General features: G+C 39.4%; 2 protein-coding genes across 6 annotated transcripts; one reads left to right on the top strand and one right to left on the bottom strand.

Moving 5' to 3' along the window:
* Positions 1 to 54816: 54816 nt before the first annotated feature.
* Positions 54817 to 154664, top strand: LIFR (LIF receptor subunit alpha). Of its 4 annotated transcripts, none has more exons than XM_081315695.1 (20): positions 54817 to 54953; positions 87943 to 88093; positions 101758 to 101881; positions 105287 to 105450; positions 106938 to 107101; positions 109254 to 109428; positions 110533 to 110826; positions 113289 to 113418; positions 114644 to 114804; positions 115858 to 116003; positions 118143 to 118308; positions 119108 to 119175; positions 119945 to 120158; positions 127894 to 128070; positions 128648 to 128749; positions 129736 to 129903; positions 144198 to 144341; positions 146030 to 146123; positions 146904 to 146979; positions 148259 to 154664. In XM_081315695.1, the coding sequence occupies exons 2-20, from the start codon at positions 88009 to 88011 to the stop codon at positions 148886 to 148888; spliced, it is 3282 nt and encodes a 1093-aa protein (XP_081171821.1). In that variant the 5' UTR covers positions 54817 to 54953; positions 87943 to 88008; the 3' UTR covers positions 148889 to 154664. The 4 variants fall into 4 exon arrangements, with proteins under 4 accessions (XP_081171821.1, XP_081171823.1, XP_081171822.1 ...); XM_081315697.1 differs by lacking the exon at positions 54817 to 54953 and adding an exon at positions 57004 to 57162; XM_081315696.1 differs by lacking the exon at positions 54817 to 54953 and adding an exon at positions 68640 to 68736.
* Positions 154665 to 166269: 11605 nt separating this feature from the next.
* Positions 166270 to 270674, bottom strand: EGFLAM (EGF like, fibronectin type III and laminin G domains). Of its 2 annotated transcripts, XM_081321668.1 has the most exons (24): positions 270352 to 270674; positions 239397 to 239506; positions 234211 to 234294; positions 229508 to 229534; positions 220291 to 220408; positions 219562 to 219697; positions 215289 to 215455; positions 212591 to 212706; positions 209388 to 209730; positions 208572 to 208672; positions 202605 to 202705; positions 201563 to 201707; positions 199305 to 199494; positions 190014 to 190139; positions 188117 to 188360; positions 180197 to 180308; positions 178251 to 178367; positions 176851 to 177031; positions 173406 to 173429; positions 171269 to 171347; positions 170441 to 170584; positions 169012 to 169095; positions 168439 to 168542; positions 166270 to 166876 (listed from the first exon to the last, which is right to left on the bottom strand). In XM_081321668.1, exons 1-24 carry the CDS (start codon positions 270461 to 270463, stop codon positions 166722 to 166724), a joined length of 3120 nt encoding a protein of 1039 aa, XP_081177794.1. In that variant the 5' UTR covers positions 270464 to 270674; the 3' UTR covers positions 166270 to 166721. The 2 variants fall into 2 exon arrangements, with proteins under 2 accessions (XP_081177794.1, XP_081177795.1); XM_081321669.1 differs by lacking the exons at positions 173406 to 173429; positions 188117 to 188360; positions 190014 to 190139; ... (11 more) ...; positions 239397 to 239506; positions 270352 to 270674 and having other exon boundaries at positions 180197 to 180355.
* Positions 270675 to 288358: the final 17684 nt, after the last annotated feature.

The following is a 288358-nucleotide window of genomic DNA, read 5'->3' as shown; positions in this document are numbered from 1 at the left end:
TTTTGAGGGGGGGGGGAATGAAAATTTGAGGGAAGCAAAACAGACAATGAGATTTAGAATCAACATCCAATTTGGGGGTGAAGCAAGACACGTGATCAAGTCTCTTTTGTTTTACCTCCTTTCAGTCTGAGATTTTTTTTAAAGAAAAAGAATGTTTGTATGAAAACATGTATTACTGCCTTTATATCTCCTATTATGCATATCTGAAAGTCAATTTTTCTAATACTGTAATTTTGTACATCATTTACATGAGCATGTGAAGAACACTTCCTTCCTTCTTTCCTTCCTTTCTTCCTTCCATTTTTATTTTCCTTCTTCTGCCTTTTTCTGTACTTCCATTCTTAACTTCCCCTTATACATAATGTCTCCTTTAAAAAACAAAAGAAGTACAAATCTATGGGATTAATTTCCTAACCTGCTTTACAAATAGATTGCAATAACCTAGTTGTCATTCATTTTAGATTACCTTGATGCATATTCCCTCTTTGATTTAATTACAGAAAGACAATTTATCAACATGCCCTTCACTGATACACCAAGTAGATATTCCACCTTCATGTTTCAAAGTGACGTAAACTACTTTGAAGAGATGTAAACATGATTCAGAACATTTTATCTACAAACATTGTAGATCCAGTGCTGTGTCTCTGCGTTTTCCACCTACAATAAAGTTGAAAGATGGAAGAGGCAAATTCAAGGAAGGTCAAGCTGAGTTACTTATACAACAGTCTTCTTGGCTTGGTTCAGACGATAACGGAACACTTATATGATGCAAAGAATCCTTGTGTACTACCTTGTCTATACAAGTAGTCCTCAATTTACAACTGCAATTGAGCCCAAAATTTATGTTGCTAAGTGAGAAATTTGTTAAGTGAGTTTTGCCCCATTTTATGACTTTTCTTGCAACATTGGTTAAGTGAACCACTGCAGCAACATGGTTGCCAAGTAAATCTGGCTTCCCCGTTGACTTTGTTTGTCAGAAGTTTGGAAAAGGGGATCACATGACCCCAGGACATGGCAACCGTCATAAATATGAATCAGTTGTCAAGCATCTGAATGTAATTCACATGATCATAGGGATGGTGCAATGGCCAAAAGTGAAAAATGGTCATAAGTCACATTTAGTGAATGGTCACTAAATAAACTGTTGTAAGTCAAGGACTACTTGTACATGGGAAACTCAGTGCAAGAGAGAGGGAGAAAAATTCTTACCATACTACAACAACAACCATTTGTTATTCTGCTTGCTCATCTGGGAGGCTGATTCTCCTCTTACACTAAACATAGCACGTGAGATTTACCAGACATAAAGTTCACTGTTTATGTCTATGCCATGTTCAATCAGCCTAGGCTTTGCTTTCTTTATGGTGTCAATACTTGTAATTAAAGTTTCAGTTTGATTGCTGTCATAACACACAAAAGTAACTGATTAATGGCCTTGATAAGAGACAAGTAATCTCTTATAAGAGCCCTTATAATCTTGTTCTGCTGCTTCCCATGTGTTTTACTCTCATCACATTGTTATGTTGTGCTGTGCATTATAATACAAGTGACCTTGTATTATAATGCACAAACTCATAATGAACATTTCTTTTAAATGTCTTCATAATTTATAATATTAAATAAGATGCCAATATAGTTATAGAAGGGACGCGGTGGCTCAGTGGGTTAGGACACTGAGCTTGTTGATCAGAAGGTCGGCAGTTTGGTGGGTCGAATCCCGAGTGCCGCATAACAGAGTGAGTGCCTGTTACTCGTCCCAGCTTCTGCCAACCTAGCAGTTCGAAAGCACGTAAAAATGCAAGTAGAAAAATAGGAACCACTACAGTGGGAAGGTAACAGCGTTCCGTGTGCCTTTGGCATCTAGTCATGCTGGCCACATGACCACGGAGATGTCCTCGGACAAGCACTGGCTCTTCGGCTTTGAAACGGAGATGAGCACCGGCCCCTAGAGTCGGAAACGACTAGCACGTGTATATATATATATATATATATATATATATATATATATATATATATATATAAAATAAAATTAATCTTAGGCTAAACTACCTTAAGAAGTAAAAATGAAAAGAAGAAAGGGAAGAAGAGAATATGACAAGGGGGTGGGGGGAATCTACAGGCATTTAAACAAAACTAAAAACCAGAAAAACATTCATTTATTCAATCTATCTATCTATCCAACCATTTATTAAATATATCCAGTTTTAAATAATGAATTAAACCTAGGCCCTATGAAATCATAATTGCCTGGTTTTGTCTGATTCAAAAGCTGGGACTTGACAGATTTCTTCAAGCCAATATTTAGAGTCTGGAATATTCTTCTTTGAGTGCATGACCTACTTTTGTGCAACACTTCAAGGTCAGAGACGCCTCGAACCATGAGAAAAGCATCATATAAATTTAAGAATAAATAAGCTCATTATAGCCAAGATTCTTCAAAAATTAAAAGATGTTGCCCAGATGAATGGGGAAGGGGCTGAAAGGTGACCTAGCTACAAAGACATATCCCTGGAGGGCAGGGATGAGAGCCACACATCATCATGAGGACATATCCTTTAGAAATATGAAGAGAGGCACTTTCTGTCATAGAGGTATAATGTACTGGGATTTTACTTGAACTGTGTTCACATGTCTTTTGAATGCTGTTTAAGGTTGCTCAGTTGAGGTGTCTGTGTAATGGGCAGGGGGGAGAGGAACTGGTTCAAAGTCATTTTGTGAATTTCTATGGCCAATAAAAGACTTGAATCTGGATCTCTCCAAACCAGTCATTGATTGATATCAATCAATAGTAAGAAACTACCATGTGCAATCATAAAGAAGATTCTTAGAATTGCAAAAAGGAAAGTCAGTGATGGCAAGCAGGCCTCGGGTATGCAGCCTACTTCTGTTTTATAGCATGCTGATTGGGGGATTCTGGGAACTGAACTCATCCCATGTTGTTAAACTTTAGAATGTTTCCAAGTTTGGTGGCAGAAGATTTTAGTAAGTTGCCTCCCCCTCTTCCAATACTCTGCAGACACCCTACTATTCCTGTTTCCTGATCTGAAAAAGGCCCAGGGGAGAAGTTTCCTCTTGATGACTTCCTATGGAATTTAACTGGAATTCCAAAAATCAAGGCAACTGTTGGTTGCTGCTGAAGAAATACTCCTAGAGTGAAAAACAGGATGTCCACGTTTATCCCTTTGCTTCTTACAAGGGAAATGCAGGAATCATGCACCTCACCCAGGAGAGTTTCAACAAAGTGTGCTTTTCCTTAGTTGCCACCACAACTTATTTGCCTTTAATAAGATCAGAAAAAAAAACTTTTAGTTATTTTTTTTCTAATCAAACTGGACCTGATTTGTTCCTTCCTGTTTGGCTCTTACAACCTTGTTGTAGCATCATGACTCTCAGATACTAGGAAAATGTGATTCCCAAATGATATCTGAATTGCAATATTTGTAGTCTGCTAGGAATCAGGTAAGGAAGGAGAGGAACAGAAGTAAATCTTTTCCTACAGCCAGAGCAACAGTTGGATGAGTGGATGAATAGCTGGGGAGAGCGTCTTCTTTTTGCTTTTAAGTTGAATATTATTGATCCAGAAGATTAAATATCAAAGCAAGTAACTATGAACCTTCGTGAAAAGAAGTACCCTCTTAAGCAGAGCTTGACTCATGATCTGAGTATGTTTGTTACATATTTTTGGCAATACCAGTACTGTGGAAGTGATTTGCCATTGTTGCCTTCTGAATTTTTAAAAATATTCTCCTGCTCCTGCCAACCTCTGTTCTAGAGCATGAGATTGAGAGTCAAGAGCACAATTGCTTTTCAAAAGGTGAAGTCAGGAAAATATTGTATAGTACAGGTAGTTCTCAACTTAAGACAATTTTTTTAGTGACCATTCAAAGTTACAACAGCACTGAAAAATGTCACATATGACCATTTTTCTCACTTATGAGTTGCAGCATCCCCATGGTCATGTGATCAAAATTTGGACATTTGGCAACCGACTCATATCCCAGGTTCATGTGATCACCTTTTGTGATCTTCTGACAAACAAGGCCAATGGGTAAGCCAGATTCACTTAACAACTATGTTATTCATTTAGCAACTGTAGTGATTCACTTAATTGCAACAAGAAAGATTGTAAAATGGGGCAAAAGTCACCTTACAGCTGTCTTGCTTAGCAACAGAAATTTTGGAGACCTGACCCCACCTACCACCTCAAATCCCTGAAGTGCTTATCTGATTGTTCTTAAGAGAGTTCAGTTAGTCTGGAGAGAATCTTGTATATAGGCAAGTAGCAATAAATAAACTTTTCGTATCAACTCAAGAGTTGTTTTGGTTCCTTGCACTGGGCAGTATCCAGTGCAGAGAAAGTGACAAAAACGATTGAGTTCCCTGTTTAGTGACTGGGCAACAGACTATTGGTATCGTGGCTATAAAGTCCAAAATGTTGCAACAGGTTCACATCTATTCTAGTTATGCAATATTTGCAGAGTGCACAGAATTTTATTACCAAGAGACGAACACGCCTTTCAAACACGAACCTTTCCCCGTCCTCATCAGCTGCTATCTAAAAATGCTGTGAAGTTATTATTCAGCTACAAAGGAGTTTACTTGAATACTCGGATCCAGGCATGCACGTCCATGTTTTCTCAAACCTCATTTATGCAAATATAGCATTTAATTGGGTGTGTGTCTGTCAACAGCAGACTTGTTTTTTCTGCTCACAGGACTGTTGAACAATGCTTTGCTTTGAATTGTTGAAAGACAAGTGGCTTTTTAAAAACACAAGAATCTTAAAATGGGCAGAAGAGATTAGTGGTAGAGGAAACAGCATTGTACAGATCCTGGTTGTTTGTTTGGGAGCAGTCAACTTTAGTTCCACGCTACCTTCATTTGTTTCTAATGAGAGGGAATTTATTATGCCAGTTGCCTTAGTTTCTGGATCTGTTTGGGGAAATGAGGATTGTGAAGAGCCTCAGCCAGCCCCAACACATCACAAACCATTCTAGGGACAACAAACATCACATGTCTGCTGTAGTGGCAGAACGGTTTATCACCCTTTCTAGAGCATTTCATTGACCAGACCTTTTTTTTTGGTTTTCTACTCCCCACACAGTTAAAATTTTAAAATACTCTCTATAGCACAAAGCCAGGTTATTTGCAGGACTGCCTCTCCCTAAGAACACCCATTTACACTATCAGAACAGATAGGATGAGCATGCTCCTAATCTCTCGTCTTAAACCAGAGGTCTTCAAACTTGGCCCTTTTATGATTTGTAGACTTCAACTCCCAGAATTCCTCAGCCAGGCATGCTGGCTGAGGAATTCTGGGAGTTAAAGTCCACAAGTCACAAAAGGGCCAAATTTGAAGACCCCAGCCTTAAACATTGCCATCTGATGGGATCTTTACATGGCAGCACTTCCCTTTGAAATTTGGCAGACCTTTATACTCCTAGTCTTCAAAAAACCACTTAAGACCTCACTTCTCCCCCCAAAGTGCTGGGATAAGGTGAGGTGGACAAGAAGATCTAACAATGGACTGCATATGGAAGCTTACTTTTGGTTCCAGGTTTTTAATGTTTACGGTAGACATACAGAAAGACAGATGGATAGATAAAATGTTTTATTATTACTATTGATGTTGTTTTAATTGTTGAAGTCCATTTAAATTCAAGAAGAAAGTGACACATCAACTACCTTCCTGGTGACCATTGGATCTGCTTTTCTTTTCTTTTTTCTTTTTATAAGAACAATCAATTCATACATGCATCAGGGCAAAAGCTTCCCTTTTCTTCACTCAATGTGAAAAATCTGACCACTGTTGTGTTGTGAAGATGTCTTTTTTTCAGAAGGAAGGCAGAAGTTCTCACCACTGCAAGTGCCCATCTGAGCTTTTTTAAACCTGTAAGAAAAAGGACATTTTCTTTCTCAATTTCTTTTTTAAATTTTTTGAGTGAAAAGCCCACCTGCCACACTAGGAATAAAGATTCCTGCAGACACTGTGCATCTGACTTAGCCTAGTACTTGAGGAATGGCAAGTGTACAAAGCCTCTATGCATGCCCAGATTTCAGTTACCCAAGGTATGTAGATAGAATCCCTCTTGGTAAATGCAGTCCTATTCTTCACTTGGAATTTCCACCAACTCAAGGAAAACCTACTTGGTCTAGTCCAGAATATAATTATATGGATCAGACTCAATAACTGACATTTATGTTAATTTTAATTACATTATCTTCTGTGTTTCTCCTAGCTCTGCTCACCTTTTCTGATTGTGGTCCTACTTTCTTTTAGGCATTTAATTTCCTGATGCCAAGTTCCCAAAAATATTGTGTAAATTTATTGAAGCTTGTGACCTGTCAGCTGCAAAAGTTCCTGATGCTAACCATTAACTTAAAATTTGTCCTCCATTTCTGTTTTCTTCTAGTGTTGTCCAGAATCAGCAAAAGGAACACATACCCAGTGCACCCGCATTGTAAAAGAATGTATAAAACAGATTTCAGGATTATGGAGGCTAATACTATTTCTCCCATTCCACCTCTCTGTCAGCTTTGTAAGTCAGCCCAGACAGGAAGCAAACTCAGGAGTACAAAGTCTATCATTATTGTAAATTTACATTAACAGAATCTTGCAAGTCTGAAAGTACTTCCCTTCCTGTCACCTTTACAGTCCAAGAAGCTAGGGACAGTCCCTTATTTGTCATGCCCCCATTCTTTCTATGGACTCAGCTGTCTCTTATTTGACCTTTGCCTAGAATGAAGCTCTTTCTCCTGTCTCTCAAGGTCATAAACCATTGTATCTCCTACAGAGCAGTCATTGTTCTTTTCATCACAATTGTTTTCCTGCAGCTTGGCTAGTGCTGCTGCTTGTGGCTATCAATCTATAGGACATGTACAGTAATTCTCAACCAAAGAGGACCATGGTTGGGTCTAACGTTACAAGATTTTTAATCCCTCTTTATATAGAGGCATTAGTAAATACATAGTTCTAAACCATGTACTGCTGTCATGTAGGACTACCAGAAAAGTATAAACTACCATTAGATGGCAGAAAAGAGACACAGAAACCCAAAGCTTTTACTGTCATACCCTAGAGATTTGGATTTTGTACCCCAAATCTCGTAATCCTAAACCCATCTATACCAAATTTGTGGAAAATAAGAAGAAGCAACACCACAACCTTTTTTGGTTTTTTATAGACACAAGGGATTGGGTGGTCTTCTCCTTTCCAAAGGGTTAGTTCCCATGGTTTGCCTAAAACTAGAAAATATTTATCTTAATTTTGGCTTTTAAACCAACTGCAATTTGCAATGATACTCAAATCAAAGCAATACAGATCTGCAGATCAAATCCTTATGAAAAGAATAGCAAGACTATGATAATAAGTTGCATAGATGTTTAAGAAAAATAGACAAGAGATGCAAGCTTGTTTCCTTTAAGGTAAAGGTAAAGGCTCCCCCGCACATGCATGCTAGTCGTTTCCGACTCTAGGGGCTGGTACTCATCTCCGTTTCAAAGCCGAAGAGCCAGCGCTTGTCCGAGGATGTCTCCGTGGTCATGTGGCCAGCATGACTAGATGCCAAAGGCGCACAGAACACTGTTACCTTCCCACCGTAGTGGTCCCTATTTTTCTACTTGCATTTTTTACATACTTTCAAACTGCTAGGTTGGCAGAAGCTGGGATGAGTAACAGGCGCTCACTCTGTTATGCGGCACTCGGGATTCGACCCACCAAACTGCCGACCTTCTGATCGACAAGCTCAGTGTCCTAACTCACTGAGCCACCGCGTCCCTTGTTTCCTTTAGAGGTAAGCAATTTTGAAAAATACAAGCTGTTCTGTTAGCAATCCAGGAATTGAAAGTAAAGTTCATTTTATAGTGCCATGAGAAGGGGACAAAAGAGTTAAGGTTACTCCTTACCCTAGTTGATTAAAAAAACACACAACCTATGTTGGATAATTTGCACAATGAACCGTTCCACACAACTGAGATTTCTAATATTGCTTCTCAGTAGCCATCTGGAATGTTTGGCTTCTGATGACCATTTATTCATTTATTTTCAGGACTTTTCCCTTTCTAATAACAGCTCATAATCAGGAGAATAACAGGCAATCAGAATTCAGATAAGTACGGATCCAAGACCAAAAATATTAACATGACTGAGACATTAAACTAACACATTAAAACAGCTGCTGTGAAAGAAATTCAGGATGCCGTATGCCAAATAGGATCATTATGAAAACATCCCAATCTTTCGTATCGCTGAGTTAGAAGATTTCTTGTTTACTGAATTCCAGGAACAGTTCAACGCAGAGGAAGAAATAAAGTAAATAAAAGTGGGTAATGAAATCTCATGAACTCAAGCATACTCATTCAAGTACTAGTCTAATAATCATTCCATCATGATTTGCAGAGACAGTTTTTTGCTCCAGAAGGTAATAATAGCTGTCCCCCCCTCTTTTTTTTTCTTCAATAGGTTTCGAAGATTAGAGGAGATAGGGAGAAGCTTTTTAAGTTACAATGTACAGTATTAAGGGTAAAAAATGGCTCATAGTTGGAAAGTAAGAATTCCTGATGTTTGCTATTTGTTTTTTGACAGCTACTTTTAAAATTATACCCGATGCTCAAAGAGAATTTGTATAAAATATTTTATAGATGGCATTTACCTCCAGCTAAATTAGCAAAAATGTTTAAAAATGTATCAGGTAAATGTTGGAAATGTAAATGTAGTATAGGTACATATTATCATACTTGGTGGACATGTGATAAAGTAAAAGCTTATTGGAGGAAAATACATACTTGGCTAGAAAATATATTAGGAGAACATGTAACATTCAATCCTGAATTATTTTTATTAGGTATGCTACCAGGAAAGACTAATAAACAAAATACATACTTGGTTTTACATATTATAACTGTAGCAAGAATAAGTTATGCACAATGCTGGAAAAATGAACGAGTACCATCAGAAGAACAACTAATAAAGAAGATACTGGAATGTGCAGAAATGGACAGATTAACTATGAGATTAAAGGATAAAGAACAATCAGAATATTATGAAAGCTGGAACTTATTTTATAAATGTTGGAAAAGAAAAACAAAAAATGAAATTTGCATATGTATTAATGGATTATGAACTCAGCTCACACGTTGTTTGGAAAATTAACATATGTATGTAAAGAATAAGAAAATAAAATAAAATATGGGAAAAAAAATAAAATTATACCCGATGCAACAATGCTCCTGAGCATTCATTTGTGGAGAGATTTTAGCACTGAACTAATACTGGTCAGATATAAGAAAAGCCAAAACTTGAAATGCAAAGTTAATAAAAATAACAATTTCCTTAAATCAAGCTTATATTCTGAAAATATATATTTTTTTATTGAAAAGTTTTACAGTACATGTTATTTATAACAAAACAAAACCCCTCCCAACCCCCTCCCCTCTTCCCAACCCTCCCCAACACCTCCCTCCCTCCCCCTCCCCCCTCCCCGACTTCCCAGAGCTAAATACAAGGTATAGAAGTAGAAACAATCATAATCTACCATATGCAAACAACAATAAACTATTAAATCTATCGCACTTTAACTCTTATAAAATGACTACAAGCAATATAAATATCACATCAATACTTATTCAAATGCTAAATGAAACTTTTTAGTCCCATATTTATTCTGGATGTAATCAATCCATTTTTTCCACTCCACAATATATCTCTGTTGCGAATGGTCTTTCAAGTACGCTGAGATCTTTGCCATTTCCGCCAGGTTGGAAACTTTTAAAGTCCATTCTTCTATAGTCGGCAGTTCTTCCTTCTTCCAGTATTGCCCTACTAAAAGTCTTGCTACCGTAATTAAATTCAACATCAATATTCTGAAAATATATTATACACCATTGGTATATGGTGTGTGTGTGTTCTTTTGGCATCCCAGTTCAGCTGGAATATTTACTGGTGGTCTCCAATCCAAGGATTAATCTGTTCAATGTTGCTTAGATTTTTTAAATCAGCCAACGCTAAGCAGGTGCTATCATCTTCTGTTAGGAGAATCCACAACCATCTAAATCAGCATTTTTCAAACATAGCAACTTTAAGATATGTAGACTTCAGCTCCCAGAAGTCTGCTGGCTGGGGAATTCAGGGAGTTGAAGTCTACATATCTTAAAGTTGTTGCATTTGAGAAAAAAAACCCACTGATCTAAATATTCCAAGTAGGAGAGAAATTAACTTTCCTAATGTTTTTATATATTTTGTATATTTTTGTATACATGTACTTTGTATATTTTTAATTGTTTAGCTAATATTCCTGCCCGACATTTAATCTCAATTATAAATGTCCTTTTTGAGATTATCTTAAATCACTGATAAAAATCACATTCTCTTCCTTGGGAATGGGAGTGAGGCCAACTCTTCAAGATGGATGCCTCTTTATAGCTAAGAGGCCTTCCATTGTTTTAATAGCTCTCAATGCTCCATTAGGCTTTCATGGAGATAGGACTGAATCAACTGGAACTTTCTTCACGGTTTTCTTTCGCATGATTTTCTTTTATTCTATTATTCTATTCTCCTTAGAAAGATTCCACTGATTATTGTAAGGAAGTGATTCTAGAGTCTAAACACAGTTGTGCAGAATAACCCTCACTAAAACCACATAAGCTGCATTTGATTATAAGCTGGGTGCAAGAGTTTAGTCATGGGGGAGCTGTGATGACTATTCATGTACAGTAAAAACAAAAATATGTTTGGTACTGATTGGAAATAACTATTTTTCCTCAGACCATTGTTCCAACAACTACACGATCCTCCTTCAATCTTCTGCCATCCAAATGTGCCTGGATTCCAATCCCCAAAAGTTCGTAACTAGCATGGCTTCCAAGGAGCAATGCTAGGTTGCCACTGTCTTAAGCAGTGTCTGTCCTTACCTAACTGCATTCTCACAATGTCCTACAAATAAAGCCTTGGGGAAAAGTTTCTGGAGAAATGAATAGGCCCAGAGTCACCCTCATTCACACATTCTAGTGGCCACTAGGCAACCCATGACCCATTGGATCATCATTTCATAAATAATACCTTACCTAAAATGAGAAACAGAATCACCATGGGTGGGCAAAAAGCAGTGGGAATAGAAGTGAGTTCCAATTTTCTGTCAGCTTCCTCATCGACTTTCCTTGTGAGAACCTGGCAGGGAGTGGTGGTTGATGGATAATTGTGGCAGTATGGCTGAATTGCCTCAATTTTGCCCAATTTCAATCCCACAAGAGTAATTGTTGATCCTGGGTCTTGGACCACATTCCTTAAGTTCACCCATTTGAGGTATGTTGATTCAAAAATTGTTGCCCTATGGTGCACCATTTTGCTCACAGACAAATGGGACAGTTTTACAGATATATAGATTGTATATGTACACCTATTGCTATTGGGGAGGAGAAACATCTGAGAAGACAGAAATCACTGGTGGGAAATGGAATGGAAGGTATCAACAGGTGATTCTTTCAGTACAAACTCATAATAAATCTACTGCTTTGGTTGTTCTTTCTCCCAGCTTAAAGAAAGGAAAAGTAAAGGACATTCTACCAATAGGAAACATACTTGCCAGGTTAATTATGTTAATCAGCTGCCTGTTGAATGATGGAAAATTACACGTCAGACTTACATAAAATGATGTAGGTGCAGTTAGTCTCAGAATAGCACAATGATTATTTCACTTATTTATCTCTACAATTATATATAACTGAGCTCAACTCTCCTGAACTGTCCAATTTGCTTGAGATGTTAGTAACTCGTCTTGTGTGGTTTTTACATGAGAACATGAAAATTTGTGTGTACCTGCTTGAAATCTCCTGGAACTTCATACAAGAATTGACAAAGCCCACAAGGCTTAGGAAACTCATAAGATTTGGGACATTTCTAATTTCTAATCTTGATATTGCTGCTTTTTCCAGTCACACATTAATTGAAGTACCTGAGAGAAAACTATATAAATTGTCAGCCACTTTAAGAACAGACCAATTTCTTGGACAGGGTTAGGTAATATAAAACCAGTTTGTTTCCTGATTCTATTGTTTGGATGCTTAAACAAAAAGCAAACATTCCTCCTCCTTTTTTTCCCCTGCTCTGCTTTTTGAGGTTAAGCTAGGACAGATTTTTTCCCCCCTCAGGAGTATTATTTGGAAATCAGTTCAGAATATCAAGCTCAAAGGATGGAATCCAAGTCTGAATTTTATTACCAGGAGTCATTGGAACTGAACAAAGATCTTCCTTTCTTCTGAAAGCTCCTACATCCTCAAGGAGTAGATTTTGAGGAAGGGAGAAAGAAAACAACAACAACAATAACAACAAAATGGTATTATGAATGTGATTGTCAGCTTACTCATGACATATTCCATTCAAATTTGAATGCCCTAGGGAAGAGAGTGTTGGTTCATTCTCCATAGCACCTTAGAGTAGGACAAGAGCTAATGGGTGGAAGCTCATCAGAAGGAGATCCAATCTGGAAATAAAGAGGAGTTTCCTGATGGGGACAACTAATAAGCACTGGAACAGGTTGCTTCCTAGAATTGTGGATGCTCCATCATGGAGGTTTTCAAGAAAAGATTGCACCGCCTTTTATCCAAGATGGTGTGAGGACTCCTACCTTGGGCAGGAGGGTTGGACTAGAAGAACTTCAGAGCCCCTTCCAACTCTATCATTCTATGAATCTAGATTTTGGCTCACATATGGGTCTTGATGAAAAACAAACAAACCCTGGCTCTTTCCAAAACAGCTAATAGTGTGATTATAAGTAGCTTACTTTTCCAGCAATTATGAGAATTTTAGTTCCCTTGATATTTTCGTTAGGCACAGCTATAGCTAACCTATAATAATAAGCTACTGGTTTTGCCACAAATGTTTGGTTTAAATAGCCCATGTAACAAGGCAGGAAAAGTCCTTGGAACATTGTAAGTACTTTACTGGCACTGAGAAAAACCCTGAGAAAAGCACTCCTTGGTGCCATGTTGTCTGCAGACATTAAAGGGGTCTGGGTAGCAAAGCAGATTTTTATTCTGCATGTGGTGGGATATTCTCTCCTGTCAGGTCATAGCTTGAACTTTCTCCTTTTTATATTCTGGACAGGGGAATTGATTGTACAGTCAGAGCTGTCACTGTGATGGTTTTGACCCCCCTCTCTGGATGGCCCAGTGTGTGGCAGAGCAGTCTGTCTATTGGGGACAGGTACAATGTAATTAATCAGGAAAGGATAAGACCCCCATGTTGTGTATGGGTTTGGGGGACCCACTACACAATACCCATACTATACAAAGCACAATCAGTGTCTTAGAGAGGTCTATGCATGTGCTTACCGTACGATCCTCTTTATTTCTTCCTTTCCCCTTTTATTTCCTTCCTGTCTCTAGATCAGCATTTCTCAATCACAACAACTTTAAGATGTGTGAACTTCAGTTCCCAGAATTCCCCAGTTGTGGGGAGGGAAGTGAAGAAGGGAGGTATGGACATGCTAGACCTGGTTATTTGTTAGTATTTGGAAAGGAAGGCAACAATTAAGAAACCCAGTGTGGGTTTGTTACAAACAAGTAATGCCAGACTTCCCTAATGCTCTTCTTCTGACAAACGCTACTGGTTTGTTAAATCAGGATGATATCATAGATAGTGTACCTTACTTTCAGCAGAGCATTCCACATAGTAACTCCATGAATAAAGTCATTAAATATGAAGTAGACGGTGCAACTGTTAAATGCATTCTCAGTGACCTTTCAGTATTTATAAATGGCTTCACACAAGTTAGGAGATCAGGGTTTTGTTACAAGATTCTGTCCTACTGCTGAGCGGCTTAAGAGGAGTAGTTGTCAGTTTCAAAGAGGAAGATTTACAAGTTCTGCATCTAGGGAGGAAAAAAAAAATAAAAGCACAAGGGGGAGATATAACTTGGCAATAGTAAAGGCTTTTGCTGGTCAATGACTAAATAAATATTGATTGATTGAATAGTGCATGTGAAAAGAATTAGGCTGTTTTTATAGATCAGAAGCTCTGAACACAAGCCAACATTGTGATCTGGCTGCTAAATTGACTATTTTGTAATATACTAATAAAGGTATTGAGTCCAGATCATAGGTGATAATTATCCCATTTTACTCTGCCTGAGTTGGGCCCACTCAGAATACTGTGTCCAGTATGTAAACCAACTGAACTAAGTTTGGAGGAAGACTATCAAGATGCTAAAAAGATTGGAAACCAACTCCATAGTTGAAAGGACTGGGTAGGCTTAGCTTGCAGCAGATAAGACTGAAGGGTAATGTGGTAATATAGATACGCTCTGTGTTCCACCTGATGCGAGAACCAAAGAATCAAAACTACAAGGAAGCAGGTTTGGATTAGATAGCATCTTTCCTGGAGGTAGAAACACTCACATGTTGCCTAATTATGTGACATATTCTTTTTCATTGCTCATCTTTAGCCAGAGGCTGGATAGTCATCTAAAGTGCTTCAGCAAGGGACTGGACTGGATGATGAGACCAACTCTATTTGTATTAGATGATTCTATGGCAGAGTATGTCTAACATACAGTACCATTTCTGGGGTACAAAAATGTTAATTTGGTTTCCAGGATGGTGCAATTGAAACTCCATCCATTTTTAGGTGCATGTAAGTGATGCGCATAAAATGTGCAGAGCTTCAAATGGCCACTATCTTGACTTTTTGATCATAGCCTGCAGTAACTCCTGGGAAGGCAACTATTAAGGCTGCAAATGGGAAGTTCAAGCAGTCTCAAAAAAAGAAAGTGGGACAGAATTTATTCTTTCCTCTGACTGGAAGATAGAGAAGGCTGTTATGGCAATAACACACACACACACACACACACACACACACACACACACACACACACGGCACAATTGCAGCAAAAGAAACATTTTTGGAGTTTGCACAGGCTTGTCCCTACAGCACCTACAATTAATTTTTCTTAAGAAAAGAAAAGGAAATCAGCTTTGCTTTTACGTTTGTTTTCTTCTCAGTTACAGTACAAACTTGAATCAGTAATTGTTTTTATGACTATGAATTTTTGGAATTTAAAAAGACAAGTAGTCTTATTAACCAAAGTGATTCTATTTACTTGCCTGGGGCTAACCTACACTTGAACCCATTACATGATCAATCCAGGACATGCAGGGAGACAGCTTTGACTTTTCAAAGTTTGCAGGGCTGCTGTAAACATCTTGGGTTTTTTAAAAAAAATCAAAGGAAAAGCTGACATATTTTAAAAAGTAGGTGCAAGCCTATTGCTCATCATCCCAGAATTTGTTCATTTTTCTGGAGAAGTACAAACACTAGTCAGAGTTTTTTAACTACTTACGGCAACTGTCAGGGCTATGACTTAAAAATGTATCACCCCACCAACAATTTAAAGAATCAATGAAAGAACTCCCTTTATACAAGGATGTTGTCTAAAGGTTTTACTATAGGATCCTACTGCATTGCATTGCCAGTATGATTTCTCTTTTTTACCACAAACATTTTGCAAATAATCCTTTGCCCTGAAGAGTTTTCCTTCAGATTAAGCACACACACACACACACACACACACACACACACACACACACACTAGCAGGAAGGTCCTTGGACTCTTAAGAAGCGGGACAGAAAAAGTACAGGTAATCATCGACTTATGATCACAACTGGGACCAGAATTTCCATCCCTAAGCAAGGCAGTTACTCCTTTTTGCTATACTTGCTAAGTGAATCACTGCAGTTGTTAAGGGTTGCTATGCAAACAGGGTTTCCCCCATTGACTTTGCTTGTCAGAAGCTGGCTGGAAAGATCGCAAATGGCGATCACCTGACCTCAGGATGCTGCAAACGTTGCAAATACATGCCAGGTGCCAAGCACCCAAATTTGGATCATGTGCCCCAGGGGAATGCTGTGATGGTTGTAGGTGCATATTTACCATACTTATCATGCTTACTTATATCTATTCAAATATAAAAAGGTAAAGGTTGCTCATCTCCGTTTCAAAGCCGAAGAGCCAGCGCTTGTCCGAGCACGTCTCCGTGGTCATGTGGCCGGCATGACTAGACGCCAAAGGCGCACAGAATGCTGTTACCTTCCCACCGTAGTGGTCCCTATTTTTCTACTTGCATTTTTATGTGCTTTCGAACTGCTAGTGTTGGCAGAAGCTGGGACGAGTAACAGGCGCTCACTTTGTTACGCGGCACTCAGGATTCGACCCGCCAAACTGCCGACCTTCTGATCGATAAGCACAGCGTCCTAACCCATATTTACATACTTACCATACAGGTAGTCCTCAACTTACAAAAGTTCATTTAGTGACCATCCAAAGTTACAACAGCACTAAAAAAAGTGACTTGTGACCATTTTTCACAGTTACAACCTTAACAGCTTCCCCATGAACAGGGGATCAAAATTCAGATGCTTGGCAGCTGGTTTATATTTATGAATGTTGCTGTACTCCAAGATCATGTGATCCCCTTTTGCAAGCTTCTGACAAGCAAAATCAATGAGGAAGCCAGATTCACTTAACAACCTGGTTACTAACTTATCAACTGCAGTGATTCACTTAACAACTATGGCAAGAAAGGTCGTAAAATGCAGCAAAACGATTGCTGATGGGCGATCCCCAGGGGGAGGGCGTTCTCTGTGGGCGCGCCTGCCCTATGGAATCAACTGCCAATGGAACTCCGGACTGCCCCAAACCTTCGTTCATTTCGCCGGGACCTAAAAACCTGGCTTTTTGAGCTATCTGGTCTGGACTGAGGGGTCTTAATGTTTTTAAATTGTGATTTTAATTTTTTGGGGGGCTAGACTTAATTTAATTTACTTTTACTTTTATATTGTATTGTTTTTAAATTTTGCCTTGTAAACCGCCCTGAGTCCTTCAGGAGTAGGGCGGTATATAAATGGAATTAAAAAAAATAAAATAAAATATAAACCAAATAAATAAATAAATAAATAAATAAATAAATAAATAAAACTAACTTAACAAATGTCTCACTTAACAACAGAAATTTTAGGCTCAATTGTGGTCATAAGTTGAGGACTACCTGTATTTACCAGGCATCATGTCGCTTTTTTCAGTGCAGTTGTAACTTTGAACAGATACTAAACAAATTGCTGAAACTCAAGGATTACCTGTATTTATGCTTTTGAACTCTGGTGCTGAAGTAAATTCCTGAGAATACTGTGGATAGCCAAAAAAATAAATGGATCATAGGAGAAATCAATTCAGAGTTCTCACTCAAGGCATACATGACCAAGCTCGAAGTATCCTACTTTAGACACATTATGCAAAGTCTTAGCTTTCTGGAGAAGGCTCTAATGCTGGGAAAGGTAGAAGGAAAGAGAAGAAGAGGACACAGCAGCATGAGCAGTGGTGGGATTCAGCCGGTTCGCACCATTTTGGCAAAACCGGTAGCTAATTTTTTGTTGTCCAGGCCCAGAATGGACTTCCGGAAGCAGCATCCACACAGAAAACTGGTTGTTCGCATATTTGAATCCCACCACTGAGCATGGGGGATGTATTCAAGATACAGTGCTAATGGCTACATCCAGTGGTGGGATTCACATATGTGAACAACCAGTTCTCTGTGTGGATGCCACTTCCGGAAGTCCATTCTGGGCCTGGGCAACAAGACCAGGTTAGGAATGGATGTCAGAGAGAAAAATGTTGTGGCCACTAAGAGTCGACACTGACTCGATGGCACATAATCAGTTCATTAGCAGAATATTCAGAATCAGAATAGAGCTGGAAGGGACCTTGGAGGTCTTCTAGGCAAACCCCCTGCTCAAGCAGGAGATCTAGTCTCTTCTTAAAAACCTCCAGTGATGAAGCACCCACAACTTCTAGAAACAAGCTGTTCTACTGGTTGATTGTTCTTACTGTTAGGAAATGTCTCCTTGGTTCTAGGTTGCTTCTCTCCTTGATTAGTTTCCACCATCTTTTCTTGCCTTCTGGTGCTTTGGAAAATAAGTTGACCACCTCTTCTGTACTGCAGGCACCTATCTAGCCACCTGATTGGTCCACCTGGCCGGTGGGAATTCTTGGGCATTGGGTTGGGTGACACCTGCAAGGTGGGAGAATGGAGCCAGCGGGTTGGCTAACGCTAGGTAGAGACTGGGGGATATAAAAGCAACCTGGGCAAGGCAGGCCAGTTCGGCAACGTGGAGTGAAATAAAGCAGAGTTACCCTAACCCTGTCTCCAAGTCATCTGTCGTGGCACCCGGACATAACAGTGGCGACGAGGATGGGATCGCGGTAGCGCAGTGGAGCAAACAGGGACGCGACAGTGGAAGCACGCAGAGCGGGAAATTCAAATAGCCGTCAGCGCATCAAGAGCCGAGTCCAGCGGCAACAGAATCGCTGGCAGAGAAGGCAAGAATGGCGCAAGTCGGCAGTGTAAGGGAATTCGACACGAGGCACCCCAAAGACTGGGAAGAGTACATCGGCCAAGTCGAAGGCTACCTGTTGGTCAACGGCATAACAGACGACCAGAAAAAGGCAGCGGCGTTACTGACCATCAGCGGAACGGCAGTATACTGGGTAGCCGTGGGGTTATGCCAGCCGGCAGCAGTTGCCAGCGTGTCGTATGCAGACCTCATGGGGAAGCTAAGGGAGCATTCACACCCAAACGCTCCGAGCTCTTCTGGAGGAGGATTTTCGAACGCAGGAACCAGAAACAAGGGGAGTCCATAACGGATTTCGTGGCCACCATGAGAAAAGCCGCACTCCGATGCAAATACGACAACTTGGAGGTGCGGATCAGGGACCAAGTGGTCCTAGGGCTCCGAGACGAGCAATTTTTTAAAAAAATTAATTTATATACCGCCCTTCTCCCGAAGGACTCAGGGCGGTGCACAGGGCAATGCAATAAAATACAATGTACAAAAATTAAAAATATTAAATACTACAGCCCTATTCAATAAAATTAATACAAAACTATAAAATACCCCTAAACCCATCAGACCAGGCCAGCTTGTTCAAATAAATGTGTTTTTAGGTCCCGCCGGAACGAGTGAAGGTCGGGAGCCATCCGGAGCTCAACCGGTAGACGGTTCCAAAGGTCTGGCACGCCCACAGAGAACGCCCTCCCCCTGGGGGCCGCCAGTCGACAGTCGAGAGGTTTAATAGGACTAGGACAGAGGAGCAACCCCTGTCTCGAGCCCGCCAGAGATCATTCACCAGCGCGACCAATGCCGTCTCTGTGCTGTACCTGGGCCTGAAGCCCGATTGGTACAGGTCTAGATAATCAGCTTCCTCCAGGAACAGAGGGAGCTGCTGCGCCACTACACTCTCAACAACCTTCGCAAGAAAGCGAAGGTTGGAGACCGGACAAAAGTTGTTTAAAACAGCTGGGTCCATGGCAGGGTTCTTGAGGAGGGGGTCTCACCACCGCCTCCTTCAAGGCGGCGGGAAAACTACCCTCATTCAAAGAAGCAGTTATCACTGCCTGGAGCCAGCCTCGTGTCCCCTCCCAAGCTGAATAAACCAGCCAGGAGGGGCACGGGTCCAATAAACACGTGGTGGAGCTCAGCCTCCCCATAATCCTGTCCAATTGCAGAACAGAATCATTGCCAAACCCACAGGAACCTTGCAAGAGGTCCTGGACGAGCTACTAACTTACGAAGCCACCAGACAACGCGAACCCCCCCACAACAGCAACGGCGCGGTTGGATCCATCCACCAAGGATGCCTTGTGGACGGTGGGGTGGAGGATTACCAATATGAGACCGACATCGATGAAGTCACCCGTCGATTTGGAAGAGCAACTTTGAGAACCAACCGCCCCGACAAACACAGACCAGTATAAAAGACCTCCAACGTCCCAGCTGGCCAAATCGCTGAGGGAAGGACCCAACAGGCAAAGGGACTCTGAGTCCAAATGCGGAAGCTGTGGGGGAAATCACCCCCACGCAGGCTGCAGATTCCAAAACGCAAAATGCAGAAACTGCAAGAAAACCGGCCACATTCAAGTGATTTGCAGAAGCAAACCGTGGGAAAATCTCCACGACATTGACGCCTGGGGCCCAGGTAAGGTAACCCCTGCTATAGTGGCAAACAGACCCGAAGGCAGCAGGCACAAACCCCTAATCGGGAAAGGGTAGAGTCCGTCAACCAGGTGCTAAGCCCCAAATTAAAAATTGACGTCCGCCTGCAGGGCATCCCCTGCAGAATGGAGGTTGACTCGGGGGTGGCAGTATCCATAATTTTGGGGGAAACATTGGCACGGATTGAGGAAAGGAGTGGGAGCCGCATCCATATCAAACATACGCACATACAATTAGCAGATTTCCAAAGGACACCCATTAGAGTAAGGGGAATAGTCACCATCGAAGTTTGCTTTAAGAGTTTTAAGGGTCCATTAGATCTACTAGTGACAGAGGGACAGAGAGCCAGCTTAATTGGCCTCAATTGGTTTGGGCCATTAGGAATCTGGGTCGGGGGAATTAACTCGGTACAGCATCGAACCCTAGAATCCGTCTGCAATAGTTACGCAGACGTATTCGATGGAACCCTAGGGAAATACAGGGGACCACCAATAAACTTTAACTTAGACCCCACAGTACTCCCCATAAGGATTAAAGCAAGGAGAGTCCCCTTCGCGCTAAAACAAAAAATAGAGACCGAGTTGGACAGGCTAGTGGGCCAGGGAGTACTGAAACCTGTAGAAGGGGGACCCTGGGAAACACCCATCGTCACCCCCCTCAAACCCAACGGTGACATAAGAATATGTGCCGACTATAAGGCCACCCTGAACCGGGTTTAAATCAGCACGCTTACTCTGTCCCGACGGTGAAACAGGTCCTCGCGACCATCCAGAATGGCGCCATCTTTGCTAAATTGGACTTGGTGCAAGCGTACTTGCAATTAACAGTTACCAGGGAAGCAGCCGATGCACAAACGATAGTCACCCACAAGGGGGCGTTCCGAGTCAACAGATTACAATTTGGCATTGCAGCAGCTCCAGGTATATTCCAAGAGGTCATGGAAAGAACTCTGGGGTTTGCCCATATTTTGATGATGTGCTGATAGCACGGGAAAATGAGGAGGTGCTAGCTGATAGGTTAGAAAAGGTACTTGGGAGATTCAGAGCAGCAGGACTCAAACTAAAAAAGGAAAAGTGTTCCATAGGAGTAGCATCCACTGAGTTCTTAGGGTACAGGATTGATGCTCAGGGCATCCACCCAACAGAGGACAAAATAAAAGCAATTAAATCAGCCCCAGCCCCCAAAAATAAAGTGGAAAGTTGTGCGCATGAAAGCACTGGCTAGGAGTTACCTGTGGTGGCCAGGATTGGACAAAGCCATAGAGGAGCGGGTAGCAGGGTGCTACCAGTGCCAGAGGTCCAGGCCCGAACAACCCCATGCACCAGTACACAGGTGGGAGGCAACACACAACCCATGGTCCAGAATACACATAGATTACGCAGGGCCATTCCAAGGACAAACATTCTTAGTGGTGGTTGACAGCTACTCTAGATGGTTAGAGGTGGTGCCTGTTAAGAGCACGATGTCAGCCAAAACCATACAGGTGCTGAGGGGACTCTTTGCCACACATGGGTTACCTGACGTAATTGTATCTGATAATGGGCCTCAATTCACCTCTACTGAATTTCAGGACTTCCTCAAGGCCAACTTGATTAGACATGCAGCGACGGCACCCTTCCATCACTCCAGCAATGGCTTGGCAGAGAGAAACATGAGATCAACCAAAGAGGCGCTGCGCCGGATAATTGTAGGTGACTGGCACCAGAGACTGGCCCAGTTCTTGCTGGCACAACACACAACACCATGCACAGCAATGGGAAAAAGCCCAGTAAAGATGAGGTGGGGTAGGAGACTCACAACCAAATTAGACAGACTCCACCCGGATAAGGCTACAATTGAAACAGAACAGGACTCCACTGCCAGATCTTTGAACATTGGGGACTTAGTGTGGGCCAGGAACTATGGCCAAGGGGACAAGTGGACACAGGGAGTGGTTGTAAACAAGCAGGGGCCGTTATCTTACATCGTGGAAGGGGAAGGGGAGTGTCAAGTCAGGAGACACATTGACCAACTGAGAAAAAGGGGCCCAGAGAATACCCCACAGGCACCCACAGAGATGCAGCAACAACAGCAGCAGAGTAACTTACACTTTGAACCACTCCCAGTGCAAACACCCCGGCCAAACACCCCGGGCACAACCGGACAACCAGAGGCCGGACCACCAAGGGCTCCAACAACTGGACACAGGTCATCAGAACCAGTCAATGGAGTAGTGCCAAGAATACTCACCGAAACCTCGCAGCCAGAGGGTCACCTGCAGAGGGGGGAGCAGCCAGCGTCAACAGGGGCGGTTCAAGGAAGGGAGGCCAGGCCAGACATTCCACCGGGTAGATACCCTACCAGGGCACACAGAGCTCCGGCATACCTAAAAGATTATGTAAGAGAGTGAATCAGGAGGGTGGTAAGAGCAACAGGGTTATAGATCAGTTCACATTTGGGTGGGAAGGGGTGTACTGCAGGCACCTGTCCAGCCACCTGATTGGTCCACCTGGCCGGCGGGAATTCTTGGGCACCGGGTTGGGTGACACCTGCAAGGTGGGAGAATGGAGCTAGTGGGTTGGCTAACGCTAGGTAGAGACAGGGGGATATAAGGGCAACCTGGGCAAGGCAGGCCAGTTCAGCCACATGGAGTGAAATAAAGCAGTTACCCTAACCCTGTCTCTGAGTCATCTGTTGCGGCACCCGGACATAACATCTTCTTTGTGGTAGCCCCTCAAATACCGGAACACTGCTATCATCCTATTTCTTCTTTTCTTTGGACTAGGCATACCCAGTTCCTGCAACCGTTCTTTATATGTTTTAGTCTCTGGGCCTTAATCATCTTACTTGCTATTCTCTAGCACATCCCTACACATTTGAACTTAAATGCCTTTGAATCCATCAGTGTTTAGTGCTTAGAAAACACTTATGAGCTTGGTAATCACAGCACCAGATTGCTTTTAGATGCATTTTGGGCAATAGGCATCCCTGCATTATAACCCTATAGACAGCTTCCCACAAGAGTGCGTCTGAAAAACTTTTGTAAATGCTGAAATGCCCGAGGAAGGGAGCACTCAGGTCCCTTTGCTTTCATTAGCAATCAGAATGATACGATGTGATAAGCAAGGGAACTTCCAGTATCGCAGCTGTGCCAGATGAAAGTGAACAGATGGAGGACAGTGCACATGCTTAGTGCACTGTAATTGGACCTGCAAGTACACAGCCTTAGGCACAAATAAATGCATGGATCCCCGTGGGAATTGCTTCAGCATCTGGCAAAGGGAGCAGTTGGCAGCTGCAGAGGGACACAGTAGGTAGAAGGATTGGCTGATTTCCAGGCTTCTACAACTTTCAGATCCTTTCTTCTGCTTCTTTAAATAGCTTCCCTGGGTCTGACTTCTGAACTGCAGCTCTGTTTGGATAGTCCTCAGTAAGCCGGTCTATCTAGGTATCTTCCCCAGGTAACTAAACTTTGTTATCAGATTAGGGTCTATAGGTTAAATAAATAATAGTTTTCATTCAGTCAGCCACCAGACTGAGATCAGAGGTGCTCAATCTGAGCCCCAGGTTGGTGTAAGTCCTCTGCAGCTACAGAGACCTGTTACTAATGGTTATTTTTAATGCAACCCAAGGATTAATTACTCCTACTAACTATATATGATATAAAATGAAATATAAATAAGCTTATTTAGTATATTTAATTTTAATAGAGCATAGGGGTAAATGAAGTCAACAGTAATTTTTGACCTACCCTTGTCCACTACTTTGCGGAGCATCTTACCCTGCACACTCCTCAGTGGCCACATGCAAACCTTGACCACCTAAGAAACTTAGAAATAAAGATGGTTGGAGCTTGTACTCAGGGGTGTCCACAGAGGAACTCAGGAAAGGGAACAAGTTTAAGGTCAGCCACATGAACAAAGCCTGCTCCTTTTTTTACATGAAACATACAGGTCGTGCATGTAAAAATGAGTTGGTTGTGACCACTATCTTGTTTTTTCAATTCCCCTTATGGATGCCATTGCTTGCACTTTGCTTGGTAAGAAATCTTAACCCCCCTTTTCAATGGAAATGTGTGTGTACATATAATAATAATAATAATAATAATAATAATAATAATAATAATAATAATAATAATAATAATAATAATAATAATAATAATAATAATAATAATAATAATAATAATAATAATAATAATAATTTAATTTCTATACCGCCCTTCTCCCGAAGGACTCAGGGCGGTGTACAGGGCAATACAATAAAATACAACATACAAAAATTAAAAAAATATTAAATATTACAGCCCAATTCAATACATTAATACAATAACATTAAAATACCCCTAAACCCATCAGACCAGGCCGGCTTGTTCAAATAAATATGTTTTTAGGTCACGTCGGAAGGAGCGAAGGTCGGGAGCCATCCGGAGCTCCACCGGTAAATGCTTCCACAGGTCTGGCGCGCCCACAGAGAACGCCCTCCCCCTGGGGGCCACCAGTCGACACTCTTTGACCGACGGCACCGTAAGGAGGCCCTCTCTGTGGGAGCGCACTGGACGAAGGGAAGTTGATGCCGGCCGCAGGTGCTCCCGTAAGTAACCCGGACCCATGCCATTTAGGGATTTATAGGTCGTAACCAGCACCTTGAATCTCACCCGGAGGACAACCGGAAGCCAATGCAGCTCGCAGAGTAGAGGTGTTACAGGGGAGTATCAGGACACCCCCACCACAACTCGCGCGGCTGCATTCTGCACCAGTTGGAGCTTCCGAGTAGTCTACAAGGGCAGCCCCATGTAGAGAGCGTTGCAGTAGTCCAAACGGGAGGTCACAAGTGCATGAGTGACTGTGCGCAAGGCATCCCGGTCCAGATAGGGCCGCAACTGGCACACCAGGCGAACCTGGGCGAAGGCCCCCCTAGTCACAGCTCCTATATGATCTTCCAAAGAGAGCTGTGAGTCTAGGAGGACACCCAAGTTGCAAGCCCTATCTACGGGGGGTAATATCTCACCCCCCATAGTTAATGATGGAACAATCTGAATTTCCCGAGACGCCGGCACACACAGCCACTCAGTCTTGTCAGGGTTGAGCCGAAGCCTGTTCCTCCCCATCCAGACCCGGACCACCTCCAGGCAACGGGACATCACATCGAGGGCATCACTGGGGTGGTTTGGGGTAGAAATAAAAAGCTGGGTATCATCTGCATATTGATGATACCCAACCCCAAAACCACGAATGATCTCACCCAGCGGCTTCATATAGATGTTGAACAGGAGAGGCGAGAGGACCGACCCCTGAGGGACTCCACAAATGAGAGGCCTCGAGGCCGACCTCTGCCCTCCTGCCAACACCGACTGCAAACGTCCCAGGAGGTAGGAGGAGAACCACCGTAAGATGGTGCCTCCCACTCCCAATCCCCGAAGACGCCTCAGTAAGATACCATGGTCGATGGTATCAAAAGCCACTGAGAGGTCTAACAGGACTAGGACAGAGGAGCAACCCCTGTCCCGAGCCCGCCAGAGATCATTCACCAGCGCGACCAATGCCGTCTCTGTGCTGTACCCGGGCCTGAAGCCCGATTGGTATGGGTCAAGATAATCAGTTTCCTCCAGGAAACTGGGTGCCTATGGGGGCCTGGGCAGGAGTGGGACAGATCTGAGGGTCTCTGGCGGAAGGAAGTTCTCTGGGCCAGGGCCAAGGCAGCGGGGGCCGTTCCCTCACTGTTTCCAGGATGGCTTCGCGGGCCACATGAAACCACTTCGCGGGCCGGATCCGGCCCCCGGGCCTTGTGTTTGACATGTCTGATCTGTACAGATAAATAAAATATCACCAAGATAATGTAAGATAGCAAGACAGCATTATTGAAACGTTTTTTTTATTACTTGGTCCTGACTCTGAACTTCTAAGGGGATGCAGTAATTGATTAACCAATCTGAGCAGAGCCAGAGGAAAAGGATAGTCATTGGTTTAGCACATTCCAGGACGTGCCTTCTTGTTTCTGAATCTGTGTCATAAAATGCAAATCATCAGTTTCAAACCTACACTTATATACTTTAGTTTGTCAGCGATACCTTTGTGACAGAATGAAACCTAATCATCGTCTCTGTACCTTCTGCTGTAATTTTTGCACCCGGAATGAACTGATAATCGCATTATAGCTAATCCTGTTTACTTTAGTTGCATAATGTTCTTGTTATGACCCCTTTTCTCCATGCTGTTCATTTCTTGAATAGAGTATTTTGTATAAGCAGTCAGTGACCCAGACTAATTAAAATCTACATGAATATGACCTTCTGTAGATCTGCTCTATTTTGATCCTGCCATTTTTTACAGCATCATAATTTTATCCATTTCCCCCCTCAAATTCAGTGTTTTGGTTTCTCCATGTTCTTTATTCTATCTTGTTGTAATTCCTTCTATTCTCTCTTTCAATTCTGTTTGCTTACTGTAGTGCCAACTGTTTTTAAAAAGAACAACAGCAGCAAAACCTGAAATTGCCTTTTGAGCAACAGTAATATTCCCTCCAAAACAGTAAAAATTTGCCTGTCCAAATGTCCCTTCTTATTTTCCAGAGGGGATGAAGGGTCCGATGTGAAGGGAAAAGGCAAGATTTAATTGTCTCATTAGAAAAAAATAAGTAGAGGTTTTTTTCTGATGAGTTCCAGCTTATCCTCAACCCAAAACACATTATCAGCTTCACGGAATAGTATACCTGCCAGAATTGTTATATTACTATTCTCATCATCCTTGGCCAGCCAGTGGGAATAAGGCAATCATTCAGGGCAGTTGTTGTTCAGCAAATCCAAGCAGAAGATTCCTCAGGCTATTTCTCAACTTTAACTTTAAATGTGTGGACTTCACTCCCAAAATCCCAAAATACTGGCTGGGGAATTCTGGGAGCTGAAGTCCTCATATCTGAATATTCATAAGGTTGTGAAATACTGTTCTAGATAACTGATGAACTTTCTTTCTGACGGCTATCTGCTTCATAAGACACTCAGGAACACAAAAGAAACCTAGAACATAGACTAACAGGGATTGGAAGGGACCTTGGAGGTCATCTAGTCCAATCCCCTGCTCCAGCAGGAGTCCAGTCTCACTGGCCTGTGAATATCACCTCTGCCTCCAGGCCAAAAGAGGGGGTAACACCACAGATTGTATATAGTTCATGTAGCTTTAAGAACAATCCAGGTATGACCTTTTTCTCCTGATAATGTCTTATTTTTAATGAAGAACATCAGCATGGGTGGCAGCAATTGTAATGACAAAGAATGGTCCATTTTCAGGTCTGAGATGTCAAATGATGCAGATTACTCCAGCCTTTAAAGGTCTATCCTCCTTCCTTGCTGGCTTTCCTTTATAATGCTATAACCCAGGAATATCCAACCTTGACAACCCCATGCTGCCTGGGGAACTCTGGGAATTGAAGTGCACAAGTCTTAAAGTTGCCAAGGTTGGACACCTTGCTATAACCTGTGTGCATGTATTGCTTTTCTATTCTTAGGAAATAGACACATACATTTTATCTTGGTCTAATTTTTTTTTTACATCTCAAAAACCTGGCATTTTAACAAGGGTATGTAGACGTTTTATATTTACAGTATGGTGGACTGATAAATATATAAATATCTCTAGGTAGTAACTAAACTTTGTGCTTTATCTGCAGAAGTCTGTGTTGTTTGCTTACTTTAAATTTAAAGAGCAAAGGTTAACTCGGCTAGCGGCCAATCAGCCATTCCATACTTAAAATAGCAGGTTTTTGTCCATTATTTTTAGCTATGTAGAATGTTCAAGGACATTTCTCTGGTGTTTTCTGTAATTCAGAGACTGTGCCTTGTTGATACAGTTTTCAGCTTGGAAGCAGGCATTCCTGAAGGCTGTTTGCTCTCTGGTTAAAGAAAAGTCTTAGATCAATCTTTCTTTGCCTAAATATATAACTGCTTCAAGAATGGAGAAGAACTGTTCTTTTTTCATGTGTGTGTGTGTTTTTGATTGTCCAAACCAATGTCTGTCAATGCTATTTGTAGGAAAGGAAGCAATATAAGGATGTACAGGCAGTGGCGTAGCGTGGGGGGTGCAGGGGGGGCAGGCCGCACCGGGTGCAACATCTGGGGGGGGCGCGCTCGCACTGAGCTGCTCAGGGAGCCCCAAGGGCTGCACAGAGTTGGCTTGGCTCCGCTCTCGAGCTGCTCTTTCTTGCAAAGCGAAATGAGTCCGGCAGGTGAGATGGGCGGCCACATAAACTGAATAAAATAAATAGAAGCGGCCAACTCTCCGCCCAGGCTCAGGCCAACCGCAAGCGCCCCGCAGGCGCCCTGGCAGGTTTGGCCGAGCGAAGACGGACCCGCTGGCCGGCCGGCCTAGCTTCGTGCGCATGCGTGGCTTTATTTAGCGGGGCTCACGTGCGAGCTTGAATGCAGCGGCTCTTGCAGGTCGGAGCCCCGCCCAGCCGCCCTCGAGAGGGACCCGGAAGCATCCCGCATGCGCGCGACTCTTCTTGGAAAGTCTACGCCGCTGCGGGGCGCGTCTTTTCAGCAGTGCCGTGACGTCACCGCCCGCCCACCCCTCTATTTCCGCTTCCGGTTGCCTTGCCCCGCCCCGGGTGCTGACAACCCATGCTACGCCACTGTGTACAGGTAGTCTTCTACTTATGCCCACATTTGGGACCAGAGTTGCTGTGTAAGGCAGTTGTTAACATTTTTGCCATGGTTAAGTGAATCATTGCAGTTGTTCAGTCATTAAGTGAATCTGGCTTCCCCCAATGACTTTCCTAGTTGGTTGCCTATGGTGATCATGTTCCCCTGAGATGATCACCTTAGGCAACAACTGTGATAAATATATATGCCGGTTGCCAAGTGCCCTAATTTTGATCATGTGACCATGGAGTTTCTGCAATGTTTGTAGGTGTGAGGACCAGGTGTAAGCAACTTTTTTCAGTGCTGTTGTAACTTTGAATGGTTGCTAAATGAATGATTATAAGTCAAGGACTACTTGTATTGGATTTTGTAGATAAACATGCCCCCACCAAAGAAGAACTTCGCTTCCCTTCCCTTCCATAAAATCCTAGTTTTGGGACTTGAAATAGTTATAGGGGGAGAGAAGGCAAAACCTTCTTCCGTGAGATTTCCTGCCCTAGTTTTGCATCCGAACTGTTAATCTTTGCCAATAACAAGGAGGAATTGTGTGGTAGGACAGCAAGTTAATCACACATTTCAATGTGGTTGAAACAGTTGGAAGAAAGAAAGAAAGAAAGAAAGAAAGAAAGAAAGAAAGAAAGAAAGAAAGAAAGAAAGAAAGAAAGAAAGAAAGAAAGAAAGAAAGAAAGAAAGAAAGAAAGAAGCAGGAAGGAAAATTGTCCTTGCTGCAGAGCTTGACAACTAATCTATGGTTACGTTGCTCAATTCTCAGAGCTCTATTCCTGATTCATCTGGAGGGCACACATTTACAGGACACTTATCTAGAAGAATACCTGCTGGAAGCATTGGTCATGTCAAATACATTATAAAAATCATTCACCCTGACATAGAAAAGTAAGCTTGGGAACACCCTTCTCTAGCATTTAATGACTCAGAATCAACAAAGGTACATTATGGATAGAAATTGCACGTCCCAGCTTAGATTATTTTAACAGTTAGATCTTACAGTAATTTGGCAACTGCATCACCTGGCCAACTTTACCTGGGTTTGGAAACTAGGTAGGGTTTGTCCTGGTTTACTCTTGGATGGGAACCACCAGAAGCTGTAGACTAGACCGGGGTGCTCATATATTTAAGAAGGAGGCAATGTCAAATCACTTCCATGCTGTCATCCACAAAACTGCATGGCATATTTACATAGAGACCTTCATAGATTCATAGGAAGGAGATCAGATAACAAGATTGTGGCTCACCACATTACAGTGCAAACTCCATTTCTTAAGAAGAGTGATACAAGTGTGGGCAAGTTTGAAAGATACAATGACCTCACAACACATTTCATTATTTTGGTACCTTAATGGCTAGGTATGGATGTTTATGTGTTTTTATATAGTGTTATCTGGTGAATTTTTTTTCAAGCACTGGGGAAATCAGGAGATTCAGGCAGTTCAAATGAGTATAAAGATTTATTGGAAGTTTAAGCTCTCTATAAGAATCTGAGCTACTAATGGTCAAGGGAAATGAGTAGGAGATAAGAGAGGAATTCAAAGTGGGCTGGCCTTAGATATCTTGCAGGTTTGCAGGGACTCGTGACTTATGAGCCCTGGTGGTGCAGTGGTTAGAATGTAGTACTGCAGGCTACTTCTGCTGACTCCCAGCTGCCAGCAATTTGGCAGTTCGAGTCACACCAGCTCAAGGTTGACTCAGCCTTCCATCCTTCTGAGATCGGTAAAATGAGGACCCTGATTGTTGGGGGCAATATGGTGACTCTGTAAACTGCTTAAGCGGGCTGTAAAGCACTGTGAAGTGGTATATAAGTCTAAGTGCTATTGCTATTGCTATGATATGTTTGACCCCACTCCCACAGGCTCAACCTGGTCATCTCCTACAATTCCATGTCCATGTGCAGTTGACACAACAAATTTCAAGCCAATCTTGGCTGCTAAATAGCTTGTCTAGTTTTAAGTTGGCCAATTAATATGGCATATATTAATATACAAACATTTCAATAAACCATAGTTTGTTTTAACAATTCAGACACATTCACAGAGGATAACCCCACCACTACCACCACCACCAAGCTGGTAGACACAACTGATAATCAAAGTCCCATCCTTTTTTTAAAAAAAAAAGGTAGTCCTCAATTTACAACCATTTATTTAATGACCATTCAAACATACAACATCAAAAAAAAAGTTTTCACACTTTTGATTGTTGCAGCATCTCCAGAGTAATGTGATCAAACTTTGAGTGCTTGGCAACCAGAATGTATTTACAATGGTTGCAACATCCCAAGGTCCTGGAATTAGGGAGCTTCTGACAAGCAAAGTCAAGGGAGGGAGCCAAATTTGCTTAACAACTGCATTATTCACTTAGCAATTTTAGGGATTTGCTTAACAGTCATGGCCAACAAGGTCATAAAATGAGGCACAACTCAACATCTGTCTTGCTTAACAACAGAAATTTCGGGTTCTACTGTGGTTGTAAGTTGAAGACTACCTATAATGTATGTGATAATGCATGTAAAAAGTGGCAGATGTTTGTAGCCACCATTTTGACTTTTCTGACTTGCATACATCCCTGTCATCATTAAATAAGGGCAATGAGCTGTAAATGTTAATAGCTAATTCTCAGTAAGTCTACACACGATACTAATAAAGTCAAAGTCAAAGAAAGCGCTTAGTGTCATGTGTAAATCTAGTCAAGAATAATGTTGATGCTGAATTCCAGAAGCTGAATGTCAATGATACTCATGCCATTGTGTACATGTGGCCTTCCCATAAAGACAGAGCAAACCATCTATTCTTTGTCTCATTCTTATCCTGTAATTTAGCAAAGCAAACTCGAACTGGCAACTTTAAACTGTATTTCTGGTTTTTAAACACACCCACACCCACCCACACATATGCATTTGGGAGTGAGTCACTAGTCCTGAGCGTAAGATTCAAAGGTGACCACAGGGTTGATGCAGCATCTACCCAGCAATTTTAACACTGCGATTCAAGCCCTTTCATTTGTTCTTCCTTCTGCCAAGTTAGGTTTTCTACAAGAGCTCATCTGATGAATATTGACAACTCTGGGGCTTTTGTCTCATAAATACAGTATGTGCACAGCGCAGAGTAAACCAGTGTTTCTCAAATTTGGGAACTTTAAAGATGTGTAGACTTCAGGAATTCTGACTAGAGGTTCTGAGAGATATAACCCTGTCATATTTGGAAGGGGTTTCCTTCATCATCACATGAGGGAAGGCCACCATAATAGTTCACTCCAGCAAGGATCAAAGAAGGAGCAATTGTATACTTAACAAAGTGAAAGTTTTCTCTCCTCTCATTGGTCAAAAAAGCAAATCCTTTTACATCAATGACTTCATTTACCATTACTGAAGGACTCAAATTAGCCCTTTCTAAACTGTCTCCTTCAAACTTTTTGGCTAGTGGTAGCCTAACTGAGCCTCTCCCACAATGATCAATGCACATTATGTCCAATTGTAAGGTTCAATGATGAATATAGTCTGAGAGGCCCTGAGGTTATAGCCTAACCACAGGATCTCCAACCTGGATCAACACATTTGGCATGCTGTGAAATAAATGTAGCTAATAATAAAACTTCAATTTGCACCCCTGACTCCGGGCTAATTCCAAAATAACTGATATGGTGGTGTCCGCTACTCTAAGAAATCTTCTAAATAATGTCTCTGAAATCTATGCAAGGCTCAAAACTCATTCTGCTTGAGACTTCTGGAGCATACTTTATGGAGAGGAGAGGAGAGGAGAGGAGAGGAGAGGAGAGGAGAGGAGGGGAGAGGAGAGGGAGAGAGACAGAGAAGGGAGGAGGAGGGGGAGAGGAGATTAGGTGGAGTTAATGCCTATGGAGGTGTCATCAAACATGTTAGCATTCATGGGTACCAATCTCCTCCCCTAATTATGAACATCAGGAAGATCTAGGATTGTATCTTTTACAGTTTTAAATGCATTTCCTTGTAGAATTTCCAGTCTCTCCCATGAAAAAAAAATTAATGGCCACAGGAGTAGGCAAAAAACGTACCTCTAGTTCAGTGTTTCTTGACCATGGCAACTTTAAGATCTGTGATCTTCTACTCCCAGAATTATCCAGGAGACTTCCCCAGCAAGGTAGCTGGGGAATTGTGGGAATTGACATCCATATCTCTTAAAATTGCTAAGGTTGAGCAATGGTTTCCAATCATTATAACTCCCTGTCATTGTAACCAAGTCAAGGAAGATGGAAACTGGCTTGTGTCCAACTCTTGGCTGTAGAGGCTATTCCTGAAGGCGAAACAGAGGCCAGGGATAACATGCGCAAGTGATGGCGAGTGGCCGCAGAAGAAGTGGGCTAGCAGTGCCATGCAGGCTCCTGCTGGATGGGGATGTTGGTGCCACCACCACGAGGCGAGACAGTGGAAAAGACATCCCCCCAAAATAAGACCTAATGCATTTTTGGAAGCAAAAAAATATAAGACCAGGTCTTATTTTCGGGAAAACACAATGACTTTTCCTCACTGCTGTATTATGACTGTCACATCATGTGGCATCACCTCAAATACTAGCACTGGATCTAGTTAGAAGTTGTTGTTGTTGTTAGTTGCGAAGTCGTGTCCGACCCATCGTGACCCTATGGACAATGTTCCTCCAGGCCTTCCTGTCCTCTACCATCTTCTGGAGTCCATTTAAGCTCACGCCTACTGCTTCAGTGACTCCATCCAGCCACCTCATTCTCTGTCGTCCTCTTCTTCTATTGCCCTCAATCTTTCCCAGCATTAGGCTCTTCTCTAGTGAGTCCTTCCTTCTCATTAGGTGGCCAAAGTATTTGAGTTTCTACTTCAGGATCTGGCCTTCTAAAGAGCAGTCAGGGTTGATCTCCTCTAGGACTGACCGGTTTGATCGCCTTGCAGTCCAAGGGACTCGCAGGAGTCTTCTCCAGCACCAGAGTTCAAAGGCCTCAATTCTTTGGCACTCAGCCTTTCTTATGGTCCAACTTTCACAGCCATACATTGCAACTGGAAAGACCATAGCCTATACGTACTTTTGTTGGCACGGTGATGTCTCTGCTTTTTAGTGTGCTGTCTAGATTTGCCATGGCTTTCCTCCCAAGGAGCAAGTGTCTTTTAATTTCTTGGCTGCCGTCCCTGTCCGCGGTGATCTTGGAGCCCAGGAAAATAAAATCTGTCACTACCTCTATTTCTTCCCCATCTATTTGCCAGGAATTGAGAGGACCGGATGCCATCATCTTGGTTTTCTTAATGTTTAGAGTTAGAAGTTGAATGGGAGACTATGAAGAAATTACTGTGCAATAGGCTACAAAGGAAAGTCAAAAACACATCCAAAAGAAAGCAATATTAAACTATTTTGTACAGTATTTGTTCATTTGGTCACCAGGAGTTGGACACAAGTTGATGGAGATTTTATATCAGGGTTCAACTGTTTTTCTCAGGCTGAACACTAGTAATAGAAGGCTCAATTAAGGGGATTATTGTAAAGTCATATTGGTAACTATTACAAAGCTCCAACTCCTGCTAATGCTTATTGATCCATGGCACTACAATTTAGCATGTGACATTTCTGTTCCTTTGAACTTATATTTGCTTATCAGCCACAATAAGTAAACCATCTCATTCTGATACAGAACATGATAGTTAATGTATCATGCAGTGGGAGACTGATTCAGAAAGTAAGAAGACCAAATGTTCAAGTGTAGGCTTAACTGGGAACTTTTCTAACTAAAATCAATTAAAATCAACAAACAAAAGCTTATTTAAGGAAGACGTTGTCCCATCTTATCTGCAGACTGTTCTACAGTGATGTTATGTAAGACCAAAAGATAGGTTATCAGCTAGATATTTTGCACTCATGCAAGTTAAAAATTACCTGAAGAAATGCTTGGAGGCCTGTAATTATTAACACACTTGCAAGCACAAAAATATCTTATCTGTTTTAATCAAGTGTTCTTTAATTGTAAAAGACATTAAGTTACATATTGGTAAGGAGCAAGACAGAGGGGAAAAAGAGCAGTTTGACTAGGTTTTATAAATATACCTGCAAAAATGGGACATATGCGAAAGGTCCCAACACTTCTAAAAATATGGCAGAGTTTCAATCAAATTATGATAGCTGCCATCTTGATCACCACCATTATCCCACAGACACTTCTGGATCCACAAATATTTAGGAACATATAAACTTTAAAGAAGGAGTCAGCAAAAAAACAAATTTCCTTTTTGGGGTGGAGATAGTTTTTAAAATAAACTGAACTTGGAAAAATCTTCTCGGGACCATATTCCAAGAATTCTCTTGATATTAATATTATAGTGAAATTAGTACTGACTTGTCCTAAGGAGCTCTACCTCCTCACTATTGTATCACTGCAGTTACAGAAAGGAGAAATAATTTACATATGCATATTATAATCAATATCTAAATAAATCTGCTGCTCCAAAGAAATAGACACTTCTGGCCTTTAAAAGTATTTATGCCACAAGGCTTTGTGAACTATGCCCCACAAAGAATAGACCAGTACTCAGGGCAGAGAATGAATGTAAAAATTATCACAATTTCACTTGCAGAAAGCTTACACAAAGGGCAAAGTTGGCACAGACTGTTGCCCTTTCTACACTTTGCATTCTTCAGTGCCGTTGCTGAATGTTCCTGCTTTTGTTCTGCTTATCTCTCAATTTATAAAAAGAAATCCACAACCTGTCTTTAAAAAAAAAACAGGGCCAATTCATACTCTCTTTTTCTCCTATCACCAGTGCAGGCCACTCACTGCTTCCTGTGTATAGGAATGGAGGGTGTTGTCTTCTTTCCACTCAAAATGCCCTCCTTGACTGTGTTTTCAAGCTTGGATTCAAAACTGCTTTTTTCTAGCCTGAGACATGAGGAGCCCTCCAGAGCATTCCAGCAAGGACTTTGTTCCATTCTAGCAGTAGGGCCTGCTTCAGCTGGTTGTACTGGCACGGCCCTTCCCATGTGGGCTGGTGATTGTCCGGGTGCCCTTTTTTGCTCTAAATACCTAGTTGCTATTTACTCTGCTGGTTGGAACTTGCTGTTTTTTAAAATAATCGTGAGGGTCTTCCACTGATAGACAGTTATATCCACTGATAGACAGTTATATACAGAGCCTTGGTGGAGCAGTGGGCTAATGCCTCCTTAAGTAACACCAGCTGCCTGCAATTAGTGCAGGTTCGCATCCCACCAGGCTCAAGGTTGACTCAGCCTTCCATCCTTCTGAGGTAGGTAAAATGAGGACCCAGATTGTTGGGGGCAATTAAGCTGACTTTGTAATAATGCCGCTGGGGTGTGTGTGAAAGCCCTAATAAGCAGGCATATACATAGAATGAAGGCTACTGCTAAGCTTGTAAGCTGCCCTGAGTCTTCGGAGAAGGGCGGGATATAAATGGAATTAAAATAAAAAAATAAAATAAAAATATCGATAAATCCTCTTCATTGAGGAACCGTCTCAAGGGGATGAGGCATGCTTTGGGTCCTGTCAGCCCAATTATTCCAGCTGGCAGGGTCTGGGAGGAGGGCCTTCTTTGCTGTTGCTCCTACTCTCTGGAACATCTTGCCCCCCTCCCCCATGTGAGGTTGGCCCCAACCCTCCTATCTTTCCATAAGAGCCTAAAGACGTGGAGCACAATTGTAGATGGCTGATTGAGTAACAAACGATCCCCCCCCCGCTCCATTCCCGTCCTCCCCATGTGTCCTTGGTTTTAATGATTTTAACTCTTTATGTTTTAACTATACATGTAACTGTGAGCTGCCCAAATTACCCTATGGTGAGATGGGTGACCAATAAATTTTATAAGCAAACAAATAAATGAGAGCCAATTTGGACTAATGGCGAAGATGCGAGTCTAAGAAACTAGGAGACCGTAAGTTCTAGTTCCACTTTAAGGCATGAAAGGTGGGCCAGTCACTTTTTCCAAGCCCAACTCACCTGACTGGGTTCTTGTGAGGAAAATAAGAGGAGAAAGGAGTATTAGGTGCGTTCACTGCCTTGAGTTATTTATAAAAATGATAATGGTAGATAGAAACAAAGATAAATCCCAGAAACTCAACCCTTACCTCTCCTGGGGGCACTCTTTTTGCCTAGGCTGGATAAGCCCTACTTCCCCTCCCCTAATCACACTTCCACAAATATTCTCTTCTGTTTATTTGTAAGATCTTTCAGTTGCAAAGTACAAAACAAACAAAAGTTGTGACCTTGTTTCTGTGGAGCTGGCCTCTCCTTTTCTGTGGCAAAAAGTTTCAGAGGAATGTAGGAATCAAAGTGAAGCCTCTTCCTTGTTGCTTTGATGATAAACATAGCAGCAGAGCTATGATGGTACCCCATCAGGGGGGGAAAAAAACAAAATCTTTGAAAAGGTCTGGCTTTTGTACCAAGTGTCAAAAGATGGGATGGAAGGCAACTCTAAAATGCATACATCTGGGAAAATCAAGGAAAGACATGGAGGCTGATGAAGAAAGGGGCAACCTACAATTTCAACAAATTAGGAATGAAGGCAAAAGTTATGTGTGTCCCAGGATAATGTTGCAGGATCCAATCTGGGTCAGTCACTGGCACCAGAGGTTTAGTCTCCTGAGCTTTTGGACTTGTGCTGGAGCCCAATTGTTGAGAGAGAGAGGGGGGAGGGAGAGAGAGAGAGAGAGAGAGAGAGAGAGAGAGAGAGAGAGAGAGAGAGAGAGAGAGAGAGAGAGAGAGAGAGAGAGAGAGAGAGATTCTCTCAGGATGGACTCCAGCACAAATCCAAAACCTCAGAAGACCTGGTGACTGACCCAGATTGGATTCTTCAACAAATTAGGTCTGAAGCTTCCAAGAAAGGAGCTATCAAGGAAGGCAAGCAGCAGAACATTTTTTTTTCTGTTTATGTTGTATTATTTTAACTTTTTCTGTGCAGATAGTCCTCGATTTATGACTGGTCATTAAGTAATTGAAGTTACACTGGTCCCTGAAAAAGCTACTTATAACCTGAATTCCAAGTTCCAACAGATGCCCCTTGCCCCTCCAAGGTCATGTGATCACAAATTTAGTACTTGATAACCAGCCTGCATTTATGGCCATTGGTAGCATCCCATAGTGATGGTGATTTATCATATTTTTACATTTACTTCTGGTGTCCTACAGAAAATGTCCCTTAGTGGACAATAGGTTCATTTAACAACTGCAGTGTTCACTTTAAGATGGTTGGAAGAAAGGTCAAGAAAATGGGTGGAGTCACATGATGACTTGCTTAATGACCATCATGATTTACATCTATAACTGTGGGCTCAATTGTGGTCATAAATCAAGAACTACCTGTAAATAGCTTGTTTTTAATAGTTTGGAATAATATAATAAAGTAGATTTTTTTTTAAAAAAAAAATAAACCCTAACCAAGTAAAAGAATGGGTTCACACAGGACCCAGTCAACCGCATTTGCTTTCTCTTCATGGACAGGAAGGGCAGGAAAGAGGGGGAATGAGTCTTGCAAAGGCTCTAGTCCAGATTGGACACCAGGCCAGCCCCATTGCCAACCCACTGCACTCTAGACTAGAATTACTGAGGTTGTCTTAAGAAACAGATGGGAACAGCACGGGAGACACACAACTTTAAGCTGCAGTGCAAAACTGTCCTCCATCAAGTCCCTAGAATATTACAACAATGCTCTGGTTCCCACATACAACTTTTTCTGGGTCAAAAGCCCCCACCCTAAATAGGTAGCTGGTGGGACCAGGATGAAACTTAACTTTATGTCATTAAATTTATATTAAAATTAACTATACTAGCAAGGTGTAATCATGTATTTCATAAGGGAAACATGGAGCCTGAGTGAGAAAAATAAAGCACATCCAACAGGATTATTTTCACCATTTTTGCATTTCAGCTGAAGAAATAATTACTTTCTTAAATTCTGATCATCTGAGATGTCTGTTAAAAGGTTGCTGAAATGAATGTCTGTATATCTTTTCAATGAAGGGTATTGCTAATCTGGTAAACTATCATAAATATAAACTCATGCACTAATATCAGGGCTAATGACAGCCTTAAAAGAATGTTAATTACTAATGCATCATCTCTGCTTACTAGAAGCTCTTGCTTTGGATCCAGTTATCTGGATTAATTGTTTCTGCAAGACAGGATGGGAAAGCTCAGTTGTAAAGCAATCAGAATTCATAAAAGGGCATAACCTTATTTTTTTTTTCTAAAGCAAATCCTTAAATCTTACCTCCATGGATCTTTTTTTCACTAAATGGCCAGTCTGAAAGCCTTCCTCCTCTTTATCCCATTCCAACCAATTACCAATTAGTAGCTGTCCCAATTCTGTAAAACTTGTGCAAGCTTTTCTCACCTTAAAATTACTAGAATTTGCAGCCACTTGATTTACTCCAATAATTGCACATTATAGAATTTCATGGGCCATAATCAGCACCCTTATCTTCACCAGCCCCCATTTCTGTGCTCTTTCTAGAAACTCTGGAGTTTGCATGGCTAAATTCAGTAGCCCGGCACTAAATCAAAGAAGCATGATATGCCACCAATTTTAGCTAAACAAGCTTTTGGGTAACCTTTGCATATTCAAAACAGAAAACCAACATAAATATCCAGTTGCTATGATGCCATTGCATTATTCGCTACCAACAGCAGTTCCAGAAATAATAATAAAAAAAATCTCCTATTCTACTTTTCCAATAAACTTTGTGCCAGCTAAGAAGGATGCACACCAGATGTATGCTCTTCACTAAGAAATATACGAATGTGAGAAAGAAGCTTTATTGCATGTTTGTTGATTTGGGGAACCCATATGATGCGGTGAATAGGCTTTAATTATGGAACGTTTTACATAAATATGGACATGCACATTGATTGCTGAATTCAATAAGAAGGGTGCATTGGGGAAGTAAAGAAGGCTTGAGAGTGGCTCAACACTGAGCTAGGAGTAAGAAAGAGTGATGTCCTTTGGTGGTTGAAGAATGATTTTGGGGAAATTACAGGTGTACCAGTTGGGATCTTGAATATATATGTGTTTTATATGCAGATTATGCTGTGTTCTTGTCTAAGAAACTGAATTATTTGCGGGCAATTAGTTTCAATGCTACCAGGTTCACCAGACTAAGAACTCAATGCCATGAAGTTCAGCATTACTTTTATTCTAACAGCCACAGCAACAGAATCTTGCAAGTCTGAAAGGTGAAAATTGGAAAGAATGGTGAAGTTTAAAGTTCAAAAGGCAATATATGAAAGGGTGTGTGGATTTGGTGGAAGCAAATATGGTTATAACCCCCCCCCCACACACACACACAGAGGGAGAGAGGGGGAGAGAGAGAGAGAGAGAGAGAGAGAGAGAGAGAGAGAGAGAGAGAGAGAGAGAGAGAGAGAGATACATTTGTAGGCTACTGAAAATTACATTAATGTAACATCATCAACAACAACAATATTAACAATATTTTGTTGTTGTTAGCTGCGAAGTCGTGTCCGACCCATCGCGACCCTATGGACAACATTCCTCCAGGCCTTCCTGTCCTCTACCATCTTCTGGAGTCCATTTAAGCTCGCGCCTACTGCTTCAGTGACTCCATCCAGCCACCTCATTCTCTGTCGTCCCCTTCTTCTATTGCCTTCAATCTTTCCCAGCATTAGGCTCTTCTCCAATGAGTCCTTCCTTCTCATTAGGTGGCCAAAGTATTTGAGTTTTAGCTTCAGGATCTGGCCTTCTAAAGAGCAGTCAGGATTGATCTCCTCTAGGACTGACCGGTTTGATCGCCTTGCAGTCCAAGGGACTCGCAGGAGTCTTCTCCAGCACCATAGTTCAAAGGCCTCAATTCTTTGGCGCTCAGCCTTTCTTATGGTCCAACTTTCACTGCCATACATTGCAACTGGGAAGACCATAGCCTTGACTATACGCACTTTTGTTGACAGGGTGATGTCTCTGCTTTTTAGTGTGCTGTCTAGATTTGCCATGGCTTTCCTCCCCAGGAGCAAGTGTCTTTTAATTTCTTGGCTACAGTCCCCATCTGCAGTGATCTTGGAGCCCAGGAAAATAAAATCTGTCACTACCTCCATTTCTTCCCCATCTATTTGCCAGGAATTGAGAGGGCCAGATGCCATGATCTTGGTTTTCTTAATGTTAAGTTTCAACCCAAGTTTTGCACTCTCCTTCTTCACCCGCAACAAGAGGCTCTTTAGTTCTTCTTCACTTTCTGCCATTAGAGTGGTATCATCTGCGTATCTTAGGTTGTTGATATTTCTTCCGGCAATCTTAATTCCAACTTTTGATTCATCTAGACCTGCCTTTCTCATGATGTGCTCTGCATATAAGTTAAATAGGCAGGGCGACAGTATACAGCCTTGCCGGACTCCTTTCCCAATTTTGAACCAATCAGTGGTTCCATGTCCAGTTCTCACTGTTGCTTCTTGACCCGCATATAGATTTCTCAAGAGACAAATAAGATGGTCTGGTACTCCCATCTCTTTAAGAACTTGCCACAGTTTGTTATGATCCACACAATTAAAGGCTTTAGCATAGTCAATGAAGCAGAAGTAGATGTTTTTCTGGAACTCTCTAGCTTTCTCCATGATCCAGCGTATGTTGGCAATTTGATCTCTAGTTCCTCTGCCTCTTCGAAATCCTGCCTGTACTTCTGGTAGTTCTCGATCCACATACTGCTGAAGTCTAGCTTGTAGGATTTTAAGCATGACTTTGCTAGCATGAGAAATGAGTGCAATGGTGCGATAGTTTGAACATTCTTTGGCACTGCCTTTCTTTGGAATTGGAATGTAAACTGATCTTTTCCAATCCTGTGGCCACTGTTGAGTTTTCCAAATTTGCTGGCAAATTGAGTGTAGCACTTTTACTGCATTGTCTTTTAAGATTTTGAATAGCTCAGCTGGAATACTGTCACCTCCACTAGCTTTATTGTTGCTCAGCTTTTCTAAGGCCCACTTCACTTCACATTCTAGGATGTCTGGCTCGAGGTCAGTGACCACCTCATTGTGTTTATCTGGGACGTTAAGCTCATTCTTGTATAGTTCTTCTGTGTAATTTTGCCACCTCTTCTTAATCTCTTCTGCCTCTGTTAGGTCCCTGCCATTTTGGTCCTTTATCATGCCCATTTTTGCATTAAACGTTCCCTTCATCTCTCCAATTTTCTTGAAAAGATCTCTGGTCCTCTCTATTCTATTGTTTTCTTCTATTTCTTTGCACTGTTCATTTAAGAAGGCATTCTTATCTCTTCTAGCTATTCTCTGGAATTCTGCATTCAGTTGGGCGTATCTTTCTTTTTCTCCCTTGCCTTTCGCTTCCCTCCTTTCCTCAGCTATTTGCAAAGCTTCCTCAGACAGCCATTTTGCTTTCTTGCATTTCTTTTTCTTTGGGATGGTTTTGGTTGCTACCTGTTGTACAATGTCGCGAACCTCTGTCCATAGTTCTTCAGGCACTCTGTCTATCAGATCTAATTCCTTAAATCTATTTGTCACCTCTACTGTATATTCGACAGGGATATGATTTAATTCATACCTGAGTGGCCTAGTGCTTTTCCCTACTTTCTTCAGTTTAAGCCTAAACTTTGCAAGGAGAAGCTCATGGTCTGAGCCACAGTCAGCTCCTGGTCTTGTTTTTACTGACTGTATAGAGCTTCTCCATCTTTGGCTGCAGAGCATATAGTCAATCTGATTTCTGTGTTGACCGTCTGGAGATGTCCATGTGTAGAGCCGTCTCTTGGGTTGTTGGAAAAGAGTGTTTGCTATGACCATTGTATTCTCTTGACAAAATTCTATCAGCCTGTGCCCTGCTTCATTTTGTACTCCAAGGCCAAACTTGCCTGTTATTCCAGTTATCTTTTGGCTTCCTACTTTAGCATTCCAATCCCCCATGATGATAAGGACATCATTTTTTGGTGTTAGTTCTATAAGGTGCTGTAGGGCTTCATAGAACCGGTCAATTTCATCCTCTTCAGCACTGGTGGTTGGGGCATAGACTTGGACTACTGTGATATTGAATGGTTTGCCTTGGATTCGAACTGAGATCATTCTGTCATTTTGAGGATTGTATCCCAGTATTGCTTTTCCTACTCTTTTATTGACTATGAAGGCTACTCCATTTCTTCTGAGGGATTCTTGCCCGCAGTAGTATACCTGATGGTCATCTGAATTAAATTCACCCATTCCTGGTCATTTTAGTTCGCTGATGCCTAAGATGTCGATGTTCAGTCTTGTCATCTCTTGTTTGACCACGTCCAGCTTTCCTTGATTCATGGATCTTACATTCCAGGTTCCTATGGAGAAAAAATCTTTACAGCATCGGACTTTCCTTTCACCACCAGACACATCCACAGCTGAGCGTCCTTTCGGCTTTGGCCCAGTCACTTCATTCTTTCTGGCGCTACTAGTACTAGCCCTCTGCTCTTCCCCAGTAGCATATTGGACGCCTTCCGACCTGAGGGGCTCATCTTCCAGCGTCATATCGTTTTGCCTTTTGGTACTGTCCATAGGGTTTTCATGGCAAAGATACTGGAGTGGGTTGCCATTTCCTTCTCCAGTGGATCACGTTTTGTCAGAACTCTCGGCTATGACCTGTCCGTCTTGGGTGGCCCTGCACGGCATAGCTCATAGCTTCATTGAATTACGCAAGCCCCTTCGCCACGACAAGGCAGTAATCCATGAAGGGGATTAACAATATTAACAATATTAATAATATTAATAATGATGATGATGATGATGATGATAATGATGATGATGTCGGAAGGGACCTTAAAGGTCATCAAGTCCAACCCCCTGCTCAGGTAGGAAACCCTGTACCATTTCAGACAAATGGTTTATAATAATATGTAAAATAATTGAAATAGTTCTATAATACTGTGACCTAGATCTCTTAGATACCTTTATTTTTAGTTCATTATAGTCATTATGGTATTTGTTAACCTAATTTGACTGTATTATATTTTGGGTTTTATATTTCATCAGATTTTTAAAAGATTTTAAAGTGAAAGATTAAAAAACAGTGAAAAGTGTTTCTTTTTTTAAAAAATCGTGAGCCCTCTTGGGGTAATTATTCTTTTTGGATGAGATCTATGTGTTTTCTGATTCAGTAAAGTGACTTAACAGTATACGTCTGAATGGATAGTTCATAACAACTGTGTAATTTGGAGACAAACTGCTTATCAGCTACAGCAAAATGTCTCTAGAAAAATAATTAGACTTCAAAGTAATTCTGCTATCACTGCTTTTTTTCCCTATCACTGGGTTGAATGAATCATATGAACAACTCATCAGCCTTCAGAAGAATTATAAACTGCTTCATCTCCACCTTAAACATATACTATCTATATCATCTATATAGTACCTCCAACATATCAACTTTTGGGGATACTGAGAAATCACAGGTTCATAAAATTCATGTTCCTGGATGGCTTGATAAACCCATCCTCTGAGATAAAAAGAAACAGAAAATAGCTTTGCAGTGAGCTCGCTTATATACCTGTTTGAGTACGATAATAATAATAATAATAATAATAATAATAATAATAATAATAATAATAATAATAATAATAATAATAATAATATAAAGTTGGAAGGGACCTTGGAGGTCATCTAGTCCAACCCCCTGCTCAGGCAGGAAACCCTATACCATTTCAGGCAAATGGCTGTCCAGTCTCTTCTTAAAAACCTCCAGTGTTGGAGCATTCACCGCTTCTGGAGGCAGGTTGTTCCACTGGTTAATTGTTCTAACTGTCAGGAAGTTTCTCCTTAGTTCTAGGTTGCTTCTCTCCTTGACTAGTTTCCATCCGTTGCTTCTTGTCCTGCTTTCAGGTGCTTTGGAGAATAGCTTGGCTCCCTCTTCTTTGTGGCAGCCCCTGAGATATTGGAACACTGCTATTATGTCACCCCTCGTCCTTCTCTTCGTTAAACTAGACATACCCAATTCCAGCAGCCGTTCCTTATATGTTTTAGCTTTAGATGCAATTATAAGATGTCAAAAATCAAGTACTATTTTCAATCAAAGAAGCCATGCCTTGGAATAAGACACGCAGTACTGCAGAATTAAAAACTGAAAATAACAAGGGGGCAGTGGTGGTGGGGATAATATCTCTAGAGATAAAAGAAGATAAAGACACTGAGACGAAAAAAAAGAGAGTTATTTTATGAACTATTTACAGTCCTAGCCATGTCGGTCTAACTAAGATCATTGTCAGAGATTGTAGATTTCTAAAAAAATATTAAATCATCAATGTGCTGCAAAAGATCTCTGAAACAATGGTTTCACTGCCCCTTTAGATTTTCCTTTGCTGCCTTTGTTTTTATAGGATGCTTTCAATGTCTTGGTGCCAAACACGCTGCTTCTTATTTTATATCAACGCTTGAGCACTCTGAAGGGAAGGGTGGGATAGAAAAATAACAAACACAGTTTGCTCTTCTGTTAAACTCCTGTCCCACTAGAATAATATGGTGCTTCCTTCTCTTCGGTAAACACCATACTGATTTTTTGTGGTCGTTAAAATCTCTAACTCTTTCAAATAAAAGGAGGTCACTTGCTCGTCTGAAGTTAAGGGCCCGATTCACTCAGCTTTCCCTTCCATCCAGTTTGCTCCAAACCTCACTCATGGAGGTGGGAAACAGTTATTCCTGGAGTTGCATGCCCATCAACCACAGTCCTAAGAAACGTTCACTCGGGGACAAGTGAGAAGGAAAAGCAGTCCTAAGCGGGGCTGGCAATTTGACAGAAAATACTGGAGACAATAAAGGACAGAACAGATAAGCTGGGTGAGGCAGAGCTATAAAGAAAGGTGAAGGTTTGATGATAAATCATTCAGCGCCTTTTTCTTCAGCTACTTGACCAAAGAAAATGCTATGCTGATTGCAATGAATGTGCAATGCAAATTCCTTCTGTTCCTGAAATACAAACCTAACCATTTTTCTCACTAGGCAGAAGACTTTGGTCCTATAAATACAAATCAGTGCTTAATATTGTTTACTAAAAATAAATTATGTACTATGTTCCTTATGCAGACTCACTTATCCTCCAGGTTTCCAGGTCCTCTTCTAAGAAGTCTTGAACCTGGCAGAAGCTTCTCAGGCACTTAATTATTAGGTCTAAGACAAAAAAGTAGATTGAGCTCCAAAAGGTCCTTTTTTTCTATTAGTAACATATCGCTTCTCGGCCTTTGGGGTAAGATCAAGTGTAATGTTGTATTAGGAACATACATTGGTTGGCTAGATTATCTAATGAGGCACTCAAATGTTTGCTTATGTAGGAGATCTACTTACTGGCTTATTTCCAGGATTGCAGCAACAGTGAATGAGAAGAGTAGCATAGTGTCATAGATCCATACCATTAGTAGGGATCCCACAGTTCATGTCCAACTTCATTGCCCAGAATCACTGGTTTGAGATAAGCAGCAATTCAAAATAAATAAATAAAGGAGATCCAATAATAGGGCATCATCCACAGTGCAATTAATAGGAATACTATATGGGACACCATACAAAGAGTCCTTGACTTACCACTACAACTGAGGCAGGAATTACAGAAATAGAATAGAATAGAATAGAATAGAATAGAATAGAATAGAATAGAATAGAATAGAATAGAATAGAATAGAATAGAATAGAATAGAATAGAATAGAATAGAATAGAATAGAATCAGGGTTGGAAGGGACCTTGGAGGTTTTCTAATCCAACCCCCCCCCCCCCCGGCTCAGGCAGGAAACTCTATACCATTTCAGACAAATGGTTGTTCAGTCTCTTCTTAAAATCTCCAGTGTTGGAGCATTCACATAACTCATTGCGACCATAACTGGAGGCATCATGTGAATAGACCTAATTTTTTTTTACATTTTTGCCATGATTGTTAAGCAAACACCACTTCTGGTAAATGAATGTTGCAGTTGTTATACAAGTTCATTTTTCCCAATCATCTTATTTGGGAAGGGAGGGACCGAAACTGCAAGTAAACCCCAGAAACCAACAAAAAAAGGAGCAAACTGCAGTCACATGATTACAGGACATTGCAAATGGCCATAAAAATGAGCTGGTTGCTAAGTGCCCAACACCCCCCCCCCAGGAGGGAGTTTGCTGCTGCCATCATAACTTCAAAAATGGGTCAGATACAGCTCTGGGGGGGGGGGTCCATCATAACCCTGTTGCCATGGGCACATATTTGTGACAATGGTAGAATAACCTAGGTCAGGGGTAGGCAACCTTGGGTCTTTTATAGACGTGTGGACTTCAAGTCCCTAGGTGAGATGCTGGAGAAAAAGGAGAAAAAGGAGAAAAAAATAATAACAAAATAACAGAGTTGGAAGAGACCTTGGAGATCTTCTAGTCCAGGGGTAGGCAACCTTGGCTCTTTTATGACTTGTTGGACTTCAACTCCCAGAATTCCTGAGCCAGCATGGCTCAGCTTGGAAACTCTCCCTTCCCCCTCAGCATGGCTGGCTCAGGAATTCTGGGAGTTGAAGTCCACGAGTCATAAAAGAGCCAAGGTTGCCTACCCCTGAGTAGAATGAAATACACTCAGAATGGTATAAAGGCAAAAGAGTATATAAGAAACTGTAATCCAATAACAGGTAGTCCTCAATTAACAACTGGTCACTTAGCAACCGTTCAAAGTTACAGCAGATGCTCCCCTCCCCCCAAGTGATACTTATGACCTGGATTCAAATTCTGACAGCAATCCCCCACCCACAGCACATGATTGCATTTTGGATGCTCAACAATTGGCCCACATTTATGGCTGCAGCCACATTTTACACCCTTATTTGTGAAAATTGGCACTTTTGGTTTCCAGCAAAAAAAAAGAAAAAAGAAAAAAGTCCATTGTGGACAACAAATTCATTTAAGGATCATATTGTTTGATTTACAACTTCCACATTCACTTTATGACCACAAAACATCTAAAATTGGGTAGGTTACATGGGTGCCTTTACTTACAACCACCATGACATGTGATGGAAATTCCAGGCTCCATTATATTCATAAATTGAGGACTACCTGTAATTCATTCCCTGAAACAAATGAGTCCTTCTTCCTCCACTAAGGAATCAATCAACCCCAACTGAGCCTTGGTGGAGCAGTGGGCTAATGCCTCCTTAAGTAACACCAGCTGCCTGCAATTAGTGCAGGTTCGAGTCCCACCAGGCTCAAGGTTGACTCAGCCTTCCATCCTTCCGAGGTAGGTAAAATGAGGACCCAGATTGTTGGGGACAATAAGCTGACTTTGTAAAAATGCCACTTGGGGGCCCCCGAAAGCCCTAATAAGCAGGCATATACATAGAATGAAGGCTATTGCTAAGCACATTGATTTGTGCTTCTTAGATTGTAAGCCGCCCTGAGTCTTCGGTGAAGGGCGGGATATAAATGGGATTAAAAAAACCAAAATCTGACTTTATAATAATGGCATTGATTTCCTAATCTGGTCTATCTTGAAGGGCTGACAATCAAGAGAAGGAGATCTGTAGATCCCTGTCTGATCCAGCCTATTTCTAATTCAGCTTCTTTGAATACAGACATCTATTTCCAAAGGAAGTGTGTATATTTACTTAATTATTGTCAAGAGAGGAAATTCTGGGGGTGGAACGGGGACTTGAAATTCTCTTTAAAATCAAGCTGGTGATCCTATCTCTAACTTTGGCAGCCCACGCTGACAGCTGATGAATAAATTGTTCTATGTCTTTTAAAAAGGTTCACGTTAATGTTGGAATTCTCTTGAGTAACTACAGTCTCAGGGAGCTGCAGCACAACAACACTTCTTGTTTCCAACACACTTCTGCACCCCTTGGGCAAAGCTGTTTCCTTGTGAATGAAACACAACACATGCACCATCCAGATTTGCTGAAATGTAAGTCTCTTTTTCAAATGATAATTTAAACAAAAGGATGTATTAAAAATTAGAATTTATAAAATTGCCACTACCAGCTAACGCTTTCCTTTCTTAGAGTTAAATAACTTACCTGTAAGAATCCAGATACCCAGGTTAGATTTTTTTAAAAAAAATATTTTGCTTGCCGAAAAGTTCTGATAGAATTGCAGTTTTAGCAATATTGATATCAGATATCCTCAATTCTATTTTGGATAACCAGGAAGCTTTTACATTTGAGAACATTTGACTTTTTATTTTAAAAGGAAGATGTTACTTAATGAATAATAAAAAGAGAAAGAGGAAAGAAACGAGACTTGATATCTTCTTCTGTAAATATTTTATTTGTTCCATTTATATTCCACTTTTCCTCCAGAGGTTGAAGAAAGCATCACAGCAAATCTGTCATCACAATAACACAACTGCAAGGTAATTTTAATTTAAGAGACAATGAATGGTCCAAAATAAGCCCACTGAGCTTCAGGGCTGTGTAGAGATTCAAACTATGAGAGCATTTGCTTGACCTTCTTTCTGCTTATAAAACAGGACCAGGCCTGATTACTACCTGATTGTTTCACCGCCACAGAATACCAAACTAATCATTTCCATACTGCTAGGAAGAAAACTACAGATAGTCCTCGACTTACAATAATTCATTTAGTGACCGTTCAAAGTTACAGCAGCAATGAAAAAAGTGATTTATGACCGTTTTTCACAGTTAGGCCCTTTGTCGGGGTGGTGGTGGTGGTGGTCCCTGACTTTTTGTATACCCTGTGGACGTAAAATTACTCTAAAAATATTTCTTTTTCTTTCTTTTTTAGTTTTTAAAAATTGATATTCTTTTTTAAAAAAATTAGGAGAAGATTTACCGGTAGGTTTGAGGAAGACTTCAGAGTTGAAACTAGGTGGAGAAGCTGGGAAGAGATTCTCTATAATCTGTACGGCAGATATCTTCCATTGCAATTTTTTTTCTATGAAATCCCTATAAAAACTAAGGTTTCCTTCAGAATTTCAGGATTGGGAGAAAATGTCAGGAGTGCCACTTAGCAGACTGAGCAGGAGGATCAGCCACATAAATGCAGTGGAAATCTTGTTACATGATCTTTGAAAAAAAGCCAAGTGCATTATTTCGAAATGAAAGGGGCATTAGACCCCTTCTTTAACACTATGGACTCCTAACTCCAAAACTGCCAAATTGCACTCTAGATGGCAAGGACAGAGTGGGTTTGTGGCTCCAATTCATTTCCACAGGACTTGAGAGCAGAAAGATTTATTTAGTCCTTAAAGTCCTTTGTGTCTTTAAAATGCTTACAGGAAACACAGGAGCAAGGCTGGGACAGGAATTGTTACTGAAGAATAGGTTTCCTATATTATCTCAAGGAAAGCAGATTTCAAATAAAGTCTACGGAAGTGGGGTACAATTATGGAGCGGAAAGGTCCCACACCATGAAGGCATCCGCTCCCTCCACACTGCCTCCCCCACTGTTCATCAATCATCCAGGCTCATTCTTTGATGAAAGCCAAGGCAAAACATCTCCAGGGAAATCTTGAAATGCAAAACACCTTTCTTTCTTCTGTGTGTTTCTTAACTCTCAGGACTTTAAAATGTATGGGCTTCCAACTCCCATGCTGACTGAGGAATTCTGGGAGTTGATGCCCCCACAACTGAAAGCTGCTAAGGTTGAGAAACACTGCATTATCGCAGTTATCCTCCTCTTTTTTATGTCAGCAGAAGTTTCTTTCAGCTACAATCTAGAAAAAGAAACCCACTGGGTAGTCTCATTTTTACGTCAACAATTCACTACACGTCATGGATGGATGGCAGATCTCCTGTGCGTTTGAGCCTGCTTAATGAAAGAGACCGTTTGCCAGTGCCACTCCTGAGTAACCAGATGCATATCATTTCATGGTTATTTTAATGACAACTCCAATTGACTCTGGATGGATCACAAAACAAATAATATATAATAATAATAATAATAATAATAATAATAATAATAATAATAATAATAATAATAATAATAATGATGAAAATAGAGTTTTCTTGCTTGGCTTTTCCTTCTGAATTTGGGAAACATGCAGATTTTTCCTTGTTCATGAGTAGAATTCATAGCCGTTTGACCGAGTGAGAATCACGCAGGGAGTAAGCGCTTGGCTTCTAGATGACACAAAAATTCAATTCCCAACAGCTTCAGCCTATATAAAGAATGGGGAGGGATGCTGGGAATTGTAGTTCAACAGTAAATGGAGGTTTGCGAGTTTCATGTATGGAAACACATAGAATGTAGACAATAGAGGAAGACATTTATTATTTGATTTGATTTCTAATCCACTATATAAAATTGGACTGGCCCAAATCTGAAAAGTACCAGCAGGAGAGTTTCCTTAGCATGTTAAAGAGCCAAAGAGCTGTCTGAATGCTTCAGGGGGGGTCATGAGAAATTTGATAGCCCATCAGATGCTCCTAAAATCAAATAACTCCAGGAAACATGCTAATTGTCAAGGATGGTGGGAATTATAACCAGAAGTATTCATAAGACCATAGTTTCCTCACCTCCTGCTTAAAGAATCTAGCAGTCTAAACTTGTGTGAAAAATCATTCTAGAGGTTGAATCCTAATTCTAGAAGTGCAAATCATTTGCCTATAAGATAATAATAAAGATCATCCAAAAAGAATGAATTGCAAAATAATTACAAGACAGCAATCAGGTTCAATCTCAAATATCAAAGATGTAGATTGATCACTGACTGGGGATATAAGAGCATCCACAACTTTCTAAAAGTCATGTGTCTTGGGTGGGGTGGGGAGATCCTTTTCCTGTTGAAACTGAGATCATGCGGGGGGGGGGACCCTACTCAGTGAAAAGAAAAGAAATTCAGGGTGAATATTTGGGCAAATTTCCTGCTAAGGAGTAGTATAATCTGTCCAGGACATTACAGAATGGCCTGTTCCACTTATTGGGGGCTTTCAAACATGGGTTGCTAAGATTGTTTCTATACACAGAGGATCATGTAGCCAATAGATTCCCTATGAGTCTATGGTTGGCTCAAGCATAGTTTAGTTAAAAAACCACACACACACTTGCCAGGCTTTACATAATGCACTAAATTCATTCTAGGGATTACTTTAAAAAAAAAAGGTGGGGTGTGTGTGGAATAAGAATGCATGCAGCTCACAGAGCTTCAAACTACCAATCCAGGCTTGTGTACAAATACTATTATTTTTCTTAAACCATATTATTTTAATGAATACATTTTACAATTATTAAAATATTAAATGCACATGCACTGGATGGAAATAAATATGGTCCACAAAAGCTGATGGAACAATAAAACTTTGAAAGAAAAGCACAACTTGTTCAGATGTGTTGAGCTTGTCATGTGTTTTAATTGGTGCAGGATGAACTTCAATAGGGCAGAAATTAGTTTGCACATTATGGCACATCTGGTCTGCAGGATGATAGAGGTGTTATCAGGACAGAAGGCAAAGGGGAATATAGATTTTTTTTAAAGAAAATCAAAAGAAGCAATAAACAGCTTTTATTCTTTTGAGTTGGCTGCTTTAGTCTAATGAAGTCCTCTGTACTATTTATTACAGTCACATAAATGATAAGAAGAAGAAAAATTGCCTTTACAATGTAAGGTTCCCTTCTTGGGAATTATGTTTAAAAGATTAACAAACCTTCAGCCTCCTCCCCCAATGTATACATCACATTAAGGGACTATCTTGACAATCAATTTCCTTTTAGCAAACAAAGTGTATGCAGCTTCCAATATTACATTAAGCCATAGTAAATTTTAGTCATGATTTACCCATTTACATGTCCAGTGACATGTATGAAAGTCTGAATGTGTTCTGCTAACCTGGATAAACTTTCCTAAACTTATTTCACTGTAACATTAAAAGTTATTCATTCAAGCTTGACTGGGAGTTCTCCTGTATAATTAAGACTCTAAGAAGTGCAAAAGAGTCCTTGTATTTATTCCTTTGGCAGTTACCATTTCAAACTTGAGCAGAAGTTCAGCCAAGCTTTTCCAAGAAGGAGAAGTTGCTGCAGGTTCTAACTGTGAGTAAAATTGCAAATAGGGGCAACAGTTATGTCTGTAATATAAGAGAAAGAATAGAATAAGATACGGAGATGATTCCATTTATGCTTCCTTGCGAGCAGCCTACTGAATTCAGGCTGTAAATTCATTTTTTAAAACATAATTATTTAAATTAAATTTAAATTTGATTTGATTTAAATGAATACATATTAGGTAAGGATGTAGGAGTGTGAAGTTATAAGAAAGTGAAAGTTTGTGTTAAGTCAGGTGTCCAACTTCATTTTTGCTGCTTATTTTAAGTTGTAACATCTTGTCTGGTAATCTATCCATGTTGCATATACTGTATATAGATTGTGGCCTAGTTCAGTGAACACACAGCTACAGCTATAATATGATATTCTCGGGTTTTATGAATCTATCCAATTGTCAGTTATAGCATGTTGAGTGAGACCAGCCAATCACGGTTTATTCAGTAAATCTGTGTAAACCAATCATTTAGCATGCTGCAGGAATGATATTCTATACTGGTGACAGTGTATTCATAAAATTCAGTTGCTGTATGTCTGCCATGCATCTTAGAACAATTTGCTCAACATTGAGATCCACTAAATTTAAATCATGGGAGACTGCTCCAGGTAATTGTGAACCGGTTTGATGCTTTAATGCTGACTTGATGCTTAAAACTAGTGAGTCATATAGCCAGCCTTGAAACAGCCTTATGAGAAAGAGCAATGATAATAATCAGAATTACCTTGATATGTTCTCTCATTCTCTTTTGAAGTGATGTAAGAAAAATTGCATTTGTGGTGTCTTTTGAAGTACAAAGGATCTTTGCTGAAATTCTCATGGACGGAGCATGATGCTCTTGCTTTACTGAAAGGAGGGGGGGGGACAAGGATTATGATTCTCCTATTTTGCATCCACCTGGTGTCTTTAGGAAACTTCTGCACCCATCAGCTTAACTTCCAAAGCTTTCATTAAATATCAGAGAAGACATCAGTATGAGGTCCTGTGGGCCTTTTTCAGGTTGGAAAGCAGAAATAGCCAGGCAGACTTCAAAAGGGAGATAATGCAGAAAGGTCCATAAAAAATGTCAGGATGATGTTCAGAATAGTGCAACCCTCTTTTTTTACATGTGCCTGTGGGTGACACACATCACAAAAAGGGCCCCCTGCCATTTTGCCTTGCTTGATTCCCTGTCCATGAAGAGATAGTAGCAGAACCCTTGATAAGGCCAGTTTTGGTCTCCACATGTAAAAAAGATGTTGAGACTCTAGAAAGAGTGCAGAGAAGAGCCAACAAATATGATTAGGGGACTGGAGGCTAAAACATGTAAAGAATGGTTGCTGGAATTGGGTATGTCTAGTTTAATGAAGAGAAGGACAAGCGGGTGACATGATAGCAGTGTTCCAATATCTCAGGGGTTGCCAGAAAGAAGAGGGAGTCAAGCTATTCTCCAAAGCACCTGAAGTACAAGGACAAGAAGTAATGGATAGAAACTAAACAAGGAGAGAAGCAACCTAGATCTAAGAAGAAATTTCCTGACAATTAGAACAATTAACCAGCGGAACGACCTGCCTCCAGAAGTTGTGGATATTCCAACACTGGAAGTTTTCAAGAAGAGGTTGGACAACCATTTGTCTGCAGTGGTCTAGACTAGGGTTTGCTGCCGGAGCAGGGGGTTGGACTAGCAGGGCTAAAGAATAGCCTTGAGGATCGTGCTAAACAGAGGTGGAGCTTCCCCATTTGGGGACCGGAACAGGTCCCTGCCCGCTGCTGCGGTTTCAGCCTCATCCAGACCAGGGATCAGCTAGAGAAGGAGGTCGGGAGTGATGCCCAGACGGAGGATGAAGCCGTCTCAGGGGAGCCACTTCGGAGCAGGTAGGTGCTCCTGCGGGGTAAATCTGCGGGGTAGTCTGAGTTGGAATCCAGCAGGCCAAGGGCCGGGCGGCTGCCTCCGGACGCCCCAAGCCTTCCACCGAGCAGTGTCTGTTGCCTGTCGACTCGCGGCTCCTCCTTCTCGGAGCCGTAGTCAGAAGTCAATCCTTCTCCATAGGCTGCTGCTGCTGCTGCCGCCGCCGCCGCCGCCGCCGCGGCTCTTCTTGACTGCGCCTTTGCCAGGCCTCTCGCTGGAAGCCGATCCAGCAGCCGGGTGACCCTCTCGGAGCCCGCCCGCGGGCAAGGTCGAGTCCCAGGCTAGCTGGCTTTTACTAACAGGACTCCCCGTTCCCTGCACTCCCCCCACTCTCCACACACACACACACACACACACACACACAACCGCCCCAGGCTTCCTGTTGGGACTACGTAATCCCGCCACCCGCAGCAGAGCGGAGGCCCGGCCCGCCTGGCATTGCTTTGCGTTATGGACAAGCGCGGCGGGAAGATAAAGGAGAAGCGGCGTTATAAGGTGAGGGCTCTGGGTTTAAGGGCAAGAGGGGCCGGGAGGGTTTAAAAAAGGGGGCAGAGGTTAGGGTGGAAAAAGCCTGGGATCGCCCCCGCGGTCTCTGTTTTTCCTCGCCTGGATCACCCCGCTCGGGTGCAACAGATTCCCCCGGTTTCTCCCCGGAGGGAAACCCTAAATTAGACTTGGACCTGACGGACCTGATAGCTTCGCTCCAAATCGGCTAATCCCACCCCGTTGGAAACCTTTCTGTGATCTGGGCACCAACTTCCCGGGAAAACTTGGTGGGGTTCCATTGATTCGGGTCCCATTTCCTGAGAAAGCTTGGAAGAAAGGGGGCAGTCCGGACCGCCCCCTCCTCTCCTTCGTTGACACGTCGGGACCCCAAAAGGTCAAAGCGTTTCTTGGTTCCCAGGCAGCTTTTTCTCGCCACCCTGGACCTCGTAGCGCCCTCCTCCGCTATCCGCGCCTGTTTCTCTCAGGAGAGAAAGTAACTCCCACCCCACCCCCTCAAACACTGTCCCCACTGCCCCGACCAGCCCACGCGCGATTCCCCGTTTTCCTAAATGTCACGCCGTCTGGGACATCTCTTGTGTCTCGGGAAGGGCTTAACGGTTGGCGCAGCTCCCTCCAGATTCCTTTTTGCAAGCATTTCCGCTGATTTCTAGTAGTAGGTGATGGATTCCGTAGACTCGCTCGGTCCCCCTTGTGAATTGAGATCCGAGGCGGAAAAGAAAAGTGAGGCAGGAGGGAACGAGTGTTGCAAATGAGGCCGGCTGGTTTCGATCCCGATTTGCTTGCTTTCGAGGTAACCGCGGGGATGAATGCGGAGAGGAATTCTTTCTTTTTAGCCTGTACTGTTTATGTAGGTTGAAAGATTTTTATTTTTTTTAAAAAAAATGGTCTTGGGCATATGGGAACTCTGCGTCTTTGGGGGGGGGGAGGTCGTGGGGCGAGCGTGGGACTGCGTGACACTACAGAAAGTGGGAGGAAGAGCAGAGTGACTCAGTGGTTCGTTTGTTCTTTCACTTGGGCTCCCCTCCTCCTTCCCCCACCCCCATTTTTAGTACTGACGCGATATTGGCAGGAGTTGTAGTGAAAGATATTTGTCTGTGTTCACTGACTGTAACAAAAGCTGGGCCACTGGATTCCGAAATAGTTTTAGCGGTTCTCTCACAACACTCTCTTTTTCTCTCAAAGAAACATATTTAATTATTTTTAAAGAGAGAACTGGAGAAAAATTCTGGCGGTCTTAGATCATAGCATCAAGGCAAATCCTTACTTTGCACACACCTTGCTAGCATGTATAAATATAAATACAGATATATAGGAAGAGAACAGAATAGAATAACAGAGTTGGAAGGGACCTTGGAGGTCTTCTAGTCCAACCCCTTGGTCAGGCGGGAAATCCTATGCCATTTCAGACAAATGGTTGTCCAAATTCTTCTTAAAAACTTCCAGCGTTGGAGCATTTACAACTTCTGGAGGCAAGTTGTTTCACTATATAGGACAAGGCTGTTACAATCAGAATGACCAGAGTCATGCTTTGAGCTAAGCCTTTACTCATGATTTATTGAGTAAATTGCAACAAGTTCACGCATTGGGGATTGTAAACTAAAAGCCCAAAGCACAATAGGCTACCATTATTATTACATAGTAGAGGACAGAATTTAATTTGATTGCCCTCACAGTACACTCGTTCCTGCATTTTTTTTTAAATCCAGGCTTAATGAAAGTAGCCTCTGTTTGAAAATGGCTTCAAGATAAACTAATGGTTAACTTTAAAATGGCCCTCTGATCAATAATTCATTAAGCTGCAGTGAATGTAGAAGGTTCTCTTAGACTTACATAAACAAGCTGTGTGTCTTCTGATTTTCTTGATTTGCAATGTAATTTGGATTATAAAATATATAACCTGAGCCTCAAAGGAACTCCATCTTGGCTTCCGACAATCAATTAATTAATTTCAGTAGCCCAATAGCAACTCTCATTAGAATGGTAATGTGAAATTGCTGGCAGTAAGTAACTCTTAAAAGCTTGCATACCGTTCAGTGTCTGCTTGGAAGCAGGTAAAAAAAGGAGCCGGTTACAATTTCCAGAGAAGAAAACTGTTTCAAAGTCTCCTTTGTTCCTAAAGAACAGAAGACCTCGGAGCCTGAACTGAAAGGAATTTTGAAAGCTGAACCATACTTGCAGGAAAATTTATATCAAAAAGGTAATTCCCACAAAACTGACTTGAGAGCTGCTAAAACAGGAATGGTCAATCCTCTGTTTTGTAACACATATGGATACCTCCCTTGGTATTTATTAGGTTGTTTGCTCCACTTGGGTCTTAAGGTGTTTTAATTTTTTTAAAAATAAAAATGAAAAGCTGAGTAATTCAAGCACTGCTTATTTTTAGCAATGCCTCTGAGTCCTGTTGGGATGCTTAGAAAATAGCTTTGGTAGGGGAAAAGAAACATACTATAATAAGTAGCATTGTGGGAAGCTCCTTAAAGTAGCATGTGTGGCTTTGTGGCCTGGGAAAATGTGGATTAAAGGAAAGTTATTCCTGACAACATATAGGCCCGCATGCATTGTAAAATATTTTTTTAAAATATCTGTTTACTTGATCCTAATTGACCTTTGTAACTTGGGGCACTAAGGAACATTCTAGATGGCTAAAGACTGAATATTTTGCGGCTGGCCATGCTCAGCTAACTGTTTTGTGAGAATGCCTGCAACATTCAGAAATGTATTGTGGATTGGACATTGGCTTTGCATTAGGAAAATGTGGATTGAGGGCGCGGGGACCTTTTAAACCATAGTGTATATGTTGAATATATTTTTCTAAGTTATCAAAGAAAAACATTTCCTAATCTACTCTCCCAAATTAATGCTTGAAATTAAATTCCTCATAGCCATGCTATAGAAGTGGAAAGGGTCTATTGTTATGTATGTAGTATTCCTATAACTGTCTGAAGACATTTTTATTAAAATCATGTTGACGACAAGCTTGTTTAAGTTGGATTTACATATGCAGAACAGTGGATTATGTCAAATAGGATTATTGGTAGATCTTATCTGAATCCTGTTCAATATAATTCTTTTCAATATTTTGGAATATATTAAGATAATAGTTAATATATTTTTTCTTTTTCATTTTTCTGAAAAAATAGGCAAACTAAAAATGTAGCACCCTGGGAAGATTCCCCCCCCCACCAAAACACTATTGATCCCCCCCCCCGGGTTTTCTTAAAAATGATGCTTTCTATAACTTCATTTGCACTGATATAGTTTTAGCTGTCTATCTTCTCACTTCTGTCTCTGAATACAAGACTGAAAATGCCAACATCTGCAAACTCTGTCATAGTTCTCAATAGACTAATGCAGTAGAGATGTTAACAGAATTTGTAGAAATTATCTTTAATGCAAGTTGTCTTAATGTTAAACTTTTAATAATTTCATGGGCTGTCCATATAGTTTTGACAGCAGTATATAAAAATGGTTTACACTTTCCTTTTTAAAGAATATTTGTACCAATCTTCTAACAATTGTAAAATATAATAGAAAAGGGGTATGGAAAATGATTCAGATCTAAAATGTTATGAGGCACTGGTGAGGGATGGACAAAGCAGAAAATTAATGGGCATCTAGAAATGAAATTTTAAAGCTGGAAAAAATATTCCACATACTGCTGTTTTTATATGATTTCTGCACCTTTTCCTTTAATTGTGCCTGGTGCCCTTCTTACCCTAAAGTTCCAATTGTATTGGCTGATGCTGCTTATTGATTAAGAGAAAAATCTGTTTGGATCCTGGGATCCAGGATTCTGGGATTTTTAAACATACATTTCCTCAGCTTTGTTTTGTTTTTCATTCTATAGGAAATTCTTTATTCTCTCTCATGGCAGCTTGCAGACTTGCTAAAATATCCATATGTTCCTTAGCAGTTCTGCCATATGTAGAAAACTATTAGGGGCCAAGCCAATCATCTGTTTAGTTCGGTATTTTTCAGATTAGCTGGAACAGTCTCAAGCAAACGATTAAATCAGGGAGCTTTTGCAAAGCATATGCCACTGCTTAGTCATCCTCTCGGTATAAATCTTAAGAACACTTATTTGGTGAATTACACAGCATCGATCATATAACACTACTTTTGTGTGCCTGATAATTTATAAAAGCATACAAGACCCAAATGCCAATTGTTTTAAAGAATAGATCTCATTTTCTTTTTAAAATCATTTTCCCATTTAGTCTCTTGATTTCTATAATGTGTATCATGGTGGCATTTTTAATATTCTCTTGCGCTTTGTAGAGCTGGAATGTACTTGAAGGTTAATAAGTCCTGCAGTTTTTCCTCATTCCTTCTCATGGCCTCTACATTGTTAGGCTGCTGCTTTCTTTTTGTACAAAACTACTTTGTGTCCTTTTTGCAGAGAAATATACAACATTTTTTTTATGAATTCCATGTTCTCTTTCCTTCCGATGAGCTTTCCATGAACCTTTTAACTATCTTACTAATTTCTACAGTGCAAATAATGCTTTTAGCGCTGAGGAGATAAAGTGCATTGAATTCACAATTTGTACTAACTATATAGAAAGGCCTGGGGGGGTGGGGGGTGTCATTTGCTTTTCACTCTAAACCTAACCCTAGTGATTTGCTCCAAGTGGATTTTAAAGTGCAGATTTCCTGTTGTATCTGTCCTGATTTTCTTTGGATGTGCTGGATTTTATCTGGAAATCAATGATCAACACATCTGGAGCTTACTAGAGTAGTTTGGGAGATGCTGAATTTGGTTCTCTGCCCAATGAAACTTAATCCACAGTAAAATGGGCAGCCTTGATAGCCTTGTGATTCAGACAGCCTTTTTAGTTAATATTACAGTGAATGTTCTTTCCAGTGAAGATTAGTGACAGAAGAATGTAATTTAAACACAAACTGTAAGAATGGCTTAGTCAAAGGATTCAATTCAGCAATCGGCAATCACGGCATATGCTGCCTTGGCCCTAATATGGGAACCTTTTTTCAAAGTGTTTCAGAAGTTCTGTGAGAGTTTGGAGGTGGGAAAGAATTGGAGGCAAGAAAGAAGGGGATTACATGTGAAAAGGAGATAAATGTTCCATCCCAATTGCAACTGGACATTCTCTCTTTCTGCTTCAGTCCTGCCTAATCATCCTGTATGTGGGAATGACCTTAGGAGAAAGCCACAGACTGGACAACCAGCATGTAAAAGTATCTCACTCCACAGAAGCACCTGAGGAGGAGGGGGAGAGAGCATATGAGAAGCATTTAAGAAAAGGGAATCCCCAGTTTTTGGAGAATAAAAGAAGTGGGGAGAAATACTTTGTCTTGCAACCTTGGCAACTTTAAGATTTGCTGGCTGAGGAATTCTGGGAGTTGAAGTCCACAAGTCTTAAAGTTATCAAGGTTGGAGACCCCTGTTCTAGTTCAACCACTTGCTAAATAGGATACCCTATACCAGGGGTAGGCAACCTCGGCTCTTTTATGACTCATGGACTTCAACTCCCAGAATTCCTGAGTCAGCATCTGACTCAGGAATTCTGGGAGTTGAAGTCCATGAGTCATAAAAGAGCTGAGGTTGCCTACCCCTGCCCTATACCATTGCTTTATTTTTATGTTATGTATCTTGTTTCAAGGTTCTTATCTCTCCCAGTGTGACTATATGCTTCGCACAAAATACTGTTGTATGAAAGTTCTGTTTATCAGGCTGCCATCTCTTTCTCCCCTCCACAAGGCATATAATATGGTTAGAGCTGGTGTTGCTTGTTGTCCTTCTTGTCTGAACTCTGCTGAAGGGCTAACTCATCCCTTGAAAAATGGTTCTTAATAAAAGTCACAAAATAATTGCCCATTTGCATTTTATGTGGAGTCCAAACATTGAAAAAAAAAACAACCCTATATTTTGACAGAGAATCCCTCTGATATTATTAAAAGCTATTTTGTGTGTGCCTTTAAGTCAGTATTGACTTCCTGGTGACTGCCTGGATAGGTCTCTGCAGTTTTCTCGCCAACATTTCAGAAGAGGTTTGCCATCGCCTTCATCCAGGAGCTATGGTCACCCAGCTTTATTTGTGCCCAAGGTAGGATTAGAACTCATAGTCTCCCATTTTTTAGCTTGGTGCCTTAACCACTGTACACCACAGTAATTCTCAAAGGTGAAATACCTGTCTTTAAAAAAAAAGGTCTTCACTATGTATCTAACCTACCAGAGTACTTGATTTTTGTAGTGGCCTAATGTGTTTACACACCAAAAATTAAACGGATTTAAGTTGGAGGAAGGGCCATTATAACTATGAATGACAAGATTTTGTTTCAGAGTTCTCTATGAACCAACCCAGTGGGGGCACGTTTTGAGTTGATAGCTTTGGAGAATGGTTTTAGCAGCATTGTGGATCTTGCTTGGGATTGTGCCATGGGATAGACGCAATTTATCACTGCATGACGGAAGAATTGAGAATACACATGTTGAAAATAAGCATGGGCACACATGCTTAAGTTATGTTTGGAAACTGGTAGAGTAGAACTCCATATTTTTGCCCTTGGATTTTTCTTTTCTTAGTGCTGGAGGTAATGAAAAAGACCAGTGAGGAGCAATATACTGGATCAAAAAATAATCTGGTTTAAATAACATGCTAATCCAGATTTTCTTAACCCATCATTTTGAAATAAACTGCAAGTGGTCAGGCTAAGTTAGTCCAAACATACTATATATTAGTGCTCATGGGAAGCAAACTGATGGGGTTAGAAAACCATGGTTTTGAGCAAGCAACCACAAAATGGTTGTTTGCTCTATCTCTGTGCTATATCTAGTGGTTTTCTGTATTTGTTTTTCAAACCAGATCTGGTAGCCTTACTTTTAGTGCAATCATGTCCTACAAATTGCAGTGTCAAGCTATGTTTCTCAACCTTAACTTTAAGATATGGCTGCATCTTAGCTGGAGAATTTGGGGAGTTGAAGTCTACCTTTCTTACAGTTGCTAAGGTTGAGAAACTCTGGTATAAAGTACATTCAGGAGACATATTTTCCCAAGTAAACAATATTAGAATTGCAGCCTGTTGGAAAGAAGTCATCTAATTCTCTATTTTCTCAAAGTTCTTTAGTTCTCAAAGTTTGCCTCTTATTGGGGTTACTATTACTGGAAAGTTCAATTTATTTTACTAGAATCACTCTGGTAATTCTCCTTAGCATGGAGAATTGCATACAGCCTCATTGTATAACATATTTTTTCCCTAGCAGACAGAAAGTTGGCTGCTGTTGATAGTTGGATTATAAATAACTTTGGGGGTGGGGAGGAGAAAACACTGATATGCCAATTAAGATATATCAGCGTGTTTTAAGAAAAAGGAAGCACTGACAATTATGGAACAATCATGCATGTACTAACCCCATGTGATTTATTTTAAACATTTTACCACATAAAGCCAGATATACTGTATCTTGCCTATCTTTCTGTCTATGTGAATAACCATAAAAGGTAAAGGTAAAGGTTCCCCCGCACATGCGTGCTAGTCGTTTCCAACTCTAGGGGCTGGTGCTCATCTCCGTTTAAAGCCGAAGAGCCAGCGCTTGTCCAAGGATGTCTCCGTGGTCATGTGGCCGGCATGACTAGATGCCAAAGGCGCACGGAACGCTGTTACCTTCCCACCGTAGTGGCCCTTATTTTTCTACTTGCATTTTTACGTGCTTTCGAACTGCTAGGTTGGCAGAAGCTGGGACGAGTAACAGGCGCTCACTCTGCTACGTGGCACTCAGGATTCGACCCGCCAAACTGCTGACCTGATCAACAAGCTCAGCGTCGTAACCCACTGAGCCACCCACTGTGAATAACCGTAGTGAAGGACAATTTTGCCAACCTCTGAAGATTCCAAGCCAAACTTTAGTTGCAAGATAGGAGGAACATGTTAATGAGTACTTTTGTCTTGAGAAGCCTGGGAATTTTTTTTCCAAAGCCAGTGCTGTGATATTTTGGGAGTATTTTGTAAAGGAGTGGCTTTATAATGCAGTGGTGTGAATACTGAATGCAATGCTTTCCCCTGGAAGGGTGCTTTGGCTTCCTCTGTTGCCAAGTTTTCAACAATGACAAAAGTCAGTGGGAAGCAGCACGTAGGTGATTATTCATCTCATTTAAAAATAGCTCAACCTATTAGAAGGACCTCTATTTTAATAGAAAGAGTGCTTCAGTATTAATAAATTCCTCCTATGACTTCCTTGTTAAACACCGAATAATAGATTTGCAATAAGGTATGCATGTTATTGTCTGTAAATGTACTGAATTTATCTGAAACGAAGATGAGTGTCTACAGATGGATTCAGATTTGGAATCTTTTCTTATGTTTATTTGGTAGTAAGTTATTCTGAGCTGAATGGTACATCTAGGTAAGGATCCTGGCAAGTCTAACTTCCAAAATGTAAGGTAGCATCTGCAGCCATAGAATTTAGCGGGATGGAAATTGAGGTCTCTTGGCCCCAAGGCAAACATTTAGAAGAGACCACCCACCCCATCATTAGTCATCATTTAAAGAGCTAGGTGTGAGTGAGCAGGCCTGTTTGGGTGTCTGGAGCTTGGACCCATGTGTTGCTCTGAGGGATGAGTGGCACCTGCAAAGGGGGGGGGACTCTGGTGTTTTTTTGGGAGCGGGGAGGTGAGGTGGGCAGAGCAGTGTTGACGGGTTGCTACTAGATCTTGGCTGCAGGAATCTGAACCACCATTAGATGCAGCAGAGTTAGAATTTTCTGTATGTCATTGTTGTCATCAGAATGCACTGCTGATCAGAAAGGGTAGACTGGAAAGAAGGAAATTTTGTTGTAATTTTAGAGAGGGTAAGATATCAGTGTACGTACTTGTAACTGCTGTTAAGATCAGAAGCTGCTTCTTTATAACCTCTCATTATCCCATCCCATCCCATCCCATTCCATCCTTTTCTATTTCTTCCTTTGCATTTTTCCTTTACTTATTATTTTTCTTTACATTCCTTTTCATTTTAAAATGTGAAATGCTTTTTTATTTTTTTAAAAGTTTCTTTGATAAAATTTTTAGAAGAGGATGCACTGCTGCTTATATGTTCACCCATAACCCAGTTCTACCAGCTGCCTAGACCAAGATTTAGGTTCCTGTCTGAGTGCACACAGGCTCCACAACCAAGTTTGTTTTAATGACTGAAGTCCAAGTGGGTTTTCCTTTATCTGCAAACCGCAAGGTAGCCACCACTCCTTGATTATATTAGTGTAGCTGGATTTGAAATATCTAATATAATCGCCACACACACTACACATTTTGTGTGTGTGTTTTATGTTTATGTTTTTAAAATAACTCTGAACTTGGATGTATATATGTGGAAGATTGGACTATGAACAACTCTACTTTACAAAAGATATATAGAAGTACTTGTAAAAGCGATGCAAACTCAGGAAATATCACTAAAGAATTATTATTTCTCATTTCCAATGCTCCTTAACTTTCTGTGTTTCTGCTATCGCAAGAGTTAGTAGGTCTGTTTAAAAAACTGTGTGATGAAATGGTTACAATACCTCTTCTGAAAAAAGTTGGCCTTGTTAAAGAAAAGCAAAATACAATATGAGAACAGGAAGGAATCTGTAGCAATTAATGTATATCATCAAACTGTGATGCGTGGATGTAACTGTTAAGTCACCTTAAGAGGAGGCAAGGTTGGAACTAGACCAACAGTGGAGAAACATTGTTCTCTTTAAAGACCAATTCATTTGGCTAGAGCGATTAATTTAGTTGTAGCAGAATGAGTCATATCTTATTGTTTCCACAGTTATGAGCTGTGGATTTGCTGGGCACACAATGCCTGTCCTGAAAGTTATCAGTTGGGAACATCTGTCTGAACATATTCGCACATTTGAGCATAGAACAACTCAAAGAAGTGCTGCAAGATTGGAAGGCATGGAGAGAACCTGGCCCCTAGAACTGCCAAGAGTCAGACATGACTGAATGGATAACATCATCCTCATTGACACATAACAGTTTTCTCAGTGTGGCATCTTCCAGATGCATCCTTGCTGCATCCTCTGTGATTTCCAATCAATATTCAGGCTGTTGTCCAGGACATCTGAAATGGGAACGGGAATGTGAAGAATCTAGTTTTATAGAAATATCAGGAAAAAAATATTTCAAATAAATAATGGATTGTATTGGGATTGTCAGAATAATGCTTTCATAATGGAACAATTGTTGGGAAAGTTCAAATGATTTCAGACACATGAAGTAAAATTCCAATCCAGTGGAAGAGAATACCTGTACCTCAGGGTTTTGCTATGAAGTCCATGGTGCTCTCTGAGCTTAGTTTTTTGCTCGTGGGTATTTCAATACCCAACTAGGTAATATCAGTGCTACAGAGTATGGGGTTTGCTGGGGGTTTTTTCTGGCAGTGTTGGTGGGGATGTGGTTTTCTCCTTGGTAGTTTCTTGATTAGAATATTGTTTTCTGTTTGATTTGTTTGTCTGGTGTTAATCCCTGCTTATCAGGTTGCTGGGTACTGGAAAGGATGTGTTCTGTTTGTTTCTTACACAATGGTGTGTAAATGTGTTTATTTCTATATGTCTATTGATGTGTCTGATTTGTCTGAGTTTCAAGCTTTCAGGAATTTCCTAGCGGATACACAAACACACACATGCACAGCTGAAGATCAAGGCACACTCCCACGCTGTGAACCTGCTCTTTCAGATTAATGCAGTACAATTGTCCAAAACAAACTGCATTTACAGTCAAACCATTCCAAAATGATGTACAATATTTGTATAAAACCAGAAATTCCTGTTGCAGATACTTGGATTAATTTGGGAATGTCCTCAATAGATTTTTTTTAGAGTAGAACACTATCTCTTACATAAGTGAAAGTGGGGGAGCAGGGAGGGGAACAGCCAAGGACAATGCTATCAGGCTTGTACTCTTGATACTGTTCTGAATGAAACTCTTCTGAATGGATCAATAAGATTGATAAGGAATAAGGTGAAGGTTAATTGTGAAGGTTAGTGATATGAAGGGTGTGTATAGAACTTACCTCTTCTTTTAAGAAGATAAATCATTTATCTAGCTGAAGTATCAGTAGTGGGGAAGGCTGTTGCCTCACTGATTGATTTATTCAATTGCAGATAGACATCTGGGATGATTTCTCTTTGTCTTCTCCTATCAGCACACCCCAAGGAAACTTTTCTAAACTTTTATTGACTTTTTTTTTAACCTAAAATAGTGTTCCTTATCCTTATGTCCTCTGAATGTGTTGATTGACCCATGCTGGCTGAAGATAATGACAAGTTTAGTTAAATAACTTCTTTTTGGAGGATTCTAGGTCACAGAATTGAGAGGTGTATTTTTTACATGTTGTTTCTGATTAAAGCAAAGGAGAGAGAAAGGTACTTGTTGATTGTAATTGTTAGTACAATTCTAAGCTTTTTCTTTAGTACATTTCTAATTTTTTCTTTTAGAAAATGTGTTTTGTATGCATTATGGAGCTGGACCGTAGAAAGAAACAAATATCTGAACTGATCAGAGAAATTTGGCAGTTTTCCACCAGCTTCTCTCAAACTGGAATTCTTTGCATAGCTCACATGCTGAATAAAATTATACACAGATTCTCAAGACAAATTCCATAGCTTCTTTTAGCATTTTATTCAATTTATTTGAATCATAAGTATGGTTGACCTATTTTTAATATATACTTTACATCATCTCTACAGAGAATCTGGCTTTTAGGTGTACATGTGATTATACCAAAGTGATAGGATAACAAAATCCTTAAAAACAACATTGAATTTCTGACTTAGCACATTAAGCTAATGGCAACTGCTTTGAAATGTTGGTCTTCTCTTTGCAGGTGTTCCCGATAGGTGAGCTTTGGGCAAACATTTGTTGACTTGAGCCTGCATTCAGAAGTAAACAATACAATTGATGTTCTATAAAGCATATGTTTTGGCCCTTAAAACTATTCTCTTGAGGATAAGATAACCATGTTTTTCCTTAGCAGTATTGAAATATATCCTTTGACCACAGGGACAAATATCTTTTTCTCCAGTCTCCAAAGTTGCTGATTATTGTCAAAAATCATTGGGATAGGACCCCAAACAAAGAGCACATGAGAAAAAAAAAATCCATGTGATGCTTCTATATGAGACACAGCTGTATCCAGTTTACACTGATGCCTTCAGCTGTTGTAAGACTGACTACTTCTGTCCAATCCCAAGTCTGTGTATGGTTTGAAATAACCTAACAGCATAAAACTACAAGCCAAAATTTGTACCGTACAGTACTGTTATATTTTAGAGGACTTCTTTTTTGTTGTTAAATGATTCCAAAGATTATATTTTGTAAGTAGCCTGGAGCAATTTGAGAGTAAGCTATATATAAATAAAATAATTAAAACTGAAACTAGAGAGAATTCATGATGCTGATTCTTGTTCAATAACTATATGCACTTCATATATACACTTCATTATAGCTGAAGAAGTTTCTTTAATGAGAAGCAAAAAGAAAAAACAAAACGAAGTCCAGTTGCCTCGTGGAAAAGCATCTTTGGGATATATGCACTTCACTTCTAAAGTGTGGCAAGTTACACATGCCTGAGTTGTGGTACCTCTCCACTTCTCTTCCTATTCCAGCAGGAGCTGGAGATCACTTGGTGTGATGTACAGCACTGCATCTATCATAGCTATTCATTTTTTGATGCCTTCTCATGTCACTTTGCATAGAAATTCTGGGAATTGAAGTCTAAAACATCTGGATAGAATAGAATAGAATAGAATAGAATAGAATAGAATAGAATAGAATAGAATAGAATAGAATAGAATAGAATAGAATAGAATAGAATAGAATAGAATAGAATAGAATAGAATCTGGAAGTGACCTTGGAGGTCTTCTAGTCCAGCCCCCTCCTCAAGCAGGAGAACAGACAAGTGACTGTCTAGACCAGGGGTGTCAAACTGCCAGCCTGCGGGCCAAACGCATCAAAACGAAACCATGCAATGGGGAAAAAGCTCCAATATGTCACACAGCGTCACATGACGTTGTGAGTTTGACATGTCTGGTCTAGACTCTAGCCTCTTCTTAAAAGTCTCCAGTGATGGAGCGCCCACGATTTCTGAAAGCAAGCTGGTTAATTGTCCTCAATGTCAGGAAGTTTCTCCTTAATTCCAGGTTCCTTCTCTCTTTGATCAGTTTCCAACCATTGTTTCTTGTCCTGCCCTCTGGTGCTTTGAAGAATAATGTGACCCCCTCTTCTTTGTGGCTGGCCCTCAAATACTTGACTCATGTCTCCCATATTTCTTTTTTTCTTTAGACTAGCCAAACCCAAGTCCTGCAACTGCTCTTCATATTAGGCTCCAGGCCTTTGATCATCTTAGTTGCTCTTCTCTGAATTTTTTCCATATCATCTTTTTTGTGATATGGTGACCAAAATTGGCTGCAGTATTCCAGGTGTGGTCTTACTAGGGTTTTATAAAGTGGTACTAATACTTTGCGTGATCTTGATTCTATGCCTCTGTTTATACAACCCAGGATTGTATTAGCTTTTTTGGCTGCTGTAGAACACTGCTGGTTCATAGTCAAATGATTGTCCACTAGGACTCCAAGATCCCTCTCACAGTTACTGTTTTTAAGCTGAAGTATATTGCATATTTTATAAAATATATTTTAATGACATTTTTTATATTTCTAGATTCTAAGAAGGAAGATTGAAGGGGGCAAGGAGAAGTAGAAAGAGAACAGAGGGCCCAGGATTGTCCCATGGTCCTAGTGAAGTATAGATGGACTTTCATCTTTCTGCATAGGTTGTGGCAAAACCACTTTTGTGGATTACTTATTTACAACAGAAAATCATAGTTGACTTCTGTGTTAAGTTGGCAAGCCAGTTTATTCACCCAATTAACTCAGGAGATGCTTCATTTACTTCTATTGTGCTTTTGTAGGTCAGCCAAATCCACTCAGATAACTCTTACTTTGTGCTACCCTTTAGTGTTCATTTGAATTTTTGTGGCCCAGGTATAGCAGCCATCACTGAAGGAACAGTTCATATATTATACTGAGATGTGGTTTAATGTGTTATAATTAAAGTTTGAAGTACAGTATAGTTCTTTATTCTTGTAGAGTTAGGTGACTTCTAAATTGTTAATTAAATTAAACTAAACCTGAAAAGCTTGATGTTCACAATAAAGTAAAAACAAACCTCCAAATCTTGCATTATAGATTAAGATAAATGTAAATGAATATAATCCCTTTCTCATTTATGCATATTTTTTCCCCTCGTTCTTCCAGTAGTAATATAATGACATATTATTGTTGGTCAATTGCTATATTATACAGATAAGATCATTAGTGATAATATGTGCAAATAGAGCATTATACTGTAACAAGAACAAAACTGTAGAATATCAGATCCATGGTATAAATTGTCTCTTGCTCTGGCAGGGAATTGGAATAGTACTGATACTCCAGATTTTTAAAAACTTTCTTTTTTAAATAGAACATACATGCAATCATGTTTTTGTGAATGGGAGATTGTGGTCATTGAACACCCAGTTAGCTGAAAGCGGCTTTAAAGTTGAAACCATGAGAATCATTTACGGGAAGTAAATTGATTTCCTAGTCTTTTACGGATTCCTGAAAGCACAAATCTATACATTCTCCTTAAATTATGCTTAAAATCAGCATCATCTCCTAAACTTTGACCGTGATGTTTACTGATTCTCATCTTGAAGGCCTGGATCAATTGCCCTAAACAGTAATTTCCATGTAACTTTATTGGGTATGTCAGTAATGCAGTGATTTCAAAATATGAAGTGTTGCCCTTCCTGGGAATTGGAGAGAATTTACAGGATGGGAGGGGAAAAAGAAATAAAGTTCCAGGAAGTGAGAGCATCTTTGGTCTCAATGGGGAAATGATATAGCATTAACTTAATTGCTTGGCTATCCATTGACCTGCACAAAGGCAGAGAATGTTCTTGGTCTTCTGACTGCAGCATCTCTTTCTTCACTTTCCTCCTTTTATTCACTTTACCCTTGATCTTTGGCTCATGTTGCTTCCCTCTTTCGCAATGTCACTTCTCTGCACATCAACTTTGCAAAGGCAAAGTTAGTTGCAATATACTTCAGCATGTTGTGGTTATTACACATGTATTGATTGAGAATACATATCATAAACTAAGTTTGAATTATTGAATGTTCTGCACAAATATAGAGTTTAAGTTTGGTTGCTGGTGATGAGAAAAGTTACACACACACACACACACACACACACACACACACACACACACACACACACACACATATATATATAAGTAAATAAATTTGGATTGCTGACAAAGAATTAAAGGGAGACTGATATAGCTATTTCAAGCTTCTTTGCTCTCAATCAGTCAGCCACACCCTTCCGAGATTCAAACCTGGGCTGCTTTGGATGTTAGGCTGTTGTTTTAACCTCTAGGCCACAGGCTCTTTCTCACTTTGTCAGCTGCATTAGGGAGGGAAGAGACGAGGGGAGGAGATATGTCTTGAGTGTTTTGAACACCTCATCGACCCAAATATGGGCAAACTCTTTTGCCTATATCAGCCCAAACTGGGGCCATCCACAGGCGGCAGTCGCAACTGAGACAGTTGTTTATATTAAATAAATTTGGATTGCTGACAAAGAATTAAAGGGAGACTGATATCGCTATTTCAAGCTTCTTTGCTCTCATCAGTCACCCACACCTAGTTTGGGCTGATACAGGCAAAAGATTTCGCCCATATTTGGATCAACGAGGTGCTGAAAACACTCAAGACATATACATATATACATATATAAATATGCATATGCATATACATACACACACACACACACACACACTATAGAGATTAAAGCATTTTTTGTGAGAAAAATTGGATGGTTAAGAGTAATGAGGGCAAAATTGACATGCCATGATGTTTTGAAGTCAAGGCGCAAGCCTTGGCAGTACCCCTATTCAGAATGGTCGAGATTGTGGGGCGTGGGGGTGGGGGTGGAATAGAGAATTTCTTCTCTTTGTTTGGGGGAGGTGACAACCAACAGAATCAAGTTAGGCATTTTCTGAATTTTTTACATGGCAATCCCAAAGGTTCATCATCACTGGTATAGAGACCATAGAAGTATAGTACGGTTTAAGTATAGCCTGAATTCAAAGTGGCCAGTTAAGAAAAAAAACTATTTTGAGGTAGTTTGATTATATGACTGAGGATCAAACTGCAGGAAAAAGGAAGAGTGAGGACAGGTCATGAGGAAGGGCAAGACTGAGAAACTTATGTTTGGATGGAATTAGATTCTCAAAAAGGAGAAAAGTCAGGCGATAAAAGAACAAACACATGAAGTGGTAGGTGGACATTATGAAAAGAAGAATGGTTCACAAATATCAAAAGGTATGAATATTGCTGTTCTAAGCTAATCTTACCGATGATTCCTTTTCTTATCCTGTGTAATGGATATTTAATGTACATATGCTAATTCACCTGGTAGAAAATATGTACTTTGGGTAGATTAGAGACACTCTCTCTCTCTCTCTCTCTCTCTCTCTCTCTCTCTCTCTCTCTCTCTCTCTCTCTCTCTCTCTCTCTCTGTGTGTGTGTCTCTGTCTCTCTCTCTCTCTCTCTCTCTCTGTGTGTGATTGATTTTCAGTTATATATTAATGTTTAAGAATATATTTAATATAAGAATAGGACACTCTGCCTGGATTCAGTGTAGGCTGTTCAGGATTGTGGATGAATTGTATGCAGTGGAAATGGCTTTTGGATTCCTATGCTCATAGGTTCATAGAATTCAAGGAGATTCACTTTTAGCAAATGTATGGGCACAATTGCACTCTAAATAACACACTTGGCAAATGGATAGTTTGCCAGAGTATGCAATGCACTCTTCATATACTATGGTATTTGCAAATGGTGCTTCAGCCTAATGTTTTTTTCTGGTGGTAAATGCATTTCGGAAGTGTGCCTCCATTTTGGTCTTTGAGATATATTAGCATTTATTCTTCTATACCATATCATTATAACAGATGCATTTATCATTCAGGAATCAGGGGCATGAAAACCATGTTGACTTTTAAGTGCTGCTCAGGACAATATTCATAACAGAAAACATACTCTAAGAATTGCATTAGCCATTAAGAACACAGTATTGTTTTCTTTTGCCATTTTAATCAGAATCTGAAAGACTGTGAATCAATTGTTAAAATAATGAATCTTTAGAAACTTTGTTTTAGACCTATGTCATGCAATTCTAGCTATGTTTCTTTGGAATAAGCCTGAATTGAGTAGGAATATCTGAATAGCTTTCATTTGTTGCTGCACCTAAGTACAAGAAAACCATACCTAAGAAGGTATTAGGTTTACCAATATTACTATTCTGAACTAACTGTAAGCTTAATTCTTTTTTCTGATATGATATCTTGTTCCCTACCTCTTAATTCTGTGTTTTAAAAGGATTTTATTTTCTTTTGACCCACTATTTGCCTGCATATGAAGGATGGACAATGGACTAAAAATATTTATTTATTTATTTATTTTAATTCCATTTATATCCCGCCCTTCTCCGAAGACTCAGGGCGGGATATAAATGGAATTAAAATAAATAAACCTTCATAGCGCAGGATGGGGGGAACAGGCAAAAACAGATGAAAATTGTTAAAAAGATGGTTTTCAGGTATTCTGCAACATACTCTTGAGTCTTTTTCTCTTTGTAGTTGGTGGTGTTTGGAATTGTAATCTACCACACGTCTGAAGAGAGTTATGTCAGAGAAGGTTAATTTAGAAACGATCTACCAATGATTCTGGTTCAGTTCATAACTGGTATTAAATGTGGTGATAAGAAAGAACCATTTCACAGTTTGCCAAGTGTAGTCTATAAACCAGAGATTTGTACTGATTCCTTTGAACAAATCTGTGTTAACCATTACAGAATAGCATAACATGAAACAAGCCATCACAAAAATGTTATCAGATTAAATTTCAATTTCCTCTAAATTCCTGTGGCAAGATCAACAAGTTTTATAAAATGAAATGCAGAAATCTGTTCAGGTTTTAAATTTGCATTTACATTTTTCATGAGGAAGGGGCCAAATTAGTTAGAGATGAAGTGTTGGATGGATACGGGATATTGATATGGAATTTTCCCCTTTTGCATTTCTGAGAGGATTTTGTGGGATCTTTATCTTGTTTCAGGATCTCCGCTATGTATTTTAAGTCTTTCCCATTTTAAAATAACAGGAAACCCCATTTCAGCAGAGGTGGCTCTGAAGGCTGTAACAGCCCTAGTCTAGAACTTAGGACAAAGTGCAAACTTTGCCAGTTTGTGGTTTATTCCAGAAACCATAGTTGGGTTTTATATTTGATACTTTTCACAGGGATGAATAACAGATCAGTTACCCTAATCCTTTAAAGTAGCCAGAGAGAGCTTTTAATTGCAGTGTTAACAAACCCACAACTGTCTCAGTCTTCTCAATTGTGAGGTTTCCTTTTCTTGCTGAAAAAAATTCACAAAAGAAATATTTTTAGCTGAATTTTAGTTTTTATTTACTTAGAAATAATTAGTTTTCTGTGAATGTGTATGCCTATCCATGTTTGGATTTAAGAAATGAACTTAAATATTCTTAGATCTTTGTTTGATGTGACTAGGATTGCCCAAGAGGCTGAGTCTAACAAGCCATAACTTATCCTGAGATATGAAGCTTAAATAGTTGCCCACTGCTCTGAAGCTTTTTTTTTTCAAATGGAAAATCCCACATCTTTCTTTTCCCCAGAAATAACAGTAACGACACATTCTAAAGAAACAGCTAGGAACACCACAACATAGAAAAGGATGGAGAAAACAGACAAAAGCAAATGTGTCAGAACCATTTAAGACAGATTGCTTGATTTAGGGGGAAAAAGGATTGTGAAAATTCAAGTTTGTATCCACTCAGAGTATTCTTGATCAGAGTTCCTCTTTCTCAGCTCAACAGAGAAAGGAAGTCTTCTTCAGCTCCTGAAAGAAAGTGGGATATAAATGTAATAAATATTGCAAATTTTTCTGAAGTCTCCCTTCAAATACTTTTATAGTTTCTTTACATTTCTTATTCACTCTTAAACTTTTGCTAAATTTGCATGTAATTTTTTCCTTGTGGAGCAAACAAAAATTGGCTTACATGCCGATCTCCATTGCGTCTGCCATTTTGTCTTTGCAATGAGTCTGTGAAGTAGTCAAAACTGAGATTGCTAATTCTATTTAATTCTAATTCTGATTCTGATTCTAATTCTCTGTTGTACTTTTTAAAAAATATATCACTACAGGAGATAAGCCATGGGATCTCAGAGTAATTTGCAATATTGGAGATATATTGTTTTGGGGGGGAGATCATTTTTTTAAAACATTGTAAATGTCAAAATGTAAATTGAACAATGTCTAATGGAATTATCACCCTATGTCCTTGTAACTGGTGCAACAAAAGGACATTTGCTGCCTTTATCTGTACAGCATTTCCTATGTCCAGTGATTTTGCATTTTTAGTGTGTATAGTGTATCGCAGACATGTCAAACACAAGGCCCGGGGGGCCAGATCCGGCCCGTGAAGTGGTTTCATGTGGCCCGCAAAGCCATCCTGGAAACAGTGAGGGAATGGCTCCCACTGCCTTGGCCCTGGCCCGGAGACCCTCCTTCTGCCAGAGACCCTCAGATCTGTCCCACTCCTGCCCAGGCTCCCATAGGCACCCTTGATGTGAACCATGTAGAGCTGGCCATGCTCACCCAGTAGGCCATACGCACTTTAGCCACGCCCACCCAGTAGACCACGCCCACCCTGGCCATTCCCACCCGGCCCCCTGAGGGCAACCGCAATGCTGATGCGGCCCTCAATGAAATTGAGTTTGACACCCCTGGTGTATGGCAACTTTCTAATAACACAGACCAGTTTAAAAATCCTTATTGCAATATATTGTGATGAAATACAAGCTAGGTTTTATTTCAAGCTCATCAAATATGTAAATTTTGGATTTTCCAAAAATTGTTATTCCTTTAAAAAAAGTAAAAAAGATAAAACATGTTTTATATAAACTGTAGAATGATCTATATATCTTATACGCACTTAAACTGTATTTGGATTCCATCTCCCAGATAATGTTATCTGGGAGTGTTAAGAAAAGATGAGTAAATGAATTATAATTATATTCCATACCTTGGGAGGTGCCTTCAGTAATGTCTAAGTTTGTTACAGTATGAATAAATGTAACACAAATTAGAATTTAGAGGATAAATTTAGGCCATGATTTTGTGTGGCTTATTCTTCAAAGTGGGCCACCATTCTAATTTTTATTTTTAATGTCTTGTTTTTAATCCTGTTTTGCTTAATATATAAAAGTTGATTCTGAAGAAAATTAACTCTGACTCTTACCAATTGCTTGGCTTCTCTGCTCCAACTGAAAATTCTTCCTGGCAGTGGAAACTTCAAGTACTGGAAGTATCCAGTCTTGCAAAATTTATAGAACTGGACCCAAGTGGCTTTTCAAAATCACCTTCTTTGAAATATTTCTAAAGTAATGACCCATTCATCAGACTGGCAGGATTTCTTTTTTAGTCCTTCCCTAGAATTATGACACTCGCCAGATACAATAGTTTGATTTGGGCATAGTGAAAATATATGCTTAATTCTCTGACTAATAAGTTAGATATGGCATTAATTATAGTTCTGATTTGTTGCTATTCCTAAAGGAAAGCATTTGTGGCAAAACAAAGTGTTTATGTGCATATGCCTTTGAGTCAATGTTGACTCCTGATGACTGCCTGGACAAAGCCTGCAATTTTCTTGGTAACGTTTTGGAAGTGGTTTCCATTGCCTCCTTCCTATGGCCCAGAGAGAGCGTCTGGTCCAAAATCACTTGGTTGGCTTCATGCCTAAGGCAGAACTAGAATTCACCATCTCTTATTTTTAGTTTGGTACCTTAACCACTACATCAAACTGATTCTCTCAGATGATTACTAGAGCTAGTACTTCATCCAGTTGGAAAATATCAGAGCCTTTCAAAAGCAGGATTAAATCAGTTCCAAAAGAACTAGGAGACACATGTTTGCCAGGAATATGGTAGCTTTGAAAAAGGGAATGCCTGAATCAATGATCTTGGAATTCATCTTGAAACTCATTTAATATGCCAAGAAGTTTAAGAAAGTTTGGCAGAAGAAATAATCCTCTAAAGAAACTCTGTATTTAAATGCAAGAATCTTATCCTTGACTCTTCTGCCCAGCAAGTGTGTTTGGACCAGAAGTCATCAACTATCTGCCAATTGAAATCTAGTGCAGGGGTCTTCAACCTTGGTTACTTTACAACTTGTGGACTTCAATTCCCAGAATTCCTCAGCCAGCATGGTTGGCTGAGGAATTCTGGGAGTTGAAGTCCATAAGTCATAAAGTGGCCAAGTCTGGGGACCTCTGATCTAGTGCATCTGGAAGTTATGAGATAAGGGAAAGTTCACATATTGCTTTCTGGAATTTATAAAGTTCCTTGTACAGTACAGAAGCTAGAAAACACCAGTCTGGGGAAGATGGAAAAATTCAATTGCTGAACCAAAATACTGTATTATTGATAATGATAAAGTTAATTAAGTGTCAGCCTGTTCAGAAAGACTCACTAATGTTTCCAAGCAGGCCATAGATTTTTTCTTTTGGTTCTTTCTTTTCTTAGCAGTGATTTAGTAAGTGTTTTGTCCCCATGTTTTGGTTCAAGAAAAGATTTTCAGAGTGTTAGGAGTTGTGATGGGAAAGCAGTACAGGATCACAGAAGTGTCTTAAGCGATTGACCAAGCTAATGTTTTGTCTTATTGCCAAATCCTTCAGTTTCTTTCATCTCTCTGACCCGCTTGGATTATTACATAGAAAAACAAAGTCTAGAATTGCCCCACAATTATGAATGTCTTACCGAAATAAGCCAGTCACAAGGACTGTGGACCTTCTGCTATCTCCTTTCTGTCTCTTCTCCAATCTTAGTAGCAGTTGCTTGCATGTCAGTCCCGCCTGCCCCAGGGATTGTAGATGATTTCCTATCATTGCTGTGATTAGTTCTTATCAATTCTTTGTCGGATACAAATCCTATGACGTGGATTAGTTATTTCAATACATAGGAAGCTAGATGGAAGATAAAGACAATATTGGTCAAACAAGGAATTACTGAGTAAAATATTAAATCTGGCTTGATTATCACTACTATTATTATTTTGTTTTCTTTGGGAGCAAATTTTGTTCAATATCTAGGGAACCAGTTTAGCTAAGTTTATTTCTTAAAACTTTAAATTTATCAACTGGGTGAATTCTCTTTTATTACAAAAATCACAGAATGCATGTCTAAAAGAGTTTCTACTCTACTCTTTGTTCACTGCAGGGATCCATTAAACATTCTCAGATGGTGGGTATCCTGCCCATTAAAAAAAGAGAAGAAAATGATTGCTTAATGTGTCATAGTGTGGCAATTTTTTGCATTGACAGAGCAGTATTCTAAGCGTCACCTTTTATATTTGATTGCAAAATGGCAACTATGAAGTAAGCATTCCTCAACACCTGATTTTGCATTAAACAATTGTGATAAGGTTTGTCGGTGTTGCTTTAACACAATGTAGAAAGCAAGCCAATTTGGTTTGTAAGTTGTGATTTATGGTTAGCATCAATGTGTGAAACCAAGGATTTATTTTAAGTGATCTAAACTTAAGAATTGTTAAGAGTGGTTAACAGAAATGTTTTAGTGTGGGATTGCTTTTAGCATTGGATTTTGGTTTTTTTTCTAGTTGACAACTACTTAAATATGAGCCAGCAGCATGGTGCAGCTGCCAAAAAAAATTTCAATGCAGTCCAAGGCTGCATCAACAAAGAGATAGTATCAAGATTGGGGGTCCCTGGCATTCTGGTTGTTTTCTTGCAGACATTTCATTACCCAAACTAGGTAACATCATCAGTGCTAATATCAAGATGACATGAAATGTTAGTACTGCTTTATAATGCTTTGGTAAGACCACATTTGGAATAGTGTGTCCAGTTTTGGTCAACACAATATTAAAAAGATGCTGAGACTCTAGAAAGAATACAGAGAAGAGCAACAAAAGATGATCAGGGGACTGGAGGAAGAACGGTTCTGGAATTGGGTATGTCTAGTCTAACAAGAGAAGGACGGAGTAAGGGTGACATGCTAGCAGTGTTCCAATATTTGAGGGGCTGTTGCAGAGAAGAGAGGGGATCAACCTATTCTCTAAAGCACTTGAAGGTAGGACAAGAAGCAATGGATGGAAACTAATCGAGGAGAGAACCAAACTAGAATTAAAGAGAAATTTCCTGACAATCAGACCAATTAATCAGTGGAATAGCTTGCTTCCAGAAGTTGTAGGTGCTGGAAGTTTTTAAGAAGAGATTGGACAGCCATTTATCTGGAATCAAATAGAGTCTTCTGCTGGAACAGTGGGTAGTATTAGAAAACCCTTCCAACTCAAATTGTGTTATTCTGTTCTGTTATTCTGTTGTTATTCTGTTATTCTGTTTCATACTCCATTGTTATTTGGAATTTAATTATATGTTTGCTTTGTTAGAGTTTGATAACCCATGTTGAAAGAGTTCTCGATCTAAAAATAGCCTATAAGTGATTTAAAATAGATAAATAAATTGGAGGGTGGAAAAATTGGACGTTGTTTTGCAGTCCACACATGGCAATTAGCAATAAATATCGCATCTGGATGACAAAAAGCCAGATGACATGAAATGGCAGCAAGTGTTAGAGTTCCATCTAGTGGTCATCCAGATTTCTGTGGTTAGACGTGGCAGGCCTAATTAAGACTTTTCACTCTTCTCTTTGCAGAAGGTATAATTAAGCCAAGAAACTTAGACCCATAGATTCTTGTTCAAACTGAAACTTTGAGGTTAACAGATTAAGAATGGTTGAAGTTTGGATGACATGGGAAGTGTGCTTAATTAGAGAATATTTGCATTGTAAATGGAAGAGTCAAAATATATTTAGGGAAACTTTGATGATGAATGTTGTTAAAACTGGGATGACAACACAGAAATGAAATTTAAGAAATCTTAACCCCTGTGTCTTGCGTTATGATTATGTTCATGTGTGAAATAGATATAGCTCCACCCTGGCATTGCCTACTTTTGAAGGGATTTCAGGCACTGATGGCCTAAAGCAGTGATTTTCAGCATTGGCAACTTTAAGATGGGTAGATTTCAATTCCTAGAATTCCTAGCAGCAGAATTCTGGAAATTGAGATCTTAAAACTGCCAAAGTTTAGAAATACACTGGCCTAGAGTAAATTCCATTTGAAATCTATTCTCACAATTTTAAGACGCGGCAATGCAGTTTTAACTTTTCTCCTTACATTTTTTCCCCAAAATGTAAACTTCAATTGGTCAAATGAATAAAGGACAATTTTAGAATAGAGTACAGATTAAGCTTGTTGTAATAAAGAATGAAAGCCAAAGGCTGTAACAAAGGAGTTGGTAGGATTTGCGCATAAGAAAACAAGTCCATTTTCTATTTATGTATCTTTAGAGTTACTGTCAGGCAAATTGGCAATTTGCTTTGCTTTCCCAGAAATATGTAGTACTTCTGGTGTGGACTTGTAATTAAGGGGAAAATTTGGAACCTTTTTATGTTGGCAATAGCAACAGGATATGTAATATGAGATAGGCCTCTCTTGAGCACTGCTTTCCTTTTGCTGCTAAAATAGAGTACCATTTAAGTATATAATTTATATTATATAAAGATGATCAATGTCTCAAAGTATCCTCCAAGAGATTGTTTAGCTAACGCCAATGCTCTTAATGTAAATATGAAGCACTAAATTTCTCTTTCCTTAATAGGACTTTAAGGCAGATCCTACCATTGCGGCAAAAAATGATGATGTTTATTAACTTCAGGATCAGACCTTTTGTTTTTAATTCCAAAATAAAATAAATTTGATTTACTGACTTAGGTTTTTCTTGTTCATTACAAGTAGCTAACATTTGTAAACCACAAAGTATTAAGGATTATAGCTGTGAAGTTAAAAATCAGATTCAATTTCATTTTGTTGAGATTTAATTGTGAAAACCCTTTTTAAAAATTCACCTAATGCTTTCCAATAAAATAGAAAATGTGTCATCTTATGTACCAGTCTTAGTTGTACCCATGCACCATTCACTGTAACGAAAAGGACAGTAGCAGTCATTTTGGGCACATTTTGGGCATGCCAGGAGATCACCCAAAATCCTGTTTTACAATCAGTCTGTGCTATGCAAGCTGGGATTTGTAACACAGAATAGTGGCCTTTTGGGCTCCAGGGATCGGTTCTGTGGAGGGTTTTTTTCTACAGAGCAGGGGAGGCATGATTTTGCATGCTGCCTGGGTCCCACACATGTGCTCGCTTGCACAACCCAGTTCCTGGCTGGCTGCAGACCACCACCAGACCCCTGATCTAGAGACTGCCTTGCAAACCAGCACATTGTTGCTTGCATCTTAATAACTAAAACTTACATACACAATATTAACATGTACTCAGGATGCAATAAGTTTGTTTTTGGTAAAGAACAAAAGGCACTATAGGAAACGGCATACAGTATGTGTGTAGTAGAAGTAAAAAAAAATAGTTAGAAAGGTTAGAAAGATTTGGAGAGCTTTTTGGATAAAATTATCCACTGAATGCATTCTCATGAAGCCTGATCCCTCTAATTCAGGGGTTTCCTAGGGGGCATAATATGAAACTGGGACTGTTGTGGAGATCTGAATCAATAGTGTGAAAGTTTGTAGGCATGAATGCACGTACATACGGTATGTATTTTGTTTTTAAAGTCACCTTTTAAAAAAAAGCAATCCATGCCAGCCAGCCAGGCACAGCCAAAGGATCATAAGTGGTGATGGTGGGGAGGCATAAAATGCCTAGGTCTGCTATAACCAATATATACACATAACACATTACATATTTGCGAATGTCAGGGCCAGTGCTAGACATTTTGCAACTCTTTATTGCAACTTTTCTAGCATACATAATTGTTAAATATTGAAAAGAATTTGCAAGAGTCAAGTTTGTGAATCTGTCTTCTAGCCTTCAAGCTCAAGGCACAGAGTGGGTGACTCCTGACCATTCCAGAAACAGATGGTACTATTAATAGTTAATACACTGAGTTAGAGAATTCAAGGATCTGGCTTGATATAAGGAAGCTTCTGGTGCTCCCATGGTTTTCTGCTTGAAGAAAAAAAAATTGTTGTCGTATTCTGTTAGTTCTCTTTTTAGCAATTTTTATGGATCCACAACTTTTATTGCATATTTATCCAGTGGGAATAACTTGGAGCCAGTTATTTGAAGGGCCATCTTGTCCCAATTACATTTTATTTGTTTGTTTATTTCCTGCCTTTATTACTTTTATAAAAACTCAAGGGGACAAAAATACCCAATACTCCTTCCTTCTCCATTTTCCCCACGACAATAACCCTATGAGGTGGGTTGGGCTGACAGACAGTGACTGGCTTTCATGGCTAGAACTCACAGTCTTATACTTTCTAGCCTAATGCCTTAACCACTAGACCAAACTGACTGTCAGATTAAATTACAGTGAGAAGGTAAAGTATGTTATAGATCCCCTCTATTAAGGAGGTCCGTCTAATGGGACCAAGAAGAAGAACTCCTTGCCTGTGATGACTCTTTGCCTGTGAAACATCATCTCCACAGAGATAAGATTGGCTCCCATCTTTCAAAAGTCCATGAAGACATGGCTTTACCATTCCGCCTGAGGATCCCGGGGTGATATGCAGCCTATCAAATGGTTTGTTTAATAGTTGCTGCCAGGGGAGTGAGGTATTTGACCCTTTACTTCTGTAAGCTGTCCAGAGTGACTGAGTGAATTGGGTGGGCATATAAATTTACTTAATAAATAATAAATAAATCATTGCCTCACCTTTGTTTGGCTCAGGTATATAAAAGACAGCTGCCCATCACATTCTTAACCATTGGCCATGTAAACCCGGATTGCTAGATATTGGAATTCAGTAACATCTGGACTGCCACAATTTAATCTAGTTAGTCTAGTTCTGGTTGCTGTCAGTGTCAACTGGAATGAATTGAAGTAGGCCAGTTTTAACTGAACTAGCTAGAGATGTAAAATACTCTTTCTCAGGATTCATAGATGTGATGCTTCCAAAATTTTCTTAGGACATTTGTTGCATGTGGAAGCTGTCATTTGGAAAAGTGGAAGATGATGGTCATCTTTAATTGTGGCAACAACAAACATTCTTTGGTTAAACAAGGCGGCAGTGCTGTTTATGTATTAGAGATGGCTTTGAGCTTATTCCATGTATTTTTCTAAACTTACATGCCAATATGATCTTATATAAATATGATTATGTACAACCCTCTAATTATCTGCCTGGAGAGTGCACTGTGAGAGCCGAGGAGTATATTTTTAAAAAATGTATTTTTTTTAAATTTGGCATCATTCACCCTTGGTTAATCAAAACTAAACAAAAGACCTTATGAGCACAAAACTGGCTGAGAAAGTTTACAAATTTGGAAGCCTCCAGTGTTTTCCTTTAACAACATATGTAACCTCTGGAACATCCACAATTGGCAGCTTGGATTGAGAAGTAAGAAAGCATTCTTCTTTAATTCCAACCAAATTGTCGTCTCCAGTGCTGGGGAATTTGTGGCTCTCCAGATGTTGCTAAACTACAATTTTTGCAGTATCTTTAGTCTTCCTAGCCTACAGCTAGGAATACTGAGAATTGAAGTCACCACATCTTCAAGCTGCTAAGACTGAGTAATATTGGTCTAGTCTGTGAGGGATGCTTGGAATTGTAGTTCAGAAGCATCTGGAAGGTGGTAGATTTTTCGTCCTACTACTCTACTAAGTGGTCAGGTCACTTAGAGGGCCAGTAGTAGTTATGGAGTAGATAGGAATTAGGTGGTCGGAGGAGCATTTTAAGTTTCCAAATAGAAGGGTGAATTTTATTTTCACTCAGAAAATAAACTGAACTACATTCTGGTCTTGAAGGAAGTGACTCGGCAGCAAACTTATTTGGCTTATTTCTGAGCCAAAGCCAATATGAGCCATGGGAACGGATTGTCCACATCTTATGAAACACAACATCAGTCTCTTTATATCCTGTAAAACTTTGCTTATTATTGCTTGTTATTGCTTAGCCTCTCTCTCCCCCGGATCCCCTACATATATCACTCTGCAGGTTAATTTCCTTGTTAACATTCAGAATTAAAAGGGAAATTGTTATGTTTTTCCACCCAATATTTGCTGTCTTGACTGAGTCAGCATTGGGTTGTTACATGCTTAAAATAAATTTTATATCATTCATCATCTTAGCAGCTTTTCCTGTCCACTTTCAGCTCACATTAAAAAGGCTATTGGATGTACAGTAAATATAGTTTTTCTATATACAATTAGAATACAGATTCTGTTCAAATAAAATCGGAAAAGGCTCCTTTTCTTCCTCTACCATCACATAGCCTTTCCCCATGAAATCTGGATAAAATTTAGAAATGCTAGAAATCATTACCACCACCCAATGAAATATTTAAAAATGCAGTAAGGCAAGATACTTAAATATTGATATTCTTTATTATTCCAAAAAGATTTCCAATAATTTGTATGCTGAGGATCAACATGGGAAAACTAAAAGAAGCTTGTCTCTGACTGGACAGGCTGACAGTTTTCTGAACTGAAAATCTATTAAGAGGGTAAAAATGAAGTCTCAACCTTATAAGTAGTCAAAAATACTGATAGCCTGATTGTTCACAAATTCAGCCTGAGTAGATAGTGGGGAAATTTTCATGCGATGAACATGCTTGTTATTTCCTGTTTTCCTTGGCTCTTTTTCTAAAAATGTGAACAGATGAAGGAGTCTAAGGTCAGAAAACAACACTGTTTTATTATCATATTGGTGATAACTTTTTTCCCTGCAATGTTTTTAACCTGAACATATTGAGAAGCCAGGCTTCTAAAAGCTTTGCATCCTAAAGTTTCATTCTAAGAAAAAATTAAAATAATGCTAAGTAAAGTCAGTTATTAAACTAATTGAAATTTAAATTGTAATTAAAGTCAAACCAATCTAAAACTAAATTATCATTTTACATCCAATAAATATATTATCGGATGCTCTGGATGAACAAATCAGGCAATATAAAATGTATTTTCTTGGTGGAGCAGTGGGCTAATGCCTCCTTAACTAACACCAGCTGCCTGCAATTAGTGCAGGTTCGCATCCCACCAGGCTCAAGGTTGACTCAGCCTTCCATCCTTCAGAGGTAGGTAAAATGAGGACCCAGATTGTTGGGGGCAATAAGCTGACTTTGTAATAATGCCGCTTGGGCCCCCCTCCCAAAAGCCCTAATAAGCAGGCATATAATGAAGGCTATTGCTAAGCACATTGATTTGTGCTTAGATTGTAAGCCACCCTGAGTCTTTGGAGAAGGGCGGGATATAAATGGGATTAAAAAAAAATAGCAAAGTGAACTTAGAGCGATATAAAATGAATATTCCATACATTTCAATTCTCTCTAATCTTTTTTTTTCCCCTCCATGGTTCAATTCTTCTCTAAAATTACCTTCCCTGAGTCTCTGCATTGTAATTATGTGGATAGTTCAATTTTTCTTGTCATTTTCTTTTAACTTCTCAGAAATTCTCAAAACTGCGTATTGCCTCTCAACCTTTCCTGTTGCCCTTGCAGTAACCATATGAGATAGCTAGAGGGTTGAGGCAGACCTCCATGGAACTTCATGTTCAAAGAGAAAGGATGTGGGATGTGGTTTGTGGAATGTGGTTTAAGGACCTTCTTTGTTGACCGTCACTTGTTGATGCGCCATCAAATAAGTGCTCAAATCCATTGATTAAAGCAAAAATAACATTTTCAAATTGATGAAAGCCTATGTACAAAATCTGCTCCTGCTCTACCCATTAGCTTTATGTCCCCAACATGCCATTCTGCTGATGAGCAGCCTGTTCCTAATGGAGCAAAGAGCTTGTTTCAACATGCTAGGCTGAGATCAAACCTAAATATTAGAAATATCCCCAGTCTAGTTTCTCTTTCTGCTTTTCAAGTAAGCCACAAAATATGCAGCTTGAAGGATCATGTATTGTAGCTAAATGCTCTTAGTCATGGGGAGGAGAGGTAAAGGACTTGAATTTGTACGTTTTTTCCCCCTCCAGTAGCTAAAGACATGACATAATTTATAAAACACCCACACGATTTATGTTGCCTCTTTGTCTCTTGATAACAGTATACATTTCAACTTGTAAAAGCCAAGCCTGCAGTCAAAAGCCTAGTCTTTAAAAAATTGCTGGGAAAGCTCATATGCTTAAAAAATTCATGATGCTCAGTGGTGTTTGGGAGTGAGTGTTAAAAAAACAACACAGATTGATCATTTACAGGCCAAGTGTTTGAGAAAAATACTTCTTCTAAAGCTTAAGAAACTTGTTGACTTTAAAGCTATACCAGAAAAACTTTACTTTCTTTTTTTTTTCACAAGGTCCTATTGCCTTTTTTCCCATCATCTCCCTCCCCTGTAACTCTTACTTCGTTAAAAATTGTCTTTCAAGTTTCTACAGCATTTTTCCAGAGAAAGAGAAATTTATTTTTCTATTTAATGTATGTTCAAATTGCTTTAGACTATTTACCCCTGATTGAAACTTAACATTAAGAAAACCAAGATCATGGCATCCGGCCCTCTCAATTCCTGGCAAATAGATGGGGAAGAAATAGAGGTAGTGACAGATTTTATTTTCCTGGGCTCCAAGATCACTGCAGATGGGGACTGTAGCCAAGAAATTAAAAGACGCTTGCTCCTTGGGAGGAAAGCCATGACAGCACACTAAAAAGCAGAGACATCACCCTGCCAACAAAAGTGCGTATAGTCAAGGCTATGGTCTTCCCAGTTGCAATGTATGGCAGTGAAAGTTGGACCACAAGAAAGGCTGAGCGCCAAAGAAGTGAGGCCTTTGAACTATGGTGCTGGAGAAGACTCCTGCGAGTCCCTTGGACTGCAAGGCAATCAAACCGGTCAGTCCTAGAGGAGATCAACCCTGACTGCTCTTTAGAAGGCCAGATCCTGAAGTTGAAACTCAAATACTTTGGCCACCTAATGAGAAGGAAGGACTCACTGGAGAAGAGCCTAATGCTGGGAAAGATTGAGGGCAATAGAAGAAGGGGACAACAGAGAATGAGGTGGCTGGATGGAGTCACTGAAGCAGTAGGTGTGAGCTTAAATGGACTCCAGAAGATGGTAGAGGACAGGAAGGCCTGGAGGAACATTGTCCATGGGGTCGCGATGGGTCGGACACTACTTCGCAGCTAACAACAAACAACAAAATTTACCCCTGCTCTTTTGAGCTTGCCTGTTCTTTGCAGTTTCAGTGGTGCAGCTGCACAGATTTAACTTGCGTACAGTATTTCTGCATTATTATTTAGCTTTCCTGGGTTTCTTACTCCCTAAGCTGAAAAAGCTGCAGGAGAGGAAAATGATTAAGATTTAATTTAGACTTGAGAAGTAGGGAATCTGTGATGAGTGAAAGATGGGTATTTGCCCATAGGTCTTGGCTCCCTTTGTAATAAGTGCCAGAATGATGCATTCCAACCATGAAAACAATTTTTCTTTTTAAATAGACAAACACTTTCCTATTAATTGAAAGATGAGTCCCTTTTGATTTAAGGCAGAAGCACTTAATATATTTTGAGTTGGTGCCACAGTCTAACTTTCCAATTTGCTTGTTTTTGAGGGTTAAAGTGGTTAAGGGCAGGGATGGGAGCGTTTTGCTTTCAAATAGTTTTCTGCTTCCATTCCATCATTAACAATTCTCAGACCCTCAACTTGAGCAAAATTTACCCCCTGTGAGAGTTGGATAGTTTGCTGCCAGGTGTTTGTGATGCTATCTTGGAATATTTTAGGTGTGGTAGAGGAGATGCTTATGGGAACATTGGACCACTGCTGTATGCCAGGATTAAGAGGAGACTAGAATACAGTTCAGTTTTACACACAAAGTTGTAGGTTTGATGCTGCTAAAAACAGTAGCTTGATTTCCCAACAATTTAAAGCAATTACAGTTAGGATTCTGCTAATATCTAGCACTGATCCCACTCAGCGTCTATAGTAGAAGAAACGTAAGGAATGGAAGTATGAGAAATTGTTGTTCACTTACGATTACCAACTGATAAAAGCCAAATATGCAAAGAGGTCTAATTAAATCTGACAAAAGTCTCTTGCAATACAAATAAATAGGTTTCCTCTTCTGTAGACCTCTGTATATGTAGCTATGTGTATACAGTATATGTGCTTGTCTATATGTTGCATTTGACTTACAAAAAGGTGGTTGACTATTATGAAAAGGGGAGTAGCGATTGTAAGGCACAACATCAAATGATTGTTCCAATTTACAACTGCAGTTCTGATAGTTCTTGCTGTTAGGTGAATCCTGCATGGTTGCAGTATCCCTCTGTCACATAATTGTTATTTGCAACCTCCTGCCAGCTTCCCATTGCCTTTGAATGTGGGAAGTCAGCAGTGAAGATTGCAAATGGTGATCCACATTGCTGTAATTACAAGCTAGTCACTGAGCACTCAAATAGTGATCACATGACCATAGGGACACCATAAGAGCTGCAACTACATGGACCCAGTCAACATCATCATAACTTTGTTGAACAAGTAGACATCAAACAAAGACTGTCTGTAATGCAGGCCTCTCTCCTTCCCTTCCACTTCACCAAGTTACTAGCGGTTGGTAGTTTTCACCTGTATTAGGCACAGTCTCACACTGTATCAGTTTAATACTAATTTTCCATGCATCTGCTCTACAAATAAATATTTGAAGTGATATGTTTCTTTTGGGATGACAGTAAGAAGCAGATTTTACCTAAGTCTACAAGTCTACAACTAAGGTGAATGAAATTGGGCAATGTAATATATAACATCTAAGACATTCTACACAGTGTATCTTATTGAGAAAATAAGCAATAACATTATTCAAATGTTTCTTTTTATTATTAGAACTTGCCTGCATGAAGGAAAAAGACCACCTGAAGTGACCTGTTTTCCATAGTGAATTGCAAAAGAATGTGGATTAACCAAATTCCTTGCTACCTACTAATGGTAGCACATTTGTGTTTTCTGAACCGGTTTGTCTACAGCCAAGAAAAAGGTTGGTGTGATTTGATGTTACTTTGCTCTTTACCTGCTATCTATTGTGACTTCCCAACAGGTTCTCTGTCTCAATTGGGGAATATATGGCCTCCAAATCTTGCTAAAGTACAACTCTCAGTATCTGTTATCAATGATGGGAATTGTAATTGAACAACATCTGGAGAACCACAAGTTCTCCTTTGTTGAATTAAGCAATATAGTGCTTAATGTACATATTAGGCTACCTTGGCAATTTTAAAATATATGGACTTGAACTCTAGAATTTTCAGCAATGGCCTTATTGGAATTCCAAGGACGTAAAGAGGGTACACCTTTTATTTTGTCAATTTATTGGAAAAGTCTGCTTACTTTTTCACACGGGTTTCTTTGGATAGTTCTTTCAATGCATACTTTCCCAGGCAGCATAATATTATACCATCAATGGAACACAGCATTGATGTAAAGCATGAGACAATGAAAATGGTGGAAATAACGCTAAGCCCTTCAATGACTCATGCTCTTTTATTTTCCCACACTCATTGTTTTACGGGCTATGTTATATTTATAATAATTATATGTGTATGTATATATATATATATATATATATATATATATATATATATATATATATATATATATATTCAAAATTTTGTGGCTGACAAAGAGTTAAAGGGAGACTAGTATAGCTATTTCAAACTCTTTAGCTCTCATCAGCTAGTCATACCCCTATGGGATTCAAACCTGGGTAGCTTGCATGTTAGGCAGCTGTATTAAGCTCTACGCCACAGGTTCCCCTCACTCCTGTCAGCAGAAACCAGGGAGAATGTATATCTATATGTTGGGTGAAGCACCCGGTCTACCAAATATAGGATAAAGCAATCTGCTCTGCATTTTGCTCCAGTCTAGGAGCATTTTTGCAGGCAGATGTCACTACTGTTGTATTGTAGCGGCAGGTTAAGGACCACGCGAGACAGCTGGCACTTCAATGAAGAGTTCTTTATTCAGGGAGAACAGGATGGCTGACAGCGGGTTAAAGTCACCCTTTTTACACAAGCTGTCAAACCCTTGACCAATCCCTGCGGCGTGTTCTCCTGCCGCGGAAACTCTGACCAATCGGCTGTCGGCAGCCTTTGACAGCTCTGAGCTGTCATCCGGGTGCCATGCGTGCGCAATCAGCTGGCGGCAGCTTTGACAGCTGTTAGCTGTCAACAGGCTGCCGCGTGTGCACCCGATCTGTCAGAACACAGTCAGCGGTTTTACCTCATAACTACTGTTGTTCCATAAACCTTTAACACTTGAAGTAAACACAACACCTCTTCCCCCCCCCCCAAAACAGGAATGATTATTGTGAACTAGAATTGCATTTGTATAGTGGATGGAGATTTTCCCCTGTGGTTGATCTGAATGTTCCTGGACCATTCGTAATCATTTAGATAGGTGGGGGCTCTTCTGGTCCTGCAGGAACGGCGGAGGGGTACTCCAGTGTCCTGTTCCCCTTCCGCCCTAACAGGAGAGGATGGTGGGGGTGTATATTCGGCCCCTATGTCCCCGGATGTTGGGTTGCTATGTGGGGAAACAGCAGGGTTAGGGTCCTGAGGTGTATGCGTGGAAACAGAGGGGTACTGTTGACCCAGAGGCCTGTTTGTTACAGTGGGTGGAGATACGTCTCGGAGGGTGTGTGAGGGTAGTTCTCTATGCCCCATTTCCTGAGCTGGTCCACATGTCTCCTGATGTGGCTTCCCCCCCCCCTAAGTCAATCATGTAAGATATGGGACCAGTTTGCTCGAGGATGACTCCCTGGACCCATTTGTTCCCCCCCCCATAGTTCCTTGCCCAAACAAGTTGACCAGTGACAAATGTCCTTGAAGGGATGGGTTGCTCAACTTCAGCTGCTGTCCTGTCCAGATGCAGTCTGTCCAGTTTGGTCACCAGTCGACGGCCCCAACGTAGTTCAGCGGGTGACTTCCCTGTGGTTGTGCAGGGGGTGGAATGCTGGGCCAGTAGAAACTGGGCCAGCCGCCGGTGCCAGTCCCCTCTGATAATCCTGCATAGTGCATCTTTAGTAGTCTTTACCATAACCTCTGCAAGGCCGTTCGAAGATGGGTGGAAAGGGGCCAAAGTGACGTGTCTAATTGAGTTGTCCCTGATGAAAATCTGGAAATCATTAGAAGTAAATTGGGGGCCATTGTCTGAGACCAGAACATCCGGAAGACCGTGAGTTGCGAATAGCCCCCTCAGTACTTATATGGTGCAGCTGTGGTCATGCTGGTGACAGGGATGACCTCTAGCCATCTAGAGTAACTGTCCACCACTATAAGGAATACTTGTCCTTGGAAGGGCCCTGCAAAGTCTATGTGTATTGTGGACCAGGGGTTCCGCGTTGTTTCCCACTTGTGAACTGGGGCATGGGGTTGTGCTGATCTAGATTGTTGGCATAGATAGCACCCAGCTACGTGTGCCTCTGTATCTTGGTCTAGGCCTGGCCACCACATGTAGCTATGGGCCAGCACCTTCATTTTGACTATCCCTGGGTGGCCATCGTGTAATGTTTGGAGGGCCCTAGTTCTTTGTTTGGCTGGGATTACTACTCTGCTGCCCCACAGTATGCAACCTAAATGGGAGGACAATTCCTGTCACCTGGCAAAGTAAGCCTGGAATTCTGTTCCAGGGCTGTTTGCTTGCCATCCTGAGGAAACCCAGGCCAACACTCTGCTGAGGATTCTGTCTGTACCCATTGCTGCAGCTATGTCTTTTGCTGAAAGTGGACACTCTGGCAGTTCTTGTATTGCCAGGATGTGACCTGCCGGGGCTGGGTCAGGGTCGGTGCTAGGCAAGTGCAGTCTGCTTAGCCCATCTGTGTGGCACATTTCTTTCCCTGGCTTGTAAACCAGCTTAAATGTGTAAGCTGATAAGAATTTTGTCCACCTCAAGATCCTGGGAGACAGGATTTGAGGTGTCTGTTTGTCACAGGTGAATAACCCTAGCAAGAGTTTGTGGTCAGTAAAAATTGTAAAGTGTCGGTCGTATAGGTAGTTGTGGAATTTTTTTACACTAGCTACGATTGCTAATGCTTCCTTAACAATTTGGGCATAATTGCATTCTGCCTTGGAGAGTGTTCTTGAATAATAAGTGACAGGTGATTGTACCCCGTCACAGTGGTTTTGGAGCCTGTCAAACTTTTGAAGGATGGCGTCTACTTCGGTCTCGTTATCCTTTTCCCAATTGTCGTAGACTCTTACGATGTCCTGATGGACTAATCCGTTCGGGCTGTTGCCTGGTGGGGCCGAGTTTTCTTGATGGCTGTCCTCGTATGCCATGATTTCCAGGGTGACCTCTGCTAGGTCTATTGTAGGCTTTGCGACTATTTTTTGCTGCAATCGTTCATTTCTTAGTTCCACTATTATCTGGTCCCGAATTCTGTCCTCGAGGTCGGGGAACTGGCATCTGCGGGCAGCGTGGTGTACCCCCGTGATGAAGGCGGTCGCTGTTTCCCCCGGTAGTTGGCACCAACGGGTAAAGTTTAGGCGCCAGTAGAGTTCCAACCGCCTTGGCATGAAATGCTTGCAGAGACGCTGTGTCAGGTCCGCGTACGGCACAGTGGCGATCGGGTCTGGGCTGCAAAGTCCGATGGCAATGTTGAACACTGCCGGTGCACTGAGGCACAGAAATGCCGCGGCTTTAAGCCAGTCTTCGGTGATCTTGTTCACGAGGAGGTAGCCTTCTACCTGCCCCCAGTGTGACTCCCAGCCCTCAGGGTGCCGGAAGTCGAATTCCCGGATGTGTCCGAGGTTAGCCATGCTGTCCTGGTCCAATTTCTGCTTCACAAGAGAATTGGCGGAAAGTTTCCTTCTTCCACAGCCAGTGGCTCAGCGAGTGACTTCACAGAGACTGGTGGAATTGGTTCTCCTTTCTCAGCTCGGTGACTTCAGCTCAGTGACTTAGCTCTGTGAAAGCAGACCCATCCCATCCTCGTCGCCAGGTGCATTGTAGCGGCAGGTTAAGGACCACGCGAGACAACTGGCACTTCAATGAAGAGTTCCTTATTCAGGGAGAACCGGAGGGCTGACAGCGGGTTAAAGTCGCCCTTTTATACACAAGCTGTCAAACCCTTGACCAATCCCTGCGGCGTGTTCTCCCGCCGCGGAAACTCTGACCAATTGGCTGTCGGCAGCCTTTGACAGCTCCGAGCTGTCATCTGGCTGCTGCGCGTGCGCGATCAGCTGGTGGCAGCTTTGACAGCTGTCAACAGGCTGCCGCGTGTGCGCCCGATCTGTCAGAACGCTGTCAGCGGTTTTACCTCATAACTGCTGTTGTTCCATAAACACAACACAACACAACTGTGATAACTGTAAATTCACATATAAACATATACACACACACACACACACACTCTACATATTTAATTTTAAATGTTTATTATAGTAATACTGTATATATTTATCATAAAATAAATTGTAACCTACTGTATTAATGTGAGCTGGGAGGGCAGTGGTTATGACTGTAGATTTAAGCATTTAGTGTTCCTATTCTTAAAAAATTATATAAAATGCCACTTATCACCTCCTAAAATCATAATTTTAAGTTTGAAAACAGACACAAATTAAACTAAAGACAGCAATATTTCAGACTCCTGGATCCAATGCTGTAGCATTTCTGCCACAAATTTCTCTTATAATAGAGAAATATAACCATCATTTTGCCTTTGAGTATAAAACTTTACAGAGCTAACAGCATTCACTTTGCAACCCATAACATGTCAAGGTGTTTTTTTGTTGTTGTTTTTGTTTGGGAAGGGGAAGAGCTAGAAGGTTATAGCTTCTGGGGAGCATCGAGGCACCCATTTTGCTCCTTAAAGTGGCTTTCCTGGTCTCCCCAAAATGGGAACTTGCCCTGCCAACTTTCAAAATATGACCCTCACAATGTTGTGCAACATCTGGTGTACTCCGCCCCCAAACTGATGGAAATTGCACATTCCCATTGAGAAGCAAAAAGACTACATGACAATGTTGAAACTACTGTCAATATTTTCATTTGCTTGGCCTTGAGAAGAGATGTGTTTGTTCTAGGTTAATCTTAGTCTATTTTAAGTTTTTATTGCAAACTGTCTTGAGTGTCTTTAACATGTAGAAACAATATTAATATTCAAAGGGCCTTGGTGGAGCAGTGGGCTAATGCCTCCTTAAGTAACACCAGCTGCCTGCAATTAGTGCAGGTTCGCATCCCACCAGGCTCAATGTTGACTCAGCCTTCCATCCTTCTGAGGTAGGTAAAATGAGGACCCAGATTGTTGGGGGCAATTAAGCTGACTTTGTAATAATGCCGCTTGGGGTGTGTGTGAAAGCCCTAATAAGCAGGCATATACATAGAATGAAGGCTACTGCTAAGCTTGTAAGCCGCCCTGAGTCTTCGGAGAAGGGCGGGATATAAATGGAATTTTTTAAAAAATGGAGGTATAAGATAGGGCACACATAGGTTGACAAGTTGCATAATCAAAAAATTATGCAAATATGCTTAAAGTAAACTTGAAGAGGAATCATGGCATATCTCAGTTTGCTTCCTGAAGCAGTTTGATGTGACTTAATACAGGTAATCCTTAACCTACAACCACAATTGAGCCCAAAATTTCTATTGCTAAGCGAGACATTTATTAAGTGAATTTTGCCCATTTTATGACTTTTCTTGCCACCTCTGTTAAGTGAATCATTGCAGTTGTTAAGTTAGTAACACGGCTGTTAAGTGAATTTGGCTTCCCCATTGACTTTGCTTGTTAGAAGGTCACAAAAAATGATCGCATTACGCTGGGACATTGCCAGCCTCATAAATATGAGTCAGTTGTGAAACATCCAAATTTTAATCACATGACCATGGGGATACTGTAATAGTCATAAGTGTGAAAAATGGTCATAAGTCACATTTTTCAGTGAAGTTGTAACTTTGAATGGTCACTAAATGAATCGTTGTAAGTTGAGGATACTTGTACACGCATGTATTTGTTTACACGAATATATGTTTCATAAGGATGTTCTGAACACAAGTTTACAGCCGTGCACCACCAGCATGTCTGGTCCATTCTGCACAAGGAATATCTGACCCCCATGAGCAAGTGCACACCTGAAACAGTCTGGCACATCATGAATTGATAGGTCTCTGCTGAAACTTTGACCAGGCCTAATTGTCTGCCTCAAAGTCACTGAGCGGAAACTTCATACTCTAATTGCCAGTGACTCATTGTGGTCCCCCGGATTATTTCAAATATCTGGTGATGCGGTCAGGCATAAATTAGAGAAAACATTTTAACAGCTTCCTTTTGAACTTTTATACTGAGATATAACCCACAGTTTGGGGGAAGTCCATACTAAAAGCAACTGCTTTTACAGACTGTCCTTGGAGAAGTTTGCCCTTCACTATTTTAGTAGACGAATTCAGTCTCCTGTTATATGTCAAGTACTTTAGAATGAGCATGGTTGCAGCCTTCTCATTCCTAGTTGCCACATAGCACAGAGGGAGGGGGTTTGCCAGGTGTTGTGCTAGACAAAACAAACTTTCTCTCTCAGACTTTCTCTCATGGGAACCAAGGTCATCGGCTGCAGGCTGGGTGTTTCATGAAAATCCCACGAACAAGCTGAGTGGGGAAGCATAGTTGCTTGCATAGCTTTGGGGGAGGGATTTCTTAAGTTTGTACTGGGGAATGGTTATCCATCTCTTCAGACTTGGTTTCACTTTTGAAGTACCAATACTCTGTATCAATAAACATGTTCTTTGAGGAATTTGCAAGCCTCGGAGTTATGCTTTATTTGTCTCTGTTGATCGGAACCTTGACATTATACATGGGTTCTGATGTAATACACATGATGCTTTACTGTGATCTTCTTGACTTAGCACCTTCTAGAAAGTAGAGCTTAACCTCCAGGATCCCTAACTATTGGCCATACTGTTTAGACCAGAGGTGTCCAATCTTGGCAACTTTAAGGCCTATGGACTTCAACTTTCAGAATTCCCCAGCCAACCATGCAGAGGAATTGAAGTCCGCAAGTCTTAAAGTTGCCAAGGTTGGACACTCCTGGTTTAGACTCAGAGTCTAACACCTGAATCTAGTAGGTGCAGGTCACTGTTAAGAGAATTATTCTTTATGAACCTTTGACTTGCAAATGGATCCTCTTCTCCTTTCCCACAGCTTTTCCTTCTATTTGGCTTGCAGCGCATCTCATGGCATTTGTCCAAACCTGTGTAAGCTGTTGCTTTATCTATAGCTGCTGCAGGAATAAACAGCTTTTCAGGGATTCAAAGCACATTTTGAAAAACAGGGAGCATATTGTAAGTACTTTTAGCATGGTGTTACCATGCAATGATCATAGTTCAGTACAAGGCAAATTGCTGAAGGCAGAATACAATCATTCTCTGTTACTCAAGTGGACAGCCAGACTAAGTGGTGATAAGCCCCTTCTTTGCTTTACTTCTTTGCTTTCAGATGTAAAATTCAGAGATATTCTGCATCCAGAATGTAATAATGATTGAGTTTACAGAGTGTGCTAGCTAGAGTTGGCTGACAAACAGGTAGTCCTCAATTTACAACCATTCATTACAGTGGCAAATTACAGTGCCACTAAAAACTATGATCGTTTTTCGTACTTACGACCATTGCAACATCGCCATGGTCATATGATCAAAATTCAGGTGCTTGGCAACTGGCATGTATTTACGACAGTTGCACTGTCCCTGGGTCATTATGAACACCATTTGTAATCTTCCCAACCAGCTTCTGACAAGCAAAGTCAATGGGGGAAGCCCAATTCTTTTCATGACTGCATGATTTTCTTAGCAACTGCAGTGATTTGCTTAACAACTGTGGCCAAAAAGATCACGAAATGGGGCAAAACTCACTTAAGAACTGCCTTGCTCAGCAGTGGAAATTTTGGGGCTCCATTGTGGTAGTTGTGGACTCACCTGTACTTTTTAATTGAATTCTTGCAAAGAAAAATTCGTAACTGAATTCTTGTCCTGAACTTTGCTTTCAATACCGATCGCTTATCACCGTAATAAATTGTGCTATTTTCTCATTCTTCTTTTCTCTTTTCTAAACAAAACAAATATAATAGCTTCTCTGGCTCACTCCCTGCTTTGTTTGGCATTTGCATGTTCCTCTGCATTCTGTTGTGATTCAGGGTCAGCCTGTGGGTTCGGCAGTTGGGTCGGATGACTCAGATGAGGGGGAGGAGGGGGGTGTTGAAGAACCTGCTGATGATGGCTTTGAGGCTCCGCAGAGCCCCCAGCCAGGCCCCTCCCACCTGGTGGAGACCCAGCTGTGTGAGCCTGACAGCGTGGATGAAGATGACCCACAGCTGGCCCTGTTCAAGGATGCCCGACGCAGGAGGCAGTCAAGTAGGAGTAAACAGAGGAAGGCAATGGGGCTTCTTGGAAGGAGGGAGAGAGAAGCCACGCCCTGAACTCTTTATAAAGGACTTGTGTGGGGAGGGCTGGTTTGCTGAAAGCAACCGCTCAGATAGTGTTTCAAAGCTCTGGTATCTTGGTTCGTGTCTTGTTTGTTTTTGTAATAAATTTGGCAGACGTATTCCAGCCTCTTGCCGTCTGTAAAGGGGTTGCCTTTTCTGCAAGGCCGGTAGCAGGCTGGTACAGAACACATTCCAGAGGGCAATGCCTATCCACAGAATGAATTAATACTTTGTGTTGGCTATAGTCCTCAGGCAATAACATTAGGAAGCTCCCTCCATCCTTGCTATGCATAGTCCAGAACTCTATTAGTGGATTCTGAGACACACAAAGTAACTTTGCTTTGCAGTCTTAATTTTGTTGTGAATTACACAATGACAATAAAGATATTCTATTCTATTCTCATTTAGGACAGGAAAAGGGAACCTCTCTGGCTGCTAAGCATTCCTGACTTATGCCCATATTTGTTAGAGCTTAAGGGTCTGGGAATCTAACAGCACCTGGGTTGGAAGGCCAAATGTTAACTCAGCAACTAGCAAGCCAGTTTTACTCTTCCTGTTCCTTGAGATACACAAAACATGTATGTTTTTGTAATGTTCTTCCAGCCATCATATGTAATTTTCATAGGGGAAGTGGTCTGAAATGTCTAATGATCTCTTGGTGCATTAAAGTCAGGAGTCTTGTCTTATTGAGAAGAAAATTTCCCTCAGTGAAATGCCAGATTTTGGACAATTGATCCATTACATTGATTTGGGTTCAGGCTTAACTCTAAGAATTGTGAAGGAAAAATGATGTTATTTTGGCTTGTTCCTGGAACTGGAAGAGACGTCCACACCCTTCCCCCAAGTGAATTTCCTGCTTGGAATACATCTTTTCTTAGCCTAGTTGATTTTGTTTTGCACCAGTTTCTTCTTCATGTTTTAAAAATAAAGTTAAAGGGGACGGAGGAGCATGGAGATTTGCACACATACGCACAAAAAAGTGATTACTGTCACATGGGGGCCAGTGCTTAGCACATCATGTCCTCCTATTCTACATATTAAAATGAAAGTTTCCTTTGAGCTGAACTTGAGTTCAGATATTTTATGAAATATGCATTTGGCTTTCTTGGCAACAATATGGAAATGGTTGGTTACTGCCTATTGCTTTGGTTTTCTTGATCTTCCAACTAACCTGAGTTACAGGCTGTTGAATTGCGGTACATTATCTCCTATAAACTCAACCATAAGTTGATGTCCACTGATTGATAGCAGAAACAAGCTCTGATGTTGGTGACTCAAAAGAGCAGGGAGACAATGAACAGCTCAACCACCTCTTACTAGAGAACCATATACCTTTAAAAGTGACTTTCAATGCTACTTGGAATTATGAGAAATGAAATTCATATACCGTAGTACCCAGGTTGGAGCATAGGAATTTAAAACAGGTAGTCCTTGTCTTACCACTGGTCACAGTTCAAAGTTGTGATGGAAGCACAAAAAGGTACTTATGACCCAAATTTGAAATTCTGGTCCCCCTCCTCATGGTCACATGATGGCATTTTGGGTGCTCAGCAACCTGCCCTCCTTTAAAGCTGTTTGCAGTGTCCTGTAGTTATGAGACCACAATTTAGGATGTTTTTTTGCAAAAAACCAAACCAAACCAGAGTTTACTTCCAGTTTCTAGCAAAATACGCCCATTGTGGACAATGGATTCACTTAGCAACCCACAGGGTTCACTTAATAATCATGTCATTTTCTTTATGACAACTGTAAAAAAAGTTGCAGAATCAGATCGGTCATGTGATAACCCTCTTAACAACTGGCCCAACTTATGACTTAAGTTGTGGCTTAATTATAGTTGAAAACTGAGGACTACCTGTATGATTCTTTGGAACACTGGAGGGCTTCCATGTACCATTTGGTTTCCTGCTGAGAGGACCCAGGTGGAAAGATGAATCCCAGATCTATTTTTCAAACAACTTATATTTTCAAACCCAGAATCAGGGAATTGTCCAGTTCTAACAAGGGACCATCTTTGTAAAGATGCAGAAATGTTTTAAGGCTTCGTCTCAATCCTGCCAAGACTGAGTGGCTGTTCATACCGGCATCTCGGACTGACTAGCTTTTTCCATCATTAACAATAGGGGGTGAGGTGTTACCTCCCCGTTGATAGGGCTCGCAACTTGGGCGTCCTCCTGGATTCACGGCTCAGTTTTGAAGATCATATAGGAGCCGTGACCAGGGGGGCTTTTGCCCAGGTTCGCCTGGTGCACCAGTTGCAGCCCTATCTGGACCGAGATGCCCTACGCACAGTCACTCATGCGCTCGTGACCTCCTGGTTAAACTACTGCAATGCCCTCTACATGGGGCTGCCCTTGAGGACCACTCAGAGGCTTCAACTGGTGCAGAATGCAGCCGCGCGAGTTGTGATGGGAGCTTCCCGATACTCTCGTGTAACACCTCTTCTCCGGGAACTGCATTGGCTTCCAGTTGTCCTCCGGGTGAGATTCAAGGTGCTGGTAATGACCTATAAAGCCCTAAATGGCTTGGGTCCGGACTATCTAAGGGAACACCTGCTGCCGGCATCATCTTCCCATCGTCCTGTGCGCTCCCACAGGGAGGGCCTTCTCAGGATACCACCGGTTAATGAATGCCGGCGGGTTATTCCCAGGGGAAGGGCGTTCTCTGTGGGTGCGCCTGCCCTATGGAACCAACTACCTACGGAAATTAGGACTGCCCCTGACCTTCGCTCATTTCACCAGGACCTGAAAACTTGGCTCTTCGAGCTGTTTGGCCCAGACTGAGGGGTTTTTAATTTTAATTGTTGGGGCTTGAATTTAATTAATTGTTTTAATTGATCTTAATTTTTGTATTTCATGGTTTTAACTGCCCTCTAAACCGCCCTGAGTCCTACGGGAATAGGGCGGTATATAAATTCAATAAATAAAATTAATTAATTAATTAATTAATTAATTAATTTGCAAGATTTATATGGCCACCAAATTCAACCAACTGAGCAGCATACAAGAGTCAAATATAAATGCCAATCCCACTGCCCCAAACGAAAAGAAACACAATACTTTAAAAATCAACTAAAACCATCAAATGGTACTGGATTGAAATGTATTGCAACTAATAATTTAGACTCCATTCATCTGGAACCAAAGACCTGGGGAATAAACAGCCATGTCTTAACTGCCTTTCTACTTGCCTTTATTAAAAATGAACTTTGCTGGACTTTCTGACATTCAGAGAGTTCATATAAAGTTGATTGTAAAATACTTCCTGTTTTTTACTTTTATATAACTCTGTGTGGTTTATGGTTCAGTGGTTTGTGGCTTGTGCTGCAGCAAGATCACCAACCAGAGAGTTTGCTTTTTAGTGGTAACATGTTTTGATTCTTCTGTTTTTGTTTTTATGGGATTTTTTTTATATTGCTTAGACCAGGGGTAGGCAACCTCGGCTCTTTTATGACTCATGGACTTCAACTCCCAGAACTCCTGAGCCAGCTTGGCTGGCTCAGGAATTCTGGGAGTTGAAGTCCATGAGTCATAAAAGAGCCGAGGTTGCCTACCCCTGGCTTAGACTGTTGTATTTTCTTTGTAACTAATTTCACCATAGGCTTTCCACCTGTGAACCTTCCCACCCCCTTTTTCCTAAGAGGTCATGGCTACATACCCGGGGATCTCTCTTCATTTTATCCTTACACCGACTCTGTGATGTGGGTTGAACTGAGTGGCCCTTGAGTTTGCATGGCTGAAAATAGGCTTGAATTTCAGTCTTCCTGTTCTAATCCACTCAGTATACCACACTGGCTCACAGTAGTTTGGCTACTGTTTGCATTCTTGTTTTTAATAATTTGATTAAGTGGTGTTGCTGTTAGGTGTTGAACTAGAGCTATGTTAAAGTGTTTGATTAGGCTTCAGTCCAGATTCTCAGTTGATCCTAAGGTACTCTGGGTACTATTGACCAAACTGGTAAATGTATCACAACCTACCTCATATGTGTATTTCAAAAACTGTATTATTCCACCTTGATCTGCTGGGAAAAAGACAGAATATACTACATGCAGTAAATCAGCAGAAGTCAATAGAATAATATGGAACTGTTAGCATCTACCTGTATTGCTGAATTTAGGAAGGAATCCTGCTTAACTCACAATGCAACCATCCTAGGAGAAATCTGGTTTACATTTAATGAAAAACTCTTGACCATTCAGCTATGAGCTTCAAGTCAATCCAGTAGGGTATTTTTTTTAGGAAACATAAAATAAAATAAAGTCTGTTGTTAATATTGAGGTGTTTTTTTCCTTCCTGATATTTTCCCTACAAATTCAGGGTCCACTTTTGTTTCCAGGTAAACCAAAAGTTTATCTATTGGTTGCAATAGGAATTGACCAATCAGTCCTAAGCCTTATATCATGGCTTCAGAGAGAGAGTAAATGGCCCCAAATCACCTTTGATGCCAAGGCAGGACTAGAATTTACAGTTCCCTAGTTTCTAGCCTGGTGCCTTAACCACTAGATCAAAGTGACTATTAGTGCTCAGGTGCTCATTCTGTTTTAAAGAATCAAGGTTAATTTTCTAAAAACCTTATTAATTTACAGTCTGAAAATGAACTTTCCTGATTCCAGACACAAAATAATACATAAGCAGTTCTATATTAGCTTGCTTATTATGGCTCCCTTCAAGCTGGCTTGAGACAATAAATGTTGAGGGCAATATTTTGCATTAAAGATCACTTGATCCATTTCAGAGAGTGACATCTATGAAAGTTCAATAGAAGATAGTAACTGTAGCTCAGGATTCATTGAAGGACTTCACATCATTGAAAGTTCTCTGGGAAAGGGAATTATTATTAACCCATTGTAAAATATGTTTGAAATATGAGATGGTTTGATGAGTCGAACCATTCCATAGCTCCAAATATATTCACCAGGCATTTATTTGATTGATGGATTGATTTTTATTCTCCCTTTCTTATTTTTATAAATAACTCAGGGTGGCAAACATAATAATGCTCTTTCCTTCTTTTATTTTCCCCACAATAACCACCTTGTAAAGTCAGTTGAGCTGAAAAGGGTGACTGGCCCAAGATCACCCAGTTGGCTTTCATGCCAAACCTAGAACTAGAACTCGGTCTCCTGTTTTTTAGCTTGCTGTCTTAAACACTGGACTATCTTTTGAGTTTTCATAGCTTTTGGAGCATAGATTTTTGAAGTGGATGTTCATTAACATTTTTATTTTGGTTCCAGATTCTTCATATTTGGCTCAGAACTTGACATGTATAACACACAACCTTGACAATGTTGTCTGCACTTGGACTACAGCTGCTGGAGATGATTCAAAACTTACTTATGAATTCTGTTACAATGTCAGGTAACAATATTGATAGCTTGAACAAAATCTTTTTCATAATTTGATACTGTGATGTATCAAGAATTGGTTTAAGAAAGTGCTCTTTAGAGACAGAGAACCAATGGAGTCTATAGAAACAAAGGTTTGCCTTGGCCTTGTAAATAAACTCAATTTATTCATGTTTGACCTGTGCCAATGGTCACTACAAATATGTCTCAGGTATGATAGTGAAGTAGAAAGGACCGCATTCTTCAGATTGTATCACCACTGGTATTTTCATTCACCACAACACTGGCAAATTGTCTTCCTCAAATGAATCAGAAAAAAAAGAAGGGATTTGTTTTAGTTAAATTTTAGTTGCATTTCAGATTTGAACTATCTTCAAGGACCATACTACAGTATATTTCTAATGCATGTAGTTAATCCAGAAATTATTAATCCATGGGTTATTGAAGGAAGTCTCCAGGAATGAAGGAGACGATATAAGTAAACTACCCATACACTAGCTTGCTCCAGATGTCTAGACTTCAGATAGTGTAGTTCCCTAAAGCTATCTTGGATGAGAGTTGGTCCAACACAATTAGAAACCTTCAATTTTGGAAAGATGGTGTAGAAAATGCAATAGATTTAAGTTGGAAATAGTGTGACTTGGAAATTTAGAACTAATGCCAACTTGAGGTTCTTAAAGAGATGGCTCTACAAACAAAAGAATGTTTTTGGTACATTGCTTGCTTGCCATTTTAAGAGTCAAATCAGTTTCATCTTTGTCTTTTTAAAATTGTATTGTATCAGCCTTCATTCAGGGAAAATAATTCACAGTACTGTTCAGGGCTTCCAGGTTTTTTTAAATAAGAATTTTGAGGGAAATGAAAGGAATGATATGAAAGAATGTATGGGGAAAATACCATAGTAGAAATCAGCTGGTAAATCCTTGGGAGTTTCATGGAACATCCCAAGCATAGGGAGCTGACTCACTATCTTATATTTTCCTGTTGTCAATAAATACAAAAGAGACACTTGGTAATATTTCTGAGATCTGAAGAAACCATCATTAAAAGAAAAAACATCCATACCCTGGTTTCTTTAAAACCATAGCAAGATTTTTGTGTCAACTACAAAGAATGAGGATTCAGAGGTAAATAGTGTTCTGCTTTTTCCAAGAATCCTGTGATAGGCATCACCAGACTAAATATTCTTCCAAGGGACCATAATCGGTCTGAATACTTCTGTCAAAGGGCATTTGACATAAAACATTTTGTTCTGTGAAAAGTTTCTCAATATATAACAGGAAGTTGCTATGCAGCAAGCATTGTTACAGTCTTTAATTAAAATACTTGGTACTTGGAAAATTCCATTGTACATCTCTGGTCAAATGCGGTGATGAAAAATGTTATCACAGCCACTCAATAAGATATAAACCCATCTATGTGTGTCAAAATTTGCCCAAAGTTCTTTTTTTTCTGTCAACACTCCAAATATTTGTCTATTATGTGGTATTAAACCATTTAAGTCCTCAAAAGATCTCCTTTGTTTTTGCTGCTAAGAGGTTTTCAGCAGGAGACAAAAACTTGCTTCTAATTTAGCAGATTTGAGGGTAAGACAACGTTACCTTTCCCGAAGAGCATGAATCATGAATCACTTTTTCTGTTTTTCTTTCGATTGTGGCTTTTTTCTTATGCAAATTATTAGAATTTTAACCAAGATTGGACTTGTCACATTTTTGTTTAAGTAGGAAGAAGAAAATGAAGTAACCCATTCACCTTTAAAAAAAAAGTTGAAAAGCATTATGAAGCAGTATGTAAGCCTAAGTACTGTTGCTATTGCTATTTTGTCCAGAATTTCCATTTTTGACACCATACTTAATGGTGGTTCAGTTTTATTTTTAGAGTTGTATCGCAAACCATTGTCAAGCATGAACAACCAAACCTACACTGTGGAGTTCAAAGTAGTTATTGTTTTAATGCCTATTTCATAGAAATCTTCCAAGTCTGGCCTGGGAAAGACTAGATCAGGCTCAAAGCATGTGGGGAAGTTTTTATTTATTTATTTATTTATTTATTTATTTATTTATTTATTTATTTATTTATTTATTTATTTATTTATTTATTTATTTGATTTATATACCGCCCTTCTCCTGAAGGACTCAGGGCGGTGTACAGGGCAATAAAAATAAGAATACAGGATACAAGATTTAAAGTTAAATGATTGTGCCCAATGTAGTAGGTTAGTTTTTAGATCACACCAGAAGGAGCGAAGGTCGGGGGCCATCTGGAGTTCAGCCGGTAAGCGGTTCCAAAGGATTGGTGCACCCACCGAGAATGCTCTCCCCCTGGGGGTCACCAGCCGACATTCTCTGACCGGTGGTACCCTGAGGAGGCCCTCTCTGTGGGAACGTACAGGACGGAGGGAAGTTGACGCCGGCAGTAGGTGCTCCCGTAGGTTATGACTGTGTCCTCTTGTGTTTATGTAATAAATTCAGGCTAATTCTTCATTTGATCCTTCCTCCTGACTGGGATGGTTGCTGTTAACAACCATCTTGAAAGGAATGGGGAAAAATCGTGTTTGGTTCTTGGTTTTTGAACAAATTCATTAAGACTGCACTTCCATAATCCGTACATGAGCTGATATGTAAGTGCTCACTTTCTAGGATCTTCAGAAAACATCTAAAATAAGTACTTTTTTAAAAAAAAAATCCCTGAAAAGATAGCAATAGCACTTAGACTTATATACCACTTCAACAGTGCTTTACAGCCTTCCGTAAGCAATTTACAGACTCAGCATATTGCCCCCAACAATCCAAATCCTCATTTTACTGTCCTTGGAAGGATGTAAGGCTGAGTCAATCTTGAGCCAGTGATATTTGAATTGCCAAACTGCTGGCAATCAGCAGTCAGCAGAATTAGCTTGCAATGCTGCATTCTAACCACAGCATGACCATGGCATAATTAACTTTTTAACTGAAGTTTTTTTAATTTTTTTTTAGTATTATAGAAATGGATTCAGATATTTAAAAAGTGTCAAAGTTGTCATTTGGCTCAAGTTTTCATTTTTTCCTACTCCAGATTGCTGTTACACTTTATTAAATACACAATGAACTTGGAGTAATTTAATAGCCAGTGAGTCTTTTGCATGTAAAATAGCGTTTTGTTTGTTTGTTTGTTTGTTTGTTTTTTGTAATTTTGGCCGCCTTGCTATACATGTGTTTCAGGAACACCAAAACAGAAAAAAATGTCCTGCTTCTCTGGAGTGCTTTTTAGGCTATGGTTAGACAATACATTGGTAAATTCAATTTATTATTGAATTTGACTTTAGGTAGAGTTTTAATCTTCAATCAAGATATTGCGAATTACTCTGACTTTTGTGATAGTTGTTCTCCTATAATTTAAAATTATTTCCAATAGCTAAGCTGAATTTTTTCTTTTGCAGTTTTTCTGAACCACAATGTTCAATAACCAAGGAAAAAAAGGCAACATTTGCATTAATTATCTTTGAACATATGCAGATTGAGATAACCACCCTCAATTCATCTAAGGGAGAACAGGAAGATCCCCTAGCTGAAAATGCATTTTTGCTTTCTGAAAAAGACATTTGTAAGTATACTTTTTTCTATATTCAAGACTAAAATGTTTGGAATTTAATGGCTGAGTTTGGAATAATGCTAAGAATCAGCCTAGGTGGGCTTCAGGCTTACATTAAACTTCTTATACTTTTATTTTCATGCAGTCTAAAATAAAGCATTACCCGAATTCTCCAAGTATTTCCTTTTCTAGATTATGTTTTATGCAATCCATAATGTGAAGTTTATAATAAATACAGAGAAAATGTACTCGTTCAATTTGGGATTATTGTGTTTAGACTGGAAACTCTTAAACTTCTACTGCACCAGTTCATCTATATTTTTTTCTCCTGCTGCACATTAATAATAATAATAATAATAATAATAATAATAATAATAATAATAATAATAATAATAATAATAATAATAATAGCATTTCCAGTGAAGTGAGTTGCTTTGTTAAAAACTTTGATGTGAAGTAATCTAGAGATAAAATAGTTGGGAAGACAGAGTAAGGACCTTTTAATTTGGGGGTCCAGATCCTGTTTGAGATTTCCTATGCTTCCTCTGATGATGATCAGGGCAGCTGAATACTAGATGTAACATGTTGTGACTGCTTTATGCTATCTCCAGAGATTCAAGACAGTAAGTAGATTTCTTTTGTCCAATAACAAAATATCTATTTCTGATCATCTGGTTCTTTCTGTCTGTTATATAGAATGACAACTAAGGCCATACATGAATGAAATTATTTCAGATAATTTATACCTATAACATAGTATGTTATATGATTTCTATGTGTACTGATATTTCTCAGAATACATATATCCTGTTTTCAAGCTTTGAAAGGTTTGATTTTGCTTGTTTTTCTTGTTTATAAAATGGAAAGGGAGTTTTCTCCATTTTAAGAATACAGTGGTAGAGGATAGATTAGAGATGATGTTCTAGTTTGGAATTCTGCCAAACAATAATTTCCCACAGTATTTCATAATAATTTGGCTGTTTATGACTTAGGAAACCTTACAGTTTTATGAAAATGTAAAACTGTTCTGCAGTTTAAATGGTAAGATTTGATGTACAGTTTCTTTCAAGAGAGCATGACTCTTGAATTCAAATATTCAGTGTGAAGCCCTGACTACAGCTGTGATTTTTGATTAATTGATTAATTAATTGATTAATTTTTGATTAATTAAAGTTAAAAATAAAAGTACATATATCATTGTGGCAAAATATTATCTTGTTTTCTTTTTAGCTTGTGGTTAAAGAATACACTGTCAAATTCAATTTCCAGTAAAATCCTTTACATTTGTCAATAACAATATTATCAGTTGTCACACTTTTCATGTTACAAATTTGCCTTTGATGAAATCATTACTGTAAAAGAAACTATGGTACAATAGTTATTTTCACTGGAGTTTGAAAAATTCCAGTGACTGCATCAGGAAGGAAGAGATCTCTGTTCAGAACACTTATTGACATCCAGTATTTCTGAGTCCAATTAACCTTTTTTCTTCCACCCAGTACTTGTTCCTCCGAGGCCTCATATTCATAGACTGACTCCAGATTTTTTAGCTGACACATTGATTCTGGAATGGAATGATGGCGGATCAGTCTTTCAATACAAAATTGATTGTACTTGGCAAATTCAGATTCTGCGTAAAGATCCAATGGAGGAAATAGCACTAGTAAGTTGTCTCTCTTTACACCTCTCTGTTTGTGTATGTGTATTTGTGCAATCTGATAGTCTGTAGCGATAGAGAATGATTGATCCCATTCTCAGGTGACAGTTGTAATCAAAGACCCTGAATGGCAGCATCTTGAGCTAATCATTACAATCATCAATAAAAGCAAGTTTAATCATTAGAGAGAGAAGCTGATGATAAAAAGCAAAGAGTTAAGGAGGAAATTGCAAGGCAATTACCGTGATCCACTATAAGCCTGCAAACCGATGAAATGGAAGTAGAGCCGCTTTGAAATGTTGGAAAATTACAGTGAGACACATGGCACAATGATTGCCTTCCTCAGAGTCCTGGTGATGACTTCTGCCATCATCAGGCAGAAGCTTTCATCATGCTGCTATGGGAATCCTGGATTCACGGCTCAATTTTGAAGACCATATAGGAGCCGTGACCAGGGGGGCTTTTGCCCAGGTTCACCTGGTGCGCCAGTGGTGACCCTACCTGGACCGAGATGCCCTACGCACAGTCACTCATGCGCTCGTGACCTCCCGTTTAGACTACTGCAACGCTGTCTACATGGGGCTGCCCTTGAGGACCACTCGGAGGCTTCAACTGGTGCAGAATGCAGCCACGCGAGTTGTGATGGGGGTTTCCCGATACTCCCATGTAACACCTCTACTCCGCGAGCTGCATTGGCTTCCAGTTGCCTTCCGGGTGAGATTCAAGGTGCTGGTGATGACCTATAAAGCCCTTAATGGCTTGGGTCCGGGATATTTGAGGGAACACCTGCTGCCATCAAGTTCTCTTTATCCAGTGCGCTCACAAAGGGAGGGTCTTCTCAGGGTACCGCCGGTAAAAGATTGCTGGCGGATAACACCCAGGGAGAGGGCCTTCTCTGTGGGTGCGCCTGCCCTCTGGAACCAGCTGCCCGTGGAGCTTAGGACTGCCCCCGATCTTCGATCATTCTGCCGGGACCTGAAGACCTGGCTCTTTGAGCTCTCCGGCCCAGGCTGAGAATTTTTAACTGGGGTTTTTATTTTTAGGGATAATTTAATCTTTTTTAATTGTTTTTTTTAACTTTTGTATTTTGTATTGGTTTGATTTTAAAATACCCTGTAAACCGCCCTGAGTCCTTCGGGAAAGGGCTGTATATAAATTTAATAATTTAATAATAATTTAATATGAAAATTATAATCCAGCACTTTTGCACGTCAGCAGGTAGGGCTAAAGTGTTTGAATAGAAAATCCTGTTTAACTAGGAAATTCACTGAATTCACATATATGGTAAGGCATAGCTGGTTTTAGATGAAAAGCAGTGGATGAAACAGTCAGTATTCTTTATTAACCAAGATGTACTGCTTAACTATGTTACTCTGGGTTGTTATACAACTCACAGGAAAACAAGTCATAGCTTAGCATGATGTGTCATAGTACCAAACCTCTTTAAAGAGTCTCCCTACTTCTTTGCTTAAATTGTATCCCAAAAACCTGCAAGAATAAAAAGGATGCAGGAAAATGTATGTGTTAGCCATTGTAAAATGAGAGGCTTAGCAATGAGGGTGGGGTATTTTTTAAAAAAGTATTTATTTGATTTTATTTACAAATTACAAGAAAAAATGACAAAAATTAAGTACACTAACCTCTCCAGATAATTAACCTCCATGCCTAAATTAAACTTAAAACAACAAAAACACAAACACCGCCAGAAAGAAAGAAAGAAAGGATTGGGGGAAAATCATCAAACTAAAAAAGAGACAAAAAGGGAAATAATTTCTTATCTATTATACTCATCAATAGTCACTGTTTTACTAAGAATTATTATATCCTACTATAAAAATGGTTGGTACAAAATATTATTGTAAAACATCACAAAATCTCTGCATAATAATACATATTTCTTCATCCTTTGAATGGCAGAAATTGCTACCTTTTCCAAAACAGATGGATCACATATTTCTAAAATCTGTCCCTTAATATCTGAAATAATATCAATAATATCAATATGATATTCCAATTCAACATGTTTCTTTTAGTCTTAATGTAGTCTTTAGTGTTAATATAGTGGTCTTTTTGCCTAAATTCTGTTCTTGCACATCAGCAGTGCAATGATTAGTTATGTTGGTAAATATAAATTTGGAACAAATCTTGTGTTTTTTAGGAGACATATAACACATCAGTTGGCAGCAAAGATTCTCTCCTTCGTTGGGAATGGACATCAGATCTGCCTTTTAATTGCACCACTCACTACATTAGGATTCGCTGTTTTCTTAATGAGAACAATTTTGATGGAAAGAAGATGTGGAGTGAATGGAGTCCACTTTCAACCATTCCAGGTAAGATGATGCAGATGAGCCCAGCATTTGGAATAAGAAGAGTCTTATCAAATATGCACCTACTGATGGATGACTAGCTGACTCATTCTCTTCTTGGTACTCACAGTACCGAGAGTTTCTGTGCATGTGTTCCTGTTTTCTAAATGGGCGAAAGACTGAATTTTAATCATCCATCTAGCAATCTTTTGTTAGAAATAGAAAAATATGGGCAAACTATGGAAGATTTGGTTTACCAAAAAGTAAAAGTGCTTCCAGACCAATTTAGATTCTTTTTTAATTTTTACTTTTAGAGGCATGTTGTTCCACTGATTAATTGTTCTCACTGACAGAAAATTTCTCGTTAGTTCTAGGTTGGAGAAAGAAATTTTGTGAGTTTAGTTTGTTTCACATTCAAAATCGGTGGCTCTATTTTTCTAAAGACTGAGATTTTTCAGGACAAGTAGAGCTTTTTTTCTCATAGAACGCTCAGAACGGAGTTCCGGCACCTTTTTTGGATGGAACCTTGTAGGGTAGGCAAGGTGGGTTGTATGACATGTGTGAGTTCCGGCACCTTTTTCTTTTACAAAAAAAGCACTGAGTAGAGCCTTGGTGGAGCAGTGGGCTAATGCCTCCTTAAGTAACACCAGCTGCCTGCAATTAGTGCAGGTTCGCATCCCACCAGGCTCAAGGTTGACTCAGCCTTCCATCCTTCTGAGGTAGGTAAAATGAGGACCCAGATTGTTGGGGGCAATAAGCTGACTTTGTAAAAAAAAAATGCCACTGGGGGGGTGGGGCGAAAGCCCTAATAAGCAGGTATATACGTACATAGAATGAAGGCTATTGTGCTTTAGATTGTAAGCCGCCCTGAGTCTTGGGAGAAGGGCGGGATATAAATGGGATTTTTTTTAAAAAGAGTAATTTTAGTTAATATTGTTAATTTAAGTGTACCTTCTTAAAGGCACCTGTGTTCTGCTGTGCTTCCCGTTCATTGTGATGGAGATTATGGCTCAGTGGCTATAATTCTCCAGAGGCTGAGCCTCTAAATGGATTGTTATGTGCAGCTGTTCTGCTGGATAATCAATGTTGCCAATTCTTTCCTTTCTCAGTCTCATTTTTCTGTTGCAGGAAAGGATACTGGCAATTTCACAAAAATGTACCCTTTAGATAAAGTGGTGGTTGGAGGTTCCAATGTGACTTTCTGCTGTATGTATAAAGCTGAAGACACTTTCATCAATATTAACTATGGGAATTGGTGTGAAAGTGAGATCTGTAAGGGTACCCCTCTCACCAAATGGAGCAAGTCACTCTTTGTGCAAAATGTCACTGCTGCCGCTAATTCTGGATATAATGCCTGGTGTAAAATGAAAAAGGGAGGAACAGCCAAGTTCTTTGTTACTGGAACGGTTTTATTTGTGGGCTGTAAGTATTCTTTTTCCCCCCCTTATATTTTATGGTTTACATATTCTGTGTGGATCCATGTGTAGGTAAACAATTTGGGTGGATGACAAAGATAAAAAAAAGTTGGTGAAAATAATAAAAGGAGAAATGAAATAAAATGTGTAAAAACTGCTTTCTACATATGGGTCTTAATGTCAAGAGCAGGAAACTTTAGAGTCCGGCAGTTCAAATGAATGTATAGGTTCGTTATATGCTAAAGCTCTATACAAGAATTTGAACTATTAACAGGCAAAGCAAACAGGCGATGGATAAGAATCAACAGAATTCAAGGCTGCCTGAACTTAGAACTCTTATGGGTGCGAGGATCTGAGAATGATGATGTGTTTGAATCCTCCCTCGGGCTCAGCGTGGCTATCTCCTACACTTACATTTCAAAACGCAACTCTCAAATGATTTGGAAAACTGAAAGTTTTATTATTGAAAACAGAGCAGTGCATATTATCCTAGCATGGACCTCTACAGTGAAGAAGACCTTTCTACATTTAGCAAAGACTTTGAAAGAGCCTGAGTGAAGATGATCAAATTATTTCAGCACGTGTATATAGGAGAAAATATTCCTTTAGGTATTTTGGCCTTGAACTGCTCAGTATGTAGAATTAAATGAATCAATTCAGAAATATTTGGCATGACAGCATTACCTATCCAAACTCATTCACCCTCCATCCTGGTGGCTTATTTTAATTTGATCTTGATTTGCCTCTGAAATTCAAGAAAAGTTAATATTATTGATACTTCTTGCTACCCTTTTTGTATTCCCTCCCTCCAAGAAAATATATTTTCAAAAAAGGCACAATGGCTTGTGCAAATGGAGTTTCACACGCTTGCCTGCCGCTTGCCCACTGCTTGCCTGACCCAGTTCCCAATGGGCCATGGCCTGGGGGTTGGGATCCCTGCTGTAATGCTTCAGTGTTGCAATTGAAAATCATTCCTATTATACTTGAGTTAAGACTACCGTGTTTCCCCAAAAGTAAGTTCCCCCCCAGAAGGTAAGCCCCAGCTTGATTTTCAGGGATGGGCATAATATAAGCCCCCCTGAAACTAAGCCCTAGTTTTGGGTGAGGTGCACACCTAAAGATCAAGCTAGGGCAGGGGTAGGGGTGTGAAACTGCCCCACATGCTCCACACCTGCTTACCTTACCGGTAGGACCACCACAAGCCCCAACACTTGTCAAGGCGTGTGGCTCATCACGCCAATGCCGCTGCTTGTGGCAGGAGGTTGCACAGTGCTTTGGGCCATTTTTGCTGCTCGCAGCAGGATGCTTCAGGGCACTTCAGGCCATTTCTGCTGCTCATGGTAGGATGCAGCATGGTGCTTTGTGCCATTGCTGCCACTCATTGCAAGAGGCTGTATGGCGCTTTATGCCATTGCTGCTCGTGGCAAGAAGCTGCATGGTGCTTCGGGCCATTTCCGCTGCTCACGGCAGGATGCCACATGGCACTTTGGGCCATTTCCACTGCAGCATTTAGCCAGACCAGTGGAAATGGCCCAAAGCACCATGTAGTTTCTTGCCACAAGCGGCAGCAATGGCACAAAGTGCCATGTGGCATCCTGCCACAAGCAGTGGAAATGGCACAAAAAGCCATGTGGCATCCTGCTGCAAGCAACGGCAATGGCATGAATTGCCATGTGGCTTCCTTCTGCGAGCAGTGGAAATGGTCCAAAGAGCCACGCAGTGTCCAACCGCAAGTGGCGGCAAGCAGCTGCTGAAGAAGTCAAGCAATGGCGCAACAGGTTTCGGGGTGTGGGAGGCCTGGCTTTGGTGATCCTAAGGTAAGACACTGACCCCAAAATAAGACCTAGTACCTCTTTTGGAAGCAAAATATATATATATAAAACCAGGTCTTATTTTCAAGGAAACACAGTATTAGTTTAACAATTATGAGAACACTGAAAAAAGTGACTTTATGACCTATCCTCTAAATTATGACAATTGCATCACCACCCCAATCTTGTGAACACAATTTGGGCACTGCCACCCTTCCTTAGATATTTTGTTTGCTTTTTTATTCAAGCCATGAATGTCTGCATAGGGACACTATTAGCTGAACTTCTTCCTAAGCTTTAAAGCCTATGCTTGATTGGAATAAATCCAGAGCAGATTTTCTTCCTAACCCTCCATGTTTGTTGAGACTATACTTACCAGAATTTCAATTACCAAACTAATACATACACCCATGCGTATATATACACATATAAATATTAATCACTGTCCATTTTGAATACATAGCGGAAAGAGGAAACTTGAGAGTTTACAAGGTTGATGCTACATGGAACAAAACTGTGACCGAATTTGTAGAATTCTGTAGAACATCCAGAATAATCCTTTGATAGTAATTTCCTTATTGACTTATTGTTGAGATGAGACAAAGATTCAACTGATATGTACATTTAGGCAAAACTTCTTTCTTATTTGTTATTATAGATCCTCCAGATGTTCCACAAAATTTAAGCTGTGAAACACAGAATTTTAAGGAAATAACATGCCGCTGGCAGGAGGGAGAGCCCACTTTATTACTTGGTGCAAGAAAAACCAAACATGCCTTATTTGAAGGGTTTGTTTTCATGTACTTTTTTTTAAAGCAGGAGAATATATATATTAAACTATAAAAATGTGACATATTTGGTATAAACATTCTGATTATTCAGATAAACAGGTCATTTATTTATACGTATGTTTAGATTGTAGGTTCACCCAATGGGATACGTCTGTGGAGAGCTAATTATAATTGACCATATATCTTATGTCTTTCTTTTGGTTTTCTAGGGCCATCAAAGTAACATCTATGATGGCCTAATAGGAGTGTGAACCAATATAGTGTAGTGGTTAAGAGGTTGATGTAGGTTGAAGTCTACTCTCAGCTACGGAAAATCACTGTCTTTTAAGCCAGCCATTTTGTCTCAAATGTCTATGGAGATTCAGGTGATAGTTGTCCAAAAGGTGCTTTTTCAAGAGGCAACTGGACTTGATGTTTCACTTCTCATCCTAGAAGCTTCTTCAGAAGTGTTCTTCAGAACAGTTGCCTCTTGAAAGAATTTGGGACATTCTTTCTCAAAGTTGGTGGTTTTGAGCACATATATGGAAGGAATGTTATGTAGGAAAGGCAGGCTGTAAATTGAATACATAAAGAAATAACACATTTTCCAAGACCTTTTCTACAGATCTTAAAGGTGGCTCCTTCACATATTCACACAATTGGTAAAGGAGAATATTTGTAGCTCAGCATTGAAATGAGGGGACCTTGGTGTTCCCTGAGCTTGGTTGTTTTCTTTCATATGTTTCATTACATCTGCAAGAAAACAACCAAGCTCAGAGGACACTAAGGACCCCTCATTCACACAATCTATTGATGATTATAAGATAGATGATGAAAGAAATAAGTGATGTGGGATAGAGATGGGATTCCATAGAGGATGGAAAGTAGATGGAGGAGAAAATCTTTTACTCAGGGATTCTTCAGATTCAAGTATTATATTTTCATTTAGCTTTGGAAAATTCTAGCCGCCTTCATGCAGGCAATCCCCCCTCCCTGCTTCCTCCCCCCCCCCAAGCCTCCCCTCACAGAAAGAATGAAGAGCAGAAAACCAATTTCCTCTCCCTATTTATAGCAGGGCTGATCTGGAGTAGAAAAACAGAGGGCCAACAAGATAAGGTTTATTTAATGACATTTGTTTTTGAGTCTTATTTTCCCATTGAAATCATTGCATAACTGCGATTTATCTGAACTTTTCTATGAGATGTGTCCATTTTTAACCATAATTTCTCTTTTAACTTTTCAGAAACTCTGGGAAAAATATCACATGTGCAGAAACAAATCGTAAAAGTTATCACTGTAATTTTACAATCCTGAAGAACCAAACAGAATACAACTTCACACTACATGCTTCCAATCATCTTGGCCAATCAGAAGCTTCCCACATAATGGATATTAGGCATAGAGGTGAGATTTTTTTTCTCTGTGCTGTGGTGAAGATTTTTTTTAAAAAAAATGAAGATAATCTTCATTAATTAAAGTTTTATTTATCTACTGTGGAAAAGATGTGTTCAGTGTATAGGTTCCTCCTCCTCCTCCTCCTCCTCCTCCTCCTCCTCTTCTTCTTCTTCTTCTTCTTCTTCTTCTTCTTCTTCTTCTTCTTCTTCCTCCTCCTCCTCCTCCTCCTCCCCCCCTCTCGCTTTGTGTGTTTGTGTGTTTGTGGTTTAATGAATAAAGTATTAATTTAGAAACAAGGAAAGCCAGCTTTGAGTCCATCTTCAGCTGTGGAAGCCACTGAGTGAATTTGAGACATTCATTGCTTCTCATCCCACTTATCTCAATGGATGTTGTTGTTTTTGAAAAGTAGAAGTAGAGATAGCACTGTGAATTCTGTCCTGAGCTCCTGAATGAATGGCAGGATATAAATCTTAACAAATTTCTGATATATTTTAGTATCATTCCTTTCCCCTATCACATTCAGATTGCTCCTATTTTCTCCACTGCAACAGCCTGAGAAAGAATGTGATGGAAACATTTGTAGGATGATCTTGGAGAAAGAGTGGAAGAGAAGCTGCCTAGGAAACAATCAGGCAAGAAGGGAGGAGCCCCCAGTGGCTTAATGATCAGCGGAAGAAATTTTGAAAGGACCCGCTGCCTTAATGGATCAAGCAGTTAAAAGTGGTGGTGGAAGTTTTGTACCTTCAGATTAGGTTATTGCAGGAACAACTGAGAAATAGTAGGTGTGTGTGTGTGTGTGTGTGTGTGTGTGTGTTGGTGTGTATGTGTAGAGAATGATAAATGCTAGCCAGATTTCATTCTAGACAGAATTTATGGGTCATCATGGATCAGTGGAAAATTCAAATTTATTCCTAGCAAGGATTTTGGTGGAATGTAGAAACAAAATCCTTACTGGTCATATGCTAATTTGTTAGTTTACCGTTTTGTGCTGCATTGGTTTGCCCTCTAATAAACACAAGTTAGGATTTTTTTTAATGAAATATGTTTGTTTTTGCTTTCCAGTTTACCCACATACTCCTACAGACTTAAGAGTGAGCAGTGTAACTTCAACCAGCTTCAGACTGTCTTTTTCTTTGCCTGGCAATTTCAAAGAAACCAAACTGCAATGTCAGGTTCAAATTCCCAGTGGCCCTTTCCGAGAAGAAAGGGTAGGCATCCTATGACATTTTTATTATATATTATTGCCATGTCTAAATGGCAAAATTATACTCATCCTTTGGTGCCTCTTCTTAGACATGCCCTGACTCTGTCTTTATACTTTGATTATACATATAGTTTAGCTAGTGACCATTTCTCCTCTCTTCCTCTTATAAAGAACTATTGTTTATTCTTTTATTTGCTTAATTTATATGCCATTTTTCTGTCCAAAGAAAATGTATGCCCCGTGCACATGCAGCATTTTTGAAAGACCTGCTGTAGATCCTACTGGTTTGTAATGAGAAGGACAGTCCCTCAAAAGCCAGATCCCAAGCATTTAACAGGAATGGGATCTTCTACACCAGACATGTCAAACACAAGGCCCGGGGGCCGGATCCGGCCCGCGAAGTGGTTTCATGTGGCCCGCGAAGCCATCCTGGAAACAGTGAGGGAACGGCCCCCACTGCCTTGGCCCTGGCCCAGAGACCCTCCTTCTGCCAGAGACCCTCAGATCTGTCCCATTCCTGCCCAGGCCCCCATAGGCACCTTTGATGCGAATGATGTAGAGCTGGCCACGCCCACCCAGTAGGCCATATGCACTCTGGCCACGCCCACTCATTAGGCCACGCCCACCCTGGCCATACCCACCCGGCCCCTTCAGGGCAACCGCAATCCTGATGCGGCCCTCAATGAAATTGAGTTTGACACCCCTGTTCTACACAATCACTGGAATTTTCTTTTACCACAGTTGCTGAAGATTGATAATGTATTGCTGATCATCTACAGGTGGAAAAGCATATGAAAACTTTACCCAAAGCCCCATTATATGCTTTGGATGTCAAACACTTCAGTTGCTCCCCAAAGCAAGAAAAACCCACCCCACTTGGCCTTGCTTCCTTGGCCAACTTCAGGTCCCCCTGAAATGCCACAATCACACCAGACCAAATAAAGATCTCTCTTTCTGCTCAAAAGGGGAAAGCCCCACTACTGTAAACTACTGTAAGTTGTAGTAAAAAAACCACGTAATGCAACTCTTTCAAGACTGACTTGATGATGCCCTGTTTACCAGGTTCACTGCTGCATTGACCCTAACATGCTCTTGAAGGTCAGCCCATAAAAATGGAATTAAATCCTTTCTTTCATTTTTATAGCTTTACCATTTGCTGTACAGCAAATAGAGCTGTACAAGTGTTGTTGAAGGTTTCATTGACTTCAACTCTTCAATAACACTTGTGCACTGGTAAAGTTGTATTAGCTAGAAAAAAAATGAAATGTGGAAAAAATGTCACCATCCTGTTAGTTCCTCTTTTATTCATCCTTTGATTTTCTTTCACCTGTCTGTTTGCTCATCATACAAGAACATTTGACTACTGGCTTCCTGGAAATAATGCATGGTTGCAAGCATAGTTGATTGGATACATCAGTGCTCTGCCTTCTGCCAGGCATTAATTAAGTGGAACCAGTAGATTGTTTTTGCAACATTCATTGGTTGCACAGCATTCAGAGGACCATTAGATATCTCTTGCTGTGTCTCATATGAAAGGGATCTATGCATTTTTTTCCCTTAAATTTGTACGCTCCTACAAAAGAGTGATACACACATTATATAAATAGCCTTTCATGGCATGGATCAGGTTATCTGAGAAACCAGCTCATTCCAATGGGATTAGCCCACCCCCCCATCTGCACTGGCAGAAAAGAATGCTGCAGACCCCATTGCTCAGGGAATTGTGCCTGGTGGCATCCAGAAGAACCTTTTCTATCAAGGCACACAGCCCCTGGAGTATCCTGCCTCTGAGTGACATTTCCCTCCCCCTTTCTGGACTTCCAAAAGGGCTTAAAGGCCTGAGGACCCAATGGGAGAGTGGCATCTTGAATTTAGTGGACTAATTAGATGCCACCTATTCCCCATGCACACACTGCTCCTTTCCTTTCCATCTTGGTTAATTAAATTTTAATTGAATTTGAAATGTATGGTTCTTCTTTATTGTTATATGGTATTTGAATTGTATGACTATAAGTTGCCTAGAGTCTCCTCAGTGAGGTAGCATAGAACTTTAAAAATAAAATAAATAAAATCTGGACCCACAATGATAATCCTAATTATCAGCTCTTTGACATAAAGTTATGTTCCTGTTTTCTTCTTTAAGAATGTACTGCTGAATGATTCAGAAAATTCACGTTACACAATCTTAGTTGACAAATTGCGTCCATACACAATTTACACTTTCCGAGTTCGCTGTGCAACTCCAGAGCCTTTCTTTTGGAAATGGAGTAATTGGAGCAAGAACAAGACCGACACAACTCAACAAGCCCGTAAGTTTATTAAATTTTGGATGGCTATGAATGAAAATTGAAATTAAACATGAGTCCTCATGATTTTCTATGATTATGAGATTCACCTGAAAGCACCATCAGATATCTCTAAGCACTATGTGCATCCTAATAATTATGGATCTGACCATTTTTGGCTTTTCCATGGGACAAATCATGCATGAATATCCTCTTCACTTTGCATGATTTTCACTTGGGATCAACATGAAAACACTGTAAAATTGCAGAACTCCTCCAAAACACAGATTTACTATAGTGTTACACTGATCTATTATTTAATAGTTTCAGATAAATTCTATGTTAAAAAAGTTCCAAAAAAGAAGCAGAAATAATAATAGATTATTTAAAAAGCTGCTCCTCAGTAAAACTTTATCTTACCACTTTGAATCAAACTTTAATACATAAATGAAAACATTGAAACTCACAACTCAAAACTTCACAAATTTCAAACCATCTAATTTGTACTACTAAAATGTTTCAGCTGTTTTGCAATTAATTAATTGAAATGTTAGTAGTAAGTTATATTTGGTATTTCCAGAATATCTTTAGGCTAAACGATATAAAAAAAGTCTATGTCTCTATAACTATAAATAATTTTCCCCCATTGTTTTTTTTCCCAAACAATGAGAAAGCTTCAGGGTTGCAAATTGTACAATGCCTGATGAATAAAAATTGGACAATACATAAACTTTTTTTTTAAAAAAAGAAGAAAACATACCTACTATGTATGCCTATTAACAATTAATACTTTCATTAATGCAATTAACCACTCTTCTCCTAGAACCAGCAAGAAAGCTTGATATCTGGAGAGAAAAAGATGCCAATGATACAGTCACTCTCTTTTGGAAGGTATATATTGAGATTTTTGTGTCTAAGTTCCCATTAACTCTGTTTTGAATATCAATTTTTTAAATGTATTTTATTAGATTTTTTTTAAATCACTCTTCTATTACTTTATAAGTATGCCAAGGCCTCAAACATACCTAATACTCCTTCCTCTTCCTATTTTACCTGAAAAAAGTGGGTTGGGCTGAGAGACTATGATTGGCCCAGTGTCACCCAGTTGGCTTACATGGCTAAGGAGGGACTAGAACTCTCGGCCTCCTGGTTTTTAACCTGGTGCCTTCACCATTGGATCAAACTGGGTCAATATTTAACTGACTGAAAAATGAACTTTCCTTGAACTTTCACATAACTCTTTCAAAGGCATATCAGCACCATTGGGGAGATTTCTCTTCTCAGCAGTCACAGGAGAAATGGTTTTGTAAAAACATCCTCAACACGGTCAGATGCAACGTTGTCAGGAATATACATGGATGGTCAACCATGGTGGTAATTTTGGCATGTGTAGAATGTCTTTTCAGGCAAGACATGCTTGTGTCGCCCACGCCAAGATTCCTTTGACCTTTCCCACCAAATGTTGCCTTCTGGACCATTTGTATGTCTTTGTGCAATAAGGACAGTTGTATAGCAGTGGTTTGCCCAGTGCTTTGTAAACAGAGGACGATGAGGAATATTTATGACAGACTTTTTAAAGGCATTTGTTTACTGTCTCGCTTCCTTTCTCCTTTTCCTTGGAATAATTATCTGCTTGTGTTTACAATCTTTTTCTGGGAAGCCACTCCCAATTCTTGAAAGCAATGGATTGATAGAGACTTATGAGGTATATTGGACACTGCCAGATAAATCCACAAAGAATGAATCAGTTCCTGCATCCCAAAACTCCACCAAAATAAAACTTTGGAGCAATGATTACATATTTACAGTGAAGGCAAAGAATAAGGCGGGTGTTTCTCCTCCTTCTTCAATCAATAGTGCTGAGCTTCCAGTGGGTAAGTAAGAGAGGAAATTAACATTGCTTATCAGTTGTGGGAGGAATGAGCAGAAAAGGTCCAGTGAGACTTTAGGTTTAAAAACAACAATATCACCCTTTCATGATTTTTTTTAAAAGCATGCTGGTTAAAAAAATAGATGGTATTTGCAGTATTTCAGTTTCCATTAAAAGTCCTATAAACAGCAGAAGATTGGCGCAAACATTGGATGTTCTACCCGCTCTGAGAGTGTGGGAAAATTTAGATGATCCTGCATTGCTTTTATAAGCTGAATTTTGAACAAGGTTTTTTGGCAGCATATGTTTCTCCTCTTCTTGAGCAAATAAACAAGAAGTCTTCCATTAATTGCATTTCCACTGAATTTCTAGTGAGCCTGGATATGGTGAATAACAGCTTTCAAACAAGTCAGAATAATGAGCAATGTGTGTAAACAGTGATCCTATTGCCTTGTTAATGGGGCCAGATTGAAGATTGCTTGTCCAAATGTGGAAGTTTTAGTGTCAGCATCCACCTGAATTTTAGTGTATGTCCACCTTTTTCAGGAAATTGCTTCCTCCCAATTCTTACTTCTTTTCTTATAAGACTCTTCACATGAACACTATTTAGTAATGCAATTATTTTTAGAAGAGAGCAGAAACAATTAATAGAGCTGACCACTGTGACCTTTATTTTATTTTATTTTATTATTTTATTTTATTATTTTATTTTATTATTTTATTTTATTTTATTTTATTTTATTTTATTTTATTTTATTTTATTATTTTATTTTATTTATTTTATTTTATTTTATTTTATTTTATTTTATTTTATTTATTTTATTTTATTTTATTTTATTTTATTTTATTTTATTTTATTTTATTTTATTTTATTTTATTTTATTTTATATTTTATTTTATTTTATTATTTTATTTCCCATTTTATAAACAAGCTTGGTTGGCTCCCCATCAAAAGTAAAAACAACATAAAAACCACAATAAAGCTATAAAACTAAACTTTTTAAAAACATAAAAAGCAATAAAACCCTAGTCATCAAGTCTCTTACCCCAATGCTTGGGGGAAAAGTCAGGTCTTCAAAGCTTTATGGTATTTATTTATTTAAAACATTTATATAGCCATCCATATTATTTTTAAAATGCACAGCTTAAACAGAACATGTTCAGGTGTAAAAAAAAAACTTAGGCAATATGTACAGAGCTAATATTTCTTAACATATCTTAAATGTATGTATTTTCTAAATACAAATTATTGATTATCCAACCCAGGATTATATTCTTCCAGCCATGTTTTCTCCCTTTAATAGAAGGATGCTATAAGTTGCATGTCTATTGAACTGTAAAAGTATGATTCAGTCATACAATAATTTCCATAATTGAATTTAAAATATTTTCTATTTTTGTAACAAAGCGTCAATAAGATGTGGGAGTTTAAAAAAAAAACTAGGATCCCTTAATTTGTCAATCTTATAACTAGGTAAGAACATAAATTGAAAAAAATTAAAAAAATCTACATGATAATTCCACCAAGACCAAGTTAAGAGCAGATCCACTCACCTACAGATTAGCAATGAATCTTCTTTTCTTCCTTCTTTAGGGAAAATGGCTATGTTGTGGTAGGATGGAGGGTTTGTTGTCACTGTGTGTTGGGGGGAGAGAGCACGGGGGGAGGCTCAGCTAATCTCGTTGTACACATGTTGTACTTTGACAATAAAGGTTTATTTATTTTATTTATGTTGGATAGGACCAGCCATGGGTTTTATTGTTTGCACAGGGCAATCTCTCTCAGAGTTCTGGGATCATAATATTCTGAAACTCTTGATAACACTCTTCCTTACTTATCCTGAAGCCCGTGGTTGAAAGAAGGGGAAAGAGGACAAACAGTCTTCCTGTGCTACAATAATATGAGAATGGGCATTCTGAGTTTTTTTTAATGAAGGAGAAGTCAGCTGTACTGAGCTATGATGTAACATATTCGCATTTGTGGACTGTAACTTGCTTCTTTCAATGTCCTTCTTTGTTGTCCTTCAATCCTGATTCCTATAGACCAGGCATGTCAAACTGCTGACCCGTGGGCCGGATGCGTCATGCCAAAACCGCACCCACCCCATTGCCGGCAATGGGGAAAAAGTCCTGATACATCGTGCAACGTCACATAACATTGTGTGTTTGACATGCCTGCTATAGACCCAGAGCTGGCTGGAGTATTCTGAGTCTTGAAATCCACCCATCTTAACACTGCCAAGTTTGAAAAACACTACTATAGATTATGGTAAAATCCTTTATTCTGGGAAGATACAAGTGTGGTGGAGACATTAGCTTGGCAGCTCTCTGGCCACTCAGAATATAACTTGCAAGTCAAATAAATACAGCATGAAAGCCAAGTGTGGACATCAAAACACAATGGCTTTGCAGCATCAGCTTTTGGTAGCTATCAGATGGCAATTCCTCTGCTCCATCTGTGGTGGCTGCCATGATCCAAAGTTTTGTTTGTTTGCAAAAGAGCCTTGGTGGAGCAGTGGGCTAATGCCTCCTTAAATAACACCAGCTGCCTGCAATTAGTGCAGGTTCGAGTCCCACCAGGCTCAAGGTTGACTCAGCCTTCCATCCTTCGGAGGTAGGTAAAATGAGGACCCAGATTGTTGGGGGCAATAAGCTGACTTTGTAAAAATGCCGCTGGGTGTGTGTGTGCGAAAGCCCTAATAAGCAGGCATATACATAGAATGAAGGCTATTGCTAAGCACATTGATTTGTGCTTCTTAGATTGTAAGCCGCCCTGAGTCTTCAGAGAAGGGCGGGATATAAATGGGATTAAAAAAAAATTCTCCTCTACTTCAGCTGTGTTTTATATGAAAACTAAATCATAGAGCATAACCATCTTCATTTTTGACTGTAGGTTACTATTTGATATTCTCTGTGAGAAACACTTCTTGTGATGTTGCTTATCCCAAAAGCAAAATAGTTTTGTATGTATGTCTTGAGGAATGTCTTTTAGGTTTCTGATTCTCATTTTTCTTTGCATCTCTTCGAGATTCCAAAGGTATATTTCTATTAATCTGTTAAAACAGGGGTCCCGAACTTCCCGGCCAGGGCCCACTACCAGAATTGGGCCGTGTGAGTGGCTGGCCGGAGTGTATTCACGTGCATGCACAGCTCAGCTTGTGCAAGTGGCAGGCCAACAGGCATTCCCAGACTGGCCCGCCACTCTTGCCGACCTACCACTGAGGTGGCTCAGTTTTCTTTCTCCCTCCCCCCAGCTGGACTGCCAAGCCACAAAGACTGGGGACCCCTGCATTAAAAGCAAAAGCAAAAATGCATCTGGCAATGTTAAAGACTACTGCATATATTATGGCATGTGCTGTTTCTGGACCAGAGTCCATCTCAACAACAATTGGCTGTGTGTTGAGGGGAGATGATGATACCAACATAACTTGTAGGCTCAAAATAGCCATGTGCTGTCAGCATGTATCTGAGAATGTTTAAAAACTTGCAGACATTTTATGATCAAAACTTACCAGCGGAAGCAGTTGATTTATTAGCATTGATTTATATGTGCCTGGCACTTCACAAAGAACCAGTCTGACAAGTCACTCCCTCAGTGGATTTATTTAACTAAGAAAGAAACAACAAAGAGATGGCGAGAGGAGTTTTAGATAAGGGGAGGAATTTTCTATTTCTATATTCTAGTATTATGGGATCAGACTTAGGTTAGATAGAATGACATATACCTTTGAAGTAGGTTTTGTACTAATCAAAACTCAGATGATTTTTCTTTTTTTTTTTAATGATAAACTTTACCTGAACAGACTGATGCTATTTCTAGAATAATGGAATTTCCTTGTAAATTATACCAGGGATTTTTTTTTTCTGAGAAACCATTAACTGCTATTCCAGGTTCTGTAATCTGTAGCTCTGAGTGATATGAACAGCTTACAATTCTTATGGCTCATCTGATGTTCCTTACAAAGGAACATATTTGGATGACTAAATATGTCTTTGCATTATTGGTAACGTGAGAGGCATTGTGAGTAATGAATCAACATTGTTGAGGCTAACTCATCTAAAAAACAGCATGAGGAATATGCTGGCTGTTGCTTCAGACTGGACTTTCTACTTTTTGCAAACATTACAGATGCTTATGAAAGACAGTGCTTCATTTCGGTGTAGTTGTATGTGTTTTGCTTGAGATATGCTTGCGTTTTTTATGGGGGAATTGAGAAAGGAATGCTGTCAGCGCAGTTGGCAGTACAAAAGCTGGAGGGGCTGAGCAATAGTTAAGGAATAAAATATCTCTCTCCTACAAAAGTCCAGGATAAGGAGAAGCATACAGTATATAACGAGATGGGGGAGGTTGGGTAACCCATTGCCTAGTTGGCTGATGGCCAAAAGCCCATCTGTTTAAGGGATGAAGATCATAACTGGAAAGGGTGCTTCTGTTACGCTTTGATTCTACTTTGCTTTCAGAAAAGAGGAGATAGGTTTGCTCTTTTCTGTGAGTGCCCCTGCCATTAGTTATTTACAATGCTAAAGGATTCTTGCTAAGTTGAGTCCATTGTCAACCAACCTGAATGGCCTAAACCCATTCAGATAGTAAATGGAAAGTGTACAAGGAAGCAACTCCAAGTATGCTAAACCTTAATGAATATGATATATAGAGAGAATGTTTTCAAGAAAATCATCAGCACCATCACCAGAAAGTCCAGCACAAAACCCAAGCTCACAGCCTAATGGGGATACCTTGAAAAGATGCTGTGATTCCCTGAAGCAAAATTGGATTTCTTCTGAAGTAACCAAAATCAAATTTGTCAATTTCCATAGAGTGCTTTTTGTGAAAGTTGCTGATTGTATTGCTTCCATGGCTTCTGTTTGCTTCTCTTTCCACATTCCACCTGCAACGCTGCTGTGGATAGCAAACAAAAAAAAACAACAACCCAAAACCACGCTTTTGCATTAAACTCCGTTGCTGAAGAGTAGTTGTCCTGTTCTCTCTGTAGCATGCTAGTTCAAGTCCACATTTACTATTTGATGCTAAGTGGCTTAGCAGTCTACTACAGTGTTTTTCAAGCTTGACAACTTTAAAATGCATGGACTTCAACTTCCAGAATTTCCCCCAGCCAGCCTCCTGTTAGAGAATTCTGGGGACTGAATCCATGCATTTTAAGTTGTGAAGATTGAGAACATCGGACTAAGCTATTCCATTACTTAGAGCCAAATTATATGAGGAAAAGAGAAGTATTTTTATAAAATTTAACACTGCATTCCCATTTTTTAACTCAGAATGTCATTGATTTTTAATGTGGTAATATCTTGTAGAATTTAACATATTTGCATGTAAAAATACATCAGTTGATCCAGTTTTCTGCTTTGAGTTGTCCTGAGCAGAGAAATTATACTGAAGCTAGGGCCATAATGATAATAGAATTCAAACAGACAAGCATCTACCATGCAATACCCCAGACTTAACAACTGTCATTAAGAAAAGGCAAAAAAAAAAAAATCTGGATAGTGGGCACAGCAAAGACAATGGCTGTGACAAAAGAAAGAAAAGATAACTATCAAGGTACCTTGGTGCAATCTCAAAATATCTAAAGCACCTCTTGAACACGACCAGCATTGACAAAATTGCCATCAGTTAATTGCAAAAGGAAGCTTTACTTGTGACAGCTTACATTCTGTGACTGACACCTTTAACAACATCAAACAACAGCATCTGCCTATCCCAGGTCCTTGAGAAGGATTCAATAGGTGGATAAAAATGTCAAAACCAGTCTAAACATCTGGCACACTGTGACAAAACATAATACCTGCATTCACAGCAAACTGTAATATTGCCAAAGTGATGAAATATGCATAGTGATGTCATAATGCAAACAACACAATTATCTAACATCGGATGCAAGTAGTTAAGTCACCATATTGGTGTTATGACATCATCATGCACATTTTGTCCTATATTCCTAAAGTTCTTTTCCTAAAGGGGAAAAAAACTCAAAAAGCATGGGAAACTCTGAAAAATCTAAGATTTCTTTCACTTCAAAATGTTGTTCTCCTTCCACCATGATGGAGGGTGGTGGTGGTGGGATTTTTGTTCGTAGGGGTGATTGTTGTTCTCTCTTTATTAAACTGCAGTGAAAGGTTGGGTGTATTCATCTAAGATTTTGGGGTAGTTCTAATTCAACTGTTAATGGGTTTATGATTTTCTTAATTGGAAAAGGTCCAATATATTTTGGTCCTAGTTTTTTTACAGGGTTGGAGTGATTTCAGGTATTTTGTGGATAAATATACCATCTCTCCTACCCTGAATGTGTGGGATCGGTTCTTTTTTTGTCTGCCTGTGTCTTGTATGCTTTTCTGGCATCTTCTAACGCTTTCCTAACGATTGGCCAGGTATTTTGTAATTGAGCAATCCATTCCTTCAGTTCGGAAATGACCGGTTCTTTTGGGTTTAGTTCTGGTATTGGGTTGAAACTCTGGCCTGTAGCTACTTGAAAAGGAGTGTAACCTGTGCTTGAGTGGACTGCATTATTATATGCTACTTCTGCGAAAGGCAGTAGGTCCATCCAATTAGATTGCTGGAAATTAATAAAACATCTTAAATATTGTTCAAATACAGAGTTAAGTCGTTCAGAAGCCTCGTCCGTTTGAGGGTGGTGACTAGATGACAGTCCTTGGGTGGTTCCTAAGAGGGATAAAAATTCTTTCCAAAATGCCGATGTAAATTGCACCCCTCTATCAGATATGATGTGTTGTGGTACCCCATGCAATCTGTAAATATGCTGTACAAAAAGTTTTGCTAATGCTTTTGCAGTCGGGATTTTTTGGCAAGGTATGAAATGTACTTGCTTAGAGAACAGATCTGTGACAGTCCAGACTACGGTGTTTCCATTACTTTCTGGCAGTTCTACGATAAAATCCATGGCTATTTCTTTCCATGGGGCTGAGGGGTTCACCACCGGTTGTAACAGACCTGGCAGTTTCCCTTGCAGTCTTTTGGCCATCGTGCAAATTTGACAGCTACCCACATAGCTTTCTATGTCCTTTTTCATAGATGGCCACCAAAATTGCCTTTTAGTTAAGTGTAAGGTTTTTACAAAGCCAAAGTGTCCTGCTGATTTTGTATCATGGCACAGTTGCATGAAATTGATTCTCTGTGTGGCAGGTATATATAGCTTCTCCCCCACCCACGGCAGTCCATCTTTAATTGTGCACACATGTCTATTTTTCTGGAACCATTCATCGCTTTCCAAAGACTTCCTGAATTCTATTCCAGTTCGGCTATCTACCTTTGGCTTCATTTTTTCTTGTGCCTTGGTGGTGACTGGTGCTGCCAGTTGTTGTTCCGGCACAAGTGGTTTTGAGTGCCCCCCCCTCTGGCATGCGTGCCATAGGTTTGCCACCACTGGTATAGGGTCTCCTGCTTGAACAGGGGGTTGGACTAGAAGACCCCCAAGGACCCTTCCAGCTCTATTGTGATTGAATTGAATTTTCTCCCTCTACAGATACTCATGGCTAATGGCCCCTTTAAATCAAAGTTGCATGAATACCCCTGCCTAAGGAACTTAAGATTGTGTGGTCACCTAAAAGGATCTTGTGTTATTTGTGTTCATTGAGATCAAAATGATATTTGAAAATTTAGCCCACATGATATATTGTATGGGCCAGATCTGCATTATAGTCCTAATTAGCATACTATATTTGTGCATAGTTCTAAGGAATAATCTTTTATATTACTTTTATAACAGGCGATATTTCCATAGAAAAGGGAATTGGAAAAGATGATAGTATTTCTCTTGCTTGGCACCCGGACCCCAATGTAACTTGTGGCTACGTGGTGAGGTGGTGTTATGGTCCTGAGCCGTGTACAGCTGTTCAGTGGGAAACGTTTTCTTCACGTGTGACAAATGCTGATATTAAATCAGGTAAGAGCAACACTTCAGCTTTCCTTTCGAAATTAAGGCTAAAGTGGGCAAAGAAAGGCAGAAGCCTTTTACAATATAAATATTTCAAGAAGCCAAGTGGCAACTAACAAGGAGATGCTCCCTTTGCTTAAGGAGCTACCTTAAAGCACCCAGCTCTCCATCCCTACTACACGGTACTTTGGTCCGCTGGCTCTTGCTGCATGCTGATGGGTCACAATAGCACATGTTAAGTCATGTCAAGTCATGTCATACAGACATGCAAGCCCTTCTCAGAAAAGAGTTATGTACCAATAATAAATCAATAAATAATAAAATAAAAAGGAAACACTCCAAAGAAACTGCCAAATTTATTTTGAAGAAGATGATTATTACAGCTTACTTATGCTCAACAAATTCCGTTCAAAGGTCCCAGTTGTTAGATAAGTTGTTAGAAGTTTCTCAATTTCTATTGTAAAAAAACAAACAAACATTCCTCTAATTCAAAAGATTGTTTCCTGCCTGCTTGGTATGAAAATATACCTTTATTTTAAACTTAGCGCCATAATGAAAATTTATAAATTACATTTTTGTGTTGTAGCTGTCTTCCAGCCTGGAGTTCGATATACATTTTCTGTCTTTGGCTGCAAAGAAACTGGATATCAGCTACTGGGATATCTAAAGGGCTACATACAAGAACTGAGTAAGCACATGTTATTATTTTTTGTTAAAAGCTGTTGGCAGAAACGTGTTCATTAATGGAAGTGGAGATTGTTGAACAAAAGCCAGGATATGAAATAAGAGCCAGCTAATATTAGCTTTGAGCTTGCATTTAAGCACGTTTATACAGCTGGTTGGCTCAGATCTTTTATTTTCAAATAATAGGATACAATTAGAAGAATTACAGCTCTCTCTTGAAAATAAAGGGGAAAAGAAGATAGTGTATAAACAGGATTCAGCCATTTGAGAAAATGCTACAGTAATCTAAATCTAATCATTAAATCCAGTCCTTAATGTTAAATGTACCGGTAACTTAAATGTCTATAGGTCTAGGTAGAAATAAAGCCAGCTCCAGAAAGGAAACGTGTCTCAGAGTGCAACTCTTGAACTTTTTCCCCATGTTGAAAATGATTCAAAGAATACTTGAGTGAAGAGCTATTCTGGACTCCCACTTTTCTTGCAGACCAGAATTCTGCTAAACATAAATCATAATCCTTCTTTTAAGATGGGTGGAGCTCATTAGAATTCAAGAGGGTTGAGATAATAGAGAATGAAATGCCATCAATAATTGTATTATTTCTTGGAAAATTAATACAACAAAATGGGTGTCCCAAAGGTGCTTTTTCAAAAGGCAGCTGGATTTTCTTTGTTTTTGCTTGAAGATGTTTTGCTTCTCATCCAAAAAGCTTTTTCTGAAGAAGTTCAGCTACCTAGAATTACCTTCTGTTTGCAAAAGGCATGTTTTACTTCACTATAGCCTGATGATTCAGTCTTGATAACTTTAAGATGGGTGGTCTTCAACTTCCAGAATTCCTCAGCCAGCATGGGGAATGGAAGACCATCCATCTTAAAATTTCTAAGGTTGTGAAACACTGCACAATTGCTCCAGTGGGTAGAGGAGGATATTCTGAGTAGGAGGGAAATCTGTCCTCTCTGCATTCAAGGAATATTTGGTTGTTTCCTATCCAGGTCCCAAAAAGGCACCTGATTTTAGCGTGCAACATACCACCTCTGATTCTATCTCAGTAAAATGGAAGAATATATCTGTTGAAGACAGACGAGGCTTTTTACAAGGTTATGCGCTTCTTTGTGCCAAAGGAGAAAAAGATGGCCCAGCACCAAAATATTTTCAATCAGGTAAAAAAATATCAGTTGGATTATTTTCATTTCCCCCCCCCCCAAAATGTGACCTTTCATTTTAGGATTATAGCCAACATTGCAATCTAACCACAGGGAAACTGTTGAAATGGTGAATTGAAACACATGTATAAACGCTCCTGCTCCACAGTAATTTTTATACGTGGCTTACTAAAAGGAACAGAACTATCCCATGTTTAATCTTCATGGCCCTACCACAGACATGTCAAACACAAGGCCCGGGGCCCGGATCCGGCCCGCGAAGTGGTTTCATGTGGCCCGCAAAGCCATCCTGGAAAGAGTGAGGGAACGGCCCCCACTGCCTTGGCCCTGGCCCAGAGACCCTCCTCCTGCCAGAGACCCCCAGATCTGTCCCACTCCTGCCCAGGCCCCTATAGGCACCCTTGATGTGAACGATGAAGAGCTGGCCACACCCACCCAGTAGGCCATACGCACTCTAGCCACGCCCACCCAGTAGGACACGCCCACCCCGGCCATACCTATCCGGCCCCCTAAGGGCAACCGCAATGCTGATGCGGCCCTCAATGAAATTGAGTTTGATACCCCTGCCCTACCAGGTACCATGCACAATATGGACAAAAATGCTTATTATATGATCGTTGTACTGATAATCTTATTATGACTGTAAATATGAAATGAAGCACACATACAAGAATTTGGAGGATGCAAACAGTGGTTATAAATACTATTTTGCAAGAGAATACAGTAATTCTCTGAAATGGTATAGGGCACAGGTGTCAAAGTCAATTGTGTCACATGACATATTATGACATATAGCGACTTTTTTGCCTTTGCGGAGCCAGGATGGGCGTGGCCTGCATGTGACACATCTGGACTGCGGGCCGCCAGTTTGACACCCTTGGTATAGGGTTTCCTGCTTGAGTAGGAGGTTGGACTAAAAGATCTCCAAGGTCCCTTCCAGCTCTATTCTGATTGAAAATGTCTATACACAGCATTGATTAAGAATCATGGGTACTATACCTCTGTCACAGTCATAACTGTGATAAATCATGGTTTAATCAGCTTAGCTTTCATGCATTATATCAGACATGTCAAACACAAGGCCCGGGGGCCGGATTCGGCCCGCGAAGTGGTTTCATGCGGCCCGCGAAGCCATCCTGGAAACAGTGAGGGAACGGCCCCCACTGCCTTGGCCCTGGCCCAGAGACCCTCCTTCTGCCAGAGACCCTCAGATCTGTCCCACTCCTGCCCAGGCCCCCATAGGCACCCTTGATGCGAACGATGTAGAGCTGGCCATGCCCACCCAGTAGGCCATACACACTCTAGCCACGCCCACCCAGTAGGCCACGCCCACCCAGGCCATACCCACCCGGCCCCCTGAGGGCAACCGCAATGCTGATGCGGCCCTCAGTGAAATTGAGTTTGACACCCCTGCATTATATGAAAAAAACTCAAAAGGGTTGGGGAAAAATTGGCTGCATGGCTAAAGAAACCTAACTAATATTTTGAGATGTCTCCTGCCCTCTTGCTGTCTGAATGGGAACTGATATGTCCTATCTTCATTTTTCTTGCAAAGCTTGGTTATAGTCTAAGAACTACAGATAACAGATAAATAAACTTCATAGGTTGCTCCCAGAACAGTTTTACCAACAAGGCCATCTTTTAAGAAGTACACCTGCACCAAAGGACCAAGATTGTTGGGGGCAATATGCTGACTCTGTAAACTGCTTAGAGAGGGCTGTAGAGCACCATGAAGTGGTATATAAGTCTAAATGCAATTGCTATTGCTATCTCTGAAAATTGCTAGAAAGTAATTTCACTCTTTTTAAGGAAATATTTCCTGCACATTGCAAACTGCTTTTACAAACTCAGCTACGTTACTGTGATATAAACTGGATCAAATAGCTTAGATTAAACTTATGTTGGAAAATAGACAAGCAGAGCATAATATTTACTTCAACAATCAACATGCAACAACTATGGAACACCACAAACCTCTCCATAACTGGAGAATCCTTCCTTATTGGGACCAAAACTGCATTGGTTGAACTCATGGATGATCTCTGGCAGGAGCAGGATGGAGCTGGTACATCCATCTTCATTGTCCTTGACCTCTCAGTGGCTTTCAATGTCATCAACCATGGTATCTAACCCAAACTTAGGGATTTGGGGGTGAATGGCACAGTTTTGTGCAGTTATCTCCTTCTTTCAAGTCCGTACCTAATAGGGACTGAGAAATCCTGTTCATGACCCCTCCTTTGTGGGGTATCAAAGGTCTCTGCTTCTTTTTAACATTTACATGAAACCTATGGGTGAGATCATCAGTCTCTCTATATATTACCAATACGCTGATGATATCGAGCTAAATATCTCTGCCCCAGGTGAAGGGAATAATCCAGTGGATGTCCTTTCATGGTTCCTGGGGTCTGGAGGGGTCTGGATGGGAAACAACAGACTTCAACTGAACCCTGATAAGACGGAGTGGCTGTGAGTGGGCTCCTCTGTATCCAGGATGGAGTTGTGCTACCCTAGAAAGACCTAGTCCATAACTTTGGGGTCCTTTTAGGCTCATGACTCCTGTTCGAAGAGCAGGTAGCAGGTGTGGCCAGAAGAGCCTTTGCCCAATTCCACATTGTGCACCGTTTATGCTTCTTTGGGTCCAGTTCATGACCCATCCCACTCAGGAAAGGGAGGTAGTCAAAGAATTTAAACTGGTGGGGTCTAGGAAGAGAGCTTCTCTGCCGCTGCCCCCGCATTATTGAACAACTTGCTCCCAAAGGTGAGATGGGCCTCCATGCTCCTAGTCTTCCTCAATGGGGTCAAAATATGGCTGTGCAGCCTTGCATGGGGGGCACAGAGGGCCAAACAACCTTAGGACTTGTTGGCCCATGAGTACCACTCCTCCACCTTATTAACTATTGCTAAATGCCCATCTTGGAATTTTTTTACCTTTTGGAAATGTTATACTGTTATATTTTATCATCTAAAATGTTTTGATCTTAAATAATTTTTAATATTAAATATAAATAATATTTATATGTTGATTACATTGTATATGGAGGAGATGGGGAGCTAAGAAATAGGAAATTTAAATAAATAAAATATTTCCAGCATCTCATTCAGCTTCCATGGAGGAACAGTGAAGAATCCAAGGCAATCCTTGCTCTTGAATGTCTGTGGAGATTCTCAGTCATCCAGGTCATTATTATCCCAAAGATACTTTTTCACAAGGCAACTGGATTTTCTTGTTTTTCTTTGAAGACATTTTGCTTCTCATCCAAGAATCTTCTTCAGCTCTCTTGCTCTTGAATTGGATTTTGAGCCCCATCTGAGAAAAGAATATTGTTGATGTTGACTCATTGAAGATGACTGACATTACTGTGTACTTTTAGAATGTTTGAAGAAACATATAATGAAGATGATTGATTGCCCCTGAATCTGTTATATACTTGTAAGGACTGATTCTTTGCATTCCATGGCTCTGTAGACTTTGTAAACCATTTGGGGAAAAATGTAGAGAGAGAGACAAAATAGTGGCTTTCTGCCTTTCCTCTGCATGGAGGAACCCATGTGGAGTTTTCTATTTCTCTTTTTTCTCTCTTCTCTTAGAAGCTCCTTCTTCACAACCCCTTTTTCTGTGCAGAAAGTAGGAAGGGACTCCATGTTCTGTATACAAAAGACAGGTCAGGGAGAGCTTTGGGGAAAAAGACAGTCAACATCCTGAACTTCACAGGGCATAAGCTGAGTCTAGTGGATTTTATAGAGTCTAAATGTCCAAGAACTTATCCTCAAAGTATACAGTAATTAATTTTTTAAGGGGCAACCTAAGAAATGAAATGTGAACTCTACTAAACAAAGACTTATGTCTTTGAATGCCCCAATTTTATACTGTAAAGTTTTCCAGACCAAGGTACTATATATATTTCACTAGTAAAGCAACACAGCCCCTCTACTGAAGGCTGGCAATTCTGACATCTGTCCGTCTTGGTACCATTGTTTCCATGAATGGGGGAAATTCTGTTACAGACCTGCAAATGACCTTTTATTGCTGTGGGTCTATGCTTCTGTTGGAGAGACTTTTGCCTCATCCTGCTTCTCATTTCCTATGTGACTACCCAGTTCATTCCTCCACTTCCCCAATTCCTTCTTTGTGACAATATACTGGTGTGGTGGGAAAGAGTTGTAGAATTGCTGCAATGTTTGCATTATTATTTGCAAGGCTTTGGAAGGCCTCCTAGGTTTGCTGCCAGATTTTTTAGAGTTTTAATGTGTTTTTGTTTAATTGATCCGCCCTTAGGCAGATGGCCTCCTAACTGCATCTGTTTTTCCCCAGAAAATGCTGACAGATGTTCCCATACTAACATATAGAAATAGTTGGGAGTATAAGAGGTGATGCTTGCTGATTATTTTCTGTTAAACCCATAAACATACAGAAATAACAGGTGGTCCTCGACTTATGACCACAATTCTGTTAATAAGCAAGACAGTTGCTAAGTGAATTTTGTCCCATTTTATGACCTTTCTTGCCACAGTTGTTAAGTGAATCACTGCTGTGGTTAAGTTAGTAACACAATTGTTAAATAAATCTAGCTTCTCCCTTGGCTTTGCTTGTCAGAAGGTTGCAAAAGGGGATCACATGACCCTGGGACACTGCAGCCGTCATAAATATTGAACCAGTTGCCAAGCATCCAGATTTTGATTACATGGCCCTGGGGATGCTGGTAGGTGTGGAAAAACAGTAATATGTCGCTATTTTCAGTACTGTTGTAAATTTGAATGATCACTAAAGGAACTGTTGTATATTTGGATTAATCCCCGACAGTCAAAACCCCGTTTAGGCCAATTTTAAGTTTATATCAGGAACAGCCATAAAAGTTGAGAAAACTGTCCCTTTAGCTCTGTACACAAATCCAAAGTTATCGAGAATAGCTAAGAAGAAATTATTTATTTAGGAAATCTGCCCTATAAACCTATATAAATCTGCATATAAACCTACATCTGTTTCTCCTTTCTCCTTTTTGAGTTGACTATTGGCTGATCTTTTCTTGACCTTGAATCTCTTTGCCATTGGTTCTTTGTTTACTAAGCTGCTTTCTCTGGTCTGGGAACCGAGGGCAACTTCAATCTTTACAATTGGTACAGAGTGTCGGTACTTCAAAAGTGAAACCAAGTCTGAAGAGATGCATAACAATTCCCCCATACAAAAGAAATCCCACCCCCAAAACTATGCAAGCAACTACGCTTCCCCACTCAACTTGTTGGCGGGCTTTTCATGAAACGCCCAGCCTGCAGTCTCGGGAGCAGCCGATGACCTTGGTTCTCATGAGAGAAAGTCCGAGAAAGTCTGTTTTGTCTAGCGCAACACCTGGCAAAAACCCCTCCCTCCGTGCTATGTGGCAACTAGGAATGAGAAGGAAAAAGATGGCTACAACTATGCTCATTCTAAAGTTGACAGTCGGCTCCTCTGGCGAAAGAAAGAGTATCCTGCAGGGGAAACACAAATCAGGTTATCCATCCCCTCGCGGTTTGTGAGGGTACTTATCATAAAATTCCTTTATTAACCTATCCACCTTCACATTCGTACATTTCACCCATGTAGCCTCTGAAAGGGGGTAACCTTTCACTGGCAAGGTATTGTAGTTTTCCTTTGTGCAACCTAGAGTCCAGAATACATTTAATTTCATAATGTGTCTCTCCACCACCATTGGGCCAGGCAGCTTTTTCGGAATGGGTCTTAAGGTGGATCCTGACACTGGCTTTAAAGGACTGCAATGAAACACAGGATGAATTTTCCCCAACAATCGCAGAAGCTTTAACTCCACCATCACAGGGTTTGTGATCCTGACAACGGGAAAAGGACCAAGGAACTTCGGATCCAATTTCTTGCTAGGCAATTTTAACCATAGATATTTCGTTGAAAGATAAAGTAATTGCCCAACATAAAAAGGGGTTTGAGGGCAACGTTGTTTGTCTGCTTGCTCCTTGTAAACCTTTGTAGCTTTAGCCAATACTTTCTTCATGTTCACCCAACTCCCCTGGAAAGATGTCACCCATTGGTCGAAGGTTTGGGAAGTAGGTGGCTCCTGTGGGAACTCAGGCATGGGCATAAAATCTCTACCCATCACTATTTTGAATGTGGTGAGACCGGTACTACTGTGCACAGTATTGTTGTAGGCTACCTCTGCAAAAGGTAAAAGGTTGGCCCAATTCGACTGCTAGTAATTCACATAACTTCTGAGATACTGTTCCACCATTGTGTTAGCTTTTTCAGTGGCCCCTGGGAGGACCCAATCAGTTTAACAAATTCCCTCCAAAATTTTGCAGTAAACTGCACCCTCCTTTCAGAGATAATTTACTTTGGGGCACCATGGAGCTGGTATATGTGCTGCAAAAACAGTTTGGTTAGTTTCTGGGCAGAAGGAAATCCCCAAGCAAGCGATGAAACATACCTGTTTGGAAAATCAATCAGTCACAGTCTATATCACAGTGTTTCCCTTACTCTCAGATAACTCTACTATAAAATCCATGGCTATCTCCTCCCAAGACTGAGAGGGGTCAACCACTTGCTGCAATAAATCTGGCAGTTTTCCAGGATATTTTCTTCATGGTAGCACAAGTGGCACCACTTTTTACATAACTCGCAATGTCTTTTTTTCAATTTTGGCCACCAGAATTGCCTCCGTACTAGATCCAATGTTTTTAAAAATCCAAAATGACCCACTTGCTTAGTGTCATGACTCCGTTGCAACACCTGGAGTCTGAGGGTTTCTGGGAGGTATAACTTAGAACCTTTCCAAGCCATGGTTCCAATCGACAGAGACAAATAAAGCAGAACTCTGAGGCTTGCAAATTCCTCAAAGAACATGTTTATTGGTACAGAGTATCGGTATTCAAAAAGTGAAACCAAGTCTGAAGAGATGCATAACAATTCCCCCATACAAAAGAAATCCCACCCCCAAAGCTATGCAAGCAACTACATTTCCCCACTCAGCTTGTTGGTGGGCTTTTCATGAAATGCCCAGCCTGCAGTATTGGGAGCAGCCAATGACCTTGGTTCCCATGAGAGAAAGTCCAAGAGAGAAAGTCTCTTTTGTCTAGTGCAACACCTGGCAAACCCCCTCCCTCCCTCTATCTGGCAACTAGGAGTGAAAAGGAAAAAGATGGCTGCAACTATGCTCATTCTAAAGTTGACACATCCATTACTACTTTCATCAGCATACCTAAACTGCTAAAATGGTTATTCTGTTAAAGGTAGAACCCGGTGGGTCAGAATTAGTATGATATTGTTTTTGCCAATTTAATATTCCCAGCACTATAGGCCTGTTAAAACATTAATAATGTCAATAAAGTAAAAGTTAAATTAAATAACAATAACGATAACAATAACAACAATAATAACAATAACAATATAATAATAATAATAATAATAATAATAATAATAATAATAATAATAATAATAATGATAATGATAATAATAATAATATAAAAGTTGGAAGGGACTTGGAGATCATCTAGTCCAACCACCTGCTCAGGCAGGAACCCTATATTATTTCAGACAAATGGCTGTCCAGTCTCTTCTTAAAAACTTCCAGTCTTGGAGCATTCACCGCTTCTGGAGGCAGGTTGTTCCACTGGTTAATTGTTCTAACTGTCAGGAAGTTTCTCCTTAGTTCTAGGTTGTTTCTCTCCTTGATTAGTTTCCATCTGTTGCTTCTTGTCCTGGCTTCAGGTGCTTTGGAAAATAGCTTGACTCCCTCTTCTTTGTGGCAGCCCCTGAGATATTGGAACACTGCTATCATGTCACCCCTCACCCTTCTCTTCATTAAACTACACATACCCAATTCCAGCAACCGTTCCCTATATGTTTTAGCCTCCAGTCCCCCAATCATCTTTGTTGCTCTTCTCTGTACTCTTTATAGAGTCTCAACATCTTTTTTACATCATGATGACCAAAACTGGATGCAATATTCCAAGTGTGGCCTTACCAAGGCATTGTAAAGTGGTATTAATGCTTCACATGAACTTGATTCTATCCCTCTGTTAATGCAGCCTAGCACTGTGTTGGCTTTTTTGGCAGCTGCAGCACACTGCTGGCTCATATCTAAGTGATTGTCCACTAGGACTCCGAGATCCCTCTCACAGTTACTACTAGTGGATGGATTAACCAGGAAGCAATGTCCATTCATAAAAGTAAAAATTAATGTAAAGATGATTAAATTTATTTTGTTTTGACTGCTCCACGCAACCCCCCCTCCCCTTTCCAATTGGGTAGGACAGCTGCAAGGTATAGCTATATACAAATATATACAAATCTATTTTTTAAAAAAGCAATCCCTATTACTAATCTGTTTCCTTTTTTCTTCTGGTATGCACAAATATTCCTTATGAAATATCCAAATATTTAAATGGGAGCAATGAAACTTTATTTCAGTGCAGCCAAAAATAAATTTAGCAGGTTAAATTGACATGTTAAGAGAATGAGACAAAGTATGGTGTAGGCAAAAATATTTCTGCAAAATCTACTAAACGTGCTAATACAATGAGACAACACTGAGGTACACTTCAGTGTGTTTTCCCCCCCTCTACATTTATTTAAGCGTGCTAGCAGATTAAAGTGACACTTAGAATTAACTGGAAAACACTTTTTCCCCTAAGATTTACTGTGTGAATCTACAGAATGGGAAAATGCTATAATTTTTCAAGACTTATTAAGCATTTATGTTGAGTACAATAACACAACTGTGTTCTCAGGTGTTATTTTGCAAAATCTGCCAGATATTTCTTCTGGATGAGACAGTACTACAATGCACTCAGATAATTTTACAAGATATACTAGATGAGCTTGCTGAATGAGACATTATGTTGCATTTAGAGATTAATTTGGAAGACAAACTATATGGTCTTCCTGGATGAGAGAACTTTGCATCCAGAAATAATTCTGCAAGATCAACTGAACATGCTTATTGAAAAAGACAGTGGTTTGCCACACTGAAAGTAGAAATGTTTGCAAGATTTACTAGGCAACTGTATTAATGGAATACAGACTTCTCTTCTTTGCTTACATTTGTAGAAAGTTGAATGGAATAAGACAGACTTTTGTAGGTAAAGAAACTTGTGGGAAACAAGTTTATACTCTTTATCCATAGTATTTATTAAAGTATATGCTTTATTGCAATTTGACTACTCTTTACTATTTAAAATAATTTCCTACTATAATTAGAGTAGGAATTGCTTATTGAGTAAGGCTAATAAAATAGATTCCCTATTGCAATTTGAGTACCCTTTATTTTTAAAAACAAAGTTAATTTCCTACTATAATAAGGTTATTTTTTTTATTGAAAAGTTTTAAAATACATTTTATCTTTAACAATCCCCCCTCCCCCTCCCCTACCTATCCCTCCCTACCCCTCTCCCCCTTTCCCCCCCCCCCCGACTTCCCAGAGCTAAGTACAGGGTATAAAAACAAAAAAACAATCATAAGCATCCATATGCTACCAATAATAAATTCTTAAATCTATCACTCTCTAGCTCATATAAGATAACTACAAGCAATACTAATATTTCATATAGAAAAAAAAGAAAATAGAAAGGAATACTTATTCAAATGCTAAATGAAACTTTTTAGTCCCATATTTGTTCTGGATATATTCAATCCATTTTTCCCACTCCATAATATAACGTTCTTGCGAGTGATCTTTCAAATAAGCCGAGATCTTTGCCATTTCTGCCAGGTCAGAAACCTTTAAAGTCCATTCTTCTATAGTCGGCAGTTCCTCCTTCTTCCAATATTGACCTATTAAAAGTCTTGCTGCTGTAATTAAATTCAACATCAACTTAGTGTCCACAACAGTAGCATCTGCAATTATACCCAACAAAAAGAATTGCGGACAAAACTTTATCCTTTGCTTGAAGATCTTCTGCATATTCCACCAAATTTTTATCCAAAAAGCCTTGACCTTTTTGCAGGTCCACCATATGTGAAAATATGTTGCATCTTCGCCACCACACCTCCAGCATTTTGGCTGATAATTCGGATACATACTTGCAAGCTTTTTAGGATCTAAATGCCATCAATAAAACATTTTATAAAAGTTCTCTCTTAAATTTTGAGCTTGTGTAAATTTTACGTTCCTCACCCAGATCTTTTCCCACGTATCCATTGTAATAACTTCTTGGATATTCTGGGCCCATTTTATCATACAATCTTTAACAAGTTCTGTTTCTGAGTCAATTTCTATCAATGCAAGATATATCCGTTTGATATGTGCTGGACCCTGATTTCTAATTTGCTTTATCAAATTTTCATCAGTCATTGCAAAACCAGTTTTCTGATGATCTTTCCACCTGGCCCGTAACTGAGTATATTGAAACCAGGTTTGAACAATCTTCTCATCTCGCAAGAGGTTATACGATTTTAAACACCATACACTTCTTTCCAAGCTTAAAATCTCCTTATACGTAGTCACATCATGTTTGAAACCAACATTTATGTTTTCTATTGCGTGTTTTGGAATTGCCCATAACGGTATCTTATAATCTAACTTATGTCTATACTTCTTCCAAACTCTCAACAATGCCTGTCTTAAAATATGCACTTTAAACACATTATCTACCTTCTTATCATACAACAAATATGCATGCCAGCCAAATAACAAGTCATGGCCCTCAAGATTTAATAATCTCTCTTGTGTCAAATTAATCCAATCACTTATTCCTGCTAACGCAGCAGCTTCATAATATAATTTAAGATTGGGCATTTTAAGACCACCTCTTTCACGAGTATCCTGCATAATCTTAAGTTTAACTCGTGGCCTTTTCCCTGCCCAAACAAATTTATTGATACCCCGTTGCCATTCTTCCAAATTAGAATCTTTCTTAAGAACCGGTATCATTTGAAATAAGAATAAAAATTTAGGCAGGACATTCATTTTCACTGCTGCGATTCTTCCCAGCAAAGACAATTGCAATTTTTCCCAACTCTCCATTTCTTTTTGAATTTTTCCCCATAATTTTTCATAGTTATTTTTATATAACTTTGTATTAGAGGGTGACAAAAACACCCCCAAATATTTAACCCTTTTAGCAATCTCAAATCCAGTTAATCCTTCTAAAAGAGTCTTTTGCGATACTGTCATATTTTTGGCCAGAATTTTAGTTACTATAATAAGGTTATTGACCAAATACTTATCTTTGGGGTAAAATGTTCCTGTTAGATATTCATCATCAGACATATATTCCATCAGCTAAAAGCATTGGTGATTAAAATACCCTAAGGCCCAGTTTTGTATCATCTTGACTCAGTCATTTATCACTAGTAGATCTTGCAATCAATTCCCATGTTACAAAAGCAGTTGGTCTTAGCTTACAGATTAAATATCGCCCAGGAGCAAGTAACCCTAAGGATCATTTGTCAACAAGTACAGGAAACAGATTCCAGTCTGTCAGGTTCTTTTCAGAGAAGAGTAAAGTTCAGATAAACTGTATTGCTCTGCAGATCCCTCTTCTTGACACAAAAGAACCCTCCCTTATAAATTGCCACTCCATTCAAGAGATTGTCCAAGCTGCCTGTCAAAGGTGTCTTCATGTTGCAGGACCCCTTACTTTCTGTATCCTGTTATATCAGAGGCAGTACTTTGAAAGTTTTGCTTCCAGGCATCCCAAAGTGGGTGCTGTCTGCTATGATCTAGAGTAATTCAGAGTATTCTCCAAATATATGCCTAAAAATTAGCTCTTCCAGACATTCATCTGCAGCAATCTCCTGTGTATTATGCAACTGGTATAATAATAGCTTCAACTACATGTTGATATAGCTGTTATCAGAACAAGAGATCAATTGGAAACTGACCCATTGAACTCTGAAATGTTTATGGTTATGAAAAAACAGGTCCTGCCAATGGATCCTCAGTCACTCCTATTGATACAGGCTTCTTGTCAATGCTAGATGTTGAAGAATAGGATAGTCCACATTTCAGTATTGTATTCACCAAGGAGAACATTTCATCTATGACGATATTGGCATAGCATAGCAGGAAATTGGATGAGGGAGAATACTTCCATTGGCTAAGTTGACTTTTACCCTGGGCTTCTTATCCCAAAAGTCAGAGAAACCCAAAATTCCACAAGCTGCTTAAGCATTCTGCTTAAGGAAAAAAGACTGTCCCATAGTGCTTTCCTTGCAGATGTAATGTGGGGTGAATTTAGGAAAGTGATGGATGGATTTCTATAGTTTTGTTTCCCTTACTTATTTACTCCAGCTGTTGGGGAAAACAACCATCTTGGTCTCCTTTCCATGTGATGTGATAGGGTTAGACAAATATAGGATTCAGCCATCTTGAAGCCATGAGATAGCATTAAAACATGATTACTGGAACATGGTCAAACAGAAGTAGTAGCCTTATGATCTGCACTGTCTATGGTATCACATCCTCAATCTGTTGCAATGACTGGATAGCAGGGGTTTAGTTTCCTCCAGGTAACATAGTTTCTGCATTCATAACAACTCAGTTAAGCAGGAAAAACCCCTTAGCATCATTAATTAAATTTGTGAAGCAGAAATCTTCACAAGTTTAATTAATAATGCTAAGGGACCTTTCATTATTTTCTGAATATTTTTGTCCTAAAATTAACCAGGAGAATTTTACGTTCTAATGATAATGTGTTTATTTTTTATTGTGGGCTGCTTGCTGTTCCACATTTGAATGGAAATATCAGGTTTGTATAAGGGACGCGGTGGCTCAGTGGGTTAGGACGCTGAGCTTGTCGATCAGAAGATCGGCAGTTTGGCGGGTCGAATCCCGAGTGCCGCGTAGCAGAGTGAGCGCCTGTTACTCGTCCCAGCTTCTGCCAACCTAGCAGTTCGAAAGCACGTAAAAAATGCAAGTAGAAAAATAGGGACCACTCCGGTGGGAAGGTAACAGCGTTCCGTGCGCCTTTGGCGTCTAGTCATGCCGGCCACATGACCATGGAGACGTCCTCGGACAAGCGCTGGCTCTTCGGCTTTGAAACGGAGATGAGCACCGGCCCCTAGAGTCGGAAACGACTAGCACACATGTGCGGGGGAACCTTTACCTTTACCTTATCAGGTTTGTAGGAAAGTGCAAAGTTGGCAGAAGTGTTAGAAATCATTGTACTCAAAAGTCTTACACAGGAACATATTTCAAAACAGTCTGTTGAAAATAGAACATCCTGATTGGTTGTAAAATGCTAACCGATAAGGAAGAAAGAGTTGAAAACCAAGGCTGAAGATTTTGGAATATATGATTGGAGGGGTTCTTGGCGCTCTCCAAGCTTGGTGGTTTTCTTGAAGACGTGTCATTACTATGTAACATCTTCAGTGTTAGTGAGGAGAAAGGTTTGCTCTCCGTTTATATTCTATCTAGTGGCTTAACCCATCAGCGTTGGTGGAAGAATTATTCTACTTTATCGAATATATGATTTAAAAGGTGTTTCTCCTGAGACATTATATTTCTACTAATTCCCAAATCAGATCATTTCGTTTGCTCAGCTTTCATTTTTTGCCCTTTTTTTGCATTCTCTGTCATACTACTGATGTTTTCATGAAAAGGCAAGCAAACCTTGATGTGATTATGCATGATTCCTTAAATATTGTTTTCGTATTATGTGTGCATAAACTATGTGGATACAGCTTGATATGCAGTTAATATGGAAAAGAGAATTCACAAAGAAACAGTGATTCCCTTTCAGGAGTCCCAGGATTTGAAAACAAGTCTAGACAAAACTTCCAGTTGAATTCAGTTGAATTTATGTTTTTTGTGACCCATAATTAGGCCCCAATTTTTACTATATTTTTACAGGTATCATTTATGAATTTATGGAAGAGATTATTGTAGTTCAGAGTTGAACTGTGGAGTCATTGGTGTTCTCTGAACTTGATAGTTTTCTTGTAGACTGTTCATTATCAAACTAGCTAACATCATCAGGACATGATGATGGTGATTAATAGTTACAATGTGATGAAGTTACCTAGTTGGGTAATGAAATATCTACAACAGAAGTGGGGAACTATGGCCCTTTTATGACTTGGGGATTTCAACTCCCAGAATTCCTGAGCCAGCCATGTTAGCTTAGGAATTCTGGGAGCTGAAATCCACAAGTCATAAAAGGGCCATAGTTCCCCAGCTCTGATCTACAAGAAAGCAACCAAGCTGAGAGAGTACCAAGGACCTCATATTTACATCTTTATTTATAAAATGTTGATGGTCACCCATCTTATAAACATGCTTTCTGTTGTTTTATGACATTTCCTAATTCTTTTTCTTCTCCCCCTTTTTTCTTGCAATCATGACACACAGAAATGAACATTACTGATCTAAATAAAGATTCGATGACGGTATCAGGCCTTCAAGGGAAAACCGGTTACCACCTGACTTTTAGAGCCTATACAGCTGCAGGATATGGACCTCATACAGCCTTGTATGTGGTTACAAAGGAAAATGGTAAGTAATGAGACAATTGGATGTTTGTTCTGCACTTAAGTATTGTCATGAGTTGTTAGAACAAATGGGTTAATGGTGTATAGTCCTTAGCAAGCATCACACTGAGGTTCAATGTTTGTCAAAGGGAATCATATCATTAATATTGTTCACCACTTACTTATGATATTTGTTAAAATTCCAGGGATCTTACAAAGTATAACTAAGTTGTTACAAAACTTGTAAGCTTTTCAAATGATACCCTTTTTTTGATATAAAAAAATGGAGATGAGGATGCTGGCTGGCTACAACATTAATTGCTGCAGGTGGAGGAAATGCTGGCTGACTCAATTGGAGTGGCCTATGTGGTGTAGTGGTTCAGGGGTTGAACTAAGGTTGGGAAGGTCCAGGTTCAAGTTTAGCTTCAGCTATGGAAGTTCACTAGATGACTTGGGGCGGTTCATTTCCTTTCAGCCCATCAATCTCAGAATGCTGGTTGTGAGGATTAAATGCAAAAGTGTGAGCACCACAATTAGAGGCAGGATCTAAATCTATAAATAAATAAAAAGGGCAAAGGGAAACCATGGAATGTGGCTCAGCAGTATAAAAACAGAGAGGATGCAGTGGCCTAGCAGTTAAGAAGCTGGGCTTGTCGATTAGAAGGTTGGCCGTTTGAGACCCAAGCGATACAGGACAGGGTGAGCTCCTGTTCTTGCCCAATTACTGCCAACCTAGCAATTCAAAAGCTTGCAAATGCAACTAGAAAAATAGGTACCACTTCAGTGGGAAGATAACAGTGCTCCGTGTGCCTTGGCATATATTCAGGCCGGCCACATGGGTTAGGAAATGGAGATGAGCATCACCCCCTAGTCAGAAATGACTGGACCGGGGAAACCTTTACCTTTACCTTAGTATGAAAACATCTTTAGGGTTGCAGGGGAAGTGAAGTGAAAGAAGACTATAGAATCCAGAATAATGGGTAGGGGCATTTTTCATATATTTAAAGTTATCGCATGTACGGGGGAACCTTTACCTTTACCTTTATGGAAAGAGAGAAGAATGGTTGTTAAAGACAGATCCTTATAAATTGGAAGCTAAGATAAGAGAAACAGATGGTATTGTTCATTGGTCCAATTCAATGAATCAAACTAAAGTCAGAATGTGAGACGTGAATTAACAGAAAAAATAAAAATACTCTTTCCAATATATTTACAAGAGGTTCATCAGCATAAAGCTAGCTTGTATATTTTTGAAATTGTATCACAGCTGTGGTTATTGTGTCAATGATCTTTTTGCTTAGTGTCATCGATTGTACCATTTCTTTTGTTAGGAATATGAAATTTAAATGAAGGAAGGAAATATTTTCTGGATGCTTGTGATACTCCTGCATATGTTTTGTTGTTGCTGTTGTTGTCTTGACTTATTCTGTTATTTAATTAGGTAATTTAAATTATAGAAATATCCCTCAAAAAAACCAATAATGAATAGAGTATTTTAGCGCTTTCTCTGTGCATAAACAGCAAGAGGGAAATTTGCCATTTCCAATCAATTACTTATATTTCAATTAAACTGTTTAAAGCAACATTGGTTATTTTCTGAGAATGTGACAATGTCAAAAGACACTCTAGGAAATTGTTCTATAGGCTTGAGGGAAATTGCTGACTAACTGAAATATTGCTTTCTTACTAGCTTTTCTCTCTTATACTTTTCAGCTTTGGGATTGATCATTGCCATAATTATCCCAGTGTCTGTGGTTCTTGTGTTGGCAGTTGTAACCGGGATCCTATGCTACAGGAAGAGGGAATGGTAACTTTGGCATTCAGCCATCTTAATTTTGTTTTTCTTCTACAAATAGAAACAGATTCTGGCGTATGTTCTTGCATTAAGCTATTAGATACACTCCAGATGTGATATAAACTTTATGTTCCATATAGGTGAAGATTTATTGATAATAGGCACACGCTAAATCTCCTGCGCTCCAAGAATTGCATTTCAGTGGGCAAGATTTTGGGAGATGCCACTAGAATTTGTGTGGCAGCTTTGTTGAGGATACTGATATAGCCAGACTCAGAATTGCCAGTTGGTTGATGCTAAAATAAACCCCTCTAGGTATTCTTTTGGAATGGGAACGACTCCTGAAGTTCATTCAAAGCTTCTTGTAGGGTTTAAGAATATGAAGAAACAAAACTCTCTATCAATAAAGGAGAATGTTTGTAGCCCAGGATTGAAATGAGAGGTCTTTGGTGCTTTCTGAACTTGCAGATGTTTTATTATCCACACTAGGTAACATCATCAGTGCTGCACTGATGAAATTACCTAGTTTGGGTAATGAAACTTCTGCAAGAAAACAACCAAGCTTAAGGAATGCCAAGGATCCTTCAAAAATCTCTATAAATATCCATTGCTTAAGACCCATCTTTGGGAACTTTGAGTTCCTCCCAGTCCCACATAAATTTTTAATGAGTGATTGATTTTGGGAGAAAAAACAGGAGGGGAGAAATGTGTCTCATTTTGATATGGAAAATAAATATTTCAGGAGGTTTGATGGCAATTCATAAATTAACATTGCTTCCCTTATTTCAAAAGGATTAAAGAAGTCTTCTATCCTGACATTCCAAACCCAGAACACTCCAAAGCTTTGGATTTCCCAAGAGATTCAGAGGTAATCTGTTCCATTTTACCATTCAAATAATATCATAAGAATGCTGATGGATGGGATGAGGTTGGGGAAGGGCAAGACAGAAAATGTTTCACTTTCAGAGTGAAAGGATGTGGTGTTTCTTCACTTAAGATTGAACATGAATGCAAGGACTGAAAAACTGTCTTCAGCTCTTGAAGAAATGAGTTGGTGGCAGGAATAACTTCAGGATTTTGGGGCATCCATAGGGGGGCAAGGGACAATCATGACAAAAGTGACAGGCATAATGTAGCTTGCATATTTTCATAATAACTTCAAGTGTTTCTCAACTTTAAAGTGTTTCGCAATTTTAAAATGTATGGAATTCAACTACCAGGATTGCCCAGCAGCTGAAGACCATATATCTTAAAATTGCTGGGGCTGAAAAATACTGATGTATGTCATATCATTGTGCCTCCTAACAGATAGCTATGGAATGACAATAAATGTTTAGTTAATTTTTAAAACCTCTAATTATCAATTGCTTTTTTCAGCCCACTAAATGCTTAGATGAAATGCACAGATTTTTAGCTAAAATATCATAAAATGTGCTATCAGTAGCTCCTTGAAATTTTTGCATTTTTTAAATATATTCTGAAGAACTTCATTTTTCACCTGTTTTGTATAAATAAATGTTATTTTCCAGATCAAATTCCATTTTAAATTTTCACAACCAACGTCTAAGATATATAAGGGTATTTTAAAATAATATTATCATATATACTTGTGGATAGGTCCATCCATGGATAAGACAAACCCAGTTTGAGATTGTATTGTGTGCCTAAAATTCTTGGCTTGTCCATGAATATATATGATAAATAGTTTACATTTCTATCATTTAAGTTAGATCTTATTTGCAGTGAACGCCCAAGTTTGTGAAAGTTTGAGCAGCATTCTTAATTAAATAGCATGTCATTGCTTTGGCTATTATTGTGTAAATCAGCCTTCTACTATTGACCAGTTAGCTGGCTTGCAGCAAAATAAAATCCCAGGCTTGATGGAAGATGATGTGAAATTTGCAATATTTAGCATTACATAAAAATCTGGAACATTTTTAAGATCACCGTCCAGCACCTGAAGCTAAAATAAAATATTCATGTAAGAATAAACAGTTCATTTAAAAAGAATAAAAAGAAAAAGAAAGACATACAAATGAGCAATAAAAAGAAAAGAGATGTAATTTTCTTTCCACTCCAAAATAATGCAGTTTATTTACATTTGCAAGTGCTGAGTATACTAAGCTTATTTTATTTTCTGATTGTAGGGGAACTCTAATTCTAAAACCTTGGAGATGAACCCATGTACTCCCAACAAGATCGAAGTAATTCAATCCCAGTCCCAGGGTCTGAAGATTGAAGACACGGCCATTACATCACCTGTTATGGAAGAGCCTCCTGAAGATGGCTTGGAGTCTGAATCAGGAAGCCACGTTGTGGTTTCCTATTGTCCACCAATCATTGAGGAAGTCATATCTAATCCACCAGAGGATGAATCTGCAGTGTCTTCCCAGGTGGTTTATATTGATGTCCAGTCAATGTATCCAGCTCCAGTTAAACCAAATGAAGAATTAGAAGCTGACTGTGTGGTTTCAGCAGGTTATAAACCACAAATGCAACTCGCAGTTAATAATTTCAGACAGTTGGAGGAAACATCAACAACAGAAGAGGACTCAGACAAGGGTGCAGGCTATAGACCACAAGTGAATGCATCCTCCTGGAATACAGGCTTTCCAGATTCTCCAGAATCCACAGAAAATGTCTCATTTGGGAGCCCTTGTTCAATTAATTCGCGGCAGTTTTTGATTCCTTCTAAAGAGGAGGATGACGATTCTCCCAAAGCTATTAACTCAGGATGGTCTTTTGCTAACTTATTTCACACCAAATCAAATGAGTAAGGCACGGTTGCCCTGGAAATTGCTGTTTGCTTGGAACTGGTTGTTAACAGTTTTGGAAGTACTATCCCAGAGCATTTATTATTTTATTTTGGTAAAGCTCAAAGTTACAGTGGACATTTTATAACTGGTAGAGATGCTAATTCACAGTGTCTCAGGGAAGGTAGTTCTAAAACCAAAGGGCAGCAACCAGTCTGCAATTACCTTTCAACAGTCTTCCTTTTACCCTGCCCTGGCTGAACGCTGTCAGTCGGGTTCAATGTTTTTTATTTGTGACTATATTTATGACTTCCTACGTATGCCAGGGGAAACATAAGCAAATAGAAGCAAACGTTATTTCTGCAGGTATCAAAATGCCTATTAAGCCTCAAAGGGATACATATACAGTATATGCAGGTGTGTTCAGGATTGGGACCTTGTTGTCTAATCAAGAATATGTTTAAATTTTAAGAAAGTATATTTAGGTCAACCTTTGTTACAGGATCCTATTGCTAGACATGCACCAGATGGAGGTTACAGGAGTGAAACACTACAGAACCCATACACTACAAGTTCCAGCCAGACACTGAAAGTCCCAGTCACCAAAACATTACAAGATCATAGGGAAACACTACAGCATCCAACACTACACAAGTGCTGCTGATGGTTTTGTGGCATTAGATTTCCAGCTGCTTTGGAGAGCTGTAATGTAAGGCAGTTTGTTCCTTTTTAATTCCAGTAGAGCCAATTTAGATTGCTTGCCAATCAAAGCTTGCAGTGTTATGTTTATGAGCCTGCTGAATGCATGTATATACAATATTTTTGACTCAGGATACAACAAAAGTGTAACACTGATTTTAAAGCTTAGTCAGGTATAGATAAATGTTGGACTTCTAGCATATTTTTTTAATAAATTTTATTTTTCCATACTTTAAAAAAAATACAGCGTGTGCTATGTCCTCACCTTAAACCAGATAGATTACAAACTGCCTTCCTGACATCCCACTTTCTAGTGCTCATGTGGTTTCTGTGGATCTAGACGTCCTACTGAATACTTGGTTTTAGGAATGCCCCATCTATGTCTCTTTCAGAAAAGACTGATGAATGAGACTGGGCCACAGAGATGTGCAAAATGTTCCATACACTCTATAGGTAGGACAGCTCATTTTAGGTGATTTGTGACCCCAACTGAACTATGCATATTTTGGATGCATGGATTAAAGCAAAAGTTTTTTTGTTTTGAGCAAAAACAGTTGGGGAACACAGGGAAAGAGCCACAACATCAGCATGTCATGGGAGAATGAAAAGGATGATGCTAGATACATCAGTGGGATATGCCCACTGGTGGTAGCAGTGTGACTGAGAGAAGGGAGATAAGGCCCTGGGAAGATAGGGATTAGCATGTGTCATATTGGGACTTTGGTGATTTCTGAGAGGGGCGTAAGGAAAGGGAAATTACTGGGAAAGAGGGCAGTGAAGAAAGATATACTATGCCAGAAACTGTAGAGAGAGCAGAATGTTTTCCCCATGTCATCCACACTCTTATGTTGCAACAGTCTTCCAAAATCATAGGCTGCATAAATATTATTTTGGAATCGGCCTTCAGCAACTTCTCTCCCATCATCTCTGGGGAAAACCATTTGCTTTGGGGAATGGCCAGCTACAATACTCAGTTGCCTCCAACTCTGAATTTCCCTGGAAACTTTTACAGGGAGAAACTAGGGAGCAAATTGTGCTTTCGTGAGCTGATATTGAAATTCCTCTATAAAATACTACCGAACAATTTACCGGTAGTTCTTTTGGATACTGTCAGGTGGACTAGTTTTAAAACAAATCTTTGCACCTAAGAGTGTATTTCTGACACATGTAAAACTGCAGTTTCACACAATTCATTAAACTGATACATATGCACACTACTTCTTTCAGGTGATTAACCAATTTAGCTTTTGTAATTAGCAATTTAACATTTCCTGTGCAGATATTTTCCAGGTTATCTTCACCTTATCTATATTCAGGTTTACCATATTTGGATAGTCTTTTTAAGTCATTTTAAGTTAAATGATTAAAAATGGATGGAAGTTTGATTTAATCTTGAGTTTTCAGAAAATGGTCAAATTTAGAGTGTGCCTTTAATGTATGGGGCTTTTATTTAATGCTTTCATTCTCCTATTCTTCCATATTTATCATCTTTAAAAAGATGTTAGTAGCATTTGCCCTCAACAATTACATTTTTGTAAGCCTTTTGAAATTTCTGTTTTCAGAGATAGCAGTTGAGGTATCTGCATTGATAGTGACAACAAATGTTTCCAGTGCTGCTTTTACAATTAACACAGTGGCCTTCATTTTATTAAACTATTTTTGCAGCTTTCCAGAGTTTGACGGAATTAGATCCTGCTAAGCGCTGCATATTTTCAATACAGTTCTTTACTAAAATGTGTGATGAAATGAATCTATGTATCCAAGCAGTAAGAGATTAATATGTGTATGTCTTCAGTGTAAAGCTGGTGTCTTGGAAAGAAAGCATCTCTGTGGGTAATTGCCCCTTTTCAAGAGAGTGATCCATTCCAACATATCTGAAATGTGCAAAAGTTCCCAGATTTGTAAATGTTTTCCATAAATACCTTTCCCAACCAGGGCTCCTTCCTTCAACACTCAGAATTCCCTGGTTAACATGTTAGTTGCTAAGGATTCTGGGTGTTGAAATCTATTAGGCTGGAAAGGGTTGCTCTATATATGGTATTTAAAGCTTGATGTCTTAGAAAAGAGAAGGGAAAGTAAAGGGGCCCTCCATTTATTTATATCCCTCCAGTTTATAATTTTGTAAACATTATCTAGAATTTCAGGTGCCAGACTCTGCACTATACACATTGCCTTAATTTAGCCATAAGCCCAGTTCGTTCTCTTTGTTTCTGAGATGTGTGATGGAAAATCAAACAAAAATCTATATAAAGAACACTATCCATATTATACCTCATAAAGGACATAATTGAAATTCTTATGTTTTCAGAGATTCTGAGATCCTTATATCTAAAATGTCAGTTTGGGAAGGGAGATATATTTCAACATATATATTTTTTTTGAGTAAGTTTATTTTTTTAAAATGGGGATGCTGCTCAATTGGTTCTGGAGAAGCTTTCAGCATTGAGCCATGTATTTCATGTGGGCGGGAGGTGAGCTATTTTGTTGTTTTTAAAAGGTTTTTTTTTGAAGGGCATAATTACATTTAATTCATTATATGTTTGTTATGTGTTGACATATGAGGGAAAGGACTGTGAATTTTTAGTTGGACTTCTGTCTCTTTTTTAAAATTTGGATTTGCATTTTGGAAGAATGGGCATACATTTTTAGTTATCCTTTGATATACCTCATAAAAGTGATTTATCAGAAAGAGTAAGCTACACTAACCTTTGCAAAAGAGGATTTTCTTATTCATGTGAAGACACAGATTTACTGGGGAATGTTCTGCTGTTCATTGGTTCCTTGCTTTGGAGGTAGAATAGACTGGTAGAGTTAGCCTTTAAATAAATATATTGTACATAAAACCATTGGGCTGCCCTTACTAATTAAGCAGGGACTACTACACCAATGTGCATTATATCTTGGATTTGAGTGCCCATTATTATGTTGTAGCACGCATCATCAAAGTTTTCAAAGACGATTTTATTCTGATGCTTGATGTTAACTTTCAAGGACAGTTCATTCCACTCCTGGCCCTGACAATCATTTAGATGAGCCAGTAAAGATGGAGCAAATGGCACAACATAAAGTGTCAGTTTACACAGCAAACCTATAGGTATTCTTTAACTGGGATGGCATATCTGGAGGAAAAGAATTGTCTGTCTTTCTCTCTGATGATTTGCGTAAGTTGATCACCCAAGTGCTAAATTAAAGATGTGGAAACTGCCATACAGCCATATCCAAATACGTTTGCAAGCTGTTTGCTCACAGATTTTTCTTGCAAAAGAAAATAGAAACAGACAAAGAGGCACCTGACTTCTATTAGAAAGTGGCTTTTTGAAAGTTTTGGTCTTTCTCAAAATTATTCTTTATCTCAGTAAGGCTTGAGGGATGTTGATAGATATTTTGCTTCAAGCCCTTCATGATCATGAACTCTTGATGATTCTGGCTGCGCCCATGGAGTTCAATAAACTATTCCCCATGGAATCTTTTGTGTTTCTATGCTCTGTATTTGAACTGAGGCTTCAAGTTAACTGGACTCCAAATCATTGGCATGTTCAGATGTAGAGGTTTAAAAAAAGTTTCCTGGAGCATTTACAACAGCAGCTTTAGAATTATGAAATCTTAGTTAAATGAACAGCACGCGTTGTGCACGTGCAAAAAAGCATCATGTGATCAGTTAGAACGAACTCCCTGTTCACAGAGGTGATGTTGAACAGTTCTGTGCTTTCTATGAACTGAGTGAGCCGCTACAAAATGGTACACGCTTCTCTTCCAGATCAGAAGGATTTTGTTGGTCAGCAGATCTGTCATTGTGGAATGGTTGGTTGAATGTTTGCAAACTACCACCTGGTACCAGTTTTGGTGTCCGGGTGAATGGATTGTTTACTCTATGGTAGCATTCGTAGATTTTGTTATTTCTTGCCACTTTTCCATGAGGTCATATGGTCTTCATTCAGGGCCTTCGTTGTGAATGTGAAATCTCCTGCAGTGAGATAAAACAGAGACAGGAAGGACATGTAGATGGGGAACTATATTGGGTGAGTGCTAAAATGTGGGGTGGGGTTGGGGAACATTCTTCAGAAGTCAATTGTAGATAAAGAAATAATGCTTGTATAATATATAACTGTTTTATAGCTCAATAAATTCTGAATGTTTTTATTCAAAATCTTGCAGCATATTAAACATATAATACATAATAAATGTGAAGGTAATCTCAGTGCTTATTGAAATATTAAATAACCATTGTAATATTGAATCAACTGGAAGACTCAATGTTGCTTAACGTTTTTGTATTTTCCTCCCCCAGCAGTTTTATTTCTTTTCGCTTCTAGTCTGTAGAAAATGGGCTACTGATTCTGGCCCTCTGAAGCCAGACAGCTCAGGTATCTTAAGCAAACCTTAAAATGTATGTAAACCATTCTACTCTTCTTATTCTACTGTACATATTTAACTGGCAAAACTGCCTTTCTGAAATTCATTTCCATTTCACCTTGTTCACTCACAGATTAATGGTTTATTGCTGTACCAAAAGACACGATCAGTTTGCAGTTTAGGAAAATTCCTGTTAAGTCTTTAAGACAAGCTTAAATACATGAATATGAGTTGCATCCAACTCTGTATTAAAGCAATGCATCTTAAAAACAAAGGGGGTTGATAGGACTTCCCCATTTCCTGTGTTTGCTGTGCTAAACTCTCTTGAGTAGATGTATGCAACATATCAATGGACTGAGGCCAGTGTTGTGTAGACATCATTATGAGCAAAACAACAGCTATATGATTGCTAGTAAAGCTATCCAAGCAGACCCGTCAAGTGAGTGATAACTAAGGATAAACAAGGAGGAAAAGAGGAGGGAACATTAAATTATACAAGTAATATAGCACTAATGCACTAAATTTGGAATGAGTATGAAGCTAATACGCTACCATATAGCCAGACAGTTCTTATCCCTATAATATGCATGTATTAAGAATATTGGCCAGAAATACTGTCATGAAGTTTAATAAATGTATTTTCTTACCCTTTAAAAGTGTGGAATTTTTTTCTTATCCATTTGATTTGTTTTTGTTTCTGCCTCTGTAATCTTGCAGTTCTTACTCAATAAAAGCATAATGTGGGATACCAGGCTTTCAGTAACCTTGTTGTGGCACTAATTGCTTTCCAGTTGTAGCCTGTTTCTTCAAGTAATTGAAAACTAGCTCTAATCCAAACAAAGTAAAATTTTTGCTGGCCATGACTACAAAGCCAGTATGATCACCATTGGTGATGGCCATCTTCAGAAATGCTTCCTGACATAAGGCATCACTTTACACAAAGCCAGAACCACTCTTATAAGAGCTGATCAAGGCAATGAGGTCACCCAAGGTAGCATCTATTTAACTCTTAGGATGGCGATGGTTGTTTTGTAAGGCACTTGTGGGAGATGTGTTGCTGTGTGTGTCGTGAAAGTGAAGCAATCCTGGTATCCAGGACTTCTCTTCAAAAAACATAGATGGAAGTGTGGGGAGCTGGATATCCCAGTGTTATGCAATGTTCACTCTCAAGTCTTAGCCATCTCAGGCATAAAGTCCCCTACTTAACCTGTTTATTTACTTCTCTTTCTTGAATAAACTTCAAGGGCCCATTCATTTTCTTTTTAACTGAATAAAAATTGGTGGGAAAATGTAGGTTAATTTTTATGCATGGAGCTACTTCCAAGGGAAGTGCATATGAAGACTACAATTGCATGCCTAGGCAAGATTTGAGCTTCATGATTGATTTTGCATTTGTGACAGTTGCAGAAGTTCAGAAATTGTATAGCTTCTCTTCTAAAGGCACACAATTTGAAGGACTCTTAAAATTATGTGGGATTGTTATGTGGGATTGAACAAAAAGTACATTTATGAATTTAAAGTACTTGGTGCAGAATAAGGGAAATAGTCTTCAATGCATAACCAATTTACGAACAGATGCTACATTAAGATGATTTTCACCATGTTCTGCCAGTTTTATGCCTGGATATTTAAATAGTAAAAATTGGTTTCATTAGAAAATATCTGTAGTTCAGGGTTGAAGTGTGGAGTTCTTGCAGCTACCCAAGCTTGGTGGTTTGCTTGCAGATATTTCATTACCCAAAGATAGACACAAGCAACTAGATCCACTTGTGAAAGATCCAGGCAGCAACTTTATTGTGTTCTACCTATATTACAAGAATCTTCCCAGATTACTTGCCTTCCCAGATAACAACCAGATAATATTTTATGGAACTTAGCAGGGCTCAGACTTATACCTCTTTGGTTGTGCAAGGACTCAAGGTTAGTTCCCTGCTTGTACCCTCCTTCCTGCCTAGCTGGGAATTCCCCCACCGCCAAAACTAGGTAACATCATCAGGTCACATCAGAGAGCACCAAGAGCTCCAGAAAATTCTGGTTTGAGGGAGAGTACTTCTGAAAATGTTTGGGTTATTTTTAAAGAGCAAAAAATCTCCTGAATGTTCCCTACACTTCTAAATGGACCATATGAGGCTTCATTGTCAAGTCACTTTTCAAGAAAGACTACAAAGGAACAGTAGTCTCAGTGAAGATTCCCACACCCCTTTGAGTGTACAAAGCTTTTTCCATGGGGTTAAAGAAGCCAAGAATCACCAAACACTTTGTATTCTTCAAAATATTTATTTTTTTGTTGGAAAAGATGGACCACTGGACAAGTTGATTCTTATGGTTTCTATCCTACTATTGATCCATGGGACCAAAAATCTCATCATGATTTCTAAGAACTGGCCAAATGTATAGTTCAAATCAGTGAAGCAGAAACAATGATTTCTTTGGTGTTTGAAATTTCTTCAAGACCTCTTTATAAATTGCAGCGAAATAGACATGTAATTTAAGCACCCTTGCAAGATTGTCAGGATGGCAAAAAAGCCAGGACATTTGAATTTTTCTCCCCCACTACTTTACAAAATTCCATATCTAAATAAAAACTAGTAAACTAGATATATAGTTGGAGAGTTTTAGGGGTTATTATTCAGTCTATTGCACCAAACATTCTATGTATATTTATCTCCTTGCAAGATAGAAGTCGTGGGTCTATGATTTGTTCATTGAGTTCATGGTTTTCAAGAAGCAAGTTCATTCAAGGCTGAATTGGAGAAGCTGAGAAAGTAAAAAAATGTTAGAAAAGAGGCCTCCAAGGATGAAACAATTGCATCTACTCCAATCATAATACCTTAGCAGTCAAGGAGGATTAAATCCCATTGTAGGAGGATGTCACACCATGTAGCTTTCTCAAAGAAATGCCAGTAGCATACCAATTAGATAGAACTGAGTAGTATTAATCTGTGGATTGAGACAATAGTGCTAAGAGAAGGGGATTAGAGTATTAGTATGGGATCATGTTTTGAAACAGCCAGCTCTGTTCAAAGAACAGCCTCTGCTTGAACATAATCTAACAAATGAGAAGCCAGTCAAGAAACAAGATTCCAGGGGTGAAGGTATAAGGCCCAGAAAGTCAGAGGGTGATATGCACAAGGATTTCTTTGGGAATGCCATGTTCTTTTGAAATGAAATAACAGGATGGGAATACTTCATAGATTTGCCATTTTAGCTTCATAAATGGAGCAAACTATTCCACTGAATCTCTAGGGGTAGCCATGTTAATTTCTCCAAATTACTTTTGTGGTCATACTGTGCCCTCCCAACCCTTTTAAAAAGTCCTTTGACAGAGCCCTCAACAAACAGAGTAAATCAGTCAGTGTTTCTCAATCTTAGCAACCTTAAGATTTGTGGACTTCGACTCCCAGAATTCCACAACTAGAAGGGACAATCCCTATTTTCTTGGACTGTAAAGAGGAAGGGGGAGTGATCTACTATCAGACCTGCAAGATTCTGTTAATATAACCTTACAGTAAAGTAGAGCTAGTATTCATGGGCATGCTTCTTGTCTGGACTGCCTCCCAAGACTGGTACCTATACATTAATGGGATCTGAGTAGACAATGACTTAAAATCGATACTGTAGACAGCCAGATGAAAATGTCAATCCAGAATGCAGCTACTGTAAAGGACAAAAAATTGCATGTTTGCAGTTGGAATGAAATTGAAAATAGAATGGGAAAATAATACCGTATTTTCCTGAAATTAAGACCCAGTCTTATATTTTTTTTTGCCTCCAAAAGAGGCACTAGGTCTTAATTTCAGAGAACTTCTTACCTTAGGACCACCACAGCCAGACCTCCCACACTCTGATACCTGTCACGCTGCTGCTTGACGTCTGAGGCCACTTGCCACCATTTGTGGCTGGATACCATGTTGCACATTGCACTGTTACTGCTACTCATGGCAGGAGGCTGCATGGTGGTTTGTGGCATTTTTGCTCCTTCCGGCAGGCCGCCGCATGGTGCTTTACGTCATTTCTGCTGCTCACGGCAGGATGCTACGTGGCTCTTTGGGCCATTTCTGCTGCAGCCTCCGGCTATGAGCAACAGAAGCAGCCCAAAGTGCGCAAGCAGTGGCCCAAAGAGCACGAGCAACAGAAGTAGCCTGAAGTGTGCAAGCAGAGAAAGTGGTTCAAAGCGCTGCACAAGCAGCAGAAGCAGCCCGAAGCATGTGAACAGCGGAAACAGCCCAAAGCACCATGCAGTATCCTGTCACAAGCAGTAGCAATGGTGCAATGCACCACATGGCGTCCAGCTGCAACTGGTGGCAAGCAGCTGCAGAAGAAGTAGCAGTGTGACAGATGTTGGTTTGTGGGAGGCCTGGCTGTGGTGGCCCTAGCGGTAAGGTAAGCAGTTCTGGGGAGTGTGTGGCAGCTTCACCCCCCTACCCCCACCCTAGCTTGATTTTTAGGGGTGCACCTCACTCCAAAACTAGGGCTTAGTTTTGGAGTAGGGCTTATATTAAGCCTATTCCCCAAAATCAAGCTAGGCTTACTATCAGGCTGGGTGTAACTTTTGAAGAAACATGGTAGTGTTCTACAAATGCATGTTGAGACCATCCTGTTGTGTGTAGTTCTGGTTGCATCTTCTTAAAAAGACATTTTCTACTTACACAAGAAGAAAATAGGCCAAAAAAATTATAGGAAGATAAAATAAAAATGTCCTAGGAGTATATAAACTGTGTGTGGTATAATGTAGATGCCAATTCCACCCCATCTGCCAACATATATCAAGCAGTTAGCAGAAGGTCATCCATGAAAAGTAAACACAGAGACTCGGGACGACCAGCCATGCAGAACATTTTCACATCACAGGTGATTCACTATTAGAACTTTGGTTATGTCAGCCAATCTGGATGGTTTTAAAAGGAATCTGGACAGATTCCTAGATGACCCGGCACTCAATTGCTGCTAATGTTGATGGCTGTTTACTGCCTCTTGAATCATAACTGAAATACTGCAGAGATGTCAGAGGTCTTTCCTTTCAGCTCAGATTTCTGAGCTTCCCAAATGCATCACATTAGCCACTGAGGGAGAAGAAATGGTAGACCACTTGGACTTGCAGCTGATCCAGGAGATCTTTTTTTGATGTACTTAGGCTTACAAAGAGAATGAGGATAACACAGCATGTCACAGAACACAGTTTAAGATGTTTAAATACTTTCCAAGCCAAGAAAATATCATTAAATGTATATTTCCAGCTCTTTATGTATACCCTAAAATCTTCAAAACAAATTGTAAGACAAGTTACATTTCACACTTTCTGAAATTATAGAAAATACAAAATCTGTGGTTCCCCTATAGCATCCTCCCCTCTCAAGTATTTTGGGGAACAGATAAAACATGCTAAATTGTGTCTTACATCAGTTTGCAAAATTATCTAGCTGATCAATGCCACAACTGTTGCTATATAAAAATATACAAGTATAAAAGTAGTGCTATAAAATGTGATGGTTGATTTTTCATTGCTTGTTCTGAAAAAAAGGTATTTTCTTTTTAAGAATAGGAAGATTGTCCTCTTCAGCAAAGAGTACAATTGGGGGGAAAGTTATGCTGTGAATATTTACATTGGAAGGTAAGGGACCCCCAAAATATGTTTCTGTGTAAATATCCTCTCTTGGAATACTATCAGGAGTGTCCATAGGATAGTGGTAAAAAAAATAAATCAAATGAGGCTGCAATGGTGAAATTTGAAGTTCTGCTTCTTTTTTATGTGCCATCATCTTGATTTCTTTTTCAACCACGTTCTGTGGACCCCTCTGAATAGTATGGAATGCCCTATTCTTTAGCAGCTTTTGACACTGTGTTATGTAATCGACCTTTTATGTTGGCCATCACGGTACCCTTTTTTTGCAGATCATTTTACCTTTTTGTGGTTGTCAGTTGAATTGCAAAATAATGCCCACACAATTAGTTTCTATGATTCATTTGATAGATGACAGTTAGAGATACAGAAATAGACAGAAACTCAATGTTACCCCATTCACATTAGTGAGTTTTTCTTGATGTAACATAATCGTATGTACCCTGCTTTCCATCTCAATATCTCTTTTCTTCTAACACTTCCTGGAATGCCTTAGCCATTGAATGCATACACACACTGGCATATCATACTTGATGTGCATTAAAAAAAACTGAAGTTCCCAAATTTCTAAATGCAAATGTTCAGTGCCCTTTGACAAGTCCTCTGACCTAATAGCAGTATTTCTAACTGTAGCTGTTTTTGCAAAACAGCTGTTTGTATGGCAGGAAGATGTCAGCTAAGGCAATGAATAGTCCTAGAAATAAATAAATGGGAATTGTTGCCTGCCTTTCTGCACTCTCCTCAGAATAAGTGATATCCTAGGAATATTCACTAGCTTAGTCACTTATTCACAGGTACATGTGACTGCCTACATTTCTAGATACATTTTTGTCTATATGGAAAAAATGAAAATCTCCTTAAGCTATCTCCATAGTCTTGGACCTATGCTTTAAGAGCAGAGTGGATTTGCCCATCTCCTGTTAGAGCTACTACAATCTGAACCCAAAACAGTGACTTTATTTCCTCTGTAGTTCTGATATTCTGCACAGCATGTGACTGGTCTGTCTACCATTAGCTGCAGCCTTGGCCTCGTGCCAGTTCCTGGATTCAAAGCAATCTCTGGAAAACCTCAGCATCCTATACATTTATAAGGTATAAAATGACATTTTGCATCACTTCAAATCAATAAATGAGAGGTTGCTAAAATATTACATATTGCAACTCATGGATACTGAAATTAGAGATAGCAGTCAGTTTTTCTATATAATATATAACACTATTTTCATTAAAATAAATTAGTTGTAAGAACAATACTATAATAAAATATGAACTTTTTCCTGTATTCAATATTAAATTAAATTATGTCAAATGCAATTTTTAGTATGACTAATCTCATTCTCTCGCACTCTCTTAAGTCAGTCATTGAAAATTTCTGGGTTTTTTCCTGCAGTTTCTTCCAGAAGATCAGCAAATATGCCTTTCATACCCTTTCAGTTTGGGGATTTGGATGAATGGTGAAGCTTCTGTGACAGTTATTCTGATTTCTTGTTATAGGTTCTTTTTTTGTACCTCAGCTACTGAATGCTATGTTGTTTTTTATTGTTTTTTAACTGTTATTAGCTGCCAACTCCAACATCACATTGCCAATTCTGGAAATGAGAGGCTGGTTAAATATCTTCTGAATGATTTAAGAGAATAGAAATAAACAGTAATTTTCTTCTGAGGCCCCAGACGGCACTCTCTATCCCAAGATATGATAAAGCAGCGTCGAGAGTAGCGTTTTCTGGAGAAGCCATCTAAAGGAAGCTGCCAATGGATATTCATCATGTGTGCATAGGGATGCTCAAGTGAGAACCTTGCAAATCTCCCCTACAGGAAAACTGCTCAAGTTACAATCTCTCTAGCTGATGATTCTTTTTCCCCTCTAAGCCTCCAAAGGTCTCCATTATATGGTCTTTCAGGCCCCCTAATACCTTCTCTGCTCTGAATTTGAATAAGCCTTCAGACTGCCAAAAATCTGCAAACCTATTAAAGTTAAAACAGCATGCCCTAAAATCATCCAAATGACTTTATGCCAGTTCTCTTTACAAGGAGGGAGATTAAAACAAAATGAGGATAATGACATTTCCAGTGAAAAAGGGAGCTAATCTTAGTAATAAAGGTTAGATCAGGTTGAAGCATGACCTGATCCTTATGGAAAATGCCTAATTTGGTCTCATATGAAACAGCAGTTAGTTCTGAAATACACTTGGCCACCAATACCTTAGCTATGAGCAATTTTAAATTACCGGTAGATGTAACCCAAAGCTCAACAGACAAACCCACAAATGCAATTAATACTTAATTTAGATTCCAGAACTGAAACTGCAAACCGAAGGAAGGTTAACTGAGCAAAACCTTGTTTAAAAAAACACTCTTCTTTCACCTGAAGGACAAAAAGCTACTAAAAGCAAAGGCCCGGTGTTTAACTGTATCGAAAATGAAACTTTTATCCAAACGTTTGTGGAGGAATTTCAAAGTAACATGAAGCTTCTCAAAGTTCTTTAAATTGTACTATAGGATGGGCATTTTGGTAGATGAAAGCCGCCTCTTAAAAGACATTACCTGAACATCTCAATTATTTTAAGTATAATTATTCCAACTTTCAATTTGTCTGTTAGAAGATGTTGGGGTGAAGATGGATTTGGGGTTCCTGAAAGACTTCCCTTCTAAGGAGGGTCTTTGGCAAGTCCATCCAATTGGAAAGCAGGTGGACTTCAACAAGAGCCCAACTACTCTGCTTACTACTTGGAGACAATATGGGAACAGCATATGAAGAAGCATCTGCAGGCCTGCTTAAAACTAATGTATTCAGGAAGTGAATGAGAAAAGTCAATAAGCATCAAAGCTTCCCTTAAAAGCCTACAGGAGCAAATATGAAACTTTCAGAGATTTGGATCTCAAGATATATTTCATATGATTTTGGCTCAGCAAATGCACCCATTAAAATTGTGAAAGCATAGTTTATGGCTAAAACAACAGGGTGAGATCATCCCTGACTCATGAAGTTATCATGACATGTTCTCAACATACGTCAAAACATCTGACTGGAAGAAGCTCATATTTGCAGAATATACTTTCCTCCTCTATAAGGTGTCCAAAGAATCATATGGTGGTGTCAACATTCGATTGAAACCCCACCATCCTTTTAACGCGTGTCACTTGTAAAAGGCAGACTTTCATTCACACATCCTGATTATATTTGATGCACTCTCTCTACCTCTGTTGGTTTCCCTCATCTTCTGTAGCAAGCTGATGTTTTGAATGTTCAGTTAGAGAACGAAGAAAAATCTTTCTTAGCTTTCTTTAATGCAAACAAAATAAGCAATTCACAAGTTTAATGTGGTCCCTTCCTTATAGTATAATTTCATCTAGAAGACAGGAGGACACACTTACTGAGGGAGCAGTAATCCCATCTATATAAACTCACCGCATGAAAATGCTTCAGTCCTTTTAATTCAAGAGAAGAATTTATCTAGTTTTGTTTCTACTTTGAAACCACTTCTGGATTATTATTTTTTGCTTGAAACTGAAAGAAAATGAAACTTTGATTTTAGCATTTGTATTATTACAGAAATGGTCTGAAATGTTGAAAAATGTAAAGCAAAAGGTTGAGGTTGCTTTTTTTTGTATTGAACAGAAAAAGGTCAGAATTCACCACTTTTTTCTCTCTCTCTACACTTTTCTTTCCATTAGTTTTCTACTCTTGTCTTCTGTATTTTTACTTTATAATGAAACGTTATAAAAAAAAAATTAAAAGGAAAATACTATACTATCCTCATAACTATGGTCTTGAAGGTAAAGGTAAAGGTTCCCCCGCACATGCGTGCTAGTCGTTTCCAACTCTAGGGGATGGTGCTCATCTCCGTTTCAAAGCCGAAGAGCCAGCGCTTGTCCAAGGACGTCTCTGTGGTCATGTGGCCGGCATGACTAGACGCCAAAGGCGCACGGAACACTGTTACCTTCCCACCGCAGTGGTCCCTATTTTTCTACTTGCATTTTTATGTGCTTTCGAACTGCTAGGTTGGCAGAAGCTGGGACGAGTAACAGGCGCTCACTCTGCTACGCAGCACTCGGGATTCGACCCGCCAAACTGCCGACCTTCTGATCGACAAGCTCAGCATCCTAACCCACTGAGCCACCGCGTCCCTTAACTATGGTCTTAGGGCATAGCAAATATTTTGACCTTCAACCACAAGAAAGGTGTTTAGAATGTTCTGAGTCTGAACAAAACAGAAACATTCCTTACAATTTGCCCAACCTACAGAGAAACTAGATAAGGGATCTGATATCAGAATTTTAAAAAAATGATCAACTTTGAAATCAACTGACCTGCTCTAATTATTTTGTTTCAGAGTAGGTCTAATGTTGTTCACAGTGTGAGACAGATTTTTCTATTTTTCAATTTGATATTGAAAAATCTATTTTTCAGCTTCGATCTGAGTATCTTGAGCCTTCTGAAAGGGTTGCTCCTTGTAGCACACAATTTCTCAAACTTTCCTCAAACTTGTCAGTACAGAAGCAGTAACAGTCAGGTTCCTGCTGTTATAAATTTAGGAGGAGCGCAGGATTGTTGAAATGACAGTTGAGAAGCAAAAAGCGAACAATTACATGTCCAAACAGGACATTTCCTAGAGTTGTATGTGTGGCAGGTTACCTGGTAAGATACTTCATATTTTTTTTAAGAATGACTGAAGAACTTCATATGAGTAGATAGGTATCATTGCACCTGAATGGGACAATTCGCCATGGCCAACTTGCCATGGCCAATTTGCTGAGGGACAACTCACTATGATCAACTTGCCATAGGACAATTCATTGCAGGACAATTCAATAATTCAATTTAATTATTTAAAATAATTTTTAAAAATGTTTTGATTTTTTAAATTCACATTTCACTTTGTCCCTCCTTTGGCATCCTTTCTTTAATGGTTCTATTCCACTATTTTTTTGATATTAGTATAACTCTTGTCCCACAGCAAGTTCTCCCATGGTCAGTTGGTCCATGGCAAGTTTATTTTGCAGACTGGTAATGCAACAGTGTGTGTGTATGCACTGTTGTGCTTCACACACAAGTTGCTGAGGCTGTGTAAATATAAACTGCTGGCATAACATTGTTGTAGCTGTTCTAATACACTGTTGTGTGCATGTGCCCTATGTTTATACTCTTCTGTCCTGTTTAGAATTTAAGAGTGCATTTAAAATTGCAAAGATTCTATGAAGGTTTGGGCTGACAGGTATGTGTGTACCTTGTCAAGGTTGTTTTTTTGTTGTAATGTTAATTTTATCCATGCAAATAGGAAGTAGCAGAGCCTCCTCATTTGCAAATAGAAACATTAACACATTTTCTTTTGGTGGCCCAATGATATGAGTGTCACAGAGAGGGATAATAATAATAATAGTGTTGGAAGGAACCTTGGAAGTCTTCTGGTCAAACTACCTGCTCAGTCAGGAAACCCTATACTATTTCAGACAAATGCTTGTGCAATCTCTTCTTGTGCAGTGTTGGAGCACCCACAACTTCTGGAGGCAAGTTGTTCCATTGATTAATTGTTCTGTCAGAAAATTTCTCCTTAGTTCTAGGTTGTTTCTCTCCCTGAGTAGTTTTCATCCATTGTTTCTTGTCCTGCCTTCAGGTATGCTGGAGAATAGGTTGACCTCCTCTTCTTCATGGCAGCCCTTTAGATATTGGACACTACTATCATGGCACCCCTAGTCCTTCTTTTCATTAAGCTAGACATACCCGATTCCTGCAGCTGTTCTTCATATGTTTTAGCCTCCAGTCTGCTAATCATCTTTGTTTCTCTTTTCTGCACTCTTTCTAGAGTCTCAACATCTTTTTTACATCATGGTGACCAAAGGCTAGCAAAGGGTAGAAAGGCTAGTCTATGTGTTTGATTTTGTTAAACAAGTAAGAGTGTCTTTGACTGCAAAAAAAAATAAAGAAAAAAAGAAAAAGAAAATAAATGCCAAGGATAAAATGTTTCTCCCAAAATAAATCAAACAATTCAGAAAACCTTTTCTGAAAATGGATTCTAAATCCAAACAAATTTTAATACTTTCAAAACTGTTATTAGAAGCAACTCATCTAAATTTTCTGAAAGTTGTGTGGCAAATAGCACCCACTACGGAGCACAATCTCATCTAGCTTGTGGGCCTGGGCTGCATAATAAGGGAGAAAGCAATTTCTCATGGTTTCTTGTGGTCAATATACATAGACCCAAAGAACATTTTTCCATTCATGCATAGTCCCAGTGGACTTGCTGTTGAACATAAATTCCATCTTCTCTGCTGGTGGACTTCACTGTCACCCCTTTGTAGGTGACAAGCTGGTGGTTCTGACTTTAGCACCACACTCAAAGAAGTAGGCATATATTTGGGGACCAGCTCTTTTAGTCCATGCTACCTTACAACTATGGTTGTTGATAGTATTAAACTTTAATTACCATTGCTCTACATGCTAAAATGGATAAGTCAACCCATATGCTATTTCTAAAGGAGAAGAACTGAGGAGCAAAAAATGCCCAGCTGTGGGAAACATAAATGGAGACCTTAAAATTTGCTCTGTGCTAAAGCATATGGCAGGAGTTGCTCCCACCCTCAGAAGCCCTGGGCTCTATAACTAGGGCCAGTATGGTGTAATGCTGAAAGTATTGGGCTAAGGCCAGGGTGATTCACACCCCTCCGTGGCCAGAGACCTACTGGTGCCTTAGGCTTGTCACTCTTATTAAACCGAACCTATCTTATAGAGGAAAGGCAAAATAGAAAACTATCAAATAAACAAAATAGTGCAAATTCCTGCACATCCGAGCCATTTCTTAGTCAGGGGGTAAATTGGCCCTGGTAAATGCCACTCATCTATGAACCAGACAATGCTGATAGATAGATCTGCCAGAGCTGTAGGTTTTATACAGTAGGCATGTGAAGGAAAGCACCAGATGTTTGCAGCGGTGCTAGGGTTTGGTGAGATTGTCCTGTAATTGAAGTAGCAAAAATTGTGATGGTCCCTATAAAGCATTTGGTATGACTGAAAGAGCACAACATCCAAAGGAAAAGAGAAATGGCAAACGGTCCCTTTTGTTTTGCTTTCACTTCACTTCCGATTCACTCTTCCAGGTGTTTCGTGGGAGAAGTCTTCACTGTGCAAGATCAGTCATTTTGCTGCTACACAATGTTATCATCTGTGTGATGATGGATTTCTCTCTGTTACTTTCTCCCACAAGTGTTAATGTTCTTCCCATCAGCTGCATCTTCAACTAGTGAAATATGAAAATCTGTAGAAAGTGTGAAGTGCGAAATGCAACCTACAAGACCTCTCATATACTGTCTGTTTGTATGCAGCGCTATTTCTTTCATCCCCCCTGCAAGAGAGAAAAAGACAACTTTGATAAAGTTCTGTATGGCTTTTTTCTGGCCCTGAAAACCCCTTCAGAGAGGCACCCAAAGCAGATTCATTAAATTACAGCAAGTTCCATTTAATATGATAAGACCAAAAGCCAAGTGAAGCACAATTCATTCTATTACAGAGACACCTTGAAAGTGATTCTTTTCTGACCTAGACATCCTGCCAATTTGCCCCACTTTCTCTAGGCATTTAAAAGTGAGGATGGAGATCAATGAGAACATGAATGGTCTCTGCCCAACTTTTCATCCCTTCAGTGTCTCCCAGATAAATGGGAAGCTCTGAAAAGGATCAGAAGTTGCTTCTGGATAAACAAGCTTCCATTTTTCAGTGGGCTGGAAAAAAAACCCCTAAAGAGCAGATCATAAATCTTTCCCCTAACAGAAGCCAGTCAATATAGGAGCACCCTGTTGCGAATGCTGTAAAAAAACATCATAAAATGTTACAGGGAACATCTTGTCCTCAAGGGCAGTCAGTTCCAAGACAAGTGTTTTCCCTGTATTTGGTTTTATCAAGCATTGTTTCAAACACACACAGGGAAGGAAAAAGACAATGTGGCAAAAATACAATTCAGAGTGAAACTTGGAAACAATTTTGGAAATGGTTTGTCCTTGCTGGCTTCTTCCCAGGGCTGGGAGAAACTAACTGGCCCACAAACATCAGTTAGTTCTGTGCCTAAGGCAGGACTAGAACTCCTTCTCTCTTCTGCTTTAATCCAGTGCCTTTCACTACTGCACCTAACTTTCTTTCAGCTCCAACATCTATCCAAATCCTTTTCCAGAAAATCCTGAATGCTCTAGGGAAAATATGGGAAACAGAAAGGGGGAGTTGTGGGGAGTTGTTCTTGGGTTCCATCCCATATTCACAGCTGTACCGAACATTGCATGTGGTTTCCATTCTTGTCTCAACCATCAAGTCAACACAACATGGAAACAAACGCAAGGATGACCTGTAGCCAGAACACCACTGTTGGACTCCGAAGAGAATGGACTAATTTTTAACTTCTTGTTGCTGTTGCAGGGCTGGGAGTATAATCAGAAAGTGGTACCTAGGGCACTCTGGGAAATAATAATTTTAAAAAATAGGGTGATTTCCCCCCCCCCCCCACACACACACACTACACCTTTAAATGGGGCCAAACTGGCTTTTCCATTCTAGTAATATGGAATGTCACAGGGCACTTACTCAAGTGTTTTAAAAAGTACTGGGTACTTGATAATAAGGAAGGTACATAACTCAACAGTAAGGTAATCCTGTCTATGCCCTTTAGGGATTTCTTTTTCAGGACAGATATTAAACCAAGAAAGAAAAAAAGTCAGCCTTCAGATTACACTGTTTCACTGTAACACCAAAGCTATTTTCTTGGTTATCAGTGAGGGTTAGGGTTATAAAATATTTAAAAATTATAAGTCATATTAAATACATGATTAAAATATTAAAATATAAAATATGCAATATTAAATAAACTTCTCCATAATTCTTAAATAAAATAAAATAAAAAAAGAATTTAGCAGGACTTACCAACATATAAATCCCCATTGATATTCAACTGTCTCATCATTCCTGGTGATTTTCCAGTTCTGGCACCATAATCATCAACTGTGATCTTCCCAGATTGTCCATCCCTTACATTGATAAAAAATATATGTTACCAAATTCAAAGTCTATCATAAAGTATCTTATTTTAACATGTATAAGTGGTTGTACATGTTTCAGATGCCTTCTGCTGATGGGCCAACTACAGCAGAGCTTGAGAAGGGGAAGAAAGCCCTTTGGGTAAGACTACATGCTTACAAAGTGGTAGCTATGTTTTTGTTGTGTGGCCCCATATGCTGGCAATCACACACTGGAGAAATCAGATTCCCAATGTTATCAGGACGCAAAGCAAAGACGTCTCATCATGATATAGCATCATGACATCTGTATGAAAAATTTAGATGTCTAGTCTTCAGACCACCTTGCAAAATATGATGGACACCATGCTGGAAATACGGTTTGTATTTTTATTTTTAAAAAAAGTATATTGAAAGTGGATTTACGCAGTGATGTTTATTGAAGAACAGAACTATTCAAGGATCAAGGGTTACAACTTACCGAACTGCCTTAACTTTATGCCACCTGCCATCATTGAAAGAGCCATTCACTATTATATAAGCAACGCCACTGCCCAGATTGTAACTGAAAACAAAGGAAAAGAGTCAACAGATTCTAGAGAACATACAGTCATGTTCATTCCTTTTCACTAAACAGCAACCATTGGACAACACTTATTTTTCTTAATTCTGTTCTGATAACTGTGAGTCTCTAGGGAGATTACAAGGATATTAAAAGCAGTAAAATATAACAATTACAAAAACAAAAGCAGTGAAATAAATAACAAAGGAAAGAAAAGAAAAGTGACAAAATATGAATTATAACTGACATAGATCCAGGATAAGTATTCTTTTGAGATTAAGGCTGCACTATTAGATAAAATCTATGCATTTCCCAACACATATTTGTAGGACTGTGTAGAAAAAGATTGGCAGGAAAAGATCTTGTAACCCACTGATGCCTCCTTCCTTTTCATGACTGAAACACTTTTACTTAATTATAGTTCCTTTGGCAGCAATATTAACTACACAACAGAACTACCAAAATCAAGATGGAGGAGACCTGTTACTGTAATACTATGGTCTTGACTTCTAAATATCTGTTGTGCATCTGGAGCCAAGGGAGAGGAACCACCAAACAAGGTGCACTTGGATAGGAAACAACATTATTATTTTCAAAATAATAATGATACTATTAGTAACAAGGGGTATCTTGCAATATGATTCTCTCTACAATAGTTTTACTCAACCTTGTCTGTTTTAAGCTGTGTGAACTTCAACTCCCAGAATTCCCCAGTCAGCTGGCTGGGCAATTCTGGAAGTTAAAGTCTACACAACTAAAAGAGATCACTGTTGACAAATACTGCTCTACAATTAGGATGTCATATTAATTTATGATAATATTTTGGTACATGACTGAGACGTGAAATGAATTAAATAACTTATACAATTAATCAGGGGTATCTCATCTTCATCTACTTCATTAACAACTTATAAATCCTGGACCTTTTTTCTCCTTTTCATATTTTCTGCTATATGAGATTTGCATGAACAGGATTTTATTTTTACATTTATGTCTATTACCCAGAACCCTACATGCATCCATGCCCATATTATTTTTCTCTCTCTAAAGGATTATACCTTCCAATATACTGGGAAAAGATATCTAGGACTTATTATAACTAATACTTCATCTTTCATTAGACTGAGGAATGAGTCACCATCCCCAAATATTTTCATTGAATGCTGGATCCTGTACGATTCTGAGAGACTAACACTTTTTTAAACTAAAAATTACATTAGGAAATTGCAATTCGTTTCAAGAAATGGGCAACTCAGTTACACAGGAAAAAATACTTTCATTCACAACTCAGGGCAGGAATTATGTAAATATCACAGCCATGCCTGTTCCAAGTGAAAAGATAATCTACCTGAAGACCAAGGAACCATCCTGAAGACCAAGGGAGATGAAGTCACTGTTGGATCGCATTGGGCTGTCACCTCTCCATAACAATAGACCATCCATCAATGTAGTCTTAAATCTCATAAACACATTTGTTCTTGATCCTGACACTCTGTGTGGTGTATGAAATAGGATTTCAGTGGCATGGGGGGAAATAAGGTAATCTTGATTGCAATAACTTTTTCCCTCCCCCCTCTTATAATATAACATTTGGATGTTTCTCGTAAAGATCTGATAAGTATACCCTCAAAGTGGCTATGGGAAATAACAAATCACTAGTTGAGTTGTAAAGTGTCAAATAACATTTTTTTAAAAAAAAATATAGCTGGCTTCTTTAAAAAAAAGCACTAGGTTTTGTTTACTTTGTACATATGAGTAAACCTTCTGTGATGTGGTTCATATCCATATCAAAAGTAGTTCTTTTGATATGAGCACAACTAGAGGGCATCAGATTAAAGAAATCTAAGTCAGATTTTGGCTGTCACTGAAGCTTTCTATCTCTCCCTTTTTACCATATTTTCCTACTTAGCAAGATAAAACCCTGGTCCTTTACACACACACACCTGTTGTTGCCAGCATGGCCAATGGCAGCTGGGTAAAAATACACAGAAAGCAGTACATAACACTATATGATATACGTTGGCTGTTTTAAAATACAGCAAAACAGATTTTAATCTAAATCTGAAAAGACAATTCTTATGCTTTTAATATTTGCCATGTACCTGCATAAAACCACAACCACTCACATATCCAAGAGCATCCAAGCAAAACTCAGGCTCTGACTGTATGAATTTACCTTTTAAGAATGGCTGGATTGTCATATGTAAGATAGCTGCGACCTATGAACTGTGGAATTTCAATGGCTTCCATCACAACTAAAATGTTAAGAGAAACTTAATATCAAAATTCAAGTTTTATACATTCAGTGATTTGTATCAACAAACATAAGGGGACATTAAAGACATATATTTTTCAGAAGATCCTTAGTCAATAATTTTTGGCTAACTGTGATTCAAAGTTCCACCTTCACAGTGACACGATAAACTTCTTAATCCTACAGGTCAAACTTAAGAGAAGGATCTTATGGTCTTTCATTGCAATAACAGTAAGTGATAAATATGAATTAAGAAGATCCCATCACACCATTATATGGAAAATAAGACATTATCACCTGTGTAAATAAACACAGAACTGTCTGAATTTCAGCTGAAGGAAGGATATAATAGTGAAGGAAGAAGGAGGATCTGCATATGCTTCATATACTGCATATGCTTCAGATTTATTATTGGCTGTTGTGTTGTTACCCCAAATTCAACATTATGTGGTGGACTACTGTGTCTAAGAAAACTGGAAGCAAATGACTTTTGGAGAAGGTGGCATAAGTAATTTTGATGCCATGTATGTTGCTCCTGTGGTGCCAGATCTCACCCTCTATTTTATTTTAAACAATTCTTCTGTAATGTTCTATAGAAAACAACATTTCATCCACTTAAAGTGCTCAGTTCTCCCGTTTGTCTATTTCGGACAAAGGCCTATGTAGAACTGCTTCATTTCTTCCCAGGCCAGGGCAAAGCCAAGCCTGTTTTTTTTTCCCCAGCCTCCCTCACACCTCTACATCCCAGCAGCAGTGAAAGCTCTCTCTTGCCCTTCACAGTGAAGCTCTTCAGAACCTGTCCTTTAAACGTCTGAGCAAAGCTGCAGTTTTACCAAGGAGCAACAATTCTTAGAGCACTTATTCAAACATTGTGTAGAACATTTCAGTTATTACTGGATCCTCTCAATCACGTGCAGTTGATCCTGCAATTTTAACTTCAGAATCGTGGTGGGTGATCTTAAGCTGGTAGAACAAGCCACGATGGAAAGTACACAGGAATGGCAAAAATGAAACAAGCCTCTCCCCTCTTAAATAATCTCTGGAAAGAGATGGAAACTTTCTGATCTGGAGCTGTGAATTGCCCAGGCTTTGCTGGACTCTGCTCACTATCAAGATTAATTAAATTAACTTTTTCATTTTCATACCCCTGGGAGCATTCTCTTCCTCTTTACTTCCACAGAATCCATATGATGCCATGATTTGGATTCTGAATACATTTGCAAGCATAAACATAAGATGAGAGTTGGGAGGATCTAAATAAAGTTTGAAAAGTAGAAATTATCCGATTTCAAAATCTTTCATTGCAATTCCTCAAGTTCTCAATGCAAGCTTGATCTCTTATTTCCATAAGATTCTACACTGCATTTACCATCACTAACAGTTCACATAAGCACGCCGGGTTTGGCCATTTAATCTTGTGCATTTGGCTCTAAATATTCTGGACCTCTCCAAATATTCTGGACAATAGTTCTTCAAATCTTTGAACATACTGACTACAGCAAATGAAGGCTTAAGTGCAAAATCTGGATCGAATCATTTCCTGATCTATAAAATTTGGGCTTTTAAATATCTTTTTAGTGTTTTAAATCTGCTGTGCAAGCCCACTCACAAATGGCACTACCCCTTACCCTGTTTTATTAAGTTATTTGCCTACATATAGTTATGTTAATATGCAGGTCATAAATAAGAAAACAAGTAGCTGGATATGAGTCAATTGATAATAATAATGTACTGGGCATTACACCTATAATTCAGGATATGATTATGAATTATACTATCTAGAGATGCTGTAAAAAGCAGTTTGAATCATATGGCAAAGTTTGCAAAAGAGGCACATAGAGACATAATCATACATCTAATCACAGGCATGTTCAGGAGATAAGGGAGGCTAGATGATGAAATGTGTCTTGTGATGCAAACAACATTACAACAATACAAAAGATACAATGTGGCAAAGCACTGTGGCGTCAAAGTCAATATTTCATCATTTTGGAGCCATCATAGCTAAAAGTGAACATCTATGCACAGTTCTTCAACACATTTCAGAGATGTTACTTACTGTTCAAGCAGTAATTTCCACATTCTTCAGTGGAACAGCATAAAGCAGAAAAACATTCAGATTTTATTTTTTAGCAGCAAAAAGAAAACCCTGTCTACATTCTATTGCAGTTTTATGCATGCAACAGTTAATGAAGATTGGTCCACAAATTTACGACTGTAACATTCCAACCCAGAATTTTCCAAGAAAAAAAAAAGGCTCAGATAAATACTAGCCTTCTCCTGAATGTTACTGCAAGTTGTGGCTTTGTACTCATGCACAGATGTCATTGATAAGAAAGCAAAACCCTGATCTGATGGCTGCTGCTGCTACTGCAATTGGGGTGATCTGATCTGAATGACGGCCCTGCATTCTTGTAAAAAGGTGCCATACCAGAAGACCAGTCTGAATATTTTTCCCCCTAAATCAGGTCAATGGCCTATAGCTAATACTCTTCAAAATTATTTGTTGGATTAAAATCTTCCACTCTGATTAAGTCATCTTAAATCTCACTTTGGTTTCACACGGCTAATGGATTTTGCACTTCCATTAGTCAAGACACATCATTTTCTCTAAGCAAAATAAGTATGGTGAAGAATTTACTCAGAAGGCAAACTAGCATTTCTTCCTGCAACTCCTTCTTCCTCCTTGGAATTACATCCACTGGCATATTTATTCTCTATCTCTTTTTTTTCCTGGATAGAAGGATTTGCCTCCAAACAGAGCACCATGCTACAATCACCCATTCATTTTATTTATCTATTGATTGGCAGGTAAATAAAAAAGAAAATCTGATTCTACATGATTCTGGAGTATAGAAAAGTCTAGGTAGGCTCAGAGTTATGATTACACATAAACATGATCTTGCAGGCTGGGTCTCTGTTCTACATCTTTGCCACCTTTCCTTTATTTTTAACAAAATTAGAAACGCATTTAAAAACCAGGGAAACATTAAAGCTGGAGAAACTAGCAAGCATCTAGAGCAGCGTTTCTCAACCACAGCAACTTGGAGATGTGTGGGCTTCAACTCCCATGGCTGGCTGGGGAAATTCTGGACGTTGAAATCTATACATTTTAAAGTTGCTGAGGTTGAGAACCGCTGCACACTAACTGCAGGAACGTTGGTTTCCATGAATATTTGCCTATCCCTGCATTACAGGAATATGTCTTGCCTGACGCTCTTGAGAACATTTGTCTAGAAATTACAGGATATCCCCAGTAGACAGGTACTATATAGTTGAGGACCTTCATCCACTGAAAAGAATGGGAAAGAGAACAGCCACTTAAAAGTCTGCAGAGCTGAACAAATAATTTACAGCACAAAGAAATATACTGCCATCTACTGGAGCACACCTGCCTTGCATTTTAGTTGTTGGAAAAGCTAGACTTGCTTAACAAGCCTTCCAGTTTAAAAAGAAACCTCTCCATTCACCAGAGTCCAAGGGACAGACTCTTTTTCCCCTTTACTTTTGTAAATAATTCTTCGGTGGTCTCTGAGGTGTGACTAAGACAGGATTTGTTCTAGCTGACAAATTACAAGAGATCCAAAGAGCAGCAAAGGATTAGAAGCTGCATTTGCAGCAAAGGCAGTTAACACAAAGGAGGATAAAGTTACGAGGGTATAAATCCCCTTGTTTAAGAGCATGAGCTGAATCCTGCTGAATAAGACAAGAGGAAGTTTTTCCTTCTCATATACTGGCAGCACAGAACTTTTTAATTCTAGCTCAGGAAGCTTCAAAGTAACCTGAGCTGTGAAATTCGTCAGAATTTCAATGGTGGTATTAGTTTAGGAAACTAACAATATAACCATGGGAATTTGTAATGAAATAAATTTAGCTTATCTGAAATTGGAGAAAGATTAGTATAAGTTAAACAAATGGGGGGATGGCACGCCACAGTTACCATTGTGTGTGTATGTGTGTGCGCACAACTGTGCATGCGTGTTTGCGTGCAAAATTCAGAAAATAAACAACATTCTGGGCAGCATTCCAGCCCTATGAAATGATAAATTTGGGGATGTGCAAAACAAAGTCAGCAGCAAAAAAAGACATAGATCTTTGGGGTTCTGAATTTTTTTTTTGAATTATCAACTGCAATTTCCTGAACAAATGAATGAATCAAATCAATTTAGATATTTGCAGAATCAAATATAGAGAAAATTACTTTTTTTATTACGGTTCTGTCTGCCACTGCAGAAGATGACAGAGCAGGCATTCAGCTTGGTACAAATCAAAACAATGAGATTTATTTGCAAATATAAAGTTTCTCAAGTGAACCCTGGTAGCTAGTCAAGAACATATTTCCCCTTTTTAATACACAAATGCTCTTGGTGTAAAAAAATAAAAAACTGTAAAACTGTAAAACAATCTAGAAGTTGATTTAGGTTAGACATAGAAGCAATTTTGATCCTCTAAATCAGGGGTGTCAAACTCAATTTCATTGAGGGCCGCATCAGCATTGCGGTTGCCCTCAGGGGGCCAGGTGGGTATGGCCAGGGTGGGCGTGGCCTACTGGGTGGGTGTGGCTAGAGTGTGTATGGCCTACTGGGTGGGCGTGGCCAGCTCTACATCGTTGGCATCAAGGGTGCCTATGGGGGCCTGGGCAGGAGTGGGACAGATCTGGGGGTCTCTGGTAGAAGGAGGGTCTCTGGGCCAGGGCCAAGGCACTGGGGGCCGTTCCCTCACTCTTTCCAGGATGGCTTCATGGGCCACATGAAACCACTTTGCGGGCCGGATCCGGCCCCTGAGCCTTGTGTTTGACATGTCTGCTCTAAATCCCTAAATGGAATAGAACTGGCTTTTTTGAGGAACCACCTCTCCCCAATTGTATTAGCCTATCCCATTTGATTCATCAAAGAGGGCAGGCTGCAGCTTTCATCATTTAGAGAGCTACATTTGATGGGCCCTAAGTAGTATATCGGCTGTGGCACCTGCTTTGGGAATATCCTCATTCCCTAAGGCAACCTGGCAACTTACCCTTGACTTTACAAAGGTCCTTCAAGACCTGGTTGAGCCATGAGGTCTGGAGACTTCAGGAAAATATCAACTAGTGAAGTGGCTCTGTTATTATTAACATCACCTATTACTTCCTTTTCCGTTGTGTTTTATCATTAATGCAATATTTATCAATAATAATTATTATTTCTGAATTATTGTTTTCAAGTTTGTTGTATGCTGCCCAGAATCACTTGTTTTGTGAGGTCAGTGACTATATAAATTTGAAAAATAAGTAAGTAAATTAAAAAATGAATGAACTTATCACATAATGTGGCAGCTTTCACAGAAATTTATTTGTGAACCTTATGTCTATCACTGGTTATTAACCCTTCTATGCCTCTTCTGTGGTTCTCTGTTTTTCATAACACAAAGCATACTGTATATGATTAAACAACAACAACAAAAACAAATAGTATGAGTGAGAATGCATACATATACATGGAATTGCTATGATTACAGCACTATATTACCTTTCTGGCAGTTTTGCCCTTCAAAACCCAAAGGGCAATCACATTCATACCCATCTTTCTTGGGCACGCAGGAGCCCCCGTTATGACAGGGGGCACTCACACAAGGATGGACCGTGTTCCCTATGTTGATTGCAGCTGTGAAATCTTGCTTCACATCTATTGTCCGGTCATTCAAAACTATCTTTGTTTAAGAGATAAGAAAGAAGCTTTAAAGTTTTAAGTTTCTGTTTTATTACTTTATTTATTAACTATCAAATTAAATCTTTTAAGTTAAGCTCTTTTTTCCCCAACTAAAACTGGAAGAGGAAAAGAGTATTCAGAGAGGACAGTCTAACATCTGTTTACTTTCATCAATATGTTGCCTGAGAACAATCTTCCAAAGGATTCCACTGTTTATCCTCAAGAGTTTGAAGACAAGAATGTACCATGAATGAGCTCTTTTGGGCTAAAAAATTACTTAATTCCAGGTTGTTGTTGTTGTTGTTTAAAAAACAAAACAAAACATTGAATCAGTCTTAGACATTTAGATATTTGATCCCTGAACTGTAGAAAAGTTTAAGCAAGAGTTCTTGCAGGCCAAATTAATTATGTAAAAGGACCTTCTCGACAAAAAAGTAATTTCAAAACAGGATCGTCCTGATCCAAAACTTATTTAATTTCCCATTTCAAGGGAAGGGTGCATTTAAAAGGAACTATAGCAGCCACCTACATAGTTTGCCTCTTTTGGACTTTATACTGAACAATTTATTGTTCAATAAATTGGCTTTTGGTACTCTGAAATAATGGATTAAGAATTTTTAGGTTGCAATCATATGTTCCTAAAAGGTTTCACAAAGGATCTTGCCCACTAAATAAATATCTATGGTGTTGCTTTTCTGCCATCAAGAAGACCTAGCAAAGCCCTTGCAGACTCTCTCTCTCTCTCCCAAACTGATGATCTGGGATAATCTTGGAAAAGGTATCAAAAAATTCCCTTCCTCTGGCTTCAGTAAAACTGTGTATAATAAAACCAAATGATTCAGAGGTTGGGGTACAATTTTTTTAAAAAGCCATGGCCCTCCTTCCAATCTTCTCAGTTGTATGTTTGTCAGTACATTTTGGGTTTATCAGACACTCTGGCTGCGGATTTAGCAGTATCAAAAATGAATTAAAACTGGAAGATGCACAAATTGTGGCCAGATGCCTTTATTCTTTTCACCCTGAAAATGTGTCCATGCCCAGCTCTGAATTCCACTTAATTCCATTAAAAAGTGTGGCCTGATTTCTGCTTACTGATTTTGAGATCTGGATCTCTTACAAGACCTGTATAAGGCAACAGAATAGAACAGACTTGGATCAAATTTGAACTCTAAAAATGTAATTAGCCAATAGTGAAATACATTGTTTTGAAAAGCAGATACCTTCTGAATACTTCCGGAGAATGGCTTGAGAACACAGGAGTTCTTTTTCACGTCATCATAATTTGGTACTCCACCTATGAAGATCTCAGGATTACATTTAATCTGTGTGAAAGCTCCCTGCCAATAAATAACAAATATAAAAATACATGCAAGAGAAGTAATCAAAGCATATCCCTCTAGCTGTACAGTGGATAGTGGTTGCTTCTAGACTACTGAAGTATTGAAAATGCAAAATGAAAACCGGACACTGAAGACACATGTCTGGCTTTCCTTTATACAAAATAATAAATTTTTGGACTGAAGATGGCTCCATGAAAATCAGATCCAATGATAATAATAGAATGAAGAACCTGCAAGTAGACTGCTCTTTGATAAATCCTCTCTGGACAAGGATTTTCTAACAGATTGCCCAGAAGTGCTCCAGACAGGTACCCCTCATAAGGAGACCACAAGATAACAGTCTCTGGCTGGTGTAAAACTCTGGGAGATGAGGAAATAACTAACTGCTCAAACCAAGACGAGCACTTTCAAAGAACATTAAAGTTGCATACTTCCTTTTCTAATCACTTTGGAAATTGCTTGTTAACTGCTTTTTATTTGTTAGGAAGCTTTGAATCGACAGGTTTTTTTTTTTAGCTTCAGATGAATTCACTTCATAGCAAAAGAAGTTTTAATTACAACTTAAGAACTTTCTCTTTTTATAAACAGCAAAGGGGTGATTAAAACTTTGATTTTAGAAAAGGGACAAAGGATCCAGAGAAATTTGAAACAAGATTTTGTAATTAATTATAATGAATTCTTCCCATAGGAAAATGCTTTTGTTTTTATTATTTTTAAATATACAATAAGATTTTAAAAATTGGAGGGAGCTAGAAGGAAATAAATATTATGATTAAAGGAGAAGAACATTTAAACTTGATTTACAATTATAGAATGAAGTAAAATATTTTAACATTGGATATATTGAAAGAAATTTTTGAATAATGGATCCAGCAGATTTTTTGCCTCTATGGAGTGTGTTGAAATGATAGAGAGCGACTTCTACCTGACAAGATTAAGATTGGCTTGAAAGCAGATTTCTACAAGAATGATATGGAAACAGATGCTACCCTGAACATACAAAAGAAACTGGTTCATGTCTTAATAATTAAAAGGAATATACAAATAACAAACAAGGAAATGACTTGGGTAATTTTTATATGTTGGATTTACAAAAGAGGCTTGTTAAAGTTTTGCAGAATTTTGTGAAAATGGATAAAGAAAAGATGAAAAGAAATAAAGTTCTACAACATTGTTTGAATGGACTAAAGATTAAGATGGTTGGTTTCTAATTAAAAGGAAGGAATATAAAATTCATTTATTTGATCAAGCTCAAAAGAGACATGTTATATCTCTGGTATCCCTTAATGAACTTTCGCTGTTATCAGGTCTGAAATGACAATGTTGATGGATTTGTTTACAGATAAGAATGGGATATGGGAAAAAGAGATCATTTGTTCTATTTTAACAAATGATAAGTTACTGAAATTGTTTATGCTCATTGTGATTAAGGTAGAAAGTCATTTCTTTGTATATTTATTTTTTTCTTTGTTTTTATTTTATTTTGTTTTCTATTTCTCTATTTTTCCCATTTTTTTTTCTTTTCTGTGCCTTCTACTCATTCTTTTTATTCTTCTATTTTTTCAGTCATATTAGTTTTTTATTGCTGTAATTAGAAACTGTAATAAAATTACTATTAAAAAAAGCTATTTTAAAAAAATTACTGACCCTATTTAGCCATAGCAGAGTATCTCATTAAAATTTATTGAAAGGCTTCTTTTATTTTTGGTATCAAATTAGAAAACATACAGAGCAGTTTAAATCCAAAAACAAAAAAAAACAAAAAAAAAACCAAACTTCAAAATTAAATAAATCTCTGTACTTGTGAATATAAGATCTTTTCTTACCTCTGTCATTCCTTCTACTGGAGTTTGCTGATCAACCTGCAAAATGCCATTTTTTGCTGTGCGCGACACTTTGAGTTCATGCCACTGATTCAAACTGATGGGGTCTTTGCTCCTATTTCAAAGATAAAACAAAACAGTGATGTTTGATCCAATGAATGGAATCACAGTGAAAAGTGAGAAATTGTTTTTCTAAGATTAATCATGTAAAAGACATTACTTGCATGAGGTGATTACATATTTAAGTCTTGGTATCTGAAGTTTAAGAATTTCATACAGTAGAAATGACTGCTGAGAACTTGAGAGTCCTGTAATCATTAAAAAGGAAAGAATTTTCCCAAACTAATATCTTTCAGATCTGTGGGAGTAAAATCTATTAGACTCAAGCTAGGACATAATGTCAGCTGAATTCCACCATATCTGAAAGATTTTGTATTAGAGAAGCCTAAACAACAATATTGTAATAGTCAGTTTAATGCTTTGATGTAAAAGAAGGCAAATGCATGTCTTATGCAAAGTGCCACAAAGATTGTTCTAGTGAGGAATGAAGCATAATATGGCAAGTTTAATCAAATGATGCATAATACTTTGCAAAACTTTCTTTTTTGATTCCTGGTGCTCTCTACATGTACTATTCAGATCAAGGAAAGGAATCTCTAGAATTCATTCTGAATATTCTGCTACCTGGCTTCACAAAGATGATGTTACAAGCCCCACCAAGAACATGATTAGCACTTGATCAATATATTGGAGACCAGAAATATGCATCACTATCCAATGCCTTATACCATTTGCCAATTTCATAGTTACGATGCCCACAGTGCCACTCTTAGATGAGGCCAAGGCTTCATATGCAAAACAAACACGGGATGTTAATATTAAAACTGGATGTTTTTAATTTTAGAATATTTATTTTATGGTTGTTTTTATACTGTATGTCACCCAAATTTTGTGAGATGGGCAGCTTTATAAATACAAATGAATAAATTTGTTTTGCTTGAAATAAAAAAAAAACTTCTGAAATCATGGGTCAGTTGTGTACTAGAATTGGATTGCAGCTTGGAAGTTCCAACAAAGAGAAGCTGAAATTGCTTCATTGCAGAGTACAGCACAAGAGTTATTACTTAACCATCACAGCTTGAGATTAGTTTTAGGATCGAGAGAACTGCTTGTTTTAAAATAGAAATTTCAGATGCTCAAATAGATCGATATTCGAGCAAAATACTAAAGTAAATTGTTTTAATAAAGGAAGTATAACAAACCAACTATCAATCTCCCAGAAATCAGCCAAAGTTCCAGAGGAAATAGAGTAGCTGGAGAGCTTCATGTAAGTCATGAAATAAACATACACCATTGTTTTGTTCTGATAGACGAGGACTCAGAGTGGTTTTTGCAATGAACGAGTTTATTGAATACACAATTGTCAACTGGCAACTGTCAAGTGTTGCAACCTTTTATAGTGGAACTGTTTGAACTGTAACCAATTAGAGGCGTTTATTCTCCCGCTTCTTGCTATTCGCGGCCAATGATTGCACCTGAATCTCCCGCTCAAACCGAGCTACGGTGCAGTCTGCAAATCCCCTAGTTTGCAACTATTTACATACACAACACCCCTTACCCCCCAGTTGTTGTTATTTATGAACAAAATCCTTCAAGTATTTAGGTGGCCTATGGATTCTAGAAGGGTATCTATTGCCCTGGCTGCTAGGGACACCCTTACCAGATTGTCTGCTTAGCTGATTGTCTCTGTTGGACCTGGGCTCTTGGTTAACTGGCTCTGATGCTTCCCTATTGCTGTTTTGTGGATTTGTTTGTGTTTGAAGATCATCTGATCCTGGCCTACTCCGCAGGGGTATTTCCCAATCGTACTGACTAGCTAGCTGTTGTTGGTTACCAGGGACTGAGTTGTTATGCAATACTGCAACCCCACTATCTGGCAGGTTGTTATCACTGAACCAGGATGTACTGTTCCCCACAAATGTGCTTTGCTCCCCTTCTTCAGGTACGCACCCACTAGTTCGCTTCCTCAACTGGTCTATGTGTCTCTTGCTGATCCTATTCCCTTCCCCCTCAATAGTATAAGACAGGGGACCTAAAATTTCAGTAACCACCCCTGGGATCCATTTGTCCCCTTGTGCATAGTTTCTAGCCCAGATTAAATCCCCCACTTTAAATGTTCTACTAGGCATGTCCAGTTCAGCACTTGGTGGAAGTCTGTCAGGGTGTAATCTGTCCAATTTGGTGGTTAGTCTTCTTCCCCACCTCATTTCAGCTGGACTTTTGCCCGTGGCAGTACATGGGGTCGTGTGTTGGGTCAGCAAGAACTCGGCCAGTCTTTGAGGCCAGTCACCTCGGATGATCCTTTTTAAAGCGTCTTTCATGGTCCTCACATTACGTTCAGCCAAGCCGTTGGTGGATGGGTGGAAGGGTGCTGATGTCTTGTGCTTAATCGAGTTGGCCTTGAGGAAATCCTGGAATTCAACAGAGGTGAATTGTGGCCCGTTATCTGACACGATTACGTCTGGTAACCCGTGAGTGGCAAAGAGGCCCCTTAATACCTGTATTGTTCTACCCGAAGTCGTAGAGCTGACTGGTACTACCTCTAGCCATCTAGAGAAGCTGTCAACAACCACCAGAAATGTTACCCCCTGGAATGGTCCAGCGAAATCAATATGAATCCTGGACCAAGGATTTCTAGCTAACTCCCATTTATGCGTACGAATGTGTTGTTGTTCTGGCCTAGAGCGTTGGCACAGGTGGCAATTGGCAACGCATTCCTCAATGTTGTTGTCCAGACCTGGCCACCACAAGTGACTCCTAGCCAACGCCTTCATGCGTACTATTCCTGGGTGGCCTTCATGTAATTCTAATAGAATGGCTGGCCTGTGGATTTCAGGAATAACCACACGATTTCCCCACAGTAAACATCCCAAATGAACTGACAGTTCATCTTTCCTTCTGAAATATGGGATGTACTTAGCATCCGGATTTGCATTTGGCCACCCGCTTAGAACCCAGGCCATTATTCTCTTTAAAGTTGGATCAGAGTTTGTTGCCACAGCTATATCTTTAGCTGTTAAAGGCCAGTCAGGGATGTCCTGTAGAGACATTATTTGTCCCACAGGGGCAGGGTCATCCTCAGTGATGTTCAAGGGCAGCCTGCTCAGGGCGTCAGCATGTCCCATGTCCTTGCCCGGTCTGTATTGGAGAGAAAATGAATATGCTGAGAGGAAAATGGACCACCTCAGCATTCGGGGTGACATGATTTGGGGAGTCTGTTTATCCGTGGTAAACAGTCCCAATAGGGGTTTGTGGTCAGTCAGTATGGTGAAGTTCCTACCATAAAGGTAGTCATGGAACTTCTTTACTCCAGCCACAATTGCCAATGCTTCCCTGTCAATCTGCGCATAGTTCCTCTCGGCTTTGGTTAGTGTCCGGGAGTAATATGCGATTGGTCTTTGTATCCCTTGGTTGTCTAAATGGCTGATCACAGCCCCCACACCGTAAGGTGAAGCATCACACGCTAGGTAAATAGGTTTATTTTCTATAAAGTGGGTTACAGTTGATTGGCTGGAAAGAACGTCTTTTAACGTTTGAAAACTAACTCTATGTTTATTCTGCCACTGCCAAGGGGCCTTCTTATCTAAGAGTCTGTGGAGGGGTTCTGCAATGGCAGCCTTGTGAGGTACAAACGTATGGTAAAAGTTTACCAAGCCAAGGAAGGCTTGTAGTTCAGCCTTGTTTCTTGGCTCAGGAGCCCATTTAATTGCCTTAATTTTGTCAGGGGTAGGATGGATTCCATTCTTGTCTATCCTGAATCCCAAAAAATCAGTGGACTTAACCCCAATGGAACATTTTTCCTTTTTTAATTTCAATCCAGCCCCCCTAAATCTGCCCAGTACCTGTTCCAGCCGCTCTACTAACATTTCCTCATCTTTTCCAGCTATCAGGACATCATCAAAGTAAGGGCATACACCAGGTATGCCCTTTAAGGTCCTCTCCATCACTTCTTGGAAGATGCCTGGAGCAGCTGCAATACCAAATTGCAGTCTGTGGACCCGGAACGCCCCCTTGTGGGTAACAATCGTCTGTGCTTCTGCAGCCTCTTCAGAAACAGTCAATTGTAAGTACGCATGCGCCAAGTCTAACTTGGCAAACATGGCGCCGTCCTGGATCGTCGCGAGGACCTGCTTCACCGTCGGGACCGGGTAAGCATGCTTTTTCATTCCAATGTTCAGGGTGGCCTTATAGTCAGCGCAGATTCTCACATCCCCATTAGGTTTGAGGGGTGTGACAATCGGCGTTTCCCATAGGCCACCCTCAACAGGTTCTAAGACTCCTTGGCCTACTAGCCTGTCGAGCTCGGCCTCGATTTTTTCCTTCAGGGCGAAAGGCACCCTTCGGGCCTTAAGCCTGATAGGTTTCACTGAAGGGTCTAGGTTAAATTTAATCGGGGGCCCTTTGTATTTACCGAGAGACCCATCGAATACGTCTGCAAATTCATTGCAGACTGATTCGAGGGTCTTATTTTTAATTACTGAATTTATTCCCCCGACCCAAATGCCCAGGGCCGGGAACCAGTTAAGGCCAATTAGACTAGTCCTATGCCCTTCGGTAACTATTAAATCTAAGACCCCCTTAAATCCCTTAAATTTTACTCTAAGGCTAACCTTCCCTTTTATTTTTATTGGGCTTTTTTGAAAGTCTGTTAACTGAATTTTTGTTGAACTAAGTGGAATTTTTCTTCCACTTAATTGTTCAATCCTCTCAAGGGTTTCACTGGAGATTATTGACACTGAAGCCCCTGAATCTATTTCCATTCTGCAAGGAACCCCTTGCAGATGGACTATGATTTTTAATTTTCCTTCTGGAAAATTGCTGTTTTTCCCTTTCCACCTGCGATTGACGCGCGCCACCTCCCCTAGATTTGGAATTTTAACCTGGGGTCTAGGGGTCTCTTTGCCACTAAAGTAAGGGGTTACCTTACCTTCGGGCCACACATCGACTTCGTGCAGGCGGTTGTCACGAGCGCGGCTCCTACAGATGGCCTGGATGTGGCCAGTCTTCCCACACGCCCTGCACTTTGCATTTCGGAATCGGCAAGATGCACGGGGATGGTTGCCTCCGCAGCTGCCGCACCGGTTTTGGCTGTCGTTGTCTCTCGGTCTGGTTGCGGTGTCCCTCCATGGTCGTTGTGCCCCGGTCGCTTGTCTTTGCGGAGTTGCGGGTTGTTGTCGGCGGTTAGGATCGGGCCCCTCACTTCTGGGCGGTCTTGGCGCCAATTTCCCGAATCGTCTTGAGACCTCGGCGATGTCGTCTTCCCACTGCTGGTCCACCTCCCCACAGTCCACATAGCCCTCTTGGTTGATCTCGGACGCCGCTGCCATGCTACTGCGGGGGGGGGTCGCGATACCCGGTAGACTCGTACGTTAAGAGTTCGTCTATCACCTCCTGCAGATCGCCGGTGGGTTTGGCGATTATTCTGTTTTGTAGCTGCTCATCACGCAAGCCCAGTACGACTCGGTCCCGAATTCTTATTTCTAAGTTATCGTATTTACATCGTACTGCGGCTTCCCTGACGGCAGCGACAAATTTTTGAATGGATTCACCCGGTCTCTGGTTCCTTTTCTCAAAGATGTGGCGCCAAAAAAGCTCAGATCTCCTAGGTGTAAAGTGGACCTTTAGTTTGGCTAAAAGGTCGGCATAAGGCACGCTAGAGACTGGTTGCGGTTGACACAGTCCGACGGCGATTCTGTAGACCGGTGTGCCGCAAATCGTCAATAATGCTGCCGCCTTTTTCCTGTCATCAGTGATTCCGTTCACTAGCAGGAACCCTTCCACTTGACCGATGTACTCTTCCCAATCCTCGGGGAAGTTTGGGTCGAATTCCTTCAAGGACCCTATTTGCGCCATTCGGAGAATTTTTCTTTTTCACCGCGGCCGCTGGTTGACTGTGACTCGTTTTCGAATTTGCCGCCTTTGCGCAACAATTCTCCGATTCTCTGGTCTTCTGTCTATCCCACCTTCGTCGCCAATTGTTTTGTTCTGATAGACGAGGACTCAGAGTGGTTTTTGCAATGAACGAGTTTATTGAATACACAATTGTCAACTGGCAACTGTCAAGTGTTGCAACCTTTTATAGTGGAACTGTTTGAACTGTAACCAATTAGAGGCGTTTATTCTCCCGCTTCTTGCTATTCGCGGCCAATGATTGCACCTGAATCTCCCGCTCAAACCGAGCTACGGTGCAGTCTGCAAATCCCCTAGTTTGCAACTATTTACATACACAACAACCATGAGACATGAGGATGAAATTGATTTCATCCTAATTTTAATATGAAACCTGATCAAACCTGAAGTTTCCAAGTGAATATATACATCAGAATGCAATTATCCATTGATTTTTTTTTCTTTTTTAAACCTTTCAATGCATTATCTAATTATAAATGCATAAGGAGAATAATAAGGGAAAACTGAAAATGTTATTGCTTAGGTAGGAAGAATTAATTGAAAAGATCTCTATATGGGGAAGCGATTACAAAAAATACAAACATTAAGAAAATAGATATTTTTTTATTTAAAGCGGGGTGGAAACAATGGCCCTTTTATGACTTGTGGACTTCAGCTCCCAGAATTCCTGAGCCAGCCATGTTGAAGTTGAAGTCCCAGCCATGGGAGTTGAAGTCCACAAGTTATAAAAGGACCATCATTTCCCCATCCCTGATTTACACAGAATGTTTGCCTATGTGGACACCAGAACACAAAGTGAAATAAACTTGTGCCTGAAAAAAATACTAACTTGATGAAAGTAAAATAAACTTCATCCATCCTTAACTAAATTATACACCAGTTAAAAACTAAGGCAAAGAATGTGGAAAGAGTAAAATAGCTCTGCTATGAAGGATCTCTTAAAATGGGTGGATTGTGACAGATATTTTAAATTACTTGTATCAGGGCTTTTTGTCCATGTGGTATTCTCTAAGGATATCCAATCACTGCACAATTCTAATTTTGAAAAGAGGCATTGAGAAAGGACTGATATTCACAATTGACATGTGAGGCATCCCACAGGAGGAATGTGAAAAGTATGAAGGTAATCCTTATAAACTGTCACTAATCTGTGAAGAGAAAAACAGCCAATATATAATAGATAGATGTAAATTGAATCCCCCCCAGACGTGTTAAATTTAGTAAATTTTTATAGAAGAGGCAGAAATGTCATGTCAATTCTAACAATACATAAATTTAAATTTTAAATACCTTTCATGCTTTCCTTTTTAACACTGATGAGCTCTTAACATTTCTCCAAGTATAAATACCTTTTTATAATGCTGAGAAAACAATAAACCAAACAATTTCTTTGCTGCCTCTTTTCCACATTATCTACCCATGCCCTTTCCCTCATGTTTGTAAGAACAGTTAAGAGTTTAATTATCCTGGGTAAATCAATAAATATTAGGGTAATCATCACATGAGATCAATATGTAATACAGACCTTGACTAGTAATAAAAAATTTGCATGTTATATCCTGCTTATAGTGCAAGTCCTAATTGCTGAATGCTTTCTGCTTTCATTAATTAGGTTACTATTCAATGCCATTTTCCTGTGTGTGAATCCCACTGAAATCAGTATGATTCTTTTTCTTTTCTGACGAGCCACGTTTAATTTTATGATCGTAGAAAATTATTTAGATTGCAGATCACTCCATAAGCCATTAAGGGTGCCACAAAACTATTGATCACTTATGAAACAAATTATGAAAACCTGATTCGTAATATATCAACCTTAGTAATATTTGGTTTTGGTTTTCATCAAATTACAAATTCTTCACTTTAATTACCTACTGTTTTGGATGATCGTTATGGGAAAGAATTGAAATAAAGAATGCCATGGACAAATACTTTTTAAAAAAGTATGTTTACCTGATAATAGCAGTTCCTGAGCCGCAGTCAAACCTGAATTCCACATAGCTGTCCACAATGCAAATGGACAGGAAGTCTTTGCTGCCTGTATCGTAACTATACAACAGGACACCATTTGCCACATCTGGACGAAATGTGATCTCAAATTCCATGAAAGAAAGATAGCTGACTGGTTCTAATGGCCAGGAGGTAACAGCAAAAGATTTCAATGTCTCATTGAACTGAGGTATGGTGAGGGTGAAAACTGAAAGACCCAAGCAAATAAAAGTACATTAATCCTTAAAATGGCCATTTATAATTTCCATCTCTTTATTTATGGTAAAAAAATTAACATTTCATTGCAGAAATTAGTACTAGAGACTATATCATGTAAAATACATTATGGATGTTTATCAACAAACAACAAACTTAGTGACTGCCTTGTTTAGCAACCAATCGCAGTGAAGACTTTTGGGCCAAATTTTTACAAGTAGCTTTACAATTAATCCTCACATCCCAGGTCAGTAAAGCAAAGGAAAGCTGAAGTAAGATCTTAAGCACAGTGGTTGTTTCGCTTAGCAGCTTCTTCATTTATTGCCCTAGCTGCCAGCCTCAAATGTGGTTACTAAAAAAAGAACCCTTTGTAGCTTGATGTATTCACAGAAAACTACTAATCAATTGTTAGGACATGGGCACTTGCGGTGGTGGAAGAGAAGTGAAGAAATATTAGGTATGTGCCTCATAGCTTAAGATGCAGATATGTATCAACAAGATTTGCCTTATGATATCATTGCACTGGTTATCATTTAGATGTAACATTGGTTTGCTGCAAACATCTATGCTACAGTGATAAAATGTTTAAATATCTATGGCATTTTAACAGGAAAAAGCAGTCGCGCAAGTCCATGATCAAGCTAGTCAAATATTTCAGAAGATTATTTTATGTATTCATTGCCTTTACCATAAAGTAATGTACAACAAAATGATACTGTGCATGGTTATGAATGAAACCAGGACTTCCCTACCTTGTGATCACTATAATTGATATGGCTTTTGTCACTATCTAACCACAATAGGAGGAGCTGAAAGAAACAAGATGGAAGGAAGTTGCAGGATCCAATCTGGGTCGATTACCAGAGGTTTAGTCTTCTGAGCTTTCAGACTCATGCTGGAGCCCATCCTCAGGGAACTTCTCTCTCACCAGAATGTGGGTTCCAGCATGAGTCCAGAAGCTCAGAAGACCAAACCTCTGGTAACCAATCCAGATTGAATCCTGCAACGTTATCCTGGGACACATATATTTGTTTTCATTCATGGAATGAAGTTTACAATAATGGAGAAGGAACAAAGAAACCACTAAAGAACTTCACACGTGTTGCTAAAACATAGTCTTGGGCTCTCTGACAAATCTCAAATAAGCTAGAGCAGAATTTGGCCTTCCATTCCTCCCCACACCCATCTTCTGCTTCTTCAGAGCCAGGAGAAGATTTTGGCAGAAACAGTTGGACTTTTAAATATTATAGCATCTAAGATTTAAAACAAAGAACCTAATTTTAAACACATTATTGAACCTGTAGTTCTCTTCCCTAGCAACATGTTACTCAAACCAAGATCCTTGGTTCAAATCACAGAGTTCAGACAGTGAACATGAACATCAACTTAGCTATGGAAATGGAGGAGGAGGAGAAGCGTATGCCTGATGTTTTCTTCACTCTCATATAGAATCATAGGGTTCTAAGGATCCTTTGAACCAGTATCCAATTCAGCAATAGGATATTATTTGTGGAAGCCACAGAATCACTGATATGCAACAGATATTCTGTAAATATGAATTAAAATGGGTGTCTTCCTGAATCAGGTGCCCTGCAGAAATTATGGAGTACAGCTCTATTTCTAGATGACATAGACATCTGCTCACCTTCTTCACAGTGGTGGCCTTTAAATCCAAGTGGGCAAAGGCAGATGTACTGATCTGCTTTGCTGGCCATGCAGGTACCACCATTAATGCAAGAAATTTCATCACAAATCCCACTGCTACATTCACCTAAAGCAGGGAAAAAGCATAAAGCAGTGACTTATCCTTCAAGTAAGTCAGGTTATATTTGATAGGTGCCACTTTCCATTGATTGAATGGACAAGTGTGCACTGTCTCAAAAGTTCAATAAAGATTTTTGTTTTCCATTATAATTTCTTGCTCCCTATACAAACATCAGAGTAGACATATACATGTGTTGCCTTCTAGGTAACACCTAAACCAATTAAGAGATTGAATTCCAGGCTACAAAAGGTTTCACAAAATGATAGCAATGAAGCAATAATTGCAACATTTTTCTACAAATGACTGTTTGCCAGATTTTATGCTCTTCATTAACTTCTTTCTTGTTCTTTAGTCAGCCTACTCCAATCTTTAGATTAAATGCCATTTAACTTCAATTGTCTTATTTTTTCCCTCTGTCTGATAGAACCTACACTAAGAGGTGCTAAGCAGCAGGATCTCAACTTATTAGCTGCAATGCAACTTGTTAAATATTCCATCTGCATGGCAGATAATCCATATTGCCAAAGTATAGCATGGTTATCAGTACATTTCAAGTTGTTGTAATCTACAAAGCTCCGACCTCCTGTCTCCAATTATACCTGTGCATACCAAAAGATCATATGGGATTAGCATGATTTTGCTTATTACTTATTGACCAAATTCACATGGCTGCCTATCTTATAGTACTCTGGGTGGTGAACTAAGAATTGTTTAAAAATACAATTATCCAACTAAAAGGAAAAATTGTGTCATATCCCCTATAAAAATATCTCTACCAACATATTGCCCATGCTCATGCCAATGCTCTATTAACATCCTGGTCCCAGTGCCTTGGGAAGGAGGAGAAGCCAGGTTTTCATAATCTTCCAGAAGGCTAACAGGGTTACGTCCATCCATATCTGTGAAATGGGCTGTTCCATAATGTGTCACGAGAGAGAAGAAAATGTTTCCTCAGATACTGCTTCACTCTCGGGACCCTAAACAAGCCCAATCTGCCAGATCTAGTGGGACAAGCAGAAACCATTGGAAATAGATGTTCCTGCAAGTCACATGGCCCCTGCTATAATAAACAGTGCATCTACCTGTGGAACAGCATCCCCTTTCCTGCATGACACTTATTTTGATGGCCTTTAGAAAGCCCTGAAGATCTGCCCTTTCCCTCTAGCAATGGACCAGGGTACTGCATAAGCATCAATATGTGTTAATCTATGTGAAGTATATTTTGATTCCTGCAATAAATGTGTTCTTTCTATTTCTATTTTTGTGGTTGTTTTCTTGCTAGTAGTTGCCCAGAGTTACCTACAGGTGGCCAGCTTTACAAATTGAGTAAATTAAGTAAATGCATAGAACATCTTTTATAATCAGCATAGTCATTATCTTGTTATCTAATGGGAAAGTGGCAATTGTCAATGCTGGCAGATTTGACTCTCTCTCAGATCTGAAGTGCATTTAAATGTCACCATTTTAGTCATTAAAGAGTTAGTGTAATACAGGATAATGTGGCTTAATGTGCACACTCAGGGGACCATGTCTAGCATAGCAAACCTAATCTTTTACTATACTTGGAGGAAGAAGTTGAAGAAATTGATCGTGGAAAAATTCACGCAGACATTTCAAGTTTAGTTTATATTCACTGATGAATTATTAGATTTCCAATGCCCTGAAAAACATTCAGCAGGACACTCTTTTGAAATGCCTGTGGATCTGCATTGAAAATTGCCTTGGACGGGGCTTCCGGATGGCAAGGCGACGCCGGAGGCAGCCATTTCTTGGCTGTCAGCCTCGCGGCTCCGTAGAGCCGCCGAAAACAGCACCGATCAGCTGTTCGGCGGCTCGGAAGCCCCCACCTCGGGAAAAGAGGTGGGGGTGAGCATTCAGGTAGGGGTAGAGCTCTCCGGGGCCGCCAGAACTTAGAGTTTTGGTGGCAGAAGTATTGAGCCCCCCCGAAGCCTGGGCATGCTCCGGACTGCGAGGCATCTCTGCTCCGGGTTTTTTGGAGCAGAACAGGGCGTTCGCAACCATCCCTGCTAGCAAGGAAGAGCTTTTGAGAACGAGGACGCAGGCAGAGCGATGCAGGAGATTTTGGTGAAGATGATGTTTTGATCTTTAACTCAATGGACTTTGCTGAATCTGCATGTGAAAGTGCGTAGTTAACAATAGAGGGTGAAAATGGCGGCTACATCTTCTAAAGTTCTTGCCCTGAGGCAGCAGTCTTTGGTGAAAACTTCATTGTCCTCTGCATCTGAATCTGTATCAGCTTTTACAGTAAAAGATTTGCAGAGTTTGCTGCAAGAGACTATGGAAAAGCAAATGCAACAATTTGTTAAGATAATGGAGAAAAAGTTGGAGGAGAAGTTTACAGAGAAATTAGCAGAAATGAGAGCAGACATCACATCTGTAATGTCAAATATGGCTAAAAGCATTGAGATTTTGGATGAAAGAGTGGAAGATCTTGTTCAAAATGATATTAGAATGGAAGCCAAAATGACAGAAACTGAAAATGTGATAGAGAAAATGGATTATGATTTGATTTCGACACAGTATTCTCAGATGGAGTTTGCTTTGAGAATCAGAGGCCTAAAAGAAAATCCTAAGGAAAATTTGACGAAAATGGTTTCTGAGGTTTTGGAAGGGGTGTTGGAGCGACCAGCAGATGAAATAATGGAAGATATAGACAAAATCTTCCGTGTTAATTCGTGGATTGCAAGACAAAGGAAACTACCCAGAGATGTGGTGGTTTATTTTACAAAGAGAAAGATTAGAAATGAAGTTATCCAGGCCTCCTATAATATTGATTTTGTAATGGATGAGCAAAAAGTTTTGATTTTAAAAGAGATTCCTGCAAGAATTTTAAGAAAAAGGAAGGAATTTGCTTTTTGGACACAAGAATTGAGATGACGTGATATTAAGTTTAGATGGCAAATACCAGAGGGTATGGTGGTGACTTATGAAGGAACGAGGCATTGTTTTACCACGGTGATTCAGGCACGTGACTTTTACAGTAATGTTTTAAAAGCAGTCCCCATACTGTCTTTGGAGTTTACAAAGAAAAAAGGTGACAGAGAGCCTCAACGTTCCAGAGAGAATCCACAAGATGTTGAAGGGTTAACGCAGACAGATGTGAAAGCTACAGGAGTGGGTCAAATTTCATCACCACAGGAGAAGGCCAGAAATTGGAAGAGGTGTGCTGCTTCTGGAAGAATGAAGCAAACCTGAGGATTTAGTTGCATAATTGCAAGAGATAATAATGTAATAAGGATGCTAGAAGGATTAAGTATTTGGGGATTCATTTTTCACCCTTATAAAATAATTATGTAATATTTTGTGTTGCTTTAGTTTTAAGATGATTATGAAAATTTAATTGGGAAGATTTGTAGTAGTGTTTATTGATATTCTGTAGGTTATGCTTTGTTATTTGGATGGAAAGTTTTAAGCCTGGAAGGTAATGTATGGTATTTTAAGTTGTATAATACATTAGGAGAAGGAAAGGTTGTATAAACTTGGTTTTAGTATGTTAAATTTTAGTTGGATAGAAGAATAGTTTTATAAAACTGATATAAATTGTTTTATGTGTGATTGACATTAATTTGTAATACTTTTATGGGCAATATTGGAGTAGGTAATAGAATACAAGAATATAAGAATGATGTGATTATATAAAAAAAATTTAAGTTTGGAAGTAATCTATGGTATTTTAATTTGTATAATATATCAGGATAATATGAATTTAAAGCTTAGTTGGGAAGAAGAACAGCTTTAGACAATTGATATAAATTGTTTTGTTTGTGATTGTTTTTATTGGGTAGATTGAAAAGTATTATCTTGTTTTTGAATAATTATTGATATGATGTATATATATATGTTTGGAGTTTATTTATATGAGTTAAAGTTCGATAGTCTATATAGTTCAGGATTGTTTGCGTAAGCTAGATTATGATTGTTTGTATTTCTATACCCTGTATTCTGCTCTGGGAAGTGGGGGGGAGGGGAAAGGGAGGGTGGGGTTGGGGAGGGTTGGGGAGAGTGGGAGGGAAGGGGGCTGGGTTTTTTTTTCTTTTTTTGTTGTTTGTTAAAGATAAAATGTATTCTAAAACTTTTTAATAAAAAAAATTGTCTTGGACTCTCTGTGAGTGCACATACCAAACACTTCACTGTGCAATTCCTGCAGGCATTTTGCAGGTGTAAGTACACAAATAATAACTGGGATTAGCTGCATGTTTTAGAAGCTACTTTAATGCACTGTTTCACTTACATTAGCAGGCTTGTGTCCAATTTGTAATCACATGAACATGGGGATGCTGCAACAGTCACAACCATGAGTTGTAAGTTCCCTCATTCAGTATTGTAACTTTGAGTGGTTGTTGAATGAGTGGTCACTGAACAAGGACTACATGTAATTATATTATACAGGATTTCAGTTTGTCATCCTGGGAATTCTTAGTAACTTTAAATCTAAACAATGACAGAATTCACTGATTCTTTCTTAGGTGGCAGGGACAGCATTACAAGATTACAACAACAGCTTTTATCAAGACACAGAGTAGAATTTGGCACTATTTTCCTCCTAAGGAAGGATAGTCTTAGCAATATTGCCTTCAAACAGTTCCAAAATGAATCAGCTGAAAATAGTGGATGCCACCCTTGCACTGATATCCCATAAGGTCACCATATAGGAAATAATTAAAAATATTTTTTTTCTAATACTACCCCTCATCAGTGGTTTTTGCCAGAAACCTCCAGTTCAGAATATAAATATGAGTGCTATATTCATTTTATGGCTAATGAATATTCAACAAGCATACTATACAAGCCACAATATTTGTATGATTCCCAATCTATCAATCTACCAACTGAACAAGAAACTGCACGCTAAGCTCTTATGTTCTATAAAGAATATTATGTTCCCCTCTTTTAGATCTTCACAAGCAGAAGACTTACAGGCGACATATACAGGGAAGATTCATCTGAAAATTTTATTTCATAAACTCCACCCAAAATGTGGACTCTCTTGAACAATGCCCTGTTCCTAGAATTTTCTAGTTTCTTAAATTTTTGGTTGGATATGAGGAGATAGTGATTCCCAAATATCTAGAGACATGATGTCTTAAAACACTAGATCTGTTGAAATGATTTAGTGGTCAAATACATCAAATGGAACACTCTTTTTTTTTAAAAAAAAGGTGCAAAAAATACAAAATAAGGTGCAAAATGGGCTTGTACAAAATAGAACAGAGTAAAAAAACCTGTCAGACAGATGGGACAATGAACAAGAAAATAAAGTAGAACTGCCTCCTTTATTACTTCTGTAATCCCAAATCCAAATGAGAAAATCAAACAATGGATTCATCAGAAACCAGGGGAATTTCCTATAATTCACAGATTACACAGAAAACAGCAGGAACTACTGGTACTGTGGATTAACTGAGTCTAACATCCATTCCACATGCCTCCAAAACACCTCACATTTAATAGGCTTATTTAGAAGTCCAGGTAAATTCAGTATGTCTTACTTCATGTAAGAATGTACAGTATAGCATTGCAGATAAAATACCTTGACTTTTTTTTACTTATGAAATCCAAGACACCATTCCACAAAAGATTGATGAGCCAACTTGATATAAAAGCCACAAGCAACAAATCCTATAAAATGAAATACAGCCTTGATCATATGCTGAAAGGCAAATATCAAATGGAGTTCTCAAGCTTCAGGAATAAAAACCCATTCATCTTATCGACTAGATCACTTCTGCGCCTATCTGTTCATTCAAAACAAGGCAACATAAAGCATAGGTTTACTAAAGATATCCTATATACAAGGACAGTTGGGAAAAGGGAACTAAAAATCACTTGAATTTGAAAAATAACCTACACAGTCCTAAACATTTCATACAAAGTGAGAAATAGTTTCACAGATGGGTAGAAGGAATTGAACCATTGAAAATGTTAAGTTTCCAAAATTTGGGTTGTCCTTGTTATTAATCTGTTTACAGTTCAATGCTTAACATTCAACTCAACATCACAAATTGGCCCAAACAAACAAACATCTTTTAAATGTTGTATTTTACATGAATATGGAGCCTTGGTGGAGCAGTGGGCTAATGCCTCCTTAAGTAACACCAGCTGCCTGCAATTAGTGCAGGTTCGCATCCCACCAGGCTCAAGGTTGACTCAGCCTTCCATCCTTCCGAGGTAGGTAAAATGAGGACCCAGATTGTTGGGGGCAATAAGCTGACTTTGTAATAATGCCGCTTGGGGTGTGTGTGAAAGCCCTAATAAGCAGGCATATACATAGAATGAAGGCTACTGCTAAGCTTGTAAGCCGCCCTGAGTCTTCGGAGAAGGGCGGGATATAAATGGAATTAAAATAAATAAAATAAAAATAAAAATATATATGGTGGGTTTTGATAAGCTGTGTGGTAAAGGCAGCCAACAAGCAGTGCAGATCAGAGAGAATTTTTTTAAAGTTTCAAGTTTTGTAGTATTCTATAGCTTCTCACTCTATCGTGAAATTGCACAGTAGGCTTCCCCAAGACCTTATTTTCTTCAGTGCCTGCTTTCTAGGTCAATTTATTAGCTTTTTTAATGTCCCACAGATACCCGGTATTTCTATCCAGGGGAGAGTTCAACAACTCTGAATGTGGTTGATTGCAGTTACTGCCCTCTTTTGATAGATGTTATAAAAAGAAAAAAGGATGGCCTCTTATCTAAGTTACGCTAGACCTGAAAATTAACTTTGTATCTATTTCTATCATTGGTACACCACAGGGACATGAACAATCCTTTAGATTGTTCCTAGAATGTCATCTATATTTTCTACACAAATTCAATGGCTTAGATGGATTTGCAAGTAACTGTGATTCAAGGTTGCTTGTTATTTGTAAGGCATTAGATAGCTCTGGACCAGGTTTTCTGAGGGGCCAGCTTCTTCTATATTTATCTGCCTGTCCAGGCTGATTTAATAGGCTTAACTTCCTCTAGAGCCCATGTATAAGGCATTATCATCTGATAGGACCTCCCCTTGTTTTCACTTCCTCTGCATGGAAATTTGGTACATTCCTTCCCTACCCAGTTTCGAGAGCAGTTACAAGCTGATTGTTCTACATAGCCAATGGAAAGAGGGCACGATGGGAGTGAACAAAAGAACCTGGCTTGCATATGACTTTATACAGACAGTCCCAGCTGAAGGTAATTGGAACTAGGAACTTCTTTACTAAGCGATGCAGTTGTAAAACACAATGTCATGTGACCACATAAACTTATGATGGCAGTTCTGGCAACCCCAGTTGCCCCAGGCAAAATCTTTGTAGTCCCAGCCTGGTGTGATCATGTGATCACCATTTGTGACTTCCTTCCAGCTTCCCCATTAACTTTGCTTTCAGAAGCCAGCAGTGTACTTAGCAAATGGTAATCACATGACTGCAGGATGCTGCAATGTTGTAACTGTGAGCCAGTTGCCAAGTGCCCGAATCACAATCACACGATCATGGGGATGTACAGCAGCTGCAACTGTGAGGACTTATCCCTCTCATTCAGTGCTGTAACATCAAATAGCTGCTGAATGAGTAGACAGTGCTGTCTTCCTCTTCCCACTGCTTGTGAAGCAAGTCCAGCCTGGGGATGCTTTGTGAAGGCCATGACATGCAGAGCAATGGAGGTGGCAGGGATGGTGGAAGGCAAGGTGGCAGGGGCATCAGAGGGCAGGGATGCTAAAAGGGCAGAGATGGAAGATACAGTAGGTCAGTGGTGGTGAACCTATGGCACATGTGTCAGAGGTGGCACTCAGAGCCCTCTCTGTGGGCACACGCCATTGCCTCATCCCCACCTCCCCCCGTGGCTCCCTCCTCACCAGATGCCCCCCCCAGAGGAAAGTCACCCCTGAGCACACCCTGCGCAGGACAGCACAGCCAACGACATGGCAGCCTGGCAGCAGAGACAAGACTCACCCTTGCAGCCTGGCACGTGCAGATGATGCTGTGGGGCGTGGACAGAGGGCATGGCTGCCATGGCACTGTTGGGCTGCCTAGGCGATCTGTAGTGGGCTGTGGAGGCGGTGGGTGGCCCTGCGGGTGGGTGGAGCTCAGAGCAGGGGTGGAGTGGGCAGGGCAGGGTTGGAGTGGGCAGGGGTGGGGAGGCAGGGGTGGGCCTGGGTTTTGGGCACTCGGTCTCTAAAAGGTTCACCATCACTGCTGTAGGTGTTCAAGAGACTTGAAGGGCACCCTGCAATCTTAAATGTGGGCAGGTTGCCAAGTGCCTGGATTTTGATGATGTGTCTGCAAGGATGCTGCATCAGCCTTAACTTCAAGGACTATAACCATCATTCATTCAGTGCAGTCATGATGTTGAACAGTTGCTGAATGAATGATCATTAAACTTGGACTATTTGTACCTAAACAAATAAACAAACGGAACACAGAATTATATTTCTAAGAAAACTCATTATCTAGATTCAGTCACATTTAGAGTAGATTCACTAAATTATCCTATGAAACTACTTTAAATGTTGTTATATTGGGATCTAACTTTAGAAAGTGTTGAATAAGTACTGGGATATTCAGATTAGTCCATCTACAACTATAGATGTTCAATATGTGATATTGATTGATTGACTGACATATTTATTCATTCTACTTGTAAAACATTGAATCAATACAGACTCACAGTCATTTACAAAATAATCAATAAAATTATCTATGGTAAATATAAGCAAATTAAATTAAAATGACCAATAACCAATCAATTTTTTTTTACTAATAAATCAATCTAAGTAATTCAAAGTGAAATAAATTAAGGACAACAATAAAGTCTTCAACTAACTCTGTAGAAATCTCTGGTAGTTTCCAGAATTTTAAATAGGATAGAGCAAGTCTTAATTTCTTTGGGGAGTCCATTCCACAAGGTTAGAACAGCAACTGATCAACAGCTTTTCCTGGCCTCCACCCCTTTTGGGCCAGTCTATGTCACAGGATTGTTATGGAAAATAGTGAAGAAAGAAATTTTATATATATACTATTTATTACTGCTGGAGGAAATGTGGAACCTAAATCTAACAAATAAATAAATTAAAACAAACCTATAACATAGAACAAGGTCAATGCAATAACATTATTAGACTGGATAAGTTGGGTTTTATGAATGAGATAAATGAGTTAATGGTAACTATGTTGAACTTACCAACATCTGCCCCACTAAGGCTTCTTCCCAGAGGCCAGGGCCTCATGTCGATGGGCTTTCCATTAATAATGAGTAATTGAACACACCCTTGGAAGCCATGATTGATTCCTACTGACTTTACAAGCCAGTAGGCTGTGGGAGCACCACCAACATAGAAGGGAGTCCGAAAAGTAATTTTACTATATTGACCCTAGAAGCAGAAGGCAGACAGGAAACATGTACCGGTAATTAATATTGAGAAAATCATAACTGATAAAGATATTTCAAAGACTGTTGGCTAATCAAACTTTAACAAGCGCACAAAAAAACAGGATATTGATTAATGAATTGACATTATTGATTTATGAATTGATATTATTGTTATTTGTATGATATTAGTAAAATATGATGAAGATGCTTATATCTAACTTGATTTACATAGTAAAACAGTACCAAAAATTGTAATGGTGTAATGAAGGGAAAATGGAAAAAAATATGGAGAAGAAAGGAGGATCAGGGAAAAAATACTGGATTGTGTAGTATTGAACAGATTTATACTGAAAAAGTTAATGTTAAATAGCTGAACCCAGATAACATGTTGTTTACTAAGCAATAAAGACTATAATATTTACAAATTAATAAAACTTTTAAAAAGAAAAGAAAACTGACATATTCTAATATAAAGTTACTCTGTCTAATGTTATCACCCTTATCATCCATCATCACCCTTATCCTCCTAAATGCATGATCACAAATGGTCATCTCGGCTCTCTGGGCAGTTGGCTGGTTAAACGTTGGAAGCTGATACTGCTGTAAGGTTTTTCCTTGCTCAAAATAATTAACAGATGTACTCCTCCTTAACTGAGTGGGAAGCACTGGCTAATGATTCTGAGATTTTTTTAAGATATATTTTATTCCCAAGTGACAAAGCGAAAGCAAAAGCACTATCTAGAATTTTTGGCTAGTGACATCTGGAAAACAAGGGAAGGAAAGGGAGAGATCCCTAGTAAATTATACTAGGGATAGTACAAGCCAGTGATAGTTTAAATTGAGTTCTGGCTTCCTAAATATACAGTTGGCCCTCTGATGGTTTAATGTGGTTTGTTCCAGGCAATGAGAATACATTTCCTCTGTCTACATAAAGGTAAAGGTAAAGGTTCCCCTGCACATGTGTGCTAGTCATTTCCGACTCTAGGGGACGGTGCTCATGTCCGTTTCAAAGCCGAAGAGCCAGCGCTTGTCCGAGGACATATCCGTGGTCATGTGGCCAGCATGACTTTGTGAAGGCCATGACATGCAGAGCAATGGAGGTGGCAGGGATGGTGGAAGGCAAGGTGGCAGGGGCATCAGAGGGCAGGGATGCTAAAAGGGCAGAGATGGAAGATACAGTAGGTCAGTGGTGGTGAACCTATGGCACACGCTGTTACCTTCCCGCCGTAGTGGTCCCTATTTTTCTACTTGCATTTTTTACGTGCTTTAGACCTGCTAGGTTGGCAGAAGCTGGGACGAGTAACAGGTGCTTGCTCTGTTACATGGCACTCGGGATTCGACCCGCCAAACTGCCGACCTTCTGATTGACAAGGTCAGCATCCTAACCCACTGAGCCACCGCGTCCCTCTGTCTACCTAGCAGGTCTCTATTTTGCTTTGTTCATAAGGCCAGCAAGATCAACTATCCTAATAGTTTACAGCATGACAAATGAAGATGTTTCCACTGTGGAAACACCCATCAATTTCCACCTTCTCTTTAACATTGGTTGGTGCTGGAAGGGGGATGTGAGTTGTAGCAGATAGCTAGAGTATCAGCTATCTGCTGATTTTTAGTTAGCTTCAGAAATATCTTGTTATTGCTTAACAGAACAGGACACCAAGAGGTGTGTAAATAGTAGACTAGTCTTTCACTATGTGTTGAATCAGGATCTCTCTAAATACTGAAATCATGGTCCAGCAGCTCCAGGGATTGAAGCACCGATACCCTTACTTAGAGAAAGAAGAAGTCATCCAGCACAGTCATAGTTGAAGTACAACAGTGTGTGGATGCATCAAGAGAAGATGGAAAATACCATTTCTACATGACACCCAGGAAAGTCAATATTAGCCAAGGAGAGAAAGGCTGTAACATGGAGATATATCCTTAAATAATGGTTAAAGCATCTCCAAATTGAAGTTAAGGAAATACATAGTGTGTCCAGTAATTCACAACCCCTGATTTTGAGAATTCTGGGTTTTTTTTTACTTCAGAACAAACTATATTATTGCCCTTTATCACTAGTAACTCACCTGAGATTTACCAGGAACTTGTGGACTGTTATCCAAACTAAGCCATCCATCTATTCCATCTCTAAATACAGTCACACTGTGCCAACTACCCAGTTTAATTTTGTCCTTGCTTATTATTGTTGCAATTCCAGTTCCACAGTTGAACCTGAGACCAATATAGGATAATGTGAGATAATCAAGCCTGGATATGTGGGAACCTAAATTTCAGGGGATTTTTTTACAGACTATCACAATGACTTACTCTATGATCAAAGATTGCATAGTCATTTGACATGTATTAATATTTTTCTATTATACAGAAAATCTTTAAATATAATAATTTGAAGAAATCAGAAACACAGTATTTACCACACCAAACCTACCATATACTTAAAGAGAAAAAGAAATTGCCAAATTTTGAGATTTCGTGACGTTACACCAAAAAATCACACAAAAATTCTGAAAACCCTTGGCATTTTTAATTTTTAACCTTGTACTATATCAACAAAATATTAACTAGTCTTTCTTTTAAGTATTTAAAAATTCCATATTTTCATAGCCTTAGCACTGCTACAGAAACTGGCATTTCAAAAATGTTCTAGCAATGCTTATTTTAATCTGTCCTTTTATGTTTCTTTACTGTGGGCAAAAGGAAAGGTCTTTCTTAATTCTTTTCTTTGACAAAAGGACTTCAAGGATTTTGAATCCTCTAATTGTAGACATAAAAAAGAAAATGTCAGTTATATAAATAAGAAACTATCAACTTCCTGAAATGATTTGAAGATTCAGAGAGTCTGCCTTGCTGATAGCACAATGCAGCAAGGGAATAATCCCAACTTCCTGATAAGAACTAACACTATAATAATAATTCCAGTACTTTATATATGAAAAGAAGTTGTCAATGAGTTGATTGACAAGGAAGAAGATTATGAGTTATGGTCTCCTGATCCCCTGACTTTGATAGAGCACATTATTATAATCATGTGCTTATCACCACTTATTTTTAAGTGAACAAAGTGGAAAGGATAAAGAGATCCTATAGCTATTTTTGTTTATTGCTTACCTGAACTGAACGCTTCGCCTGATGATTGCCAGTGACATGAAATCACCACGACCATGCTCATTCTCTCCACAATACAGAAGCAAACCATCCTCTGCTTCTGCCTAGGAATGCAAAAGCAAGGAAAATCTAAAAGCCATTGTCTCTCCAGAAGTACAGTGGTACCTTGATACTGAACTGGTGTACTTGAATGCCAGGTCTGTCGCTAACAAAGCTCCTCTCGTCCGTGAATTGGTCGAGGGTGAGCAGGCAGACCTGGCTTGCATCACGGAGACTTGGTTGGGCCCAGAGGGCGGGATTCCTCTGGTTGATCTTGGCCCACCAGGTTTCCGGGTGCTACACTGGCCTCGGGCTCAGGGTAGGGGTGGGGGTGTGGCTGTTGTTATGAGGGAGACCTTGTGTCCGCGGGAGGCCACCGTTCCCCAGATAGTCGGGTGTGAGTCTCTCTTCTTGAGATGCGGCCCTGGTGCGCAGTTGGGCTTGCTGCTGGTGTACCTTTCGCCTAGTCACGCAGCAGCAGCCCTGCCTGAGCTTCTCGATGTCCTCTCTGGGTTTGTGATTGAGTTCCCGAAACTCATAGTTTTGGGGGACTTTAATCTACCATCTCTGGGAGGATCATCTGAGTTAGCTCGGGAGTTCATGGCTTCCATGACGGCCATGGACCTGACGCAAGTAATTTTGGGACCGACTCATGTGGGAGGCCACACCCTTGACCTGATTTTCTTATCTGGACGGTGGTTAGACGATCTTGGTGGGGGCTCCCCAATTGTTATGCCCCTGTCATGGACCGATCATCATCTCCTGCGGCTGGTCTTCCGTTTTGCCCCCCCCCGCCGTGGGTGTATGGAACCAACTAGATGGTACCGCCCCAGATGCTTGATGGATCCCGAGAGGTTCCAGGCGGCGCTGGGGTCCCCACCTGCCTCCTTTGCTCACAGCTCGGCAGATGCCTTAGTGGAAGCCTGGGAAAGGGCAGCCACTGAGGCTCTTGACCGGGTTGTACCCTTGCGGCCCCTGACCCGGTGCAGATCCCATCGAGCTCCATGGTTTTCCGCGGAGCTTTGGGAGATGAAGCGTCGGAGACGGGGCCTAGAGAGCGGTTGGAGATCCAGCCGATCCGAATCCGACCGATTGCGACTAAGAGCCTATACTAGGTCTTATCTCGCTGCGATAAGGGTGGTGAGGTCTAATCACTTTGCTACCCTTATCGCGTCCACAGATAATCGCCCGGCTGCCCTGTTTAGGGTGACTCGCTCCCTCCTTAATCAAGAGGTGAGGGAGGAAACCTTGCAGGGTCGTGCCGAGGAGTTTAACCAACATCTGTCGGACAAAATCGCTCGGATTCGGACCGGTCTGGACTCTGACTGGGCAGAGTCTGGCGATCAGGACACGGGCGGTCTTGTCGATATCACCTGGGAGGAGTTTGATTCTGTGACTCCGGAGGAAGTGGACAGGATTATGGGAAGGCTGAGCTCCACCACATGTTTATTGGACCCGTGCCCTTCCTGGCTGGTCTATGCAGCCCGGGAGAGGACACGCAGCTGGTTCCAGGCAGTTATATCGGCTTCTTTGAATGAGGGTAGCTTCCCTGCCGTCTTGAAAGAGGCGGTGGTGAAGCCCCTCCTCAAGAAGCCTGCCTTGGACCCAGCTGTATTGAACAACTTTCATCCGGTCTCCAACCTTGGCTTTCTTGCGAAGGTTGTTGAGAGTGTGGTGGCGCATCAGCTCCCTCTGGTCCTGGATGAAGCGGATTATCTAGACCCGTACCAATCGGGTTTCAGGCCCGGGTACAGCACGGAGACGGCATTAGTCGCGCTGGTGAATGATCTCTGGAGGGCTCGGGACAGGGGACATTCCTCTGTTCTAGTCCTATTAGACCTCTCAGCGGCTTTCGATACCATCGACCATGGTATCTTGCTGCGGCGTCTCAGGGGATTGGGAGTGGGAGGCACGGTTTTACGGTGCTTCTCCTCCTATCTCCAGGGATGTTCGCAGTCAGTGTTGACAGGAGGGCAGAGGTCGACCGCGAGGTCTCTCATTTGTGGAGTTCCTCAGGGGTCGGTCCTCTCGCCTCTCCTGTTCAACATCTACATGAAACCGCTGGGTGAGATCATTCGTGGCTTTGGAGTTGGGTATCATCAGTACGCTGATGATACCCAGCTTTTTCTTTCGACCCCAAACCACCCCAGTGATGCCCTCGACGTGATGTCCCGTTGCCTGGAGGCGGTTCGGGTCTGGATGGGGAGGAACAGACTTCAACTCAACCCCGACAAGACTGAGTGGCTTTGCATACCTTCATCCCGGACCAATTTGGATATTCCATCTCTCTCCATGGGGGGTGAACTATTACCCCCCGTAGATAGGGCTCGCAACTTGGGAGTCCTCCTAGATTCACGGCTTACTTTGGAAGATCATATAGTGGCTGTGACTAGGGGGGCTTTCGCCCAGGTTCGCCTGGTGCGCCAGTTGCAGCCCTATCTAGGCCGGGATGACTTATGCACGGTCACTCACGCGCTCGTGACCTCTCGTCTGGACTACTGCAACGCTCTCTACATGGGGCTGCCCTTGAGGACCACCTGGAGGTTACAACTGGTACAGAATGCAGCCGCGAGAGTTGTGTTGGGAGTTTCCCGATACTCCCACGTTACACCTCTGCTCCGTGAGCTGCATTGGTTACCAGTTGTCTTCCGGGTGAGATTCAAGGTACTAGTAATGGTGTTTAAGGCCGTACATGGCAGGGGTCCGGAGTACCTCAGGGAACACCTGCTGCCAGCATCAACTTCCCTGCGCCCTGTGCGTTTCCACAGAGAGGGACTCCTCAGGGTGCCACCGATCAGAGAATGTCGATTGGTGGCCCCCAGGGGGAGATCCTTCTCTGTGGGCGCTCCGGAGCTATGGAATCAGTTACCGGTGGAGCTCCGGATGGTGCCCGATCTTCGTTCCTTTCGCCGCGATCTGAAAACATTTCTATTTGAACAAGCCGGCCTGGCCTGATGGGGGATTGGTGGGGTTTTTTATTGCTGTATTTTTGGGTTTTTTATCAATGTATTGTATTAATTGTTTTTGATGGGCAATTATTTAATCTTTTTTAATATTTGTAACTTTGCATTTTATTCTTGCCCTGTTCACCGCCCTGACTCCTTCGGGAGAAGGGCGGTATAGAAATATTAATAAACTAAACTAAACTAAACTAAACTGCTTTGAAACACGTCAAATTTGATACTTAACACATTTTGACGTGAACCTTTTGTCTCGATGCTCTTCATTTGTTTGATATTTGATGGGCAAGCTAGAACTTGTTGGTGTTGGTTGCCTTGTGACTAATACATTATTCCTGAAGGAGGAAATTTGTTTGGTACTGGACATTCTTGGTACTCATCATGCCTCCCAGAACCAATTAACAATGAGTACCAAGGTACCATTGTATATTGTAAAGCTGAAAAAGGTGTAGAAAGAGGCATATGAAAAAGGGGACAGTTCTCCTTTAAAGGGATTGTAGCATGGAGTGGGAGTCTTTAGTTTTGAACAAATAAAATAATATGACTAAAGTTATGCATCATGTGAAAAATGTAGACAAAGAAATGTAGACAAAGAACCAGTGGAACAACCTGCCTCCAGAGGTGGTGAATGCTCCAACACTGGAGGTTTTTAAGAAGAGACTGGACAGCCATTTGCCTGAAATGGTATAGGGTTTCCTGCCTGAGAAGGGGGTTGGACTAGATGACCTCCAAGGTCCCTTCCAACTTATTATGATTATGATTATTAAATGTTCCTCTACTTTTATCATTTAGAACTTAGGGTCATGGACTCAAATTAAATGTAGTGTTTTAAAACCATAAATAGAATTGGGGCAGAAGTTCCTGCACAAAACATGGAATTAACTGTTATCAGATGGAGTGATGATCACCAATACAGATTGTTTTTAAAAGAAAACCAGACAAACTCATGGACTGGACTGTCAGTCTTGATTACCATAAATACCCCAGGATCAAAGGTGGCAATTTATGTGTGTATACTTTTGAGTCAGTTTTTGACTCCTGGATCAGTCTCTGCCCTTGCCTACTTCCTATGAGTGAAAGAGAATCAGAGTAAGCACAGTCACAGCTTAGGAGCCACTTTATTTAATGACCAAGTTGCTGTTCCCAATTGTGGTCACTAAATGAAGACTACTTGCATGTTCTTCATTTGATACTGTTTGAAGTGAAGCTTTACCTCTACTTTACTACTTTGCTACACTTTACAAAAGTAGCTGCACAGGATAGGAAGAACTTGTGTCTCTGTGTGCCTGCCTTGAAGTAGCTTTGTGACTCCTGGCAACTGCCTGAACTAGTCACTACAGTTTTCTTGGCAAGAGCCTTGGTGGAGCAGTGGGCTAATGCCTCCTTAAGTAACACCAGCTGCCTGCAATCAGTGCAGGTTCGCATCCCACCAGGCTCAAGGTTGACTCAGCCTTCCATCCTTCTGAGGTAGGTAAAATGAGGACCCAGATTGTTGGGGGCAATTAAGCTGACTTTGTAATAATGCCGCTTGGGGGGGGGAAGCCCTAATAAGCAGGCATATACATAGAATGAAGGCTACTGCTAAGTTTGTAAGCCGCCCTGAGTCTTCGGAGAAGGGCGGGATATAAATGGAATTAAAATAAAAATAAAAATAAATAAAATATTGGAGGTAGTTTTCCATTGCCTTCTTCCTAGGACTGAGAGAATGACTGGCCCAAAATCACCCATCTGGCTTTGTGCCTGAAGTGGGACTAGAACTCAGGGGCTCCAGGTTTCTAGCCTATTGCCTTAACTACTATACCAAGTTGACTTCTTATGAAGAACATTATACTGTAGTACCTTTCACTACTTTCTGATTCATCAGACATGGACATTTCTGATAGCTATGATTGATTGATTGATCTCAAGATTCATATCTTTCTCTAATTAAAAAAAAACCCATAGCCTACATGTTTGTCATTCCCAATGAAAATCAAAACCTAAATAGTTGTCTTATCTATTGTATACATTTTGCTTCAGTTCACTCCGAAACAAACAGAATATGAGGTTATATCATTTTGCATTTGCAACTAAGCACAAGTCACAAAACAGTAGTCTCTAAAAGAAAAATCTAAATCCCAGATTTCTATATATTAAATCAAATATTCTATTGTCTACAGTGCACCTGTTTCTACACTGCCCCCAAAGTACATAATCTGTGGGTAGGGTTGCTATATTCCTTTGTAATACATTCAGTTCCCATATCATTATGGGAAGATGTCTAATCTGTCATTTACCAACATCTCCAATCAACATGTTTAGTCACTAGGGAGCATGGAAAAGATCAATGATTGTTAATAGCAATTTCAGCCAGGTCTAGCAAACGCCACCAAATTAACATATTTACAGGATGAAATGAATGGCATTTTCTTCCATATAGATCCATACTAGCATAATACATTTGCTTGGAAAAAAAAGTATGGGATTTTGTGAACAATTTGGACAGGGGTGTTCATAGAACACAATAAAAAAAGAAGGGCACATGACATAATTGAAGCTCTACCCATTTTTAATGTGTGACACAAAAACAGATGAAACTTCAATCAATCTTGATTGCTATCTTGATTTTTTATTATATTTAATGGTTTTTTTTTTACAATTTCTATTCCAGTGTTAAAGGGCCAGTGATATATAGTAGCAAATGGGAAACTCAAATGAGCCTTTCAGAACCATATTCTATCTACTTTTGTGTTGCATAATTTCTCTGTAATAATCATGCTGTGATTTAGCTACATTTTTGTGATTCTGCTAAAAACTTTGGCATATTCTGTATATCACTATTTTAAGTTGCTCTCATACAGAATGGCAAGATACTCACATTTACTTTTGGTATAGATGTATTAACAGATTTTCTTTGACTCATTTAGTTGTTAGTTCAAATGTTGCATAGGTTTTGCAAAAGCTTTTTAAGTTCAAGACTGCATTCACTTACCATAAATTCAACAGTAATTTGGAATGTCTGATAGGAATTCTTAAGAGGCTCAAAGGAGATATAGGAATATCCAAAAAATTGAGGATACTGAATATTAATATCTGAAAATCAATAACAAAAATATTGCTTAGCAGTTAAGCATCAAATAACAATCATTTTTAAAAATTAGATCAATATAATCTTGGTATTTTTAGCATTACATTTTAACAGTCACTGTCAACTTCTTAAATTTTCCTAACTGGTCCCTTCATTTCAAAAGTTTGAAGAATCACATCTTTTCCCTATCTTTCTGTTCTAAGTGTGGTTTTAATAACAACAGCTTCAGTATGTTCCTCATTCTAATGTCAAAGCTTCAGTGCAATGCTTTGCTTTAAGGGGAAAAAGTGCATGGCCAAATTATAATGTATGAAAAAGTTATGGGAATTCAGAAACAAAGCATACACCCCAAAACTGTAATGCTGACTTTGAACATTCTTAAAATAGAGGCCCTTAGGAAACTCACAATCAAAGTACAATTAAAATAAGCCAATTCTTGTTATTCGACCTAAGCAGCTGGTCATTAAAGTTATATTGCTTCTCAAAAGGTATGCTGTTTACTCAACCTAGATGGTAGATATGAATTAAGTTCCCTCTAGATTTTTGTGAAACTCACCATCTGCCCAAAAGCCAGCTGTGTCTTTTCCAGTTATGGTTCTTCTATGCTTGTAAATGCACTAAAGTGTCAAATCAAATATATGAAATGCTGCTCTGCAAATCTGTCCTAAACCAAGAAATCTTCAGAATGTACAGTTACCAAAGCTTTCCAAGTAAACCAACCTTCTGAACAACTCTCCCCTCCTTTGCCAAGGTTGCAATGGCAACGAGAGCCACTCCGCTCATAATCATTGATGCAAAAGCTGTTGGTAGAGCAGATGGTTTCATCACAGGACTGATCAGATTGTCGTACAACTGAAGTCCCGCTGTTCCTCCTGATGGCCTTAGCAGTAATGCTGGAAGGGGTAGTAGCACGTGGTAGGAATGTAGTTGTTGCCATAGAACTGACAGGATATGTAGTAGGTGAGAGCAGCCCAGAAAGGAGTTCTGCATTAGATCCTTGTATTATGTTGGTTTCAACCAAAAAATTTGTGTTGCCTCCTTTGATAGTAGGAAGTGGTTTGAGCTAATGAAAAATTTATTTAAGAAATGTGTTTAGTAAGGCCAAAGCTTAATAGTACAGTTCTTAGAGCTAAATGTTAATCATGGGTAGGATAATGATATTCAATAATTACTCAATCTGATACGATAGCAGTAGAATGATTTGCTGGCAAACTTCTCGGATAGGAGTGTTCTACTGCGCCATCGCTTTACTTAATCTGAGCCAGAATACCGATTAAGTGTTCATCTTCACATCCTCCTAACCATAACTGAAATATGTCTTGGTAATTATTTTTATATGGCATGGCTCATGACATTGCTTTTATCCCATCTTTACTCTCCTCCAATCACTGGGACACTGGCTTTCATAGCTATCTTAGCTGGGACAGCAGAAGAGAGAAAACACTTGGCTTTCATAGACATATCTGCCTGATCAGTGTTTTCTCAAAAACTTATGAAGATACACTTTATATACACCAGTTTAGCATTCTTTTGAAATAACATTTTTTAAAAAGTACAGGGCTTTTGAGAGAGCATTAGGCCTGTGTTAAACCTGGGAAAGAGATCAAGGTTCTACTAAGTATGCATTGCTGGTTTTGCCCCCAATGAGTATGTTTTCCATTATTTTGCATGGTTTCATGTGGTTGTGGTTTTTACTTTTACTTTTTCATCTTTTTAATATTTTTAGAAGGTGTTGCAAGAAGAGAACTGAATTCATTACCAGCATGACCGTTCTCATCTGTTGTCCATCCTTTGCCACTTTATTTTCTATGCCTATCAGTTGGCTATTTTGGAGGCATTAAACCCATAGAAGAGCATTAAACCCATATTCAGAATAATCTAAATAGATTGGATCAGATAACTTGACAGGTATATAAATATTTCATTCCTGGCATATATCCACATTTGTCTTCCATTAGGAAGGGTCACTGGTGGGGTTTTTTTATCTCACTAGTTCCTTGGGTATGAAAATTCAACTGTGAGATCTGCACCTCTTTTCCTGACTTTTTCTGCATTAAAATTTAAGGACAGTATAACTTACCAGTCTAATTATTGTGACAGAATAGGATTCAGCAACTTGGGCTACATATTTCTGTCAGTTAAAGAACTGATGGATAGCACTTCAATGTGGTCTACTGACTGTGACTTAAAAGGCTAGTTATTGCAGTTTTTATTCCCATGGAACATAAGGAATAGCAATAAGGAAAGGTATATCTTTTCTTATAAAGCACAATAACTTTGAATCATCTATTGATCTGACTGAAGAGATATAGCTCAGGAAAACACATGCCTGTAAAAAGCTGTATCTTCAGCCATAATATCTCTATTCAAAGCATCTCATACAGCAAGCAGCATAGGAATTATTTTTCTCCAAGATTGTGAAATGACAGTGCCAACAGAACATTTCTTTTTCACTCAGTGTAAAGCAGCGTCTCGCATCTCTCTTATCCTATCATGAATCACCTCCCATGGCTGCGGAAGTTTGGCCTGTCCTTCAGGATTATTAAGATAAGATAACAGTCTATTCATATTTTCTCTGAATGAATAGGGAGAGCAGAAATCAGGATGCTGTCTGCAGTCCCTAACTTTGGAGTGCAAATTTTTGGAATGCAAAGCTAACCTGAATTGTTTCAAAAGACGTTTTTTTCTGATAGTCTTCTTTTTCTTACAAACCCTATCCCCACAAACGAAAGGCACTTGGTAGACTTTTCTTTACATACTTTCCTTTATACAAATAGCCCTCAACCTACAACTACAACTGAGCACAAATTTTCTGTTGCTAAGTAAGACATTGGTTAAGTGAATTTTGTCCCATTTTACGACTTTTCTTGCCACAGTTGTTCAATGAATCCCTGCATTTGTTAAGTTAGTCACACACTTGTCTTTCCCATTGACTTTGCTTGTCAGAAGGTCACCAAAGATGATCACATGACTCTGGGACACTGCAACAGTCATAAATATGAGCCACTTGCCCAGCAAATACGAATTTTGATCACATGACCCTGGGGATGCTACAACAGTGTGAAAGTGTGAAAACCGGTCATTAGCCACTTTTTCAGTGGTGTTGTAACTTTGAACGCTCATTAAACGAAGTATTATACGTCAAGGACTAGTTGTATTTAAATGATGGCCACTATCTAATTTCCCAGAAAGATGGCCTTTGATGCAAATAACAAAAGCCTTTGGTGCAAAGGATTAAATCCAAAGGTTTCTGCTTCTAGAGTCCAAGTAGGTTAACAATTGAGCTGACTATTCAACAGTGCCAATAGAAAAGCATCCTCTACTACACTTGAAGGTAACACACTAGCTTAAGGTGTCACACATCAGACTGTTCTTGCCTCCAGAGCTTTGCTATTGCTCCTGCCCCACAGCATCCATCACCTGAGTCTACCACCTCATTCTGTCTAATGACAAAGGTGGCCTGGGTTAGCTGCCACATACTGCACTACCGCAATTTAAAAAATATGGGAAAAAAAGAATAATGTATTTCTTCCTCTACTAATGGTGAGCTTCTTCAGCTACTAGAAGGGGGAGGAGAATTTTGAGGTACTTTTGACTGAAATAAAGTTAGTGCAGTATAAATGAAACAGAGGTTATGCAAAAGGTAGACTTCAGTGGCTCTGAAGCAATTACTCTCTTCCCCCTCATTCAGTTTGTTTCAGTGAAAACAAATACGTCTGGGGGAAAAAAATCAAAGGCTTCAGAGGATCAGAAAAGGAAGAAAATGTTCATACTGAGTCAAATGCAAACGAATGCTTAATATAGCACCAGAGTGTATATTTGTCGATAGACTTGTATTTGATCTCTATTTAGGTGTTCTTGTTTAAATCCTGCACTAAAAATGTTAAGCAACCAAAATGCCAGAGGGAGACGTATGGATGTACCTCATCGATATAAATGTCAGAGTCTGAATCATCAATGTCAATTCCATCATCATCACCATTTCCAGATTCAGTCATGTATGGATGTCCGTAGCTTCCACTCCCTAACTCTTCCGGATCTGAGAAGATAAAACTGGCATAGTCACAAATGTATGTTTTTGACATAGTCTCATTTCATATAAGGTAAATGCACTAAAACTGGCTGGGGTTTGTTGTTGTTTTTGTTTGTTTGTTTGTTTTTTGTTTTTTTTTTTGGGGGGGGGAGAAATTTCTTTGGGAAATAAGGCATATTTCTCCCTTTATAATACCAAACATTGGCAAGATTAACCTTAATTTAGTTGTGTGAACAAAGAGGTTCCAGATATGATTCCAGAAAACAATAATTATTCTAGGCTGTAACAAATAAGAGATTTACACAGTGTAAATGAAAGTCAGTTCAATATATCCTTTGGGGCATTGATGAAACAGTTGTACATTAAAATTCTGATTTATTTTTTGTTGCTTAATATGAACATAATTTATAAATCATGAAAATCATTTCATAAATCACTTCATTTTACAATAGCTTAGAGCAGGGGTCCCCAACCCCTGGGGGCTCCTGTTAGGAACTGGGCTGCACAGCTGGAGGTGAGCGGTGGATAAGCAAGTGCAACCAAAATCATTCCCCACCCCCACCCCCGTTCATGAAAAAATTGTCTTCCAAGAAACCAGTCCCTGATGTCAAAAAGGTTCAGAGCCGCTGGCTTTGGGTTTATGTACTGATTATTTGTAAAGATTTGGCCCTTTGCCCTTATCCAGATTTTGGATAAAGGCAAAGATTGTATTAATTTTGTGCAAGTAATATATATAAAATGCAAGTTTTTATCTGTTTTGCTTCCTTTATGTTATTATTACTTTTAAAACGGCTTTTTGATTTTTCCTTTCCTATTTTAGTTCTGCTGCTTTGTGGTTTTCTTTAAAGCTGATTATTTAAAATAGATATAGATATTGCATTCCCAATAGTAGAAATACTTTATGAGCCTAACAGAGCAGTGCTAAGGAAGTATATTTCATTCTTGAATTATCCAATGTTTTAAAAGTGCCATGAAGGACATCCCATAGCCCATCAGAACTTATTTTTGTACAGATCTTTAGTGTGCAATGATCATTAGCCCTCTTGAGGCACACTCCCATTTGTGTAGCCATAATTAAAAAAACCATCCATTCTAACAACTAATAAGGGTTATGTTAATCAATTCAATTCTAACAAGTAAGAACCTGGTTAAGCCTTTTTCCTGTTGCTAACTTAGGTGACAATTCAGTTCAAGAACTTCAAAAAGTTCTGAAGCCATCTTATTAAGGACCCAGATTGTTGGGGGCAATATGCTGACTCTGTAAACCGCTTAAAGAGGGCTGTAAAGCACTGTGAAGCAGTATATAAGTCTAAGTGTTTTACTTTCATTGCTATTATTATTTGCAAAATGCCATTATGATGGAATGATACAGAGAGACTGAAATGCTCACATTGTAAATATTAAGGACATTTTTATTGAAGACAAATAACTTTATGCACTCAAGTTCTCCTTATGCTAAAGATTAAATGAGACAGTATAACTGGTGAATGGCAGTTTTTTCCTTCTTTGTTAGCCATGTTTCCAAAGGTGATTGTTACTATTCTTCCTAGGCATAAATGGGAATTAATAATCTCTTTAAGAAGGATTGCACTAGAGATGTCACTAGTGCAGGTTAAACTTGTTAGTTGCCCAGTGTTGTGCATCATATACATAGAATGAAGCTTGTAAGCTTGTAAGCCGCCCTGAGTCTTCGGAGAAGGGCGGGATATAAATGGAATTAAAATAAAAAATAAATAAAATAATACCAGTGAATCAAATCTGTTTTTTTTATCCCTCAAGTGGATTGGTTCAAGCAAAGGGTGATGAAGGTTACACTGGATTTCTCAGTAACACATCAATATTGTGGGAGCCATCAACCATTATTCCCTTGCTTTAGAAAATAGCCTACTCAATTGTAGTAAATCAAATTTCTCATCCTTGGTTGTGAAAGTTCTGAAAATATTTTCATGTACAGATAAACAGGATGTCAGAAAAAATGTGCACCCAGTAACAAGGATTTATGACCTTCTTGGCAAAGATATAAATGATGATTATATCTTCAGGAGGTTTCCATAAACATTCTCTTTGGAAGTTAAATTTAAACACAAGAAATCAAAATAATCAGGACAATTCATATGAAACCTAGTCTAATGAAACCAGAATAAAGAGCTACGAAAATTTTAAAAAAAGGAAAAGATAAAGAATCTAATGAAAAGGTTTGGATTAAAAAATAGTATAGGTGTTAAGACAGGAAAAAAATAACAGATTCTTAATATTACAAATCTAAACATTTTGGATCTTACTTTTATTTTTATCTTTTATTTCTAAAGAATCATTATTCTGATGAATGCTCTGCAGCCTTTAATCTGCCCCAGCAAACTGTAATTCTTCCCCACATGTGCCATGCTTAACTATGAAATATAGTTATGAAAGAAGAAGGGGGGGCTTGGTTTTCTTGAATTATACCTATGTTTGGCATTTTCATAAGTCATATGTTGAGGAAATGAAGGCAGCAGGGAAAGTTGACTATTTTTAAAATAGTCAGTAGCCAGGGAAAGTTACCGGCCACAACATTTTCAATGCTCAGCAATATAACGTTGTCTACTCACGGAACATGCTGATTATATCACTGGCAATGCTTGGCAGGCTGGACCCATATGAATTTGTAGCTCGGATGGCAAACCGATACTTGTCATTTGGAGTTAGCCCCTTCAGGATCATAGAGTCCATCTGGATCTGCTCTCTAATTGCTGTCCAATTGGTATCGAAATCGGGTCTGATTGGTATGAACAAAGAGCCCAAAATGTAATTAAAGTGAGCTTAGTCAATTAGCAAGAGCCAAACATTTGCCAATATTGAACATTTGCTAAATTTGCTGTTCTAATAGGAATAGTGAATGTGAAATTTAATTACATGATTTGAGAGTTTTACACTGGTTGGTGTCTCCTGATTGTTTTGATTTTGGTAAGCATAAACCTCAGATCCCATTCTCATGCAAAATAACAACAACAACCACAACCACAGAAGAGTTATTTATTTAAAACATTGATAACCCATTCACCATCTGAAAAGACTCTCAGAGCAATTTGCATGCAATCGGTACAATAAGGTGGTTCCTGCCCACAGACTTAAAACTTAAATGGGCCAACAGAAAAAGGAAAAGGAACAGGAAGAAGAAAAGAGACGGACTCTGGGCTTCAGACATCAGTCCCAAGGGGTTTTAAAATACATTTCTAAAAACCCTTAAATAAATCATCACATTTTTATGTAACAGAAGAAGAAAAAACAGATGTATGTGGCAAAATCACTTTTAACTCTATTGAATTAATTTGAATTAAATTACATTTGAAAGTTAATTAAATTAAATATTTTTTTTTAATGTCCCCAGCCAGTAATCTCTTTTTGCTGGTCCCACCTACTGTTGGGAGCAAAGTACCACTCAAAGGCCAAGTCGAGGTTGGTCAGCTGGAATGGAAACATATCAAGAAAAGGACTCTGCCATTCTCCACTAAGCTGATGGAATGGCCTTGCTTTTCAACTTCTGCTGCTGCAGCCTAATAGAATGATTGTTGGCTAATGAGAGAAAGGTCCAATGAGCTACCAAATATGACAGCTATCATAAACATGTATATGCCAACAAAGTGATACACTGATATTAATATTCTCTGGAATGTTTGAGATCAAAGCAAGTCAATACAATTTGAGACCTACTAAGCTAATCACATATCATGTACTGTAAACTAGATGATTGATAGGATTTGGTTAGGAAACTTAAGCATGTTTATATAGCCATTCAGGAGAAGATTGTGTTTATTTAAATTATAGCCATTATTTTTAAACTTATCAAAGCATCTTAAAATAGCTCTGCTTCAATACAGGCAACAATGTAATTACAATAATATGGAAGAGAATAAAAACCCTAAAACTGCATTATCATGGTTATTTTCATATGAGGATTTTTTTAATTAGTTTTTTTAGTGTAATATTTTTATTCTCCAGTGATGAATTAGTGGCCATCTTTTCTCCAGTCACTTTTATGTCAGGGCATCTTTCGTTCCCTGGCTATATTCTCACTCCAATAAGAAGCTCTCCTACAGCTTTCCTTGGCTTGCTCAACCCTATATTTTAAATTGTTGGTGTCCAGCAAGGAGGCTAAATCAAAAGCAGGTCCAAAGGATATAAGAGTCAAACTTGCTGGAAGCTTGCAGAGAAAAAACAAAATTATTGACATGTGAACATCATAGCTGTGCTGAGCGCTCAGTATTACAGGGATAAATAGGAGGAAGAGGCTATCCTTTTTCCCATGGGATCATTCCTATCCTGTTCGATATAAATGACAAAACTGCAATTTTTACTCCCATGAGCTTGCTAAAGTTCCTACGGAAATGACTGAACATAACAGACTGAAAGACTTTGACACATAAGACTAAATTGCTGTCCCATTTAGTCTGGCATCCTTGAAATTTTTACTGCAGGAAATAACTTTTCAAGTTTTAAATGTACTACTGTTTACATAAGAAACCAGCTGCAAACATTTTTGGAAGCATTCTAATAAAAACTGTAGCACAAGAGAGATATTTTGTGTGGGCTTTTTTTTTCTTGTTTGTTTTATTTGTAGCCCAGAGATGCTGTCAAAATAGACTCATCTGGCTTTTTCTAATCAGTCAATATAAAAATGATTTAATAATCTGAAGGTCATTTTTATTGAGCAAGAAGGGCTCTGAAATAAAAAAGAGAGCAATTTGGAACTGTTTGTTTCAGCTTTGTCCAGTTCTATGAACTTGAGAAACCAATTTTTCCAGCTACAGGAGACAACAAAAAAGCTTTTTTAAAAAAATAAAAATAAAACCTAAATCTCTGTAAAACAGACTAAGAAAAAGTGACTCAACTGTAAAATATTGTCTTCTTTTTCTTAAAGGAATTTCTCCTAACAAATTCCCTTGATCCACTAAGGGCCACTTAGTTATTTGACTACTCCATTTTTCATGTGGATCCAAACCCCAAGGGACTCCTCTGTTTCTTGTAATTAAGAATGTCTGTTCCCCTTTCTTTAAACTTTCTGAATAGTTCTCTTCATTTTATAATAATTGTGATTCATTTACCCTCTTTGCTGAAAACCCTCTACTTCTTAAAATGACATTGGGCATATGAAGAATCCTGCCCAGTTTGAAAAGAATAAGCAAACATTTCCAATTCTAAATCCTTGCTTGACTCCCAAGGAACCAGCAATCCTAGAGGATTCCAGTTTGGACAAGTCACCAAACAAGCTACAGAAATTCCCTACTGGCAAGAGTAACCCACAGTGGCAATTGCACAATACTGCTCATTTACAATACTTTGCCATGCATTTGAATTGCTCTGCTACAGCAAAACATGAAAAAGAGAAGGACAACATATACAAGAATTCTTTACAGGCTTCTTATTTTCCCTCCTCATACTTGATCCTAACAGAGTTACATGGAAAACCTTCCATGGAACTATTGGAAATTCCAGTATGCTCTTGGGCAGGACTGTGCAACTTTCTCTAGTCCAAGCGCCACATGTAGCCTTGAGTGATATGCCAAAGGATAGCAATACACGTATCCCTTGGGGTTCAACTGGTCACTGAGTGACTGTTTGAAATTATGATGGGCCTACCTTGGGGCTACATACAACCTGGATTCGAAGTTCCAATGTTTGGCTCACTTCTGCAGTCACATGACCAAACTTCTGGTGCTTGGGAACATAGCCACATTTATGGCCATTTGACACACCCCATGGTCACATGACCATAATTTACAATGGTTTTGCTAAAAACTGACTCTTCAGGTTTTTAGCAAAACCATCCCCGTAGTGAACCACTGGTTTGCTTAATAATCACAGTGCATAATGATTGCAGTCCAACAAAGACTCAGAACCATGCATGAAATAAATATATATTTTTAAAAATCAGTCTTTTTGGCTTCCAAATCATACTGTCTTCTTGTGTCATGGGAAAAGGCAAGTTTCAGAATAGATTACACGAACAAAAAACTGAAAACCACTCAGCTAAATTCACCTGCACAATATACAGCCATCTGAAGAGCATAGAACTGAAGAAGACCACATAACCACACCAACTTTCCCCACCAAACAAAATGAAACAACCTCTGAATTAGACTAGGAATGAGTCACTAACATTTTTGTTTAATAAATCTAATAAACACATTTAATAAAAAAAATTGGATGAAACCAGGCATTCTTAATTTAAAAAAATCTGCCTACATTTTAAAAATTTAATTGCCAATAAAGGAATGGGACTGAATGGCTGAGACTGGTATTAAAACAGGACTTCCTACAATGATCAGAAAATTGAAATTTGCTCAAGACAAAAGATCTCATCCACCACTGTTACAGAGAACGCTCCATCAGTGGAACAAGCCAATATAAACATAAAATACAGGTATGAGTTTACATGGGAATTTTCTATATACCTAACTGATACCTCCTTAAGTGGAGTCTACCAGTTGGGATGCCAACAAATTTAAATAAATAAATAAAATGGAAGAGAAAAAAATGCTATAGTAATAGCCAGGAGATAGTTCAGAGATGAGTTAGGATTAAATAGAATATTGCATTAAATTTCCATATTGCATTGTAACATGTGGAGCTTCGGAGACCTCTGCATGAGCTACTGTGGAGATCCAGAATCTGTATGTATGTATCATAAACAACAAAGAAAAAGCAAGACTGACTCGGTCCAAAACCCAAAAGGAACTCTGAAGTTGTGCTGAATCAAAGCCATTTAAACTAATGAATAAATAAGAACCAGTTTCACTTACATTAATGACATCAGACTGAAACAAATATAAACCCACATATATGGAAAAAGTGCTTACATGCTAATACCATAGTCAAGATCACCTGATAAATTCCACTGTGTAGTACTCAATTGGAGAACTTCCTTCACTTGGCCCTGGTTTCCATGATAAAGCAACCTCTGAGTCTGAAACAACAATGACTTGAGGCTGACTAGGTGGAGCTGGAGGCATACATTTATCTAAAAGGGGGAAAAAAGCAATTATATACATTGTTGGACACTTTGGAAAACTCAGAAATACTTGTAGGAGCAAAACCTTTCGTAAAACTGTAATGTTAAAGAAAATCAAACACTGGACTTTCTTCTCATCCTTGCTTCAATTTCAGGAAAGTTGCTGCTATTCAATATAGAAAATACCACCATTTTTTCCCCTTCATAGGGGGAAATACTTAAAAGATGGAAGTATTGCTCTGAATGAATAAATATAATTATGGCCCAGAAGAAGCCTATGATTTAAAATAAGCTAATTTCCAAATGCCTTTGTGTAGACTTTTGAAAAGAACCACACTGGCACCTAGAAAGCATACTAAGTCATATCATACTAAATTTATTTGACACCTTAATAATCCTCGTCATTCTTTTCGCAATTACAATTGCATCCTGTCTCCTGACCAGAGGCTCCTTTGAAATTGCCATAACTCTCTCATTCCTGTTTCTGCACTGTACTGAAACCTTCCTGACGTCCCATGTACCTTTCTGAAATACCTTTACATTGTCTACAGTGAATTCTGTCTCAATCAGCACACTTAATAGAAAGCTATTCAAATATTTACCTTGTGATAGAGTTGTCACATTTCTAGGCATGCTGGCTTTGCCTCTTCCTGCCCAGCCATAAGCTCCTATGCTGACACTATGGAGAGTCCCTGGCTTCAGATCTCCAATAACAACTTCCTGCTTGGCATAAAAATACAGAAAGGGATGAAGAGCTTCTTTTTTAATGAAAAGCTAAAATTAAATTTTAGCTAATCATAACAATTTATAAACAATGTTAGACCACACTAAGATGTTCAATACACTAAACTAGATCTTCACAAGGAATGGAATAAGGAACTGAAGTGTCTATCACACAACTGTCAATGGAATTCCATTTAGTGTCTATAAAATGGTGCAGCATTAGAGTGTATCAGGCAACACCTTACCAGAATTGAATCTGCCCATTAGGTCTGGATATCTAGAAAAGTTTCTGTTGAGAATCTCTTCTTGTTACAAGACCAATGAGCCAGTAAACAAGCTGTCAAGGTTCTGACTGATTAACCCAACCAAGCAAACTCCATCGAGACAATCCAATCTCTTAATGCAAAACTTTATTGAGTACATCATTTTGGCACAGTTTAAAGCAAAATCAACTCTGGTTATTGTCTGCACAAACCACTATAATTCAAGTATAGAATTCTCCCTCCCCTTATTACTGCAGGTAACATGGTCCAATCAAATGTCAAAATATTGTTATGAGAAAGTGTCTCTCTGTGTTTGAAAACATCTGCTGAAACGTCCTTGGTTCACATGGGCTGACTTCTTGTTGTCTGGAGTCTGTATTCTATTTTCCCCTGTCCTTCCCCCTAGTGCATTGGCAAGCTGAGAAGCAATAGTGGCGGCAACATCATACATATGCTTTGAGCTTGACACAAGCCTTCTCAGTGATGGCTGAGGACACTCTAAGAGTGAGATGGATGGTACCTAAATTTAATGGATGGATGGATGGATCTTCTCATTTAAAAGTATAGAGAGCCACAATCTTGCCTACACTTTGCAATCAAGTTTAATTTATTCAAATATGTCTTCCTCCCTTAATTGCTTTTGGCATCCTGATAGAGGTAATTGAATTTAAGATTTATTTTTCTTCATATTGTTTGTCTTGTCTTGTTGCCTCCACATCCAGAGTTAGTCAAGATTGGAGCAATCTGAAGATTAAAATATGATCATCAGTATAAAGGTAAAGGTTTCCCCTATCCAGTCATATATGATTCTAGGAGTCAGTGCTTACTCTAGGGAGCCAGCATTGTCTGAAGACATTTCCATGGTCATGTGGCCAGCATGACTATACACTGAGGCACATGAAATGCTGTTACCTTCTCACTGAAGTGGTACCTGTTTATCTACTCACATTTGCATGCTTTCGAACTACTAGGTTACTTGCTGGGGCAAGTAACAAGAATTCAACCCATTGTGTAGCATTTGGTTCTCAAACCCCAGCTGTCAGCTTTCCAGCTGATAAGCTCAATGTCTTTAACCAACCATCACACCTAATTATCAATATAATTAAATAAATAAGTAAAATATATTTCTATAGATCTAAAATTACAACTAGTTGACCAAAATATTATTGCATATCTGTTGAAATGCCTTATAAGGAGGAAATTACCAGGTTGAAATAAACTGCTGAAGGGGGAATGTCCAAAATTCAATTCTGATTCATATGTCTAGAAGTATGATATACTATCTCCCTTCTGAACAGAAGTTATTTTATATATTAATTTTGTTCTAGAAAGGTTCATAGAATTTGTAGTTGATCAGATTCTTTTGAATTACATACTAATTATTTGGAAATTAATTGGAGGACAACAGAATGAGTGACTGTAATGCTTGGCTCATATTCTTATAAGGGTTTTATAATCAACCGTCTGCAAGGTCCTCCTTTATGGAAAAAAACCCACATAAAAATTGATTAGAGATTGGGGGGAAAATCCCTAACCTAATTATTGAGGGATAAATAGGTTCTAAACTAGAAACAATTCCATTGTTAAAATTCTTGTAATTCTATCCTTTCATCTCACTTCTATTCTGCTAACGAAGATTCTGAGAATTTTGCTTGGGAGAATTACTTTCAATGAATTGGTTGCCAAGAGACTAACAGATATTGTGTATGACTGCAAACAAACAACTAGAGCAAATAAAGCAACAATGCAATGGTCTGAGGAGCATCACTTTTTCTATATATGAAAAATATTTTATCACTGAATATCACAGTTGGAAGAACAACTCAGAAGCCTGGGGTGCATATACTGTACTTCTGAGTTCCCTTTTCATCATTATTGTTAAGTAAATACTGTAAACCTAAATATGAATAATTTATGACAAGACATGAATATATGTCTGAAATTACTTTTAACTAGCATGAGAGGGATATGCTGTGTGGGTTTATTATCTTACTCAACTGGCAAACTGAAGAAAATAGAGAAGAAATATTGTTTTAAGCTTATTAGAAGTACCTGTTTTGCTCTGCTGTGTATTAGTCAGAATGCATCTAAAATATTGTTTTAGTTCTAGTCTCTGCATTTTAAGAAATAAATAAACTTTCACAGAAAGGAAAAAGTAAACAAGTCCTATGAAAAGCAAATGAAAAAGACGGGCATATTTCAGAGAAAAGAAGATATGGATGACAGTAGTTTTCAAAATTCGCTGGTACTTCTGTATAAAATACAGAGCAGACAGTTCCATGTTGCCCAAAAGGTAAAAAAAAAGTAATGTTATTAATTTAGACTTACAGGCAGTGCTCATTTAATGACCATAGATGGGACTGGCAACTCCATCACTAAGTGATATGGTGATTAAGCAAGAGATCATATGACTGTGATGGACTTATGACTTCATTTCCACCATGGTTGTTAAGCAAATCATTCACAGGCATTAAGCAAGATATCACATGGCTGCAACTTGCTATTTTACTGTTGACTTCTCCACTGACTCTACTTGGCAGAAGCTGGCTGTGAAGTGCACAAATGGCAATTGTGTGACTGCAGGACAATGTGCTGGTTATAAATACCCACTACATAGTTTGGAAGCCCCCCAAATCTCAGTTATGTGACAATCACTAAATGCAAGGACTGGTTGTGAAGTTATTTTTTTCAGGCTAGGGAATCGACAAATAAGAGATAGCATAACCCACAGCTGAATAGTGAATGGGGCAATCTGCTCAGAATGGATCCTTCCTAGTTTCTCAAGTTGAAATGGAGATGGGGATGGGGGTAGGATTGAAATTTCAGACTTTCAATATTCTATCAATGTATCTCTCTAACAAAGTAGAATTACTGTGTCTTATCTGGTCATGTGTCCTGTCTGGTTTACCTGGTAAAGCTGACATCAACCTTGCAAGTCTGAATGTACAATTCTCCTGCCATCTCCTTTACAGCTCAAGAAGCTAGACAGGGTTTCTCCTGAGCCTCTTGCTTTGCCTGCTATTCATCTGCAGACTATGCTGTCCCTTCCCCTGATTTTTACCCTTCTACTGATACAACTCAAAATTTGTATCTTTAGGAACCACGTTAACTCCTATAGCTTTTTGCTAGCAAACAACTACCATTCCATGATTTCTTTTTCACAAATACCATGGATTCACTGTCCTACATCTAGGCCTTATACTTCTATGTCCTAAGTTCAAAACTTTACATTTATCTTTATTCAGTTGTCTTCTCAGCCCACTTCTCCCACTATAATATCTCCCACTAAAATTTTTAGTTTTATTTCTGCCTTCTAGGTTATTAACTCTCCTATCAAATGTTGTGTCTCTGCCAATCTCATAAAGAAAAATAAACATTCTATCCATGTCCTCCTCCTCCAAGTAATAAATAAAAAAGTTGAAGAACGCAGGGTCAAAGATTGAAAATTGTGGCAAATCATTCTTCTTCTAGTTTAATTAGGACACATCATTTCATTAATCTATCAAGATTATTTTGAATTTTGTTTCTCTTTTCTAGAGCACTAACTAGCCTGTTCTAAAATAATATGTGCGGACATTTCAGTTACGACAGCTCCTTCTACAAACCTTTTTTCCCTTAATCTTCTTCCCCTCCCTTCCCCTTTACAAATATTTATAATCTTAGTCATAGTACATGGAAAATTATACAAAATTTAGAACAACTTGAAATAGAATTTCCAGGTGCAGAAAGCTGGTGAATTGTCTGCCAAATCTCATTGTGCTGGTCTTTTTTCCCTCCCCATTAACTCCCTTGACAAAATCATATGAATACAGACCTAGCCACTGCTTTTTTATTTATGCTTCCAAGACAAATAATAGCAAAAAAAAATAAAAGACAGTTGTCTTTCTTCACTAAGACCAGGATTTGCACTCCCAAGTTCAAGTTTGCTATTCCACATGCTATTGCTGGAGTACCACTCACTTTAAAATAATATGATCTCTCATGAAGGGAAAAACAGAAAAAACAACAAACATTTTGTCCTGCTAGGCATTCACCAGAGATAGAGGTAGCTGTGAGACATAAGTGTTGCTCACAGGATTATAAGGGATGAAGAATGAGGGGAAAACTGCCACGTTCTCACACATGACCTCTACTCCCTTATGTATACACCTTTTTATATGAATTATACCCTGCCAGACTCTTAGGTCTTGCAACAAGTTAAACTAAAACTTTATGTTTTTTGGCCATACAGCCCCACAGAGACAAAACTGGAAAAGAATGTTTCTTAATGGCTTTGAATGCAATAAAATAAAATAAAATCTACCAGTGTTGCTTTCCCTGTAGATGTTATTGAATAACGAATGCAATATTAATATCTTGGTTAGAGTTCAGATTAGTTTTTCTCAGCAACGGTGCATTTCGTATCAAAGGCTCATATGACATAAATGGTTTAGGGGAAGTCTAATCATTTCTCTTCACAGGTTCTTTGGTTCAAAAATTAAATGTTTACAAGGAAACTCGGAAAGCTCTGTATGAAAGACATGACAAACTCTGAAGTTTCAATCAGTCATAAAATATACTTTTCCTTACTGAATAAAGAATCACTGATATGTTTTTCCCCATAATTTTGCTTATGAATTTTTATTTAGACTGTTTTCAGATTTATTTTTTTGAACGGTTTTCTAGGCTGGTTTTAAAAAATATATATTAAACTGCATATATTATTATGATCCCCTTCATGGATTACTGCCTTGTCGTGGTGAACGGGGCTTGTGTAATTCAATGAAGCTATGAGCTATGCCGTGCAGGGCCACCCAAGACGGAAAGGTCATAGCAGAGAGTTCTGACAAAACGTGATCCACTGGAGAAGGAAATGGCAAACCACTCCAGTATCTTTGCCATGAAAATCCTATGGACAGTACCAAAAGGCAAAAAGATATGACGCTGGAAGATGAGCCCCTCAGGTCGGAAGGCATCCAATATGCTACTGGGGAAGAGAACAGGGCTAGTACTAGTAGCGCCAGAAAGAATGAAGCGACTGGGCCAAAGCCAAAAGGACGCTCAGCTGTGGATGTGTCTGGTGGTGAAAGGAAAGTCTGATGCTGTAAAGATTCTTTCTCCATAGGAACCTGGAATGTAAGATCCATGAATCAAGGAAAGCCAGACGTGGTCAAACAAGAGATGACAAAACTGAACATCGACATCTTAGGTATCAGCAAACTAAAATGGACAGGAATGGGTGAATTTAATTCAGATGACCATCATGTATACTATTGCGGGCAAGAATCCCTCAGAAGAAATGGAGTAGCCTTCAAGTCAATAAAAGAGTAGGAAAAGCAATACTGGGATACAATCCTCAAAATGATAGAATGATCTCAGTTCGAATCCAAGGCAAACCATTCAATATCACAGTAGTCCAAGTCTATGCCCCAAACCACCGGTGCTGAAGAGGATGAAATTAACCGGTTCTATGAAGCCCTACAGCACCTTATAGAACTAACACCAAAAATGATGTCCTTATCATCATGGGGGATTGGAATGCTAAAGTAGGAAGCCAAAAGATAACCAGAATAACAGGCAAATTTGGCCTTGGAGTACAAAATGAAGCAGGGCACAGGCTGATAGAATTTTGTCAAGAGAATACAATGGTCATAGCAAACATTCTTTTCCAACAACCCAAGAGACGGCTCTACACATGGACATCACCAGACGGTCAACACAGAAATCAGATTGACTATATGCTCTGCAGCCAAAGATGGAGAAGCTCTATACAGTCAGTAAAAACAAGACCAGGAGCTGACTGTGGCTCAGACCATGAGCTTCTTGTTGCAAAGTTTAGGCTTAAACTGAAGAAAATAGGGAAAAGCACTAGGCCAGTCAGGTATGAATTAAATCATATCCCTGTTGAATATACAGTAGAGGTGACAAATAGATTTAAGGAATTAGATCTGATAGACAGAGTGCCTGAAGAACTATGGACAGAGGTTTGCAACATTGTACAACAGGTAGCAACCAAAACCATCCCAAAGAAAAAGAAATGCAAGAAAGCAAAATGGCTGTCTGAGGAAGCTTTGCAAATAGCTGAGGAAAGGAGCGAAGCAAAAGGCAAAGGAGAAAAAGAAAGATACGCCCAATTGAATGCAGAATTCCAGAGAATAGCTAGAAGAGATAAGAATGCCTTCTTAAATGAACAGTGCAAAGAAATAGAAGAAAACAATAGAATAGGGAGGACCAGAGATCTTTTCAAAAAAATTAGAGAGATGAAGGGAACGTTTCATGCAAAAATGGGCATGATAAAAGACCAAAATGGCAGGGACCTAACAGAGGCAGAAGAGATTAAGAAGAGGTGGCAAAATTACACAGAAGAACTATAAAAGAATGAGCTTCATGTCCCTGATAATCACAATGAGGTGGTCACTGACCTCGAGCCAGACATCCTAGAATGAAGTGAAGTGGGCCTTAGAAAAGCTGAGCAACAACAAAGCTAGTGGAGGTGACAGTATTCCAGATGAGCTATTCAAAATCTTAAAAGACGATGCAGTAAAACTGCTACACTCAATTTGCCAGCAAATTTGGAAAACTCAACAGTGGCCACAGGATTGGAAAAGATAAGTTTACATTCCAATTCCAAAGAAAGGCAGTGCCAAAGAATGTTCAAACTATCGCACCATTGCACTCATTTCTCATGCTAGTAAAGTTATGCTTAAAATCCTACAAGGTAGACTCCAGCAGTATGTGGATCGAGAACTACCAGAAGTACAGGCAGGATTTCGAAGAGGCAGAGGAACTAGAGATCAAATTGCCAACATACGCTGGATCATGGAGAAAGCTAGAGAGTTCCAGAAAAACATCGACTTCTGCTTCATTTACTATGCTAAAGCCTTTGATTGTGTGGATCATAACAAACTCTGGCAAGTTCTTAAAGAGATGGGCATACCAGACCATCTTATTTGTCTCTTGAGATATCTGGGCCAAGAAGCAACAGTGAGAACTGGACACGGAACCACTGATTGGTTCAAAATTGGGAAAGGAGTCCGGCAAGGCTGTATACTGTCGCCCTGCCTATTTTTTCCCCATCCCATTTATATCCCGCCCTTCTCTGACGACTCAGGGCGGCTTACAAATCAATGTGCTTAGCAATAGCTTTCATATTTAACTTATATGCAGAGCGCAACATGAGAAAGGCAGGGTTAGATGAATCAAAAGTTGGAATTAAGATTGCCGGAAGAAATATCAACAACGTAAGATATGCAGATGATACCACTCTAAGGGCAGAAAGTGAAGAAGAACTAAAGAGCCTCTTGCTGTGGGTGAAGAAGGAGAGTGCAAAAGTTGGGTTGAAACTTAACATTAAGAAACCAAGATCATGGCATCCGGCCCTCTCAATTCCTGGCAAATAGATGGGGAAGAAATGGAGGCAGTGACAGATTTTATTTTTCTGAGCTCCAAGATCACTGCAGATGGGGACTGTAGCTAAGAAATTAAAAGATGCTTGCTCCTCGGGAGGAAAGCCATGGCAAAACTAGACAGCACACTAAAAAGCAGAGACATCACCCTGTAAACAAAAGTGCGTATAGTCAAGGCTATGGTCTTCCCAGTTGCAATGTATGGCAGTGAAAGCTGGACCATAAAAAAGGCTGAGTGCCAAAGAATTGAATTCTGTATCAGGAATCACTATATATTATACTAGCCCCCACCCTGCTTTTAGAAAACAGCCATGTTCAATTTGGCCCTCATTAGGACTGGCCCTGATTAGGATTAACAGACAGAAGTCAGACATAGTTTCTTTGCCCCATCACTACATATGCAGTTCCTGTATGGATGAAATAGTTGTGTGTCTTCATTATAATTCATTCATAGTTCTCTTCATTGGAAGAGGAGAACAATGAGAGTCAAAAAAAAAACCTGAAGGAGATGGTATCACCTTTTCACACTAGCTAATTTTATTGAAAGATATCAACTTATTTAAGCTTAGTGCATCTGATGAAGGAAGCTACAGCTCACAAAAGCTGCTGCATTTTAAAAATGTTGTTAGTCAGGAAATTTGCTACTCCTTCTTGCTGTTGCTTTATCTCTAAATGGCTGAAAATTGTTGTTTTGCTGCTAAATTCTGGTGTGTCAGCTTGGGGATATATTCTGTAAATGATCTCTTCCAACTGACAATTTCTTTTGCAGTTTTGGGTAAATATCTTTTCTAACCTTCAAATCATAAGGGCATGAACAAAAAATAAAAAATGTTGAGAGATACCAGATATTGAATCTGAAGCCTTCAATGCATACATGTAACACTTTCTTCCTGATCTATTAAAAACTGTACGAATTGATAACCTGTTTTGTAAAAATAAAAATCTGGGAACATCACAAGTCTGTTTTAAATGAACTGGACTGTGACTGGATGTGTCACAAGTGAAGCTAAATATAGCAATAAAAGAAGATTGAAAATCTCTGCAATGAACAACAAATTCAGTACAATTTGATCATCAGTTATTGATTTTATCACTAATATTTTAATACTGACTATCCGTGCCCATACAAGTTTCACTTTTAATGAAATACTGAACATAATTGTTTAAGTTGTGTTTCTCTACGATCTCCCAATCAGTATACCATAGAAACCTTTATTTTGTTGTGATTTTATCTCAAGTTAAGTTACTTTTCATCTCTGCATCATCATCTAGTTTTGTGACTAAAACCAAGCATATCCATTCCTTGTTACCCATCCAAAGTTTGGTATTTGACAACCAAATCCTCACAAAAATTAATTTACATTTAAATAAACAAACTTTGTTTACATTTAAATAAACATTGTTTACATTTATACAAACAAAACACATACATGAACTGTAGTACTTACAAAAATTGCTTGCCCATCCATCTGACCCTAGTGGGGAAAAAAGATTCTTGAGAAACAGGATGATGAAAAACATGCTGATTTAATAATGAAGTTAAGAGCTACTTTGTTTATTCAAATTATAAGCCATCTTAGTGCCAACATTCCCTTTATGATGCACTCAAATGAATGAAACCAAAATACATTAGGCAGATTTATTTAGTTGCATTTGTATACCGCCCTTTCCCTGAGGACTCAGGGCGGTTTACAGGGAATTAAAAAATCCAACATACAAAAGTTAAAACCATATTAAAAAATATTAAATTGACCCTGTACACAATTAAAACCCCAATTAAAAATTTCTCCTCAGCCTGGGCCCGAGAGCTCAAAGAGCCAGGTCTTCAGGCCCCGGCGGAATGATGACTTAAACATCCACTAGATTTTACACTAGGATGTACACCATTAATTTTCATTAGACAATCGTAAATATATCCTTTCAAAAGAAAACACACAAGCCCATTTATGCCATTTAAAGCCCTATAAAATCCACGCAGAACAATTATGTGAAGATCAAATGGAAGAAACAACTATGAGGCAGTTTAGTGATAAGATTCAAACCCTTCTGTTTATCTAATCATAATTGATTAGTTTATTAGCAGGCACTCAACATGATGTCTGTCAAGATTTAAGGAGATGAAAAAAATAAGCTTTTCTTCAAGCCAAGCTTGATTCCAGGTGACTTCACAAATACATCCATTAGTTTGCAATAGTGGTGAATATCTGTAGCTCTGGTGTAGGATGACGGTGATGGTTTGTTCTCCGAGTTTGTGGGTTGGTTTCTGAACATTTCGTTATCAGGCTAAGTAACATCTTCCGCAGAATTTAGGGGATAACAGTGTGTTTTTTCTGTTTATAAGGGCTTTGGGTGTGGGTGTGTCAAGTGAGGCTCTTGTGATGGGTCAGGTATGAGTCATCAGTGAGTCTTATGATAGGTCTTGTCATTGGGATGTCACAAGACCCATCACAACACCTTCACTCAACACACCCACACCTGAAGCCCTTATAAACAGAAAAACACTGATGCTAACATCCCCTAAACGCCACTGAAGATGTTACCTAGCCTGGTAATGAAAACTTTTGGAAACCAACCCACAAGCTCAGAAAACGAACCTTTATACATACACACACACACACACACACACACACACACACACCAGATCTATTAGTTTTCTTGCAACCATGAAAGATGCTTTTTCATGTCTCACCTACAGGTCTGGTGGATCTCCCATCCAAATGTTAAGACGCTTCTTAGATCCACCAAGGTCAACTATAGACAAACAGCAGTAGAAACCTCATCACAATCCCAGTTGTCCTATTTAAAACTGCTCCCCATAAAAAATGGAGTAGCAGCCACTTGATCATTAAGATCAAAGGGGCTAAGGCCTATATCCCAGCTGCATGTCAGTCTCCTGGAGACTACTGTTTTTCCACAGATATAAGTAGAACAACTAATTACTGATAATACTTCATCCAATACTTTGGAGCAGCAACCAACCATTGAATAGAGGGTGCCATTCTTCTATAAAAGCAGCTTATACCATAACAAATTTTACATTTAACTCTATCCTATTAAAGTTTCATATTCAGATTTTTACATAGTAACCCTCTTTGATGCACCTATGCAGCTGCTAACTAGAAAGGAATCATTAACATATCACTGGTAGCACAGTGGTTAGAAGGCAGTACTGCAGGCTACTTCTGCTGACTGCCAGCTGATAGCAGTTTGGCAGTTCGAGTCTCACCGGGCTCAAGGTTGACACAACCTTCCATCCTTCTGAGGTCAGTAAAATGAGGACCCAGATTGTAACTTCAAAAACAGGTCATAAATAGCTCTGAGAAGGTCTGCTGTAACTTCAAATGGTTGTTAAGTGATTGATCCTTAAGTGAAGATTACCTATAACCCCCTTTTCTGTTTTCACAGAGCATGTGGTATTATTCCATCTTTCTCAATCTTTTCCTTTCTTTTCCTTTCCTTTCCTTTTTTTTTTTTTTGCAAACCTAAATCTGAGCCGGAGAACATTGAAGATGAGAATGAAGCAAATACCTTTTCCTTCTGGTTTGAGGAGAACAGAACAGAGCACCCACACAAAGTAGAAAAACAGAACAAAAGAGAGCCCAGAGAGAGAAACTAAAAATTGTGGCTAATACAAACCTAACTGCAAATTCACTTGCAGCCCTTTTCTGAGATTTAAAAACATATCAACCCAAACTATTCTGTTGGAAAAGGAACTCAGAGCCTGCTTTTTAGCACACAGGCCCTCTTCTCTTGTATAAAAATTGCATGTTTGCACTTTAAATAAGATCTTGCACACAGAAGGCCTCTGATGGGTTCCACATGTCACAGCTCACTCTGAATGAAAGATGTCACTGTTAGACGTTTCCCCGCCTGTATCCAAATTTCTCCTTAATTGAAACATCATGCTCAGAGTCAGTATGAAAACAGGCACATGTGTTTTTTGGGCAGACAGCAACATTTCCTGAATTTCCATTTCTCAAATCCAAAAGGGAAGAAACATTTTCTGCCATGATTTCAAAAGTTTGCTGTTTGTTGTGTCAGGTTGGCTTAACAGCTGGATGATACCTAGGGTTGCAACAGGTGCAATCCCAATATAGAAAGAAAGGCCATGATTGGAAATATTCCACCTGCTGAACTTCTCCCTAGGCAGCATTACAGGCACACTGCCAGGAGAAAAAAATAGCAACTCCAACCTTGCATCTGCTGACAACGAGATAGATAAGATTTAGAGAAATACAGAGATTAAATATATTGCTACATTTTAGTTCCAAAGTGATTGAGATAAAATATTCAAGTTTAAGTCCTATTTCTACTTGATATTGCAACTTCCATTTGATATTTCAGTGTCAAATCAATTGCAGGCTGACTCTGTTCACTGCCCAGAGTTCGATCCTGACTGGCTCAAGTTTGACTCAGCCTTTTGGGCTCAGTAAAATGAGAACCCAGATTGTTGGGGGCAATTTGCTGACTCTGTGAACCTTAGAATTGGCTGTAAAGTGCTGTGGAGCAGTATATAAGCCTAAGTGCTATTGTTACTGTTATTAACTCAATTCCTCGTAATTTCATGAGCAGGCCCTTGAAGTTTTCTTGGCAACAATATGCTATCAAATCTGGGCTGTAAAAGCATGGGCAAAACTGGACAACAAGCTATGTCTGTCACTTTGTTGTCATCCTGTGGTCACCTAGAGTTGTAGTTTAACTCAGGTAGCCTTTTGGTGGAGGGAGGAGATGTTTGAGTCTGCATTGACTCCGCAGCTATCTGGACTGCAGTTTTCTCACAATATTTTCAGAAATGTTTCCCTTTGCCTTCTTTCTACGTCTGAGAAAGGTCCAAGATCACCTAGCTGGCTTCATGCCTAAAATAGAAGTCACTTTCTCCTTGTTTTTCTAGCCTGTGCCTTAACCGTTAATTAAACTAGTTAGTTCAAGTAGCCATAGCACTAGAGAAATTTGTAATAGCAATAGCACTTAGATTTATATACTGTTTCACAGTGCTTTACAGCCTTTTCTAAGCAGTTTACAGAGTCAGCATATTGCCCCCAACAATCTGGGTCTTTGTTGTCATCTTCTGGGTTTTTCTTGCAATCTCCACGTCATAATCAGAACTGGTGTCCTTGGTTAACTTTGTGAAATCAACCATGGAGCTAGATTCTCTAAAAGGTTTAGGACCGGGCTATATGAAGGACACTTTCCTCTATATCAGCTTGCTAAGAATTGTGTCATTCTATGCCAGGCTTCCTAAACATACGCCTCCAGACATAAGTCCCATTATTGCCAAAGCTGATATGAAATCTGGGAGTTGCAGTCTTAACGATAGGATAGCACTTTAAGAAAGAATGGAATAGATTCTGGTACACTTTGGGTGAAAATCCTATATGTTTCAAGGTGACTATGCTGACATAGCACATTGCACCATATTTGTTTGTTTGCTTTCAATAGCCTGGTGTGGTATATAAATATAGTCTGTGCAATTTGTACATCATTCAAAATTTCAGGCAAACCTATCAGAGTTAATTCAGTAAATTATGTGGTTCATAATGGGTAAGCTTATTGTGTAATTTTTGATAGATAGGGCAGAAAATCATATTAGCTTTTAATGAGAAGTTCTTATAAGAATTATGATATATCTGACTGGACTACCAAATCAGGGCTGCAAAATTCCACTTAATCAATAAGTGGAACAAAGATGCCTGAGGTTGTGCTTTGATCATATGGATTTTTGTAGCCCTGATCTGGTGGCCCTAATATATAAGCTGATCCTTATTTTTTATCTCTGCATGTGCTGGATCATGTCAAATGAGAGGTCATTTGTTGGTCTTCTTAGTTATATAAAAAAGAGGTTTCAACACTTCACATGCATAACTGAGAGCTGGTAGGGTAGGGCTTGGAAATGGCCTTCTCAGTAGTAGCCTGCCCAGGATGGACCCCACTCTATTAATGTTTAGGAAAGTAAGGTATTTCCACCAGCTTTTTGCTGAGGAGAACAGCAATGAGATGGAAAATCACAGGGCAGCACATTGAAATTCTGTGCCTTTTTAATCAATTTATATCTTTATTTACATGATTATGGTTGCTGTCTAAAATCCAGAGAATAGACAGTATATGAATGTTTGCATAATAAACATAAAAATAATGCCAGGCTGATACTCACCATACCAAGCATATCCATGATGAGAGGTACATCATGAGACTGTTGTCTAATGGGTTCATCAGCCTTGACCTCAGTATAGAACACCTTGAGCAGAAGTTAAAGCAATAAAAATGCAAATAATTCAATACAATAAGTGTATAAGTATATTATATTTGTTAATAGTACTAATACCCCACCCAAAAAAACCCCACATCCTGCTATGCTGCCCCACTGTGGTCAGGGGATATGGTGGGTGTATGTATGTATCAACCTACTTTTGATAGTTACTGAAATATTTTCAAGAAGTCAATAGGTTTTTATAAAGTTAAAGCCAATATTAAATTTATCACATCACTTAGAATGGCAACCAAAGCCCACAATGATACATTCTGTGTTTGACTCCATCAAAATGGCTGAATGGTAAAGATACAAAACGAATAAAAATAATTAAAATATAACATAACAAGAAAGTTTCGACATCTTTTATTAAGTTGTGAATAACTATCCTTCAAACGCAACAAGTACGGTAAGTTTCTACCCTCAAATAAGTAAATAGTTGTTTCTTTCACTGATATGTACACAAAAGGTTCTGTTAACTGTACAGTTAGCTGCTATCAAATCATGTCTGACTCCAAGTGACTGCATGGAATAATAGTCCTCACTCATCCTGTCTCATCTCTTGTGATCACCCAAGGATAGCCCTATATCACTTTGTTACTATCCACCAACTTATTGTGCTTCTACCTCCCACACAAGTGGCATGCAGTCAGTTTTTTCTAGTCCATCATCTACTCATGCCACATGCTCAAAGTATGCAAGCTTCTATTTGTTGATCTTTGTTCAAGGAAAGAATAAGTTTTTATTTGTTCCAAGATCAATTGAAAGGATTTTTAAAAACTTTCTAGTTTTATTTTAATAATTAGCTAAATCTTTTTTACTTTTGGCTAATAAAGGGATATCATCTGCATATCTCAAAGGATTAGCACTTCAGTCTCTAAATTTGAGTCCAGCTGTAATTTTGTCTACTCCTACCCTTCTTATAATATATTCACTATATAAATTAAACATATGGGGACTGTATGTATTCTTATCTCACTCCCTTTCTTATTCTGAACCACTTCATTATTTCCAAATTCATTTGTTACAGCAGCTCATTGTAAAGTCCCTCTGAAGAATAATCTGATGCTCTGGCATGCCAATTACCCTTAATGTATTCCACCCTCTGGCATGATCTACAATCAAAGGCCCAGTTGTGGTTAATAAAGAAAAAGGTATATCTCCTTCTTATATTCTCTTGCTCTTTCCATTATTCTTTACGTGACAGGTATAAGATCCTGTGTACTTCGGCCTTTTGTGAATCCTACTAGTTAATTTACCATTTATTTTTCCATGCATCGGACTTTTTTCTTTTTAACAACCTTAAAAATGTTACTTGCAAGAAGAATTTTTTCATACCTCGCTTCTTCAGTTTCAGATATTCGCAAATATAATTGAGAAGAGCTAGACGATACAGCCTTGTTTCATATTTGTTAATCAAGAGCTGTTGGCACTTTATCTGCAATTTTAAATAATCCACACCTGGTGCTTCTCTATCAGTGAAATAAATAAATTCCTCTATGAAATTCTGGGGGAAAAAAATTCTGCTTTGGATTTATACTATCCAATATATTGTCTCAATGTCTTTGTATACTCTTTCCATGTAAGTTAAGCAAATACCTTTCATAGATCTTTTTAGATCCTTCAAGTCAAATTTTGATGACACTGGTAGTCTTTTTAATGTTACAATTCTAACTGATATATTTGATACCAATAATTCATGGCCTATTCTGATTCTATGTGGTTTACAACAATCCACAAAAACATGTCTAAAGACAAAAGGGCTCGCAACTTGGGAGTCCTCCTAGATTCACAGCTTTCCCTAGAAGACCATATAGTAGCTGTGACTAGGGGGGCCTTCGCCCAGGTCCGCCTGGTGCGCCAGTTGTGGCCCTATCTAGACCGGGATGCCTTACGTACGGTCACTCATGCGCTCGTGACCTCTCGTCTTGACTACTGCAACCCTCTCTACATGGGGCTACCCTTGAAGACCACCAGGAGGCTCCAACTGGTGCAGAATGCAGCCGCGAGAGTTGTGTTGGGAGTTTCCCGACACTCCCATGTCACACCTTTGCTCCGCGAGCTGCATTGGCTTCCAGTTGTCTTCCGGGTGAGGTTCAAGGTGTTAGTAATGACCTATAAAGCCCTACATGGCATGGGTCCGGAATACCTTGGAGAGCACCTGCGGCCGGCGTCAACTTCCCTCCGCCCAGTACGCTCCCACAGAGAGGGCCTCCTCAGGGTGCCACCGGTCAAAGAATGCCGACTGGTGGCCCCCAGGGGGAGGGCGTTCTCTGTGGGTGCACCGGATTTATGGAACCATCTTCCGGTCGAGCTCCGGATGGCGCCTGATCTCCGCTCCTTCCGGCGCGATCTTAAAACCCAACTTTTTGAACAAGCCGGCCTGACCTGATGGGATGGGGTTGGGTTTTATAAATTAACTTAACTTTTAATTTGTACTAATTTATTACAGGCACCATTGTTTAATTACTTTTAATAATTTTTAATTTTTGTATCTTGTTTTTACTATGTATTGCCCTGTTCACCGCCCTGAGTCCTTCGGGAGAAGGGCGGTATACAAATTAAATTAATAAATAAATAAATAATAAATAAATAAATAAATAAAAGTACCCTTTCTCTCACCAACAGACCAAACCTCCTCCCAGTCCACCCCATCCTAGCCAAGCCAGTGCTTGGGAAAAGAGTCAGGTCTTCACAGCCCTCCTGTCAGGTGCAAAATATGAGGTCCACATGTGAAGATCCAATTAAGCTGATTTGTTGCTAGTCATGCCTATGCACAGGAATATTCACAACTGATGATTAGCAACTGCTAGGAGTTAGCAACAGAATTTAAGGTGACTTGGATTTGATATGCTTCTGGTTATGTAGAAACTCTAGGCTTATCTCTCTTTTATCTCCACCTCCAGGTTCTGCCACTCCTTCCCTTACATCTGTAGAGAGCTAAAAGTGTATGGATATCACTGATGGATATCACTGATATCACTGGTGGAAGCTATTGCAAGGTGCTTCTCAGCTACTGAGAAGGCATGCCTCTGAGATCTCATCAGGTGGTTTTTAAAGGTGATAACCAGTATCTTGAATTGCACCCTGAAAGCAAGTGGAAGCCAATGCAGCTCACCAGCTCATGCAGCAGTGGAGTTACTCAGGTGAACTATGAGGCATCCAAAACTGTACATGCCACTGCATTCTGAAACAGTTTCAGCTTTCAAGTGCATACATGTCATCTTGCTATTACATTTAGCACCTCTTGCAATTTACTATAAAGTACCTTGTTGACTTTTACTGTCATATTTGTAGTGGTTGCAGCCCTAGATTAACCATTCAGCAAAATATTATTAAGGCACCAGGGGAAGGGGGGCATTGGATTGTTTTCCCTCCCAGCTATCACACCCTTAACTCTTTTATTGTCACATTGGTCTGTTGTTGGTTGTTGTTTTTTGCAATTGTCCTCATCTGCTGTGTTTCACTTTAATCTGCATTGTTTTAAAAAACTTTATCTTTGTCAAGGTGAATGACTAAAGTTAAAAGTTTGGTTTGAAGATGCTATCAGATACCACATTTGTTTTGCTTCCATGGTATGAGAATTTCATTGTCACTGAGGGGGCACCATTGTTGAGTTGTGCTTAGGGCACCAGTTGGTCTTATCTAGTCTGAGCAGTTACATACTTGTTTGAAGCTGATATCCACTGAAAGCCACCTATTACACTATATACCATCTTCTAATTTATACAATAGAGCAGTCTCCCAAAATTTGTACAAATTCATGTTCATTGCATCAATGACACTGTCTAAACAACTCATCCTTTGCTGTCGCTTTCTCCTTTTGCCTTCAGTCTTTCCCAACATCAGTGTCTTTTCCAGTGAGTCCTCTCTTCTGATTAGGTGGCCAAAGTATTTGAGTTTCAGCTTCAGTATCTGTCTTTCCAAAGAACAGTCAGAATTGATTTCCTTTAGGATTGACAGATTTGATCTCCTTGAAGTCTAAGAGACTCTCCAGAGCAGGGGTCTTCAAACTTGGCCCTTTTATGACTTGTGGACTTCTAGAATTTCTCAGCCAGCATGCCTGGCTAAGGAATTCAGGGAGTTGAAGTCCACAAGTCATAAAAGGGCCAAGTTTGAAGACCCCTGCTCCAGAATCTTCTCCAACAGCAATATCTTTTCTGAAGGTGTTTTACACTAAATTGTATACCATTTTTTTCTGAGACCTTCTAAAGCTAAAACAAATGAAAAATAAAGCTTTCTTCAGGTCAATTTCAATACCTGAAGCTTCCATGGACCTGCATATTGTTGTCTTGGCAACAGTACAGAAATGGGTTGTTACTGCTTTCTTTCCAGATATTTTTTCAACTTCCTGTCATCCTTATGGGCTTGGGATTCTTTAATGAATCCCAAGTATTAACTAGGCCGTATCCACTTAATTTCAAAGTTCAGGCAAGGTTATCTAGGGGTTGCCAGCAATTCTCAAAACTGAGTATATTTCCTTCTCTAGTACCAATACAGCAACTCTGATACTAATAGTCACCTTTCTCATATGCCTTTCTTTTAAAATATTCATTTAAACATTTATTCTATGATTTAAAATAACTAGTATGAATCTCAGGTGACAGCACTGAGTAACTTGTTAACTGGTTTTGTACAGATATATATTCTTAAAGAGGGAACACTTTAGGTGAGTGAACCAATGAGCCCTGTGAACAGGTAGACTAGGAAGCAGAATTTGGTTTCATAATTTATCACAAAATCCAGAGGAAAGTATTCATTTTCTTCACAAGGGAAGCACAGCCAGCTTCTTCTGGAAAAAAGAAAAGTTGTTCACCTCTCTTGAGCAAAATTCAACTTAGAACTTTAGATGTCTGGTCTAAAGCAATCTAAGGCATGTACTACTAGGGGTATCTAAGGGGTGGTCAAAAAAATGAAGAAGGTGACCAAAACCATTGGGATTTCAATTGCATGGGTCAAAGCACCATCTTGACTTGTTGAGACACTCCGTCTCTTCCCAGTGGATGCTCCTGACTTTGCCCATCTGATTAAAAGTGCTTTTTAATTACCTACTTATGTCTGGCAAAAAAATAAAATCAACAGATACTTACAGTATACCCTGTGATGGTATCTGCATGCTGCTGAGGCATTCTCCATTGAATACTAAGTGCAGTGCAGTTCAAAGAATCCAGTGTTATGTCCACAGGAGGCCCCAACCTATCTGTTTCAAAAAATGACAAAGTATTAAGACGTTGCAAGAAACAAAAACATTTTCAGTAATAGAAAGTGACTAGAGATGCACACATAGCTTTTGTTTTTTCCTATGAATAACTTCAAAGGATCAAGCATTATAGTGTATTAAAACCACACTATGCTGTTCTATTTTCTTCTTTCTTTTATTTAAAAATAAAGGCATATCCCACCTGGATTGGGACTGCAGTGTATAGGGAAGGAAGCTTAATTGCTCCTCCCCATGTCCTCCTTACCCAAAGATGACCTAACTACAACCTATAAAATGGGAAAAATCGTGAGAACCAGTGAGAAGTGGGATAGGTGTTGACGATAGACAAATGTATATGGTGTCATGGGAAGAAGGTTATGATTTTGAAAAGATTCATGACCAGAGAGAGAAAAAATAAATCTTTCTTTTTCATGCATTGTCATATTAACCCAATTAGAATTGCCATTCTTTTAAGAAAAAGCAATAAAAAACTTGAAATATACTTTATTTATTATATTTTTATGTCACCCAGTTCAACTGTTCAAACAACAAAAAGCACAAGAGAAGCAGAATAAATATTGGGCAACCTACTAAATCCCAGATGTCTGTTTAAACAAGACCGTTTTCACCAGCTTGCAGAAAGCTAGGAGGGAGGGTACCAAACAATCTTCTGGGGGCATGGTCTGTAAAGCATGGAGCCACTACCTTTGAGCTCATGTCCCCTCAATTCTTGTAAAGTATCACTTCCATGAACAGAACAGAAAGACTCCCCCAGGAGAAGACGCTCAGAATGGAGTTCTGGCACCTTTTTTGGATGGAACCTTGTAGGGTAGGCAAGGCAAGGTAGTATGACATGTGTGAGTTCCGGCACCTTTTTCTTTTACAAAAAAAGCACTGCCTAGAACCAATCTATGCAATGTCAAATCAGCACTTTGAATGGGGCCCAAAAATTTAATGACCTCATTTGCAGTGACTGGAAAATAGATCAGATCATGTATATAACAAACTTACTTGACCATTAGTTGAAACTCTACTCCCCATTGAAGAAATCAGTGGGACCCAGTGGAAACTAAAAATGGTCTGCTTTCTAAGAAGCTAATTCTTTGGTTGGGATTTATTCTCAAACGAGTCTTCCCTCTCCATGAACATTACAGTATAAGACCACAATGCAAAGCTAAGAGAAACCTGGTTCATTCTGTCAAAACGCTCTTTGGACTGATTTTTAAAGTTCCTCAAAAGGTACATTTATAAAGAAATGGGGAAGTGACAGATGGGTAAGGAATGAGTACAACAATGTTCTACCACTTTATCATTCATCTGTCTCTGTATGTGCACAGAAATGAAATGAGTTGTTCATCCTTTCCATGCCCAAAGTATCAGTATGATAAGGACTATCCCGCCATCCTTGTTTAGGCCTTCTCAACATGTCTTATGAGACAACATAATTGTTCCATGCCATTTCCCTGAAATATTATCGATTCCACAGAGTTTCCAAGAATTTGCAGCTAGACAGGTCAGCTTTTTCAATAACTGTCAGTGACTGATTTTTTTTAAAGCCCCCAATGTCTACTGACTTACTCCATGCAAAAAACACCAGCACAAATGGCTTTTTAATTCAGAGAGAGAACCTGTTATATGTGAACAGTAACAGAGGTTTGAATTAACATAACTTTCACTAAAACTGCCTGGGTTCATTCACTGTACAAAGTTATAATGTGGAGTATTTGGTTCTGGTTCAGTATATGTTGTGAATCTAGTGAATTCTGGTTTATTCAGCAGAACATGGATAATCAAGCCCTGGCTTAATGTACGGTAATCTATGCATTGCTATTTAGGCAACCATTGGAAGTGTCTTCCAGATAACAATAAAACATAAAGCCACCGTTAAAAACCAACTATATTAAAAGCAACATTTAAAAAGCAACTATTAAAATCTTTAACAACAGGAAAAGGACAGTTTTTCAAAAATTGTGTTTTCATAGTTAAGAAAGAGATGAATTCCTCAAATCAATAGGGAGTACATTCCAGAGACCTGGGCCAGCTATCTAGAGGCTGAACTAGGAGTGACCACAAGATGGGCTTGCAATAACAATAGGTAAATGTTTACTGATGAACTCAGGGATGAGGGTAATTATACAGGTAGAAACATTCCCTCAAATACCCAGAACATAAACCATGTAAGACATTAAAAGTTAATAACCAGTCCTTTGCATTTCTCCCAAAATCAATTGGTAGCCAATAAAGTGCAGTTAGCTTACTGCACATATAATAGGATCAGTCTGAGTTTTTCCCAAACCCAACTTGTCTGATGTGTTTTGCTTCAACTGAAATTTTGGGATGATACAGAAAGTATCATCCCAAATGCAATACCATGCAATAGCCAAGTCTCAAGGTTACAAGTACAGGAACTATGATTAAGACTAATATATTATCTTCTTGGGAGGGACAAAGTTGGCTTATCAACTAAAAATAATATGATCCTTCATCCAATCAGTTATCAGTTGCAGAGATATATTTTAGAGGAGCCATGCCATTACTACAAAATCCTACAAAAATAGATTTGGCTGTTTTTTGCATACTCCTAGCATTTAGCTCCAGGATCTCCCAAAATTTCACACCATTATTAAAATGCATTGGAGACAAGATGGATCCAAAAGGGATATCACATCATAGCTTCAAAAGACACCAACTGAAATCTACCTGAGCTATAGGAATGGACTACTGCAAAACAATGTCACCTATTCCCAGATTGCTAGTCCCAGAAACCCTCTGAGAGATAGAAACAACAAAGTTACCAAACAAAGACTGGGAAATCTTCATCTTGCATTTTAAACAGTATCATTGCAATTCTATATATGACAACTATAGAGAGATCATGCCTACGGAGGGGAAGCCAGTGTTATGAACTATAGTGAAGGGACAGTTTACCAGGAAGGAAGGAGCCCATTCCAGAAAGAGGGTCAAGACAACAGGCAGCACAGCCAAAGGCAGATGATGGATAGGAAATGGGGAAGAGAATTAAGAGCAGTAACAGTTTAATCTGACAAGATTCTGTCTATTGTGTGTCAGCAATTAGAGAACTAAACTGCCTGAATTTTTCTATGTCATTTTTGGCCTTAGCCTCACACATCTTACAAATAAACCCCACTGATTTCCATTATGCTGAAAAACATGTGTGCATATATAATATCGAAACCTAATGCTGGATTACAAATTGCTTTAACTATGACTTTTTTTGAATAAATAGCAGTGGCTGTGATTACACATCACATAAATCATAGGTTTTCAAAAGCAGTGGCTGGATTCATACAACATATTAAACCAAAACCAAACAAATATGCTGGGGGTTTAATACAAAGTGAGAACCCAACTACAAGCTTTTTCATTTAAGGAGATCTTGAACCTTACAACAGCCTGTTGAGGACATGAGCTACACTAAGGTACACTATCTCCCCTTCAGGCTTCTCTAACCCACAGTGAACTGAAAATTATCTCTCTGACTCTGACTGTTTTCTGGAAAACATAAGGGGAATGGGAGGCAGCTGGCAGGAAGCTGTTCCTCCAACTGACAAAGGTCAAAAGAAACACACAAACAGATGGGGCTTCCAACTGTGAGGCAGCGGGACTGAAGAAAAACTTGACTACAATGGCCCATGACCTGTTGCCCAATTTCACTACTGCTCCTGTCAAGGGAGCTACCAATACAATGTTTAGCAGTAAACATTTATCATAAACATTCAATTAGCTAACACAAAAACCATATATATATATATATATATATATATATATATATATATATATATATATATATATATATATATATATATATATATATATATATATATATATATGTGTGTGTGTGTGTGTGTGTGTGTGTGTGTGTGTGTGTGTGTGTGTGTGTGTGTCAAATACTTGTTAACTATTTAGATTACCTTGCTAGGCCCCAAACATGGGGCAAATCTTTATTTCCTGTTTCAGCCTATCTTGAAGGCCATTGAACAGGCAGTAGTCACACCGGTGACAGCTCATATATTTATGTAAATTACTAACAAAGAATTAAGGGAGACTGATATGCATTTCAAACTTATTAGTTTTCATCAGTCAGCCATACCCTTCTGAGATTCGAACCTGGGCTGATTGCACATTAGGCAGTTGTTTTTACCTCTTGAGCCACAGGATCTCTCTCGCTTTGTTAGCTTTAGAAGCAAGGGGAGATATGTGTCAAATACTTGTTAACATTGGCTAGTTACTCTTGATAACTGCAATGACTCCAATTTCTTGAGACCTCCATAACACAATTGTTTTAGCTAGGGCCCTAAGAGCTGCTGAGATCAAAGGATATATAGAGGAGAGCTCATCAGGGCTAGCTAAAACCTCAATCTATTCATGCTTACTGTTCTGATGGACTCTTAAGAATTTGAAAATCTTTTGTACATCTTTTTTTGGATTTGGGTTAATCCTTACCATCTCACAGGCATGCGATCAGCCAATTAATCCTATACATCAATTACACTTGCAAGAGTAGCTTCTCCAGATGGAGGTTGCCCTTCAGTTTGATTCAGTTGCCCAATGGCAATTATTTAATTATTGCCATGGATGTTCACCTGTTATGTTATAATATTTCATCTTAGGGCACCTGTGTTGCTGAAGATAATTTATTTTCTTGGTTAATTGCTAGCTATCCTTGCCAAGATCCTCAAAGAAATAATATGGAAAGGAGAAAAAAAACTGGGCAGTATCTGAAAGTTTTTTATACGCTCCACTAGCACAGAATCAATGGAGCTTGTCCTATATTTTCCACCTAGGAGGAAGACTAAAGCTGTTCACATCACCGGTTCAAGGGATTGATTGCTACATTCAGTATTTTATACCTAGTTCAGAGATAGTTTGGTGATCAACAAAACTATTATTTTGTTTTGCAAAACTATTGTTTTACAAAACTAGTTGTTTTTATCAACTATGACAAATTCATAGGCAAAAAGAAAACAGTTCCTTTTTAAAACAAATTAAGAAAAAGTTAAAACTACAAAAAGAATATATTTTCTTTATATAACCTTAGTGAAGTGGATTCAGAATACAGAATAACAGAGCTGGAAGAGACCTTGGAGGTCTTCTAGTCCAACCCTTGCTCAAGCAAGAGACCCTGTACCATTTCAGACAAATGGCTATCCAATCTCTTCTTAAAAACCTCCTGGGATGGAGCACCCACAATTTCTTTTTTTTAATTGAAAAGTTTTTCAGTACATTTTATCTTTAACAAAACAAAACCCCTCCCAACCCACCCACCCCCTTCCCACCCCAGCCCAACCCTCCCTCCCTCCCCTTCCCCCCTCCCCGACTTCCCAGAGCTAAATACAAGGTACAAAAGTAGAAACAATCATAATCTACCATATGCTAACAACAATGAGTTATTAAGTCTATCGCACTTTAACTCCTGTAAGCACCCACAATTTCTTGATTATCATTCCAGATTGTTCTCACTGGCAGGATATTTCTCCTTAATTCTAGGTTGGCTCTTTCTTTGTTAAACTTCCATCCATTTTTTCTTGTGTTGCCTTCAGGTGCTTTGGAGAATAGGTTGACACCACCACCCTCTCTGTGACAGCCCCTCAGTTATCAGACTATCATATCACCCCTAGTCATTCTCTTCATTAAACTAGACATTTCCAGTTCCCCAATTGTTCATCACACCGTTTAGCCTTTAGTCCCCTAATCATCTTTGTTGCTCTTCTTTGTTGCTCTTCTCAGTGATGTCTGAGACTAGATGACCTCCAAGGTCCCTTCCATCATCATCATCATCATCATTATATTATTATTATTATTATTATTATTATTATTATTATTATTATTATTATTGAATGGAAATATTCATAAACATAGAGATTCAATTACATCTCTCAGCAAATCCACCAATCCTGCAGAATGAAAGAAATATATGCTTGTTTGTCTCCTGCCATCATCACAGTGAACAGAAGAGTGCAAACAAATAAAAATGTTGCATTCATACTACATTTCCTCCTGAAATTAAGATGACATAGTAATTCCTCAAATTTATACTTTATATCCTGTATGGTAGACTGAGTAAAGCAATTGCAAGTTACTCAGGGAGCTTTGTCTCGACTCTAAATCTAATAAGCTTACTACAAAATTATGTTATTCATTACCAGTGGAATCAGCTGCACAGTATTGGCCTACATGGACTGAATTTTGCATGGATAAGTGCTATTTAGGTAGCCTATTCAAGTGAAGACTGTGAGTGTGAACTTATTTCCCTCTTCAAATTAAGGAACATACATTTTCCATCAAAGTGTTTTTCCCAGTATAAAATTAAAGGGTCCAGTTCTCCTCCAAATTCAGCATAAAGATTTTTCTAGAAAATCTTCTTACAAAATTTGACCTTTGGGACTATCTCTAACATTTTTATTAGCTATTCCAGCACATTCTTGTTCCCTGGTATATCTTGGAATTAAAGAATCAAGAGCAGAACTTACTGTTAGATTGGAAGAATTTCTATCATTTCTTCCCAGACAAAAAAAGACAAGTGAAAGATGTGTATTTTCAATAAAGGAACTTAAACCAAAGTTATATAATATGTAATCGGGGTGCAATAACAATTTCCAAAGTAAACAGATTTGTGCATACATTGATGTTTATATATGTGCACATTCACTTTTATTTTGTGCAAGCAAATGATGGTGCTGACCTTAGTTGTTGTGATGGAGGTTGAAAGCTATATAAAAAAAGAGGGCTTTTCAGCCAATTCTGACAAAAATGCCAGGTGAGAGGAAGTTATCTTAAAGGTCATTTCAGAAAATGCAAGACAAGCTTCCATCAAGTTTGCTCTTGTCATTTTCACAAATATTTGATCTGGAGCTAAACACAAAACTTAACAGCATAAAATACTTGCCAGTATTGATCAGCAACAAGATGTTAGGAGGTTAGAAAAAAGCAAACAGGGAAATGTCAATCAGGATTTCCAAACAATTCGTTTGACTGTTTTCTGCTACAGAAAAAATGGGAGAGAGGTACTAATAGACATGAAAGTATTATTTGGGAGAAGGACAACAAAAATTCAATTGCTTGGTTGGATTCAAACTTCACAAAATTGTATGCAAATGTTACCAAATCAATTCACACTGGGGGGGGGAAGTATCCATATAAAACAGTGCAGGCAACCCCACAACCCACAATGGCCTTCTGCACAATCCATTATGTGAACTGCAACCCAATATGCACACACACATCCCGCAATCTGCCAATCACCTGAATAACAAACTGCCATCATTGCTTTCAATACTGAGGAATGAAGCACAGCAGCCCCATGAAAAAGCAGTGATTTGAAGCAGGATGGTTGCTATAGAAAATGAGAGTTTCCCTGTTCCAATAAGCCTGTAGTGAATAAGGATATGAATGATTCATGTGTAATAAAGTGTACATAAATGCATATATCCCAGTTCCCCAGCATGGATCTGGCATGACTAAGAAACAGCATTGAGGGCCAAAACAACTGACTGACTCTCTGTAGAGACACAATAAAAGATCCTTCATATAGAAAGATTTACACATTCCTTTGGTCTGCTAAAGAGGACAACGAGGCATCTTGCTTTTCCAGACAATGGTCTTCTATTCCCTAATAATTTGCCTAACTCTAGAGCAGCCTACTTCAGTGAGTGTCTCTCCAGATGTCTTGGAGAAAAATAAATGGATCATAGATTCAGACAAACCTTGACTTACAACCATTCATTTAGTGACTGTTCAAATTTACCACAGCACTGAAAAAGGTATTTTATAACTAGTTTTCACACTCATGACCACTGCAGCATCCCCATGGTCACGTGATCAAAATTTGGGCATTTGGCAACTGGCATATAGTTGCACTGTCCCCTATCTTTATCTAGTCATCAGTCATAGACAATGTTTCTGAAAGCATCTTATTGGGGAAGGCTAAATTTATCCCAGGTATCAACATCAACAAAAAAAATAAAAATAAAAACAGTCTTTTTCTCTAAATTTGATTTAATAACAGAAACAGGTTTTAAAAGAAGCAACTGAAAAATTAAAATCTTACTTAAGGGTGTTTTTTTCCCAATTAGAGCTATCTTGAAAACTCCGATTGCTCAATACCTAAAAGTGTAGCTGCCTAATTGGAAGATCAAAGGATCCTATTCACAGAAATAATTATAAAATTGCAATTTTTATTAATGACAGATTTCCAAATTATTCAGTTAAGAAATATGGGGATCAACACACACAATTTACTTTTAAAGAATGCCTCATCTTAGATCCTAAAATTCAAGCAAGTTAGAGCAGAATACCTATGTTTCAAATGCATTCCTAAAAGTAAAAGAAAAAGAAAAAAAAAACATGGAAGTTTTCATTCTTAAATCTGAAGAAAAATCTGTTAATTCATGGGAAAGCCTTGGAAATATGAAAGAACAAACAGCATGCAGGCAGACTTGTTGACTGACATATTTCACTTTATGCAACACTTGATATACAAAAAGCAAAATACAGTATTGTTGCAAGTATGCATTGTAGTTCACAAACCATGATTTATAGCCGTTAACCTTGACAACTTTAAGATGTTGGACTTCAACTTCCAGAATTCAGCTGGCCAAAACACTAGCTGGGAAATTCTAGGAGTTGAAGTCCACACTTCTTAAAATTGTCAAGGTTGAGAAACACTGGCTTATAAAGTAGTATGCTTTCTGAATATAGCCTACCATGATTTATTAAACCATGATTGTGCTTAGTACCATACATGGATTCAGCCACCAATTCCCCTAGGCTCTAAAGTGCTTTTCACATTTCCAACCCCAAATGCTAATATGATATTTTCATCGAAAGATGGATGAAAGGAACAGTCAGCTGAGACAAAGATGACAATGAGAACAGAGGGATTAAAAAAGAAGAGAGACCAAAATGAGGGGAAAGGATGATATCTTTATCCTATTTGTGAAATCTATACTGTCTCAATCCAGTAAGTCAATCTCCTTTCCCTGCCAACCAAAGTATCTCAGAGCCAGTTATTGCAGAAATGATGGTGACCAGCCAGGGTGAAATTGTTGACTTGAAAAGCTGATTGGATAATTTTATTCTGTGTTCAGCTAGAAAGTGCACAACACAAAATAAACAATATACTGTATGCTTTAACCTTTCACACAACTTGAAGCTCTTTAATTATATTGCTATCCTTGAAAAGGTGCTGTAGCAAATGTCAAATGTCATAAGCTTTGAGCAGAACAATCCAACCTCCATATTAAATCCAGAAAGTATCTCTATGTAACAGTCTCTGAGAACCTGAATACAATGACATCAAACATACAAAACAGAGTATCCTACTCAAATATCTAAATTCTAGGATTTGCCATTGCTGTATTTTCTGTTTCATTACTAAATTCCAAGAGTTTTCTCCATCACCTTTTTGTGTTTATAAATGCATATTTATCCAACAATATTTCTGATAGGTTTTGGATAAAAAAGATAACTGGATGTTTTACTATTAAGAGTCTTGGCTATCTGTCTTTGGTGGATCATTGTTTTTATTGAATATGAAAAGAAGCCACTGAACATTCAGTGTGTTTTTCTTGCCTAAAAGTAGAACCTTACTTTTTTCACCAATGAATTTCATTTTGTTAGATAGCGCCCAATATTCAAGTCTGTCAAGATCCTTCTGTATCTTAAGCCTATCTTCTGGAGTGTTGGCTATTCCTGCCAGCTAGGTGTCATCTGCAAATTTGATGAGTTCCCCATCTATCTCCTCATCCAAATCATTGATGAAGATGTTGAAGAGCACTGGGTCCAGACCAGAGCCCTGGGGCACCCCACTATACACTTCCCTCCATTGAGGACCACATGCCAAGTACGGCCGGTCAGCCAGCTATGAATTCATCTGGTGGTGATGCTGTCTAACCCACATTTTTTTTATCTTATCAAATAGTAGGTTTTGGTTTATCAAATGCCTTATTGAAGTCCAAGTAAATTATATCCACAGCATTCCTCTGGTCCACTAATTTTGTCACCTGGTCAAAGAATGCAATATTTGTCTGACATGATCTGTTTTTGACAAACCCATGTTGGCCTTTGGTAATGGCGTTGTTTGCCTCTAGGTGTTCACTGATTCGTTCCTTGATTATCTTTTCCAGAATCTTCCCAGATATTGAGGTCAGGCTGATAGGTCTGTAGTTTCCTGGATCCATTTTCCCCCCTTTTTTTAAAGATGGGAACTACATCAGCTCTTTTCCAGTCCTCTGATAGTTCCCTGGTGCTCTGGGATCTTTGAAAGATATAGTTCAGTGGTTCTGAGATCACATCTGCCAGTTCCTTCAGAACCTTGGGGTGGAATCCATCTGGTCATGGTGACTTGAACTCATCTAGGGTGGACAGGTGCTCACTTACCATTTTCTTGCCTATCTTAACTTTTGTTTCTAATCTGTTTTTTATGGTACTGTTTTTGATAGGTTGGACTGTTTCCCTTTGTGTAAAGGCAGATTCAAAAAATGAGTTAAATAATTCTGCTTTCTTCCTGTTGCTTGTTACCTTCTTGACACTTTCTCCCACTAACGGACCAATCATTCCTTAACTTTTTTCTTGTTTTTTACATGTTTAAAGAAGCTTTTTTTTGTTATTTTGGACTTTTGTCGCAAGTCTTAGTTCATTTTGAGCCTTAGCTTTCCTCATTTCATCTTTGCAGGATCGGGCTATTTGCTGCCTTCCTTATGTGCCCCTCTTTCCACTTTTTATACTTGTCCTTTTTGTTTTTCAATTTATCAGAGAGCTCTTTATGCCATTTTCTTTTGAGAGCTGTTATTTTTATTCTTCGTCAGTATTGTGCTAGACTGGGCTTTCATAATCTCATTTTTCAAAATTTCCCAAGCTTCTTGAGTTACTTTCCCCTTGAGGATTCTCATCCAAGCTCTCTCTAAGTTTATTGAAATTAGGTTTTTTAAAGTCCAAGACTCTAGTTTGACAGTATTCTATTGCTTGTGCTTGCATAATGTTGAATTCCAATATTGCTTGATCACTCCCAACTAAGGTTCCTGTGGCTTCAAAGCCTTCTATCATTTTATCTCTGTTAGTGAGAATTAGGTCCAATATGGCTGGTACCCTAGTTCCCTTCTCTACTTTTTGGTAGACAAAGTTGTCTGCTAGGTTTGTCAGGAATCTGTTTGATCTTTCACTTTGTGCAGTGTTTGTCTCCCACTTGATGTCAGGGTAATTAAAGTCCCTCATTACTATTGTAATGTGCTTTCTACATACCTTAGTTAGCTGACTAGCAAAAAGTTTATTTCCCGTTTGGTTGGGTGACCTATGGTATACACCTATGGCAATGTCATTTTTCCCCTTTTATATTGACCCAAATGCATTCAAGTTTACAGTTTTCATCACTGTTGTGCTCTATTTCTGTAGAGATGTAGTTATTTCTTATATAGAGAGCAACTCCACCTCCTCTTTTATTTGATCTGTTTCTTTTAAATAATTTAAATCCCTCCAGCTGTGTGTTACATTTGTGGGTTTCATCCTACCAAGTTTCTGTAATGGCAACAATATCATATCTGCCCTGATAACTAAAATTATCAGATAATGAACTGGATAAAATTAAAGACTTGTGCCATGTTTTTTTCTTTTCTTCCTTTCACAGTGGAAATGTTCAAACCCCTACTTACGAAGCAATTTTACCTAGCCCCAGCAGCCTGAGTAAACTCTAATTAAGTCATCATAAAAGAATGTTGTCTATGGATTTACTGTAGGGGGGAAAAACCCTACCTTTTAAACTGTTGAAAAACATGGAGAGCCTACATTATGAATGTGACATCTCTCTTTCTGGATTTTGTATAAAAAGCTACAGCTCCACCACAGTAAAGCCCTTTTTTGCCAGAGATAATTTATTACAAAACTTTCCAGGAGGGAGTGCATTGTGAAAGTTAAGCATCCTTATGACTTCCAATATGCCATCTAAAGTTCAGAACATGTCCTAATAATTTAGACATGGGCTCTCCTAGTGTGCTGTCCCACTCACACATACAGGCATAACAATGGTTTAGTGGGTTCATTAATATTTGCCAGCAATTCCTTTCACCAAAACCCCAAAACTGTCCAATTAAGTCCAGCAAAAGCAGACCAATGTTAGTCTATAGAGCAATGGCCAATCAGTGCACTAGGCACTTGAAAGTTTTTTAAATAATATAAATCCACTACCCAAAAGGATTTATGAGGCAGGATCCAAAGTCAAGGCACAGTGTCAATACAAAGCAAGGCAGGAAGCAAAACAACCAAGAAATATGCAGCTAGGAAAATGAACACATTCCCAGCATCACCTCAGTCTGACTGCTGTGCTAAATAGCCAGCTTCTGATGCAGCCTATCAAGACAGACAAGGCTGCTTCCCCTGAGTAGTTGGGCTGACTTTGCTGCTTTTACTTTTTCTTTCCCCTGCATTTCTTGGATTGGGTGCAGGCTGTTCCTCATCAATGACTGACCAGATACAGCTGTGTGATTTCCCCACCTGAAGCCTCAGGGCTGACATGCTGTGACTGTACTTTAGCCAAATTAATCTCAGCTAGTTGCTCATCTACTTTCTCTCCCATCAACCACTCCCTCTCACTTGGACTTGCAGCCTCTGTCTCAGAGCCATTGACCAACTCCCCTCCTGATGTGTCTAGTTCATCCTCCTCTGAACTGACATCCAGAGAGACATTTGGGTAAGCTTCTGGGTGAGTCATCACATCTAGTTCAGGACTGAATCCACTGACATTACCTACTTGTTTAGGGAGTTTCCCCCCTCCCCCTTCAGCCTCTTCTAGAGCAGGAATAGGCAGCCTTATATCCTCTAGATGTTTTCAACTACAGTCCCAATAAGCCCCAACTACTGGTCATGGGAACTATGATTTTAGGATGTTGTACTCTGAAAGATCTGAGAGACTAATAAAGCTGTGACATTCAGAGGTGGTTTTGTGGCATGCTTTAGTGTGGTTTTCCATACTAAATCATAGCATAATCACTGTCAGACCAAGGATTATATCCCAAAGGCTGGAAAGGGTATATGGTGAAATTAAACAGACAAATAGGGCAAGGGAAAATGAAGAGGAAGTTATGGAGTCAGGTAATGCACAAGAATCTGCAAACAGAACATGAGGTAGAACAAGCATGCAGTTATGTCATTTTGGCATAATCATGGTTAGCTACAGATACGGCTGAGTTGCTGAGAGAAACAAAACTTGGAACAATAGTAATAGAGCCAGGCAAACCCCCATTGGCTTCCTGAATCATCTATTCCAGCTGTAGGTCAACCAAATTTGCAGTTGAACTTCAATGTTGTCAAAGGTGGAATTCTCCAGGTACTTTACTGCATGCAGGCTAGATCAAGTGGCACCCATGATTGCAACTTCCAAGAAGGCATCTCAGTAGCTTCCTTTTCCACCCAGATGCTGGAATGCAGCACCAATCACAACACCAGGTGAAAACATGAGCAGGAGCATATACTCTAAAGTAGTATTGATTCATCTAAATGGATGAATAAAATAATCCAGACATAAATCCCCCATACCAACAGAGACAACAAGGACAGACTGAAAACTAAGGAGCAGGTAGCAAGATGCTCAAACTTTGCTAAAGAGCAAAAATATTCAAATTATCCATGGAGGGGCACATTCAAGCAAAATTGGATTGAAGTGGTTTTGAATCTAGGTCTACTTTCCAATGTGTAGACTTCAACAGTCATAATCCTCAGAGACAGATACAAGAGTTTTGACTCGCCCTACCAGATGGACTATGACGTGAATAAACATTTGTTTGAATATGGCTAAAAGAACAGAGAATTTTGAACATAAAGGGGCCTTATGACAAGAAGGATAATGAGATTTAAGTAATATACCGGTAGTATGTTTTATAATATATTAAATGTTAAAATAGGTTGGTGTAACTTTTATTAATATATAAGATAGTGTGTGTGTGTATATATATATATATATATATATATATATATATATATATATATATATATATATATATATATATATATATATATATATATTGCTCAAAAAAAAATAAAGGGAACACAAAATAAGACATCCTACTATTAAATACAGTACATTGTGTTGTTTAAGTGTTCCCTTTATTTTTTGATATAGATATATATATATATATATATATATATATATATATATATATATATATATATATTGATTAAAAAGGATGTTATATCTAGATACTATAAGACAGATAAAAAGTATAGTATTTTTATGATGCATGACATAAAATATTGGGATGATGAGATGACTAATATGAAGAAATTATGACTGATAAGAATTGGATTGAATATAAGGGAATCTAAGCAAACAAAAATTATAAAAATAGGATGAGATGATGGTTATGAGAATAATATAAGCTGAACAAAATGTTATATAGATTGTTATTTGTATAAATATTTGTATAAAATACAAATGGGAGAAGGAAAGATTGAAAAAATGCATTATTAATATATTAATTATGAAATTATCAAAGGTAATCATTATTGACTGTTAATTATTACAGTCCTTTTTTTCTTGTTAAAATATAAACCAAGATAACACGCTGTACACCAGGCACTGGAGATTGTTATAGTTAAAAACCAATAAAATATCTATTAAAAAAAGAAAAAGAAATTTCCTATGTTGGGAAAAATGGGATAATGAGTTTCAGGAACTAATATGCAAACCTTTGAGTTTCCTGGTAAGATAGTTAATATACACACCAATGGGTGAGGGATAGCTATCAGGTCACAGTCCTAGGTGGAGTATAGGGTAGACTATAGACTTCCACCTTAATTCCTGAGGAACAAAAATGACATTAGATTGCACTGAGGGACAAAGAAACTTAGGGGAAAACACCCAGAAAAGGGAGAGATAGAAACTGTCCTTGTGAATCTAAAAGCTTCACAGTTTTCTCCTCAATTCCAATAATTCCCATTTATGCTATTGTTAGGAGATACCTTTGGTGTGGTTTCCATTATAATTAGCAGTAGTAATATATTAGCATCATATTCTAAATGATCCTTGGGGCAGCCAAATAACATACATATTAAAACAAACTCCCCAAATAAACCACAGAATAGTTAAACTGATTGAGTAGCAGCTACAATTAGAAATCTTAATGAAGAAAGCAATTTGAAGACAAGAAAAATTAGAAGGCATGAACAATGCTGGAGAATGTGTGCTCTTTAACTTTTAACTTACTGCCTTAATGGGGAAGCTTACAATCTTTTTCCAGCAGACTGTTTTCCATCTTGGATTTTCTGCCATGCAGCTCTATCACCTTTGCCTATTGTTTTGAATGGTCCTACATTTAAAAATAAGTAAAGCACCAGAGGAACAAGTAAATTCTTCTTCAATTTTACAGGTACAATTTAGACAAAGACAGACTGTGGGCCTTTTGAATTTTACAATTCTTTCTCACATAGCTATTGGAAGACCATATTCCAGAGATGTCTGAACTTTTATTTCTGACGTACTTTAAGATAGATTGTATTTATTCTACCCTGATATGTTTTTCTAAATACAGCATTTTATTAGGGAAGAAATGGCAATGAGCTGCTAGGTAAAACTAGCATTCAGGTAAAGTTATCCAAAAGGAACTCTGCTCTCTCGGCTGCCTGCTTTCAGTTATGGCACAATTAAGCCTCATTATTAGGATTATTATGATTATTTTTGCACGTGGTGTATGCTTTGTTGCTGAGCCATTTCAGCAACCAACCCAACCTGTCTTGGAATGAAAGTGAATAATGGTACTGTGGTACAAAGCTAGGGTGAAGAAGAAGCATGAATGTTAAGCAAAGAGTCCTCCCAGCAATTATAGAAAGAAATGGCAGAAATAAGATAGAAATAGTCAAGTCTCTGGGGAACCATTTATTGATACAGCTAGATTCTTGACAGCTACCGTTTAATTCTGCCCTTTTCAAAATTGGGCTTGACTTTCCTTTTTCTCATCCATAATGCATTTCAAAGGCAACTATAAATAAATGTTCTAAATGAGCCCAACGGTCATCAAGAGGTTTCGAAACGGACCCACAAGGGGCTTTGATCATAGTGTTTAATTATAGCAATGCATTTTGTAGCATTTCGTTTTACAGTTGATTCCACCACCAGACCAGCTTCAGAAATAGATTTCTCCCTCAGTTATTTCTTTCATAGGAGAAGCAGGATTGATCCGTTTAGGCCAGGGGTGTCAAACTCAATTTCATTGAGGGCCGCATCAGCATTGCGGTTGCCCTCAGGGGGCCGGGTGGGCGTGGCTAGAGTGCGTATGGCCTACTGGGTGGGCGTGGCTAGAGTGCGTATGGCCTACTGAGTGGGCGTGGCCAAAGTGCGTATGGCCTACTGGGTGGGCGTGGCCAGCTCTACATCGTTCGCATCCAGGGTGCCTATGGGGGCCCGGGCAGGAGTGGGACAGATCTGAGGGTCTCTGGCAGAAGGAGGGTCTCTGGGCCAGGGCCAAGGCAGCGGGGGCCGTTCCCTCACTGTTTCCAGGATGGCTTCGCGGGCCGCATGAAACCACTTTGCGGGCCGGATCCGGCCCCCGGGCCTTGTGTTTGACATGTCTGGTTTAGGCCCATGGTGGCGAACCTATGGCATGTGTGCCACAGGTGGTATGCAGAGCCCTCTCTGTGGGCACGCGTGCCCTCACCCCAGTCCTAGGCCTTCAGCTGGGTTTTATAAAACCTTTTCACTTTAGGCCTCCACTGCCATGTGCAAAAAAAAAGGTTCAATCAATCAATCAATTTCAACTTCTCGCGGGGGAAAAAAAAGATCTCGCAAAGTTGGAATTGATTGAACTTTTTAGTCCCACCCAGTCTGCCATTACCACCGCAGCCACACCCACCCAATGGGCCACGCCCACCCGGCACCTGATGATACATAAGTGGGTTTGGGGTTGCAGTTTGAGCACTCGGTCTCTAAAAGGTTCGCCATCACTGGTTTAGGCTGAGAAGATTCTCAGCAAAAGGAATGTATTTGAGAGAGAGAAACAAGGTGAGTTTGGCCACCATTTCATTCTTAATTCCTTCAAGATCCTTCTAGTTCCCTTCTCATCATTGAAAAGGGATAAGATGGACCATTGTTCTCTCATGATGACCAGCTGCAATTCTTGAATTATGCTCAAGAATAGAGCCTTGTTTATTGTCTTATGTTCTCTACCACTCTCTTTGCATTGACTGAAGAAATGATAAAAAAGGTGGAGAATGGGGCTAGCAGGCAACAGCTTCTGCTCAAAAGCAATTCACAATATTTATTTTATTTTATTTTTATTTATTCATATCCCATATTTATTATCCCTACAGTACACAAGAACAAAATCAAATTAAAAGATGGAGGAAGGAGACCATCAAGCAAGGACTAGCATTAAAGGAGGATATGGCTGAAGGATCTGACTTGGAGGACCCTGAATAGGTTGAGACTTGGAGTGCCTAATGTATGCTCAAGTGGAGGTTCTTAGCTTAGATAACAACACGCTATATGAATGTGGAGAGACACAGAACCCTGCCCTTCTGCTGATATATCGGCTACTACCAGAAATATGTACCGATAATGACTTATTTTTCGACAACGACAAAGCCAAGAAGGTGGCTTCATTCTAGCAGTTTAAAGTTTGATCTAAACATGGAAGAAAAAGAAGTATTTTTATAAATAACTCAAGGTGGCAAACATATCCAACATGCCTTTCTCCACCTATTTTTCCCACGACAACCACCCTGTGAGGTAAGTTGGAATGTGAGAGAGTGATCGGCACAAAGTCATCTAGCCAGCTTTCATGGCTAAGGTAGAACTAGAACTCTCAGTCTCCTATGTTTCTAGCCTGGTGCCTTAAGCACTAGACCAGGAATGGGGAACCATGGCCCTTTATGACTTGCTGGCTCAGGAATTCATAAAAGGGTCATGGTTCCCGCCCTTGCACTAGACCAAACTTGTTTTCAATAGATTTAAGAGGAATGTAAAGGGTTTTTTTTAAAAAAAACAATCAGTGTCTAATTTTACCCCTTTTCAAATGCAATGTTTATTTACAGGGCCTGTGAGAAAACGTCTCTTCACTCATTTTCAGCTTTCAAGCATTGCCTTTCCTGTTCTTTTGTCAGAGAAGATCATAGCGGCCTTTCATCTTTAACTGTTCAAGCTCTAATGAACAGCTGGACCAAAACAGAGATATATGCTACCTACAATAATACCACAGGGTACTGGGGTTTAAATTGCAAATGACTACAAACTGACTCCCGGGCCCCATTTGCCTTCTCTGAATCTTGCTGCAACTGGGAGCTGCACAGAAGCTTCTAAATATTTCCTTCCCACTAGCTGTCTCTTGAATGGGCTTCAGCCAAGATACAGCCCAGCTGCAAAAAAGCAACCATATCAAATGCTGATTCTGGAAAAACAGTGTGCTATAAACATTAATCAATACACAGGGTGCTTCAGAGTTAAATGCAGAGTACAAAAGGAAATACCTCTGGAAGAAATTGACATATTCTTCCTATTTTGAAATTTGGAAGTTGATTTGGCAGACTTCAGTACTATCATGGATTTGGGATGCCAACATTTGAAATGTGCCTAGTTGCCTCTTTCAGATGTTTATTGTTAGGAACAGAACTGGGCACAAGCTGGAGACAAACAATTTGCTAAGGAGATTGACAATATTTCTATACTCCATAAAATAAGAGAGAAGCCCATCCCAAAAGTTAGGGAGGAGATTACTGCAGAATTTTTTTTTGGGGGGGGGGTTCTCAGATACTATAAGAAACAGGTGACCCCTCAAATAACCAACCCTATGCCATGTTTTTATCTTTGGATAATGTATAAAACCCAGTATTAAGGTTGCAAACCATGGTTTGTTCCTTAGAAGTACCACAGTTGAAGGAAAAATTAGTTCAGTGTGATGGGTAAACTCAGTTACTAAGAAAGAGATCAGCTTTTATTTGAAAATTTCAATTGTTTAATTCATCTAAGATGTATCAGGAAATGAAATATGGCCTATTGTTTATATGGAGATATTATGCAAAACATGCTACATGCAGCGTGCTGTCTGAGATTTATGGAGGACCAGAATTGGGAAATACTGTGCTGTTTTAATCCAATTAAAGGGGAAAAAACTCTTATACATAAACAATTAGATAATGCTGAAGGAATCATATGTGGTAAGTTGATCTAGTATCTATAAGGATCTTGCATACCATTTTCCCAGAATTAGACATGTTCAGGATGAGCTGAGATTGACCAATGATGGTACGAATAGTAGAAAGGTCTTTTTCAGATTAGTTCAAATGAACAGAAAGAGGACAATTAATAAAGATGTCATAAGTATGCAAAGCAATTTTGCTTCAGTGTTCTCCATCATGAAGTAAAGGCTCTACTGGGAAATTGTGAACCCTGAGACTGATAGAAACCTAGTCAGGGAAAACCTATCCCTCTGAATTAAGTCTCTCTAAATTTCTAGGGCCAGAAAAATTGCATCTTTGGCAATGGAAGGATTTAGCAGAACTTTTACGTATTATGTAGAGAATGGATAAAGTGTTAGAAGACTGGAGTATCTGAAACTCCAAGAGTGAAGGTAGGTTGCTCTAAAAATTGAAAGATTTTTCAGCAAAGCAGAAAAGGATTTATCTTGAGTGCCAGAAAACTAATTGCCAGAAGTTACCATGGAATTATAAAAAAATAGGTTTGATCATAATAATCTCTAAAATCAGATTACTTCTTTAGATTATGCAAATGCTGTTGATGTAGACGTAGTTCAGTTCCAAACACAGCATTTGACAAAGTATCCCATCCCATAACATTCTGATTAACAAGCTGGTTAAGTACCTGCTGGATGGCATGGCAGTAAGATCAATATAGAGCAGGTGTGTCAAGCTCCAACGTCACCTGACATGTCATGACGTATTGTGACTTTTTTCCATTGCCAGCAATGGGGTGGGTGGGGTTTCGCTATGATGCATCTGGCCCACAGGCTGACAGTTTGACACCTTTAATATAGAGCTACCACCAAACTCATATTTAAAGTGATTATCAGTAGTTCTTCATCAGGTTGACCCTGAATTGGGGTGCCGCAAGGTTTAATCCTGGACTGTGTATTCTGCAACTGCTTTATTACCAGGAGATGAAGGAGGAGATGAAGGGAATGCTTCTCAGTGTTCATCAAGCTGACAGAACACACAACATTGAGTGGAAGAGCTACTACCCTAGAAGATACAATAACATCAAAATTATATGAATGATTCAGTGAGATGCTCTGGAAAATATCAGAAATGAACATTTAATAGAGGCAAATGGAAAGTTCTTGACTTGGAAAACAGAAATTAAAGATGCAGGTATAGAATGAGGGATATTTGGCTTGGCAATAATACTGGTGAATAGCTGTTGATTGCAGATTGTCTATCAGCCACCTCTGCACAAACAAAAAGTAAGTGTAATTTTAGGCTACATCAAGAGAAGAGTTAATTTCTAAATCGTAGGAAATAGAGATTCCTTGTTATTCTGCATTGGCCAGACCTAACCTAGGGCTTGGTTAACTACTTGCAGGTACCACATTTTGAAGATTCAGATCAACAGAAACAAGTATATAGAAGGGCAACAAGGATGATCAGAGAAATAGAAGCTAAGTATGTATTTGCAGGGCTCTGTAGTCCTTTGATTTCAAAGGGGAAAAGGTGTTTGGGAACATTCAGGGGCTTTCTTACACTGCCTAGCCTGCAGCAGCTCTTTAAAGGAGCTGCTACTTTTTTTTTTTTAGCCAACATTGTGCCGTTGCCCTCTGCATTTGTATCACGATGCCAGAAAATAGGTGTTTGTTTAATGAGTTGCTGACACCCATAGGCACTCTGAAATACCCTTTTCCTTTCATATCCATAGTGTCACATAGCCCGTTCATTTTAATGAGTGGCTTACTTAAAGAACACCTAGCAGTCTGAAAAATGCTGGGATACTTTAATGAATAGCAGACTGGTGTTGAGTTCATGCAAGGTCCTTTTTTTTTTTTTTTTTGCAAATCAGTTTCGAATTGTACGCAGCCCTACTAATGTAAATGGCCCCTTTCAGCAATATGATTATGCAGTAAAGCTAAACTCATCTATCTGGCCATAAAATGAAGATGGTAGAAGTCTTTTCCCCTAGGGGCCACCAATAGGTTTCTACTATACATATTTGTTCCTAAACTCTTTAGTAGGCTGCAGTAATGTTCCATAAAAATTTGCATGTTTTACTCATTTTTAAATGTTACACACTATCTTTCAGAACTGTATAAGATTCTGTAAGATTGTCATAGTAATTACATGTTAAACCAATTGTAAAATAACATATGCATGAATAAAAAACCAAAGTCATGTTCACAGCTACTATTTTTATGATGTATTTGGAATAATAAGTATTTGAAGATCTAGGTCTCCTTACAGTTAATCAGGAAAATAAGTGATAGCATGGAGGTCTGGAGAATCCATTTCAAATTTCACCAGAAGAAAGCTAATACTAAGTAGATTTCCTATGAGATGAAATTTTAAAGAGAGGGGAACACCTATGAAAAGTCACTGCTTTTTACAATTGCCAGCTCAATAAACCTTACTAGTGGTTGAGAATCTAGCAGGAACACAGACATAGATGACTAGAAGGTGGCCCCTAAACTTCAGGTGCTTCACACAACCTTTTGAATTAGCTTCAGAAGCAACAAGGCAGCCAATTTGGATGATACGGAATCAGTAGTCTATGTTCTAATTTCTCTGTACATACAAATCATTCCGCCCCAGTGGAAAATTCCAAATCAATTTCAGGCATTCCACCCTAGTGGGAAATTCCAAATCAATTTCAAATGTAACCTTACATAGTATCTTCCAATCTATAACTAGGGTCATCAGACCCTGCTGCAAAAATCAGAATGACCACTAGAAGGCAGACGAAAACTTTTAACTTTTTGTTGTCAGTCCTTTGGAAGATGGCCAGTTATGGTAAGATATGTCTCTCAAGATAGAAACTGAGCCACAGAATCAGCCACAGCTGATAAAAAACACATTTTGTCATTTATTCATTTGCCTTCCTGACCAGAAACAGCTGGTGGTCATTTAATTCAAATACATATGTCCATCATAATTATCTTAGAATTTATTGGCAGCTACTGAGCTAAACTGGGATCACTTAGATAGATCCTTGAGGTCAGGCCAACAAAATTAGCCATCTGTCTAATAAAAGCTTTAATCTCTGTCCATTCTTAAGCATTATATCCCCAACTGTGCTGTCTGTAGCAACAGTAACTTATCAAAAATAAAATCCAGGTGTTACTCTGAAAACTGTATTCTGACCAAATGAAATAATCTGACATTTGCAAGGGACAAGTTTTAATACACTGGATCATCTAAATTATGACGAGTTCAATTAATAAACTCTCCAAATGAACAAAGCATCTAACCCTGTTCCTCTGTAAAATATTTCCTCTGGAATAATTCCATAGCCTTTAACTGGAACCACAATTTTCTTACTTCAGATATAATAATAACAATAACAATAACAATAACAACAACAACAACAACAACAACAATAACAATAACAATAACAATAATAATAATAATAATAATAATAATAATAATAATTTAATTTGTATACCGCCCTTCTCCCGAAGGACTCAGGGCGGTGAACAGGGCAATACATAATAAAAACCAGGATACAAAAATTAAAAAGTAATTAAACTACAATGCCCGTAATAAATTAATACATATTAAAAGTTAAAACTGATTATAAAACCCAGCCCCAACCCATCAGACCAGGCCAGCTTGTTCAAAAAGAAAAGTTTTGAGATCACGCCAAAAGGAGCGAAGGTCGGGGGCCGTTCGGAGCTCAACCGGCAAGCGGTTCCAAAGGTCTGGCGCGCCCACAGAGAACGCCCTCCCCCTGGGGGCCACCAATCGACATTCCTTGATCGGAGGCACCCTGAGGAGGCCCTCTCTGTGGGAGCGCACTGGACGGAGGGAAGTTGACGCCGGCCGCAGGTGTTGCCGTAGGTAATCCGGACCCATGCCATGTAGGGCTTTGTAAGTCATCACTAACACCTTGAACCTCACCCGGAGAGCAACCGGCAGCCAATGCAGCTCGCGGAGCAAAGGTGTAGCATGGGAGTATCGGGAAGCTCCCAGCACAACTCGCGCGGCTGCATTCTGCACCAGTTGGAGTCTCCGAGTGGACTTCAAGGGCAACCCCATGTAGAGAGCATTACAGTAGTCTAGATGAGAAGTCACAAGCGCATGAGTGACTATACGCAAGGCATCCCGGTCTAGATAGGGTCGCAACTGGCGCACCAGGCGAACCTGGGCAAAGGCCCCCCTAGTCACAGCTCCAATATGCTCTTCTAAAGAGAGCTGTGAATCTAGAAGGACCCCCAAGTTGCGCGCCCTATCTACGGGGGGTAATAGCTCACCCCCCATGGCCAGAGATGGAATAATTGGAATTTCCCGGGATGCTGGCACGAACAGCCACTCAGTCTTGTCAGGGTTGAGTCGAAGCCTGTTCTTCCCCATCCAGACCCGGACCGCCTCCAGGCAACGGGACATCACATCGAGGGCATCACTGGGGTGGTTTGGGGTCGAAATAAAAAGCTGGGTATCATCAGCGTAATCTGGTGGTGATGCTGTCTATCCCTCATTTTTCTAGCTTACAAAAAAGTAGGTTGTGGTCTGCTTTATCAAATGCTTTAAAGGTAAAGGTAAAGGTTCCCCCGCACATGCGTGCTAGTCGTTTCTGACTCTAGGGGCCAGTGCTCATCTCCGTTTCAAACCCACTGAACTCTTAAGTATACTACGTCTACAGAATTTCAGCTTGCAATTGCTTTATTGTCCAGTGTTATGCAAACATAGGAAATTGAATTTACTCTATAAACCACTCTTCTGTTAAACCTGGGTTTGCATGTTGAACTGGCACCACCCACATTAGTTTTCAATCTCCTATTTGGATACATAAAAGCCAAGAAGACAAGGGAGAGACCAGCACTCATCCTGATTTCTTTTCTCAATAGGAATATTTCAGCTTAGTTCTTAGGAAAAGTGTTTGCTACAACCAGGAATTTTTAAAAGGTGCATGTCTAGGTATTACCCTGACATTTCATCTTGCCTACCACCATTCCTTATGTAGTCACTGAAGAGAGAACAATGTGCCCCATATCTAAAAAATGCTATTCACCCAAATTAGAGAATGATTCATTCTTCTTCACTATCGTGAAACATTAATGCACAATCATCGGGTTTGCACATTTGACTATAGCTTGTTGAACATGCCACAATAGCCTTGTTCATATCTTAATTTTGTAAACCACAGTAGCTGAATGAAGTGCATCAGAAACTTTTAATGTATTCTCTGCTGGTAGAGAACAGTTTGAGAACAGATACAAAAAGAAACGTTGATGACCTCTCATTTGGTATATAAATCTAAACTCATAATCAATGTGCATTTTAAGGAACTCCTTAGCCCCCATACATTTAAGTTTAGTTTGCAAAAGTATGCCAGTAATTTTGCCCCTTGCATTATGACTTAAAATAGTGAGTGTTCCCACTGCCATTTTGGACTCTGCATTTTCTATACAGATTTATTCTGGAAAAGCAGCCAGTAGGGAGGGGGGCAGGAGGAGAACTATATGAAATACAAAGATCATTTTAATCACTTCCTCAAACATTTCAATATCAAGACTCTAATGTTGCCCTTGATACTTATGCAAAAACCTCAGTGACGTAAGGGGGATTCAGCTTCAGATCAAATATAGCAAAAGACTCTGAGGGGCTTTTATGCACTTTTAAGTGCCCTCTTTCAGAACCTTGGTCTTCACAAAACCACCATTTCATGAAAGGCCCATCATTACTTTTCAATAGAATTGCTGCCTGACTCCTTCCGTCTGCTACCATTCATGAGCATGAAAATCTCCATTGTTTAAAATCCCAGCTGCTCCCAATCCTGCACTCATCAAGACATGTGCCACTGGGTACTTAGACCAAAGTGCCTGCATGCCTTCCAAACTGAAGGTTCATAATGATCACACTGGCTTATATACAAGTGATTGATTGATTATTGCGGCATCAAGTCATTTTTTACTCCTAGTGACCACATGGATAGATTTTTGACCATCATAAAAAAATGTGTTGAGCTTTCCTGTGTTCATGTGACTTACATTCTATGCTCCTATTGTAATTCTATCTTTGCATCTTCTGATGTTTTCCTGGTATGGCAACATCAGCAAATTGATATCCTGAAGGGTTTAATCTAGCCGCATCATAAACATTAGTATTCCAAAAGATCCTCAGCTCTTCCCCAGTAGCATGTTGAATGGCCTCCAGCCTAAGGGGCCCATTCTTGAGCATTTCTATCCATGTGGATAAATATACAGAAGTGGTTTATCATTGCTTTCTTCTGAGTAGTATAAATTGATGCCTTTGCCACTGTCACTAAAGTCATCATCTGCCTCTACCTTACTATATTTCTGTTTCCCAATATAGGTGCCTATTTGCTTTACATGGGCATCTGGGATGACTGCCACACGTATATGTCTGGGGATATATACTTTTGGCATACTGTATACTCTCAACATTCTTCACTCATCCCTCCCAGGAGTAGCCACCATCATAAGGCAGCATAGCAGGACTTGTGGAGATAGATACAAGTACTGAGACTTGTTTAAGACCTGCCTATGTAAATACACTTTTCTTGTTACAATTGTACAGCTATTATGATGTACAGAAGAATTCTTTGAGAAGATGCCCAGATCTATTTTTCTGGCATGGAGGTTAGGGTCCTCTCCTCAAGTGGAAAGGAATTCAGTGTTTGGTCTCCCATCTCTCAGGATTTTTTTAAATACAAAGCTACATTCCTTTCACTGTGCTTTTAATTGTTAATTTGTTTTAATATTAATTTAAGTGTTCATAATTTATGTTAACTTTTCATACCAATTCTATTTTTTCAGTGTGGAAAAGTATCTTCAGTATTAGCTTAAAGAGAACTCAGGACACATATTACCTTTAAAAAAATGTTATAAGGCCTTTTCCAATTCAATGCATTGAAATAGTAGTACTCAGAATTCCCATATTCAGTCTTCCAATTTCTAAAAGATGGATTGAATCTGACTCACCCTGCCTCAGCCCACAAGAAGATGCATGTGAAATAATATGGGAAGCTATGCTTCTGAATAACAAAAATGCATGTTTGCTTGCTTCCTTAACTGCTAACTAAACTAGACTCATCCCAGATTAAGGTCCAGGCTTCAAGACAAAACAGCAGTCCTTAAAAATAAGCAAATAACAAACACATTAAACCTATCCAAAGGATTGCAATCATTACTCCAAATGGAGTCCCCATCCATCTACAAGCTGTATGTGTTATTTATTGATTCCTTCAATTGTGTTTTGATTCTTGGCAATTACAAAGACAAGTCCACACGGTTTTCTTGGCAACCTTTTTCAAAACAGATCTGCCATTATCTTCTAGGACTGAAATGGAATAGCTGGCCCAAAGTCATCCAGCTGTTTTTGTGTTTAAAGCAGGACTAGAACTCATAATCTCCTGGGTTCTACTCCCACATCTTTTACCACTGTAACGAACCCCAGACTTATTTTCCTATGGAAAACAGGATGCATGAGTGTTCTTGTCATGATCAGGTAATTGAATGCTTTATTCCTATAGAGCAACATTCCACCCAATTCTTTCCATATATAGGGAGAATGCATGCACTCAGTGACCACACAAAGAGAGCTATGAAGCCATGTGTGTTTGGTGTGCCTTAGAATGGAATGCAAATGATTTTTTTTTTTAAAAAATAAATGATTGCAGAATTTTTCTGCACAATAATGTCCATGGATGGACATATAGATCCTTCCAACACATTCTGGATGTTATATGTAGTTGCCCAATACTGTGGGCAACCCCACCCATTGGTTGACACTGTCCTCCAGCATCCATATTATAAGTACCTTCTTTCAGCACAGGGTTCATTTAAAACTCCCTTCTATTTTCTTAATCTGAGCCTGCAGTCCCAGTTTTATCATAAGATGCTTAAAGATTCCCTCACTTTGTGGGATTTCAGGAGATTGAATCAATGAATGAAGGGTAGAATAGGATTGCATCTAACAGATGTACATGCTGAAATTCAAAAGCCACCCCACCCCACCCCCTTGTCAGTCACTTGTTTGATAGAAGCAACAAGACTGCAAAACTTTGTAGTAGTGGAAAAAAATAGCTCTTCCGCATTTAGAACATGGTCATAACCAGACTAAGATCCCATCTCTTCCTCACTCAAATCACATGAACTTTCCGTTTAGGAACTATAAAGAAATATCATTGCTTGCGACTACTTTTAAGAAAACTCAGGTACTCTCTTGGGCTTCACAAATATTACTTCTTCACTCTCCTCTCATACCTATTTCCATGTCAAACAACAAATCCACTTTACTTTGCGGAAAATAAACAAACCAAACTTGCCATATTGAACAACACTAAAAGACAAAGTCAAGTGCATGTTGAGTCACCGGAGAACATTAACCATCAATTGGCACCTCCAAGTACTGTGCAAAAGCTTGAATGCCACTGCAGGGTTTAAACATAAACGAAAATTATTGGTCAGTGGTTTAAAATTTCCAAACATGACTTACAGTAGTTTGCATTTCACAAGGAATAGTACAATTAAATTATGGGGGAAAGATTTTTATGTTTAGCAGTTTCTAAAAAGTATAACACAAATTTTAAAAGAATGTATTGTGATCTGGGAAATTATATCATACCTATTCTGGGTAAATTGATAGAAGACATTGTTAAATATTTTAAAAATCTAGAATATTGAAAGCCAAATATCACTGAGGAAGGGTCAACACAGGTCTTACAAAGGTACATCCGGTTTTATTAACAGCTTTCTTGAAGGAAGAGTCTGCTGTTTGGCCTTCCTTCCTTTTGGAAGTCCTTCATTAGCTTTCACAGATCCCTCCCTTAAGAATTGCTTATGGGTATTTAAAGTATTTTTCATATGCAAGACTGACCTAAAGAAAAGGAAGAAAAGTGAATGAAAGGCATGTTATTGGGGAGGGGGGACTATTTTGAGCTAGTGTTGACTCTTGTCAACTACCTGGACAAATCTCTGGGTTTTTTGGCAAGATTTTTCTGAAGTTTTTGCCATTGTCTCCTTCCTTGGAGTGAGAAAAAGCGACTTTACTACTACACCAAACTGGTTCCCATGATAACCAAGCACAATTACTGTTTATATATAATGGTGTTATATATTCATTCACTCTGAATGAAGCTAATTCCAAAACAGAGATGCAGAACTTGTAGCCTTCCAAATATTACTGTCATGGTTCCAACAGATGAAACTCTTCAAAAGAACTTAGAGGCATTGTTTACCTTAAAGAATCTATTATTCAAGAAACAAAGTATCGGCACTACATAGTTGAAACCAAAAACTAAATTCTCCTCCCCTGGATACAAAGTAACAAAGCACAATTCCCTCCTCCAATAAACAGTCATAAATCACATTCCTCAATTAGCTTGAAGCAAGGGCTTTCTCCCCAGCTCTCCAGCCAGCCAAAACTCTATCAACACTGGGCCCAATGACCTTGGGTTCCCACGGCTGAGTTATTATTGTTATGACTAGCTGGACTCTCATCAACATTCCCCCTCCCAGCATCAACCAACTCTAAAAACAATAGAGGAAAATGGCTGCATTTCCATCTGTTGTCAAAGCAAGAGTATCCGATGTTAGCAGCATTGACAATTACTGAACACAACTTTCATAACTCTTGACTAGTGATCATGGTGGCTGATATGCACTGGTTCCCAACTCCTGCCTTGCATGGAATGAATGAGGGGCAATGCAGATTTGAGCTGGATGATCTGGTTTTCCAGCATCAACCTGTCTGGTCACTAGGTACGGTGCAGGGGAAAACGGAGTTTGTTTGGGAGCAGTCAGACAGTATACAAACAGATCCCTTTCTCACTCATGCTAGATGCACATTGGGAGATTTTGCACATTTCTTTCAATATATGCAGGTTGTCTAGAACCTAACTGGGCTGAGTGAATAAGGCAGATTTGCACAACTCTCTCTTTTGGGAAGGTGTCTTTCCCACTTGATCCAAAGATACTGGTTTTGAAGTGTAGGCCTGCATACACTATTTTCGGTCTATCTTTCAGCGTATACTATCATCTAAAGAGGAAACATTACTCAAAAATTGAATTAACTGATATCCCTTCCAAATGAACTGTTCCATATTTCTAAAGTACCTTACTTTTATATTTACACTTGCCTTAATCATCTATTGTAATTTTTTTAAACTGATTAGAATCTACAGGAGGACAGCCCTATTATCCCATGAGCCATCATGTTGTAAGTAAATGAAGAGAATATGGGATATCTGTCCCAACAATTTGTTACACTGAACCCTAGCACAAATGATAAAGTTGTATAATTAAACCAGCTTCTATTGAGAGAACTGGAGGAAAAGTTTGTTTCAACTGGAGTATTAGGAATAGCATATTTCGAAACTAGAAGATATGTTTCAAAGACAATAATAATAATAATAATAATAATAATAATAATAATAATAATAATAATAATAATAATAATAATAATAATAATAATAATTAATAGCAAGTTATTTGCTTCCTCTTATTTATTTTTGTTGTTGTTAAAAAGCACTGCCTAACAATTTTGCTCACACTGCACTGCTTGAATGTAAAGATCAGCTTCTGTCAAGAAAGTCTTCTGCTGGAATTAATGGGGTTACAGGGGTGAATGATTCTAGTCTACTATTTTAGAATTCAGATTGCAATAACTTCCCTGCAAACAGTCTTTTCCAATCTTGGTTTTTACAAATAGATATTTTGCAGTAATTCAGAAAGACTGACCTTTTTTCCAGCATGAGGAGACACTGATGGGTAAATTAACACTTGTTGAATTTCTGCCTTCAAAGCCCAGGGAGAGAAACACATGTCTTTTTAACTCTTCCCACCCCCTAAAAAATAGTCAAATTACTTTGGAGGCAGTCTGATTTTTTCCCCTTTTTGTCTCAAAGAACTGAGGATTAATTTACCCCAGTGCTTGGATCAATCCTAAACACCATAAAACATATATGTTCACGGAAGCCCTTTGGGTTGTTAAAAAAAAAGTCATCAGAGTTAAAACTAGAGATGTAGTCTTGAGGCAAATGTCAGAAGCTTCCCTAGAAGTGCCATCTCTAAGCAATGTGTCTGGACTCTTTAATTGGCTTTGTACATAATGAACCCTGGCTGGTCTCCACCACAGGGGCGGGGAGGTGGGAGAAGAAAGCAAAGCAAAACAAAACTCCTCCAATTGTGCCTGGCGTAACAGGAAACTAGCAGCCATTCTGTCAATATGGATTAAATAAATCTTGTTTTCAAAAAGCTTCTCCCCTTTTTAAGCATTCTCTCCTTCTTCTCCTCCGCCCCCGTGTCTTTTTTCCCCTCTTTCCTAGCGTCCAGTAATTGAGATCACATGGAATCGGCTCCAGCGGATTTCAGTAGCCGCTGAGATTTTACCCAGCAGGAGATATATAGTAGCGGAGGTGAGGAGGTGTGCAAGGATAACGGATGGAAGAAGCGAGGCTCGGGTAAACGCCAGGGCGTCCTTCCACGCGCGTGTGAGAGTGTGTGTTTGCACACACACACACACACACACGCAAACGCTGCTTGAAGGAAAGCTTTTATTTTGCCCTTCCTTTTTCCCAACCACTCGCGGCTCCTTTGCTCTTCCACCGGCCCGAGGAAGGCCAGCTGCTATACACACAAACACACACACACACATACTTTCCATCGGGCACTTTCGGGGGACACGCAGCCCGAGTTGGTTAAGGCACCCCATCTTCCGACTCTTACCTTGTCGCCGCGGGATATTTCTCCGGTTGGCAGCGAGAGGTCCGACGCAACAAACCAAGACAAGGAGCACCAGGCGGGGGCAGCTGCGACCACCTCGGTTGTTTAAACCCATTTTCTTTTCTTTTTTTCTTTCTTTTTTGGCTCAGGTCGGACGGCCCTCTCGAGCCTTCCCCCAAATATTGTTTGAATCAAAGTTTGGGCAAGTTGACTTGAAAGCGTGTTAAAGGTTGGATCTGCAATCCGAGGCGACGCCACTAAATAATTTTTTAAAATATATATATAGAGAGAGATATATATCTATATATATAAGGATGATCTGGGAGGAGTTTCCAAGTGGGGAAAAGGGGGAAACGAGAAGAGAGCCCGCCGCGCGCAAGTCCCGAGTCCGCAGAAGCCAGACGGCGCTAAGGGAAGCCGACGCGGGCTAAGCAGAAGGTTTGCACACACGCAAACGGGGCGGAGACTGCCTTTGGATGGGATTTAGGCGAAGCTCCCGTAATGAAATGGCGCGCGCGGCGATTAGGAGAAAAGACCGGCGCCCTTCTAATCGAGAAGGAAAGACCCGGCAGGACGCCCCGTCTCCCCTGCGGTGCGATCGACGGACGCCCTCCTGAGGAAATGCTGGGACTGCGTGTCGTGGCAAGGCGGCGAGCAGGTCTCCGCGCGCCGGAGCGCAAAGCGCAAAGGCGCGGGCTGAGCGCGCGAACTCCAGGGTGGACGAAGCTCCTTTGAGTAACGCGCTCTTCCGATCCCGAGGGCTTTTCTGCTCCTTCCATCCGCTCTCGGCCGTTCGTCCGGTTTTCTCTCCTTCGCCTAAATGGCAAATGGCCCGGTTTTAACTCTTCAGACATGCAATCGCCTCTTTAGAAGCCCTCTGGATTTTTCACTAGAAACTTTCCCGTTACGGATTGCCATTTTAAAATGCCTTTCGCGCTAGCCTTTCCTAATCCTTTTTAGCAACTTTTTTTTCCTTCTTCTTCTAAGGGACCTGGGGAGGTTTATCTTCGGCAGGAATAACCCTCTACCTGGAATCGGTGGCAAATAGATTTTGATCAGTATCCTATATTGATTGTTATCACGTTCTGTTTTAGTTTCCCCTAGCAAAGTAGTGATATTTTTTTTCAGGTGACACATACTTTATCTAAAAATATGCTTATTATATGCGAGGGCTTACATTATTTCTATAACAAGCAGAAAAAACAAACACTAGTTCAAATGTGGTTTATGCATTCAGAAATTCCAAAGACCGATATTTTTTTTTGTTCTTGAGTGAAAAAACAAAAATCCTTAATTTTAGCTTACTCTGACCAATGAATCAGACTACATAATATAGATGCCTTATGGAGGAGACCTATCTTCCAACTAGATAGGTTTATTTAAACTAAGGGGCATCAAACAACCTTGCTTGAAAGTAGCTTATCGCTCTGTGTATGGAACGGAAGTTGTGTAATTTTTGTTAAGAACTTCCAAACTCATGCAACAAAACCAGTTCACTTCCCAGAGGACACTATTAGAAACATGAGTTTGCAACTAGTCTACATTTGTATCTCTACAGAAGATCTGATATATTTCCAGTAAAAAAAAATGCACCATCAGTCCCCATCTCCCCTGGGTTTAATTTGTGGCCTGATCTGTCAAAGCAGCAGAAAGGTCCTTGTAGACCCCATGAGACATAAGGACATTTTACTTTTCTGAAAAGGATCTGCAGGTAGATGCCTAACATGACAAAATGTAAACAAGGCAAACAAATTTCTGCCTAATGTAAAGGATTTTATTCTTTTATTTATTCTTCTCTAGGACAGAATTTTTAAAAGTTGTAGCTCATGACAAATAATAATAATAATAATAATAATAATAATAATAATAATAATAATAATAATAATAATAATAATAATAATAATAATAATAATAATGGTTATCTAGCCGAACCCCCTGCTCAGACAGGAAACTATACCATTTCGGACAAATGGCTGTCCAGTCTTTTCTTAAAAACTTCCAGTGTTGGAGCATTCACTGCTTCTGGAGGCAGGTTGTTCCACTAGTTAATTGTTCTAACTGTCAGGAAGTTTCTCCTTAGTTCTAGGTTGCTTCTCTCCTTGACTAGTTTCCATCCATTGCTTCTTGTCCTGCCCTCAGGTGCTTTGGAAAATAGCTTGACTCCCTCTTCTTTGTGGCAGCCCCTGAGATCATGAACACTGCTATCATGTCCCCTCTCATCCTTCTCTTTAAACTAAACATACCCAATTCCAGCAGCCGTTCCTTATATGTTTTAGCCTCCAGTCCCCTGATCATCTTTGTTTCTCTTCTCTGTACCCTTTCTAGAGTCTCAACATCTTTTTTACATCGTGGTGACCAAAACTGGATGCAGTATTCCAAGTGTGGCCTTATCATGTCATGAAATGACATGATTCCATCCCACGTTTTTGGTGGAGGTTTAGCTGAGGCCAGAGTTTATATCCTAGAATTAGTGCATGAATTTCATTCCCAGTCAACCAGGGAACATTATAAGTAAAGGTAAAGGTTCCCCCGCACATGTGTGCTAGTTGTTTCCAACTCTAGGGGCCGGTGCTCATCTCCGTTTCAAAGCCGAAGAGCCAGCACTTGTCCAAGGACGTCTCCGTGGTCATGTGGCCGGCATGACTAGATGCCGAACGTGCACGGAATGCTGTTACCTTCCCACCGTAGTGGTCCCTATTTTTCTACTTGCATTTTTATGTGCTTTCGAACTGCTAGGTTGGCAGAAGCTGGGACGAGTAACAGGCGCTCGCTCTGCTATGCGGCACTCGGGATTCGACCCACCAAACTGCCGACCTTCTGATCGACAAGCTCAGTGTCCTAACCCACCGCGTCCCTTAGGGAACATTATAGCCTGATGCTAAATTGTTCTTGCTTGAAAACAACTCCTAAGCAGCTAAAAAGGACTGAAGGAAATATACTTAGCCATGAAATAACAATAAATGAAAAGTGTTTAGTTATTCTAGTCTGTAGTAAATGTCTACAGGTGGTCTTTGACTTACAATAGTTCATTTATTTATTTAGTGACTGTTTGAAGTTACATCACTGAAAAAAGTGACTTATGACTGCTTTTCACACTTTTAATTGTCGCAGCATCTCCATGTTTATATGATCAAAATTCAGATGATTGCCAACTGGTTCGTATTTATGATGGTTGCAGTGCCCCAGGATGATGTGATCACCTTTTGCGACCTTCTAACAAGCAAAGTCAGTGGGGAAGCCAGATTCACTTAACAACCATGCTACTAACTTAATAGCTGCAGCAATTCACTTTACAGCTGGGGCAAGGTCATAAAATGGAGCAAATTCACTTAGCAACATAAATTTTGGTTTCAATTGTGGTTGTAAGTTGAGAACTATCTGTATTTTACTTTTATTTATCATTTTTCCTTACCCTTCACATAAGAAAACTTTTCACAGACTCACGAACCTACTGTGTTTCCCTGAAAACAAGACCTATCCTGAAAATAAGACCTGGCTTTATTTTTATGCATGTGTCTAATATAAGCCCTGCTCCCCCCCAAAAAAATAAGCGCTAATTTGGGGGCAAGGCGCATGTATAAAAATCAAGCTATGGCAGAGGTGGAGAGATGGAGCTGCCCCATGTGCCCTGCACCTGCTTACCTTAGAACCGCTGCAGCTAGGCCTCCCACACCCCGACACCTGTCATGCCACTGCCCGAGTTCTTCTGTGGCTGCTTGCATCGGCACACCACGTGGCGCATCATGGTGTTGCCGCCACTTACACCAGCTCAATTTGTGCTACGAGCCACAGAGTCTCCTGCTGTGAGCAGCACCAGTGGTGCAATGCACCACGTGGTATGTGGCCGCAAGTGGCCACAGGACAGCTCAAGCAGCATCACAACAGGTGTTGAGGTGTGGGAGGCCTGGCTGCGGCGGTCCTAAGGTAAGCAGGTAAAACATCCCCCCAAAATAAGACCTTGTGCCTTTTTTGGAGGCAAATATATATATATATATATATATATACAGTATATATATATATATATATATATATATATATATATATATATATATATATATATATATACACACATATATATATACATATATATATATATGGTTTATGTCATGAAAGCACTACTTTGCATTTTTATAGATTCTGGTTTGGTTTGGTTTTTAAAGCTGCCTTGTCTTCTTTACCAGTAAATTCATTCATTCTCTTGCTGGCGACTAAGTGTCTCTCTATAGTCCTGTAAACAACTTCCTCTTATATCTGAACTGTCTTACTGGTAGGTATTGGATGGACCAAGAGGCAGAGGGCCAAATCCCCCATGGACCTCATGAATGGATCACAAAAAAAAAGAGTTTAAGAAGCAAAAACCGGTTAGGAAACAGCAGGCTGACCAGCTACCAGTTTCTTATTTAATTGGATAAAAGAAAATGTGTTTTGGATTTCTCTTTTTCCAGAAAAGAATTTTGGAGAGATCCTCTCATGCTGGTTTGTGGTGTTCTTTCACTAATTTAACTCCCAGATGGCTGCAAGTGAGCGCATAAATGTCCTTATTTAATTGGATAAAAGAAAATGTGTTTTGGATTTCTCTTTTTCCAGAAAAGAATTTTGGAGAGATCCTCACATGCTGGTTTGTGGTATTCTTTCACTAGTTTAACTCCCAGATGGCTGCAAGTGAGCGCATAAATGTCCTGATTGCCATCATCTACTTTTCTCATCAGTGGCAGTACCTGGGGATTAGGTTCAAATATGGTAGACACTGTTGTGATGGAAGGCCGTCCCCTTGGGAATGCAGGTTTGATGTTAATGCAATACAAAAGTGGCAGGGCTTGTATTGTGACACTGTTTCCCCATCTTGCTGATTTTAATTCTCTACTCCCCCAAGTGCAGCTGTCCAGTGGCCTGCATGCTCTCTGACTTCCTGTGCTTCAATTATATCTAAAGGGAAAACTTACCACATAGGGATTTCTGCTGGGGGAGGACATTATTCGTATCATGTAATGGAATGTGGAAGTGATCTTGGGAGACAGGAGGAATTGCCACAGACTGGACAACCAGCATGTAAAAGATTTAACAAAATAGCAGAGTTGGAAGGGACCTTGGAGATCTTCTGGTTCAACCCTCAGCTCAGGCAGGAAACCCTTTACCATTTCAGAAAAAATGGTTGTCCAATCTCTTCTTAAAAACCTCTGGTGTTGGAGCACCCACAATTTCTGGAGGCAGGTTATTCCACTGATTAGTTGTTCTCACTGTCAGGAAATTTCTCCTTAGTTCTAGGTTGCTTCTCTCCTTGATTAGTTTCCATCTGTTTCTTCTTATTCTGCCTTCAGGTGCTTTGGAGACTAGGTTACTCAGCCCACAGGAGACAGGGCACAGGAAGTGTAATGTATTGGCCTTTTGTATATGTTGTAAGTGTTTGCTCTTGTTGCACTGCTTGCTAATTGCTTACATTCAATTGCTAGTTCACTTGTGTTGTAACAGTTGCTAGCTGGCCCAGACTGGTTGTCTCCAAGTGGCTAAGTAGGTCTTTGGGCGGGAAACCAATGCTTCAAACCTATTGGTCGCCGCCTATCGGCCAACCATATAAATAGCTGTGCAGCAGCTCCCTTGTTGCTTCTGTTCTGTTTGATCTTCAATAAAGCATGTTGCTGTTTTGAGCTTTCCATCTCACTCAATGCCTGCAAAGAACCAGCTACACAACAGGAAGCATTTTAGAAGGGACCCTCCCTAGTTTTCTAGAAAGAAAAGGGGAATGAGAGGTAAATACTTCAGGCTTGCAAGATTCTGTTATAATGTATTTCAAAAGATACATTTTGTGTACATTGTTGTACCCTTTCCCTATACAACCTTGAAGGACTACCATACCACTGAGGAAAAGTCCTACCTTTCCGTCTTCTACTCAAGGAATTTGAAGAAATCATCCAGCTTAGTTCTCTGGCCAAAATTTGATAAATGATAGTTAGATAAATAAATTTGTAGGTTTATATTCTTTTGAAAAGCCATTTCTCCCTAACTATAAAATAAATTCAAAGAAACCTGAGTACAGCTACGTTTGGAATGCAAATACTTCTAACTGATGAAACCAATGACTCCGTTATGTTTCTTTTCCATATAAAATCTTTTTACATCTAGAAGACAGAAGACAGAAGCATGTGCTTTGCCAGTGGGTGACAACCCAGATCACAGTGTTGGTATTTAAAATAGCCTGGTTTTGTGTAGGAGTATTGGTCTTTCCAATTTTTTGTTTTCCTTTTGAATTTTTGACTTTCTGTGTTTTGGCAAGCATGTACAATTTTTACAAAAGAACTGGTATATAAATTAAATACACACTTACTGTTATACAAATCACAGACCCATCCACAAAAAAGAAACCTTCTGCAAGTATTGATTTTCCTAAGTCAATACTTTTAGGATTGAAGAGAGTAAGAAGCTTAAATTAATAGATATTCTGTCTTTAAAATCCTATAATGGGATAGTGTGCTTTTGACTGGACTGAACAGCCTCTTCCCTCCCCTTGTAAAATATACAAAAGCACAGCATAAAAATGATTGAAGGGGAGAATAGATATCAACACATTTATCCATTTGGATTCATTATGGTTTGGAAATTCTGGCAACTAATCTAGCAGTCTCTTTCTGAGAAAGACCAAGAGCAGAAGAAGACCACAGTTGCCACCCTAAACACATTCTCTTGAAATATAAGTCTTGTTGAAAATGGATGTGTATGTATCTTTATGTCCAAGTAAACATGGTTAGAGAACAGAATGCAAGTGTCCTAGAGGATACTAAGTTAAGCAGATAAATGTGGTTTAATCTTCCCAGATGGTTGACCTTTATAGCAATCTTTCTAAGGATTAGTGGTGAAGAGGACAGGATGATCTGGAAAATGGGGGAAGGGAATGGCTGTCCATTGAGAAGGAAGAAGAGAGTGCTTGTCTTACACATAAGTATAAGCAATGCCATTGAAATAAAGGAGGGAAGCAGCAAAAGTTAATTCATACAGTATAAACACTTGAGTAAAGTCCATTCCATCCTCTCACATTCAATTTCTCAAGCTTGACTTTGATTTTGTAAAGTTTGCATTAAGATTTATATGCACTTGGGTGCCCATTTATCAATGCAGGTTTGTGTGTATGTGTGTGTGTGTGTGTGATTCTGCCCAGCTTTTGCAAAGAATTTAATTATAAGTGACAAAGGCCTGATGATTGCCTACTACCAAATTCCAGATTCCTAAATAATCTTCAACTGGTGCAGAATGCGGCCGCGCGAGTTGTAATGGGGGTCTCCCGATACTCCCATGTAACACCTCTACTCCGTGAGCTGCATTGGCTTCCGGTTGCCCTCCGGGTGAAATTCAAGGTGCTGGTTATTACCTATAAAGCCTTACATGGCCTGGGTCCGGGTTATTTGAGGGAACACCTGCTGCCGGCATCAAATGCCCTTCGCCCAGTGCGCTCCCACAGGGAGGGTCTGCTCAGGGTTCCGCCGGTGAGAGATTGCCGGCGGGTGACACCCAGGGATAGGGCCTTCTCAGTGGGAGCGCCTGCCCTCTGGAACCAGCTGCCGGTGGAGCTGAGAACTGCCCCCGACCTCCGATCATTCCGCCGGGGCCTGAAGACCTGGCTCTTTGAGCTCTCGGGCCCAGGCTGAGGAGAAATTTTTAATTGGGGTTTTAATTGTGTACAGGGTCAATTTAATATTTTTTAATTCGGTTTTAACTTTTGTATGTTGGATTTTTTAATTCCCTGTAAACCGCCCTGAGTCCTCAGGGAAAGGGCGGTATATAAATGTAACTAAATAAATAAATAAATAAATAAATAAAATCTAATTAAAGTTATATGCATATTATTTCTATATTCCCCTGGATTGTTAACTGTTAGTACGTTTAAATAAAAGGAGAAACAAGAATTTCTCAAATGCAATTCATTTTGTACATTTGCACAATTTAAATTGAATTTTAGTTAAAGTAAACATCAATGAATTTATGTAAACAGGTGAATTGTAATTTTAGAGAAATGAATTTTGAATTATATGTTTCAGTTTGTATATTGATTCAAAAATGTAAAATGGTTCATGTTTGCATTCACTTTCCTATCATACATTTATTAAAAATCCCTGAGAAATCTTAGTAATTGATATTATAAGTTTAATAAATACAAATAATGCTTTAATTAAAATTAAGCTAATTTGTCTGCCATTTCTATTCCACCATTGACCAGATATACAGAATGCAATTATCTTATAGATACAAATGTAAAATGAATCAGATTAATTAGGACCAGATTTATAGATTCCTCCAAAACAGAGTCAATTATAAAAAAAATTGACATAATAATGCTAAACAATATCATTAAATAAAGTCTATCATTTTCTGATTAAAAAAATTAAAATAAAATGCCTTTTATGCCTTTGTGAATGAGGTGTTTAAAAAGAACATTTTCTGGAAAAGGTTTCTGGAAAATATAGCTATATTAAGGAAAATAACTTGAAATCCGGAAAATCTATCAGCAGAAGATTGCTATTAGGCAAATTTTGATATAGAACAAAAAGTTCATCAAACTTGATATGATTGCAAAGTTGCATACAAAAGCCTTGTGATAGAAAGTTGCAAACCAAAACAGGGATAATACAGCTGATTTCCTAGAAATGGATCAACTGGACTGCCATACTAATACAGAATAAAAACAAGAGATTTATACATATACAGCACTCACATCCATGGGTATATACTGTAGACCAAAACATTTTGGGGATGGGAGAAAAATCTACACAAATTATTACCCCAGGAAGAACTCTCGTTAACATTTACTTTTCCTCCTGACATTTAATTTTTTTACATGCCACGAGTTTTGTATATAGAGATAATTCAATCACATCGCTCCCTCCTGCCTTATTTGGAGCAGTCTGCCACTTTGAAAGAAGAAAAAAGGAAGGTGGCCCTTTTAACGAGAGAATGATATTATGGCAAGTAGACCTCAGCTGGACCACCACCATAGTTTACCGAAGTTAAAATTTAATCTATAAATCTTTCAATATGTGGTTCAGGTTGAGAGTGGCAAGGCAAGAAGAAACAGTTCCCAGACTAGCATTGGCAGTCATTGTAATTATATCTCTACTCTCAACCTGCCCCCGCCCCCCCCAAAACCTATGTTGTGTATGCGTAGACCTTCCTGTCTACAACAAAGATTCTAATCTAGTGGAGTTGTGCCTAAATCTTATATCAAATCAAGATGAGAAGTTGAACCAAGGATTAAGTGTCTGCAGATTGGTGATTTACTGCCAAGACTTGGTATGAAGCTTGACAGACATGGCAGCACTGTAAACATCTCCATACAATATCTGGTGTATTAAACACCCTTTCTTGTGATCCATTATTCAAGACCTATCAAGCCACAACTGAGTGATAAAAGTGAAGAAAATGGAAAAATCTTGGGGGATCGGTACATTCTCTTGTTGAAAAACATGGCACCACTATTGCTGAATGAATGAATATTGATCATTCTAGCTAGGTACAAAATCTAGGTTCAAACTACCGCACCATTGCACTCATTTCTCATGCTAGTAAAGTCATGCTTAAAATCCTACAAGCTAGACTTCAGCAGTATGTGGATCGAGAACTACCAGAAGTACAGGCAGGATTTCGAAGAGGCAGAGGAACTAGAGATCAAATTGCCAACATACGCTGGATCATGGAGAAAGCTAGGGAGTTCCAGAAAAACATCTACTTCTGCTTCATTGACTATGCTAAAGCCTTTGATTGTGTGGATCATAACAAACTGTGGCAAGTTCTTAAAGAGATGGGAGTACCAGACCATCTTATTTGTCTCTTGAGAAACCTATATGCGGGTCAAGAAGCAACAGTGAGAACTGGACACGGAACCACTGATTGGTTCAAAATTGGGAAAGGAGTCCGGCAAGGCTGTATACTGTCGCCCTGCCTATTTAACTTATATGCAGAGCACATCATGAGAAAGGCAGGGCTAGATGAATCAAAAGTTGGAATTAAGATTGCCGGAAGAAATATCAACAACCTAAGATACGCAGATGATACCACTCTAATGGCAGAAAGTGAAGAAGAACTAAAGAGCCTCTTGTTGCGGGTGAAGAAGGAGAGTGCAAAAGTTGGGTTGAAACTTAACATTAAGAAAACCAAGATCATGGCAACTGGCCCTCTCAATTCCTGGCAAATAGATGGGGAAGAAATGGAGGTAGTGACAGATTTTGTTTTCCTGGGCTCCAAGATCACTGCAGATGGGGACTGTAGCCAAGAAATTAAAAGACGCTTGCTCTTGGGGAGGAAAGCCATGGCAAATCTAGACAGCACACTAAAAAGCAGAGACATCACCCTGTCAACAAAAGTGCGTATAGTCAAGGCTATGGTCTTCCCAGTTGCAATGTATGGCAGTGAAAGTTGGTCCATAAGAAAGGCTGAGCGCCAAAGAATTGAGGCCTTTGAACTGTGGTGCTGGAGAAGACTCCTGCGAGTCCCTTGGACTGCAAGGCGATCAAACCGGTCAGTCCTAGAGGAGATCAATCCTGACTGCTCTTTAGAAGGCCAGATCCTGAAGCTAAAACTCAAATACTTTGGCCACCTAATGAGAAGGAAGGACTCACTGGAGAAGAGCCTAATGCTGGGAAAGATCGAGGGCAATAGAAGAAGGGGATGACAGAGAATGAGGTGGCTGGATGGAGTCACTGAAGCAGTAGGCGTGAGCTTAAATGGACTCCAGAAGATGGTAGAAGACAGGAAGGCCTGGAGGAATGTTGTCCATGGGGTCGCGATGGGTCGGACACGACTTCGCAGCTAACAACAACAACAACAACACAAAATCTGACAATTAAAGGACATCTCAAAATGCTTCCAGTTCAGGGTACTTTCTAGCTGAAATCACTAGACTGACATGGACTGAAGGGGATTCAGTGCAGTCCAGAGGGGGAACTAAATTTTCCAGCATTTTTTACAATTTCTTAATTGTTTTCAAGAAATTTCCATTCTTTAATCACTGAATTTCATACACTCCTAATTCATTCCTTCCCGTGAATGAAAAAAAATCAATGGATTAAAAGGGCAGGACTGGAATCAAAGCAAGCAAGCACAAGGGCTTACCGCATGATCACTAAAGCTATATTAAATAGCTGGTTATAACTTGATCCTAATATAGAAATTCTCCATTTTAAGTGGATAAACCAGAGAAATCTTTCATTACAATTTACCTGGATGAGTTGAAATGCTTAAACAATTTCAGAACAGAGATATCTCTGAAAACAATTTGGCTACAGGGGACTTTTTTCGGCCTGAAATCTTTCCTTGAGCGATAAAAGCTATCTGGATAATGAAGTTCTATATTGCTCATTTCAACATGATTTAGGTGTACTGTTGAAAGGGTTAGCAAAAAGCCAGCTGGGTGACCTTGAGCCAGTCACTTTCTCTCAGCTCTGGGAAGGAAGCAATGGCAAACTACTTCTGAAAAACCTTGTCAACCAAAGTGCAGGGATTTGTTCAGGCAATCTCCAAGAATCAAATATGATTGAAAGGGGGGGAAAACCCCTCTGACTTATGTATTTCCATGAATGAACTGATGAACCAAGTATCCTTTTCAGGAGCTAAATTTGTTTCCCATATATTTTTATTTAACAAGAAAGAACAGAAAGATAGGGTAGATTTCTTCTCAGCAGATATTGCTACATGCTGACAATAACAGCAGTTCTTTTAACCCCCAAGTAAATGGCCATTTGTAAACAGAAAAGAAGCAGAGTATTTCAGCACCGAAGATAACATGGGAATAAACTCCTGGAGCTTGAAAAGGACTGTTTCCTGTGGAGAACTGCAGAGCAACATCCTAAGGAATCAATGTACACAGCATTACCGAGCAAGAGATCCAGCTGGTGGCCAGATGTAAACTTTGTAATAATTATTCTACACAGAAAGCTGAATGTCGTTGTAATGAAGGCTTCCTCTGTCTCATTTTCTTTCCAGTGTGAGCATCTAAAGGCTCTTCTTCTTACTTTAGTAAAGACAGATGTAAAACAGTGACGGAGGACATTTTACTGTCATGGAAATGGGTTTCCATTTTCTTCTTCCAGAACGTATCTTTTAAATAGTATCAGGGAATTCTTTAAACATATCTTCTGTTTGTTTGGTAACAACACCTACCCTCACCACAGCCCCTTGATCTCCTATAATAATTTCTTTTTTTTTAAAAGAAAAGGTCCCCAAAGGCCTGCCTTTTTTTGGGGGGGAGACTGAAAACTACATGTGTTCATGCATTGCAAATCCATTATGATTCATTATCTTTGTATCAAAATTAGATTGTTACATTTGTCATATTGGCTGGAATTCTGAAAGTTTTACACAGCAACATTTGGAACACCATACATTTCCCATGAATGGAAGATGCTGTCAAATAGCAATAGCACTTAGACTTATATACTGCTTCACAGTGCTCTGCAGCCCTCTCTAACCAGTTTAGAGTCAGCATATGCTGGCTTGCTTGAATTCAATCATTGTGTCTAACCAATATTGCAAGAGGTACAGTCAAGCTGTTAACTATGTGAGAGAGGACATCTGTTTCACTTTCAACATTTATTTCTAAATGTTCAATGAAATATATAGACAGGGAGGCTGGGTGGGTGATTTCCATAAGGATCTGAAGGTGAGTAGAAAAATGGTAAAATGGTGCAGGGTATTTGGGGAAAAAACAGGTGGAAAAATATCTAATTTGGGCAAAGAGCAGCACTAACGAACTAGTGGTATTCAATCACAGTCTTGTATAAAGTTATGCAAGGTTCACAAACACTATGCTATTTCTGCATTAATGGGAAGAAGGGGAGAAATGATTAGAAAGCACGTTAAGTATTGGTGATTGAAGAGGTGCTTCTTCCTCTGCAAAATAGCCAATGTATAGCTATGGTTAAGAGGGTCCTTGATGCTCTCTGAGCTTGCTTGTTTTCTTGCAGATGTTTCATTACCCAAACTAGGTAACATCATCACTGCTAGTAAGGAGTGCTGTTTACTGTCAGTTTATATTCTGGTGGCTTGTCTGTCAGTGTGGGTGTGGGTGATTTTAGAGATTCTTTGGTTAGGCTGTTTACTGTCTGCTTCTTTGGCAGTTTCTTGATTTGGGTATTGTTTACTTGATTGTTGGTCTGGAGTTAATTTATGTTGATCTGGGTGCTGGGTCTTTTTGTTCCCTTGTGGGCTGGTTGATTGTTTCTTTTGCAAAGTCTATAGATGTTGTTAATGTCTATGTTGTTAATGTCTATGTGTCTATTGATGGCTAATTTGTCAGAGTGCCAGGCTTCTAGAAATTCCCTGACATTTTTGGATTTGGCTTGGTCTAGGAAGGTCACATTTTCCCAACTGAAACTATGGTTAATCTGTCTAGAGCTATGGCTAACTTGCAACAAACAGAAGTGGATTATCTGATATTATAGCCTTGGCATAATGTAACACAAAAACTACTTTGGATATGGAGAAGAAAAATACCCCGAGGTCATTTAGATAGTGAGGGGTGGATTAATAGAGGGTGATGGACATCCATTTCTGCCCTCCAGAAAAAAGTTGCTTGCTTATGCTGATGATGGGGCAGTTGGGTAGTATAGATAAGCAATCCTTTGAAAACCAAAATCTAATAGTCTTTTTCACTAATTGAATAAGAACTAGTAGGGGGGAAAATGCAGGAGCATTCAGTATACGCTGGTAGATTTCTGAGTACTCCTGCTCTAGGCTCAATGTCCAATTGCATTAGGAGCATAATACTTTATCTATTGTGCAAGAATAGAATTGAATAGAATAGAAGTTGGAAGGGACCTTGGAAGTCTTCTACTCCAACCCCCTGCTCAGGCAGGAAACCTTATACCACTTCGGACAAATGGTTGTCCAATAAAAACTTCCAGTGTTGGAGCATTCACAACTTCTGAAAGCAGGCTGTTCCACTGATTAATTGTTCTAACTGTTAGGAAATTTCTTCTTAGTTCGAGGTTGCTTCTGTCCTTGATTAGTTTCTATCCATTGCTTCTTGTCCTGCCTTCAGGTGCTTTGGAGAATAGACTGACTTTCTTTTCTTTGTGGCAACCCCTGAGATATTGGAACACTTCTATCATGCCACCCCTAGTCCTTCTCTTTATTAAACTAAACTAGAAGAAGATGTTGCACCATTCAAAAACATCAATGCAGAGTTGTTTCCACAGTGCCATTGAAAAAAAGAATAAAAATAAAAACCCTTGCAAAAATGTGTATGTTTCCAGACCTATGTTCTTCAAAAGAAGCCAAGTGCCAAGTACCCACAATTTCTTCTTCAGATCTATGTATAAACATAGTGCCTTCCATAAAGTCAGGGTGGTTGAGCTATAATCTGGTTGCCACTTGGTTGTTTTATTTAAATTTCTTTACACCTGGTCTTATTCCCCACCATTCCAAAAACTATTATGTGTTAATCCCACACAATAGGATATTTAGTTGAAATTTGTCTGTTGAAATCAGGAAGTATTTTTCTGTGGGTGGATAAGTAAAGCAGCCTGTGGCTTAAAAAGAACAGCAATTGGTCCTGTGGGCTTAGCAGAATTTTTCTTTATGATGGATGAACAGCTCTGTCTTGAGAATGGACTTGAGGAAAGAGATATTTGAGTCAGTGCTATAAAGACAAGATTTAATTCCTTTTATGTTATTCATAAAGTATGGGGAGTAAGGAAACTAGTCTAAGGGATATTGTGTTGCAACAATCAAACTAAAAAGCAAAATGAGCAATGGTCTTTAGATTTACTAGGCTCAGGACATATAGAAAAGATCCCTTAATTTTGCAAATAATTGGGTATAATATTGTAGAATAAGGTTCACAAAAATTGAACAGGCCTGCTGAGCTTCATAATGAGTCTATCATTGGTGGGTAACCTGTGGGTCATATCCAATCTATGGGCAAGTCTAGTAAAACCACTGAAGCTTTCCAAAGAACCATACCCTGCCTTGTCCTTATCCCATCTTAAAAAACACGCTGATCTATTTTGATCCCCATTCCTTATAATTCCTTCTTTTCTGAAGTATAAAACCGAGTATTATAGTCTATGTAGCCAAACCCAGAGAGGCCTCCAAATTCAACATTGCCCCAAGCAAGACCATGGGTTAATCCAGGCTGCCACAGTAATGTACTTTTCTGTCATCCTTGAGTGGGCAAAAAATAAGTCAATATAAATTGTGCTGCCCCACTAGCTAAGCTCTACTGTGTCTCAGGAACAAAGCCATGCAGGGTTTGCTCTTTTTCCAGTGTTTAATGTAAAACAGATTTGGGGCAGCAGCTGGTGAATCCTCTGCCATTCTTTGGTCAGGCCTCCCAATTAACACAACTAGATGAGCTAAATCTACTTTATTGTAAGGCTAGAGTAACGGAATCTTGCAAGTCTGAAATACAAACTTCATGCCGCCACTTTTAACCATCTGATCAATCAGGGCAGGTTCTTCCTAAGTTTCTTTTCCTGACCGTTAAGTGACTCCTTCCTCTCTTCTCTGATCATTTCCTAGGCAGCATCTCTTTATTTTGTCCCCCAAGGTCAGCCACACATTCCATTACATCGTCCTCCCACACAATACCTCCTCCCACCAGGAAAAATAACTATCTGTTCTGTTCCAGCCTACAACCGGCCCTGTTTGAATGTCAGGGACAACCCCATTTTATAGTCAACAGGCTGGAAAAACCCAACCAAATTTATTTACAAAGAAATCAAAAGTTCAAACAAGAGTTAAACCAAAAGTTCAAACAAGAGTTAAACAGGAATAACAGACCAGGACTCTAGCAGAAGATCTTCAAATGGTTGCCTTCAGCAACCAGCACCTCCCACACCTTCCCCTTTTATCAGCAGTCCCAAGTTGTGGCTTCTCATTGCCTTCTTCTCCTCTCACCGAGTTGCCTCATTGCCTTTCTTTGTTCTACTCTGCAGGATTGCCTCCTGCTCCTAGCGTTCCTGAATAGATCCAGCTGTTAATCATCTACGTCCAATACCTCGTGCTCACACGGCTGAGTCTGATGAGGAACATGACAGGAGGGGCCAGGCTGAGAGTCCTGCAGTGCATCAGAGCCTCCCTCTGACACCAAAGGCTCTCCAAACCCCTCCTCCTCCTCCTCTTCAGAATCATCAGACTCAGTTCCCAGTATCACAGGCTGACGCTGAATCACAACAGCTTTATAGAATCCTTTGTGTGAAAGAGTTTGGTGGAGCCTGGATGCTCCTTCTAAGAATGGTTTTTTTTTAACCATTTGGGGTTTTTTTTTACATCAATATTGTGTGTGGGGGGGCAAAATACAAGTGCAACCCAAAAGATCATCTGATGAGGTAGTGCCATTTTGATGGTGGCAAACTGCTGGCTGTGTTCTACATGGGAAGCTGGAACTGGTCCTAGATCTTCCCAGATGTGATCAGTGAAGAAGCGGTGGAGGAAAATCTCTGATTTCCTCTGAGGACATTACAGGCCAGCTAGTGTGAAGCTTGATCTCCCTCTAGTGGTGCACTGGTGCAACAAACAGACTAGAGACTGTCACCTGCCAAGACTTCTACTGTGGGCATTACTTTGTAGCCTCCCTAGCGGCATATGTCATACACTAAATAAACAAACGCACCAGGAAGAAAATGTCTATGGGATTCTCAGTCATCCGGGTCATGGTTGTCTCAAAGGTACTTTTTCAAAAGGAAATTGGATTTTGCTTGAAGACATTTTGCTTCTTATCCAAGAAGATTTTTCAGTTCTGAATGATGGTGGAGAATGGAAGGATTTATATTCCTTAATAAAAAGAATAATAAAAGACTGCTAATGACCAGATGACTGCAAGGAATATAAATCCTTCCATTCTCCACTACCATTCAGAACTGAAGAAGCTTCTTGGATGAGAAGTGAAATGTCTTCAAGCAAAAAAACAAAGTCCAGTTGCCTTTTGAAAAAAGCACTTTTGGCTCCGGAAGGAAAAAAAGGTTTTTTTTCCCCCCACAGAATTATCAATCTCCTTTGGGATCAGTAGTTCTTTGGGGACAAGAATATTTTTGACAAGGATTATTTTTGACATTCCATTCCTTCCATAAGCTGCCTTTCTCCACTTTCTCTATACATCTTACTGCAATAGAGAGCAAAGATTTCTCTGGCTGTTAATTTTTCAATGTGTAGCAGTGTAATACCACTCCCTTCCCATCTCTGAGAGCCTCAGAGATTACCTTGGAGGAAAAAATGCAAAACCAGTTACAAAACAAATGTGCCCTTCTTGAACCCGGACCGTGTGATTTAGTTGTATTGGGACTATGCTCAAAATGGCAGCATTCATTAGAAATTTGAAAAAGCCTTAATGTTTGGAAAAGAACTAAATAGCCTCTTGTTGCGGGTGAAGAAGGAGAGTGCAAAAGTTGGGTTGAAACTGAACATTAAGAAAACCAAGATCATGGCATCTGGCCCTCTCAATTCCTGGCAAATAGATGGGGAAGAAATAGAGGTAGTGACAGATTTTATTTTCCTGGGCTCCAAGATCACCGCAGATGGGGACTGTAGTCAAGAAATTAAAAGACGCTTGCTCCTCGGGAGGAAAGCCATGGCAAATCTAGACAGCACACTAAAAAGCAGAGATATCACCCTGTCAACAAAAGTGCATATAGTCAAGGCTATGGTCTTCCCAGTTGCAATGTATGGCAGTGAAAGGTGGACCATAAGAAAGGCCGAGCGCCAAAGAATTGAGGCCTTTGAGCTATGGTGCTGGAGAAGACTCCTGCGAGTCCCTTGGACTGCAAGGCGATCAAACCAGTCAGTCCTAGAGGAGATCAACCCTGACTGCTCTTTAGAAGGCCGATCCTGAAGCTGAAACTCAAATACTTTGGCCACCTAATGAGAAGGAAGGACTCACTGGAGAAGAGCCTAATGCTGGGAAAGATTGAGGGCAATAGAAGAAGGGGATGACAGAGAATGAGGTGGCTGGATGGAGTCACTGAAGCAGTAAGCGTGAGTTTAAATGGACTCCAGAAGATGGTAGAGGACAGGAAGGCCTGGAGGAACATTG

The sequence above is a fragment of the Vipera berus genome (assembly GCF_964194415.1).
Source record: "Vipera berus genome assembly, chromosome: 2".
Classification (NCBI taxonomy): Eukaryota; Metazoa; Chordata; class Lepidosauria; order Squamata; family Viperidae; genus Vipera; species Vipera berus.
This window is presented reverse-complemented; position numbering and strand designations above follow the sequence as displayed.

Excerpts from the sequence above, each read along its gene's own strand:
- EGFLAM (XM_081321668.1), bottom strand. The coding sequence starts at position 270,463 with ATGGGTTTAAACAACCGAGGTGGTCGCAGCTGCCCCCGCCTGGTGCTC. Across the intron at positions 202,706-208,571 it reads AAATTACTGTTGAATTTATG|GCAGAAGCAGAGGATGGTTT; the intron begins GTAAGTGAATGC and ends TTGCATTCCTAG. Across the intron at positions 166,877-168,438 it reads CAATGGGGATTTATATGTTG|GGGGGATGAAAGAAATAGCG; the intron begins GTAAGTCCTGCT and ends TCTCTCTTGCAG.
- LIFR (XM_081315695.1), top strand. The coding sequence starts at position 88,009 with ATGTGGATTAACCAAATTCCTTGCTACCTACTAATGGTAGCACATTTG. Across the intron at positions 101,882-105,286 it reads GAATTCTGTTACAATGTCAG|TTTTTCTGAACCACAATGTT; the intron begins GTAACAATATTG and ends TTTCTTTTGCAG. Across the intron at positions 129,904-144,197 it reads ACCAAAATATTTTCAATCAG|AAATGAACATTACTGATCTA; the intron begins GTAAAAAAATAT and ends CATGACACACAG.